This window comes from Schistocerca serialis, chromosome 4 (genome assembly GCF_023864345.2).
Source record: "Schistocerca serialis cubense isolate TAMUIC-IGC-003099 chromosome 4, iqSchSeri2.2, whole genome shotgun sequence".
NCBI lineage: Eukaryota > Metazoa > Arthropoda > Insecta > Orthoptera > Acrididae > Schistocerca > Schistocerca serialis.
In genome coordinates this window covers 748,627,737-748,916,094 of record NC_064641.1, presented here as the reverse complement: position 1 = coordinate 748,916,094, position 288,358 = coordinate 748,627,737, and the positions used below count along the sequence as shown (strand labels likewise).

Here is a 288,358-nt window from a genome sequence, read left to right as displayed (position 1 = left end):
TTGTTTTGTAATGGGTGATACTGCTGATGAAATGTTACTTGAGTTCTGCAAATGTGATTGCACAGGACATATAACATGGATAGCTATTGAAATTTCTGACAAATAAGCTACCTGTGTGGTAACGTGACTTTCCGTTCCCTACGATGTTGTTTCTGGTATGTCACCGAAACATCTAAGTGCTTGCTTTCGGTGGCAAACGTCGAATCCAGCAATCAGCTTTCAAAAAATGGTTCAAATGGCTCTGAGCACTATGGGACTTAACATCTGAGGTCATCACTCCCCTAGACTTAGAACTACTTAAACCTAACCAACCTAAGGACATCACACACATCCATGCCCGAGGCAGGATTCGAACCTCTTACCGTAGCAGCAGCGCGGTTCCGGACTGAAGCACCTAGAACCGCTTGGCCATGCTGACTTATTTCAATGTGTATTTCTAGCCACTGCTGTAACTCTCCCGCTGGCCACTAAGTGCTACCGATGGATACAAACCACAATCATTTTAGTAAGGTAAAATGTCCATGGAGTGGTACTGACAGGCGCACCTGTCATGGATAATCACCAAAATCAAGCATAGCAAGGGTGAGAGGCAAGGGGACTCACCGATATCTGGCACTCAGATGGCAACGGAAAACTATTATGTCTATGTCGTTGTTCCTGGGTCACGTTAAACGTAGTTTCAAACCATAGACTGAAACGGGTAACCATATTTCACTGTACAACTAAATTATCATCATTTAAAGAAATTTCGGACAGAAAGATGAATCGTTCGAACACAAAGGTTTAAATTTACATAGTACGTGAAACGTGAAATCAAATGCTGCGGTTCTTAATAGCAAAAACAGACACAGTTGATGTTTGTCGATCACAACGCCATCTACCACGAATGGAAAACAGTAGTTTGAGTAAACCGTACGTATTTTTTAGCGTAGAAGCCGAATATGCAACAAAAAGGGCAGATTTACAACTTGAAAATACGAAGTTTACCCTGCCCATGCTGGAGGGGAGGAGATGAACACTTGAAGGGCAGACGTCCCTTTACTAACACTAACTTTCCACCAGTAATTTCTTTTATACGTTGCTTTTTTTCTCAGATATTTAGTAGTCAAAAGTTAAAACAAATACCCTGTATAAAGGGTAATTCCGTGAAGATGTCACAAACTTCCAGGAATGATGAAGAAGGGTAAATGTATCACTTTTGAAGTAAGGGACTCTGATCTGGAAACGGTCGAGTCGAAAGTTATAAGTGAAAACCGTTGTGGTACGTCCAACATTGGAATGCATGTAACTGTACTGCTGTTATTAAGATTGTAGGATAGGCAACTTTCAGGGGTGGTATTACGTACGAAAAAAAAGACAAAATATCTAGTGCATATCGGCTCTAAATTGCACATCTTAATAGCTCTGAGCACTTGGTTGGTTGGTTGTTTCGGGGAGAAGACCAGACAGCGAGGTCATCGGTCTCATCGGATTAGGGAAGGACGGGGAAGGAAGTCGGCCGTGCCCTTTCAAAGGAACCATCCCGGCATTTGCCTAGAGCGATTTAAGGAAACACGGAAAACCTAAATCAGGATGGCTGGACGCGGGATTGAACCGTCGTCCTTCAGAATGCGAGACCAGTGTGCTAGCCACTGCGCCACCTCGCTCGGTATGAGCACTTGTTCATCTTCGATACAGTGGAACCAATCTCTTCTACTGTAAGCTCTTTGCTTTCCACTTTTTGGAGGAGGTTATGGACCAAAACAAGGAAAGTAATTCCATTAAATATGGGCTCTAAAATGCATACGTTTAGAGCTGTGGGTACTTGTTGATGACGTGTGCTTCACAGTATCGAAGATGAACAACTCTTCATAGCTCTTAACGTATGCAGTATAGATCCCATGTTTATTCGACATCTTTTTCTGTCTGTACCACGACCTCTGTAACTCGCCTGTCCTACAGTCTTAGCAACAATAGTATTGGCACATATATTCCATGTGAGAGGTATAGGATCGATTTTCGCTTATAACTCTTGCCCTTCGTTCCCGTACCACGGTCATTTACTTCAGATTAAGACATTTACCCGTCTCCACCACCCCTGAAAGTTTGTAACATCACGAAACGACTTATAATATTTGTAGGTTTACAGAAAGTATTGGCAGGTAAACACTCTTTATAATTGTGAAGATATCAGCATCGAATAAAGGAACTAAATGTTATTACAGCTTCTGCACAAATCATACTACTGTTACGAGAGTCAGATCAGAAGTCGCAGAGCAGTGAAAATCTTACTTTGCTGGTTACGTCGAGCTCTGCAGCCTATGTGGTTTTAGCACAGCCATTGCTCTATCAGCCATGTTAATTAATTTTATCTCCTGTGCCAATTACAGGTAATACAACTGTGATAGTTTCTGTTATCCATCACACACAGGTATATTTCACATTACCACATTTGTGAATAATGCCTGGTTGATATACGATTTATCTACAAAAATAGGTGCATAAATAAATTATCTTTAAACCAGATGAGATATAAAGTCTTCCCGTCTTCCTGCAACTGACAACGTTACAGTAGTATGCAGCACCAAGTTATTCTGTACCCTGAGTCAAAGGTAGTGCTGTTTCTAAAGCAGTATAAAATTTAATATCCCACTGGATTAACCGTACAGTCTTCAAAGGAGATTACACAAAGGAATAACAAAAAATTTTAAGCTTTTAGGTACTCTGATGCACACTTAGCAACTGTTTTCATAAATATTAGTCAAGTCAAATAGCAGACATACCTTGCAAAAGGTGGGGAGAAGAGTTTATTTTTTCAACTCGTCATATGATTGGAAAGATTAGAAAACCAAGTTTTGACAACAAAATTCTCTTGGGAAAACTTTCTGCAGTCAAAATATCTCAGTTTCATTTGCTCCAATCGCTTTGACGTCTATTTTCTTTTTTAAAGAGCACAAAATTCTCTACAAATTTGATTCTTACCATTTTTTTCTACTCCCAGTATCTAAAGCGCTACAGAGCGTCAAAAAATACCAATTTTTCAAATTTCGAGCAAAGTGGCAAATTACCTAATTTTTGAACACTGTTATTTCAGTTTCTATTTGTGTAGTATAAACATATTACTCATCATGTTATTCATTGGAATTTACTATCTCACTCTGCTGCAGGGCCAGGACAAACAGCATCATATTCAGTAACTACGAACACATTCACGTCGGATTGCGTGAAGTTTATTTGTGTTACAATATGTAATACGATTGCATACAAGTGCCGTACATTTTCTACAGTTGATTGACGTTAATGATCAGTTATATGTGGATGCAAGAAGTTGTCGCATCGAACGAGATGGCATAGACTTGCGTATGCTGCGTGATTGATTTTCAGTGCACCCTCCCTCCCCTGAAAGTGATTTTACAATGTCTATCAGCAGTGGTGTTGTCGGAACGGAGGATGTTAATTGTTGTATGTGTCACGAAGAAGGGGAAAAAGGCATGAAAAGAATAGTTGGTGACAATTTCCACGATGTAAAGTTCAGTAGAAAAGATAACGTTGTGACTCTCCTTTCTGCGTTCAATTCTGTAAAAGCTGGTAGCACTAAAATTACTCCTGCTGATCCTTTAACTCTTTTACAATGGATATGTTTAATGAAACAAAGTGAAGAAGAGTTAAAAGCCTTTCTGAAATATGAACTTGCTCCTTACGCAATGTCCCTATTCTCAGAAAAAGGCGTGCAAAAAGGAACAAAATCTTCATTCTATAATGCCTTCGTTCCAGTGGAAGATGTGAAGTCAGGTGAACCGAGTAAATTTTTTGTCATTGATGGAGGGTATCTTATCCACAAAGTAACTTGGACTCGAAATGTTTGCTTCAAGTCAATAGCCCAAAGCTATGTTTCTTACCTGCAACGTCATTTTGGATCTCAATTTGCTATTGTATTTGATGGGTATCCATATGAGGGAGACAAATGTACCATAAAGAGTGCTGAGAGGATTCGTAGGTCCAAACAACATTCTTCGGTTGACGTTGTGGTTGAATCAGAGATGGTAAACCAAGTCCCTCACGACAAGTTCTTGTACAACGAACGAAAGAAGATGCGTTTGATCACACTTCTTAAAATGGAATTTCTAGAGTGTAGCATTGAAGAGCACCAGGCACAAGAAGATACTGGTGCTATGATTGTAACATCTGCCATTTCAAGAACCAAAGATTTTGGAAGTGTTGTCATTGTAGGAGAAGATGTTGACCTGCTTATGCTCAGGACCGGTTTGGGGAAAGGCATTCAAAGCCTACTTTTCTTAAAGCCAGGAAGAGGTAATGCAGAAGACAAGTGGTTTTCCACTGCATCTTACAAGTTTGACAGTGAATATACTCTGTTCACTCACGCCCTTAGCGGATGTGATACAACATCCGTTTCTTTGGGTCAAGGAAAAATTAAGTGCTGCAATATTGTTGCGAAAAATGAACACCTAACCTCAGCGCTTTGCACGTTCAATAAACCACATGCTACCCGTGAAGAAATAATAACAGCAGGAGAACAAGTTACTATCGCATTGTATAGTGGAGGTGTCAGCAGTTCCCACACACTTGACCATTTGCGGTACCAGCTATTCGCCAAGTCTGCCACAAAAAGCAAACTGAATCTTGCACGGTTGCCACGTACACAAGATGCTGCACAACATCATTCGTTGCGGACTTACCAACAAGTCCAAAGTTTGATGGGAAACTGGAAACCTCGTGAGAAATGGGGCTGGAATCACAGTGAACACGGTCCAATACCCGTTATAATGAGCCAAGATCCAGCACCTGAAACACTTCTTCACATTGTTTCATGCTCATGCAAGCTGAACTGTGGCAGAGCGTGCTCCTGCAGAGTGGGTTTGAAATGTTCTTCAATTTGCAAGAAATATATTGGGGTCAACTGTGAAAACGAGCCAAAATTTTTATATGAAGACAGTGAAGAAGATGTTATGGAGGATGTTGAGGAAACCGCTGACGAAATCAACGAACTTGCTGAGGCTGACTCGCTGTTTAAAGAAGAGGTCAATCTGGGATCAACTCTATGTACAGACCCTGAATCCGTAACTCAAGGTATTTCTGGTGACACTGAGGAACCTGGCCCACCAAAACGTTGGAAGTGATGCTTATATCTGTCTCAAGTGCGCTAAAGTGCGATGTTACAAGTATTACACACCCAGAACTGTCAAAATTTTTTAGTAACTGACAATGCATTTTAATTGTAATAAAGCTACTTATAATAGTTCAGTTTCCTGAGACAATTTATTTTGTGTGTGTGTGTGTGTGTGTGTGTGTGTGTGTGTGTGTGTGTCTGTGTGTGTGTGTGTGTGTGTGTGTGTGTGTGTGTGTGTGTGTCTTAATGATGTATTTTTATATTTATAGTTTTACAAATAGCAGGGCTGAGATGGCCCAGTATGAACTTCAGGTAGTGATGTAAGAATCGCAATACTTGGGTGCCCAGCAATCCTCAAGCTGCATACAGAGAAATTGAATACCGAAAGTGAGATGGTAAATTCCAACATATAACATGATTTATAATGTACTAATACTACACAAACAGAAACTGAAAACAATAGTGTTCAAAAATAAGGTATCTTGCCACTATGCTAAAAATTTGAAAAATTGGTATTTTTTGAGGCGCTGTAGCGCCTTAAGACATTGGGAGCAGAAAAAATCGTAAGAATCAAATTTGTAGAGAATTTTGTGCTCTTTAAAAAAGGAAATAGACGTCAAAGCGATAGGAGCAAATGAAAATGAGATATTTTGAAAAAAACTGAAAAAAGTCCGAAATTTTCGACGTTTTTTGACTGCAGAAAGTTTTCCCAAGAGAAATTTTGTTGTCAAAACTTGGTTTTCTAATCTTTCCAACCATATGACGAGTTGAAAAAATAAACTCTTCTACCCCACCTTTTGCAAGGTATGTCTGCTATTTGACTGGACTAATATTTATGAAAACAGTTGCTAAGTGTGCATCAGAGTACCTAAAAGCTTAAAACTTTTTGTTATTCCTTTGTGTAATCTCCTTTGAAGACTGTACAATTAATCCAGTGGGATATTAAATTTTATACTGCTTTAGAAACGTTGTGGTAATCTTGGAAAGTTACTCTGGCATGTGCAGGACCAATTCCACATGAAATGAATTTTTTTTCATGAAACTCAGTTTTCTAAACACCGAATGGGAATGAATCAAGGATATAACGTGCTACTATTTCTAATGTTGAACGACTGCTGCCGAAATAAATGGAGTGATGATAGGCCAATCATCTCCCATTTTACCATATGAAATTATCCAGTAATGAAGCACCAGATGTTACTGCTCTTCCTGTATCCTAGTTTTAAGTTAGTCAGAGGTGACTTTCTTTTTAGTCTGCCTACTGTGCAGCGGTTTTTGATTTGCATCCGCGAAATATCCTGAAAATTTGAAACTGTTTTCCTGAAACACTCGGATTCGTACATCTGCTTTTGGCAGGCAATGCTCTCAGCGACTTGTCTTGTACTCCGAAGTGTGATTATGGATAACATTTTTAATACACGGTCACAATTCACACAAAAACGCCCGTCAATTGAGCATGAAAATGTAACATGAACACGTAATGCTATACAGTTTTTCTTAGCATATGTTTCCGTCCAGAGTTAAACTACTGTGGCTCCTGTCGTATACAGTACGTTGTGTCCAGCAGCGATTCGTAGGATTTGTAAATCTAGAAAAAACGTTCAGGACTGTGATTAGAAAGGGCACCCTGTAGCGTTTATGATACTTTAGGGGCTTATGATTTTTCATATCGTGCAGAAATGCATACACAGTTGTAGCGATACAAGCCTGCAGAAAAGACGTGTTATCCACTCCACAAGTGACAAATGGTCATCCATATTCACCGGGAGCGTGCGAAAGCAATGCGAATAGGCTACGTTTTCCTCGAGCGACGACAATTGAGAAGAATTTTCATAACAGATTAGGCGACAAGATTAATAGCATCCAGTATTAGGATTTAATGTTAAACCACATGCAAATTATACACTGTCTTTTTGCTCTAATTATCACAGCCCAATGAAGACAGGGAAATGGGCAAACGGGGTATCAAACCCATCAGCGTGAGGTCTAGGTTTGCAAAAACATATTTAATTGCTTAAAAGTAGCATGTAATTAGGGAAAACTTAGTGATTTGAGAGAAAATTAGACAATGAATTTTTGTCCATACAATGCAAAGAGTATGAACTGCACAATTTTACTACCAAATTGACCAGCATGAAGTCTAGTTGTGAAAAAAGAAAATATTTAACTTCTTGAAAGCAATCACGGTAATTAACGGTAATTACGATAAAGATAATTAGCGATTTAAAGGTAAATAAAATATTTCACCAACTGCTGCTGCTAGCTATGTAAATCAGATATCAGAAAGCCAGTTTTTTAACGTCTATTTTGCGTGTAAAATGTTAGTTTGGTACGATATTTAACTGTAAAAATGATTTATTTCGAATCAAGTACTAAATTCAAAAAACAGAAGACGTTAGAAAGCAGATGAGGTGCCAATAAGATCATGATTTTTGAATAAAACTTGAAAATAAAAGATGCACAGAGGTCACTGTCATCTTACAGACTGACTTCTTTGTGCTGCACTTGATAAATGTAACTTACATTATAAACCTAATTTTACGGTAGCTGTTCTATTTCGCAATATATAGAATTATTAGGTGCGTTTTATAATCATGAACGCACGCAAACGAGGGGAAGACAAGACTGAAATAATTCCAGGCCACGCTTCTCTAATTATGGTGAACATGGGAAAACATAAAACATTCACGAAATCTATCCCAGTGAGCTATCGTAGTGACCGGTGAAACAGCAACCAAAGCATTAGATTACCAAAGAATGTGCGAAGTTAGGAGTTTGTTTGAATGCAAGACATTGAGAGATTACTCCAGTTTATATCTGGAAACCTATGACTCGCTTTTGGCTGAGGTGTTTCAAAACTTTTTCACACTATATTTTAATACATATACACTAGAACTGACCTATATCGGCACTTCACCAGCTTTGTCATGGAAAGAGCTACAGAAAACTACTAACGTAAAACTGAAATTTATTACGAACTATGGCTGACTATTGCGAATATAAGCATGAGACTTATGTTACGTACCCAAATGGTAAGTCTGATTACTGGACCACTTCTCTCTCACAATCCCCATTAATGATGAAAAGAAAAAAAAAATATGGCTTACTACTGTTTCGCTGTTCATGCAGTAAAGCTACCGTCACATGCATGGACTATTAATTTATTACTTCCTTTCTAATAACTCTATTCATGATACGTTTTGCAGATAGTATTCACATATACCAGTGCGTGTATTTGCAAAAATATATAACTGTAGGACACATCGTTCAGGAGATTTGATGTCATAAATACTGAGCTGTGTGACAAACTTTCTTTTTTACGTCTTTACTGCTGATTCTGTTCGCAACACATTTCGCAGTGTGCACGTGTACCACCGGATGTATCATTGTGCAACATATAGTTCAGGAAATAGACCTCATAAACATTGAGCTGTGTAAAAACGAAGCAGCACGGCAAAATTCGCTAGAGGTAAAGTTGAAGGATGTGTACAAGCATATGTGAAATAAGTTAAATATACACGTGAAATACATGTGACAAGTGAATATGCTGGCAAAACATCGAGTAAAGAGCTCTTCCTAAATCCCTGGGTCGATTTCAACCAAAGTTGATATGCATATTAGTTACCACATGGAAAGAATATTGTGGGAGAACCAATAATTTTTTTGAGGTAGGGGTGATAACATGGGCAGAGGGGGTAGGAAGAGCTGGACATACAGAGAGGGGAATGGAGATGACACAGATATAGGAGAGGATGAGATGGACTGAGGGAGAGTGAAGGAGGAGATTGACAGAGAGATGGGCAGGAGGAAATGTACAGAAAAAGGAAAAAGTAGACGAGTCGAGAGAACAGGAGGAAGAGATGTACCAAGTGGTGGGGTTGGAGGAAATCGACAGAGAAAGGGAAAAGAAGACCGACAGAGAGAACGCGAGGAGAAAAAGAGGGAGGAGGAGGAGAAGCTGGACGGACAGAGGAGGAGGAGGAGGAGGAGGAGGAGGAGATGGATAGAGCGTGTGGGAGGAGTCGATGGATAAAGATACGCGGAGGAGGAGATGGATAGCGAGGAAGCAAGAGGAGAGAGGGGCAAGCAGGACATAAACTAATTGAATTATAATAAATACATATCCAGGCAACGATGGGTATTCAGGTAGTACGTTATAAAGTGGAAGTATAATATGGTTTGTTGGTCATCAAGGCAATTGATTCGTGTATCTCTTTTTAAGAATATATGTGAATCATCATTCATCTCTCGAAACAAGTCTACGGTTGGGTAGAATATGCTGGAGAAACATTGAGCCTTGCTGAATCTTTTTACTAAGTGAGTGGAATTTCTACGCAAATTTTTGACCTGCAGCAATTCAATCAGTATACAAAAATAATCGAATAGTGATCCGTAGTATAAGCAATGGGACAGAATCTGCCGCTTTAGATGACCCTGTCTCTCCAACTCAAAGACGGTACTGGAAATAAAATGTTACCCTCATCTGCTACATAATCTGTGAATCAATACCACCCGAAGCAGCAATTCTTCAGCTACAGAGACGCCTCCATTACTTATTTCTGCCAATTCTCATTTTCGTCCCTCGAATTTCCACCTTTTTCTAGCGGTAATAACATCTCTGGCTCCAGCCTGTACCGACGGTGAGCAACATTGCTACAGGGAGGCAATATTCAGATGTCAACAAGTTCTCTAAAATAAAGTTATTAATAATATCTTAAGCCGCTCTTGTAGCTAGTCGGCTCGGAATACCTTAACCCACTCTCCTCGTTCCTCCGCCCCCTTTTCCCTTCCTTCCCGTCCTTTTCTCATTATTTTTCTACGGCGCTCCGAGCGTCCCAAGTTTATGAGTAGAAACCGCAAATCTAAATAGCAATTACCGGCATCCGCGCAGAGCGAGACTCGGTGGCGGCGCAGAAAACTCAATTTGGCGTCGCAGCCGCGACCTGCAAAGGCTGTGGCGGAGGCGGCGGCGGCGGCGGCGGCGGCGGAGATGGTGGTGATGCGCACAGCGTCTGGCGCCTGCAATAACCGCATCCCGCGAACCGCCCAGCCGCTGCCGTTGCGGGGTTGGAGCAACACCACCCACAAGACTTTGGTTGGAGGCGTCCTTTCTACACGGCGTTACTCCCACACTCCCACTGCTGCGCTGGATGGATGTAGCTTCCCTCGTCTCAAGGCTAGCACACACTGTTTCAGGCAGGGATGGCTTTATAGATGGCAGCGCGTTAGGCCAGAGACTTTCACCACGGTCCCTTTGCCAGAAACTCGTATGTTTTTGTTCGTTGATGGAGAGTTCAGAGTCAAAGTAAACCAAATCAGCTTTGTATATTTTTCAGCAGGATCTACCACTGCGTCGCATAAATCTACCAATATGTCCTACAAACATGCTACTTTCCTGTTTTTTGTCGTATGCTGTTTTACGACTGGTCTGCTTGGGGAACGGTGGCGCCGTTTTTTACGAGATCCTGAAAACAATTTTTGCGATCAGCCAGAAAGAATTGGAGAACATACTGATCATATTTTCCAGTCTGCAATTCCACATTCCTCTTGTACTCACTGAAAGAAATGCTTCTACTTTCTATTTATTCAGCGGGATCAGGAACTAAGATTATGAATGACAGTTTTGAGGTGTAACTGAAGAATTTATTCAGAAAAAATTCACACGAAAAAATTTGTAATATTCCTGATCATCATCATCATCTTGGACAGTTTCCATCCACTGGCTGGGTCTGTCGGGAACACAAGCCTCTCCATCGTGTTCTGTCTTTCCACCATTCCCCCTCTTCCACCTTCGTCCAGTTCTCTCCTCTTCTCGTCACACATTCCTTCACTCCCTTCACCCATCTATCTCTTGGTCTTCCTCTGGGCCTCTTCCCCTCCAGTTGCAGATCAAACATCCTCTTTGGAATTCTTCCCTCATCCATTCTCTTCATGTGTCCATACCACTGCAGTCTTGATTTTTCTATCCTGTCCTGTACTGGTTCCTCCTTTAGTCTTTCCCTCACATACACATTTCGCAATCTGTCTCGTCTTGTTACACTCAACCTGCTCCTCTGGAACTTCATTTCACTAGCCTGTATTCTACTTTTGTCGCTTTTGTGCATTACCCATGTCTCACTTCCGTATGCCAATATGGGGACAAAGTAGGTTCGGTATATAATTCCCTTGGATTTCTGTGGCACCTCCTTGCTCGAAATATTCCTGATAATAACAATAATAATGTTCCCATCATAAAGAGCACTAGTAGCAGTTTAGAAGCGACCTCTACGGTAAGTTCCAATTAAACGGTCTTTCGCCACGAATGTGGAAAACAATCTCACCACTTGCCACGCGGTTTTGCTAACAATACGGGCGGCACACAAACTGTTACTTCCGCGAAATCTAAGCGATATAGGACGGTGTACAGTCCTCGCTAGTTCACCTCCTACTTGTACCGAAAACACGCTTTTATTTGCAGCCTGGCTGTTGCGTCATCCAGGGTAGCGCGTAAGGCGGCGTTTGACTGACGTGGACCGATTGATAGCTGGGTGCGAAGTGTCTGACTCTCAGGCCGTACTTACGTATGGGCTCAGCGAACGGCTGAAGGGAACATCTGCCGTCAGCCTCTTTATGCACCGCTAGCGGCCTCTAAATGGCCACCTTCATGGACACATATTACTTAATAACTCCGCCATGAATCTATTTAAAATCTTCTTAGTTTTTTTTATGAATGGGGTTAAGTTGGCTTAAATCTCACAATATGTTTCAGCTCGCCTGCATTTAAACTTTGCCAACTAGAAGTTTCGAACGGTACGGATAATAGACCATGACTTATGAACTAAATCTTTAAGAGACCTTGCATTGATTGTTATACGTCCGCCCTGGTAGCTGAATGGTCAGCGCGATGGATTGCCAATCCTCTGGGATCGGGTTCGATTCCCGGCTGGGTCGGGGAAATTTCTCCAAAAAATGGTTCAAATGGCTCTGAGCACTATGGGACTTAACTTCTGAGGTCATCAGTCCCCTAGAACGTAGAACTACTTAAACCTAACTAACCTAAGGACATCACACACATCCATACCCGAGGTAAGATTCGAACCTGCGACCATAGCGGTCGCCCAGCTCCAGACTGTAGCGCCTAGAACCGCTCGGCCACTTCGGCCGGCGAAATTTCTCCGCCCAGGGACTGGGTATTGAGCTGTCTTCATCATCGTCCTATCATCCTCATCGACTGCAGGTCGCCGCAGTGACGTCAAATTGGAAGACCGGCACCCGGAGAACGGCCGCCCCATGGGGGGCTCTAGCCATACGAATAAATAAATGAAATTGATTGTTATTTACATCAAAGTCTTGAAACTTGTTATAGCTTTATTATTTAATTGGTTTCATCAGGTGCTGTAATCAGAACTGTCTATCATTAGTATAAATGATAATATATTACAAATAAGGATGTCTTCGTTCCAAATTTAGTTTTCAGTAAATTACTCAAAAGCTATTAGATGTAGCTTAATGGGGCTACATATTTAAGATTTTTCATCTCAGACTGACGCTTCATACCAATTTTCATCTTTCTAAGTCTAATTTTTGCCTCTTTCAATTTTTTGTAAAAACGCCGATATTGACCAAAATATTTTTCCAATGAAGTTGAAACTTGTAACAGTTGATTGTGACATACATTTGCAGATTATGAACAATTTTTGGCTTTCTAGCTTTGTTATTTAGCACCACTTACTTTTTTCTTAGAACAATGTATTTAGGGAAAGGTATTCATCTGATCACTCTGAAATTTACCAGTTTGAACATTAATATACTGAAGTATTTATATTAACAAAGTTAGGAAAAGCTACTTTATAATTTGTTTCTTAGATTATGGATCAATATGTGTATGCTACGCACAGGCGCGTTATGATGACGTGGGGCTAGTAGCAGTGAACTGTGGTAAGTCCCGGCACACTCGTTCACCTCTGTATCTCTCAAATGATACATCGGTTGTTTCGCCACATGCTATCCACGACTTATCGAAGCAGTAAGCAGACGCGTAGCGACAGCACTGTCTGCATCTAGAGAACAGTTTTTTATTCACATGCTAACAGAGAAACACTGCGTTGCCGAGGTAGTTACTTATAGCTGTGTGTCAACGCCCCTGGCCTTCCGCTTAATGTATATGACGTCACATATCCGAACTATGTGTTTCACAATGATATAATTTTGTTGGTACATTCAGCAGCACATGTTATACATTCTGCAAAATATGATGCGAATGGACCGAGCAACAACAAAGTAATAAATTCGTGGCCGATTCTCACGGCTCTCACTGTTTATGACGTCATATCTCCTGAACTATGAATCGTACAATGATACAACACTCTAGGTATATTCAACAGCATATGTGGATACTGTCAGCGAAATTTATTGGAAATAGAATTAGTGGCAAAGAAAGAAGACGTAAATAATGGTTGAATTATTCGAACCTTACATGCAAATGGAGATTCTATATTTTTTATTTGTATTAATATACATGTAGGACGAGGAATTTACTACGGATCTTACATATACATACACACCTGAATAATTGGTACAGTAATCCTATTCTTAGTTATAGCAACTGCATTTATAGGATACGTTTTACCTTGCGGTCAAATATCATTTTGAGGTGCGACAGTAATTACTAATTTATTATCAGCAATTCCATATTTAGGAACAGATTTAGTTCAATGAGTGTGGGGAGTGGTGCGGCATTGTTGCACGCATTTCTCTGTTTAATGTCATATTTCCCTAATTACGCGTTGTACATGACATTATTTTGCACTTCCATAGAGTTCTGTGCGTGCATACTGCCTGTAAAATATGTACCGAATACAGGTAGTAGTAGAGCGGTGATAAATTATAGCGTCATGCCTCATGCGGTACTTTTACCGCACAAACAGAGGAAAAATAGTACACGATAGACACTTTTCCTTTCATAACTTTGTAGAGGCTGTCAGCGAGAAAAAATTACATAAAGGTTTCAAATTATTTTTTAAGTTTCTTGCAAGTCGCTAAGTGCTCTCCGTCTCAAATAGTGGATGTCGGAATTCACACGTCGCGGACGAAGCTTCTTTTGCCCGCTCGGTTAGCTGTGCGATCGAACGCACTGCTCTCCGGGCGGGAAGGCGTGCCGGTCCCCGGCACGAATCCGCCCAGCGGATTAATGTCGAAGTCCGGTGTGCCGGCCAGCCTGTGGATGGTTTTTAAGGCGGTTTTCCACCTGCCTCGGGTGAATGTGGGCTGGTTCCTCTTATTCCGCCTCAGTTACAGTGTGTCGGCGATTGCTGCGCAAAAACACTGTCTCCACGTGCTAGTGCACCATAATTACTTTACCACGCAAACATTTGGGGTTACATTCGTCTATTGTGAGACGTTTCCGGGGGCGTCCACTGGGGCCGAACCGCACAGTAACCCTGTGTTCGGTGTGGGGCGGCGGAGGGGAGAGTGGACTGCTGTATCCTGTTGTGGGGTTGTGAACCACTGAGGGCTACGGCGGGGTCGAAGCCTCTCCGTCGTTTCTATGTCCCCATTTCAGTACAATACAATAATGTACAATACGCTTCTTTTTCATCCCCACCCCTTGGTGGGTGCTTACCCCCAGAGTGATTGTTGCCTGAGAGCAAGGTTCACGCTGAACAAGTTTGGGCCAGGTGGTTTCGAAGGAGATGTGAAACACACACACATTCATCCACTTTTACAATATGTATGCACTGAGCGGGTAAACATAAGTTTTTTGGGACATAAGCTTTTAGTGTCACCTATAAAATTTACTTCTAATGGCATGACATCTCTCGAAACTGAGCAACTCGTTTCTATCAAAAATTGTGAGCTTGCAAATGCATGACATGTCAGCCATTTCCTAACCGCTACTGTATTTTAGCTCGTTTAATGTTGGCAGCAGCTGTACACAAAACACTAGCGGACCGTAGTCAACAGACTTCTACCGAACTCCAACAGTCCATAACGAGGGCGTCCTGCTTCAGGACATCTTGGACAAATATTAATTCTACCACTACTGTCGTCACGCATTTCACTCCCCAACGCTATCATTAAACAAAAATTTCATCTTGACTTTTACTGCAAATATTAACCACCCGTTCTATAGTAGTAAGATTTTCACACTTAGAAAAATATTCGTCGAATTTATTAGTTTCGTTTTCTGTTCAGCATAAAGCTTTTTTTTGTATTTTGTGCATCACATACTCCATTCACGCTGTTCATCCTCTGGGAAGGACTGGTTCTTAATAAAATATTAACAGCTAAACATTCAGTGATGGCAAACTTACATCCAAAGCTACGTCAGCTAAAACTTATCGATGCATGACAAACATACAGCATTTAAAAAAAGATATCTCCTCGATTTGACAATGTACACTGTAAGAGAAGAAAAAAAATGACACACCACGAAGGATATTGGATGACTTATTCAAGAGTAAGAGCTTCACAAGCTGAGGAAGACAAAACGCATTGGTCCGTCCCTGGCCCTTATGCAAGCAGCTATCCTGCTTGACACTGGTTGAGTGAGCAGTTGGATGTCCCCTCGAGGGATATCGTGCCACATTCTGTCCAGTTTGGAGCGTTAGATCGTCAAAATTCCGAGCAGGTTGGCGTGCCTGCCCTTAACTTTCCAAGCGTTCTCCGTTGGTGAGAGCTCCAGCGGCCTTGCTGGCCTAGGCAGAATTTGGGAAGCAAGAAGACAAGCAGTACTAACTCACGACGTGTGCAGGTGGGCGTTGTATTGCTCAAACATAAGCCCAGGATTGCCCTCGAACCAGCTCAGAATTTTGACTTTGTAACATGCCAATTGGATTGGCACGACATTCCTCAGGAGGATTAATTGCTTTGCATAAGGACCAGAGGTGGACCAACATATTATACGAGGGTAATCCCAAAAGTAAGGACTCCTATTTTTTATAAATTTATAGATCTGTTTATTTCTACAATGGTTTACATCAGTTTGCAAAGATGATGATCTAATAGCATGACATAGTAACATGCCACATCACGACACCACACATAACGAACATAAGGAGTCTCATTATCCTAAGATATCAGGAACAAATTGGAACCTGGTAGATAAACTAGGACTGTAATGCAGAGATAGGACGCCAGACCATGTAAAGAACTTCTTGAGAGGCGTAAATTAGGCATTAGGCATAAGGTAGATTATAAGAAAAGATTTTTGTGCTCAAACCTCCCGCAAGAAACAATCGTCAACAGCCCACGACAGGGCGGTGGACGACAACTGAAAATGTATATGGGATGTGAATGGGCGGGATCAACGATTTTCTGTGATGCTGAGGCGCCGGCAAGAGCACGAGAAGGATGGTAATCTGTAACCAAGGCATCCCTTATACGTAACTGTGGTAGCAACCTCGTCATTGTAAGGTAAGTGCAAGGAGGGTAGATGAGCAGCAGAAGTTCGATGTTGCGTCCACGCCTTCTGAAAATTCACTTTTGACCGATATTCAAGTCGGAAATACTGCAGGGAATGAAGGGGCGCAAAACCGAAACAGCAGCCAGCATGCGGAGTTAAAACAGAAACGTCTCGCCGAAAGCCTAGATAGGCTGAGACACAGTTTGGCAAAAAATTACGTGCAGAATTGCATTGTCACTACCAGACTGCGGTATTATATTGAACTACAGAGATGAAGGAAAATAAATCAATTAGTGCTGAACTACACATCCGAATCAACAATTGAAACACTTCAAAGCAACTAGTAGTCAATAATTTCCTATATCCTGCCCAGGGAAGAGACAAGGTTCAAGTATGAAGAAACGAAAATGCTTGGAAGAACAGAAGATGAAGAAGCCCAAGACTGATGTTGAAGAGAGAAGATGAGCGAAAATATTTCGAAATACACCTTTCCAAATACCAATCCTATTGTAAACTTGATGTCTGCTAAGTGCTACAAAAATATAAATACTTTCCGCAGTTGCTTACAGAGAAATATACACGTTTTAAAGTAATACTCCACGAAACTCTGCACTAAAAAGTCGACATTATTATGAGAGCCATACCAAACTATGGCAACATTCTGCTGTAAAATTCAATGAAGAACGATGCTGTCCACCCAAAGGTTTCCCGACAAACACCTTGTACAAGTCCTTCAGCTTCGCGCTAAGGCCTTTGTTGCCAACCTCACGCAAGAACATTCATAGGCATCATGTGAAAATAGTGGTCGAAATTAGATAAAGATTAGAGCTGGACAGTGAAAAAGCTGCAAAAAGCACAACGATTAACATAAGACTTCGATGTATTGATGCAATTTACATCTCTCTATACAATACGTGTAAGACTCTGAGTAAGAACTGTATAACGGTCTTTTCATAGTCTTTGTCTCGTGAGTAATGCAGGAAGAACTTTTTGTAAAGAAATGTTTTATGTACTTACAATTTTAATTAGAATAATATGTTAAAAAGAAAACTAGTTCGTATATATTGTCTTAAAGATAACATATCTGTAAAGTTAATGTACTATCTATGAGTGCAATATTTTAAAATTTTATTCATGCATAGTTATCAATGGAACATTTCTTACAAACCACTTTCTCTGTTAGAATAATATATTTTTTTAAGAATAATATGTCTGTATGAATATTGTTTGCGACTATAATACGGTACTTCTGAATTTTGCATGAATCGTTAACATAAAGTTTTAAGATATTGATACGAGTAGGATTTGCTAAAGCATTCTTTTGATGCTTATATAAGTGTTAGAATCATAATTCTTATAAAACAAACTGCAGGATGTAAATACTGTATTTTTAGGTTATGTATAAAGTCATTTAACTTTTTGAGCTAATTTAAATTGTATGCTGTTGAAAAAGTAATACTAAAAGATCGATGTCAGAGACTCCTCATTTTTGATATAAAATCAAAAATACACACAACACATTTAAATGAATTAGAAAAAGAAACTGATATCAGTATTAATAGAAAAAAGAAACCTTATCAATGAAAAAAAATTAAAGTCATCGGTTACAGGTAACAATCAAATCATTAAAAAAGTTAACCATGTTAAAAATTAAAGTATACAAACAAATAGTATGAAGTAGAGTAAGGACTAGACCAAGTGGCTTACCAATACCCAATGCCTGAGAAAAAGTATAATTTTTGACTGACTTAGGCAACGCCTCAACCACTGTCTAACTTCAGTACAAAAATTATCGCGGAAGGATGGTGATATGTAAGGTGTCAAACAGATAACACACCTAGCACTGAATTCCTGAAACAATTCCAGTTAACTCGATATGTCACACAACATCGTTACGTCAAATTGTACGAATTTTATTCATATGCAGATCGAACAAACAAACCCACATCTCATAAATATAAACCACTAACACTCACACTAGTAACTGCACGCAAGTAATTTCCCAGACCCCAGCTACGAGGCTCAGTTCAGAGGGAAGGAGAATTTTACGATGGAACACCCATACCGTGTTCGGCCAAAAGCTTCACAGCGGTACATCCATTTGACACCATGAGATGTTGGAGCCACTGCTTACACCGCCGGCGGCAAAAGCCGCTCTAGTCCCTGGTTTTAACAACCGCCCTTCAGGAAGCCTTCTAGAAGAACACGGCCGGAGTTGGCACGAAAACATCTGGAGAAACCCAACTCAGAACATTAGTGACTCACTGTAGCCACCTGTTTTAAAACTCACATGAAAGAAAAAGATGTTTATCTCAGTATTATGTAGCAGAAGTTATACTCTGCCCTACGAAAGAAACCACCCCTGTGATAGGCTACAAAACCTCTAGTGAGTGGATTTATAACATGTACGAACGCTCTGATTGGTCAGAAAGGAAAAAGATTTGATATACACATATTCAGAGAGAAGAATTCGCTATTGCTTTTGCAAAAAATCGTCGAATGTCTGAGCAAGACGTCTCGTGTCGCGTTGAGACGACTGCGAGAGTCATTATTTGAACACTTGTTCACAGGCTCGTCTTATCTCGTAACGGGTTACACTGCAAAGTCTCCTAGTACGCAGAATCGCATAGCGATCGATTTCAGGGCAACGATGTATGTGCTATTCCAGATAGAAAGCGTGTACAATGCCAATTAATTTAGCTAGGGAACAATTAGGAGTCTCGGCTTCACCGAAGACGTAGGAAATGTGTCAGACTGGAGTTTAACCGTCGAGAGAGTTTTAGAACAGATTCTCAAGATCACAGCTCGCGCCGACAGCCGCCACTGCCCCCAACGACGAAAGATAAACACGTGTGCTCTGGCTGCGCCAGCAAGTGATATTAAATTGACACTAAGAAGTGCGGTCGTCTCTGTATCTCCGACTTTTTTTACTTTCAACCATGATCTGTAGTTAAATATATTCATGGATGTCGGGCTTAATTGAAGTGGAAACGAGAGATATCCGATATAACAAAAAGAATTGATCAGCCACTGCACACTGCTTTATACTGTTAAGTTATGGAATTGTTTTAACTGTGTACTTCTTTGTGGTGGCTCTTTACCGACCTCAATTTAATTTTGGGTATTTTCATTGTGCATTTTAGCGTAATTGCTATCTCTGGTTCACATGGTATTTAATTTGTTTTTGTTTTATCGACCTCCACACAGTTTCGTCAACCATCTCACTATTAAGGAACCTTACAATAATTAGGAATTTCACTTCAATATTTTACCATCCTGTCCGTATCATAAAATGGCATGAAATCATAGAATAAAAGTAAATCTTAATAACGAAAAATCTAAGATTTTCATTTTTTGCTGACATACAATTTCGCCTGAACCCATACACTAATTTCTGTAAGCGATAACGTTTCCTTTATAGGGAGTGTAGTGTAACCGTCATTGAGATCATTGTCTGACTGCATGACTGTCGGCACTGCTGCACTCTTCTGAACTCTGCATGCGTGGGATGATATCTTTCTACCTTGCAGGTGGGTTCAACACCGAATTCCTAAAACACTAGAGACCGATGACCTCAGCATTTTGGTCCCATACCACCTAAAACACACAGAGCGTCCTTACGCAACTGTGGTAGGAAGATAGATCAGAACCAGTCTCACACATGTTAGAATTACTCACGTGTTTCGAAGTGTATAATAACGCGTTGTCTAGTTCATTATGGGAACTGCCTACAGCCTGTGAACGAATTTTCCTCATATATTTAAGCCAATGTGGTGCATATGTCTTAACTAGCTTCGCACAGGTTGCACCGTTTATTTGTCCTAGACCGCGTTTCTCATAGGGTGCTTTTTTATGTCTGGCTGCGTTCAAAGTATGTTATTATGTGATTGTATCGCAATTCTTGAGTATTGAATTCAATAATTTCATTGTTCGTCGGTTTTTCTCCTTATCAGGGTTCTGATTCTCGTTCGCTGGAAACTTAAACGTAATTCGCGCTCTTTGTTTCGTTTTTTCGCTGTTATTTTTGTTTTCGCCGTTTAGCTTCAGAAGTGGTAAGATTTCTTCCTCTTTTACGTCTGGGTATTGTATACAATATAAATGAAATCAACTTTGTATTAACAAATACATTAAATGCACTTCACACTTTATTTTGGATTTGTATTCAGTCACTGTTTCACTTCGACTACTCACACTTCAGTTTGTTTCTGTTCACGCAATGCACTATTATTCAGTTCCTCCCTCTTTCAGTGACAAGAAACTGACGTTCGAACCCACGATGTGTCTTGCTTTATACCCCCCTGTCAATGGGTAGCGCCACCAATGGCGAATTCCAGAACTTACCATAAAGGCTTCGAACGGTCCACAATGTTGCAGAACAATCCACAACATTCTAGAGTGTTCTGCAATGTTCCACTATGATCTGCGAAGTTTGTGGATATTCCAGAACGTTCTGGAATCTTCCAGAATGTTCAAGAGTATTCCCAAACATCCCGGATCACTATGGAATATTCCGGAACATTCTGAGATGTTGTGGAATGCTCTCTAATATTCTCGAACAGTCTGGAATGTTCTCGAATACTCTCGAAAGTTTTGGAGAGGTATAGAAATTTCTAAGAGGTTGGAACTTCTCTGCCCTTACATCTTCAAAAGCAAGCCCTTCAGGTGATGACGGGACCCTTCTTCATGGATTGATCGTAAGTGGCGCAGTGGTTAGACACTGGACTCGCATTCGGGAGGACGACGGTTCAATCCCGCGTCCGGCCATCCTGATTTAGGTTTTCCGTGATTTCCCTGTATCACTCCAGGCAAATTCCGGGATGGTTCCCGTGAAAGGGCACGGCCGACTTCCTTCCCCATCCTTCCCTAATTCGATGAGACCGATGACCACGCTGTCTGGTCTCCATCCCCAAACAACCAACCAACCTTGATCGTACCAAGAATCGTTTCTGAGTTTTAGAGGCAAGCACATTGTTCAGTTACTATTATAATACATAATACTGAATATTGATTACACATTCACAGAGGTGTGGAACAAACTATGTGTGTTGAGGGTTGACTATGTAAGGAAGTACATGTTCTTACATTCGTGTCACAAGCTGCAAAACTCTATCACATTGTGCCCTTTATTAATGCTAATATTCCAAGTCCTTTGGATTCGTTACCGGACCATTTTCATTTTACCGCTCATAAAATTTGATTTTACCCCGAGGTCGGGAACCATTGATGATACTATTGCAGAATTCTCTGCTGAATAGTTAAAATGTGGGGTTTCGATTAAATATAAAAATAAAGGCATAGTTTATGGCTGAGGGACTGAGCACAAGTCATCATCTAATGTGATTACTAACAGACGATATGGAAGCCACGATGTTTCCCTTTCTCCCACATTCCACATTTCTTTCTCTTCGATGCTCTCTCTCTCTCTCTCTCTACAAAGTTCACGTAAGTGTAGACTGAATTAATCCATACTGGGAGAATGTGGACCAATGAAGAAAACATTAATGGACATCATTACAGAGATGAAAACTGCTGCAAGTCACAGTTCCGACTACAGTGGCAACACTGAAGCGTTACCAAAGTAACTAAGGACCATGGGTCATCGCCAAGGCCTTATCCTCCGCAAACAAAATGGTGTGGAGCAAAGCTATCAAACTCTTGTTTGTGCTTGCACGGATTTCATTCGGAAACATAAGTGGCGAATCAGACGCCCTTTCTGTTTGATAAATACTGTGGGAACAGTAAGAGCATTAAAGCAGGTGAATTTGGTATCGAGGAGTATTTTCTGGATGATTTACCTTGCTTTATATTTGTTAAGTAATAAAGAAGAGATAATAAGTTGAGATGCACTCATTTAGGGCAAAGAGTAGGGAAAAGGGAGCACACTTGTATTGGGTTTAGTCTACCAAAGATGAATGAACAATTCGTTCAACAAATCCTGCCCATGATCAAAAGGTACGGACGATACATATTTCAGTTGTACAAAACAATATCGCAGTGCCTCTGTTATTCCGCGTTACGATACAAACTTTCTTCGGATATACCTGCATGTCGAAAAGAACAGGCACTGCGACGACTAAAGCCGTTTTGAAATACTTGAGATGTACTCGCAGTTGCTCGGATATCCAAATGGTAAGGCGACCGCTCGAGATAAGCGGGATATCTGGGTTCGAGTTCCGTTCCGGCACCAATTTTCGCTGTCGTCATTCCATTATATAGCTGATGGTTTGTCCACATTCGCAATTGCGGGTACATAACGACTATGAAAGGCTGCGAAATCAGCTGTAAGGAAGTTTCAGTTAGGTGGAGCGATTCGTCACATAGTGTCATTATAATTCATAAAGCGCTCGGCGGTGTCATGATATTGATATGTTTGTGCAACCAGCTGAAGCATGTAATGTGACAGCAGGATGAGATAACTATTTGGAACGCATGGACGTAATGGAAAATGTAGCATTACTCTCACTTTCGGATGGACAGTTTAGTCGTTTAGTGAGTGTAGATTTGTGTACATTTACGCACTCTCCGCTACTGACTGTAGCACTAATACGATACCCATTGCGTCAGGTTCCATTTCCTAGAAACCACGAACACCTCAGACGGTGTTATCGCCGTCGTCGATGTGATCTTTAAACTTGTGGCACGCCATATGAGTTGACCGCAGACGTACTCGTATTAGACAGTACCTCGATGATCGCATTCTAGCAGTTCGCTCTACTGAACCGCACTGTGAATCAGTGCAAAGTGTTTAAGAATGCTACAGGATTCTTCACTAAGTGTTGCGGGAACTCTTGCAGCAATAATGTATGATATATTCTGTACATTTGCTCGTTGGTCATTACTGTGGCTAACAAGGCTCATCTACAATAAATACTTGACTCTTGTCACAAATTAGTTGACACACAACGTTGATAGTGAGGTGTGTTATCGTAATCAACAATCATGATTGCTGCGAAACCTAAATAAGTCTTACTACAGGCACTAGTATAGTCCGATGGGATCTGATGATAAGTTACCCATTATGCAGAACAACTAACATTTAACTGTGCTGCTTCTGCCCGTTCCGAAAACATGTGACTATTTCATTTCGACAAACTCCTTAACTATACTGTCCCAGAAACTTAACGTTTGCTCCACGATACTGGATTATATTTGAGGCAGTGTTCGGTGAAAGTTGATATGCTTGGTTCTTTTAGTTGCTGCTCGACCAGCGCAAAACTGCACTTGCATTGAACGTGTGATACGTGAATTTAACCAAAATTTGCCATTGCAACGCTGCCAGATATACAGTGCATCTTGAACAAGGGTTGGAACATCTGCACTTCCTGTCTATGTAAATGAAGCGGTGTTGCTATTACAATATAGTTTGCATGAAATTAGTTCTTACTATTGTGAATAGTATTGCCTTATCGCTTCGAATGTTACGAGTTTTTCCTTCGAAAGTACAGGGTGTTTCAAAAATGACCGGTATATTTGAAACGGTAATAAAAACTAAACGAGCAGCGATAGAAATACACCGTTTGTTGCAATATGCTTGGGACAACAGTTTATTTTCAGGCAGACAAACTTCCGAAATTACAGTAGTTACAATTGTCAACAACAGATGGCGCTGCGGTCTGGGAAACTCCATAGTACGATATTTTCCACATGTCCACCATGCATAGCAATAATATGGCGTAGTCTCTGAATGAAATTACCCGAAACCTTTGACAACGTGTCTGGCGGAATGGCTTCACATGCAGATGAGATGTACTGCTTCAGCTGTTCAATTGTTTCTGGATTCTGGCGGTACACCTGGTCTTTCAAGTGTCCCCACAGAAAGAAGGCACAGGGGTTCATGTCTGGCGAATAGGGAGGCCAATCCACGCCGCCTCCTGTATGTTTCGGATAGCCCAAAGCAATCACACGATCATCGAAATATTCATTCAGGAAATTAAAGACGTCGGCCGTGCGATGTGGCCGGGCACCATCCTGCATAAACCACGAGGTGTTCGCAATGTCGTCTAAGGCAGTTTGTACCGCCACAAATTCACGAAGAATGTCCAGATAGCGTGATGCAGTAATCGTTTCGGATCTGAAAAATGGGCCAATGATTCCTTTGGAAGAAATGGCGGCCCAGACCAGTACTTTTTGAGGATGCAGGGACGATGGGACTGCAACATGGGGCTTTTCGGTTCCCCATATGCGCCAGTTCTGTTTATTGACGAAGCCGTCCAGGTAAAAATAAGCTTCGTCAGTAAACCAAATGCTGCCCACATGCATATCGCCGTCATCAATCCTGTGCACTATACCGTTAGCGAATGTCTCTCGTGCAGCAATGGTAGCGGCGCTGAGGGGTTGCCGCATTTGAATTTTGTATGGATAGAGGTGTAAACTCTGGCGCATGAGACGATACGTGGACGTTGGCGTCATTTGGACCGCAGCTGCAACACGGCGAACGGAAACCCGAGGCCGCTGTTGGATCACCTGCTGCACTAGCTGCGCGTTGCCCTCTGTGGTTGCCATACGCGGTCGCCCTACCTTTCCAGCACGTTCATCCGTCACGTTCCCAGTCCGTTGAAATTTTTCAAACAGATCCTTTATTGTATCGCTTTTCGGTCCTTTGGTTACATTAAACCCCCGTTGAAAACTTCGTCTTGTTGCAACAACACTGTGTTCTAGGCGGTGGAATTCCAACATCAGAAAAATCCTCTGTTCTAAGGAATAAACCATGTTGTCCACAGCACACTTGCACGTTGTGAACAGCACACGCTTACAGCAGAAAGACGACGTACAGAATAGCGCACCCACAGACTGCGTTGTCTTCTATATCTTTCACATCACTTGCAGCGCCATCTGTTGTTCAAAATTGTAACTATTGTAATTTCGAAAGTTTGTCCGCCTGAAAATGTACTGTTGTCCCAAGCATATTGCAACAAACGGTGTATTTCTATCGCTGCTCGTTTAGTTTTTATTGCCGTTTCAAATATACCGGTCATTTTTGAAACACCCTGTATATGCCAGTAAAGTATTGTATATTGTAAAATAGATTAGGTATACTAATAGAAATTGTTTTCTACGTGGAAATGAACTTATACGTCGACCCTCACATACTGACTGTACGAAAGAGCATACAATAACAAAAACTGTATTTTAACGGAAACAGGTTTACTTGTCATCACTTGCAGGCAATGTAACATTGTATATGCAATTGAAATCGTTATCTTAAATGTGTTTGTCATTCACAGAATTTTTAAAGGATTTTTGTTTTAAATTGATCAATACTATCTCTTGTCAGCGTGTGGAATACATATGATCTCTCAGGCTTTCTCAGTGCAATTGATTAATAGTGTGTTCCCGGTTGCTGCACCGGTTTGTTCTTTCCATTTTATGCACTATATTCCGGCGACTGATACAGCTGTCATATTCAGGCGCTACGAATGTTGCTGTTATGTGTACTCCTGGCTGGAATCCAAACAGACTGTGAGCTATCGTCGGTGCCACGCCACTACATATAGCCCAGTTCAATTCCGCACTTCCACTACGCCCTTTGACGCTCTTTGTTTTTCAAAGCTCGCACTGATGTTCCCTGGAACGCAAATTATCTCCTCATTTTCCAGCTCTGGTGGGTGTGATAGCAGACAGGTTTGCAATAGACCGAACGCTGAACCCCAAGCGCTGTTGAAATTGTACCTGCCATCCCAATTTACTACCTTATGTGACTATTTCATTTCGACAGACTCCTTAACTATACTGTCCCAGAAACTTAACGTTTGTTCCACGATACTGGATTACATTTGAGACAGTGCTCGGCGACAGTTGATTTGCTTGGTTCTTTTAGTTGCTGGTGTTCATTGCGTCTCACCTTGACTGTTCTGATACTCTGTCGCACGTAGGACTTGCCACATCCGGCTTCCGGAGATATACATAATGTTTAATATTATAGAGAATACTCTTTATCTGAGTTGAAGAGAGCGAAAGAAACTGAATGCGTCGCTTCCGAAGGAATATACCAATCTTTTCGGGTATTGGGTCAGTATAAGATGGATAAAGTATTTTTGGTTTCTCTTCCTCGGTATCAGTCTCAACCTCTCTCTCAGGTGTTCTTGATTTTAACTGCATCACCTGTTGAATTTGCTGATCTGATTAACTATTCCTTCGAAAAACCATTCATAGTTGTTGTAGTTCTTCTCCTTGTCCAAACGTGTTCGAACTCAATGGATCAAGGTGCTTAGCACTGAATTATTTATTTTTTTTTTTTGACGGATGGTGATGATTCGATGCTTGGAGATAGAGATCAGTGTGGGCATATTTTCTATATACACTGTGACTCATTCTGTTAACCGACACGTCGACGAAAGATAGTTTGCTCTCTTTTTCAAGTTCCATAGTGAATTTTATGTTACGATGGATGGAATTTAAATTTTCCAGTAACTCCTGAAGCCACCACGCTCCATATGGCCACATCAATTACCCATTTCATAATGATTGACCCCTGATTTTGAGCTCATATTCTGGTCACATCGCATGACGAACATCGATGTGTTGTACTTTGCCGGAATTGCGGAAATATCTACTTCTATTTGGCGTGTGAATATTGCATTTTAGTTGAAAATGGGGCGGCACACACTGTAATATTTAAGAGCGTGCATTTTCGACCATGTTTTTCGCGAACGTCAAATTTGAGGAGTCATAGAAGTGACCGCAATTAGGAGAAAAATTTCCTTGCCCAGTTTAACTTCCAGACGAATTTTCGTTCCTTTCCAATTAGTCGTTTTGTTCTAATATTGGCATAGATTTCTGTAGCTTGTCCAATGGTGATACTTACTGTATTAACAAGACGAAAAGTGTACATGCAAGCTCTGGTGTAGCCTTTCACAGCAAATACATTTCTATCCAAGTAAATCTTTATAAAGGGTAAGTATCATATCTTTTATTTATTTACTTTTGCGTTTCTATGCGTCTCGTGCTCGCGTGTGCCATGTTACGGGACCTCTGAAGAGTACTTCTAGTTCCCTGTTCATTGCTGAAGTCTTTACGTCGCGGCTTTCCGTCAGATAGGAAACAATCGTGCTCCCATTTGTTGTTGTGCATTTGTGTGAGACAGTGCTCGTAACGTAGTTAGCTGCCTTGTACTTATGCGGAATCACGCATAATTTACAGAGTTGTGAAAAGTGTATGGTGATCAGTGCGCGTGATTTCTTGGAGTCTGAAAAAGAACAGGTAGAACAGGTCACGAGCATTTCCGTATGACAACCAGTAAAGGGAAATTCTGAATGTCTCGACATTAGTGAAAGTACAGTGAAACGACTTTGGGGAAACTATAGAAAAATGTCATGTCTTTCATCATCAGAAAAGAGTTCTGGCAGGCGATAGAAGTTTGTATAGGACTAGTTTACACAGGGAGTCACATGCACAAGAAATTCACGACTTCTAAGTGGAACAACAATTTCCAACAGTGGCAGCCATGTTGGAAAAGTTCAAAACTAAAGGGAAGATTTTGCTGGCATGAGTGAAACAACTCTCTGGTGTGGAATTTGAAAATTGGGCTTGAGATACAAAAGGTTCAACAAAAACCCAGTCCTAATGGAAAATGACCAAGTAGCAGGAAAGCAGACGAGTTCTTGCGGGAAATAAAACACCTGCGCAACACTGGAAGGACTATTTATTACACTGATGAGAGTTGGTATCGTAAGACCATTCCAGAAAGCTTGGTTGATAGGTTGCGCTATTCTGATAGGTTGCGTTATTCTGATGCATTATGTATCAGAAAATGTATACGATTGTCAGAGAGGAGGAGTTCAAGAGGGAAATGGCTGGAAAGGAGGTATTCAAAAATCGATCACTTCTGGGAGAGACGATTATAATGTCCCACACTGGGAACGAAGATGGGTTCGTGGAAAATGTTGGCTTACGTTTCATTGGGCAAAATTGAGGTGCAGATTATCATTCTGAAATCAGTGCCAGACACTACGAAGAGTGGTTTAGGAGCGTTCTTGAAAAATTTCCAGAGCTACGATTGCTTTACATCATGCTCCGTATCACACGATGATAAATCCAGTAACACGAAATCCATCTACGAAATGGAGAAGGGATTCTATTATTGAATGAATGGAAAGCAATAATGTAGAGCTTCCATCTAGTGCCACATTACATGAGGATTTTACTGAAGCTGACCTACTGGAACACGCACGACCGCACTGTAGGGAGCAGGTATACCTTTTGGAAAGTATATTGCGATTAGTAGACAAGAAAATTAAAATTCTGTGATTACCCGTAATGCACTGCGAATTGAACGCCACTTAACTTATTTGGGCATTAGTCAAGAGCAAGGTAGAAAAGCAGAACAATAATTTTAAAATAAATGATACTTTACAGTGGGGTCACTCCGCTCTGGAAAGTGTTCCCAAAGTGTCTGGAGGAATTCAGTGAGTCATGTACACAAACTTAAAAACACTTATGCAGAAAGAGCCCACTGCCTTGACATAGCAAGAGAACCGTTACTGATCCAAGCAGCGAGACCTCTGCTAGCAGCGAGAGCGATTAGTACAGTCATCATCCTTGACTGCAAATTTATTCGAGCTAATCAACTTTTCCATTTACTGTTGAAATGTGTTATACAGATGTTCATGTACTGTGAGCTCTCCTTGCAAATCGAGCATTTATTTGCAATTTCCCATGTTATTTCCCTCTACTCGCAACAGAAGCTGAACGCAAGTGTGGAGGAATGTGACGACGAAGTTGCCGTTCTTCACTGATGACAGGCGCTTATGGCGCGTTACAGCTGTGGCGGCGCGCTGGTGTGACAACTAAGCTCCACCACAGCTTCACATACACTGAAGCGCCAAAAAAAACTGGTACACATGCCTAACATCGTGTAGCGTCCCCGAGAGCACGCAGCAGTGTGGCACAGGACGTGGCATGGTCTCGACTAATGTCGAAAGTAGTGCTGGAAGGGAACTGACTCCATTGAATCCTGCAGAGTTGTCCATAAATCTCGTAAAAGTAGGAGGGGCTTGAAATCTCTTCTGAACAGCACGTTACAAGCCATCCCAGATATGCTCAATAATGTTCATGTCTGAGGAGTATGTTGGCCAGCGTAAATGTTTAAACTCAGAAATAGTGTTCTTGCAGCCACTCTGTAAGAATTCTGGACGTGTCGGAATGTTGTGCTGCAGTTGCCCAAGACTGTCGGAATGCACAATGGACATGAATGGATGCAGGTGATCAGACAGAATGCTTACGTACGTGTCACCTGTCAGAGTCGTATCTAGATGTATCGGGGGTCCCATATCACTCCACCTGCACACGTCTCGCGCCATTACAGAGCCTCCACCAGCTTGAACAGTCCCTGCTGAGATGCAGGACCCATGGATTCATGAGGTTGTCTCCACATCCGAACACATACATCCGCTCGATACAATTTGAAACGAGACTCGTCCGGCCAGTCAACATGTACCAGTCATCAACAGTCCAATGTCGGTGCTAACGGGCCTAGGCGATGGGCAAAGCTTTGTGTCGTGCAGTCATCAAGGGTAGCCTTCGGCTACGAAAGCCCATATCGATGATGTTCCGTTGAATGGTTCGCACGCTGACACTTGTTGACGGCCCAGCATTTAAATCTGCAGCAATCTGCGGAATGGTTGCACTTCCATCACGCTGAACGATTCTCTTCAGTCGTCGTTGGTATCGTTCTTGCGGGATCTTTTTCCGGTCGCATCAGTGTCGGAGATGTTTTACCGGACTGCTGATATTCACGGTACACTTGTGAAATAATCGTACGGGAAAATCTCCACTTCATCGCTGCCTCAGAGATACTGTGTCACATCGCTCGTGCGCCGACTATTACACAATGTTGAAACTCACTTAAATCTTGATAACCTGTCATTGTACCAGCAGTAACTGATGTAACAACTGCGGCAGACACTTGTTGTTTTATATAGACGTTGCCCACCGCAGCGCCGTATTCTGCCTGTTCACGGCCGGCCGTTGTGGCCGAGCGGTTCTAGGCTTTTCAGTCCGGAACCGAGCTGCTGCTAAAGTCGCAGGTTCGAATCCTGCCTCGGGCATGGATGTGTGTGATGTCCTTAGGTTAGTTAAGTTCAAGTAGTTCTAAGTCTAGGGGACGACCTCAGATGTTAAGTCCCATAGTGCTTAGAGCCATTTGAACCATTTTATTGCCTGTTCACATATCTCTGTATTTGAATATGCCTGCCTATTCCAGTTTCTTTGTCGCTTCAATGTATATTGCACTTACTAAGGCAACTGCTTTACAAACTCTTAACTAACAGACACGAGGAGTAGTAAAGACATATGATGCAACCAACAAAAGTTCAAGCTTAACACCAGTGCCTTCTCCGTCGCAGTAGCTACAACGGTAAGGTCAATCGCAGGGTCTTGCGTTTGCCATTATAGCGATGAAACGAGTAATCAGAAAATAACGACAATCCGTTTGTAAATAGAACAATGCTTTATATTTATACTGTTCAAATGAAATGTTTCTCCTAATTGCGGTCTGATTGTTATCCTATCCTAAAAGGACCCTCGTCTGAAAAAGCTAGAAAAGGCACGGTTTCTCTGAATTATAACCGCGTATGTCATTCCCATTTCAACTAAGATATAATACTCGTACACTACATAAAAGTAGGCATTTCCACGATTCCGGAAAGGTATAACACATCGATGTTCGTAATGCAGTGTGATCAGAATATGAGCTAAAAATACGGGATCAATCATTATGAAACGGATAATAATAAAGACGGAGGATGGTTTCAATTTGAATAACGCTTAGCGTCTGGCAATAATGTATTAAGATCTCGCCGGTCATCTCATCTACCGCAGCTGGGAAGCTTTGAAAGGACCTGCGTTGCACGGAAAATCAGTGCGAGATCTGAAAAACAAAAAGGCATCAAAGGCTTTTGTGGGCATCGGGACTCGACCTTGGCTGTAAATAGCGGCGCGAGGCCAACAATTCTCACACTCTGGTTGGAGTCCATGCAGCACTGCACGTAACAGTAAGACTCGCAGCTCCTCAAGGAGACTGCTGGATCGGTCGTCGAAATATTGACCAAAAAATGGAAACTACTATCGACAGAGAATGCAGAAACACAAAAATAATATTGAATAATTTTTTTACTGTGTGGGTACGACAACAACGGAGAAACAATAGGAATTTTTGGTAGAATAGATCTACAGCAATGCAAATTGTTCACTTCCGGATACATGCTGAATATACATTGTACGTACGAGGTGTGGCTATAAAGTAACTGCACCATTGCTGTAAAATGTTTTATTTCAAAAACATTCTTATTTAGTTGTTGTCGCCCTCGATATACTACCCTGTTCTACTCCTAAAATGCTCCATGCGAATTTTGTGTTCATGGAAACAGTACTGGAAATCTTGCTCTGTGAGCTCCTTGATGACGCGTGCCGCTTTTTCTTTAGATGCGTAAACGGACTGAAATCTTGTTCCTTTCAACGCAAGTTTGACACTAGGAACCAGATAAAAGTCATATGGTGCTAAGTCATTTGAATAAGGTGGCTGGTTTAACACTGGGATGCTGTACTTCACGAGAGACCTCTAACAGTCATTGTGTTATTAGGCGGTACATTGACTTACTCTTACACTGTTCAGGTCGTTTTCTTCTTATTTTCTCACGGAGTTTAGCAAGAACCTCAAGGTAGTAATGTGAATTAATAGCTTGAATTTAAGGTGCCCGGTATATTCGAGGTCTTTCCTCTCTCTCGGTGCAGTTAGGCCTTTTCTTTGCATCGATTGGCGCTTACTTTCTGGATTACAAGTGAAAACCAAGATTCTTCACATACTATCTCTGTTTCCAAGGAACTGGGATCATTTTCAGTGGTATTCAAAATTTCTGTACTATCCGTTTCATGGACTTCTTTTTGTTCAATCATGGTAATTGTCGAAAACAGTTTCGCACACTTTTCTCACGTTAAATTGGTTATGCAACTTTTTCCTGACTTATTCTTTGTCAACTCCTACAGCTACAGCAATCGATCAAATACTAAACCGACGGTCAGATCGAGTCAGATTTCCTACTGCTTCGACATTTTCATCCGTTTTCGATGTTGAAGGGCATACCGGCAGGGAGTTATTTTCAACATTTTCTCTGTCATTTTAGAAACGCTTGAACCACTCAAAAACCCGCATGCGTGATAAACAATCTTCACGATATACTTCTTTTAGTAACAGACACGTTTCAGTAGCAGTTTTTCCATATTTCGTGTGAAACTTGACGACAATTTGGTCTATTTGGCAATTACCAATTATCCGGCAACATACAATAAAAGATTTTAGACAAATGAACGCCACATTGATTTGTCTATGGACACCAAAATGCCAATTTCGACAGAGAAGGCTTAACGCTTTACAGCCATTGGTCGTTCATCTTTGATGCATGCGTACTTGCTTTGTGACAGCATCAGTCCCGTTTTTTCATAGCCATACCTCAGATATGCTTCTTACGTCCGTCCCAAAATTACAAACAAAGACGGTCACAAAATCGGGCATCGGATGCCTGTAAGTTTGTTATGTGGGAGGTGGGCGCACCTGGAGCTAACTTAAGCGGTCCTCTCATATTTCACACAGAAGTTCTTACGTGATCACAGTTGATCAGAACGGCATATGGTTTACACAGACAAAAATTATTTCTTTCTGTTTTCCTGAACACGACGTTCTACGTCACACTGTCGACGGAGACGAGCGGGCGATAATGCTGAAAGCCCTATCGACTCAGCAAACGGTCTTTGTTAGTCTTCAACTCGCTCTTGCGTCGTAGAAGCAGTGCAGAAGGAGCGCCCTTAGGACCTAATCTTTAGTGCGCATCTTAAGCGACACTTTTCGTTGGAAGTGCTCTTTCCACAATCACTGCCGGAAAAGTCCTCTTTAAGAGCCTTTGCGCCTCTTTTAATAGCTGTTCTGCGCTATTGATTGCATTACATTTAAGGCTCTTTCAATAAAAGTTTACAGCTACTAAATTATCAAGAGGAATGGAAATTACTTCGTCATCCCCTTAGAGAGAAGGAGCTGTCACGAAAGCGGCGGACTTACTTTATTTTATACGCATCTCCACCGCTTCGGAGTGAAACTCGGGATGTGTGAGGGCGACGTCGTTCTAAGGTTTCAGTAATCGTGCTTGTCATATGGCACTTAAGGCACCTCGTTACTGAAGTTAATAAAAGCTCTACTTCAATGATAAGTCGGTACATACTTAAGCAAAATTTATAGAATGACTGTCAGATACTATGTGTTGTAGTCGCACGACACAAGTATACGCACAGTTTCGAAATGGAGAAGAGTATCTTTTGTCTTCTGCATTGTTTAAGACTTAAAATCACCCGTCCATTCCTAGGAAAACTACAAAAACTCCTACCTGAAGACGGTCTGAACAGAAATCAACAAATACACATCAATCTACGAACAGAACTCAAACTTGACTGGAGAACTGAAATCGTCATTTGTCCTATTATGTGAGAAGAGGTTGCGCGGGCGATAACAAGACTAAAGAGAAAAAAATCCGCGGGCCTGAGGGCACCCACGTGGAGGTCCTACAACAGACGCACCACTCATCACCACATTTCTAACCCAGGCCCTATATTAGGCCCTGCGGGTGGGGAAATACCCGCACCATCCAAAATAGCAAACACTATAAATCTCAAGAACACCGCGGATAAAGACCCAACCGATCCAATACCATAACGACCAGTTTTCTTACTGAACACGCTTGCTAACGTCCAGGAAAGGCCTTCTGTGTGAAGAACTACAAACACACGTGGAGCTAATGGGATTTAGCCAGCATCAATATGCACTTCGAAAAAACCAGTCAACTGATAACAAGATAAACCTAGCCCTCCTCATAGTAGAAAACACAGCTCGTAAATATGTAATAGAATGATAGACATCACATTTTACGACCTCTAGTGGCCTGTGATGTTTGCACGTCTTAGGGAGATGCGGGTACCAGCCATCCTGTACCGCAACGACGAGATTGCTGAGGGAAGAGGGTTCCTGAGAGGCGAGGGGGCCAACGGAAAGTCGTCAAAAGAACCACTACGGGATGCCCACAAGAACCGATACGTGGTCTCGTCTTCGAACATCTAGCAGTAGAACCTCTGTTACATCTAGTGGAGAACCATGACTGTGCCAACGGAATCGCGGCATATGCCGGCGACTGCTGGTCGTAATGTAGGCAAATTCCGTAGTAGGACTTGACGAAATAGTCAGTGGATATTACAACACATGAACAGCTGATGAACAAAAAATGAACTGCTGACTGCCCTGAACAAAACGCTTTACGTTAGAATGCCACAGAGGGCATTGTACAAAAGCAATGCAGGGGCACTTCATACAGAGCTGCAAAAGATAAGAGAGCAGGTGCAAGAAACCGACTTGAAAAAGGTATCTGAATATGCTAGTCAGGTAGAGGCGGAAATAAAAAGGAGACTGGAGATGTGCTTCGAACAGGAAAAGTCTAAAGTCTCTGGTTTCTGTATCACTAACCTGGTGTCTTGCTACTTCGGTAGTCCCTCGTAGCACAGTAGTAACACTCAGGCAACAGGTTCCATGAAGGTTGTGATGCGGCTGAAGTGGAGTGTTTCGGGATGCCAGTTGTTAGTTGTTAACAACATTTGTACAATACTCCTTTTATTAAAGAAGATACTTTGGCACACACGTCACAGAATTTGCAATATGGCGGCTCTGGGCTACGGCGTTATATTCAATCCTTTACAACATATTAACACAGTACTCCCAAGCCATACTCTTGATAGACACTGCCCACGACACGTGGCGTTCTGAGAACTAATACTTTCGCTTTATACCTTGTTTAACAGCTGAAATATTTACTCGCGACCGTTCTTTTAGAGCGGCCCCGGTTACTCTACCGGGCGTTTTGAGTGGCGCCTCGCTACTAACTCGCTCTGTCTTCCCGAAGGACAAGAGAGACCCCACTTTTTTCCGTCAGCCAATAACGACACTTCTCTCGTTTCCTACATATATCCAAACTTTCAGCCAATGAGCGTTTAGATCTCTGTTGCCAGGCGGATCTGACGTCACGATTGCGGACATTGTGACGGAAGTTTGTCTCGGAACACTGTCTCAGGTTGTAGGATCCTACTCCCGAATAGTAGGATCTGGTCCCTACTAATGTTGCACAACATTGCCTCCTATGATATTATCATTATTACTTCTTGCTGACTCATAATTGTCAGATGTACAGTCATACTCAAAAGTATCCGAACGACCTGAATTGCATTTCGCCTGATTCGCATGCAACTGGCATACCGCGGCTGTCTAGCAGGTCCTCTAATCGCTCCTTGGTACAGTCGTTTGACTATTGAAAATCGTTCCAACAAGTCACCACTAGAAAGCACTGCTCTGTATCGCAATAACTCAGTAATACCACGATGCTACTAATATCAGGGAACACCTTATCACAGATAAGACTGTCCTTAAGATTTGTAAGCTCACATTTATTACAATAAATGACATACCTGAAATGTTACCACCCTCATTATTGCGTCAGATAGGTAATGCACGTAGAAAGTTCGTCGTATTCATGATTTCCTCTTCAAGGTAACATACAGTACTTATTATTTCACACAAAATGACATTAAAAATTTAAGTTATTCACGAGCAGCTAGTTGAGAATATGTATGAACTTCAAATGACACGACGAACCTTCTCGTTCTGCATATGGATTCAAACCCAGGTCAGGCAGACTAAGAAAAGATTTCGTAACTGACGCAAACTAACAGTCATTCCTGATTAGGCATACAGAGAGTGATATACCTCGATTTCAGACAGTATCAGTTAGCAAATATCAACTTTAAATTACATAACGCAAACATTTTTAACGGACGCGAATTCCTCCCCAGCATCTCTTGTCCCTGTTAACTAACTACGAGAGATGTTAAATATTGCTTCTTCACAAGTAACTTACTTGAAATGCCGTGAGGTAAAGCTTTGTGTTGGACAGGAATTCGAACCCAGAACCTAATCGGATTGATATCGAAGCACAACCAACTGTGACATATCAGATTTCCTTGGCAGTAGGTAGATGTTTTAACTGAAATGGCGAGACGAAACATTAATTTTTTCCTTCCGAGGACTCCAACCCGGCACCTATCGCTGTTATATCATAAAGAAAACGAACGATAAATATCTGTTTGTTGCACCAGCAGCGACATGTGAGCATATTTGAACTAGAAATAATATGACAAAAAGTTCAGTGCTCACTGGGAATAGAGCCCCACACATATCGTTGTTGACTACACACAAAGAGACGTCAGCTACCAAATTTTTCTCCACCAGCAGCTCGGAATAACATCTTGAACTTACAGTGATCTCGCAAATAGTTCTGTGTCCCACCGGGAATCAAAAACGTCAGATATCGTTATTGTTGACAACGAATGAAAAAACATTAAAAATCAAAATTATTATCCACCAGCAGATAAGTGTTCCCGTGCTAGAGCTTGATAATACATAATGAAATCTTTAGTGCCGGGCCAGGATTCGAACCCATTCACGCGCAATATGTGGAGATGTTGAGAAATCTGCAGTTTTGAACAAACAACAAATTGTAGCCGAGCTGTATTGTCATGAAGGGATCAAATTCCGCGTTAAGGGCGGTCTGAGTTGTATTCTCAGTTCAGAACCAATTTTATCGACATACAGAAGCTCAGATAAAAGATGGAATAAGTGTCCTGTGACCCTACATAGCGTTTGTTTCGTCACTAGAAATAAATAACTAGTATAAGAAAGGTTATTGGTGATAGAGTTTCTACATGTCGCCACTCCAGCTCTTATTGTGGTTCAACCTAACGTCTACTTGGCAGAGAAGGAACATCATCTTTAATGTGAATTTCAGACCACACTGTCATTATATCTTCTTCACTTGGTGTAGTCAGAAGAGAATGGAATCTTTCTCTCTCTATCTAAAATCACTGACAGAAGTGGGAATCGAACCCAGGCCATAGGCATAACAACCTACCATCAGTCCAACAGACCACCAAACCCTCTTTTCTGTGACTCAATTTCGTATCATAACGCCGTTGCGCCACACTAGATGCACAGGCTCCCTGTAGTAAATTGCAGCATGTTCAGTAAATTCATTTACTTGGTTGACCGAATCACCATTAACTGGCTGCCTCGGCTACCCAGTGCATACATTCGACTCTATTTTGTAATCATCGAAATAAAATCACGTAACTGCCACCTACACAGAACTGCCAACAGTGTAGGATGCAGAAATTTAAATAGGAAGTGTTCCTTTCCACTTGAGCTATTCTATTGCGCTATCTGTTTGTAAAAAACGCCGTACAGCACAAAAGAAAAGCTGTTACTGTTTCTTTCAGAAGTCTAGACCCGGCCATTTGCATTATCTCGCAGCGCTGTGGTATGCAGAAGTTCTGGAGGAATTATTGTTCAGCTCTAGAGGTGTTGTAGTTTTGTGTCAGCTAGTAGCGTAACGGTAAGTTCGAATACGTTTTTTTTTAAACGCAATTCTGCTGTCTGCTGAAGTTACCAATCTGATGGAACTTTGAACATAGTCCCCTTCACTTCTCAACCCAAAATAGTCGCATGTGGAAAAAGGGCTATCTTCTGTGACATTCTGTTCTTTTCAGGTCCAATAGACAGCCAGGCAGCAGATGCATCACGAAGCCTTTGTATTATGTATGGGGAGAGCGCATCGTGCCCAAATACGTCAGAAAAGTATTTTCTACATTAGCTGTCGTGTGGTAGTGGCATTTTATTCTTCTGCAAACATTGTTTGACAGCTTTAACTCAGAACAAGTTTTCTACACTCATGTAATCAATAAACTGCATATGCATTGTGAGACTGTTATAGATAACACTAGAGAATTCGCATTTATTGTTGATGATTAATTTCGCTCTCATGTTTACTGTTGTTTCAACAACACTAAAGGAAACCTTACGAAAATTGTGCACTGTATTATAAGAAATGAAATAAAACTACCCACGATAACCTTACGACGAAAGTCTGTTTTAATAAAACTGAGTCTCTGTACACAAGCATGCCTCTATCGACACGAATTAGTAAAATCCTACTCACTTAGATTTTGATTGGGTCTGTGTTTAATTGGTATGGTGTGTCATACTCAAGAGGTATGCAAATGTGGCATTTCATAAATATAGTTATGTATTTCTAGAAACCCAAAATTTGCTTGTCAGCAGCGGAAAGAGGCGTTACCTGTTGTGCAGCATTGTAAGTTTTTCACCATTTAACTATGAGCCGAAAGAATTTTCTTGCGATTTCCTTATTGATGCTTGATCTGACTGCTTGTAGCTCTTTCACAGAAAGGGTAAAATCATTAAAGTCAGTGAGACTGAAACTGCGAACCATAACAGACGCTTTTTCACTGGTCAGTACGTTATCTCAGAGCTGGCGACGAGGTATGTGTCTTAGCTTCCTCTTACGAGACCAATAGTGGCTAGAACTCATAAACCGCTATTTAAAGTACGAGATAAGTTGCGATTTCCACCTGGAACGACTTTCCTGGGCTGAAAACCTTAAGTTTACAATCTTTTGTTACACCTGAAGCGATAATAACTGAGATTATTCAATGGAAATGACAGGTAAAATCAAGTGAACTTTGAGGCTTAATTCCGCGCACACAAGGAAGTAACTCGTCGATCACAGAGTTGCCAAACATACGTTGCCTTGTTGCCAAATCTCAGTTACAGTACCAGCAGGAAGAAGACGAACCGATGTGATCCTACAGCGGACTGGGAAGTGACCATAGCTGGTGTCTCCAAGTCACAGCTGCTGCGACCTGGAATACGTAATGCGTCTGTTTCACATTTCTCTAACTAGGTTTAGGGACTGGAGCATAGTTACTAATAATACTCAGAATTGACTGCAAACTAAGCATTATAATCAGTAACTCTCATAGTTGTTTTTATATTTCTTTCGCAAGTGTACTCAAAGCTAAGAAACTCGTTCACAGGCGTTTTCGTCCCTCGCCGATAGTCGAGCACAACAAACAAATAAAAATAAAAAAAGAATGTGTGTGTGTGTGTGTGTGACAGAGAGAGAGAGAGAGGGAAAATTTTCTAATGTAAGTAAGTTTACTGGCGACTGTATTTCTGTTTGCCATGACTTCCGCTATGTCATTTCCCAACGTTTTCCCTGTTGACTCAGGGATCGAGACGTGGCTGCACGATCCGTTACAGCCATGCGGATAAGATGCCTGTCATCTCGACTGCTAGTGATACGAGGCGTTGGGATCCAGCGCGGCGTTCAGTATTACCCTCCTGAACCCACCGATTCCATATTCTGCTAACAGTCATTGGATCTCGACCAACGGGAGCAGCAATGTCGCGATACGATAAACCGCAATAGCGCTAGGCTACAACCTGACCTTTATCAAAGTCGGAAACGTGATGTTACGCATTTCTCCTCCTTACACGAGGCATCACAACGTTTCTCCAGGCAACGCCGGTCAATGCTGTTTGTGTATGAGAAATCGGTTGGAAACTTTCCTCATGTCAGCACGTTGTAGGTGTCGCCACCGGCGCCAACCTTCTGTGAACGCTCTGAAAAGCTTATCATTTGCATATCACAGCATCTTCTTCCTGTTGGTTAAGTTTCGCGTCTGTAGCACGTCATCTTCGTGGTGTAGCAATTTTAATGGCCAGTAGTGTATTGGGTAGCCTCATACTCTGCAGTGATAATTCTCAATCTTAGAAATTTCTTGAAATAGTGAAAATTCAAAAGGCATCGATTGGCTGCTGTGATGGCTAGAAGCGTCTTTACATCCCACAGACATGAGGCTAGCATTATTTTCGTGTTAGAAACCTGCAGATAATTAACCAGTTAATAGATAAAAGTTTTTTTAACCGTGTCTACTTTGAAAGCTAAGCGTAATATACATTACGATACAATCAAGAATGTTGCAAATGTGGGCTTCAGTGGTCTCGTGGATACATCCTAGTATCTTATTTGCGAGGAGTGGGCTCGATTCGCACGTCAGTCCTGTATTTTAAACACAAATGAACCGTTGTCCGTCGCGCCTAGTAATGCCTAGTGAAGAACGTCAGTTTGCATCGTAGTTCAGAATCCGAATTACAAACATTATATCCCTTCGCTACAAATGGGGTAGGTCTGGTTTTGGTTAAGTCATTGCAGAGGTGGAAGTCGCGGCAAACAGGAACCCTATCGCCAGTGAGCTTCCTTACATTAGAAACTAGATTTTATTTAATAAGCCAATGGTCACTTTACGTCACAGAGCTCTTATTTTATTTGAACTCAAATCGTTGAAAAATTTGCTGCTGAACTGCGAGTCGAATTTGGATCTCCTCTGTCATGGAATCTGATCAACATGAAACGATATGGTTCGATCATTTCGTTGTTTTCCCCAAGATGCAAACTTCTTGATACCTCCACGAATGGCACATATATGGGTGCTAATCGGGGTCCAGCACCAAAATATTCATGGTTTTATTTCAAGCCTTAGCATACTCACACCGAATTACTAATGATAAATAATATTTATTTTCAATCTGTCTTCATGTGTTGCCAACAATAATGACAGGTGCCGTTATTTCGAGTCAACCATGCGTACTTCGCACTACTGCTGAGCAAACATTTCGTGGAAAATAAAACGGAGGTAGGTGCTCGGTTCGGTTCTCGCCCAGGAAAAACAATGTATCCTCACTTCAAATAAGAATATCTCGCTGCTTGTGAAAGAATTCGATATCTAACATCTGATTTTACTTAGATAACAATCTGATTTACCGCTGGGTTCGAGTCCTCATCACGAAACATTACATCACGGCACTCTGTTTTAAACATGTGCAAACTTTGTTGCTTGAAATTATATTAATCGTTTTTCGTGATTGTTCAGCAGAGAGAGAAGGATTTTGACAGGATTCCAGAAAAAGCACAAACATTTTCAAGTTCACGTTTTCTAACTTATACTGATGAAAACTTCAATATTTCATGAATCTTTATGCCAAGTCACCAACGAACGACGGACTTTGCTGTGGTCGAGTCTGGTCAGGCACGAAATCTTTGCTTAGTTAGAATGATTTGGTTTCAATCCATATCCAGAACAAAAAAGTTCGTCATGTCATTCAAAGTTCAGACTTGTGAACAAATAATTGCTCAATCGTGAGTACAGAGGAAATTGCTGGTGATAAAATCAGCTTGCTGCAGTTAATTTCGTTGCTTTTAACTAGTTAGTTCAACATGAATTGCTTGATAAACCTCTCGTATCAGAAATGACGTTTCACAGGTGTGGAAATGCATTTTAAAGAGCACAATCACTTCGAGCAGTCGGAGAACTTCGGGAGCCAGATATTGTCTCAAAACATCTCATGCAGAAAAATATTTAATTTTCGTAAAGATTGCTTGAATGACTTACGTGTTGGAGTTAGTTAACTCAGATTCTAATGAATGTAGTAGTGATTATGAAATGTCACTTACTGAAATAAAACTGAGTTTCCAAGCGATACGATCTGTCTCATCTCTACGTATTTCGTAGTAATCGCGATAGCGTTTCGTTGATTTACATCTGGACAGATTACCTTAAAGAACCGTGTTCTCTAGTGATCCCTTGTGGTATCCATTTTGTATAATCAAACGACGCTACTGCAAAGAGATTAGAGGACATGCAAGACAGCTGCGTTATGTGGACTGTATGCATATAGGTGAAACGCAACTCACGACGCTCGGATATTTTGGGGATGATAGTACATCAGATCTACCGATTTCAGTTCGATTCGTATAATTCCTTCGTGGTGAGTTGTCGTTTCTTTCTTTTCTTTTGAGTGCATTCGATAAACATTACTAAAAATGACATCTACATCAAAGCAAAGCGAACAAGGCATCAGGGCGTTATGGAATTTCAATTGCATACTATACCCTGAGGGATTAGCCCCTTTGCAACCTACTCCTGTAAGAGTATACGTTCTGGTGTACGGATTCCGAGAAAATAACTGTTGCAAAAAAGGGCTGATTTTATAAATTTACCATTTTTTTACAACCAGTAACAGATGTAACCTTCCCATCGTTAGGCACTCTTCCATACTGCCGAGTACTAACAACGCTATCATGATTCGGGGTATCTACACATATTGTATATAATTAGTTCGATTGATTTTTGCCTAACTGAAACCATTACGTTGTACTGGACGGTCAACCTTCAACAGAAACAGAAGTAACAATAGGTGTACACAGAGGAGACATAATATGACTTCTAATGTTGTAATTACACATACATTATTTCTCGAATAGGGTCATCGGAAGGATCTGACTGTCTGTTAACAATGGTATTGTCCATGGAAATATATCGTGCTGGGGGCAATCGTAGGGAAACGCTGAAAGACTTGGACTAAATTTCCACCTGTGGTAATGTGTGGTGGCTTTTCGTAAATGAGACATATGCTAGATAATTTCTGCACGAAAGGAGTGAACCCATTAGCATCCGATTAAAAAGAGAGTTGAAAATCTCCAGAAGATCTCACAACCTATAAGTATTCAAGCGTAGTACTAAAAATCGATAATCAGTGGCACGAACGTGTTACATCGGTGTTTGGAAAGGTTAATTGATGAATTAGATATGTGGAAAGTGCTTGGGAAAGTGCAGTGCGTCTGTAAAAAAAATTGTGTACAAGACACTATTGTAAAGAACCTTATGTCGTCCGTGAGGAATGAGGCAGCACAGCCATTTTCCTGCTACTACAGTGTATCTCGCTTAAGAATAATGAGAATAGGATAAGAAAGATTAGCTCGCCAGTAGTAGAATTTTTCGTTCTCTCATTATGCGAAAGTAGTAGGACTGAAAATCGCTACGAGCATGCGCAATACTGAGGCTTGCAGAGCCTCTAAGTGGTTGCAGAACCAAACTAGCAAAGTACACTACAATGCCAGCGCTTCATTATCCGCTAATTGCTGTAAATACATATCTTCTTCTTGGCATAATTGACCATTACACACGAAATGCTCATATATACTGAGGTGAAAATCGTGGGTTATCTCCTAATACCGTGTCGCATTTCCTTTTGCTCGGCTTAGACTAGCAGCTCGACGTAGGATCGAAAGTCCCCCGCAGAAGCACTGAGCCACGATGTCTCTATAGCTGTCCCTAACTGCGTAAGTATTGCCACTGCAGGAGTTTGTGCACGAACTGACCTCTCGATTATGTCCTGTAAAGGCACGATGGGATTCATGTTGGGCGATCTAGGTGGCCAAATCATTCGCTCCAATTGTCCAGATAGCTCTTCAAACCATTTACGAACAGTTTTGGTCCAGCGACATAGAGCATTATCATCCATAAAAATTCCATAGTTGGTTGGGAATATGAAGCTGATGAAAGGCTGCAAACGGCACTCAAATAGCCGAACAGAACCATTTCCAGTCAATGGTCGGTTCACTCGGACCGGGTCCATGGCTTCGTGGGCTCCTCACCACACGGGAACCTACCATCAGCTCTTACCAACTGAAATCGCGACTCATCTGACCTGGCCACGGTTTTACAGACGGCTAGCGTCCAACGTACATGGTCATGAGCCCAGGGGAGGCGCTGCAGGTGATGTCGTGCTTTTCGCAAAGGCACTCACGAGCGCCTTCTGCTGCCATAGCCCATTAACGACAAATTACGCTGCACTGTCCAAACTGATACATTCGTCGTATCTCACATATTGATTTCTGTGGTTATTTCACGCAGTGTTGCTTCTCTGTTAGCACTGACAACTCTACACAAACGCCGCTGCGATTTCTGTAATGAAAGGTAATGCCTGAAATCTTGTATTTTCGGCACACTCTTGATACTGTAGATACGATTCCATGCGTCGAGCTCCAATTACCATTCCGAATTAAAAGTCTGCTGATTTCCGTCGTGCGGCCGATAATCACGTCGGAAGCCATTTCTCGTGAATCAACTGCCTGCAAATTAAAGTTTAGCACCTTACATAATAAGGTGGGCCGGCAGCGTCAATATTACGCCACTCTTCGGCTACAGACGGTACAAATAGTGTCAAGGAAGACATAGAAACACAAAACATTACGGTGGACGAAAACAGTAGACACATGAGCAAAAAACATGAAGCCGTTCACAGGCGTAGAAAAATAAAAAAGTAAAAAAATAAGAAAAAAGGTCTGCACTGTACACGAACACTAATGATTGAGATGACACATGAGAACGATGGAGTGAGGGTGGTGAAAACACTGAAGCACTAACACGACTGCACACACACAGAACCGAAGGCGATGATCTCCGGCGCGCGAACGTTCAGTTGACGTGTGAGAGTATGGGGACCTGCCAAAAAGGGGAGAAGTGGTGGAAGATGGAGAGGGGAGAGTGTAGATGCCTAAAGTTCCGCCAGTGCCCTGCCCTTTTTATCTTGTGTACGCGGTACTACCGCCATCTGTGTAAGTGCACATCGCTGTCAAATGACGTTTGTCATCACAGTGTACGAAGCACACATTTCAGTAACGGACATCGAATTTCGCACGGAAGATCCGAAGGAATTTTGCCTATAAATTATTGAGAATCACTTATGGTGGACAATGACCTCCCTGTAGTCAAAAATTTTAATTTAAAGACTCTATATGACATAATATGTGAGAATTATTCTCAGAGTTTCATTGATATTTCACGGTAATAGATTGACCGTTTGTTGTGGCCACTTAGATCTGGATACTCATTATTCGTTCTGCAATAGCCAATGACAGAATACGAGCAACGTCAAATACCTACACAACATAGTTTTCAGTCGAATCACATTACTCCTGTGCCATGCCTCATCGTCATCAGACTATTCGCGACCGCATCATTATTCCTGTGGAGGAACGGAATGTGAACAGCGGCACGGGATGGCGTTCCCAAGCTTACTCCACAACGTTAGATAAAACTTTTTCGGGCTACTGGACAATCCAGTAGGCTTGTGGGAACTGGACTGATTTGTGACAACATTTGTGCTGGGTAATAAACTTTTCAGCACGTCACGGCAAAATCTATTCTAAACGCAGTGCATTTGAAACATGCTACTGCGTTTCCAGGATCGGTGGCTACGATTCGGCGCTTGTCGTGTGAGGCCGAACTAATAAGCAAATGTGTCGTCATCAAGAAGAGGCACCATGATCGTCATCGACTCTTACCAGTTATCGTCCGCCGAGGACGAAGTCAATTGCGACTGTGATATTTTATGAAGCGAATGATGGTCCAGTGGCAATACATACGCCGCAAGGTGCCCATTTAGAATACAACCTTGAGTTATCTCGCAGTGGCGTGTGTCTGTGGCAGTTTGGTACTGTATATGTTTCCGTTAGCTTGGAATGCTTCACACGATAGATGACCAACTTGATGCTGTCTAGTGTACCCATGTACTCACGTTTTCAGTGATATTACGGTATATTCAGTGTGACAACTGTATCCTGAGGGAGTAATCTGCTTCCGGCAATACTAGTCTGCTATACACTCGTCAGCGATAGTCATGTGTAGTCTGCGGAACAGAATGAGTTTTCTCGCCTCGACTGGCTACCTCCTGCAACAGACCAAAACCTTACTGAAAACATATGGCCCAGGCTAGAAAACTGGCACAAGTCCCGGCCAAGAACCCGTGATGACCCGAACGTCACACTAGCTGGCTAGCGGGAGAGGCAGAAAATGAGAGGTCTAATACCCACCTCATAGGTTCCCTATCCGCCTCCGTAGCTGAGTGGTGTCGTAGATGGCTGCCATGTGAAGAACGCGGGTCGGTTCTTGGTACAGTAGAGGAGTTTTACTTGGTCTGAGGACTGGTACGGGTTGTACTAAAGTTCTTGATGCCTGTTGAGGAGCCACTTCATAGTGCAGTAGGGGCTCCACCGTCTGGAAAATCTGCAAAACGGCGGGGAGAGCGCTGAACTAATCACATGATTCAACTCCCCCGCCCCATGTACCGCATCTGCTTGACGCCACCGGTTAGAGGGTGACGCGGCGACCGGTGACATCCCTTGGGCCTTTGCGGTCAGAACGAGGAGTTCGTTTCACAAATTCCCTTCCTCGAAGGTTGCGAACAGTCACTGAAGTCGAAGGCTTTTGGATGGGATATCAAGCGGTAAGGAAGTCACATTTCTTACCCTTTTGAGGGCCGAAAATATTTTAATAAGAACCGTAAACCTTTCGTCCATTTTATTTTGTGATTTCTACCGAGTAAATCAATTGACGGGGGAACGTAACACTTATACGACGCCAGATACGAACCATACATCGCCTATTAGACTAACGACTATGCCACTGACAATGAGTCAACATGAAAATCGGAATTTTGCAATTTTTTATATTTATGGTACGTGAAATTCAGAACTCAGATACCAGCATCCGAAGTCAGTTCGAAGCAACTCTTAAACATTCTCTAGAAAATCGTCCTTGAAGTTTTCGGATCGTGTTTAATATGCTAGAGGAAGGTCAAGAAGCAGCTTGGCTATGGGGTAGTGTGCTCAACTGCTACGTCGGGGCAGATTTTTGAACAAAATATTTCCCTGGAGCGTAAAACATAAAGTTGGGCAAAAAATAGTAATGCTCGATATTGGTAACCCCTGGATTAGTCTCAATTCTGTAATTATATTTTGTCGTTTTTTTTTTCGTTCAGTTATTTATATATATAAAATTAATCAGATATATGCTAATTAACACACATCTGCAATTTTATGAAAAATGGAAGTCTTCCTATTTCTAATTACATACCTCCTGCAAGAATACAGTTATTACGAGATCTTCCGTAACAGATTGTTAGTAAAAACTGGTTAAAATTTAAAAACATTACAAATTACATTTCTCCCATCTCTACCTATTTTATGTTTCACGGAAATGCTCGTAGAACGTGTACCTTCGTTCAAAAATTTAAATCCCCGAGAATCGATCCCAGATCCTTCACATGGCACGTGAGCACTCTACCATAAAGCCAAGCTGCTTACGTAAATAAGGACGCCTTATCTTTAACCTATTGAAAATAATCAGAAAACTTTAAAATTGATTTCCTGGACAATTTTTGGACTGCTTACGGAGTGAAATATTAGAGTTGTTATCTTCACGTGCCATAAAGATAAAAAATTACAGAAATTCGATAGCTTGTTGCCTCTTTAAGAAACGTATGCATTTTCTACAGCTACCGAAATACAGACACGTCTTATCGCTCTTGACACACCCCAAAATAAAATGCCTTTACTAAGTCTGCAATGTTGCATGTGATGCGATGGAGTTTTCTGCCGGATTACTTTTTTATGGTGCATCCTTACGTTAAGTGCCAAAAGGTGTTAATTTTTGTACTACACTCACAGTTACAAGCGCCTTTTACTTTTATGAGCCAAACTGTGTGCCCAGTAATATGACTGGTTCTTTCGTGATGTGGCAGCTAATTCAAATTTGAGATATGGCCATTTTTGTGCTGTCCAATATATCTTGAGTAAGGAAATGTGCCAGTTTGCCGTCGATACGAATCCAGACGACAGGTTGTCGACGTCTGGGACACCAAGGAGTATCAACATACAGGCCTTTGTTGTTGTGGATTCCCTTAACGCAGCATCAGGGAGAGGGTCACCGATAGCGATGCGCCCATCGGCAATGTTGGACTCGGAGTGGTACCGCGCAGGATTTTCGGAAAAACCCTGGTTCTGCGTACAGCATCACCATGGTAATACCCGTTTGTGGAGGCTCTAGGCGAGCAAATGTTGCCTTACAGCTCTCGTCATAGTCATATTAACCCAATACCTGACCTGATGGAATGGGGTGCTGGATATAATCACACAGGCGACAGTCTAGACAGCAAGCTTTATTCATCTGACACGTTAAGGCTCGAATCACTGCCCTGTATTCAAGGTCTCCTTGACATTGTCTTTCAACGAAATAACGCAGGACCGCACGTTGCCCGTGTTGTCCTCACCTACTTCTCTACACCATTAGACTGTTTCCCTGGTCAAATGTACAGATCTCTCAGCCATAGAAAACATCTGGAATCTGCTTGCCGAGTGGCATGCTCCATTCGTCAGCTAGTCTTTCTTTTTCTCCTGGCCCTATCCGTTACCTTGATGGGGTCGGTAATGTTAATAGCAGAGAGTGGCTGGATTCGTTCCTTCACCTCTCCTTCACTCTGGTACAGAATTTGCGTTGCGTACCCCATCTGTCTGTTTCTAGTGGTAGCCCACATGAAAGTTGTGGGAACGTTTTTGAGATGTTAGCGAGTAGCGTAAGTGAAGTGTGACGTGTGTACCAGCACGGTATTCAACTAGTAGAATGTGGAGGAATTACCTAAAAACCACATCCAGGCAGACCGGCACAATGGCCCTTTTCGTTAATCCACGCTGCGGATTCGATACGGGGCCTGCGCGTATCTCCGAATCCCGGATGCGGTGTGCTAACAGTCGCACATCACCAGTCATTACGACGTATGAATTATAACTTAAAGAGCTAAAGCAGCATTGCTGGACGTACTCTTGTCTTCCGTTCCAGCTCAGGTCTACTAAATTTCGGAAGCTGTATATCCCCAAACGACCTACACAGATAACTATGTAGACTTCCTACTACAATGTACTGCACAATAAATAAAACTGTATTATTTTACATCAAACTTTACAATTTTAAAGGTCATTAGCATATTTGTTTCATTTATTTCTTATTAACGGACTAGTAGCTACATAGAGATGATGATGGTGGTGATGTTGGTTTGTGGGGCGCTCAACATCTAGGTCATCAGAACCCATACAAGCACCAAAACTTTTCAGTTCCTATCTCGCCACTTCCCGAATGATGATGAGATGATGACAACAGAAACACCCAGTCTCTAGGCAGAGAAAATCCCGGACCCGGCCGGGAATCGAACCCGGGACGCCGTGATCCATATGTTGCAACGCTAGCCACTAGAGCACGAGCTGCGGACTGGCTTCATATAGCCCAGCGCCCTGACTACTTGACTGAATTCTGTCGTTTATCTTCAGCTACATTCGAAGTCCCAGTCTCCTAGACTTAGAACTACTTAAACCTAGCAAACCTAAGGACATCACACACATCCATGCCGGAGGCAGGATTCGAACCTGCGACCCTAGCAACAGCGAGGTTCCGGACTGAAGCGCCTAGAACCGCTCGGCCACATCAGCAGGCAGATGGCATCATAAAACATATTTAGAAAAGAAGATTGGAGTAGTAATAACCACGACGAGAAAATTCTAAAAAATTAGAGATAATGCATCTAATTACCGACGGTCATTCTACCCACGAGTGGAACACGGTAGAGGAGATCAATTACTGGTAGCAGAAGTACTGTCCGCCACCATTATTTGTGCGGAGTGTGGTGTACATGTAGATATACACTATTTGCCATTCTGCATTTTATTTGTTATAAAAATGTTTGATGGCGACTAAAATATACTTACTGACAAACGAATGAAGCATCTAGAAGCCGAGGAGGAAAAGAAGTGGAACATTATTGGCTGAAATGGTATGTGATACTATTTCAGTGCTTACAAATTCGAATCAAATCTACAAAGAATTTGTTAGCGTCAGCCCATTACTCAGTATGACGTTGAACCTCCTCTAGCCTGGTAGGCAACGGACACATAAAGATAAGCTGGCCGACAACTGTTTTAATTGTTCCTTCATATTCCCAATATACATATGCTCTCTCGGACAGAGGTCTGGAGGTCTTGTTGGCCATGAGGGTACCTCAACGTCAAGCAGACAAACCCGATTTCAAACCCGATTTGTGTGGACAGTCATTGTCCCACTGAAAAACAGCACGACGATGCTGTCTCCCATAGGACGCAAAATGTGCGTGACGTATGTCGCAAAAGTTCCCTCAATAATTACCACCCGTGACCTTAAGTCGTACCCGATGGCTCACCACATCATGACGGCAAGAGTAATACCACTGTTTCTTTCAAAAACATTCGAAGAAAGCGATCTTTCCCTACGTCGCCGCCGTGCAAGCCGACGATGGTCATCCCAGTTAGTGCAGAACAGCGATTTTCGCTAAAGACCATGCCCGAAGCAGGATTCGAACCTGCGACCGTAGCGGTCGCGCGGTTCGAGACTGTAGCGCCTAGAACCACTCGGCCACTCCGGCCGGCAGAAAAATTGTGTAGCATTTCTTATTGAACGTCTCCCGTATAATTACTCTCACATGTATACGTGCATAATTAAAATAAAAGTAAGTTTCATTGACAGTGCGTTGGCGTATGAGTCATTGCCTTTTGCTTTTCGAAACTGCTTTTCTGCAAAATTTATTCACGTTGACTTGTCCGCCCTTCTTCTGTGGTGTTCGGTCGTAATTTCTTTGGAGGTGTATGTTGCAGTGGTTCAACGAATAAAATTCTGGTTTCCTGTACACGAACCAGCGAACAGTTCATCATTTTGTGGAGACAGTGTTCGTTCATTCAAAAATCTAAGATGTGTACGGCATATTATGCCGGGTGTACTAATTTCACTCTCACTTTATTTGGAGGGCTTTTGGGCTCGGAGATGCTCTCGGCGTAATGCCGCCGGAGAGGACCGGAGACCGCAGCGTCCCACTCCTGCCGTGTAAGCCCGAGTCGGCTCGTTAATTGGCTTGTCGAAGCAGGTAGGCAGCGGGCGGGTGGCCGGGTTCGTGACGGGTCGAACGCTGCGGCCGCGCCGTATAATTGAAGCACACGATGCGGCGCGGAGGCCGTCCTGGTCGGATGCCTCCGCTGAATGACCTGCGTGGCAGGGGCGAGGCCTGCCAGACGCACAAGTGCCCTGCGGTCCGGATGGGCGTAGAGGGCACAGATTTGACTTCGCACCACGTTTCCGCTGTCCCGCATAATTATAGACAGCGACACGGTAATTTGTAATACTATTCAGGGGTCACACAACTTTCGTTACCGCGTTTATACAGCTACCCATTAAAAGAGTAACACACAGAAGCATACAGATACGGAAAATTTACTTTTTGGGTGCATTTAGAATACACAATTAAATTCGGCAACTTGAGGATATGCTGAATGCTACACTGCTGGCCATTAAAATTGCTGCACCACGAATATGACGTGCTACAGTCGCGAAATTTAACCGACAGGAAGAAGATGCTGTGATATGCAAATGATTAGCTTTTCAGAGCATTCACACAAGGTTGGAGCCGGTGGCGACACCCACAACGTGCTGACATGAGGGAAGTTTCCAACCGATTTCTCATACACAAACAGCAGTTGACCGGCGTGGCCTGATGAAACGTTGTTGTGATGCCTCGTGTAAGGAGGAGAAATGCGTACCATCACGTTTCCGACTTTGATAAAGGTCGGATTGTGGCCTATCGCGATTGCGGCTTATCGTATCACGACTTTACTGCTCGCGTTGGTCGAGATCCAATGACTGTTAGCAAAATAATGAAACGGTGGATTCAGGACGGTAATACGGAACGCCGTGGTGGATCCCAACGGTTTCGTATCACGAACAGTCGAGATGTCAGGCGTCTTATCCTCATGGCTGTAACGGATCGTACAGCCACGTCTCGATCCTTGAATCAACAGATGGGGACGTTTGCAAGACAACAACCATCTGCACGAACAGTTCGACGACGTTTGCAGCAGCATGGACTATCAGCTCGGAGACCATGACTGCAGTTACCCTTGACGCTGCATCACAAACAGGAGCGCCTGCGATGGTGTACTCAACGACGAACGTAGGTGCACGAATGGCAAAGCGTCGTTTTTTCATGTGAATGCAGGTTCTGTTTACAGCATCATGATGGTCGCATCCGTGTTTGGCGACGTTGCGGTGAACGCACATTGGAAGCGTGTATTCGTCATCGCCATACTGGCGTATCACCCGGTGTGATGGTATGGGGTGCTATTGGTTACACGTCTCGGTCACCTCTTGTTCGCATTGACGGCACTTGGAACAGTGGAAGTTACATTTCAGATGTGTTACGACCCGTGGTTCTACCATCGTTCGATCCCTGCGGAAACCTACATTTCAGCAGGATAATGCACGACCGCATTTTGCATGTCCTGTACGGGTCTTTCCGGATACCGCAAATGTCGGACTGCTGCCCTGGCCAGCACATTCTCCAGATCTCTCACCAATTGAAAACGTCTGGTCAACGGTGGCGGAGCAACTGGCTCGTCACAATACGCTAGTCACTACTGTTGATGAACTGTGTTATCGTGTTGAAGCTGCTTGGGCAGCTGTACCTGTACACGCCATACAAGCTGTGCTTGGCTCAATGCCCAGGCGTATGGAGGCCGTTATTACGGCCAGAGGTGGTTGTTCTGGGTACTGATTTCTCGGGATCTATGCACCAAATTTCGTGAAAATGTAACCACGTGTCAGTTCTAGTATAATATATTAGTCTAATGGATACCCGTTTATCATCTCCATTTCTTCTTGGTGTAGCAATTTTAATGGCCAGTAGTGTAAATGTAGCACACAAAGCTGCAACGTCTGATAGCAAGACTGGATTTTATCTGCCTGTACATGACGTCGAACTGAGCTATGATGACAGATACGTCCACATCGACATCTACATGATTACTCCGCAGTTCACAAATAAGTGCCTCGGAGAGGGCTCATCGAACCGCCTTCAAGCTATTTCTCTACCGTTCCAATCTCGAACGGCATGCAGAAAAAACGAGCACTTAAATCTTTCTGTGCGATCTCTGGTTCCTCTTATTTTATCATGATGACCATGTCCTCCTATGCAGGTGAGTGCCAACAGAGTATTTTCACAGTCGGCTACGAACTTATTCGTGAAGTTCTCCTTAAATGAAAAGCTCTAGCTTTACTTGCCCCGTCATATTCGGATAAAATTCCAAGTTTTCGATTATTGCCCCATTCGTTATCGTCAGGGGATAGAAATAACTGTCGTAAACTGGCGGGGCTTGCACTTTTATACTCACAGAACGGCATCTGAGATTAGCTTTTGTGGAAACAGGAAATGAGCAGGCGTACGAAATACATACAGCAGAACCCCAGATACCTGAACCAATGTTAAAGGAAGTAAGGGATGCAATCAACAAATTCAAAAACCATAAAGCACCAGGATCAGATTGCATAACTGCAGAATTAGTTAAAATGGAGGACAGAAATTGGTGGAAGTAGTTCCCAATGTGATGACTAAAATATGGAATTTAGAGATGATACCTGAAGAGTGGCAAGAGTCGATCCTGATCCCAATTTTTAAGAAGGGCGACAAAATGGATTGTAGTAATTATAGAGGAATATCGCTATTACCAGTATGTTCCAAACTTTTCTCGAATATTCTGGTAAGCAAGCTTACACCATATGCAGATGAAATTGTGGGGGATTACCAAGCTGGCTTTCGGAGTAACAGATCATCTATAGACCTAATATTCACCCTGCGTCAAATTTTGGAAAAGAAATGGGAATACAATAAACCGGTTCATAAGCTTTTCATAGACTTTACAAAAGCATATGATTCAGTATTGCAATCAAAATTGTACAGAATTTTGGAACTTGGAATACCAAAGAAGTATGTTAGAATTATAGAAGCGAGTTTGAAAAACACAAAAGGCAGAGTACGCGTGGGGAAATTGGAGTCAGAAGAATTTGTAATAAAGAACGGACTTAAGCAGAGAGATGCTCTGTCTCCGTTACTTTTAATTTAGTCCTAGAATATATTGTACGAATGGCAGTAGATAATTCAGAGGGTGTGGAGTTAAATGGAAATATTCAGGTAGTAGGGTATGCAGATGATATAAACATCATTAGCGATAGGAAAGAATCTGTAACAGCAAATGCGAATGCGTTAATCAAGGCTAGTGAAGATGTAGGTCTAAGGATGAGTGAAGACAAAACTAAATACCTGGTTACTACTAGAATGCCAACAGCAGTAGATCAGAAAATGTTAAGAGTAGGAGACATGCAGTTCGAAAAAGTGAACACATTTAAGTATATAGGCATGGAAATCACTTCGAGAAATGAGATTGAATCCGAACTGAAGAAGAGATTACGGGCGGGAAATGCGTGCTACTTCTCACTAAATAGATTACGAGTACTTTCATCACGGATATTGTCTAGGAATTTAAAGATTAGAATATACAAAACTATTATTCTAACGGTTATGCTGTATGGGTGCGAGACTTGGTCTCTCACTGTGCAAAATGAAAAGCCGATTCGAGTATTTGAAAACAAAATTTTGAGGAAAATTTTCGGAGCAAAAAGGGATGACATTAGCGGAGAGTGGCGGAAACTGAATAACGAAGAGGTTCACGAACTCTATTCAAGCCCTGACATAATGAGTATTATTAAATCACATAGGCTGCGATGGGCGCGTCACGTAGCTCGAATGGATGAGGGTAGGGCAGCGCGCAGAGTGCTGGTAGGGCACTTAGAAGGAAAACGTCCTGTGGGGAGACCGAGGCGTAGATGGGAGGACAATGTGAATGCTGATTTGAGGAGCCTAGGTATTGAAGGTGAATGGATGGAAATAGCTCAAGACAAGGACAGATGGCGAAAATATGTTGCTGCGGTAATGGACTCTCGAGTCCGGTATGACCAGTGAGTGAGTGTGTGTGAGTGGAAACAATTTCAATAGAGACACCAGCTGTGCTCTTACCAGTACTTGGAAGCATGCACTTGATAAGGACAAAGCTCAGAGGAAGACTTCTCGCAGTTTACAGCCTGATGCGAGGAATGGCATTGCAAGCGACGCTGGAGACAAAGCGCAAACTAAATCTATGGACGTTGGGTCATTTCCATGTTGACACCAGTCAGCTGCTGTCTTGTGGGTATAAAAATGGGAGCCTTGGCAGTTCACGACAGTCAGTTTTATCACCTTACGATGGTGATGGAGGCAGTTATTGAAAACCTGGAATTTTATTCGAATCTGATGTGGAATGTGGAAAGTGCCGGCCGCTGTGGCTGAGCGGTTCTAGGCCCTTCAGTCTGGAACCGCGCGACCACTACAGTCGCCGGTTCGAATCCTGCCTCGGGCATGGATGTGTGTGATGTTCTTAGGTTTTTAGGTTTAAGTACTTCTAAGTTCTAGGAGACTTATGACCTCAGATGTTAAGTCCCATAGTGCTCAGAGCCATTTGAACCATTTTATGCGGCAAGTAAAGCGAAATCTTATATGCCAGTAACTTGATGACCGAAATTTCACGTGTAGATCCTGCTGCAATGAAAATCGCCTTTATTTTAAAGACTGTCACCCCAGTTCTCCTATCATATCCACGGCATTCTCTCCCCTATTTCGCGATAATACAAAATGAATTGCTATTCTTTGAACTTTTTCGATTTCCACCTTCAATCCCACCCGGTAACAAAGCCATACCACACAGCAGTACCCTATCACAAGACGGATAAGCGTAGTTCAGGCAGTCTCTTTTAGTAGACCATTTGCCTCTTCTAAGTGTTGTGTCATTAAAATGCAGTCTTTGGTGTGCCTTCCCCACAACATCACCTATGTGATAGTTCCATTGTAGGCTATTCTTGAAACTTCCTTTTATTAACAGTTTATTGTTTGAATAGATTTTGACGCTGTTTTATAATATTTTTGATAAAAATGAGCAAGAAACTGTTCCCTGTGTGTTAATGGTTTGCCTAATAATGCTGTTTATGAAATAGTCCCTGTGCGTTGAAAATTATCATAGCTAACTGATCCTGAAATGAAAATATCTTACCACATAACGAAATTACTTGGAAACGCGGTGCTTGCTGCTCTTTGTGCACCAGCTTCATATTTGAAACTACAGTTGCTGGGAGCTTAGTGCAATGCTCCAGACAACAAGTAAACTATTTTATACACATCACTGAATGAGACAATCGTTTAAATAAAAATGACTAGCATTTAGTGTGTGAACAATGATTTATATGAAATATTTCGATAACAAAGTGTTTTTAAATTATCTGACATGTTGTTATTTGTACGCAATTCATGTTACAACGCTACTTAACGTTAACATTGATATCAAACTCTTATTCTCACAAATGTTAGACAAATAATTGATAAACATGAAAAATACCTTCCAGTGAAAATTACACAATCTTTAATGAAAAATCTAAAGTTTCCTAATATGGTAATGATTACAACCTATGCGCGACTGCAGTGCCACTAAATAAAAAATGTTACATTCATTCCTCTTCATACTCTTTTCCTATTCTCATTGCATCTCGTTTTATTCTAAATCTGATCGAATCTTTTTCCTCTGTTCCACAATATTCAAACAGAAATCATTTTACTTAAAAACAGATACACTTAGCTTTACGTCTACATTGCCGCGAGTCCCCTGCTCGGTGTCTCTCTCACTACTTCTTTAACAACAGAACTCACGCGTTCCTCGCTGCCAAGCAGCGATGACCAAATCAAACATACATCTCCCACAGCTACTCTGACCAAAGACTCCGCGCTAACAATAAGCGATTCAAAATTGCCGCTTAGTGTCTGACACATCCAAAGTATTGAAACCTTCCCGTCTCCTCTATACCTCTTTTGTTAATGATAACCTATGTAACCTTCCCTTAGGTTTTCTATCTCTTGCTTAATAATAACAAATGAAATCTTCCCTTTGAAATTTATTTTCTTTCTCAATCTTCACATACAAATTTAATTGCTGCTTATTAAAAGTGATTTTCTGATTATTTCGACGAAACATAGGATGTGTCGTCGTCGTGGCCCTCAGTCGTTATCTGCAATAACCCAAAACTGTTCCTTACCTTTGTTTTACTGTTACTGGATCGCCATCTGACAACTACATCGAACTGCGACATGAATATACTTACTGTGGTTCACTATACTCTATTAACTGCTGGTGGGCTGTCGTAACAAGTGGCTGTATTTATTACCAAAGCTGACATTATTCTTTATTAGCAAAGCTGACGTTATTCTTTAATTAATTTGACTGAAGTTACATAATGCATAGTACACTTTTTCTTGACAACAATAAAATTTTTGCAAAATTTTATGTTGATGGGTTTTGGGATGGATTATAATCAGCAATGCAACATTGCTGGCAAAAATTAATTATATTCTGAAAACGCTTCAAATATTTACTGTTGGTAATGAAATGATTTTACAAATGTTCAAATGGAACTCACTTTTTACAATAATCTTACAACTAGCACTGCACAAACATGCCTTCAGTAGTCTTGAGTTTCGCAAAAAAAAATAATTCAGTAATATTAGTTCCTCTTATGAAATAGTTGATGTCTATATACATCCGTTTATAATCTCTTGTAAGTCATAGCTGGTGGCTGGCAGGCACACTACTCCTCACAACCTCTCACTTCACACCTGCTACCAACTCGCTTCTCATCTCACTTACTACTGACTCCTATGAACCCTAAAGTGTGGTCTCTCCTGCCAACAGTGCTTAATGGTGCAGGCAATCCCTGCTACCATTACAAAATGTATCAATGCGTGGTCTTTCCTGCTCTTTCCTTAAAATGTATCCATACGCGGTCTCTCCCGCCGTTTTTAGAATCGCATCAATTTGTGGTCTCTTTTGCCAACAATACTTTGGTGCAGACATTCTGTGCTACCACAATTATTTCCAACATGAGAAATATTAATTATTCCTACTTAATCAGTAGATATAATTTGGGGTCACCACCCCACCCCACCCCAATCCCAAAACCATCGATCAATTAGTACAGAAATTGGATGTAAATGCAATATTTTGTTCCTAAAAATGAAGTACCATACAAAAACAGTAAATTTACTATAAAAACGGTATATAAAACACAACTAATAATGACGAACAGTAGGCTACAACTTGTAATCTCCGTATGGTAATGTATCTATTTTATTTTCCAGAACATATCTTTCGTCATCATGAGGACTCCATGCTTTTTTGTTTATTTCAATTGTATAGATTTCATGTTTTCCACTTTGAATCATATTAATTCTTCTGTACTGTTCTCTGTTGTTAAATAAACGATATTTATAATCTTCTAAGCTTATTCTATTTTTAACAATACATTTCTTAACTCCTTTACATTTTTTCTATTTTATCACCAACTTTAGAAGCATACATGTTTGCTCTTAAACCACAGAAGTCTTCCACTATTTCTCCATTGCATTCATCTTTCATTTCTCCTACAACTCTCTTGTTTACTTGTGGAATATTGTAAATATTATCTGTTGGATAATCACTTGTATCAAAGTAATCAATAATCGATTTCATGTCTTCATAGCAATCATCTGTTTTTATATTGTAGATATAACTGTCTGTACCTTGATAACACAACTCAATATTTTCACCATATTTTGGTTTCATTACTTTATAGTGAAAATCATACATCAGTTCTTTAGATACATCGAGTATACTCATTCCTACATAGATTGGTTTATTAAATACGATTTTTGTCTTATTCATATGAATGGCAACAAGATTCTCATTAAATATAGTTCTTTGTTTGAAGTTTGGTTTAGCTATTAATTCATCACATTTTTCACCATCTGAAACTAAGTTTATATCCACTCTGTTTCTTATATTTTCCATGGTCTTTCCGAATATTGAATTATTCATCAGTTTGTAGAAATCCTTTTCGAAATCGTTCTTTGATTGCATCCTCATTTGAGTATTCAAATCTATATATTTCTTCAACCAATCAGATTGTTTAAATTTTAATACTCTGTGTATTTTTGTTATTTTCACTCCCAGAGATAAATACTGTTTGAGATTTCTGTAGTGAACTACATAATTATACTTGTCATTTAGAGTAGTCAATAATTTGCTTTCTTTAGTGTTAGGTCAATTTTATTCTGAGGAGCTAATGGTAAATCTTTATGTAAATCATGCAATTCTTTTGGATATTCTAGATCCACTTCGAAAATATATCCGATTTTAGCAGTATCTGAAATTTCACTTATTTTTGCACAATCAAAATTATTTGGTTCATCCCATTTAAATCCACCATTAGGTAAATATTGACTCGTCGCATAACCATATAGATTATTAGCATCGAGATACATTAAATAATTTGATCCTTTTTTTTCATCATAATCTTTCATATATTTATTATTTGCTTTAGCATATCTTTTACAGCATTGTGATTTCCACCTGTAATACCTTTTTCAGCCATCAAAATCATATCATAATCATGTAATAATTCAAGTGTTGGTTTAGTCATTTTTAACATTGCATCCCAATATAATCCTGGTGCTGTATAATACCATGCTGGATCTAAATCATAAGCTTTCATACAGGTTTCTCTAAAGTTTTCAAATACATCAGCTAACAATAGAACATCTGTTTTAAGATATAAATCATGATGTTAACCAAGATTTTTTATGTTGAATTTAACACGAACTAGTTTTGCATGTTTATAATCTTCATCACTTATATCACAGTCATTAAGTTTATTGTAAAATTCTTCTCATTGTGGAAGATGTGTTTCTTCAAAATTATTCCAGCTATCCATGTAATCATATGGATATACACCTTTTCTAATAACTAGATCTAATTTATCTTCTGGAAAGAACATTTGGATATTTTTCATTTGACCTTTTTTCAAATTTGATGAAACTTTGTGTAACGATGATGCCATTAACCTGAATGTATCTAAGAATCGCAACTTTAAGATCTTTGTTTGCTTATCAAAACTTATATATTTTTCTTCATTATTTGGAATCAGATCTATTTCTTTTTCATCATAGCCAAGTTCTTTTACAAATAACTGTGAATCATATCCTGATAGATTATGGAGATATATTGGAACAAACAGTGGTAACTGATAATTCAAATTACAATAGCTATGTGCAGCACCTCTAAATAAACCAGTTAAATGATCATGATCACGAACTTTTTTAATGTTATCTTTTAAGTTATTATTAAAATCATCTAATTTCGTTCTGTTAAGTTCTAATAATCTTACATATCTTTCAATTGTCTCTTCATCAGTAATATTCTCATTTCCTAATTGATCATTGAAGTATTTTATCTTATTTTCTAAATCATCTTTATAGTTCCTCAAATTAGAAGGTAATTCATTTAATCTACCTTCACAAATCTGACATATTTCAGCATTAGAATATGCTTTTTCCTCTTCTTTTGTTAGTGGCTTCATTGGCTCTATTTGTGAATACATTTCACCTATCTCTTCAACTTCTTCCATAATCATTTCAATAAATTTACTTTTAGCATCTGGTCCTCTGTATACAACTGGATATTTATAATATCCATGAGCATACTTTATATAGTAGCAAAATCCACATGGTTCATGTTTTCGATATTTCATTGTGTATGATTCATTTGGATTTGGTTGACATGTATCAATTTTCTCCAACATACTCTCAAAATCTGCATATATCACAAAAGGAACTTTCATAGTATTTTGATAATTTTTAAAAGTTATTTCATCTCCTTTCTTTGGTAGTTCTACTTTCAGTGGTTTATTTATTAAGCAATCTGGAACATGTTTCTTCAATTTGTCTTCAGAATTGAAATGAAGTAAATACATATCACAGATGAATTTGGATTCTTTATGTTCTGAGATTTGGGCTGAAATAAGTCGAGATAAATCTTTAATCCAACAATAATGAGAAGTTTCATTATTTTTAAAACATAATAAATTTACATGTTTTTCCTTCTTACATTTTGTAATTTTTAATGGATACACTTGGTATTTTTCATCAAATGAGTAAACATTAATAGATATATTCACTTTAGGTTCAATTTTTGGAATATTATCAATTTCAAGAGGAAACGAAATATTAGGTAATTTTTCTTCAAGCTGTATCACAAATTCTTTATAATTACTTGTTATATCTGGATTTTTACATTTCTGTCTATCTACTGGATTGAATGCGGAAGCTATAGACCATAGAAAACATTTTTGATCATTATTTTTTACATTAATACATGCTTGCTTTCTTTTTATTTTTTGTGGTAATTCAATGTAAGATGATCCTCTTAATGGAACATATTTATTAATTACTAATTGTAAGCCAATAATTCTATTTAGTGTCCATCCTACACCCTTAGCTTGAAAATTAGACATTTTTGTTAAAATTTCTTTCTTCCCACATTCAATTTTTTTTATTGAATCCTTTGCTGTAATTACAGTATAAGTTTGTGTTTGATGTCCATTTTCTTGAAGGTTATTATTCGTATGCATTCTGTACTCACAAAACAAATTAAAATTTATTTTCAAACCATTATGTTGTTTCAAATAATTTTTAACTATTTTCATAATTTTTGATTTCACTGCATTTAAAAAATGTTTAGGCTCAACTGAATTTATATAATTTACGAAATTTATGGTTTGTAATCTTTTCTTAAATGCTGTATTAACTAGATAATGATCAACTGTTTTTCTATCTCTTTGTTTACCAAATATATTCGTAGAAAATGGAAATATTTCTTTCAGTGGTTTAGATTCTTTATTATGAAATATTTGTAGTAGTAGTTTATATTAGGTAGCCGGTTTTGTCTTGAACTAGGTGGATAAAACAATTCATCCTGAAAGGGAAATTCTTGTAATGTAATTAAATTAATTTGTTCTGATTTCTTTAAATTACTATAACCTTTAATACCAATATTTTAGCGTATGTTTTGAGTAGTTTAATATTCATTGTAGATAGCTCCATTTATAAGGAAAAAACTTATTTAGAATTTTTAGTATTTGTAATTTTATATATATATTTTTTATTCAATTAATATATTTTACAACTAGATATAATAATTATTCAACTAATATAATTTAGAAAATAAAGAAATATATATTTTTTTATTCATACAATATATTTTTAGAAATAATAATTATTCAACTAATACATTTTAGTCTATACAAATACATATATATTTATTACTACTTATTATTACATATAATAATATTCAATCACTATATTTTAATAAGTATGGGTATTCCTTTTTTCTCTTAAAAAATATATCCTATAAATGGATAACCTAAACCTAAAAGACCTAAAAGCTAAAGGTAAACAATCAGGACTAAAAGGTTATTCTAAAATGAAAAAACAACAACTAATAGATCTCATTAATAATAATAATAACAATAATAATCAAGTGAATAAACCAAATGATAGAGAACAACAACTAATTTAATTGATTCATCATATGTTTAAAGTCATGGATTTTAAGGCATTATATAAATTGTATCAAAGTAATGAAACCAATGCTGAAATGGTTGTTGATTACATTAAAAATAAAAACCTATTTAGTTACTTTAAATGGGATATAATTTTAAGCCATCGTGGTTTATCCATAGATTTCATGAAAAAAATTAAATTGGTACATGATATCAATGAAACAAAATTTATCTGATGATGCTATAAGAACATTTCATGATAAATTAAATTGGAATGAATTATCAGCGTATCAAACATTATCAGAGGATATAAAAAGAGAATTTCAAGACAAAGTAAATTGGAATAGAATATCATACCATCAACGTTTATCTGAATCATTTATTAGAGAATTTCAAGATAAAGTACATTGGATATATATATATCAAGTGAACAAGTGTTACCTGAAGAATTTATAATGGAATTTCAAGATAAAGTACATTGGAAATATATTTTAGAAAAACAAAACCTATCTGAAACATTCAGACATAACTTAATATCATCTTATGTAATAACAGAAATATCTGATGATACTGAATGTTCGATATGTTTATTGGGTGATGATGGAGTATTTGTGAAAACTGGATGCGATCATGTGTTTCATAAAGAATGTGTTGATATATGGCTAACAGAACATGACACATGTCCTATGTGTAGAACTAATATTAAAAGATTAAAAATATAAATATATAATCAAAAATAAATGCATAATCAAAATAATAAAAACTACAAAAATATGTAAAACAAAAAAATATAAAAATATAAAAAATACAAAAATAAAAAATATAAAAATATATTAAATATAATAATAAACATTTTAGGAAATTTACGTTTATTGAAAATTAATGTTTAAAAGATTTATCTTTAATATTCCTTTAAATTTTTAACTGTTTGATATCAACAATTATTACATTATCTTAATTCAGTTTGTTTTATGTTATATACTGTTTTCATCTAAATACTTATTCAATTAAATTTTGTTACATTTGAATTTATTTTGATATTAATAAATGAAGTTAATAAATGTTATATCTAAACTTGAAGAATTCAACATTGATTTTTATCTACATAATAATCTTAGGATTGGTTATATGAAATATGAAAAAATGTTATATACAACTTATAAAATAATTATATATAATTATGATGAAACAATATTTCTAAATTTTAAAGAATCAGTTACTTCATCTGATGATTATGACAGTTGGGAATTTATCTCAACAATTGATAATCGTATTATTGATTTATATGTCAATGATGAGAATGAATATATCAAGATAGAAATTTTTAAGTGTATATAAATGAAGATATTTCTACTGCTATTATTAACTAAAATAATAATTGCAGATGATAAGAGTAAAATAATAAAGTATTTAAATGATTATGGTTACTTGGATATTCCAGATAATGAAAATAGTAAAGTAAGTGATGATGCATTTAGAGAAGCATTAAAGTTATTTCAGTTAACATATAATCTTGAAATAAGTGGTGAATTAAGTGATGATACTTTAAATTTTATGAACATGCCTAGATGTGGTGTAAAAGATGAATTTGGTTTGTCACCTTGTGTGACAGTAGAAAAAGTTTATAGTTTTAACCAATTACATAAAAAAACACATTTTCCGTGTGTAGGGAATTCAGCCTACAATATATGTTACATTACGTGACAGTCAATAACATAAACAAATATTTCTGTAAGTGGAATTTAGTAGTACATTTAGGCATCAACATTTTAAATAAAATAGACAAGTACCTTTATACAAACTATCTCACTTTCTGTGACTAAATAAATCATAAGCTGGTGCTCACACAAATAATTATATAAAGATACTGTTATATTACTTCACAGGTTGTGAATTCACAGTTTTTGAAATATGAAAGTACATTTTGACGAAATACATCACTTTCTGTGACTTCAGTATGTTCAGTTATGTGTTCGTCAGTTATGAGTCATATTGTCAGTCGACGGTATATTATGTTTGAGGTGTGTAGCACACATCGTCATTGTTATTTAAGAGAAAACATTTGTATTTTACGTAGAGTGTGAATTGGTATGCTGACATTTGGTGTTACCTGTTTTTCCTATGTATGTATCTGATGTAAAAGATATCATGTTCAACGCATAAAAAAATTTTCGAATAGCAAAGTACATATAGTAAGCAATTTAATGTGGTTTCTCCATCCGTAGTGCTGCTCTGCTTCGTTACATACTAACATCTTCATTCTCCACTCTCCTTTGTACCTCGTGTCATCTCCCTGCATAGCCTATAATAAAATATTCATTGTTAATAATCATCAGCGTACGGCATGACTTCAATATCTCTGTATTACCTATAACAAAATATTCATGGTTAATAATCGTCAGTGCACAACATGACTTCAACATGTCTCTGCATCTAGAAAATCGCGTCAACTCTCGGCATGACCTGTAAAGCATTTATCCGCATTTCTCCATATTCAATACTTATATTATAATTAAAACTACGTTTATTTTGGTGAACGATGACAACAATGCTGCATGCACGGGTTAAAGAATACATCTAATTGCTACTACTGTGTGCTAATTATTTGTACGTGTTATACATTTACATTTAAAGTAGTCCTGTTAATTGCTTCACTTACCTTACATAATGTGAAAGAAATGTCCTGTGAGAACGCTTCTAAGACTGCTATTAATGTTCAGCGTATTTATCTGCGGTCGAATCGAGGTGACCTATTGCGCACGTAAATAATCCATTAGTAGCTCACTGTTTTCGGGCTTGCTGGAATGTGTCAAAAAGCTCGTTGTTATACTCTGTCTATATGTATCCCTGTAAGAAAGTTTTTCTATTTTAAGAAATTCTTTATGTTTGACATATGATGGTTTCCTCTCGATTTTTTTGTTCTGAGTGTCTCAATGTGTACTACATTAGCGCGAGGAACATTAAGAATTCTGTACGGTCCTGTGTATAGAAGTTCAAATTTTTTTGCATCGTTTCTTCCCTTTATGTGACAGATAATGGGTACCAACTAGTATCTTATCGCCAATCTCGTACTTGCGTAATCTACTTAGCTGCTTCTGCTCTCTCTTCCGACGATCTGCAGCTCGTTTAATGTTCGCTAGTGCCATGTCTGCTATCTCACAATGACGAAGTCCATGCTTCTTTGGAAAAGTAATCATTTCAGTAAGTTTATTCGGTGGGTCTTTATTCGTCAGTATTACAGTTGGTGAGAGCATCGTTGACTCATTAGGTATGCATTTATTACTTCCTGAAACTGTGAAATGTATTCGTCCCTTGTGGTATTCTTTCTGTAGCAATAAATTCTACAAAGTTTCCCCATCTCTTTCATTATTCTTTCTGACTGGTTAGAAGAATGGTGATACCTTGATATGTAAATTGGTGTTGTGTCCTTACTCTCTATCATTTGTTTCCATATGTCTGACCTAAACTGCGGTCCGTTGTCTGAAATAACATTCTGTACATGTCCTACTATTGATAGAAAATCTCTTACAAATGCTCTTGATACTGATCTAGCTGTTGCTTTCCTTAGTGGAGAAAATGTTACAGATTTGGATGTCAGTTCTACGGCTGCTAGAATATAAGCTTTACTTGTTCTGGGGATTTGACCGAAAAGGTCTACTGCTTCCATGTGATTTAACTTAACCAGTATGATGGGATACAGTGGTGGAATATGTGATACTGTAGATGATTTAGCTTTCTGACATATCTTGCAGGTTGCTATAACTTTGCGAATGTGTTTTTCCATATTGTTGAAGTGACAATATTGTCGAAGAATTAGAAAGCATTTCCTAGATCCATAATGTTCATAGCTTAGGTGCGTATACCATATCAATTTGTTTGTGATCCCTTCTGGGATGAATAAAAGCCAATTGTTGCCGTCTAGTTACGAGCGAATAAACAGAATATTTTGATGTATAGAGTAATTATGTCTGATTTTTGCGTTGCTCTTGTCTCGCCAAAGCGTTACAATCTCTTTTAGTGATTCATCTTTCTGCTGTTCTCTCTCTATGTCCTGTAATGCTGATGATATAAAGTTTTCGAAAGCTACTTGTTTGATATACATAATACTATGGTTCTTGTGGCAGAAGGTATTTTGTTTCTCTAGTCGTTTATGATGAATAGATCTCGATAGTACGTCGGCAACAATATTCTGCGTGCCTGGAATGTGTACAATAGTAAAGTCGAACTCTTGTAGATATAATTTCCAACGGCTTAATCTATCATGCGTAAGTTTTGCTGATAATAAGAACTGGATTGCTCGGTGATCGGTATATACTGTGATGTGTCTTCCATTAAGATAATGACGGAATCTCTTAAATGCCCATATTACGCATAGTGTCTCTAATTCTGTTACACAGCAATTGAGCTCTGCTGGAGAAAGTATCCTGCTTGCAAACGCAATATGTTTAACGATTCTCTTACCGTCCTCCTTTACTTCCTAGAAAACATGTACTCCTAGTGCTGTAGTTGAATCATCTGTTGCAATGGAAAGTTTTGTGTTGGGTCAGGATGTGATAACAAAGGTGCCCTTAGTAACACTTCTTTCAAATTCTCGAATTCAGCTTCAGCGTCTACATTCCAAGACCAAATTGTGTTTTTACTTGTGAGCTGGTATAGCAGGAGTGTGTCTAATGCTTTATAATGAATGAATTTTTTAAAATAATTAATAAAGCCTAAAAAGCTCCGAAGTTCCTTCTCATTTGTTGGCACGTTGATATCTTTCAATGCTTGCAATTTGTTGGAGTCTGGTGCAATACCTGTTTGTGAAATGATATGACCTGGAAATTTTTTGAGGCTTTTCCAAATTCAGATTTATGGAGGTTTATACACTCCTGGAAATTGAAATAAGAACACCGTGAATTCATTGTCTCAGGAAGGGGAAACTTTATTGACACATTCCTGAGGTCAGATACATCACATGATCACACTGACAAAACCACAGGCACATAGACACAGGCAACAGAGCATGCACAATGTCGGCACTAGTACAGTGTATATCCACCTTTCGCAGCAATGCAGGCTGCTATTCTCCCATGGAGACGATCGTAGAGATGCTGGATGTAGTTCTGTGGAACGGCTTGCCATGCCATTTCCACCTGGCGCCTCAGTTGGACCAGCGTTCGTGCTGGACGTGCAGACCGCCTGAGACGACGCTTCATCCAGTCCCAAACATGCTCAATGGGGGACAGATCCGGAGATCTTGCTGGACAGGGTAGTTGACTTACACCTTCTAGAGCACGTTGGGTGGCACGGGATACATGCGGACGTGCATTGTCCTGTTGGAACAGCAAGTTCCCTTGCCGGTCTACGAATGGTAGAACGATGGGTTCGATGACGGTTTGGATATACCGTGCAATATTCAGTGTCCCCTCGACGATCACCAGTGGTGTACGGCCAGTGTAGGAGATCGCTCCCCACACCATGATGCTGGGTGTTGGCCCTGTGTGCCTCGGTCGTATGCAGTCCTGATTGTGGCGCTCACCTGCACGGCGCCAAACACTCATACGACCATCATTGGCACCAAGGCAGAAGCGACTCTCATCGCTGAAGACGACACGTCTCCATTCGTCCCTCCATTCACGCCTGTCGCGACACCACTGGAGGCGGGCTGCACGATGTTGGGGCGTGAGCGGAAGACGGCCTAACGGTGTGCGGGACCGTAGCCCAGCTTCATGGAGACGCTTGCGAATGGTCCTCGCCGATACCCCAGGAGCAACAGTGTCCCTAATTTGCTGGGAAGTGGCGGTGCGGTCCCCTACGGCACTGTGTAGGATCCTACGGTCTTGGCGTGCATCCGTGCGTCGCTGCGGTCCGGTCCCAGGTCGACGGGCACGTGCACCTTCCGCCGACCACTGGCGACAACATCGATGTACTGTGGAGACCTCACGCCCCACGTGTTGAGCAATTCGGCGGTACGTCCACCCGGCCTCCCGCATGCCCACTATACGCCCTCGCTCAAAGTCCGTCAACTCGCGGCATGCTGCCAGTGTTAAAGACTGCGATGGAGCTCCGTATGCCACGGCAAACTTGCTGACACTGACGGCGGCGGTGCACAAATGCTGCGCAGCTAGCGCCATTCGACGGCCAACACCGCGGTTCCTGGTGTGTCCGCTGTGCCGTGCGTGTGATCATTGCTTGTACAGCCCTCTCGCAGTGTCCGGAGCAAGTATGGTGGGTCTGACACACCGGTGTCCATGTGTTCTTTTTTCCATTTCCAGGAATGTAGTTACACCGTTCTGCTCGAATGTATTCAGTAATTGTTGAAGGGTGTGGTTGTGCTGTTCCCAGTTTTCTGCTGCGATTAGAATGTCATCTACATATGTGGCAATTTTGTTTTTAAGATCCTGTGGGAGAATTGTACTCATGCCTCGTATTAAGGCTGCAGACGAAATCGTTAGTCCAAACGGAAGTTTACAAAATTGATAACATTAACCAAAGCAAAAGAATGCCGTATATTTTCCGCAATTTGGATGCAACTGGATTTGCCAAAATCCTGATTTGAGATCGAGGGTGGTATATATAGAGGTGCCATGAAACTTTTGCAGTAACTCTTCTAATGTCTTTGGTCAGTCAGTTTCTCTAATGATTATTTTATTAACCTCACGTGAATCTAAAACGAAACGGAGTGATCCGTCCTTCTTTTCAACGCTGTGTAATGGATTTATATATTGGCTTGCTGCTGGTTCAATTATACCCTGATCAGTCATTGCTCATAACTCTTTCTTAACTGCTTCTGTGTATATATGCGGGTTTTCTATAGTGCTTTGATTTGAAAGTCTCATGTGGTTTCACCTGAAATTCGTACATAAATCCTGTCATCGTTCCTGGAACATTGTTAAAAACTGTTTTATGTTGCAGAAGAATATTTTCTAATTCGGTGCGCTCTGTGTCGTCTTTTACTATACTGTCTCCAACCCTGTGTGTAATTGTCTCTAATACATTATACTCGTGTTCCTCTGCCATGTCGTTATTATGTGTATTCATGTATAGTGTGAGATAACAATTGTTATCCTTAGAATCTGCAATAATCTCGATCCTGTGCAAATTTTGTTCTTCTGGGGATACTGTGTTTTGAAATCTCACTACCACTTCACTGTCTTCCTTCTGTAATGTTAGGTATGACGATTTGAAGTCAGTCTTTGTGTCGTACTGTACGAGAAAATTCATTCCTAATATTATATCAGTTGTTAAATGTGGAACTATCCAACAATTGCTGTGGAAAGTTTGCCCTGCAAAAACAAACGTTAATTGTGTCTGTCTTTTGACTGCAATGATTTTTCCTGGAAATGCTCCCTTAACTTTAGTTTTGTGTAATGAGAATACTGGGTAATCGTTATTTTTATTGCATCTGTTAAATGTATCTTCGTTAATTAAGCACATTGGTGAGCCTGAATCAATTATTGCTAAAGTATTTTCTGACTTTAAATTTATCTGGATTATTGGGTGGCATATAGTTTTTCTGCATGATCAGTTTTTCGTGTAACAATGTGTCTCGCACGTCGTCGAATGTAATGACATTCTCTATCGTTCTCTTTTCTCTGTTCTTATCCATAGTGTCATCATTTAGAGATTCATCACAGGCTATCTCTAGTAATAAATGTTCTGACATTTCATTTTCTGTCGTGGAGTGTTGTGTGTTTTCTATGAGCTGTACTGTTCTACAGTTTTGATTATTAGCGGTAGGTGGTGGATGAAATCTTGTGTCTGGTACATTCATACGATAACTTGGTTGTTGTGCACTGTTTGAATTTCTATGAAAATTATCATTGTAGAATGTCCTTTGCGGTCGGTGTTCGTTTTCTCTCCTTCTGTCGTCATAACTGTGGTTATACGGCGAGGCACATGTGTTTCTCTGAAAAGGCTGTCTTTGTTCGTTTTGTGTATTTTGCGGCTGACCATGTAATTGTTTGCACCTGTCGCATTTTCTTGGCGATGAGTCATGTGAATGTTTGACCGGTTCAGCATTTCCTGTCTTATATGTGTCGTGTTATTTGGATCCTTGTATGTATTCTTGATTAAAATTTTCATTTTCGCTGCGAAAGCGTTTATTATGATTGTTATTGCCTAATCGTGTTCGCTTAAAATTAGTATTGTTTGTCTGGATTGCGGTATGTCGTGAAAAGTTCTTATTAACAAGCGCATAATCTGCCTGGTGTACCTCTAGAAATTGCAGGATGTCTCTAAATGCGTACACGCTGTCCTTTTGCTGGCCTGTTAATAACGACACTTTTAATGCTCTTGGGAGTTTTGAAATACACAGCTGTATTAATGCGGATTAACTGTATGGCTCATTGAGGTATTGGTTTTGTTCAACCATATACTCGAAAAATTGTGTGATTGTTGGGAAAGTAGAATTCTCGAAATTTGGCAGACTAATTAGCAGATCTTTAATGCTACTCTGTGCGGTATCTGACCAATATGCTGCTAGAAATGCTTCTTGGAATGCTTCTACTGAAAAACACTGTCTAGCAATTGGTCGCATTCTTCTCGCTGGTTCCCCTTCAAGAAAACTAATAATAAATTCTAGCTTATGTTGAACTGGCCATGATGGTGGGAGTGCCGCATTAAATTGTTGGATCTAGTCCAGTGGGTGTATTTGCGTCCAGTCGTTTTTAAATATTTTAAACATTCTCACTGAAAGGAAATGCTTGTGGTCGAAACCGTCATATCTTTGTGTGTAATTATTTTCGTAATGTTGTGAATATGAATTTGTGTGTCTTTCTGCCTGATTAAGATCTCTTACTCTCTGAAGTCTACCGACATTATATGTATTGTGCATCTGAGGCATGTCGTAATGGTGTGTGTTCTGTTGGAATTGATTGCTTGCAGTTGTTTCTTGTGTGTCAGCTATCCTTTACTGTAAAGAATTGATTTTCGGCTGTAACAAATTATTACATGATTCTAGGTCTGCGATTGTTTCTGCAAACACGTTAGCAATTTTTTCCATGGGTGAGAGGTATTAAGAACCCGCTAGTCAAGGCAACAGTCCAACAGCCTTATGCGTCGAAGTAGGTCAGGACAGCAGGACCAACATGCAGTCTTGCGTTTGTTAACGATGCTAACGTCACGAAGATCTCTAACACAGGACACAGCTACCATAAATATGTCAGAAAAGTAATGGCTTTGTCCAGATCACTACTTATACCAGGGTCTCCAAAGGTCAGTGTTTGTTCCCCTCACCCCCCTCCCTCTCCGGCGGGTCATGAAATTGCTTGATAAAGCATAAGAAACGCGAGACGTTGTGGTAAGTACTGCTCAAATATTTGGTCGGATTAAAGGAAGATATCGAAGCAGTTCAGAGGCGGACTGGTAGATTCGTTACTGTTCGGTTCGAGCAACACGTAAGCGTTATGGACATGGTTCAGAAACTAAAATGAGAATCCCTGAAGGGAAGGCGACATTCTTTTCGAGGAGCACTGTTCAGAAAATTTAGGGAATGGGAATTTGAAGCTAACTGCAGAACGGTTCAACTGCCTCCAACATACACTGCGCATAAGGATCACGAAGATAAGATACAAAAAATTAGGGCTCCTATGGAGGCATATAGAGAGCCATTTTTCCCTCGTTCCATTTGCGAGTGGAAAAGGAAAGGAAATGACTAATAGTCGTACGGGGTATCCTCCGCCACGAGCCATACAGTGGAGTACGGAGTATCTATGTAGATGTAGATGTAGATGTAGAAAGCACCTAAGTTGGTGGGTTAGTAAAATCTTCTCGGTTTACAAGCCGTGCCACTTCGAATAAACATTCGAGCTTTCGATAGCTGTTTCCGCCATTGTCATCAGAAGTTAAAATCACTGACTACCGGTGTTGGCATGGAATTCTGCTTATAAACCGGGTGTTTCACTAAATGTGTCTGACTCTGTAAGTTACGAAGTAATAGGCGACGGAAATATTTATTGCTGTACGTCACCATAAGAAACTTTACACTGTCTGCGGAGCTATGAACATAGTTTATTGTGTTATTATCCAAAGAGTTACAGCAAAAAGATGTAGTTTTTTTAAATGGAACAATAGTTGTTTCTGTCAAGCACTGGAATCAGTAACACCATCTGTGTACACATCAATTTAAATTACATTCCCATCACTTTTAGTTTGGGAGCTACAGCACTTCAAAGTTCCACGGGCAGATACCACATATGCTGTGCAATGCGGCTTCTAAATGTTGTGCGGCCAAGTTGTAACGTCGCCGGTGTCACGGAGCGAGAAGCTTCCTCGATGCGCTGTTGGACTGCCGACTGTATTCCCGACAGTTCGGGTCACACAAGCAAACGGGGTTCAATATACCACAGTTACTGACATCGGATGAAGATGGGATACACGAACAACGAGTACGTTGACATGTTGCTGATGCTCGGCGAGTGCCGAGAGGATGCCACTGAAGCAGTCATGCCGTACGCTGTGAGATATCCTAGGCGAAGAGCTCCGGCAGCTATTACATTCTTACGTGCCGAACAACGACTTGCCGGCCGGTGTGGCCGTGCGGTTAAAGACGCTTTAGTCTGGAACCGCGTGACCGCTACGGTCGCAGGTTCGAATCCTACCTCGGGCATGGATGTGTGTGATGTCCTTAGGTTAGTTAGGTTTAATTAGTTCTAAGTTCTAGGCGACTGATTGCCTCAGAAGTTAAGTCGCATAGTGCTCAGAGCCATTTTTTTTTAACAACGACTTCTGGAATCAGGCAGCTTGGTAATGCGCCGCAGTGACGAAGAACTGCAAGAAGTCAGGAGACGGAGGTGTTTGTTTTAGCTGGAGTACACGAGCTATTTCTGCAGTGGCTGGTGTCAGTCTCACATCTGTGTGGCGTGTAGTACACGGCCACAGGTTTCACCCGTACCGTCTGTCAGTGACCCAGGAGCTGCATGGGAACGGTTTCCGTGCGAGAGTTACATTCTGTGAATGGGCCATGCGTAATTTCACACTGGAGTCTTTACAAGGTGTTATGTTCTCTGATGAGTCCACGTTCACAAATTATGGAGCAGTGAATCGCCATAACGCGCACTACTGGGCCACAGACAATCCTCGGTGGGTACGACCTGTCGGCCGTCAACGTAGGTGGTCTATTACTGTATGGTGTGGAATCTTTGGGGGTGAAATCATCGTTCCACATAACTTCCCGGGTACACTGACAAGTGAATTATATCGCGCGTTTATAGTCGTCAGTTTGGGTGGTCTCCTTGAATAACTGTGTCTATACAGGAGAGTCCATATGTGGATGCAGCACGATGGTCACCCAGCCCATTCTGCGCGTGCTGTTGTGGAGGAACAAAACTACAGGTTTGCAGGAAGGTGGTTGGGGTGCCATGGTCGTCATTCATGGTCGGCAAAAAAATGGTTCAAATGGCTCTGAGCACTATGGGAATTATCTCAGGTCATCAGTCCCTTAGAACTTAGAACTACTTAAACCTAAGTAACCTAAGGACATCACACACATCCATGCCCGAGGCAGGATTCGCACCTGCGACCGTAGCGGTCGCGCGGTTACAGGCTGAAGCACCGAGAACCGCTCGGCATGGCCCTCAAGGTAGTCCGATATAACACCATTAGATTTGTTTTTGTGGAGATATCTAAAGGATCGTGTTTATGTACTGAGCCCACATCCCCAGATGATCTAAAACGTCGCATCAAGGACGCATGTTGCTCCGTGACACCGGCGATGTTACATCTCGTTCGCAGATCCTTTAGAAGGGGCACTGCACTGTATATTCAGGAACATGACACACATTTGAACGTATCGTTTAAATCAACTTCCCACCGCCATAAAATCCATCATCCACCACACAGTCCCGTATTATGTACAGCGTGTGGTATCTGCCCCTGAAACTTTGAAGGGTTGTAGCTCCCAAAGTAAAAGTGATGGTAATGTAATTTAAATTGATGTATACACAGCTGGTGTTACTGATTGTAGTGCATTATAGAGACAACTATTGTTCCATTTAAAAAATTGTATTTTTGCTGTAACATTTTGGATAATAACACAATAAACTATGTTCATGGCTCTGCAGACAGTGTAACGTTTCTTATGGTGACCTACAGCAATGAATATTTCCGTCGCCTATTACTTCGTAACTTACAGAGGCAAACGCATTTAGTGAAACACCCTGTATAAGTGCAAGGACAGCGTCTGGAACCTACCAGAGAGTGCCGGAGTGGTGCATGTGCGGACTGCGAGTCGGCCAGTTCCTAGCAGCTCCGTCCCGCCGCGCCGGGACTGACAGAAAACAGACGGTGCGAGGGGCCGGCGCCGTGTTTCAATCTCCTGCTCCAGCGATCCTACAGGCGTCAAGCCTCCATCTTTGTGTTCGCTCAGTGTCCAAAGCCCGTCTCTCCACGTCCACCTAAGTACCCCTGATCTCTGTTAAGACCTTTGCTGTTTATTCTAATTTCGGTCGCCTTCTTTATATACACTCCTGGAAATGGAAAAAAGAACACATTGACACCGGTGTGTCAGACCCACCATACTTGCTCCGGACACTGCGAGAGGGCTGTACAAGCAATGATCACACGCACGGCACAGCGGACACACCAGGAACCGCGGTGTTGGCCGTCGAATGGCGCTAGCTGCGCAGCATTTGTGCACCGCCGCCGTCAGTGTCAGCCAGTTAGCCGTGGCATACGGAGCTCCATCGCAGTCTTTAACACTGGTAGCATGCCGCGACAGCGTGGACGTGAATCGTATGTGCAGTTGAAGGACTTTGAGCAAGGGCGTATAGTGGGCATGCGGGAGGCCGGGTGGACGTACCGCCGAATTGCTCAACACGTGGGGCGTGAGGTCTCCACAGTACATCGATGTTGTCGCCAGTGGTCGGCGGAAGGTGCACGTGCCCGTCGACCTGGGACCGGACCGCAGTGACGCACGGATGCACGCCAAGACCGTAGGATCCTACGCAGTGCCGTAGGGGATCGCACCGCCACTTCCCAGCAAATTAGGGACACTGTTGCTCCTGGGGTATCGGCGAGGACCATTCGCAACCGTCTCCATGAAGCTGGGCTACGGTCCCGCACACCGTTAGGCCGTCTTCCGCTCACGCCCCAACATCGTGCAGCCCGCCTCCAGTGGTGTCGCGACAGGCGTGAATGGAGGGACGAATAGAGACGTGTCGTCTTCAGCGATGAGAGTCGCTTCTGCCTTGGTGCCAATGATGGTCGTGTGCGTATTTGGCGCCGTGCAGGTGAGCACCACAATCAGGACTGCATACGACCAAGGCACACAGGGCCAACACCCGACATCATGGTGTGGGGAGCGATCTCCTACACTGGCCGTACACCACTGGTGATCGTCGAGGGGACACTGAATAGTGCACGGTACATCAAAACCGTCATCGAACCCATCGTTCTACCATTCCTAGACCGGCAAGGGAACTTGCTGTTCCAACAGGACAATGCAGGTCCGCATGTATCCCGTGCCACCCAACGTGCTCTAGAAGGTGTAAGTCAACTACCCTGGCCAGCAAGATCTCCGGATCTGTCCCCCATTGAGCATGTTTGGGACTGGATGAAGCGTCGTCTCACGCGGTCTACACGTCCAGCACGAACGCTGGTCCAACTGAGGCGCCAGGTGGAAATGGCATGCCAAGCCGTTCCACAGGACTGCATCCAGCATCTCTACGATCGTCTCCATGGGAGAATATCAGCCTGCATTGCTGCGAAAGGTGGATATACACTGTACTAGTGCCGACATTGTGCATGCTCTGTTGCCTGTGTCTATGTGCCTGTGGTTCTGTCAGTGTGATCATGTGATGTATCTGACCCCGGGATTGTGTCAATAAAGTTTCCCCTTCCTGGGACAATGAATTCACGGTGTTCTTATTTCAATTTCCAGCAGTGTATAAAAAAAATCCCAATTTGATGATATTTGAGTCAAAACTCTTGTGTTTTCAAATTGTATTTTATGTCGGTTTTCTAGGCCAAGGTCGATTTACAAGTTTCCTTTTTTTTATTATTTCGTGAGTACTGACAGCGCTGAGCCACAGAGCGAATAGTTTGACCTATATAAACTGCACCACATTCACGGGGGTAATGTTAAAAGCCAGGGATTCTAAGACCGAGGTTGTTTTAACGAGGTGTAACATTTCTCGCCTTCCAGGCGGGCCGGAACACTGGTCTCAATCCATCTCTGATCAGCCCGCATCATATCCGGCTAGTAGTTGCTCCAGCCGGCTTGCCCTCTTCCGCCGAATCACGTTGCGTCTTTCGTCGGTGTTAGGTGAGAGCTTTTACAATTTCTCCGTTGCTGCATCTATTTTCTCCCAAAACGCGATTCAGATGTTCAAACTGAGACTCTAGATGGTCGCTGCCATAAATAATCTTTGGCTCGTGTTCCAACGTATTCAGGACCACTTTGTTGTGATTAGGATGGTGAACACTGTTGGCGTTCAGATAACGTTCAGTGTGCGTGGATTTCCCGTACACTGAATGACCAAGCCGACTTCCAACGGTCCCGTTCAACTGAAACATCCAACAACTAAAGATTGCCGTCTTCTACAAGTCGACAGTAAATTTGATCTTGGGATGGACACCTTTCATGTGATCGACGAACTGCTGTAGTGCATTTTCACCATGAGGCCATGTTAAAAAGGTGTCGTCAGCTCACAGTAGGAAGCAAGATCCACACAATCTCGCAGCATTCGGAGCTCGCTCCTCAATGTACGCCAAGAAGTAGTTCGTGGCAGCCAGAAACAGGAGATCACATTGTAAGTGGGCTGCTTCTGTGTTGGCAGCGCTGTGTAGCGCTTTGCATTGGATCTCTGATCGCGCTTTCTTTGTAAGAGACTGGCTGGTTGGACTCGTTGTTGGAAGTTAATCGCCAGTACAGTTGGGTGGTTGGAAGTTCGTCGCCAGCAGTTGGAGGTGAACAGCCAGCAGTGATGGATGTTAGATGTGAGAAGTTAGCATTGATGGAGGGTAGAGGTCTGAAGTGTTGGCGTAGGCTAACGATCTGTACGTGGTGGACTTGGAGATTGAATATTATTCATGATTATATATCTTTGTACTGGATGTAAATGATGATTTATATTCGTGTTTGAACTGGATGTCACATTATTAAGGTAAAAAATACATTATTTGGTTTGCAACAAAATCTTTCCTTTGCTAACCCCATGCCTATTAGTAGTTAGTGGCTTTAGTAGTTACAGTCTTCTTTTTAGATGGCAGTATTGAAGCTCGCTGTATTGCAGTAGTTCGCGTAATGAAGATTTTTGTGAAGTAAGTGCTCAATGAAATGTATTTCCTTTTAATTACAACCATTCTTTTGAATTTATTATTTGAAGTCAGGTTATCCTTTTTTTGAGCAGACAGATTGCGTTGCGCTAGGATATTGTGGGCCTCAGTCATTCAGCAATTTGAGTACAGCCACACCCATTTAAATAAAGGAGTTTCAACATGGCTGTGTCATCCATCTTGTAATATATGATGCGGTACACGAAGTACGTTGTCGTTAAGCCATTGCCGAACAGCTTGACTGTCTCAGGTGGAAACTATTGGGCCGAAAGACCCAGCTTGTTTTGTACAGGCACCTTCGTTAAAAGTGACATAACGTTCAGGTGACCCACTACCTAGTTTGCTGCTATCCTTTTTTTCCTGAGAGTCTAATTTGGAGGGGTTATTAGTACCCAAACTGGGACACTCGCGAGCATTAGGTTCTTAAGTTGCAGTCATTCGTTATTTAAAAAGCTTTAAGTGTTTCCACATAAAAAATTCGTAGGCATTACTTTTCCGCACGCCCTTGTACGTGCCAGTACGCTAGAGATTGCTTGGGGTGTGGCGCCCTCTTTGAGAATAACTGTGTACAGTGTGTGATGACGGACACAGCATCTTTAATGATACTGTGAAGACTTGCACGTTACAAGACTGTAGTCGATGTGTAGAACTATTTACTGACCTTTCGCCCACATCTGCAAGAGACGTATGCCTCTTTGTAGATGTATTATCACTTGTATAGAGGGCACCAACATTCTTGGAGTGTTGTCACATGCAGATGATTATCTCTGATAGAAAACTTCACCCACGATGAAAAGCAATCAATCGTTATAATTATTCTTTTATTGTGAATCCCTGGCTACAATTTTTTTGTTTAATTTCCTCTCCCATTCTGTAAAAAATATTAGAGTCTTGTGCCAAGTGTGGCACGAAAGTGTTTTGGTGACAAGTTTGACACCATTTAATATATATATATATGCAGGGTGAGTCACCTAACATTACCGCTGGATATATTTCGTAAACCACATCAAATACTGACGAATCGATTCCACAGACCGAACGTGAGGAGAGGAGCTAGTGTAATTGGTTAATACAAACCATAAAAAATGCACGGAAGTATGTTTTTTAACACAAACCTACGTTTTTTTAAATGAAACCCCGTTAGTTTTGTTAGCACATCTGAACATATATACAAATATGTAATCAGTGCCGTTTGTTGCATTGTAAAATGTTAATTACATCCGGAGGTATTGTAACCTAAAGTTGACGCTTGAGTACCACTCCTCCGCTTTTCGATCGTGTGTATCGGAGAGCACCGATTTACGTAGGGATCCAAAGGGAACGGTGATGGACCTTAGGTACAGAAGAGACTGGAACAGCACATTACGTCCACATGCTAACACCTTTTTATTGGTCTTTTTCACTGACGCACATGTACATTACCATGAGGGGTGAGGTACACGTACACACGTGGTTTCTGTTTTCAATTACGGAGTGGAATAGAGTGTGTCCCGACATGTCAGGCCAATAGATGTTCAATGTGGTGGCCATCATTTGCTGCACACAATTGCAATCTCTGGCGTAATGAATGTCGTACACACCGCAGTACATCTGGTGTAATGTCGCCGCAGGCTGCCACAATACGTTGTTTCATATCCTCTTCGGGTTGTAGGCACATCACGGTACACATTCTCCTTTAACGTACCCCACAGAAAGAAGTCCAGAGGTGTAAGATCAGGAGAACGGGCTGGCTAATTTATGCGTCCTCCACGTCCTATGAAACACCCGTCGAACATCCTGTCAAGGGTCAGCCTAGTGTTAATTGCGGAATGTGCATGTGCAACATCATGCTGATACCACTTACGTCGACGCGTTTCCAGTGGGACATTTTCGAGCAACGTTGGCAGATCATTCTGTAGAAACGTGATGTATGTTGCAGCTGTTTGGGCCCCTGCAATGAAGTGAGGACCAATGAGGTGGTCGCCAATCATTCCGCACCATACATTTACAGTCCACGGTCGCTGTCACTCTACCTGTCTGAGCCAGCGAGGATTGTCCACGGACCAGTAATGCATGTTCCGTAGATTCACTGCCCCGTGGTTTGTGAAACCCGCTTCATCGGTAAACAGGTAGAACTGCAACGCATTCTCTGTTAATGCCCATTGACAGAATTGCACTCGATGATTAAAGTCATCACCATGTAATTGCTGATGTAGCGACACATGAAACGGGTGAAAGCGATGACGATGCAGTATGTGCATGACACTACTTTTACTCAGTCCACCGGCTCTCGCAATGTCCCGTGTACTCATGTGTGGGTTCATGGCAACAGCAGCTAACACACCAGCCGCACCCGCTTCTCCTGTGACAGGCCTGTTACGGACCCGTTTGCGTGCTACGACCATACCTGTTGCATACAGTTGGCGGTAGATGTTTTGCAAAGAGCGGCACGTTGGATGCTTTCTGTTCGGGTACCGTTCTGCATACACCCTGAAGGCTTAATCTGCATTTCGTCGACACTCGCCATAGATGAGTATCATCTCCGCCTTTTCATAGTTCGAATACACCATGGTCACAGTTCCTACAACACTACACTATCACAGACGTCTGGTAACACGGTGTACTACAGTTGGTCTGCGTGCGGAGACGAATGCAGAATAACAATAGCAGCAAGCGCTACATGCGGACACTGCGACAGCTAGACCAAACCACAACAGTGCACTACAGCCACACTCATAAACACGATCGTCATCGTAAACATGTCCCTGCAGATGCTTCTCGCCGACCGTGGCCCGTGTTTGTTACAACACGCAACTGAACGTCGGAGGTTTCAAGCGTCAACTTTAGGCTACAATATCTCCGGATGTAATTAACATTTTACAATGCAACAAACGGCACTGATTACGTATTTGTTTATATGTTCAGATGTGCTAACAAAACCAAAGTGGTTCCATTTAAAAAAACGTAGGTTTATGTTAAAAAACATACTTCCGTGCATTTTTGTATGGTTTCCATTAAACAATTACACTAACCCCTCTCCTCAAGTTCGGTCTGTGGAATCGGTTCGTCAGTATTTGATGTGGTTTACGAAATACATCCAGCGGTAACGTTAGGTGACTCACCCTGAATATATATATATATATATATATATATATATATATATATATATATATATATATATATATGGCTCATTCGCAACTGTATCGAGGGCATGAAACGAATTATAGAAATGAATTTTAAAAAGTTTATACGAACTCTCGGCACTTGAGCATAGCATTTTCGTTAAAGGTCCGTTCATGAATTTTTAACCGTGTTTCTTCTCTCTTTGATTTCTCTAAAATCGGACTTCGTTATCAAACAGCACCCGAAGACATCACCCAACGATCTTACAATGACTATGGACACAAAATAAAAAATATGTATAGATTAGTGATTATAATGTATTCTGAAATAAAAATACAAATTAGAATTATTACACTTACATTGTTACGTGAATTATGAAATTATGAGTGCCGTTTGGTTGCCACTCGTGAATAAAATAAGATATAACGTAGTATTAATGGCGGGATGCCACATACAGCCGATCTGGACAAGACCTAGAAAACAAAAGGTGCCTCTTAATCATCTGACGATCAAATATCTTCAAATCTTTCCAGCGGCACTTTGCACACTTCTTTTCCTGGGTACCGTACTACAGCTACAGTAACCCATCCATTAGCAAGTGTATTAGGATCATTATTATCCTAAGTAAAATTTAGAACACATCCATAAAAAACTGAAGGACCATGCAAAAACACTTGTCCATTAACACCATTTTCAGTGCTCATCTCGATGTTATCTACAGCTTTAGACAATCAAAGACGCGAACGCCCTCTTCTCCCATAACAACGCGGCATCTTTATAAGTCATCCAATGCAATCCCCACCGCCTTTCCCTACATTCTCCTCAAACGCATCAAGTCGCTAGTAGCAATGAGAGCTCAGAGGCCACAGGCCAGAGATGCCTCACAAAGAGGCCATCCAGAGTGCCTCAGAGAGCTACAATACGCTGAAGAATCGCTTCTCGCTTTTGGCAAGAACAGTGTCTAGTTTTCTAATAGATAAGGACATAAGGATAAGGAAGGGAACTTTATTTAATTTCTATTATAATGAGTTACACTACCAATAACTCTAATCTTGTAACAATTCAATGCTCCTTTTATCCATACGCACACAGACTCTGACAATATTTATACAGCCGTAGACTATATCTAGGCCCATTTTTTTTTAATTTCATGACTTACTGCTTATAATTATGTTTTCTACTAAGAAAAGCTCAGCATGCATATCTGCCTTTAAACACTCCAGTTGACTCGTTGGACAGAGATGATGTTAGCTCCCTCTGGCGGAAAGAGTGACATCTCTCGGCTCTGGGAGGAGACGGTCACTTCCCTGTGAGCCGAAGCGAACATTGTTGACTGCGGAGAGAGAGTGGCAACGGTTAGGTTATCAGCACTGGAGACAGCCCGGTATCCTGTCGGTCGGAGTGCAGACTTGGCGTTTTGTAACGTGTGGCTCGCTGGTGTTGTGTGGGCAGTTGCGGCTGTGTACAACGAAACTTATTGCGAGACCAGCAGTTAGAAGTGTTTAGCTAGCATCTAGAGACGAGTGTTTCGATCACGTACTGTTTTACCGATTCTGTTCTCGGGCTTCCGCGTAGTCATTGCGCCGTTTTGGTCCCACTGAAACTGGTGTAACTCTTTATTCATATACTGACCAAGTTACATGCCACAGGTGGCCTTGCACATTCATGGGTGCAGTATTTCAGAATCAGTTATTATGTAAATGTTTTTAAATTTATGATGTAACATTTTGTGTCTGTATCTAATACTGTACTGTTTCAGGTAAACGTTTTAATCGTTCATTAACTTTTTCCGCTATTGGTCTTACGGGGGGCGACAAGTATCAGCCTGTTCGTTTATGGAACGTTTTGGATGTAACTGCAAGTGTGTAAGTTTTTAATTGTTTGAGATCGAGTAAATTTTGCGACTGAAAATTGTCTTGTTGTCATTTGTTAGGTATGTTGAAAGTTATTGCAAAAAAAGTAGATGTAAAAGTATTGTCCGTTTGTAACTCAACTCAGTCAATCGATGCTAGGATTCACTCCCATGTGTGCAAAAATATTGCCCCCCTCCACCTCGCCCCAAATTTAATTTCGTGATATCAAGATTGTAAAGCATGTAAGTTGGCCCAATTTGGTGACTGTGACAGATTATATTCATTCTCCGGGAGAAATTCAGCCAATTCGGTATTTTCTATTGCTTGGACGTGAAGCATTTGCTTCCGTTGTCAGTCAGTCATTTAAGCAAGCGCTTACAACTAACGGAAGTTGTTTAAGACAACAGTAGAAATTCGAAGCAAATAGAGTTTAAAGGAGCAATATTTCACTGCCACGCCAGGCGGCGATAATTTCTAATCAACCTGATGGTGTATAAGTTCATTAGAAGATCAATATGCTACAGCTACGCATTTCATTAACTTTCGTATTATGATATGAATTAAATGGCAAAGCATTTTTTGGTTTTTTATCGCAAAGTGAAAGATTAATTTTCATTATCATATGAGCTTTAGCATATGCTAATGGCCTGGAATCGGAATACACTCCTCGAACAAAGGTGAAAGATACGATGCCTTCCTAATAATTAGAATAGAAGTAATTCCAGATAAGGAGTAAACGACCAACTAAAGCATGAAGAAAGGGCGCCGCAAGACGAATGTGTGTTGAAGGAAATCATTTAAGGTGGAGGTAAAGTAATACGGAATGAATTTTCAAGAATTTTTGCAATATGTTTACTGAGGACCAGAAATCACCGAAACTAAAACAATGCTGTTATTCTTCTACTTCACAAGGGAGAAGGCTGACTTGACATAGAATGAACTATACACCTATCAGCCTCGTCTCCATTTAGTTTTCATTAAAGTCGCCGCCATAAACAGATTTGACATTAGAGGTTGGTGTGCGACAATGGATCATTTGCAAAGTCATGAACGAAATTTTAGAACAGAGCAATGAATTTGAACTATAAATTTTCAATCGATTAATGTATGTTGAAGATATTTCGAATCACGTATTTTACAAAAGCTATATTAACAGAAACAAAGTACCGATCCAACGTATGTTAGGGTAAAATATATACGTTAATATTCTTCTTTTTCTCTTGAACCTGCAAGGTGGAGGTCTCGATCACAATTTCTGCGTTCTTAATGACAGTCTCTTGAGTCCCCAGCCACTATCTTACACTCATTAATTGTCTCGATCGTTCTCTCTGTCTTTTTCTTTCCATAGATACGAAGTAGTGAAATGGGATGAATGACTGAATAGATGGATAGCGTTTTAGCTCCTCCAAGCAGTGACTCTTTTAATTAGGGTCCTTTTCTCTCCTACTCTTCTTACTACTGTTTTATCTGAGAGTCTTGAGCCCGCATCTCGTGGTCGTACGGTAGCGTTCTCGCTTCCCACGCCCGGGTTCCCGGGTTCGATTCCCGGCGGGGTCGGAGATTTTCTCTGCCTCGTGATGGCTGGGTGTTGTGTGATGTCCTTATGTTAGTTAGGTTTAAGTAGTTCTAAGTTCTAGGGGACTGATGACCATAGATGTTAAGTCCCATAGTGCTCAGAGCCATTTGAACCATTTTTTGAGAGTCTTGAAAACATGGCATCTTCAACATTCTTTCCGGCCCTCCTCCGCGTCCAGGTAAATGGAATGTTACAGCTGCCATTAGACACCATCAATAGAGTGGAGGACACACAACTGAAAGAGGAAGAAGGTAAGAATGATTTCAGATCCCTAAACTGGGATTACTAAGAAGGATAACGAGTTAATGGAGCACATCTGAACCACCTTAATTTTAATGCTGACAGTGTACTTTTTGCTTCTAATACAGATAAAGCTCAGCTTTGAGTGGTCGAATTTGATGGATGTAGAATCAAAGTACACGTAGGAATCAGTTATAATAACTCTACATTAAAGTGTAAGGATTGTATGTAAAATAAAATTACATAATTATTACTGAATTATAGAACCATCTGATTAATTTCTGTATTAGCGTAGCTGGAGATAAAATGTAGCTGCACAAGATACTCCATAAACACAATAGCAGTAATCAGATGCAGTGAGTCTGGTAAGGTAAACAGTTTTTAAAACTACCTTTTCGATATCATTCAAATGGTAACTTTACCGTCAGTATATGTCACAAGTTTTGACAAATCACCGTGGAACATGAACTTTTAATAAGTAAACCATTCAAAGACTGGACTGCTGGAGCCTAAGACCTCGCTGTTCGGTCCCCTCTCCAAAAATCAACCAACTGGGCTGCTCAGTGAGCCCTGGATATTTGCACATTGAGAGTTAGAAGGAGATACAGAAGAACAAACAAATCACTGAGGCAACAGAGTGGAGTGGAACTGTCGTTACTGTAAGAAAAATGAAATGGGTATGAGAAGGACGAGGGTAAATGGATGTCAAAATGGGAAATGAAGCTGCTGGCTTGCAAAGGATAGGAAAATATTTGGGCGTTGGTTCAGTAGAAGGTTGATGACCCACTGATCAGCCAAAAAATTATGAACACCCTTTTGATAGCTTGTTGTTGTACAATTGGAGTGCAATACAGAACGATTCTGCGTGGCTTGGATTCGAAAAGTACACGACAGGTATCCAGAGGTATGTGTGTGTATGTAACCAAATGACTCTGCACATGTCGCTCAATTCCAGTAAACTATAAGCCAGTATTTTGTGAGTGCAGAAATGGTGCCTGATACTGTACCAAATGTATTCCATATGATTGAGCTTAATCAAATTCGGTGGTCCAACATTGTGCGAACATGCTTTTCAAAACAGCTTACCACAATTTCGACAATTACCCTACTGGAAAGTGTCGTCTCCATCTAGGAAGACAACAAGCATGAAAGGATGTAGATCGTCCACAATAACTCCTCCATAGTCGATAGCTATCATGGTACCTGATGGCTAACCATGTCAACTGGACTGGGTTTTGAATTGTTCCTATACGGATTGTTGACAGATTGGCTTGAAAATGAAGGTATATTCAGCGGACATCAACTGTTAAAAATCTTCACGTTGAGTAAAAAATACCGCTGCAGCTGTATGGTGGAAATCAGCATATCAGGACACAGACATCGCTTTGGTGTACCAAAAAAAGTGTTTCATACGTTTCCGTTTATCCATTGTCCAGTATCGACGATTTTATGCCCTCTGCAGTTAATTGACGATGTCGTTGGGTCATGACATCACATAGGCATCATCTGGTGCAAGACCTGACGTTCAACAACTGGCGCTGAACGCTGTGCTCCAAAACACTTGTGATTGCACCAATAATGTACTTTGTCGCCATATGTGCTACAGATCACCTTCCTTATGTTTTACAGAATAAGCAGGCCTTCGACCTTCAAGTTCTGTGATGAGGGGTGGACGTCCAACACCTGCGGCTTACGCACAGTTTTACCTTCCTCTCATCAGTTTTCATAAATGGTCACTGATATCTGTCTGGGATCACACAGTCTGGTCGACTCCATGTGATGTAAACTATCGACAACTCCTTTGCCAGTTGGCAAGAGGTGCCAGTATGTACTTTTTGTGGCGGCGTTCGTAGCGACAAACAATTCGCTGTAGAAACGTCTTACGAAGTCACCGCCACACTTTTAATAGCGGGCCGACCGGTCCGCTGGAACAGTGAACAGAAAGATGGAAACCCAAACACTCTGATTAAATAAAAGTCGGTACTTATCTTTATTAACGAAGATACAGAAACACAGTAGTGAACTCCGTGTCTACAGAAATCTGTCTAGTTCGAGTCGGAGCGGCTAGGTCAGCGTCGGCTGACGACAAACAACAACTCTGCTGCCATGAACACACAACTGACTAGCAAGTACACAATTCGGTGGCGAGTATACAACTGAGCGGCGAATACAGAACTGTCCTAGCGCTCGCGACTCCAGCGCTTAAGAAACCAGAAGCTAGCGGTGGCGCGTGCAGACTTGCGGCGATTTCCTGTCTCGCTGGCGCTGCTTATGCGGACGGCGTCCGGACTTTGATGCTGCCAACCTTTTGGCAGCGGGCTCGGGTGGCATTACTGGTTAGGATATAACACTCCTCCCCCACAAATCGCCGCACCGTCGTTGAATAATGACGTGGCGAGCGTCGACGGCGGGGGAGGGGTCTGGCCGCAGGCGTAGCGGACGATACCGGGGCGGAGACTGTTGTCGGTGGCAGTCCCCGGTCCGCACCCCAGCATTAACTGCGCGGGGCCTCGGGAAACACCGACTGAAAACCGAGGTCAGGGTGCACGCCTGTGGCTACGGGCGCAGCTTCTGGTACTGGACGCGACGGGGCGTCGGGACCCACGAAGAGAGGAAGCGTCTCCTGACGCTGCGTCGACGGCTGCTGAGTGGGCGCCGGACAAGGCGCTGCGGTGTCAGACTCCTTGGGGGTGCCCAAGGAAAGCGGCTGCAGGACAGGCTGCACAGCCACCGCTTGGGAAGGCGGCCCGGCTGAGGGGTCGACGTCCATCAGCTCCGAAGGCGGTGGCGACTGAAGAGGGACCGCAGGCGCCGGAGCGACCACCTGGGGCGCTCCCGGATAAAGCTGCGCGGGAGGCATCAACGGGACGGGCTGTCGGCGCGGTAGCGGCGACGGCTGCTGCTGCTGCTGCCCTGGGGGCGGCAACGAAGTCGGAAGGCGCGGCTGGAACCCGCCGCGGACCAAATCTGTGGACAAAGAACGAGCGGCAGAATCCGGGCGGCCAGCGCGGCGCAACTGGTTCTGATGCCTCCTGTGCACCCCAGTAGCACCTTGAACAGTATAAAAACCGCGACCCTGGACACTTATCACGGTACCACGTTCCCAACGACGGCGACCGTGATAAACTCTGAAAAAAACGGCGTCGTTGCGCTGAAATCGCGTGCGATGCTCAGAAGAGGCGGGTCGATCCGGGGGGTGCAACAACCGTAGTAGGGTGCGATGACGACGGCCGTGGAGAAGCTCCGCAGGCGAAGGGCCGTCGCGTGGCGTGGTCCGGTACGACGACAGGAACGTGATGAGGGCCTGCTGACGAGAGTGCGTAGCACGAAGGCGGTCCATATGATCCTTGAATGTGCGTACAAAACGTTCCGCTGCACCATTCGATTGAGGGTGGAACGGCGGAGTAAGAACATGGCGAATGCCATTGGCAGAACAAAAACTTTCAAATTCAGCAGAGGTAAATTGTGGACCATTGTCAGACACTAAAACTTCTGGAAGACCCTCAATACAAAAAATTGAAGTCAACGCCTGTATAGTTTGTGCAGACGTTGTGGACTGCCTGGGCACAACAAACGGAAAATCACTAAATGCATCTATCACGATGAGCCAACGAGAATTCCAATATGGACCAGCGAAATCAATATGTACCCGCTGCCAGGGACCGGCAGGGCGTGCCCACTCAAAATAGCGTTGAGGCGGAGCAGCTTGGTGTTCGGCACACGTCGAACAATCTGTAGACATCTGCGTAATCTGCTTATCAATGCCGATCCATGTACAATGACGGCGGGCAAGCTGCTTGGTGCGGACCACTCCCCAATGACATTGATGCAACAAGTCGAGGACCTTGGATTGGAGCACTTGGGGAACCACTACACGAAGCTGGTCATTCTCGGTGCGTAACAGCAAAACTCCGTGCGAAACAGACAACAGATGACGTTGCGGATAATAGCGACGAACCACAGGATCCAATATGTCCTTTGCCTTGGACGGCCAACCACGTTGAACAAAACGTAAAAGTAAACTCAGATGAGGATCCGTAGCTGTCTCACGTGCCACCTGACGATAATCAATCGGAAAATCCCGGAGGGATTGATGCTCATCGGCGTCAATCTGATGGCAAGAGTCGTCAGAGGAATCGAAGACATCATCCGCAGCAATCGGCAATCTAGAAAGCGCGTCAGCGTTTGCATGCTGAGCTGTAGGGCGATACAGTATCTCATACTGGTATTGTGATAACAAAAGAGCCCAACGTTGTAGTCTCTAAGCTGTCCGCTGAGGAACTGGTTTAGACGGATGAAACAGTGACGTCAAGGGCTTGTGATCTGTTACTAAATAGAATGGTCTACCATAGAGGTAGTGATGGAATTTTGTGACACCGAACACAATAGCCAACGCTTCCTTGTCCAATTGGCTATAATTACACTGAGCTTTGTTTAGCAATTTAGATGCGAACGCAATAGGACGTTCGGTGTTACCGACTCGGTGAGACAACACAGCACCGAGGCCGAAAGAAGAGGCATCACAAGCTAACGCCAGAGGCTTGTTAGGGTCGTAATGCACCAGACAACGATCATTCAATAAAGCCTCTTTAAGTTGCTGAAAGGCTGATTGGCAATCAGCTGACCACACAAACGGAACATTCTTACGGCGGACACGATGCAACGGTGCAGCAATCTGTGATGCATTAGGTATAAACCTAATATAATATGTCAATTTGCCAAGAACTGCTTGCAATTCATGCAGATTGCGAGGGGCGGGCAAATCACGAATAGCTGCTAAATGTGACTGGGAGGGATGAATGCCTTGAGCATTAATAACATGTTCCAGATACTCCATCTCCGTAAGGAAAAATGAACATTTATCGATGTTGCAACGTAGGCCTGCCTGAGACAACACTGTAAACAAACACTCCAAATTACGGAAATGTTCAGCAGGCGTCCGACCGGACACAACAATATCGTCTAAATAGTTGCAACACGATGGCACCTTAGCCAGAAGTTGTGACAAAAAACGCTGAAAAACAGCTGGAGCTGACGCACAACCAAAAGGCAAACGCAGAAAACGGAACAACCCCAACGACGTGTTTCTGACAAAATACTGTTGTGATTGCTCATCGAGAGGCAATTGCAAATATGCTTCACGGAGATCAATTTTGGAAAAGAAACGAGCTTCCCCTAACTTATCCATCAGCTCGTCCGGTCTAGGCAAAGGAAAAGAATCAATGACAGTCTGAGGATTAACTGTCGACTTAAAATCAGCACACAAACGTAACTTGCCAGACGGTTTCTTTATAATAACTAAGGGAGAAGCCCACTGGCTCGCTGAAACGGGTTGAATAACACCGTTGTTTTGCCAACGACGAAGTTCATCTGCTACAGGTGCCCGGAGGGCGTGAGGCACTGGACGAGCACGAAAAAATCGAGGCTGAGCATTATCTTTTAACGTAATATGAGCGGCAAAGTTCGCAGCACAACCTAGTTCGTCTTTAAATATGTCACTGTATTGTTTACACAAATCGGTTATGCTGTCTTGAGGAACAACAACAGAATTAATTTGCAACACATTGTCTTGGATAGACAGGCCAAACAAGTCAAAACAGTCTAATCCGAAAATGTTTACACTGTCTGTAGCGCGGAGCACTGTGAATGAAACTGTTTTTGTATTGCCACGGAATGTGGCTGGCACGCTACATACACCTAACACAGGAATTTGTTATCCACTATAAGTAGCCAAAGAATGTTTTGCCGCATACGTAGCACTATTTATGAGAGTCACAGACGCACCAGTGTCTAATTGAAAATTGAAGGTCTTATCCTGGATGCGTAGCTTCACAAATAGTTTATTACACTGTCTCTGGATCGGTGCAGTGGAGGCGGAAGACACAAAATCAGCGCGTTTAGCGCGTGTTCGCTGCTTACGACAACTCGTGGGTTGGGCGGGTGGAACAACAACTCCCGCTTCACTTGCAGTCTGTACATTATTTTTTACAGCGTTTGAATTACGCCTGGGTCGCATAGCAGAGGGCTGGGTGGGTGGCTTATTGCGAACAAGTTTATTACCCACACGAACCGTGGAAAAGTCTTTAAACGCGACCTCCTGGGCGGGCTGGCTTTGAAGAACATGAATATCCATGGGCTGAGCAGCACTAGAATTGTTCTTGCGTTTACGCAAACAAACAGTCTGGATGTGTCCTTTCCTTTGACAAAAGTGACAAACCGCGTTTCTCAACGGGCAACGTTCACGAGGATGAGCAAGAACACACTTAGGGCAAGACTTAACTTTATCATTTTGCACACGCGGCTGACGAATGTGTTTAACATGACGCGGCCGGCTAGTGTTTACAGTCTGACTCTGCCGGTGGGGCCGCGGGCGTGACATCACTTGCTTAGCACAGGCAATTTGAGAAATACATGGCTGATCTAACTCACACTCAGCATAGTCAAAAGTATCTTGGGCTTCAATGATGTTCATCACAGTCTCTAATGACGGGTCAGGCAACTTTAAGATAGCAGCACGAATACGAGAATCTGCAATGTTTTGAGTAATAGCGTCTCGTAACATGACATCACTGTAGGAAGCTCCACACACACAATTAAATCGGCACTGACGGGTGAGGCCCCGTAAATCTGTTAACCACTGTTTATTAGATTGATGTGGCAGTTTCTTTAATCTGAAGAACTTGAATCTGGCTGCTGCCACATGAACTCGCGACTCGAAATACTCAGCAAGCTTGTTAACAACAACGTCATAGTCTAAAGCTTCTGGCTTGGATTCCGGGAACAACTTACAAAGTAGTCGATAGACTTCCACGCCTGCAGTGGAAATTAAATAAAGCTGCCGCTCAGTACCCGTGGTTCTGTAGACTGTCATGTGCGCCTGCAACTGCGCGAAATATTCTCGCCATTCTTCTCTTGATGCATCAAAAGCACGGAAAGGTGGTGCTGCCTGTGCTTGTTCCTTTTGTGTTGGAGGATTAGCCGCTTGTTTGGCGATTGCTTCCACCAGACTTTGTATTTGCAGACTCTGTAACAAGATCAACTGTTGTAATTCGGCAGACATAGTGATCACAAATTAAACCAGCCCCCAAAATTTTATCGCTATAATTAGTATAACCAGAAACAAGTTGAACCAGCCCTGCACACGAGTTCGGAAGCCCTCGTCGCCAGTTTTGTGGCGGCGTTCGTAGCGACAAACAATTCGCTGTAGAAACGGCTTACGAAGTCACCGCCACACTTTTAATAGCGGGCCGACCGGTCCGCTGGAACAGTGAACAGAAAGATGGAAACCCAAACACTCTGATTAAATAAAAGTCGGTACTTATCTTTATTAACGAAGATACAGAAACACAGTAGTGAACTCCGTGTCTACAGAAATCTGTCTAGTTCGAGTCGGAGCGGCTAGGTCAGCGTCGGCTGACGACAAACAACAACTCTGCTGCCATGAACACACAACTGACTAGCAAGTACACAATTCGGTGGCGAGTATACAACTGAGCGGCGAATACAGAACTGTCCTAGCGCTCGCGACTCCAGCGCTTAAGAAACCAGAAGCCAGCGGTGGCGCGTGCAGACTTGCGGCGATTTCCTGTCTCGCTGGCGCTGCTTATGCGGACGGCGTCCGGACTTTGATGCTGCCAACCTTTTGGCAGCGGGCTCGGGTGGCATTACTGGTTAGGATATAACAGTACTCATGAGGGTCTGGCCGCTGATGTCAAGATATGAATCCTGGTCGCTGGGCCACTACATTCGTGACCAGGTTGTTCGCTGTATTTCACCTGGATTGCGTTTTTAATTGCTCCGTTATGGATTCTTGACGAATTGGCTTGTACACAAAAATTTAATCAGATGAGATTCACTACTAAAAAAATTCACTTGGATTTTTTTAAAAAAACACACTGCAGCTGTACAGTTGCATAATTTAAAAAGCACGACTGATTTCGTGACATTAGCTACATCATCAGGTGAAGTCCTGAGTAGTAAAAAACCGTGAAATAATAACAGGAACATTGCCAAAAGTGGCTGAATGCAAGTCCTCTCTCGGGCATGGGTGTGTGTGTGTGTGTGTGTGTGTGTGTGTGTGTGTGTTTTGTCCTTAGCGTAAATTAGTTTAAGTTAGATTAAGTAGTGTGTAAGTCCAGGGGCCGTTTACCCAGCAGTTTGGTCCCATAGGAACTTACTTCAAGTTTCCAAAATTTGCAAACAATATTAAATGTGGCAATGACCAATCCTTAGTTACAAACATATTTTTAGGCGACAGTCTACAGCATGAATATAGTTTAAGATACGCATGTTAAATTTGCCGTATTGAATGTTGCACGTTTATTATGACCGGATCGGTTTTCATCCCTCATCAGGGGAAAAGCAAAAAACAGTACTGCTCATACATTTCATATATAATGCTACACACGAATGCCATATTACAGGGCATATTCTGATGCATATCAACAGCTATCAGTGAAATATTGAGACTCATTCAACTGAGATACAGAGGCTCTGTCTCTTAGCTGAATGAGCCACAATATTTCACTGATAGCTGTTGATGAGTATCATAATATGCCCTGTGGTATGGCATTCGTCTGTAGCATGATTATGAAATGTAAGAGCCGTTTAGTTTTTTGTTTTGCTCAGGTGATGGCTGAAAACCGTCACCGGTCATAATAAACATGTAAAATTCAATATAGCAAAGTTATCATACATATTCTAAAATATATTCACGCTGTAGACTGTCTCCTCAATTGACTATCATTTAGTGCCAAGCCGAATAACAGCTTACATAATGGTCAGAGGTGGACCAGTGTATTACTGAGTTGCTCAATTTGTTTGGTTCTTTCTCTTGAGTAGATGGTCTAATTTTTCTGAAGTGGCCTTCGTTTGTTTGTCTGTACACCTACGTCACACCTAGCTATTTCCGTCCCATTCACATAATTCCTTCATGGTAGGATTTTTTTATTTTACAATTATATACCCACGAATCTAAAGCAAATAAGGGAATTGTTTCCGCATAGCTTAAAAGCTTTTACTACCGCCATAAAGTTGCAGTTATCCTGCAGAAGTAACAACAGTTAAAGAAACAGTTAAGTTTGGAACTGAAAAATGGAACAACATACTAATTCTGACTGTGGTGTCACCGCCAGACACCACACTTGCTAGGTGGTAGCTTAAATCGGCCGCGGTCCATTTAATACATGTCGGACCCGCGTGTCGCCACTGTGTGATCGCAGACCGAGCGCCACCACAAGGCAGGTCTCGAGATACGGGATAGCACTCGCCCCAGTTGTACGACGACTTTGCTAGCGACTACACTGACGAAGCCTTTCTCTCATTTGCCGAGAGACAGTTAGAATAGCCTTCAGCTAAGTCCATGGCTACGACCTAGCAAGGCGCCATTAACCGTATCTGAAGATAGTCTTATTTGTATTATCAAGAGCGATGTACCACAAGGATAGAATAAAGTTAAGTATTCGAGGAGCTGCATACTTTTCTTATTAGCATTCAATACTTATCCTGTTCCAGAATTCCCGCCCGTCTGCGTTAGATTTCGGCCTCCTCTATCTACAAGGTGTTGGCACATTTACCAACACATCATTGGCGACGAGACAACGGAAAGGGTCTTGTTCTTTCTAATTGCTTACATTTACTTGTGTCATGGCTTCGCCACTATCTCCAGATGTACTGTCCGAATTTTATCGCTTGCAGAATCAGCAGACGCAGGCGTTATTGGATGCCGTTGGACAGCTCGTCCGGGGTCAACGTGTACTGCAACACGATGCGGCGGCCGCCGCTTCACCGCTCCCGCAGCCACAACATGCAGTTGCACTGCTGTTTCGCAGTTTTGACCCAAACGAAGAGACATGGACTGAATGGTCACGCCAGTTTGGATTTCATCTCGCCGCCTACAGAATTCAAGGTAACTGAGCGGCAGCCTCACTTATTGTCTTGTGTCGGTGTGTCCACCTACCGTGTGATAGTGAAATTGTTTCCACGACGCGACGTAGCAACTCTGTCCTATGAAGAAATTTTGTCGGCATTGGACGCCTATTTCAAAGAAACAGTTAATGTAGTTGCAAAAAGGTATACGTTCTTTCGTACAAAACGTATGGCCGGTCAAACTAATAGGGAGTGGGTTGCAACTTTGCAAGGCCTTACTAGGGATTGTGCGTTTGAATGTGACTGTGGCCTTCCTCATTCAGATACTATGGTGCGTATGCAATTGCACAGAACGTTTCTGATGTTCGCATACGGGAACAGATTTTGAAACTAGTTAATCCCTCCCTTCAGCAAGTGATAGACATATGGGATAGACAAGACACACTTGACTGTGCTCAGGAATCATTTGCAACTTCGCCAGCCGTGTGTAACATTAACCGGCCCGCAGGGCGCGCTGCGCGGCCCGGTCAACTGCCCTCGCGCACGTCTGCGCAGCTGCCGCCACGCTATAAACCAGGTGTGCCGCGACAGCACACAAATGCAGTGAAATCATGCCCGCGGTGTGCAACTAGACATTCGCGTGGACATTGCCCGTCACGCCAAGCTATTTGCTTTTTCTGTAATAAGAAAGGACATGTTCAAAGTGTTTGCCAGAAAAAGCTCAGATCAGACACTCTTAATCATTCCAGGCCCTTTGCTTCGCGCCGAAATCGAACCAAGGACACTCCGGCTCGTGAACCTTCGCCCATGGACATTCATGTAGTTAATTCCACTTCGTCCAGTGCCACTGTCTCTACCTGTGAATGTGTTCGTCCCACAATAAGTGTGCATCGGCGTCGCCGGAAATCACGTCAATTAGCAAGTGATGCTGTGCCTGTATCAGTTCAAATTGCACGAGACAGTCGCTCTTGTCGTCAGCAGGACAATAAACTTTTTGTAGATTTGGACTTTAATGGCAAGGTCATACCATTCCAGCTCGATACCGGAGCTGCAGTTTCACTGCTCAATCACGACACATACAAACAACTGGGCAAACCTCCGTTGCGTGCCGCACATGTTCAGTTACAAAGTTATTCAGGACAGCTCATCCCTGTGTTAGGACAGTGCACTCTTCTTGCAACACACAAGGGACATACAAAACTTGTGTCATTTTACGTTCTTCATTCTTCTACTGCAGTGAACTTGTTTGGTTTAGATTTATTTCAATTGTTTAAGTTGTCTATTGTAAATCAGGTCCTATCAGTGAATCAGACTGTCCCTTCAGACAGTGTTTCTCGTCTGTGTGAAGAATTTGCAGACATTTTTGCACCGGGCCTTGGTTGCGCTAAAAACTATGAAGCACATTTGGAACTGAAAGTAAACGCGCAACCGAAATTTTTCTGAGCGCGCAATGTGAGGTCGCAAGAAGATTACACGATTTAGAATCGCAGGGTGTAATTGAACGTGTGCAAGCTTCTCTCTGGGCCTCACCCTTAGCAATTTTGCCAAAACCTTCCAGAAAACTGAGACTTTGTGTGGACTTCAAGGCAACAGTGAATCCACAACTCGTTATTGCAACTTTTCCCTTACCCCACCCGGAAGATCTTTTTGCTAAACTGTGCCCGGGTAAATACTTTTCGAAGTTTTACCTCGCAGATGCGTACTTGCAAATCCCAGAGGACGCCGAATCCCAGCGCGTCTTGGTGGTTAACACGCATCTTGGTTTGTGCCGCTTCAAAATACTGCCATTCGGGTGTGCATCCGCCCCTGCATTGTTTCAGCAATATTTACAAACTATTTGTGCGTCGGTCCCTACTGCTGCGAACTATCTGGACGATATTGTGATCTCCGGAAAGACAGCCAACGAGCATTTAGCACACCTACGAACATTATTTCAGGTATTGCGACAAAATGGTCTTCGCTTGCGGAAGGACAAATGTGTGTTTTTTGCTCGGGACTTGCCGTATTTGGGACATGTCATCAATGCCCAAGGCATACATCCGAGTCCAGAGCACCTCCGTACCATACAAGATTTGCCTTCGCCACAGAATATGAAACAGCTACAGAGTGTGTTGGGTAAAATTAACTATTAGCATCGCTTTTTCATCCGAACAAGCCTGTACCTCCGCGTACAGCGCAGAAATTCATTCGCTGGTCGACTTTCCTCTCGCAGTACCGCTACGATATCTCGTATCGGTCCACTACTAAGCACGGAAACGCCGACGCGTTGTCCCGTTTGCCTGTTGCTGAGGATCGAGCATTCGATTCTTCCGAACTTGCTTGCATGTTCATTGATTCGGAAACCGATGTAGTGGTCAAATCGTTTCCGATTGATTTTCGTCGTGTAGCTACAGCCACAGCTGCTGACCCGGTCCTTGCTACCGTTTTGCGTTTTGTTGCTACACAATGGCTTTTGTCAAAGTCTCGGATCGAGGATCCGTTGGTTCGCCGATTTTTTGCTCACAAGGAGAGACTTTTTGTTCGATGTGGTGTTTTGTTGTTGCGTTCTGATAATGATCAGTCCAGAGTCGTGGTCCCACGTTCGTTACAGTCCTCTGTCTCACGGCTTCTTCACCAAGGACATTGGGGTATAGTGCGAACGAAACAACTTGCTCGTCAGCACTGTACTTGGTTCGTAATCGATGCTGCGATTACGAATATGTGTTCTTCTTGCATGGCGTGTGCCGAACAACAATCCACACCGCCGCGGAAAGTCTTTGCATGGCCAAAAGCCACTTCCCCTTGGCAACGCTTGCACATTGATTTTGCTGGTCCATTCTGGAATGCTCGATGGTTGGTTCTGGTAGATGCTTTCAGTAATTTTCCTTTTGTTGTCCGGATATCTTCCACGACGCCCTCTGCCACCATCCAAGCGTTGTCTGCTATCTTTTGCATTGAAGGTCTTCCGCAGACTATTGTTTCCGATAATGGCCCACAATTCATGTCCGCAGAATTTCAGTCATTCTGCCAGGCCAATGGTATTCAACATCTGACATCCGCGCCGTTTTCGCCTCAGTCGAACGGTGCCGCTGAACGATTGGTCCGGACTTTCAAGTCACAGATGTTGAAGTTCAAAGAGTTGCATTCTCGGGAGGACGCATTGTTGCTCTTTTTGTCATCGTATCGCTCTCAGCCCCGAGATGGTCGCTCACCTGCTGAGTTGCTCCATGGTCGTCCTCATCGAACCTTGAAGTCTTTGCTGCATCCGCCGAATCAGGTTCCTGTGCAGCGGCAGACTCCTGCTTTTGCTCCAGGCGACGTTGTATTTTATCGCAACTATCGAGGTTCACGGCGTTGGCTCGCAGGGCGCATTCTTCGCTGCCTCGGCCGCGCGATGTATTTGGTTTTGGGGGCCTCTGGTGAGGTGCGTCGGCATCTCAATCAGCTGCGCCTCTGTCGTCGCACGGGTTCTGCCGCTCCCCGTCTGCTTTCAGCGACGGTGCCGTCCGGTCAGCGCCCTGGGGACCCATCTACTGGCTCGCCTCATCCCCAGGTGTTACCGACGATGCCTTCCATTTTGCCCCATGGCGACGCGCCGCCGCCGCCGCCGCCGCCTGTTCTCCCGCCGGCGCCGCCCGCATTCGACGCTTCGCTGCAGCCGCCAAGCGCCTCCCTGGGTCACGCGCCGCCGATCGCTTCCCGTGACCAGCTGTCCTCCGCCATGGAACTCTTGCCCGCTCCGGACCACATGACGTCATCGCGCGTCGGGTACCCCGACGCAATTGAGGTCGACCCTTCGGCCCCTCCTGTCTCTTTACGGGCGCATACACCGCATGTTGACGTGCACCCTGGACTAGGTTTTCAGGCGTTTCCTAGCTCCCCTCGGACCGAATAGCCGGGTGCGGGTGGCACAGCCTCGCCTGTTGTTAGGCTCCCCACCTCATCGCATACGTCAACATGGGGTCCTCCCCACGGCGGGCGGAAGCCTTATAACACGACCGTTCGCCGATTTGCGGGGGAGGAATGTGGTGTCACCGCCAGACACCACACTTGCTAGGTGGTAGCTTAAATCGGCCGCGGTCCATTTAGTACATGTCGGACCCGCGTGTCGCCACTGTGTGATCGCAGACCGAGCGCCACCACAAGGCAGGTCTCGAGATACGGGATAGCACTCGCCCCAGTTGTACGACGACTTTGCTAGCGACTACACTGACGAAGCCTTTCTCTCATTTGCCGAGAGACAGGTAGAATAGCCTTCAGCTAAGTCCATGGCTACGACCTAGCAAGGCGCCATTAACCGTATCTGAAGATAGTCTGAAACGTCCCTTTTGAACAATTTATATATGACTGTGCTTAAACTGACACACAATATTTTGTTAGCGCAACGCAATCTGACCTTCAAAATTCCCTACCAAAGAATGGCCCTGACTAACATTAAACTATACCTTTCACAAATCACTTACCTCACAAAAATCTTCGCTGCTCAAGCTACTGCAATACAGCGAGCGCCACTACTGCCAGCTAAATAAAAGATTCAAACTATGGAAGGCACTACCTACTGATAGGGATAGTTAGCAAATGAAAGATATTAATAGAGAACAAACAATGTATTTACCTTGATATCATCATATATAAATATAGCAGTTCATGACAAATTACAAAACTACGCCATCTCTCTCCCCACATCCACCACTGCTGGCGGCTCACCTCCAACTGCGCAACGCTACGCGCTGTTCACAGCCAGTTGCCTAACACTACAATGGCGAGTATTACAACAATGCAAAGCAGCCACAGACTGCACACAGCACAGCCAGTGATTTTCATATTGAGCGCTACGTAACGTTGCCAATAAGAAAACATAAACAGCCTACTTACATAGAGAAAACATAAACAGCCTACTTACATAGCCCCCATGCTCCCCACAAAAAATTTTACAAAATTTTTTTGGGCAGTGGCCAATAATGATTTGATAAAATTTTTCATAATTACAATAACAAAGAAATCAAATGCACACACTTATTGATACAATGTTGGTCAAAAGCTAAAATTTTCTCACAGTCCATAAAGATAGTCCTGATCATTCATTACAGTAGAATAGCAGTGTTTTTCTCAAAGTCTGAGCAGTAAAAGAAAATGCACACGGAAGTAGTGGATTTCCATGCAGTCTTGAAGAAGTAGTGTTGTCCTTCCAACGGAAAGACAGTGCTGACTCTCGACATGCAGACAAGTATTGGGTCACAACAGAGCAAACCCACTGCAGAGTCAGTCGAAGTTTTGATGAATATTGGTAGGTAGGTCATCACAGAACAGACCCACCGTAGTCCTGGTAGAGATTACGATATTGGTGGGCCACCAGAGGTGCAGACCCACTGCAGTCCTTGTAGAAATAATGGTATTGATGGATCATCAAAGATGTAGACCCACTGTAGTCCTTGTAGAGATAATGGTATTGGTGGGCCACCAGAGGTGCAGACCCACTGTAGTCCTTGTAGAGATAATGGTGTTGGTGGGCCACCAGAGGTGCTGACCCACTGTAGTCCTTGTAGAGATGGCCAGCAGCCATCTGTTGCGATTGTGCAGGTGCACATTCACCATTGAATAGTCTTGCGGAGAATATAGCAAGTCCATAAACCACCACTTGTGCACTCACAAAGTTTTTGGAATTGTCCTTAGATCCAGCAATGCTGTTATCCAGTCCCTTGCTGAATCATTAACACACGTGCAAACACTATCAGTCCCTACTTCTCACATATTGTCCATGTACTATGACCAACAGAAACGTGTGCAGTGAAATGTTACTTAATTTGAAGAACTGGTAACAATTACAATTTTATAACATGAGAATACAATAACAAAGGTACACAATACATCATTAAAAACATAACAATATAGATAACATTTGTAGTAATAGGGGCTTTACAAAAGAATAGAAATAGACATATACGTCAGTGTTACAGGAATTATGACATGAGTACATACATAGAAGATCAGAATAATTATTGAAACATCAACTTCACACATGAGCATTTAAACAGAATGAATAATGTCTAACATCTTTACAAAGTAAATAACATATTATTAATGCCAATTATATTTGAGGATAACAGTATTCCTCATCATAGTGAATGTAGCTTAATATTAAAAGAGAAAAAAATTCTATGAAACTACACAGAGACAGGAAGAAAACAAATACACAAGGGTACACAAACACATACTGGGATAACACAAAAGGAAAGGACAGGGTTCGTTTTCAGTGTAACATTTGGTACTGCAGTCCATCCCAAAACTTCATTCTATAGATCTTTCGTCTTATTTCAACCTTTGCTTCCACCAAAAAAATCTTATCCAAGCATGCTTTCTGTATTCTGTTCATATTTCTTTCAAAATAATTATTTCTGATTGTACAATACTCATTTGGGCCCAAATCCTTTTTATATAACTTCGCAATGCATTCTTTACCTATTCTCCATAGTCAGTTTCTCATATAGTCTACCCCCTCTTAAGCTAACTTAAATCTACTGAGCTCAGATGCTAAACTAAGGGACGAGGCAATGCAGCAGCATGTAAAACAATTATTATAAACAGCTATGAAAAAAATGGAAAGTTGCAAAGCAAGCTACAGTATAAATTAGCAAAAGTCAAATTCAATAACACTATGCCTGGCAAACAGCAGCAACTTATACCTAAACATGACATAGCGCAAGCAGAAAAAATATTACACTAAAATGGCCATGTCTAATACCTATGTCACATCTTAACATTAGAGTGATGCATCACAATTTATTCTACAAAAGAAATTACCAAGTACTTGAAAAGAAAATTATGAATGCAGTTCCTGTGAAGGTAAATGTCGCTTTGTGCTCCCTCATTTTTTTGAAAAAAATTATTATATACTCGATCTGTAGACAGAAAATATTTATATTAGTACATCTATAAAATTTTATTTTAACCAATGCTGCAGTGCAGCTAGAAACTTGATATTAAACAAAATGTGTAAATAAATACATAAAGCAAGCCATATGGCATTTTTCTTAACTAGCAAGGCAATAGCTGTGAAATGTTTCTCATCGTTTCATTAGGCATTTCAGTAAATATCATAAATTACGAGCTCCACAGTATGCTTTCAACAAGGAGATGTCAGTAGCGCGGACAATGGCCTTCCCTTTCTTTTTTTTCTACCTGTGCTTCTGACGAGGCACTCACACTAATGGCTTGTTCTCCAGGCGTCTGACACACCTGGGTGCCCACGACGCATTATGTGCAGGTGGTCACTTAACTTTCGTACGGAAATATTTGTGACAGCAGTCTCCGCTACAGTGACAGTCATATATACAAAATTTCACAGGTCGAGAATTTACTTTGCAAATGTGTAGAAACAAAATACTATGAATATAACAGTGTCCAAAAAAATTCGTCAGCATTGTGATACAGTCACACATTTACACACATTTAATAACTCTTAAAGTACGATTCTTGGTTTCCAACATACTTCTTATTCCTCATATACGGTAGCATCATCTTATTGATCATAAACATACCTCAACAGTATAATACACATCGTCGTCATCATAATAACATCATAACACTTCAGTCAAATCTCAAAATCGTCGTAGCTTCCTCCAATAATTTCAAAACCTAAAAAATTCTCTTCTCATATCAATAGTGTCATGTGCCTGAAACGTACTGTAAAAATCATGACCCCATACGAAATACGTCATTCAAAGCTCTCATAGTATCACAATGATTCCGAAAAATATGAGCGTTTCTCAAAGTACAGACAAAATACAGTTTCATAAGTGTGAAGTTACCCAACTGTGTAATTGCGTAAACATGTGTCACAGATGTAGTAAAAAAAGTTTCTTTCTCTGTTAAATGATCAGATAGCTGTGTAATTTGAGTGTTAGAAAAATATGGTACCGATGTGTAAAGTTGTATAAGCAAATACCATATTAGCTAGGGCTCCTTGTGCTTGCCAAACACATGGTACACAAAGTAAGCGTGTACCCCCCTGAGGATTAATGTAATTATACCATCAGGTGTTACAGATTACAGCAATGCAATGAAATGTATCACGGAAAACTTTCTTTGTAATTCAAAAATCTTTAAAAATAAATGTTTTAAGTACAAAATTAATCACTCAAATACGTGTACTGTAGCGCTAAATGTGCGTCTTGTTGCAACATAATCTGTGTGGAAGTGTCGTAGTTATCGTCCTCCGAAAGCTAAGTTCTGCATAAGTCAATGTACTTACCTCATAATACACAAAAGTGAAATGCTTTGCGTATAGATATCGTAGTTATTACGCTTATTGTTGTAATGAAGAAAGTACTGTACAGTAACGTATTGTTATGCCACGAAAAAGGCTGTCTCATTGTTGCTATACCACAAAAGTTACTACTAAAACATGTTTTTCTTCCTAGAGGAATTCAGAAAACTGTGCAGATATAAAACAGATACACTGCAAAAGCAACATTGTGAATTGTCACTCATTAGTAGCGTCGTGATAACATCGTGTAGCTGTCACATAAACTAACCACTGTGTCCTCTGGTATCTCACAGAAAGTACTTTAAACCCAGAATGTATTTTCAAGTAAACCAAAAGTTGCATTAAAATCTCATTAGCAGTACCAGTATGTGTACTAAGTACGTAAGCCTGATAGTCGTTACGTAATCGTGCAACTAACAAGTAAGAATGTACAATTAACAACACTGTGTCGTCTGTTCATTATAACAATGCATTCGTAATTTCTGTTTAAATAAGTTCTCTTGGTTCTTGACTGGATATTTCACTTCAAACATTGTTACATGTTAACAGATTCTAAATCTGACAAAGCATACTAGAAATGTGAAGTGAAAAGTTTGATGGCAAAGACAAAGTTAAAAAGCAGATTATCTTTCAATAAACGGTTTTACATGTGAAATGTGGTGTAAACCTTTACTCTTCCTAGTACGCAGAGTTTCAACTTCAACGCAATTATCATGTGGTATACGTCGGATTCTGTAAGGTCCATTGTAAACTAGAAAGAATTTGTGACTCAAGTGTTTCTTCTTATGTGACAATGAATGAGCTTTAATGAGAACTTTCTGACCAATATACAATTTCTTTGCATTTGCTTTACCGTGTAGTTTTCTCCTTTTGTCTGCTGCAGATTTTATATTTTTAAGAGCCAAATCAATTATGTCTTTGTGTCGAAGTTTACGTGTATTTGGGAAAGGTACAAGCTCTCTGATTCTGTTCGGTGGTTCTTCATTCTTTAGTACAAGAGTAGGTGGTAAAGCAGTGGAATCATGAGGCATTTCATTCAGCACATTTTGAAATAAGTGTAAATATCTCTCCCAATGCTGATGCTTTCTGTGACAATAAAGTCTGCAAAGCTTATTGATTTCTTTCATAATCCGTTCAGACGGGTTACAATGTGGTGAGTACAATGAAATAAAAATAGGTTTGATTTTATGGTTGCGAAGCATGCGTGACCAAACAGCAGATCTGAATTGCGGTCCGTTATCTGAAATGACTTTACTAACGTGTCCAACTTCACGTAAGAAATTTTTAACAAAGGCGTTGGATACAGACCGTCCAGTGGCTTTACGTAACGGTGTGAAAGAAACAAATTTTGAAGTAAGTTCAACAGCGACTAGAACGTACGAAAATCCATTAGATGTTCTGACAAGCGGTCCCAAGAGATCAACAGCAGCAAATTCTTTTAATTTAGAGGGAATGATAGGAAACAGCGGAGCACTATGGGAGATAGTAGATGGTTTCGCCTTTTGACAAAGTTTACAAATAGACAAGACTCTTCGAATTCTCTTTTCCATATTGTTAAAATAACAAGTCGTTCGAAGAATATGATAACATTTTCGTGGGCCAAAATGTGCGTAGCTGAAATGAATGTACCAAATGAGCTTATTAACAAAATCGTCGGGAATGCAAAGTACCCATAGCTTGTCATCAACAGTGCTGCGTTTGAAGAGTATGTTGTTTCTAACCAGGTAATAATGCCGAATCTGAGTGTGTGTCTTTTCATGCCATTTACTTTTGATGTCTCTCCAAATCGGATCTTTATCTTGTTCATGAGCAATGTCTTTTAAAGATGTGGTGATGAAGTTTTCAAAGGCGACTTTCTGAATGTAAAGAATACTGAAATTTTTCTCGAGGTTGCCTTCTGTGGTACTTTTCTCAAGCCCAGCCGGTGCGCGTGACAGTGCGTCAGCAACAATGTTCTCCTTGCCGGGAATGTAGACTATTGTGAAGCGGAATTCTTGCAGAAACAATGCCCAACGTTTTAACCTGTCATGATTTAATTTTGAAGACAGAAGAAATTGTAATGCACGATGATCACTGTATACTTTTACGTGCTTACCAGAAAGAAAGAAACGGAATTTGTTAAATGCCCAAACGATAGCTAAAGCTTCTAATTCAGTAACGGAATAATTTTTTTCAGATTTTGTTAGCACTCGGCTAGCAAAAGCAATGGTTTTCTGAATGGTAGTGTCATTTTCTATGGCTTCTTGAAATAAATGGGCACCAAGACCGACTTTAGAAGAATCCGTGCTAAGGCAGAAATCTTGTGACAGATCTGGATGAGCTAAGATTGGCGCGTGAAGTAACGCTTCTTTCAAAGAATTGAATTCCAACTGTGCTTGTTCGTCCCAGTTCCAAATAGCATTTTTTCCAGTGAGAGAACAAAGTTTTGGTGTAACAAGAATTTGCATATTCAGAAAACGACGGTAAAAATTTACGAGACCTAGAAAACTGCGGACTTGTCTTTTTGTGGATGGAACTGGAATGGCTCTGATTGCTTCTAACTTTTCAGGATCCGGCTGAATGCCTTCAGAAGAAATAATATGTCCCAAAAACTTCACCTTTGTCCTACCGAATTCAGACTTTTCCAAGTTAACTGTGATTCCAGATTCTGCAAAAATACGTAACAAACTGTTGAGGATGCGATTATGTAGTTCCCATGAAGCTTCTGCTATTAGAATATCGTCCACATATAAGGTGATGTGACGTTTTAAGAACTCAGGTAATATCGAATTTAGCCCGCGAATGAATGCTGCTGAAGAAATGTTCAAACGAAAAGGAAGTTTCCGAAACTGATAACAAACGCCGAAACAAAGGAAAGCTGTGTATTTTCTACATTCTGGATGAAGTTCGATCTGATAAAAGCTGGATCTGAGATCAATGGAAGACAACACTTTTACACCATTAAAATTTTGAAGAACTTCTTCCATCGTCTGCGGCCTGTCTGTTTCAGGAATAATGATAGTTTTGATTTGTCTCGAATCTAAGACAAGCCTGATCGATCCATTTTTCTTCTCAACAACATGTAATGGATTGTTGTATGAGCTTACTGCAGGCTCAATAATGCCCTCGTCGAGCATAGATTGTATTTCTGTTCTAACACGGTCCCTATAATGTGCTGGAATTACATATGGTCTAACACAAAATTTAGTATGCTCACGAACACGAAATTGGTATTGAAATCCCTTGATTGTTCCTGTTTTATGAGTAAAAACTGTGGAATGTTCTTGTAAAATCTCAAAAAGGTCCTGCCTATCAGTGTCATTACAATTCTCAATTGTTTGAATTTTATTCTGAATTAACTTATTAGTGTCAAATGCGCCGTCGACATCATCCCTGTCAGTACTTGCAGAGTGATTGTTAGTGTCTAGTTCCGTAGAAAAGTCCGAACTGTTGTCTAACAGAAGGTAAAGCCGATTGATTTCTTCGTCATGGTTTGAGAGCCAATCTTCAAATTTCAAAGCTATTGACTTACCTTCCTTCTCTAAACCTATTTCAGCATCGTGAAAGTTTAAGATTGCTTTGTATTCATTCAAAAAGTCTACTCCCAATATAATTTCCGTCGACAATAATGGAACAATGAGAAAGCTCATAGAGAAGCTGTGGCTTTGACAATAGAATTCTAAGTTGGTTTGTTGGCGTACATCTACACTTTTTCCAAAGATTGCACCTTGTAATTTAATCTTACGTAACGGAAGTGTGGGACAATCGTTCGATTTGTTGCATTTGCTAAAGGCTGTTTCACTAATTACTGAAATGGGACTGCCAGAGTCAAGTACTGCCGTAAATTTTACATCATTTACTGTAATGTGAATCACAGGATATGCAATATTGTTATGTTTTATGTCGTGTTCCTGGAGTAAGATGTCCCTAATGTCTTCCATTTTTACGTAATTACTAGCTACGGCAGCTGCGTCGTTAGTGTCATAAGAACGTTTTGTGGCTGCCAGCGGTGTGAGTCATTGCCTATTGTCTCTTTGTTGGCGAGCGTCGTTATTGGGATTTGGAGACCTAACTTCTACAAATTCACCGTGACGAGAGGGCCCTGCCCTGTTTAAATCCCGCCAGTTCTGATGCAATTCAGGTCTGTCGTTACGATCACATCGTCTGTCGTCATGTCGGTAGTTCCTGTAGTTCCTTTCTTCTCGGTTAAGTGGTGGAGAATTTCTCCCTGAATCGTAACTGCGCGTTGGACCGTTGCGTCTAAAGTTATTCTGTCTCCCTTGATAATAATTATTTTGGTTCCCCAATTGTCTGTTTCTCTGATTGTCTCTGTGATAGTCACTACCGCGGAGAGGTGATCTTTCCCTGTAATTATTACTACTCTGCCACCGGTTGTAATACGGGTGGTGTCTGTTTCGGTCACAATTTGTGTTGTGAGAATAGCCTGGTCGCGTCCAGTTATTATTTCTTTCATCGCGGAATTGCGACTGATGTGATCTGTAATTGTTGTGCTCCTGTGTTCCGCGATTGTCAATGTCACTTTCCAGTTCTTGTAACAGTCCCTGAAAAGCTTCAATGTCGTCTTTGCAACGTCCTGCCAAAATAATATGTCGTAAATGTTCAGGTAATTTGATTAAGCAAATGCGGATGAGTTCTGAGGGGCTGTATGGGTTTGACAGGTACTGATTCTTGTGCAACATGTCTTCAAAATATTTCACAAGACTGGAGAATTCAGATTGTTCGAAATGTTTCATCATTATGATGCCATGTTTTACGCGGTCTTGTGTGGCTTGAGACCAATATGCTGAGAGGAAGGCATGGTAAAATTCTCCTTCACTGTGGCAATCGTGAATTACCGATCGCATTCTTACAGCTGGTTCATTCTCTAAGTAGCCACACATAAATTCTAATCTGTGCTCCAATGACCAGTTGGGAGGAAAACAATGAGAGAATTGATGGAGCCATGCTTGTGGATGAATGTCGTTGCCAGAATTCTTAAATGTTTTGAATTTACGTGTAGTAATGAACAGCTTATAGTCAAAATCATCATGTCGTCGAGTCGCATATCGGTCATTGTTAGGTCGTGTCGGCCGTTCCATCTCAAAATTCGGTGCACATTGCCAATTTCTTTCATAACTTCCGAAATGCCCTGTGTTATTATTTTGTGGCTGTTCCGTATTTCTGTGTCCCTCTTCCCGTATTGGGGCGCGAGTATCCTCTGAAATACGTAATTCTTGTATTAACTGTGTCAGCTGATCTTGTACTTCCCGGATTTCTTTTTGGTGTTGCGTATTAATCTGATTCTGATTTTGTTTGAATTTCCTAATTTGTTCGCACTCTTCAGTGTCAGTGAAGGCTACAGGTCTTGTGTCATTCAGATCATCATCTACCTTTGTAGATAAGTTAGTGAACTGATCTGAAAGTTCAGCTACTTTATCCGATAGTGAAATTATTTCCTCTGTATGTTTTTCTGAACCAAGTTTCAGAGTATCTACTGTGTCCTTTAAGTTTTCCTGAGTTTTTGCAAGTTGCGTAACCGAATAGGTAGATGCAACTGAGTCAATTTTAGCTTGCAAGGTGTCGTGATTTTCATTAACAATGGTTTGCAGTTCTTTTATGGCTGCTTCGTGATTCTGTAATACATTTTCATGCCGCGAAAAAATAGGTTGAAAATGCTCACAAATTTGTGTTTTTACGTCATTACAGACTTTTTGACATTTCGATTCAATGTTATGTAACTCAGTAGTTAAATCTTCACGTGTTTGTTCAAGCGTGGTGTGAAGATTTTGTTCCATTGCGTCTAACTGTTGCTGTGTTTGTCTCTGGTGTTGTTCCATTGTGTCTAACTGTTGCTGTGTTTGTCTCTGGTGTTGTTCCATTGTGTCTAACTTTTTAAGATTTTGTCCCATTTGTCTCTGATTTTGTTCCATTTGTTGCATTAATTGCAATAATAATGTATTAGTGTCTGGAATCTGTTTCTCTACGCTTTTCGGCAGTGCATTTGCACCGGCAACATTCACATTTTGACAAGCAGAAAATGTGTCTTGACTTATTTGAGAAAACGGTGATGACCCAAAACCTGAATCTACAGTATTTGCGATATTGTGTTCTGTCATTCGCGATTCCTGAGGCGAGCTGTTGCCGACCAATCGATCGATAACGCTTCCCTGTTCACTACCTGTTTCACTGTCTACACCATTGTTTGCCGCCCGCTCCATTTCCCTGTGCGCAATTACCAAATTACTACTTTGAACATTAGTTAATTCATTACTCTGCGGCGCTAACACACTGCCTTCGTCTTCACTGTCATTTCTCAGTTTACTTTGGAGCCTAGTATTACGTTTTTCACACGCCATAATTGTCACAATATTTCACATGATAACACAGAAAAGCACAATTTGAAGAGCAAAATAAAATAACATAGCAATGGAAATAATGTCTACTTAATTGCCAGCGCAGCTGCGAAATACTTGGTGCAAATCTACATGCATGCCACAACTGTTTTACTGTACAACAATGAAAGGCTACAACTACAAAGGAGATTCTCTTTACAATTACGTGCTAGCAGTAAACAACATCTACACTAATTACACAAACTACAAGAAAAATCAGAGGATTCCAGTGAGGTATCCTGGCAGGGTCGCCATATGAAACGTCCCCTTTGAACAATTTATATATGACTGTGCTTAAACTGACACACAATATTTTGTTAGCGCAACGCAATCTGACCTTCAAAATTCCCTACCAAAGAATGGCCCTGACTAACATTAAACTATACCTTTCACAAATCACTTACCTCACAAAAATCTTCGCTGCTCAAGCTACTGCAATACAGCGAGCGCCACTACTGCCAGCTAAATAAAAGATTCAAACTATGGAAGGCACTAACTACTGATAGGGATAGTTAGCAAATGAAAGATATTAATAGAGAACAAACAATGTATTTACCTTGATATCATCATATATAAATATAGCAGTTCATGACAAATTACAAAACTCCGCCATCTCTCTCCCCACATCCACCACTGCTGGCGGCTCACCTCCAACTGCGCAACGCTACGCGCTGTTCACAGCCAGCTGCCTAACACTACAATGGCGAGTATTACAACAATGCAAAGCAGCCACAGACTGCACACAGAACAGCCAGTGATTTTCATATTGAGCGCTACGTAACGTTGCCAATAAGAAAACATAAACAGCCTACTTACATAGAGAAAACATAAACAGCCTACTTACAAGTCTTATTTGTATTATCAAGAGCGATGTACCACAAGGATAGAATAAAGTTAAGTATTCGAGGAGCTGCATACTTTTCTTATTAGCATTCAATACTTATCCTGTTCCAGAATTCCCGCCCGTCTGCGTTAGATTTCGGCCTCCTCTATCTACAAGGTGTTGGCACATTTACCAACACATCACTGACTGCCTCTAAAAATACTTCAGAGCAATTAGAACATCGAAAGTGGAAAGTTGATAATAACTGGAATGTGATATGCCACCTTGATGTCAGCGTAATCAGTTGTTGAGTAGTAGGTCCAGGCCACAACAAGTGATCAAATTATACTTAAAAAAACATTCACAATTAGATGACAAAATTCTACCAACACTTATTTTTAAAAAATTACGTTACACGTCATCGAACTGATAGACAAGAATCTTTAGATAGTCACCCTCAGTCGAGGAACAATTTACAGTTGGCTAGTAATAAAATTATTTAATTCTGGGCTGCGATATTGACAGACATTTTGAGAAATTTTTTTCTCATAGAACTCATAACTAAACTACAATTGGTAACAAAGTTATTTAAATCTGGCTGAACTGTTTACAAAATTTTGAGCATGCGTGTTTACGTAGGCACTTTCGGCAACAACAACGGCGGGTTTACCCACTTGCCACAACAGAGCGCCACTAGCTAGGATAGAAAGATAGTTATAGCCACTCACTGCGACGATTCAGGATTACGTTTCACATATAAATAGAACTCAATAACATTTATCCTATTTCCCCTTTTCTATAACCCAGAATTTAACACTGATGGCACAGTAAGAAGTTAATATTAAAAAAAAAAAAGCTTTGGATACTGAAGTTAAACGGCTACCATCAATTTGACTTTTGTAATATTCAGTGATAAACAATTCAAATATGATTCAAGGAGGCTTCCTGTTCCTGTAGCACTAATCATACGTCATGCATCACAAATAGTTTAAAACGTCTTAATTTTAAAAGAAAATGTATAAAAAGAATTTTTTTCCAGAAAGGCCACAGCCTACAACGTCAGATTTGTATTAACTTGGTACGACAGACCTCGCGCGGCACCTGCCCTTAGCCTGAACGAAATGTCTTTAATGAAACGAAAGTTGAACTCCAAGCACAAGGCGCTGTAATGACACCGCAAGGTGACCCAGACAGGCCAGCAACTTTACAATGAAGACAGAAGCGCTTTTCTCTGCCAGTAGTACAAGGGAACAAACTTACTTGGTGCTGTTAAATGCCATGAAAGCTGTGTGAAAACTAAGGGGGTCGGCTGAAGTATCTGGCCCAGACTCACACTCAAAGTTACTCATGCAACACCTATCACACTGAGTTACTGTGCTTTATGGTTTGCCTCGCATGCGCACCAAAGGGTCACCAAGGGTATGTTGTCTCGACAACAGGCAAGTGTATTAATCCTTCGAATTTCCCGGTGAAGGCAGTTGACATCACTGTATATGAAATCCAGAGCTAAGCGTTCCACCAATCTGGGCCACACGATGCATCGCAGGTTACAGTACGCTTGTTCGCCCACTGCTTGAATACTGCTCAGCAGTGTGGGATCCGTACCAGATAGGGTTTATAGAAGAGATAGAGAAGATCCAACGGAGAGCAGCGCGCTTCGTTACAGGATCATTTAGTAATCGCGAAAGCGTTACGGAGGTGATAGATAAACTCCAGTGGAAGACTCTGCGGGAGAGACGCTCAGTAGCACGGTACGGGCTTTTGTTGAATTTTCGAGAACATACCTTCACCGAGGAGTCAAGCAGTATATTGCACCCTCCTACCTACATCTCGCGAAGAGACCATGAGGATAAAATCAGAGAGATTAGAGCCCACACAGAGGCATACCGACAATCCTTTCCACGAACAATACGAGACTGGAATAGATGAGAGAAAGGATAGAGATACTCAAGGTACCCTCCGCCACACACCGTCAGGTGGCTTGCGGAGTATGGATGTAGATGTAGATGTAGAGTATAACTATACAAGGGGCTCCGTCAATTCAAGCGGCCTACTGCCCGCAACTGCGCCGCAACAACTGGCCCCGGCTCGCTGCGTTTTCACTCCTAATCGCTCCTCGCTTACTGGCGTCCAACCGCGCCGTCGTTACCGATCTGCCCGCCGGCGAACCGGATACCCGCTAACCACGCCTCTTCCGCGCACGCCCTCTGGCTCTCGCGCGTGGCCCACGGGTAAAGACACCATCCCCGTGAAAATAAAGATCGATACGTGCCCGTCCGGCTCAACAGCTATATTTATGATGTGGTACAGTTAACAAAGAAAATAAGTCCGTTCAGCTAATGAGGATAAAGGAACATACAGGCATCCGGCATAACGAATAAGTAGACAGCCTTCGTAAAGAATGTATGAAAGAAGAGGACATGCTACATACTTAGCTTCAGCATTCAGACTGTCTATACGCATCAGAAAGAGAGACTTAAGATCAATGGGTACCCAGTGGCAAATATCGCAGCAGTAAAAGGCTTCAGCTCAGCGACCTATAAAGACAAACGCGTAGTACAGCAATGACAACCTCTCAGACGGATATGTAACCTCTGTTTTAGAATAAGGTTGGGACACGCATTTTCCCCTGCACGTCTTTACAGGATTGGAGTCACAGAGTGTCCCTGACGTAGTGAACGTCCACAAGACGACTCAGATCTTGATCCTATCATATTGAGATGTTCCAAATATATTCCACATCAAAATAAGCCGTGGGAAAGTCTCGTAAGACTGAAGATTCAGGTACTAACAAATATTAAAACATTATTGAGTGAGAACGGTCTCAAAATCAACGGTTTAATAGCACGTGACCCACAAGAAGATGATAGAAATCTGTGACATACTAAAGATTGTATCTGTAATTTTATTATGTACGAAATAACTATGTTTTTAAAATTTAATTGTAGCCACTAATGTAAGCAACTGTAATGGCTAGAAAAGGCCAATAAATTTAATTTAAAAAAATGATAACATATAGATTGTATTCATAGGAAAGAATTATAGTTCTTGTCAAGCTAGCTATATTAGCTAAAAATGAAACAATGTTTTTTTTATGTGCAGATTTTTATCAATCGCCTCTGTCTTATTTGAAGGCATGTCTTCCATAACTCTGTTAAACTCTGACTACCTGGATTCCCTACATCTTCTATATCGACTCTTCTATCTCCATACCAGGCACATCCTCCCCCTCCTAGAGGCTTTCAGTACACTCTTTACATCCATCCGCTCCCTCCTCTGGATTTAACAGTGGGATTCTCAGTGCACCTTTGATGGTCACTCGGTTGCTTTTCATTTCAACGAAGGTAAGTTTGACTTTTCCTTATGCTGAATCAGTGCTTCCATCGACTACTTTATTTTTATTTCTTCGTTACTTCAGTATCCCACTTGTTTGCGTATCGATTCTTCCGGACGGGTCTCTTAAATTTCAGTTTACTATGCATCGTTTCGAAATTGTGATCCGCCACTATATCTGCTCCTTGATACGAATTACAGCATAATATCTGATTTCGATAACTCTGCATTACCATGACGTGAAGCAGCTGGAATTTTTCAAGATCTCCTGCTCTTGTGACTTTGGAACGATGTATTTCCTATTACTATCTGAATTTTATTGGAAAACTCAGTTAGTATTTCTCCTCTTCCATTCGTACTACCTGGCATATATTCGGTTCTTTCCGCTTACCATTGTGGTAAAATGCCTGATGCTTATGAGATCATCATCTCCCTCTATACACTGAATTACCCATTCAGTTTCCTCATACAGTTTCTGTCTCCGTTCATCTTGTGTTTGTGACAACAGCATGTACACCTAAAACTAAAGTTGTTGGCTCTGGTTTGCTATCGATTCAGACAACCTAAAACTAAAGTTGTTGGCTCTGGTTTGCTATCGATTCAGACAACAACCCTGTCACTGAACATTAACTCACTCTTTGTTCTACTATCCTTTTCACATAGAATTCTACTCCTGGTATATCATTTCCTTCTGCTCATATTACCTTATATTTGTCGGAAAATAAATCCTTATCTTCTTTCCACTTCACTCACCCCCCCCCCCCCCCCAACTATATCTAGACGCTATCTTTGCACTTCCCTTTTCAGGTTTTCTAAATTCGCTGTCACGATCAAATTTCTAAAATTCCACGGTCTGATTCGTAGTATGTTATTCTTTCATTTCTTTCCAGCCTTTTTCTTGTGGTCACCTCCCATTCGGAATCCCCCACCTGCAGGTCCGAATCCGGGATTAATCAGGAATCTCATATCAGTGGAGAAGTCATAATGGTTCTGTTTCAGTTACTGGCAGAATGCCTGTGTGTTTCTTTAATACAGTGGTTTCCATTGTTTTTTGTATGCCCATGCCCGTGATCATTGCTAGTTCTTCCATCTGTTGGGGATTGGTAAGAGGCAGTCCTGAAACTTATCCAGTCCACCGCTCTCTTTGACAATGCCATTGGCAGAACGAGAATGACTACTTGCATTGGATGTCTTCGGCCAGCATTATTGATTATTTTTATTGAAAGCTTTAGCAGAGACTGTGTTCGAATCCCGAGGGCAGGACGTCTTGATTACATTTCAAAGACGTCTACTCACCTCATAACGAACCATAAATAATTAATTTTCTTGTCATTTCCTACAACGCTGGGCCCTGTTCCTCAACAATTACAATTACTCAATTTACTATCATCCAAAAGAGCAATATGCTAATGTCGACGCTCTATCCAGGCTACCTATGGGACCAAATCTGAGATTTGATTCACGGGAAGCTCTGTGCTTCCGAACAGACGACGCTACATAAGAGTTTTCTGTCACAGCATCTGTAATTGCGAAGTAAGGACCTTATAGTCTAATAAGTTGTGAAAGACATTCGCCGAGGTTGACCGGAACGCATGTCACTCTCCCTCCTTTCCATAACTCCACACATATTTTTCCCGAAAAGGCAAGAATATATTGTACAGGGAATACTATTGTTGGCGTCAGACGACGATGACCGCCGGTCGGTCATGCCACCGCTTCTCCAACCTCTTGCACTCTGCCCTCTCGAGTGATGACGTTCCTGAAGACACTACCAAAGCGGCATGGTCCGGTATGAAGCAGGACATCGAGAAAGCCAGATACTGCAAGACCTACAACCATCGCAATGAGTGCACGCCTAGGCGAAGGCGCACCGCCCATGGGAGTGCATCCAGGTGGACTTTGCATGGTCTTTTAGCAGAAAAATGTGGCTCAGCTTTCCAAGTTTCTTTATGTAGTAAGAAAGTCGAACATCACAAAAAGGGTGACAATACGCGCCTTGCAGAAAATATTCGTCATTGAAGGGGCCCCAGAAACGATCTTTTCGGACAATGGCCTTCAACTTTGGTCCTGTATGTTTCAAGACCTCGACTCTCGGAGCGGCATAACGCACCTGACAGCGGTCGACCCGGTCTCCAAAGGTAATGGCCGGAAGCTGGCCCGCACCTATAAGCTGCAGATGCAGAAGGTGCTCACCCATGGCTGAGGTCATAGCCCCCTACAGGACAACATCTGTGTTGGAGAGCAGAGCACTCTGGTGGAATTGCTGCATGTCTGACTACACCAGAACCTCTCGGACCCCGTGGCGCCTCAAACAGGCTCTCGCTAACCCTACTTCACTCACACTAATCGCTGGTCACAGACGTTTGAGCTCACACCTTTAGGAAGTCCCACGATGGATAACAGGCGTCATCAGAGCTGCCTAGGGAAGGAATATGTTGACTGAAGTTAAAATCTTCTGGGTTATTAGGCCGCGTCATATTTCTACTAAAATGATAGACGTTTCGACCCCTGTGCTGGAATCTTCCTCAGAGTCTTCTGGTGTTCTAGCAGTAGTGGATACCAGAAGATGAAGATCCCAGCAGAGGAGTCGAAATGTCGATCATTTTAGTAGAAATATGACGCGGCCTAATAACCCAGAAGATTTTAACTTCAGTGACAACGGCTGCGAAAGCCTGCAGAATTACATAAGGAATATGCTGACAGTGAACGACAATGGCGGCCTCCTTGTGGGACGTGCCAACCAGGTGTGTCCATGTTCAGCGGCTTCCATCATGAGATAACCACCACCCCAACACCGAGCCAACTCGATAAGACTTCAGACCCTTTCTAGATACACATTGCCAGATTCAGCGCCTTTGAAACATGTCTCTCATGCAACGGGGCTGTTTTTCTACTCGAGAACCACTGACTTTGAGTGTGGATACACAGACCGAAACACCGGGTCCAATTGACTGCAACGTAAGCACCAGCCCCCTACTGCAAGTACAGGACTCAGCGACAGCAGACGTCAAGATGAACTACGAACCTTTAGCTGGGTGCCTACTTTCTGTTGTGGTTGGCAGGAGAGCCAACACTGTGTTACTAGAGGAGGCCGAAATGCACGCGTTTTAGCTCATGCAGGCTGGCGTGAGGTCTGGAACAGGACAAGGAAATTAGAATTTAGAAAAACGGACGTAGCTGGTGGAATACTTAACTTTAATCCATTAACGATGAACGTCGCTCTTGACGGTACATGATTCACAATATTAATGGTAACTGAATATGGCGCCTTGCTAGGTCGTAGCAAATGACGTAGCTGAAGACTATGCTTAACTATCGTCTCGGCAAATGAGAGTGTATTTTGTCAGTGAACCATCGCTAGCAAAGTCGGTTGTACAACTAAGGCGAGTGCTAGGGAGTCTCTCAAGACCTGTCGTGTTGCGGCGCTCGGTCTGCAATCACTGATAGTGGCGACACGCGGGGCCGACGTATACTACCGGACCGCGGCCGATTTAAAGACTACCACCTAGCAAGTGTGGTGTCTGGCGGTGACACCACATTCCTCCCCCGCAAATCGGCGTACGGTTGTGTTATAAGGCTTCCGCCCGCCGTGGGGAGGACCCCATGTTGACGTACGCGACGAGGTGGGGAGCCTAACAACAGGCGAGGCTGTGCCACCCGCACCCTGCCATTCGGACAGCGGGGAACTAGGAAACGCCTGAAAGCCTGCTCCAGGGCGCACGCCAACATGCGCTGTATGCGCCTGCAGAGAGACAGGAGGGGCGGAAGGGTCGACCTCCATCGGGCCGGGGCACCCGACGGGCGAAGACGACATATGGTCCGGAGCGGGCAAGAGCTCCATGTCGGAGGATAACTGGTCACAGGGAGCGATCGGCGGCGCGTGACCCAGGGAGGCGCCCGGCGGCTGCAACGACGCGTCCATTGCGGGCGTCGCCGGCGGGAGAACAGGCGGCGCTTCGCCATGGGGCAAAATGGAAGGCAGTGTCGGTAACACCTGGGGCTGAGGCGAGCCAGTAAATGGGTCCCCAGGGCGCTGACCGGACGGCACCGTCGCTGAAAGCAGACGGCGAGCGGCAGATCCCGTGCGACGACAGAGGCGCAGCTGATTGAGATGCCGACGCACCTCTCCAGAGGCCCCCAAAGCCAGATACATTGCGCGGCTGAGGCAGCGAAGAATGCGCCCTTCGAGCCAACGCCGTGAACCTCGATTGGGCGATAGTAGATAACGTCGCCTGGAGAAAAAGCAGGTGTCTGCCGCTGCACAGGAACCTGATGCGGCGGATGTAGCAAAGACATCAAGGTTCGGTGATGACGACCGTGGAGTAACTCAGCCGGCGAGCGACCATCTCGGGGCTGAGAGCGATACGAGGACAAAAAGAGCAATAACGCGTCCTCCCGAGAATGCGACTCTTTCAACTTCAACATCTGTGACTTGAAAGTCCTGACCAGTCGTTCAGCGGCACCGTTTGACTGTGGCGAAAACGGCGCGGACGTCAGACTTTGAATACCATTGGCCTTGCAGAATGACTGAAATTCTACAGACATGAATTGTGGGCCACTGTCGGAAACAATAGTCTGTGTAAGACCTTCAATGCAAAAGATAGCAGATAACGCTTGGATGGTGGCAGATGACGTCGTGGAAGACATCCGGACAACAAAAGGAAAATTACTGAATGAATCTACCACAACCAACCATAGAGCATTCCAGAATAGACCAGCAAAACCGATGTGTAAGCGTTGCCAAGGGGAAGTGGCTTTTGGCCATGCAAAGAATTTCCGCGGTGGTGCTGATTGTTGTTCGGCACACACCATGCAAGAAGAGCACATATTCGTAATCGCGGCATCGATTCCGAACCAAGTACAGTGCTGACGAGCAAGTTGTTTCGTTCTCACTATACCACAATGTCCTTGGTGGAGAATCTGTAAGACAGAGGACTGTAACGAATGTGGGACCACGACCCTGGACTGATCATTATCAGAACGCAACAGCAAAACACCACGTCGAACAAAAAGTCTCTCCTTGTGAGCAAAAAATCGGCGAACCAACGGGTCCCCGATCCGTGACTTTGACAAGGGCCATTGCGTAGCAATAAAACGCAGAACGGTAGCAAGGACGGGGTCGGCAGCTGTGGCTGTAGCTACACGACGAAAATCAATCGGAAACGATTCGACCACGTCATCAGTTTCCGCATCAATGAACATGCAAGCTAGTTCGGAGGAATCGAATGCCATATCCACAGCAACAGGCAAGCGGAACAACGCATCGGCGTTTCCGTGCTTAGCAGTGGACCGATACAAGATATCGTAGCGGTACTGCGAGAGGAAAATAGACCAGCGAATGAATTTCTGCGCTGTACGTGGAGGTACAGGCTTGGTCGGATGAAAAAGCGATGTCAAAGGTTTGTGGTCTGTGATTATGGTAAAGTGACGACCATACAAGAAATCATGAAACTTTGTAACTCCAAATACGAGAGCCAATGCTTCTTTCTCGATCTGTGAATAATTTCTTTGCGCAGACGAGAGCAATTTGGACGCAAAGACAATAGGGCGATCGTGCGATCCATCTTTTTGCCCAATCGCAGCACCGATCCCGAAATCCGATGCATCCACCATCAACAAAAGGGGTTTCTGGGGATCGAATGGCGTAAGGCAAGTATTGGAAAGCAACGCCAATTTCAATTGGCGAAAGGCGCATTCGCATTCCGTCGTCCAGACGAACGGAACACCTTTATGGCGTAAGCGATGAAGCGGAGCTGAAATGGAAGAGGCATGTGGCACATATTTGTTATAGTAATTTATTTTTCCCAGCACATTCTGTAGCTGCTTCAAATTCTGCGGCGAAGGCAAGTCTTGTATGGCACGAAGGTGCGTGGGACTGGGATGTATGCCTTGGGCATTGAGTACATGTCCCAGGTATGGCAAATCACGAGCAAAAAACACACATTTGTCCTTCCGCAAGCGAAGACCATTTTGTCGCAAGACCTGAAACAGTGTTCTGAGATTGGCCAAATGTTCTTCTTCCGTCTTTCCGGAGATCACAATATCGTCCAGATAATTTGCCGCAGCATGGAACAACGCACAAACAGTTTGTAGATATTGCTGAAACAATGCAGGGGCAGATGCACACCCGAATGGCTGTCGTTTGAATTGATACAACCCAAGATGCGTGCTAACCACCAAAACGCGCTGGGATTCTTCGTCCACTGGTATTTGCAAGTACGCATCTGCGAGGTCCAACGTCGAAAAATATATGCCTGGACACAGTTGGTCAAAAAGGTCTTCCGGGCGGGGTAAAGAAAAAGTTGCGATCACTAGTTGTGGATTCACTGTTGTCTTGAAGTCCACACAAAGTCTCAATTTTCCGGAAGGTTTTGGCAAAATTACTAAGGGTGATGCCCAGAGAGAAGCCTGCACACGTTCAATTACACCTTGTGATTCCAAATCGTGTAATGTTTTTGCGACCTCATCACGCAAGGCGTGGGGAACATAGCGCGCTCTGAAAAATTTCGGTTGCGCGTTTACTTTCAAATGCGCTTTATAGTTCTTAGCGCAACCAATGCCTGGTGCAAAAATGTCTGCAAATTCTTCACATAGACGAGAAACACTGTCTGAAGGCACAGTCTGGTTCACTGATAGGACCTGATTCACTATAGACAAGTTAAACAACTGAAATAAATCGAAACCAAACAAGTTCATTGAAGAAGAAGAACGAAGGACGTAAATGACATAAGTTTTGTTTGTCCTTTGTACGTTGCAAGAAGGCTGCACTGTCCTAACACAGGGATCTCTTGACCTGAATAGCTAGTTAACTTAACATTTGTGGCACGCAACGGAGGTGTGCCCAGCAGTTTGTTAGTGTCTTGATTGATCAGTGAAACTGCAGCCCCGGTATCGAGCTGGAATGGTATCACTTTGCCGTTAATGTCCAAGTCCACAAAAAGTTTATTGTCCTGCTGACGACACAAGCGTCTGTCTCGTGCAACGTGAACTGACACCGGTACATAATCACTTGCGACTTGATGGGATTTCCGGCGATGTCGACGCACACTATTTGTGGGATGAACACAGTCACTGTTAGAGAGAGTGGGACTGAGCAGAGTGGAATGAACGACATGAATTTCCATGGGAGAAGTTTCACGAGCCTGAGTATCCTTCGTTCGAATCTGGCGCGAAGTAAAGGGCCTGGAATGGTTGTGAGTTTCCGATCTGAGCTTTTTCTGGCAAACACTCTGAACATGTCCTTTTTTATTACAGAAAAAGCAAATAGCTTGGTGTGACGGGCAATTCTCACACGAATGTCTAGTAGCGCACGGCGGGCATGATTTTAGCACTGCATTTGCTTGCCGGCGTGGCACACGTGGCTGAGAGCCTGGCGGCAGCGGCGCAGCCGGGCGCGAGAACTGTTTACTGTTCCTTGCAGCTCGCCCGGTGGGCCGGTTAACCTGACACATGGCTGGTGAGTTTCAAATGATTCTTGAGCAAAGTCAAGTGTGTCCTGCCGATCCAATATGTCCATAACTTGTTGAAGGGAGGGATTGACTAGTTTCAAAATCTGTTCCCTTATACAAACATCAGAAACGTTCTGTGCAATTGCATCACGTACCATAGTATCTGAATAAGGGAGTCCACATTGACACTCAAAATCACAATCCCTAGTAAGGCCTTGCAAGGTTGCAACTCATTCCCGATTAGTCTGACCCGCCGTATGTTTTGTACGAAAGAAGGTATACCGTTTCGCAACCACATTGACTGATTCTTTGAAATATGCATCTAATGCAGACAAAATTTCTTCGTAGGACAGAGTTGCTACATCACGTTGGGGAAATAATTTGATGATAACAAAAAAAGCTGCCGCTCGTTACCTTGAATTCTGTAGGCGGCGAAATGGAATCCAAATTGGCGTGACCACTCCGTCCAATTTTCCAGTGCAGCATCAAAAGGTCGAAAAGTTGGTGCAACTGCGTGTTGTGGCTGCTTTAGCGGTGGAGCGGCAGCTGCCGCATCGTTTTGCATTGCACGTTGACCCTGGATGAGTTGTCCAAGGGAATCCAATAATGCCTGTGTCTGCTGATTCTGTAAGCGATAAAATTCGGACAGTACATCTGGAGATTGTGGCGAGGCCATTACACAAGTAAATCAGGGGAGTATAGTTTTGCCTCGTCGCCAATGTTGTGGTTGGCAGGAGACCCAACACTGTGTTACTAGAGGAGGCCGAAATGCACGCGTTTTAGCTCACGCAGGCTGGCGTGATGTCTGGAACAGGACAAGGAAATTATAATTTAGAAAAACGGACGTAGCTGGTGGAATAACTTTAATCCATTAATGATGAACGTCGCTCTTGACGGTACATGATTCACAATATCAATGGTAACTGAATACGGCGCCTTGCTAGGCCGTAGCAAATGACGTAGCTGAAGGCTATGCTAAACTATCGTCTCGGCAAATGAGAGCGTATTTTGTCAGTGAAGCATTGCTAGCAAAGTCGGTTGTACAACTGGGGCGAGTGCTAGGAAGTCTCTCTAGACCTGCCGTGTGGCGGCGCTCGGTCTGCAATCACTGATAGCGGCGACACGCGGGGCCGACGTATACTACCAGACCGCTGCCGATTTAAAGGCCACCACCTAGCAAGTGTGGTGTCCGGCGGTGACACCACACTTTTCTCTACTAGTGCGGGATGCACGATATCGACAGGGAAATTTCCGACCTTACGTGCTATTTGTAGAGATGAGGGATTCTGTATCTCTGGCCTCTAATAGCAACAACGTCGGTCCCTGTGATATCCGCTGTCAACGACTATTCTCACTGCTGATAAGAGACGCCAGCTGGCGGCCACATAGGCCAGGTGTTGGCGCCAACCCAGACTTAAAATCTGAGTTACAGGCTGCTGCAAAACACTTTTAATCGTGCTGTGCTAAACTGTATATCCCTCTTACACCATGAATTCGTGACCTGGCTATTTAATGGATTTTAACTGGACTGCGTTTTGGACTGCGATGCTACAGGTTATTGAAGGATTGGCTTGACACTGGACAATATGGATTACTTTCGTACAGTGTTCTACGATTTACGATTCACGATGACCGAGTGCGGACATTCCCTCTTTTGTCTCTTTTGTCTACATCGCTTACATAGGTAAATTTCCCCATTTTTCACCTATATCGTCGCTAGGATGACTCCTCATTTGTCTCTTCTCCGATTATTTACCTACCACATCACGTGACTGCAACACCATGAGAAGGTTTTCAACATCGCAGGAGCCATTATGATTCGGCTCATAGGCATCTTTGGCAGTACAAAACACGCAGGGTGAACATGAATGTATATTGTTGAAGAGGCCTTCACTCGTGAATGTCTATCAAATAGTTGATAATTATCCAAGTAAGCCATAGAAAACTAATATATGGTGATCATCAGTAGTCAGGCGTCTTACTAGTTTAATTCTTTACTTTGTAAATTTTCCGCGCAAGTGACAGGAAACTGGTGTGAGCTGCAGCAAGCGCAAATGAATTTTTGTTTTGGCAATATAACAGAAAAGCAATTAAAGCTACATTCCATGTCATTTGCTAATAAATGTGAGATAATAAATCTCAATTAATTTTCACTTTTGTTTTCCACCTGTCCATGTGTTTTTAGAGTGTAACATTTTGTCGTCATGTATCGACGTACAGTGGCCTGGTGCCGGCTTTTGAAAAATTAAATCAACTACGTATCATATCAACGAGGGGCAAAACAGGTTAACGATACAGTTTCCGTCCCCAGTGTTTCATTCTGATAATATTTCAGTTTTATATTTTGTCAGTGAAAGTCCATTCGATTATCTGTAATGCGGTTATTTAGCATTTTCAGATTTTTATTCCGAATACGTACTTCAGAGCGAAAGCTCCATCATCGGTGTACCTATCATGACCTGGAAAGGCAGTCGTAGCTGAAGGAGGTTATATTGTTATATGAATGGAACAAATATATATTTTACTATGAAAGTAACCTACGGTACTATAAAATACCGATACAATAGCTCTTAGTTATACGAAAATCATAGTCTCTGACAGTAATCTTGTCCTTCCAATGTAGTACACTTACAGAGAATATACTAGTTAATATCTATCGTCCAATAGGTTGTTTATTTTCAGTGTTCTCATACGTTAGCTTCTTATCGGTTTATATAGAGTGAAAACTACACAAGGTACAATGAAAAGGTTCGGAAACCTATTCGTGGAATAAATAACTATTTCAAAAAAGGGACTGATTGCAGTTTTCTGTATTTATTGCGAACACAACATCCTTCAGGTGCGACTGCTTTACCAGGTTACGACCGAAGTTCCTGGATTCGCATCCAGGAAACTCATACTGAATCAGCTTTCACTCCGTAACTTGTGTTACAAGAAAAAAACTTAAGAACTGAAATACAAAGGAGAACCGAAAATTCTGCTGAAATATCGCTGCCTGCGAAAATGAGTGTCAAAGCTTCAGATAAACTGGGCGCTTCAAATGTTGTAAAAGACGATTCGTTCCCCAGTTCACCCAAGATATCAAAGAACTGGGAGGGTTTAAATCCAGCACTTTCGGGCTTGATGGAAATGAATTTGTGGCTCATTTTTGACTGTTTATGTTGTGACCATACTGGACCAATAATTTTCACTTTTACAGTATTCATATCAAACTCATACTCAACATGATCAAAAATCCCGAAATAGAGATTTATGTCAAAATAATGAAGTTTCTTCCGAGTTTTTTCCACCATACTGAATCCATCATGTAGTCGTATCTTGGTACATGATTCTTTATCATCAAGATAAAGAAGCTTAGTATATTGTTTTTCTGTCCATGCTGACTGAAGATTTAAATTTTTGTTGTGTTTTGGGAATTATGACTCATTGTGTGAAGCCAGTGATAGCAAAATACCCCCAGTCAGTGTTAACGTATCGCAAGACCGAAGAAGTCCCATCTGTGAGAAGGCCTGCTGGTCGTTGGAAACAACGTGATTAGTCACATTGTCGTGCGGCATCTAAAGGAGTGCAGAAGTCAATATCATAATGTGAGCAAAACACAGGGACATTAAATTCAATGGAAGTGTAATATTTTTAACGATTTAGTCAGTTAATTACTGCTAAATTAGAATAATGATTTTCCATATTTTCCGAGTCGAGAAATAGAGAGAGAGGGGCTTATGGATATGAGATAATATTATTCACTGGATACTGAACTATTTTTGGGCTCCTCTCGGTTTGTAATTATTAATTTTCACCAAGGTGAAGATGACCGTTGCCTTGAGTGCAGTGATACCTCTACTGGGAGGTAGTTGAGAGTTTGGACCAGCGAGGTCATGGTAACAAAGCAAAGTGACCTAGTGTTTGCAGGATCTTCCATTTGGAGCGGTTATAGAAAATAATGCCAGAGACGACAGTATGCTTTTTCCTTGGTGGTGTCAAGTCTTTAGGTAGCACCCAGGAGGACCACTTTGTCCCATCCTTCTTGGTTTCTGGGTAAACCAGAAAGTAATGTCCACATCGTGTTGTCTGCCTACCCCACACTAGCCGTCATGCTCATGGATATGCTGGCCGAAGTCTTATAATGAGATCTTCCACACTGAGCGGAATAGTGAGGACCTCTGTATAGATCGTAGCATTTAGCACATAAATTACCTTCGAGGTACACGAGATCCGAAGACGAGAGTTGCTGGCCTGCGTTCTGCTGCCACATGTCTCGACGCTAGAGTGAAAATGTCAATAGGCAAGCTATCATGCACCGCTTCCGCTTCTCGTTGCTCGTATGTCTCTTCCTCGCTCAAACAACCCTTTAGCGATCCTCTAAGTATGAGGAAACATTCATTACATAAACCCCTTCGTTCAATTTATTGTTGGTTAATATGCATGTATTGGCGACTGTGGGACAAATATGACCCTGAAACGCCTGAAAGTTAAACGTATGACGTAATTCCTTCTTTCTCCAACCATGCCGGCCGAAGTGGCCGTGCGGCTAAAGGCGCTGCAGTCTGGAACCGCAAGACCGCTACGGTCGCAGGTTCGAATCCTGCCTCGGGCATGGATGTTTTTGATGTCCTTAGGTTAGTTAGGTTTAACTAGTTCTAAGTTCTAGGGGACTAATGACCTCAGCAGTTAAGTCCCATAGTGCTCAGAGCCATTTGAACCATTTTGAACTCCAACCCTCTCCTACACCACACCCCCTTTCTTCCAAGTAGGGCAATCAGAGCTTTTTATGGCAATAAGCACCCATTTTTATCACACACAAACGTCCCTTTTTTTCTACGTGTGGACCGACAACCATAGCGCTGCCTGTCAACTGACGAATGGCAACAAGGCAATCCCGTGGCCAATCGGAGCTCGTGTCCCCAAGTTTCCGTAGTTTAAAAATTGTGCGTTGTCGACCAACACAACATTAGTAATTTTGGTTCCTACTGGCATCACCTATGCAGGCTTAAAATTTCGTATATATGCAAGAAAACAAAAAAAGCACATATGAACTTATATGTTTTACCTACTTTTCCACATAGTCCTTTGTGCCACCAGTTTGAACATACTCTGTTCGCAGAAGTCCGTTTGGCTGGAATATAGCCATCTACGGACTGCTAATTTGACTACCGCTTTTGTTGCAAAGCTTTGGCCGGCCAAGAATTTCTTCACAGGACCAAACCGTTGAAATTCCGACGGTACATGGTCCGGATTGTATGGTGGATGCTAGAGCAACTCCCACCCAGATTTAGCGATTCGCTTACGAACCTGAGCTACAACATGGGCGTATGCTCAACAGGAAAACGTACGTCGCGTATGCTGTCAAAACAAAGACTTACTGGCGGCCACAACAGATCACAACGCCAGGTCTCCACCAACGGCCACCGGGGACCGCTGCCCGGTCGTGGAGCCAGCAGATCAGCTTCACCAGGGGTCGCAGCTAGTCCAGGAACTACTTTGATACGCCAGGCACGTGATCTCAAATATTTCCGGCAGATAACTCCACCAACGGGCGTTATAAGGCGGCGCACTGCCGGCAGAAGGCAGTTTGACGGACTGCTTGTGAAGATAGAACGCTGCCGTCCCGGCCTCTTCTAGCTAGGCGATCTCTTGTAGACAGACTTGGCATAGTCGACGAGCCTCTTGACATTTTCAAATTCTTTATTGTGTTCACTCCTCGTGAAGATTCGAGTCTTTTCTGTTATTATTATTTGGTATTTTGTATTTGAGTCGATCCGCAGCTGGGATCAAGTCTGTTGTTCTTTTGGAGATTGTATTATTGTTTCGTTTTGGTGAGTTCAGGAAATTCTTTTTGGACTTAACGTTTTCTGCATTCCTATTCTGTTAGCGCAGATACTTCATTCCCCACAGCCATCTTGTTCTGTTTCCCCGTTTGGAAGTGACTAAAGTTCATTATTTGTATCCTACTTTATGCAAGCTACAATGGACCCATAAATTAGATATAACAATGATATTCCCACATCTAAATTGTCTGTATTACTGTTCTATAGCAGTTTGAAACGCACATGAATTCTTTATTGTCTCCATTTGTCTAGTTTACAGATTACTGTGTACTTGACGTCCAAAACACGACTGCAGACTACGAAATTAAGTGCCACGATGTTAGTCCACGTCTAAATTGTCTGTTATACTTATTTACAAGAAAACACGATTCAAAACTTTAAGATGGATGGTGTGCTTGGCCCTGTGGAAGGCTGACTAAGTGTATTTAATTGCCAACAAGGAATATTTATGATGCGCTCTATTTTACTCTGTACCAATCACATGCGCGTGTTTAAAGTATCACACAGCTTGTGAAACAGTTGCTGTGTTGTTTTTAACACTATTGCGCAATGTGCTAATGGAGCAATAAAAGTACGTGAATTTGACTATTGTTGAATTAAACCTTACCCACAATAAAGACAGAGAAAGAATTGTAAACAATGTTCCGTCTGCCGATAGTTCTAATTATTTCCCTAAAAACTATGTGGGCACTGCTAACACAGATTCCAGTAAGGGCAACTGCTGAATAAACGAGTATGAAACTGTATGCAGGTATACAGGGCGTTCGGAAATTTCTGTTACAAACAGGGGAGTGAGTACATAATATTTTGAATGGGGACCCATGTCCGGAAACTTACCGTTTCCGTGCTGCAGGTGTTTGAAAATATGTTTGCTATGTCGGTTGCAACGGGGTAGTCATGGTGGAGGATGCTTACGTCGGATTGGCTGATGTCACTTAACATCTGCCCTACCTCTCTGACCTCGTTCGAGCCTCATTCACGTGTGTCTGTGTGTTAGAGAAACATGGTTGAGTACACGTTTGCAGACTACACTGACGTGATTCTTCGAAAAAGAGAATCTCACGGTAATGGGAGAGCTGCTTGTCGCCTTCAAATTGTTCTACACTAAGTCCTACTCCATCGCATACCCTTTACTCCATAATTATGGAACGGCTTCGACAATGGGTAGCTTCGCAGTAAGCAGACGTGGCTGTGATACTTCAAGGAGACGCCGTACACCCGAACTGGATTAGTCTGTACTCCATCACATTGAAGAGAACCCTTCAACCAGTACACGTGCAATTTATTTGGCTGTTAATGAGTATAACTGTAAAACATATGATATACTGGGTCACGCCTAATCAATTACCTGTAAAGGTGATCGCGTTGCCAACATATTTTCAAATAGTTGTAGCACGGAAACTGTACGTTTCCGGACATGGGTTCCAGTTCAAAATATTACCTACCCACTCCCTGCTACAAGTCCTAGGTGTTTGTAACTGGGATTTACGAATACCATTTATAGCAGTAAGCCATCTGGATGACGCAACCTAGGCTGCTGATAATTAAAAGGTCGGCAGTGGCAGTAGACAGTGTACTGCATGATAAAGTTAATGTCCCAACATAAGGGCACTATTATATATGACTGACTCTGAGATGTACTTGAAAGTGGGTATCTGGGTACCTCAAAGCATAGCAACTCTCCGACCCCCCCTTTCCTTCCTTCCTTACCTATAGGTATGTGTATTGAATTCACATGTTAAAACTACTGTTGTTGTATTAATTCATAAAAGTGTCTTGTAATTTCTACTATTGGGCAGCTTAAGTTACCCTGTTGAACAGTGCATTGGCTGATACTGATGGAGGTCTTCTTTCTCTCATATCTTTGACGTTGTCATTTAGCAGCGAGTGTTACAGAAACACACTAGGGGGAGCGTCATTCTCTACCTGGCAGATTTATTAGCACTGCGCTTGTGTCCTAGGCTCAGTGTGTTCCTTCCTGAATGCCACTGACCAGCACGTATGGCCGCACGCTGTTCGCCCTATCTCGTTGGAGCAGAAGCACTGAGTGTACTGCATTTGAGGGGACAAGCTGTGGTCGGAAGAGATTGGTCAGTGACAGGCCGAGACCAGCTGCACCTAAGGAAGTACCAAAAATGATTAGTTCGCTGAGAAGTCTGTTAAAACACACACTTCCAGGTGTTTAGTATTACACAGCGAATGACTTGTGTGTTTGCATAGGGTGAAACTTAGGAGAACTTGTTTAACTTCCAAAGCTTCTTTGTTTTTTTCAGTGTCGTGGTAGTGGGGTCTGCCTCTAGTTGTGTTTCTACTGTGATCAAACTACAAATCAGTGCTATAGGTTTTGATGTACGTATATCCTCCCTAGGCTGTGTGTTATCCCAATTATGCTTCGCTATCGGCATTAATTAGATTTTTGTAAGTGTTAATTAGAGATCTGGAATTTTTATAGTTTACATGCTCTATGTGCAGTCGAAAATTCTCTGCTTTAATACGTTTATTAGTATAGATGTTTTATCGTTTCATGTTTTATGAAAGGCTTTTTTTCTAAATGTTGCAGTTGCCAAGTTCAGCCAGTTTACTGCGTGAACCTGTCAATTTACATCATTTTGCCAGATGATGTGTGCATCCATTCTTGATGACAGTGCGTCGCTCCTGATTATACATTTGCTACATTAACGAACATTCTTATAAATTCTTTATATGCGAGGTAGGAATGTTTTCAATTCCTGGTATTTATTCTTAAGCACCATGACAGTAACTTGTACTGAGTGTATTGTTTTGGATGATGTACTGGTTTCAAAAGCAAATTAATTTGTTTCTTTAGGATGAATATTTTCTTGTTCTGGCAGTTTCAACTCACAGCTTTTCATTCTCACCCTATCAATTATCGGCAGAACATAAAAAACGTTTTCTACTTCAAGATGAAGTTTATACCCTAGCGTGGAGTCTCTATAATACTTGGCTAACACTGAAAAGTAGTTGAAAACATAGCAGTCCTCAGTTCTTATCCATTTCTTCACCTGTTAAAACTACTGTTCCGTGCGTTGTTTTATCGAGGTGTCTTACACTTTCCACTGTGCGACAGTGTAAATCAGTCATCACCAAACGTTTCCTAATGTGTAAGTTACATCAATATTGCCAATAAGTGAGCTGCTTGTGTTTTGTACTGTTGTAGAACGAATCTTCACTAATTGTGATTAATAATACAGTTTTTGGTTTCCGGAAAGAGGTATTTCACTTTGCTACAAAGTTCGAACGATTGTCATCACGAGGTGTATCTCAATCTGTAAGTTACAACAGTAGTGTCAATAAGTGAGTAACATGTATTTTGCACTGTCACAGACGAAATCTTTACGTATATTACAAAATAAAATGGATAATTTTGGGCTTCTTTAAAGTACTGTTTTACTTTGGCAAAAAGAACGAATTTTCGTCAGCAATCAGAGATCGAACTTTCCTCTAAGTGGAACCTTGTAGAAAGGCGTTACAAGTCCTGAGAATTAATTCTTTCAAGCAAAATGTACAACCATCATGTTGATCCACTTGTTTATGAAGCTAACATGTATTTGGTGCTTTTCGTAGTCATGCGTAAGCACTACAAAAATATCCCGATCAAGTCATACACTGCAGTAAGCATATCGCCAAAACCCATCACTTTTAGTACAGTTCGTTTGTCGGAAAAATGGAATGTTGGTGGCTAAACATGATATAGATGTTGGTATTATTTCGTAGTTGATTATGGAAGGGAAAAAATGTAGTCTGTAAACATTTTAGAGAGTGTAGATACTATAATTCCAATCGATAAATATTGCAGTCTTCTTCAAAGTTCGTTTTTGCACATCTAGTGGAAAATTACCTTAAGTAGGCCTATGACGGCCTAATATCGAAAATTAGCCAGTATAATGAATTACAGTTTTCTATTGTAGAACACGATGCATTATCTTCCTCCCCCATAAAATGACGCTATGTTGAAGTACTACTGAAAAAGAAACTTCCAAAAGTGTCAATTAAAAGTTCAATCTTTGTAGCATCGGTAACGTAGACCCAAGTAAACATAAAAATAACGGTCAATAATTAGTGCCTTACCTGCTTGGCATATTATTTTACCAACATACGTTTCATACTATACGACAAAAATAATACAGACAATCTAGACATGGAAACAGCATTGTGACGCTCAATTTGAGGGTCTACAATCGTGTTTTAAGCGTCAAGTCACCTAGATCAACAGTCATAGCCAGGTTTTAGCAGATCATAATAGATTACACCCTTCTGATCCCACCCAACACAGAGCATTGTCTGCTTTCCAGAGCTTGCAGTGGATGTCGATGGTCTGCCTGGATTCACTCATGATTTACAGCGCTTATGATTCTCAAAATATAGCCATTTTTCATCACCTGTCTCTATTTGATAGAGAAATGACTTTCTTTTGTATCTGGCCAACAGCATTTCACAAGTGGTCTTTCGATTTGTTTGCTGTCTTTCATTCAGTTCGTTCGAAACCATTTTCTCACTTTCTGAACCTTTCCTATAGCTTTCAACCGAATATAAAAGGCTTTCTGCATGACATTCAATACTTGTTGAGTCTCAGTGCCATCTTTATCCAATAAGGCCTTCAATTCCTTGTCTTCGAACGTTTTCGGTGGTTTCCCGCTCTCGTCATTTCTCACGTCAAAATCATCACTTTTAAATTTTTTGAGCCACTCGAAACATTGTATTTGCACAGCATCATGTTCGCCGAAAGCTTCCACAAGCATTCGATGGAATTCTGCAGCAGTTTTCTTCAACTGATGCCAGAAAACCAATGCTGTCCGCAAATCTTAGGTCGCAGGCACAATTATACGTGCTTAAAGGTTTGAAACAGATACCGATGTGTGCAACTTGGGTTACTGTGTGTTGACATTCGTCGTCAGCCGTTACAGGAAGCAGATGGCACTGCGGACGCGGTCTAACGTGCCCTACACTCCTGGCTAGCACCACCTACAGGGAAATTCCGGTTTCGTACTTCTAGACCTAGTATTTACGTGTGTGTGCGTTTGAGTGTGTGTAATATATATATATTATCCGTGTGTGTGTGTTGTCTTAGAAGCTCTCTGACTGCCCTGTTAGCAAGAAAGGGACATGTTGTAGTAGAAGAGAGGGGAGGCTGAGGGGTGATGTCATCCCAGTACAGTTCTTGACAAATCCGTGGGTAGCTGATGGTTCAAAGTCATATTAGGCCCAATGTCCCCTCTGCCCTCCTACTTTTGATGAACAGTGAGATATAATGACCAGTAGTGGTGCACCCTCTGCAACTTCTTCCTAGGATTTCAGTGTCAAATGTTTGTGCAAGTCGTGTAACTATTAGCTAAACAGTACATTTGAGTTGCTGGGTCACATCCCAGTTCTCCCCATTCTTATGATTGTACCATGCTCGTCCGTGCTCACTTACATTCCATGATCAACCTTGATTAACCTATGTAGAAACTGACTTCTTGATTCACGCTCGTGAGTACGATGTATCCGAGGCTACACAAGGATTTAATCTCTCTCTTTGTATTCCACTTGTTAGAGGAACTCTGTTTGGGATACATGTACTGCCAAGATTTCTCGAGGGTTATGCACCACATTTTCTCAAATAGGCTCAAGCTGGTAGATTCTGAAGGCCATTCAAAGTGCTCAAAATCACTTTCAGGAAGTGATTTTGTCAAAATTGGGCATTGTCCAGCATATACAGCAGTCACTGTTCTGTATTATATGTTTCATGACACGCTGGCACTAATCAGCTGTGAACATAGAACTATTGGGATGACGCATGTCAATACCTCTGCATGGTATCCACCTTAGTGGTACCGTCGCGTTACCACATGAACTGGAGGTATAACGCAACACGCAACGAACCAGATATTCCTGTAACTATACTACTATTTGTAAAAAGTCAATCACTCAGAGGCAACGGACTGCAACACGCCATTATAAGAGGACGTGCTGAACAGCGGAACCATAATAAGTGATCTAAATGGCAGAGAGGCGGCGTGCACACAAGCCCAACAGCGCCCTCTGCTGTGTGGCTGGACAGACCAGTGTTATCCAATGCTCAGTCAGTGCGGAGCCGACGTACGCAGTGTAAACATGTAACCAATTGCCACTATGCCTCGCCGATATCACAGGATGGAGTATTGGGATGCGTGTGCTTTCGAAAGAATGATGATTTGTGGCAGGCGGGTCGGTCGTTCCGTGAGTTTGTGACTCTTACAGGGCATGCTGCTTCAAGAGTGACGCGTATGTGGAAGCAGTGAAGAAAAGAGGGCCGTACAGAGCGCCACGGGGTCCTGGACGACACAATGTTGACCATAGCGCGAGGTAACCGCCATCTTGTCCGCGTGGCCGTAACGGACAGAACAGCTTCGTTGACAGTGTTTGCGCGACGTTGGAGCACTACAACGGGTGTGGACATGTCTTCGTCGACGGTTCGACACCGTCTTCTGCGTGTCGAACTGGTGGCAAGCATGCCACTCCGTGGCCTTCCTTTGATCAGAATCCACCAACGCGACAGACTGCAATGGGGCCGGCTGGAGTGGCCGATCGGTTCTAGGCGCTACGGTCTGGAAACGCGAGACCGCTACGGTCGCAGCTTCGAATCCTGCCTCTGGCATGGATGTGTGTGATGTCCTTAGGTTAGTTAGGTTTAAGTAGTTCTAAGTTCTAGGGGATTGATGACCTTAGAAGTTGAGTCCCATAGTGCTCAGAGCCATTTGAACCAACTGCAATGGGCACATAGACGCCGACAATGACGTGCTGGGTGGTAAAATGTAGTGTTTTCGAACGATTCGCGGTTCATCTTTGCCTACAGTGATGGCCGCATGCGTGTTCAACGCCACCAAGGTGAGCTCAATCAGGCAGAATGTATTGCTGAGTGGCACAGCAGAGAAAAGCTAAGTGTGATAGTTTGGGCACCATTTCCTATAAATTGCGAGCTCACCGCCTACGTCTAGAGGGCAATGAGATCAGCTGTCAATCCATCAGGGACGTTTTACAGCCCGAAGCACTGCCCCTGCTGCCAGCTGCTCCACGTGCCATATTTCAGCAGAACAACGCCCAGCCACATATGACGAGGAAAGTGAAAGTCTTCTTAGAAGAAAGACGGATACCACTGCTTCCTTGGCCTACCAGATCGCCTGATATGTCACCAACGCAACGTGTCTGGGATGTTGTCGGTCGACAAGTTAACCGTTCAGGTACTCCTGCAGCCGTAGTTGGTGCCTTCTGGACGCGCTTACAAGACACTTGGCAGAGTATTCCCCAACAAACATATTCAGTCGCTCTAATGGTGCTGGTTGCAGCACATGGTGGCGCTACTCCATACTGAATTTCCACAGTTCCAGTGGATAAACATGTTCTGTAACGCTAATCATTTGTGTAGTGCCATGTCTCTAAACGGTGGAATGAATTTCATTGAGGTCACATCTCCCTATCTTGGTAGTTCACTTTCTCCAAACAGCGGCGTGTGTACACGGAGCAGTTCTGATTTTGTCGTATTAAATATCAGCGGGTCTGTGTTGTTGATATGTCTTCAATCATCGTCTTCATTAATCAGTCAAAAGCATGGTAATTGATCTTGTGATTTTTATAAATGTTCTTCAAGAGCTCTCCTCGAAGACAAGGTTTCTTCTTTCAGTTAAGTGATCCAGGGACAAAGATCCGTACTCCTAAGCATACAGTCGTCAAATCTATGTCATGCATGAAGTCTCTTACTGCGAAAATTCTGTTGCATTATTTCTCATTTAAGAACCATTTCACGGTATTCACGTACATCGATTTTGTTTGTGGCGTGGTACATCTGCTGGATCTTCTGCTCACGCCGTTCTATTTAACGACAAACACGTTAAAAATCTTAACACAACATTGCGCTATTCATGAAAACAAACAAACTTTCCAGGAAATGAATGCAATCTAACCATCTTCCTACCCCTCTCACCCACACTTCTGAACGAAATAATTCCAGACACCATATGGAATCTCCCTTAGAAGTTATAAATATTATTTCACATTTAACATGTGGCGATTTATGTTTAGAGCAATGTAATAAGTAACAAACATTATCGGTGATGTATCCGAACGAGTAGATTATATTAATATGCCTCGGATTGCATAATTTGCTTGATTGAGATATGTAACACGCCAAAACCGCAGTCATGCCGGAAATGTGTGTACTTTTTAATTCCATTTATCTCTCTAATTAGAACAGCAACCCTGAATACACTCAATTATTCATATTCAAATAGATATTAACTCTTATTTACTCCATTAAAATGAATACACAAATTATCATCTGCTAATTTTATATTTTGTTGGCACTCATTTTAAAAGAGCACAGAGCATGTAGTAAATTAGATTGCTCCTATATTGGTTGTGTATTAGAGCACTATAATTCATTAAATAATATTTTTACGGTACGTTTGTTTTATTAGTAGCCAGCTTACTAACTTCATTTTGAGCCATAATTCCAGTTACCTTAAAAAAATGTTGTTGTAGTGGGCCATTATTGAGTTAACCCATGTCATTTGATAAAATCATAAAAATAAACTGCTAAAAAAAGTATTTATCACCTGTATTCTGTCAAACGTGTGGCTGGTCCTAGATTCTGTGGGAGCGGGGGAAGAAAAAAAAAGCCCAATGAAAATTAACGAATAAGTTTATTCTGAAATAAAAACAAAACAAGTGCACGCCTTTGCACATCCGTGAAATCAAGAGCAGCTGCTGGGTAACAGTGAATACCATATTGCCCCTGCCCGTGCATTTTTATATCCGTCGACCCACCATGGCACAATGTCCACAGGACGGTGGAGCAATCGCTGCTCAGGTATGACTCACTCTCAGACAGCGCATAACACTTCCGTCTGCTACTGGTATACCATAACCTTAAAGTTGGAAGTAGATCGTAAAATGGAACTATCTTGTTAAAGTAATTATGGTATAAAGCAACAGAGCAGTGTTACTCTCTGAGAGGAATTTCATTATGTTGACCTAACGGAGGTGGCTTATCGGAAGTGAAAGTCAGAATAACAGTAACAAACAATATTTTATCAATCTACACTGTTCAAAGAATAAAGAAAACGGTTGCCAGCCTAATTAGGTAAGAGAATGATTGACGTTCTTGTTCAAGAAAATAGGTATGAGTAACTTTAACGGACAAACACAACCTATATTTTGCCACACGCGAGTGCAATAAACTCTGGTATCTGAATAAAGTATGTTCACGTTAAGATTGGAGCTAACAGATCAGAACAAACTATTTGCATAAAAATAACAGATAACAAAACGCACTTGAGGACTTAGTCAAACTGAATGGTCTCAATAACGTTACTCTTAATATTCACTGTTGAATCGTAAATTGGACATAGGTTTAATATTACTTTCCAAACATTTTTCTATCTGACAAAAAATTGTAAATGTAGTTCACTGCAAAATTATGAACTGGTCATAGGTTAAGTCTCTCTCAGCTAAATACTTTTCTATTTAGAATGAAAGTTAAATCTATTTCACTAACAAGCAATTTCTCACTGAATTTTGAATAAAAGAAGTTACTGTTTCATAGATAGTGGTCTTTCTATTAATTGTTATTTATCATGAGCATAAAGGATACACTGTGGATCCTATTACACTATTAATATACACTTTCAATACACAAGAGAAACAAGTGCTTAGCAAGTATGAGTATTTAACTTTCCACAATTGCAGTTTTCAACTTTTACTACAGCGAGACACAAAATTGACATATTTGTAAGATACTGACTCAACTTTTGTGATTTACAACAGGCAGCAATGTGATCATTTACTAAGCAAAACTTTAAAAGCCTCAGTTTTAAGAACTTTTTATTTTGAAGTTTCGCAACAACATCTTAATAAGCAGTTTTAATAGAAATTTATTTTCAGCAAGCATCATGAACTTTAGCTCACTCTCTTGCCACATTAACTTTAACTTTCTTTTTACTATGTATGTTCAAGAGGCATTAGTTAGTAAAACACTAGGCTTTAATGTTCTTTCAATAAGGACAGCATGGGAAGGACCCTAAGTGGAAATGTGGCAGAGGGATAAAATATCGAGGTAGGTATAATAGTTCGAGTACAAGTTACCTTATATTTGCGCACACTAAAACATCCAATGAGCTGATCCTTCACCATACATTTCTACTTTTCCTTGGTTCCTTTTCAGTGATTGCGCAATGTGGTGGCGATTGCATGTTGGTAGTGGATTTGCAGGTACAATTGCTGGACTCTGTCATTTCTTGGTGGCGACGATAGATATCAATTCCAGAATAGTTCCAGTTCTTTATCCATCCATCCGAGGCATTGGAAAGCGGCACGGGTAGCCTATCTTGGCACCAGCACAATATACAACTTTTACATGAGCAGCTGACAGTTTGGTAGTTCGTACCAGACTGACCCTTTGTTCCACTTTTCTATCCATGCCAACCACAATTTGCGCGTGCGGAATGTTTCCGTTCCCGAGGGGAACCACAACACCTTTTACATATGAAATAACTAAGAACCCTAAGTGTAGGTCAGCAGTTTACATAACAACAACCAAACACATTAAATAAAACAGAACATTCGCACATATTGACATTTCTAAAAAGAAAATTATTTAAACATAATTATTCAACCTCAAAGATAACCAAAGAGACTATATGAGAAAGATAAAACATTATTTACTCATATTGTGCATATTACAGAGATTACACTTCATTACAGTATCGAATTAATCATACACTAATTACAGAAGTTCAACGATGGGATGTTGAACAAAATAGAAAGGTAAATTAATCAACAAAAGGTATGTGGTGACTAAGCTATGGTGTTACAAGCGGTCCTGACATCATATGTTGTGTGACTTAGAGTCCTGCGACGCTGCACTGAAAGTTTCACCTCGCCCTAGATGCTCAATCAGTTTCTTGTCAGGCATTTCTGTTCAGTCGATTAGCAACAACTGGATGAAAGTGTTCACGAGGTGGCCGCATTTTGTTCATCCATAACCGTCTTCAAAGACGAACCCATAGTCTGTATGTTGACTGGTGTCTGCACAGTGGATTGGAGGGTAACTTCGATAGCGATGAGTGGCGTCTGACATATGTGTATGATTCTGGTCCCAAACACGACGAACCAACTTCGCTACTGGACACTTGGATAGCTCAATGATGCTTGGCCACCTCTACACTCTTCCACTTAACCAGCGGCCAGACAAATCTTGCACCCCTCAGTGAAAGTTTCCGTTACCAGCCTTCTTCACACACTACGTCCCTGGAGATTTTGTATTGTTGTCCGCAAGTAACGCGTAGATACGAAACTGGTTGCGTGGGAAATCTTCCATGTTGTATTTGTTGACAAAACCTCCTACTTGTCACCAAAACTTCAACGTGTAGTTCTGTTAAGTTCTTCCTGAGATCACTATGAGCAATAATTTATAGGAAGCGACCGTCAGCAGCTGTTGCTGAGCTCCAGCACTGACAACTTTGAGCGTCAATGGAGAAAGTTCAACAACATTGTATGATACGTTTTAGACAGTTATGTACCGAACAAAGTTGTGAAGGATGAAAAAGAGCCGCCGTTGCTTGACAACCGTGGTAGAAAGCTGCAAAGAAAGCAAAGAGAGCTCCACTGAAAATTCAAAGTCACATATGGAAATATGAGACCTAGACCTGACGGCATTCTATACAGAGTATGCGTGGGTACTTGTCTCTCTTGTGCCAGTAATGTGGCTTAGGTCTCTGGAGGAGCGAAGCGTTCCTAATGATTGGAAAAAAAGCGCAGGTCATTCCCGTTTTCAAGAAGAGTCGAACAGACGCGCAGAACTATAGGCCTATATCTCTGACGTCATCTTCGAATATACAGGATGTTACAAAAAGGTACAGCCAAACTTTCAGGAAACATTCCTCACACACGAATAAAGAAAAGATGTTTTGTGGACATGTGGCCGGAAACGCTTAATTTCCATGTTAGAGTTCATTTTAGTTTCGTCAGTATGTACTGTACTTCCTCGATTCATCGCCAGTTGGCCCAATTGAAGAAAGGTAATGTTGACTTCGGTGCTTGTGTTGACATGCGACTCATTGCTCAACAGTACTAGCATCAAGCACATCAGTACGTAGCATCAACAGGTCAGTGTTTTATCACGAACGTGGTTTTGCAGTCAGTGCATTGTTTACAAATGCCGAATTGGCAGATGCCCATTTGATGTATGGATTAGCACGGGGCAATATCCGTGGCACGGTACGTTTGTATCGAGACAGATTTCCAGAACGAAGGTGTCCCGACAGGAAGACGTTCGAAGCAATTGATCGGCGTCTTAGGAAGCACGGAACATTCCAGTCTGTGACTAGCGACTGGGGAAGACCTAGAACGACGAGGACACCTGCAATGGACGAGGCAATTCTTCGTGTAGTTGAAGATAACCCTAATGTCAGCGTCAGAGAAGTTGCTGCTGTACAAGGTAACGTTGACCACGTCACTGTATGGTGAGTGCTACGGGAGAACCAGTTGTTTCCGTACCATGTCCAGCGTGTGCAGGCGCTATCAGCAGCTGATTGACCTCCACGGGTACACTTCTGCGAATGGTTCATCCAACAATGTGTCAATCCTCATTTCAGTGCAAATGTTCTCTTTACGGATGAGGCTTCATTCCAACGTGATCAAATTGTAAATTTTCACAATCAACATGTGTGGGCTGACAATCGGCACGCAGTTGTGCAATCACGTCATCAACACAGGTTTTCTGTGAACCTTTGGGCAGGCATTGTTGGTGATGTCTTGATTGGGCCCCATGTTCTTCCACTTACGCTGAATGGAGCACGTTATCATGATTTCATACGGGATACTCTACCTGTGCTGCTAGAACATGTGCCTTTACAAGTACGACACAACATGTGGTTCATGCACGATGGAGCTCCTGCACATTTCAGTCGAAGTGTTCGTACGCTTCTCAACAACAGATTCGGTGACCGATGGATTGGTAGAGGCGGACCAATTCCATGGCCTCCACACTCTCCTGACCTCAACCCTCTTTCATTTATGGGGGCATTTGAAAGCTCTTGTCTACGCAACCCCGGTACCAAATGAAGAGACTCTTCGTGCTTGTATTGTGGACGGCTGTGATACAATACGCCATTCTCCAGGGCTGCATCAGCGCATCAGGGATTCCATGTGACGGAGGGTGGATGCATGTATCCTCACTAACGGAGGACATTTTGAACATTTCCTGTAACAAAGTGTTTGAAGTCACGCTGGTACGATCTGTTGCTGTGTTTCCATTCCATGATTAATGTGATTTGAAGAGAAGTAATAAAATGAGCTCTAACATGGAAAGTAAGCGTTTCCGGACACATGTCCACATAACATATTTTCTTTCTTTGTGTGTGAGGAATGTTTCCTGAAAGTTTGTCCGTACCTTTTTGTAACACCCTGTATTTTATGTTCTCGTATTGCGACATTTCTGGAGACTGACATCTCCTCTTGTAGGAATCAACATAGGTTTCTGCACGGGTAGACGCTGTGTTGACTGACTTACAGAAGGCGTTCGATACAGTTCCACACTGCCACGTAGTGAACAAAATACGAGCGTATGGAGTGCCAGACCTACTGCGTGATTATATGGAAGAGCTGCTAGCAAACAGAGCACAGCATGTCATTCTGAACGGAGAGAACTCTTCCGACGTAAAAGTAACTTCGAGCGTACCCCAAGGGAGTGTTACGACTATAGCTTTTCGCTATATATGTAAATTATCTAGCAGACAACACCGGAAATTCCGTGAGGCTTTACGGATAATACTGTTCTATATAGAGAAATTTCACCGTATCAAATGGTAGGGAAATGAAGCAAGACCTGCCATTCATCGATGCTGGTTGCAGGGAATCACAGTTGACGCTCAACATAAATAAATGTAACGTATTGTGCATGCACATTACAGAAAGACTTATTGTATTATTACGTGATTGCAGAACAATCTGTGGAAGCTGTTACTTCCATAAAATATCTAGAAGAACTCGTACGGGGTGATTTAAAGTGGAGCGACCACATAAAACTAATTGCAGGCTCAAGAATTCATTGGAAGAACCTTCAGGAAACGTTGTCCATCAACAAAGGAGGTGTTTTACAAAACACTCCTTCGACCAACACTAATATTGCTCGTCAATCTGGAATCCTTATCAGACAGAACTGATATAGGAAATAAGGAAGATCCAAAGCAGAGCAGCAAGTTACGTCACAGGTTCATTTAGTAAGCGCGAGAGCGCCACAGAGATGCTACAGTGGCAGACCCTGCAAGAGAGGCGTTCTGCATCATGAAGGTGTGGTTTACTGTTAAAAGTTCCACGAGCGCACGTCCCTGAAATTCAAAACCAATACATTTATTTCTCCTACGTACATCTCACGAAAGATCCATTCAGATAAAATTAGAGAAATTCGAACCCAGAAGGATGCTTACTAGCACGCATTCGCAACTGGAACAGGAAAAGAGAAGTACACTAGTACACGAAGTTCTTTCCGCCACACACTATGACGTAGACGTACAAGGTGATCACAAACTACAGTTAATCCCTATTGCGTATCCAGATACTCATAGATGGTCACGTTGTATTAATGTAGGATCATTTCAGAGGATAATTTTGAGATGACTATTCTGTATTATTTATTCCTGGGTGTCTGTGTGTTCTAACAACCCTACCACAACAAAGATCAAAATTTAATAATGATTGTGGTGTTGCCCACGCTGCTAAATACTGCATTTTCGGGCAACAACAAAGTTATTATGTGGCAGGTTTCATTAGAGCACAGTTAATAAAGTCACTTCATGTAATAATGAATAAACTAGGCACTCATCCTCTCGTGTTTCCCACGCTGGTCTCGTTGTAGAATCATGGCTCAATCGTCGAAAATCTCGGTGGTGATGATTCCAAGCTCGGATGCAAAGAGGCCTAGGTTTTATTCTGCTATATTCTAAAGATTTGTAGATTCGCTTCACAAACCATCCTTAAGATTAAACCTTTCAAAGTTAGCACAATGGTGATGTAAAAAAATAATCAGCACTCCGAATTCAAGTTACACTTACTTTTTATTGCTTTTGTTGCAATATCACGTAACACACAAAACATCACTTCACAATATAAAACATACTTGAAAACATCTTCCTCACGGTTAAAGTTCACATTTTATAAGCTGACTACAATATGCGTCTATCCAACATGACATCCAAGACTTGGCTTTCTCAAGGTCCGACTCTCTGACTCCTAACTAATAATCTCTTACTCGCCCAAAAATCAGAGTTACAAGCACGTCAAAGATCATAGTGACAAAAGAAAGAATACACATAAGAATAATATCATCGCAACATAAACATATTGATGTATCAAAGTACCTCTGCATTAATCAAATCAAATCTGAATGTTGTCTCAGAAATATGTTAAACTACTTCACAGAAACACAGTAGAATATTGCTGGCATCGAAAGGTTCCGGTGAGGTACCATAATGGTTACGTAATTCAAGTACCATTACAGTGTACATCATTATTTTCATAACAACGATTCTCTCCATGTACGATGAGGAATTGTCCTCAACATTGGTGGCGTGTGACTATAAATGCAGGTCGAGCAGCATCTTTAAGTTCGTCATCTGTCTCGTAATGTGTGGCAGTAACCTTCTGTTTAATGCACCTCCATGATGTTTTGTCGCAAGATGACAATCAGGACTTCGGTATGGTCACTTCAAAGGTGAGGGCAAATGGACTGTACATCTACATCTACATCTACATCTATACTCCGCGAGCCACCTTACGGTGTGTGGCGGAGGGTACTTATTGTACCACTATCTGATCCCCCCTTCCCTGTTCCATTCACGAATTGTGCGTGGGAAGAACGACTGCTTGTAAGTCTCCGTATTTGCTCTAATTTCTCGGATCTTTTCGTTGTGATCATTACGCGAGATATATGTGGGCGGTAGTAATATGTTGCCCATCTCTTCCCGGAATGTGCTCTCTCGTAATTTCGATAATAAACCTCTCCGTATTGCGTAACGCCTTTCTTGAAGTGTCCGCCACTGGAGCTTGTTCAGCATCTCCGTAACGCTCTCGCGCTGACTAAATGTCCCCATGACGAATCGCGCTGCTTTTCGCTGGATCATGTCTATCTCTTCTATTAATCCAACCTGGTAAGGGTCCCATACTGATGAGCAATACTCAAGAATCGGACGAACAAGCGTTTTGTAAGCTACTTCTTTCGTCGATGAGTCACATTTTCTTAGAATTCTTCCTATGAATCTCAACCTGGCGCCTGCTTTTCCCACTATTTGTTTTATGTGATCATTCCACTTCAGATCGCTCCGGATAGTAACTCCTAAGTATTTTACGGTCGTTACCGCTTCCAATGATTTACCACCTATGGCATAATCGTACTGGAATGGATTTCTGCCCCTATGTATGCGCATTATATTACATTTATCTACGTTTTGGGAAAGCTGCCAGCTGTCGCACCATGCATTAATCCTCTGCAGGTCCTCCTGGAGTTTGTACGAGTCTTCTGATGTTGCTACTTTCTTGTAGACAACCGTGTCATCTGCAAATAGCCTCACGGAGCTACCGAGCTACGTCCAATGGATTTATGAGGGAATACCTCATTGAGATATTCTCTAACGGTAACAGCATAACCTACTGGTGCTCCATCCTGCTGGAACCATACACAATTGCAAATGTGGAATGAACCAGACGCGTAACGTGAGATACGTAATGTGATTCACGGCATCGTCAGAAAAATATGGACCTACCGTATGTGTTGCAGACATTGCAGCCCGGATTATGACGCGCAGAAGGTAGCGTTCAAGTTATCAATAAAAACGTGGCTATTCTTTACTCTAGATGTAAATGTTTCTCTCTATCACTATGTCGAGAAACAGAATTTCCACTTTGAAGGAAGATTTTTAAAGACATTAATCATTCGCCCACAAACCTGATGGCGTGTTTGCATGCCATTATCACTCAGTTCGTTAACAAATGGAGGTTGAAATGCCTTTAGCTTCACATCATCCTTCATAGGTTTCGTAATCCCGAGTATCGAATTCCACTTCCTGATACCGCTTACGAATTGACTTTCTTGCGAACGTTCAACAGAAGCTGCTGTCTCCACACTAGTCGTACTGGTGGTCGTCCCGAGCAGGGCTTATCTTTCATGCAATCAGTCTTAAAGAGATTTTCTTCCCACAGTAAAACTGTTGGTTTTAGTGGCAAGGGTTTCTGAAACCTTACAGTGAAGTCATATTATACAAGGTGATTCAAAAAGAATACCACAACTTTAAAAATGTGTATTTAATGAAAGAAACATAATATAACCTTCTGTTGTACATCATTACAAAGAGTATTTAAAAAGGTTTTTTTTCACTCAAAAACAAGTTCAGAGATGTTCAATATGGGCCCCTCCAGACACTCGAGCAATATCAACCCGATACTCCAACTCGTTCCACACTCTCTGTAGTATATCAGGCGTAACAGTTTGGATAGCTGCTGTTATTTCTCGTTTCAAATCATCAAAGGTGGCTGGGAGAGGTGGCCGAAACACCATATCCTTAACATACCCCCATAAGAAAAAATCGCAGGGGGTAAGATCAGGGCTTCTTGAAGGCCAGTGATGAAGTGCTCTGTCACGGGCTGCCTGGCGGCCGATCCATCGCCTCGGGTAGTTGACGTTCAGGTAGTTACAGACAGATAAGTGCCAATGTGGTGGCGCTCCATCCTGCTGAAATATGAATTGTTGTGCTTCTTGTTCGAGTTGAGGGAACAGCCGATTCTCTAACATCTCCAGATACTGTAGTCCAGTTACAGTAGCACCTTCGAAGAAAGGTGACGCTGACGCCTAGTCAACAGCGCCTCAAGCGAACAAATGTACAACTAAATGAAACTTTATAGCTCCCTTCATTCGCCGACAGATAGTGCTTAGCTCTGCCTTTTGTCGTTGCAGAGTTTTAAATTCCTAAAGTTGTGGTATTCTTTTTGAATCACCCTGTATATCTTCCACTGATTTTTCCATAAGCGATCGTTGGCGAGCCCATGTGCTATGACGTAACTGAACTCATCAGCCGTGACTTACACGTATATCAGCACCTGCAACAATAAGAAAAGCAATTCATTAACAGCTATGTAACAAACGGGGGTAGTGAGACTTTATCATCCTTCTGTAGATGAAGGCAACCGCTACCAGAAACGTATGTCACACAGTAACAGCTCAAGTTTCGAATGACGAGGTTGTGTTGTACGCCAATACGACAGCCAGCTTTGCTCTCTTGCACTGATTAGCATAATAACATTCCCTAAGTAATCCGGTCAAGAGGCAGTTTCTGAAGTTAAAATCTTCTGGGTTATGAAGAAACATGACGCGGCCTAATAACCCAGAAGATTTTAACTTCAGTGACAACGGCCACGAAAGCCTGCAGACTTACATAAGAGGCAGTTCGTCGCTAGCAAAAGAAAGTGGCCTGGCAAATAAAGGGTGGGCGAGAAGTCCAGAGATTCCGAAATAAGATATTGAACTGTAAGGCGTACACAGGAGCAGATATAGGCTCAGATCACAATTTAGTAATGACGAAGAGTAGGTTGAAATTTAAGATACTAGCCAGGAAGAATCAGTGCGCAAAGAGGTGTGAAGGGACACGCTTGAAGTTCTCTAGGGCTATAAATACAGCAATAAGGAATAGCTCAGTAGGCAGTGCAGCTGAAGAGGCTTGGACATCTCTGAAACGGGCAATAACAGAAGTTGGAAAGAAAACCGTAGGTATAAAGGGGATAACTGCGAAGAAACCATGGATTCCAGATGAAATACTTCAGCTGGTCAACGACAGAAGGAAGTAGAAAATTGTCAGGGAAATGCAGGACAGTCGGAAGGACTGATTCAGCATACAGGAAAGACAAAACAGCCTTCGGTGAAATTAAAAGCTATGGCGAGAAGTGTGCTATGGGAATTCCACTGAAAGAGCTTGGAAAGAGTACATTGAAGGCCTCTGCGACGGGGAAGATTTAAAAGAGCTTTGGGAGATTGAAGATCAAATAAGACAAAAAGGATTGGTAAAACACCATCAGAATTTCTAAAATCATTGGGGTAAGTGACAACAAAACGACTAATCACATTGGTGTATAGAATGTATGAGACTAGCGATATAAGATCAGACTTTCGGAAAATAATCTCCACACAATACCGAAGATAGAAAGAACCGACAAGTGCAAGAATTAACGTGCAATCAGCTTAACAACTCACACATTCAAGTAGCTGACAAGAATAATACACAGGAGAATAGAAAAGAAAATTCAGGATTTGTTAGATGACAATCAGTAAAGGCACCAGTGAGGCAATGCTGACGTAATGAGAAGTAGCTGAAATGAGAACAGTGAGAAACTTAACATGAGAGTTGGGGATAACGAAGTAGATGAAGTTACGTAATTCTGCTATCTAGGAAGCAAAATAACCTTTGATCGACGTATCAAGGAGGAGATAAAAAGCACAATAGCACTGCTAAAACGGGCTTTCCTGGCAAAGTGAAATCTCCTATTATCAAGCATAGGTCTTAATTTGAGGAAGAAATTTCTCAGAACGTACGTTTGGAGTACAGGACTGTATGGTAGTGAGACATGGACTGTGAGAAAACAGGAATAGAAGAGAATCGAAGCATTGGAAATGTGTTGCTACAAAAGAATGTTTAAAATTAGGTGGACTAGTAAGGTGAGGAATGAGGAGGATCTCCGCAGAATCGGCAAGGAAAGGAATGTATGGAAAACATTGACAAGACGAAGGGACAGGATGGTAGGACATCTTTTAAGACATCAGTGAATGACTTCCACGTTGGAGCTGTAAAGGGTAAAAACTGTAGAGGAAGACAGAGATTGGAATTCATCCGGCAGATAACAGAGAACGTAGATTAGAAGTCCTATGATTTTAAAAAAATGCCAACAGGTGCGCACTTAGAAACGAGAGGTGGTATGGCTGGCTGGCTGGCCAGTAACATAACGGAGACCCGTGTGAACTCGATGTCGCGGAATGTGATCACAGACTGGGCGTAACTGTGCTAGAATCAGAAGGGTAGTGTAGTACAGAACACTGTAGAGCACAACTGTTGTGCCAAGCATTGCTTTCAGGCACGTTGAAATCAACACCCCTGTGTCTGCATAGTGTGGAAATATTCCGCAGATCAGATCGTAGATGCACAGCCTTTCTTCAGTGTCAGCACAACTGTGGGCCTCGGCCCTGCCCTCTTGCAATGTACGAACAGCCTCGCTTGTGAAATTAAATGTCATTACCTCTGTGCCGGGGTAGGGACACTTGCGATGAGCGACAGTTGTGAGGAGCGACATTTGTGAAGAGACCCGGCCGAACAGGTAGCGGGCGGTCTACAGGGACACCAAACAAGTAGCACACCGCAGTTCAGTTCTGCTGTGGACACCAGACAGGTAACGCACCGTAGTTCAGTACTGCTCCTGTTGTAAAGATGGAATTCACCACGACTACGAAAGGGAAGCCTCTAGTGATTTATAACGGTTACCAGTATATAATGGAATACACCAACAATGAAGGTATAAGTTATTGGTGGTGCGTAAACGTGAACAAGAAGTGTAAAGGAAGACTAATCACCAGAAACAACTTAGGCAGCCATACATGTATTCCGGATGCGCAGCTAGTGAAGTGCGAAAACACGTGGCAAACGCCAAAAGGTGTGCAAAAGAAGCGGACACTTCAATTTCTTCTGTTTACGCCGAAGAAGTAGGGCCATTGTTCAGTCAAGGATACGGCATCGTCACATCACTGACGTCACACAGGAATGCAAAACGATCGCTGCAACGCATCAGGCAAAAAAAAGCGTGGGATCTACGCAAGATCCGACCGATGCTGCAGGAATATTTCTGCACGAACATCATTTGCTAATGAATGATGGGAGCAAATTTTTACTTGCAGATGACACCAGAGGACCAAATGATAGGATATTGGTGTTCGCCAGCGAAAGGGGATAATCCTGTTTAACAGACTGCAATTCGTTCTTTGTCGATGGAACGTTCAAAAGCTCCAGCAAGCAGTTTGGACAGTTATTTATTGTTCATGCCGATATTTCTAGTTCTGAGGAGAAAACAAACACAGTTCCAACCGCCTTGCTACCCAATAAAAAGCGAGAAACGTACGATCGCTTTTTCACAGCTGTTAAGAGCAACGTACCTGGATGGAATCCTACAGCTATCATGATGGATTTTGGAGTTGCAATCACCCAGACATTAAAACATTTGTTTCTGATGCGAAGATTAAAGGCTGCAACTACCATTTAAAGTAGTGCTTGTGGAGGCAAGTGCAGAATTGCGGCCTTGTTACTGCCTACAAGGAAAACGAAGAAATTCTTTTCCACATAAGATTGTGTTCCGCTTTGGCTCACATTCCCCTGGACATGTTAGATGACGGGTGGCTATGCATTCAGGAGAGCACGCGAGATAATGAAAAACTGAAGGATTTTACGGCTATTTTGTTGAACAATGGCTGGATAACGAAGACATGCCAAGGGATATATGGAACTGCGCAGGAAGGCGTCACCGCACCAACAATGTTTCAGTAGGATGGAGTAGGAGGATAAATACGCTAATTTCGAAGGTTCATCCAAATTTTTACTCCTAGTAAAAATTCTCAGAGAGGACGCAAAATATCATAGGCACAATTTGACCGACTAGTTTTAAATCTAGGTGGTAAAAGAAGAAAGAAGTCCGCAGTTAAGACAGATCAAATAGTTTCTAAGGCCCTTACAAGACTCCAAGTTGACGGCAATATAAAATCATTTCTTACTTGCGTGGCCTATGCACAGAAATTACAATGAAAAGGAAATGGCTGAAGCTACAGCAACACTTGTAAATATTGAAAAGAGGTTCAGTTCACGCCGATCGCTCTATTGTAAAAATTTTAAATAAATAATCATGCTTTAAATATTGTAAATAAATATAATGGGGGGCGAAGAGAGACTACCTCCTCGTGGTGTTCCCTGGAAACGACACAAAGTCGGCTAAATGTCTCTTGCAAATTGTAAAAGATTCACTAATGAAGTCTGAAAAGTCATATCTTTTCTAACAATCACAATCAGCATTTTTGTGCAGAGAATTTTAGAAACAATGTCTGTTTGAGTGGACGAGGAATACATCTTGTTTCAATACATAAACTGCATTCCTTAACGCTAATTGCTGGCAGGACTCACGTTAGACCTCAGTACACTTCCCTGCGTGGTGCGCAAAAATTGAGGTTTATTTCGAAACAATTAAAGAAAAAAGTTTCGTTTGAGAACCAAATTCTTTAGTTGGCTCCTCGTAATATGTGGTAAAAGGTTGCCACTCCTATCATATCAAAATTTGGGTGAGCTGTTTCTATAGTTCCTGTAAAATACATCGTCTTACACACAACTGTGCTGCAACTAATGGTTGACAAGGTATCGTGGGGGCCAAATCAGCTCCTATTTCTAATCTGACTAAGGCCACTCTTTCTTGCCCAAAAAAATTCTGAAATAACGTAACCTGGCTGCACTGGAGGAGTGTGAATGTCCCTCGGCAGCTGCCCGGGCCGGCACAAGCCGAGCGCTCAGTCACTCCAAGCGGCAGCAGGTAGTGGCCGAGCAGGTAGTGGCGCAGCATTTGCGACACACCCTGTGCCGGTCCCTCCGTATCCCGTATTTCTCACAAGTGTCGCCACATTCCAGTTTCTCACAAGTGTCGCTTCTCACAAGTGTCTATAACCCTCTGTGCCTGCCTCCTTGCCTCACACACGGCTGCAATGGGGCTGCTTTCAATTCGGTACGCCCACAGTTTACTGATGGCGCTACGCGTTGGCAAAAGACTACATCCACGTAATACGCTCTTTCTTATCCCAGCACTACCTTATTGGTCTTCTATTTTTATTGTTAACACTGGGGTCTTGTACATTATGTGTATTACCCGTATTTCCACATGTATTACTTTCCAGAGAATTTCGAACTTCTTGCAACATTTTACATTGTGGAACTTTTTTTCGGTTGATAAATTCCAAGCACATCCCCAGAAGTGCCAATTTCAATCTAAAATAATCAACTTCAGATATTGTTGTTGCTTTCAGTCTGATGACTAATGTGGTGCAGCTTTCAACGCTAGAATCCATATGAATCTGTTTACTGTTTTCAACGCTTGGCCCCCCCTACATCTAGCCCCTCCCCCTCCTCACACACGCACACACACACACACACACACACACACAAACACACACACACCCTTCTATTACCAAAATGACAACTACTTGATTCTTCAATATGTCCTGTCAACCGATTTCTTCTTTTAGTGTAGCTGCGCCATAAATTTCTTTTCCGTATTCGATTCAGTTCCCCCTTGTTAGTTATCGGACCTACACCATTCAATATTCAGCATTATTCTATGTCAACACGTTTCGAAAGCTTCTGTTCCCTTCTTGCCACGTCTGTTGTTCTCTTAAAAGGTATCTCATACCTGATTTTGTTTGAACTTAACAGCTCGGGCCAGTATTTTATAATTACATTCATCACATATACTGGTCTGATATTTCTTTGGTGATAAAACTATTAGTCCTTCATACAAACTTGTAGGAAGCTGTCGGATGTTCCGGTCGTCGTTAAATGCATTAACAAGGTCGTCTTTTAGTAAGAGTCACTAATTAAGGTTGCTTCCGCATACTATTCACGGAAATGTTGCGTAATTCCGTATTTCTTTAGCCTCTGCTTGTCTGTCATCACCTCTCCTATTTTAAGTTTCTCAGTTATTTTGCGTTGTGTTCATTTTGCAGTTCGGCCTAAATCGTAAAGTAGGGTATTTTTTCTTCTGTGATGTTATTATGTCGTATCTCACTTTAAGATCTCCTGTGCAGTAATGTGATTTGTGCTATGGCTGCTTTTATTCGTAAAGTATTATTGGTTATTCCGTACATTGATAGATTTCTCGAAGGCACAGGAAATGGAATTCTTCACTGCGATTCTCCCACTTACTCTTATTTTAATCGTACTGTCCAAACAGTGTCTTCAATTTCGGGTTCCCATGCTTCACCCACCGCATTAGTTGTTTGGGTTTTTCCAAATATTTCCAATGGAAGCCTTCCATGTCCCTAGCACTTTCTCTTTTTATTATATGTCGCTCAGTGAGTTGGTATTTAGTTTTCGATAGCTTCTCCTCCGACAGTTCTGTTGTTTTGTCAAATTAATTCTGATGATGTAATCAGTGATCCGAATCGTTTCCCGGCCATATTTCACCAAATGTGCCAGTAACAGCTGTATTTGTTGAGGCATAAATCATGTTGGTTCTACTTGTCGAGGTGCTGATTGCGTGGGTGTAGGCTATTGTCACCGTTCGTAACCTCCCAGGCGACACGCGTATTTAGTTTTGGTAATATCCTGCAGCACTGCACACCTGTTGTTATGTGCCGCATGGTTTCTCCGGTTATTAACACAAATGAAATCTTTCCATTTCATAAAGTTGTTCCACGTCATAGGCAAAACAGGTATTACTTCTTGTTTGGAGAACTCTGATCTTGTGGTTTTATTGTTGCTTCCAGACGGGCCGTATACATTTATGAGACGTGTACTTGCTACGGACATTACTGTTGCCCTTCCGTTTACTAACCTCCTCATTTCTACATCTGGTATACCATCTTTCGTTAATAAATGTGTGTTAGCATTTTCGATTCTAATACACGTTACATTATTGCTTTACATTGAGACTAGATTGTCCGTGTAAACCTCCTGCATTCCTGTTGTCCAGTGTCTATTTCAGCTACATATAAAACGGTTGAATACTTACCAATTTTAAATGCGATAAAATGTTTCTAACTTTAAAAGTGTAGATTTTACAGTTTTTAATGCAGATGTGGATTCCTGACTATGCCGATATCCTGCTAAATGATTTCGATTCTGGTCTTTGTTTTTTAGATCTAAGTTTTGTAATCGGATTTAGTTTGGCACCTCTTTTTCTGTATTTTTCTGCCTTATTGCATGTGGAACACGCAGGGTTTTAGCTCATACACGTTATATTGTCCTGATAGCCATGTACGTTTTTCACTGATGGAACTGCCTTTCTACTTCCAATTTTATTGATGGTATACCATTGGAAAAGGAAAACGGATAATATCCCACACCTCGTTTCGAATACCACGAATATTACCATATGTTTATAAAATTTGTCATGAAACTTCGCCTCTTCCATTGATATATTAAATACTCTCACATAAGCAAAGTTACCTTCTGCCGCACTCAAAGAAAACTTGGCCACAAACCCTGAAATTAGAACCGTTTCAAAGTTACCTTAACATTTCCGAACAACACGTTCATAAACTAGATTTTAAAAAATTCTTAAATAAACAGTCGGATCGTTAATACTGAATTGTGTACTATCTACTTGGTCTATATTAATCCTCTGATTCGTAGTTAACCAATGCAGGATTTCTAAGGCTGTTGGCCGTTCGTTATCCTTTATAAATTACATTTGGACAGTATTCTTTCTTGGTTATGTTTCCATTACAGCTGCAATTCTCTTTTACACTACAGAGAGATTGATGATACACAAAAACAACACTTGCCACGAACTATCACGAACAGAAAACGGTCGCGATACGGACACACTGGAGAACTGAACAAGATCATAAAGTAAACAACAGCTACACAGTGGCGTGATTTTCCGCTGACACTGCCAAAAGCAGACTATTTACTCGTCGAGGATAAAAAAAACAACAGTGCAGTTTGGATGCAAGTCTGCGCAAGAGTACCTACACAATGCAGTGAGTGGTAGAGACAACAGTATTCTTCAGACGAAGTGATTTTCTTGTGTGACCCTCAGACCACGTTATACCCAAACACAAACGGTAGCTTCCGCTCATGATCGCAATACCACGTGAGTTTGTTGGTCTCTATCAGCCCCCCGCTGTATGGTCCCCTAGTATCATAGTTTGCAAACTGCTCACAGCTTCTGTGGACGATCATGGTAATAGTGTCGTGCCAGATGGAATTCTAGATGCTCCACATGCATACCTATTGTGTATTAATAGTAGCGAACAATACAACGATCACTGGACATCATGACAAGTATAGACGCTGGAAGCGACCTGTCCAGAGTGTATCTGATGCTGGTGCAAGGTTGCTGGAATTGTGGCTGAACGCGATGACTACGTGGCAAGCTCGTTGCTGGATACTGGACAGAAGTAAGCATTGTGGCGATTGTGGTGTCAGCCATGATATCGAAGACAGTGGGCAGTGAGGTTGCGAGTGCGTTCATACTAGGATAACCCCCGGCTGGAGCAACGCTGCAGGTGGCAGATCGGTTAGCGCTCGGATTTGTCATCCTAGGAGTTGTTATAGCCGTCTGGATCCAATAGATCATGGTCTTGGTAAGGATCTGGTGACTTTCCGCTCCGCCTCGAAATGGTGGAAGTGGCACGTTTGTAACCATCATACGCTGGAACTGGTTGGAATGACAAATCCACCTCCTGATCTTAAAAGAGATGACATTCATATGTCACCATTTCCGCATGTTCAAGTTACCGACGACTATCTTAAGTGACTACGAAAAGTGAGTGACCACATAACGGAATCCGTGTTGGAAGTGTAACCCCCGCGGTGAAAGTAAGAGCGTGTGAAGGATTATGCATAGCTGACAGCCATGGAGGACATTGCCAGGTCTGCCAACAGCAACTGTAGTCGTTAAGTACATACCAGTATTAGTATTACTTTAAAAGAACTTTGAAAGACTTACGATCAGATTAGATGGGAGGAATGGATAACATTCCTCTGAAATTTATAAAATCATTGAGAAGTATCAGTCAATCTACTATTCAAGTTGATTTGTACAATCTATGTGTCTGAAAAAAACCATTAGACTTTCAGCAAAATATCATCCGCACAATCTCTAAGACAGAAAAGCCAGGTAGTTAACAGAACCCGCAGCGTTCAAGGAACAGCATAATGGTTAATGCATCCAAGTTGGTTACAAGAATAATACAGAAGAATGGGAAAATATCTGGATCTGTTAGATGCAGGTAGTGGGGATAGAATATAGGGAACGAAAGGTTATGTACACAGAAACCAGACTGCAGTTATAAAGAGTCTATGAACATGAAAGGAAATCCACATTTGAGAATGGAGTTAGACAGGGTTGTATCCTAACGCCCACGGTATTCCAATTGTAAATTGAGGAACAGTAAAGGCAACCAAGCAAACATTTTGGAGGAGCATTAATGTTCGTAGAGGAGTAGTGAAAAATTTAAGTTTTGGCTACGGAATTGTAATTCTGTCACAGACGGCAAATAACAGTTGAACAGAATAAGAATAACTACAGAATGGTTCGTTCCTTGACATGAGATTTTAAGATGAAAGTCAACAAAAGTAAAAGTTGTACAATGAAATTTATTCGAGGCGATGCTGAGAGCGTTAGATTAGGAAGTGAGAAAGTAAAAGTGGTAGATAACTTTTGCTATTTGAGCAGGAAAATAATTGATGATGGCCGAAACAGAGATGATATAATATGCAGATTGGCAGCAGAAAGGAAGCGTGCCTGAAAAAGAAGAACTTAATAACTATAATAATAAATGAATTTTTTTTTTTTTTGTCATCAGTCTACTGACTGGTTTGATGCGGCCCGCCACGAATCCCTTTCCTGTGCTAACCTCTTCATCTCAGAGTAGCACTTGCAACCTATGTCCTAAATTATTTGCTTGACGTATTCCAATCTCTGTCTTCCTGTACAGTTTTTGCCCTCTACAGCTCCCTCTAGTACCATGGAAGTCATTCCCTCATGTCTTAGCAGATGTCCCATCATCCTGTCCCTTCTCCTTATCAGTGTTTTCCACATATTCCTTTCCTCTCCGATTCTGCGTAGAACCTCCTCATTCCTTACCTTATCAGTCCACCTAATTTTCATCATTCGTCTATAGCACCACATCTCAAATGTTTCTATTCTCTTCTGTTCCGGTTTTCCCACAGTCCATGTTTCACTACCATACAATGCTGTGCTCCAGACGTACATCCTCAGAAATTTCTTCCTCAAATTAAGGCCGGTACTTGATGTTAGTAGACTTCTCTTGGCCAGAAATGCCTTTTTTGCCATAGCGAGTCTGCTTTTGATGTCCTCCTTGCTCCGTCCGTCATTGGTTATTTTACTACCTAGGTAGCAGAATTCCTTAACTTCATTGACTTCGTGACCATCAATCCTGATGTTAAGTTTCTCGCTGTTCTCATTTCTACTACTTCTCATTACCTTCGTCTTTCTCCGATTTACTCTCAAACCATACTGTGTACTCATTAGACTGTTCATTCCGTTCAGCAGATCATTTAATTCTTCTTCACTTTCACTCAGGATAGCAATGTCATCAGCGAATCGTATCATTGATATCCTTTCACCTTGTATTTTAATTCCACTCCTGAACCTTTCTTTTATTTCCATCATTGCTTCCTCGATGTACAGATTGAAGAGTAGGGGCGAAAGGCTACAGCCTTGTCTTACACCCTTCTTAATACGAGCACTTTGTTCTTGATCGTCCACTCTTATTATTCCCTCTTGGCTGTTGTACATATTGTATATGACCCGTCTCTCCCTATAGCTTACCCCCACTTTTTTCAGAATCTCGAACTGCTTACACCATTTTATATTGTCGAACGCTTTTTTCAGGTCGACAAATCCTATGAAAGTGTCTTGATTTTTCTTTAGCCTTGCTTCCATTATTAGCCGTAACGTCAGAATTGCCTCTCTCGTCCCTTTACTTTTCCTAAAGCCAAACTGATCATCACCTAGCGCATTGTCAATTTTCTTTTCCATTCTTCTGTATATTATTCTTGTAAGCAGCTTTGATGCATGAGCTGTTAAGCTGATTGTGCGATAATTCTCGCACTTGTCAGCTCTTGCCGTCGTCGGAATTGTGTGGATGATGCTTTTCCGAAAGTCAGATGGTATATCGCCAGACTCATATATTCTACACACCAACGTGAATAGTCGTTTTGTTGCCACTTCCCCCAATGATTTTAGAAATTCTGATGGAATGTTATCTATCCCTTCTGCCTTACTTGACCGTAAGTCCTCCAAAGCTCTTTTAAATTCCGATTCTAATACTGTATCCCCTATCTGTTCTAAATCGACTCCTGTTTCTTCTTCTATCACATCAGACAAATCTTCACCCTCATAGAGGCTTTCAATGTATTTTTCCACCTATCTGCTCTCTCCTGTGCATTTAGCAGTGGAATTCCCGTTGCTCACTTAAAGTTACCACCGTTGCTTTTAATGTCACCAAAGGTTGTTTTGACTTTCCTGTATGCTGAGTCTGTACTTCCGACAGTCATATCTTTTTCGATGTCATCACATTTTTCCTGCATTCATTTCGTCTTAGTTTCTCTGCAGTTCCTATTTATTTCATTCCTCAGCGAATTGTATTTCTGTATTCCTGATTTTCCCGGAACATGTTTGTACTTCCTCCTTTCGTCAGTTAGCTGAAGTATTTCTTCTGTTACCCATGGTTTCTTCGCAGCTACCTTCTTTGTACCTATGTTTTCCTTCCCAACTTCTGTGATGGCCCTTTTTAGAGATGTCCATTCCTCTTCAACTGAACTGCCTACTGCGCTATTCCTTATTGCTGTATCTATAACGTTAGAGAACTTCAAACGTATCTTGTCATTCCTTGAATTATTCCATGAATTATTAGGAAGCCTTTTCTTAAGGTATCTGGAGCGCACGATTGAAGGGAAGAGTATGTGGACGTTAAGCAGCTCTGGCAAAAAGAGAACAGAAGTCTCTGGCAAGAAGAGAACATAAGCTTTTGTAACGTGCTCACATAGGATAATGCTGAAGATTGCAAGGTGTAGGTCCGATAAGTAACGAGGAGGCACTGAATCGAATGGGGAAAAGAAATTTATGGCACAGCTTGACTAAAAAAAGAAATCGGTTGACAGGACATAGTGAAGAATCAAGTAGATGTCAGTTTGGTAATAGAAGGATGTGTGTGTGCGGGGAGGGTGGGGCGGGGGCTAGATATTGTAGAGGGAGACCAAGGGTTGAATATAGTAAGCAGGTTCGTATGGATACTAGCATTGAGAGCTGCACCAGATTAGTCTTCAGACTGAAAACAACAACAACAGGTGGTGATTGATTTTGAATTTTAATTGGCACTTCTGGGGATGTGCTTGTAATTTATCGACCTGCAAAAAGTTCCATAATGTAAAATGGTGCAAGAAGTTCGAAATTCTCTGGAAAGTAATACATAGGGAACTATGGGTGATACACATAATGTTCAAGACCCCAGTGTCAACAATACAAATAGAAGACTAAGAAGTTGGTGTTGGGATTAGAAAGGGCGTATTAGGTGGATGTAGTCTTTTGCTAATATGTAGCGCCATCACTAAACTGTGGGCGTACCGAATTAAAAGCAGCACCATTGCAGTCGTGTGTGAGGCAAGGAGGCAGGCATAGATGCGCTGATATGTAATTTCACAAGTGAGGCTGTTTGTACATAGCAAGAGCCGAGCCCCGCAATCGTAGTGGCATTGACCTTCGAGCTGATCTGCGGAATATTTCCACACTATGCAGACACAGGGGTGATGATTTGAACGTGCCTGGAATCAATTTTTGGCACAACAACTGTGCTATACAGTGTACTGTACTACACTATCAAGTCCCCTCTGATTCTAGCACAGTTACGCGCAGTCTCGGAGCACTTTCCACGACATCGGGTCCACGTAGGTCTCCATTATGTTACTCGCCAGTGAGTTCTACCATACCACCTCACGTTTCTAAGTGCGCACCTGTGGGCATTTTTTTTAAAGTCACAGGTCATCTAATTTAGGTCCTCTGTTATCTGCCAGATGCACTCCAATCTCTGTCTTCCGCTGGTGTTTTTACCCTTTACAGCTCCAATTAGTACCGTGGAAGTTATTCACTGATGCCATAAAAGATGTCCCATCATCCTGTCCCTTCCTCTTGTCAATGTTTTCCATATATTCCTTTCCTTGACAATTCTTCCTGCTCATTCCTTACCTTACTACACCTAATTTTAAGTATTCTTTTGTAACACATTTCCCATGCTTCGATTCTCTTCTATTCCTGTTTTCTCACAGTCAATGTCCCACTACCATACAGTCCTGTACTCCAAACGTACGTTCTCAGAAACTTCTTCCTCCAATTAAGACCTATGTTTGATACTAGTACTGTAGATTTCACTTTGCCAGGAAAGCCCGTTTTAGCAGTGCTAGTCTGCTTTTTATCTCCTCCTTGATCCGTCGATCATAATAGGTTATTTTGCTGCCTAGGCAGCAGAATTTGTTAACTTCTTCGTGATGTTAAGTTTCTCTCGTCTATATTTTTTCTGACTCACAATTCTTCATCATTATTCCGGCTTGCTGTCTAAACACGTTGCGTTAATAAATACTAGCAAAAAGTGCTTGAAGCAGTAAAAGTTATTTCATAAATAAACAAAAAAAGCATTTACTCATATGCTAGGCTGTCATACATGTGTCTGGGCACATTGGGCGAGAGTTAAAAATAGTATCCACCACCGGCTTTGACTAATGTTTTTAGGAGCTTTCGCTTCAAAGTAAAGCAAATTCCGGTAACTGAATACTCAGTTGGGACTCATTCAGCCCCCACTACCAGCTCCCACTTCTTTTGCTAAAAATACTCTGACTCTAAAATGACCTACTAATGACCAGCAGTGATGTGAAAGTGCACGAATCTCTACCTTGATTGTTACTATGCAGAAGCTAATAAATACGCAAGGTCTGCTAGAAAACAATGAATATTTCTTTCTTTGGGTGCGTTGTTATGGTACAGCTTAATATCTCATACAAAGCTATTTTTTCGAGACACCATTCCAAGCTAGGCATTGATGGTAAAATTTTCTAGGATGTTAGGCGTAATCCAGTTATCTTCTAAACGATCGCATTTCTACCCCTCTGCTAGGATATTCTTTGGGATCCAGTAGCATTAACGCTCAGCCGAACGCTTTCAAAGACCAGTGTCGCTTTCACTTACAAAATTGAAGTTTATCGGCACTCATTCTGATGAAGTGGGGTTACTGGCTACAGCTTTTCGGGCTGCTACTGGTAGACCATCGAAACAAGCAGAACAAGGGGCTGGGAGGAGGGAGAGAGTGTTTATGAAAACATTATTGGCATGCTGCAGAGGTGGATTCCTTGTAGTTTTCGAATTTCTCCACCTTGGCTACGTATTTACTTTCTTGACGACGGGAAACCATGAAGCTGGAAGCCTATAGCCGTCTTCTCTATTGAAGTTACATTCGTCTCAATCGCTTCTCGAGCTTTTCTTCTATAAAAGTTGGTTTCCTTGGCCAACTCACGCACGTTGCTGAAGTCAATGTCTTAGCCGCAGTTATTTCGATGTTCCACTGCAGCAGATTTTGCACATCGTGCTCCTTGTTACATTCTTTTACAGTTCTTCCTGTCTCTTCCGCGTACACTCGGCCACAGTCATACGTCGCTTCATAGACTCGCGTAGTGTGGAGGGAATCATGTGCGTAGGTTTTCCGCTGAAAAAGATCTTATATTTTGTTCTGACTGAAAAATATTGTCACTATACCATTTTTGAGCTGAATTCTGCTAATGTGGTCAGCAACTCTAGAAAAGAACGGTAGTATAACAGAGTGAGAAGGTGGCTTCTCGTCCTTCTTATTAGCATAATCAACAAAAAAATTTTCAGAATCTGTGTCTTTCATTGCTTTCATTAAGAGATTCAACTTCGATAATTACACAATGAGGTTGGCGGTAATCTGCTACTGCCTTTTAAATTGTACCGTGATTTAGGTACATCACGCATTTTGAGAGTACCAGAGCAGAAAGACTGATTTGCAGTGCTTTTCACTCTCTCAGTAATTGCACGAGCTATTTCAGTTCCTGAGTCGTATCTGACATGAAAGACATCACTGATTCTCAAACGAGATCATTCACATCCATATTTAATACATTAAAATTGTGATTCTCTGATCTCTAATGGAGTGTAATCGAATTAAATCAGGCAATACGAAAACAAAAGTGGGTAATGTATTTCTTTTTTGGGCAGTAAAATAACTGATGATAGCCGAAGCAGAGAGAATATAAAAACACAGACTGGCAACAAAAAGAAAAGCATTTCTGAAAAATACAAGTCTGTTAATATTTAATCCCAAACAAAGTGTTAGGAAATCTTTTCTGGAGTTACTTGTCTTGAGTGTAGCCTTAGATGGAAGTGGAATGCGGACTACAAGCGCTCAGACAAGAAGACAATATAAACCTTTGAAACGTAGTAGTACTGAAGAACGCTGCAGATCAGATGGTTAGATCGTATAAATAATGAGGAGGCACTGAGTGAAAGTGGGAGAAAAAAATGTATTTCACAATCTGAGTAGAAGAAGTGATCGGTTGACAGAACAAATTCTGAGATATTAAGTAATTATTCATTTGGTGCTGGAGAGAATTCTGGGGGTAAAAATCATATGGGAAATCCAAAACTGGAATACAATAAACAAATTCTAAAGAGCATAGGATGCGGTAATTACTCAGATATGAAGAGGCTTCCACAGAATAGACTATCATGAACAGTTGCATGAAACCAATTTTCCGATTGAAACCCACAACAACAACAATGTCTGAAACTAGTAATCACGAACTCTCATATTGTTAAAGGCGCTCATTGTTATGGAATAGTGCTTCCTTCGTAAAAAAAATACAGCTTTCACCTTTTTAGCACTAGAGGAAAGGTGAGAATCGTTCAATCTTTAGCTTGTACCTCTTCTTTCAAACTGAAACAACTTTTCTCATTTTCATTTTTTTCGTTTTTTGACTCAAAATGATACAGCTATGTGGAGAAATTGACAACGGTACTAAAATTTCCAAAGAAGAAAAATTCTTATATTAAGTGGGTGTATCATAACGAAGAATGGCACGCTTACCGGAAACTAAAACTGCAGTAAATATTGCGAAAGTGTCGATACAAGCTGTTACTGATTTCATTGCGAAATATTGTCCCAGATAATAAAAATGTAGTTTGCTTGCATAGTTTCGACAGTAACAACACTTTGCTGGGATTCCACATTAAACTCTATGTTCTCTTTCCCAGAGGCATTACTTGGATAGGTTATGGACACCCACGTCGCATAAGTGGCTTCCAGTTATTGGGTTGGTGAATAAGTTCGTACCGTTTTTCCGTAAGTTTAATAAACACAACACATACACATAAATGAGACTTTAGCGATCTACATCTATATCTACATGGATACTCTGCAAATCACATTTAAGTGCCTGGCAGAGGTTTCATCGAACCACCTTCACAATTCTCTATTATTCCAATCCTTATTTTATCGTGGTGATCGTACCTCGCTGTGTGGGCTGGTGTCAACAAAATATTTTCGCATTCGGAGGAGAAAGTTGGAGATTGCAATTTCTAGCCCATATCCTGTATCATTTGTGTGACACTCTCTCCCATATTTCGCGATAATACAAAACGTGCTGCCTTTCTTTGAACTTTTTTGATGAACTTCGTCATTCCTATCTGGCAAGGATCTCACCCCCTGTAGCAGTATTCTAAAAGAGGACGGGCAAGCGTAGTGTATGCAATCTCCTTAGTAGGTCTGCTGCATTTTCTAAGTGTCCTGCTAATAAAACGCAGTCTTTGGTTAGCCTTCCCCTCAACATTTTCTGTGTTCCTTCCAACTTCAGGTGTTCGTAATTTTAATACCTAGGTATTTAGCTGAATTTACGGCTTTCAGATTAGACTGATTTATCGTGTAACCGAAGTTTACCGCGTTCCTTTTAGCACTCATGTGGATGACCTCACACTTTTCGTTATTCCGGGTCATCTGCCGCTTTTCGCACCATTCAGATATGTTTTCTAAATCGTTTTACAGTCTGTTTTGAGCTTCTGATGACTTTATTAGTCGATAAACGACAGCGTCATCTGCAAACAACCGAAGACGGCTGCTCAGATTGTCTCCCAAATCGTTTATATAGATAAGGAATAGCAAAGGGCCTATAACAATACTTTGGGGAATGCCAGAAATAACTTCTGTTTTACTCGATGACGTCCCGTTAGTTACTACGAACTGTGACCTCTCTGACAAGAAATCACAAATCCAGTCACACAACTGAGACGATATTCCATAAGCACGCAATTTCACTACGAGCCGCTTGTATGGTAAAGTGTCAAAAGCCTTCCGGAAATCCAGAAATACGGAATCGATCTGAAATCCGTCGTCAGTAGCACTCAACACTTCATGTGAATGTAGAGCTAGTTCTGTTTCTCAGGAACGATGTTTTGTAAACCCGTGTTGACTGTGTGTCAATAGACAGTTCTCTTCGAGGTAATTCATAATGTTCGAACAGAGTATATGTTCTAAAATCCTGCTACATATCGACGTTAACGATATGAGCCTGGAATTTAGTGAATTACTCATACTACCTTTCTTGAATATTGATGTGACCCGTGCAACTTTCCAGTCTTTGGGTACGGATCTTTCGTCGAGAGAACGGTTGTATATGATTGATAAGTATGGAGCTACTGCATCAGCATACTCCGAAAGGAACCTAATTGGTGTAAAGTCTGGACCAGAAAACTTGCTTTTATTAAGTGATTTAAGTTGCTCACTACTCCGAGGATATTTACTTCTACTTTACTCATGTTGGCAGCTGTTCTTGATTAGAATTCTGGAATATTTACTTCATCTTCTTGTGTGAAGGCAGCGATGATTTACATGTTATTCTTCACTATTTACAACAGTCTACCAACGCTTGGGTAACTTTTCAATTCTGCGACTGTAGAAATTACATGATTTTGAGGCGAATAACTCGTCAAGCCATGTTGGGAGCGGATTTTCATCCGGATAGGAAGTGCCTTGAAGGTTGTTCGACAGAAAGTGGAAAAGCTGAAAATTTGAGGGCGCAGCAGATGGGTGTGAAATGACTTCCAAACCCAACTACGGTATAATATTTTTTATCAGACTAGCTGACTGCAGACCAACGTTATCGTGTCGTGGGAGCAAACGCTTTCCTTCATTGGAAACGGTAACCACGTGTAATTCTTCGTGGGCATCCTTCTCCGTTACAGGTCGCTGGTAGGTTTTGATAGATGACCCCCAAGTGCCGTGGCGGCAGAGGAGTTGAGCGCAGCGCGCCGGACAAAGGGAAGGGCCCATCCCTGCCGGCGCCACCGCCGCCGCCGCCCGGCCCGCTCTGGTTCGTAATGACGTTTGGGGATTGGTGTTTAATTGCAGCGCCACAAAGTCAATTGATTTCGCAATTCGGTCCAGGAAATTGACAGTAGTGGCGCTTGGTTAAGCTGCCTCCTCCACCCCTGCTCGCCAGCCACCCTTCCCCTCCCCCCCCCCCCCCCCCGCTCCCACCAATCGCAGCGGCCCATCCTACCCCGTTCGGCAGGCCCCTCCTCCCCCCACCGCCACACTAGCGGCCGGGAGCGCAGCCCCTGGCCGCACAACCACATCATTACAGTTTTGCGCCTGGGGCCGCAAATTAAACTACACGAGATGGGAAACTGAGAGGGAGGGGGGAAGGGGGCAGGCGGGATGCGACAGGACGTGCCGCTTCACCCTCATCCCCACTGTATTTATCGTCCACGTAGGGGATGGACGGTCGTCACCATTTAAACGATTTTCAATCACACATTTGTTAAACGCCAAGCAGTGAAATTCGCAGATTAGTTAAACACCAGCACTCAGAATTGTTGACAACGATCATGGAGGGCTGTCTGCCTTTCCACTTTCGTTTTGTTTAACACTGTTTCCATACCGTTAAGAGTTACATCAAAGTTAATACTTTTTAATATACAGGGTGTCCGATTTATCTCGACCACCCTAAATAACTGATTGTCCAGATGCAAATTACAAAATTTTTAAAGCATGATTGCCTCCATTGTAGTTTTATTTTTTACAAAGATACGAACAGCGGTATGACTTTTTAAAATGGCACCTTTATTTTTTATTCGATAATTCATTTCCTCTCCTAAATGCCTATTGAAAAATGTGTCACAGTGTACCATCCACTGAAACACAACGTTATTAATTATATAACTCAACATTGACTATGAGCCCGGGATCACAAACTCGTCCACTTGCTGGAGTTGTCAGAAAACAAATGAAAACCAATTAAAAACATAACACATAATTGACTTTGACTCTCCTGTACCATTGCCCAGGAGTGGAAAATTCAAAGGTGCTCAAAGAGGTGACCTTGGACACCGAAACACTGGTGCACTCGTTGAATGAAAGAATTATTTACTGCTTCCAGTGTTGCCTGCTGAAGAGAATTACAAGCAAGCACGATACGTTCCTGCACGTCCTCTGGAGTTGTTGGAATATCGCGATAGAGAACGTTTTCAATGCATAGACTTTGGAGAAGAAGTTCGGGTTGGCGAGAATTTGCTGCTGTGCCCACTGACAGGACTGTACACGATTCTAGAAATCATTGCCATGCAATTCTTGATGTAGGTATGAGAAATACAGGGTGCCATTTAAAAAAGTCATACCGCTTTTCACATCTTCGTAAAAAAACAAAGCTACAACGAACGCAATCATGCTGACTGATGTCCCTTTAACGTTAAAGAACATTTTATTGAAACATTTTGTAATTTGCATCTGGACAAGCAGTTATTTAGAGTGGTCAAGATAAATGGGACAGCCTGTATAATCTCATCTCTTTCGTTCTGTTTTTCCACTTCCGCTTGTGGTTCGTATGCAAGAAGAAAACTGCAACAAAAACAAATGAATTACGAAAAGCAGAATACTGAACATTCTACAGGCTTACTAAACAGCGAGCTGACAAAAATCTGGGGATACCTCCTAATATCGTGTTGGGTATCCTTTTGGCCGGAGTAGTTTAGCACCTGGACGTGTCATGGACTCAACAAGTCGTTGCAAGTGTCCTTCAGAAATATTGAGCCATGCTGCCTCTACAACCGTCCATAATTGCGAAAGTATTGCCGGTGCAGGATTTTGAGCATGAACTGACCTCTCAATTATATTCCATAAGTGTTCAATGGGACTCATGTCAGACGATCTGAATGGCCAAATCACTCGCCTGCACTGTCCAGAATGTTCTTCAAACTAATCGCGGACAACTGTACCCCTATGACATGGAGCGTTGTCATCCAACAAACTTCCAGCGTCATTTGGGAACATGATGTCCATTAATGGCTCCAAATGGTCTCTAAGAGGTTCAATTGGACCCGCGGACCCAGTCAACTCCATGTGTACACAGTCCACAGCATTATGCAGCACTACCAGCTTGCACAGTGCCTTATGGACAACTTGGATCCAAGGCTTTGTGGAAACTGCACCACACTCGAACCCTATCATCAGCTCTTACCAACTGAAATCGGGACTCATCTGACCAGGCCACGGTTGTCCAACCGATATGGTCACGAGTCTAGGAGAAGCGTTGTAGGCGATGTCGTACTGTTAGTAAATACTGTACCAGCGGATACGTTCGTCGTTGATTTCTGCAATTATTTCACGCATTGTTGCTTGTCTGTTAGCACCGACAACTATGCAAACATCGCTGCTCTCGGTCGTTAAGTGAAGACCGGAGCCCATTGCGTTGTCCGTGGTGACAGGTGGCGCCTAAAATTCGGAATGCCTGGCACACTCTTGACACTGTGGATCTCGGAATATTGAATTCCCTAACGATTTCCGAAATGTAATATCCCATGCATAGCTCTAATTACCATTCTGTTATCAAAGAATGTTAATTCCCGTTGTACAACGAAAATAACGTCAGAATCCTTTTCACATGAATCACCTGAGTACAAATGATACCTCCGCCAATGTACTGCCCTTTTATACCTTCTGTACCCTACACTACCGCCAATGTGTATACGTGGATGTCACTATGCCGTGACTATTGTCGGCCCATTGTAGCAGACATTCACTGATAACCAATTTCGTCAATCGGATATGTACACGAAATGCGGTACTGCGTAATCAACTGTAATATCTCATTATTTTCCCCTTACAACATGGTTACAGTATGAAATTAATAAGCGTGAAATAAAATATCAGCAATAGGTACATACAACTTGCGATTACGTAGACTACAGGTCGTAATAATAATAATGAAGCTGTCGATTAATTTATTTCGCCTTCCTCTTTCCAAAGACTGAGGCAGTGAATAGAGACCATTCTACTAAACCGTTCAAACAAAGGACGCATTCGCCTACTCGTCCACAATTAGCAGTACTTTATGGAAAATATAACCAGCAATTGCGTGCAAGCTTGTGGATACTGAAGCATATGCAGTATTAATAATTGCTCGAGATTGTTAACATCCACCGGATACCTGCTTGGAAAGATAGACTGAGTGTCTCTGCAAAGAATCGCCAGGTGCCTTTTTCTGATGTTTCGACAGATATTTTCAATTTCGTTTTCACAATGTTTACATACATTCTCCCTAGACAGTTCCTATTCATTACAAGGTACATGGAACGCCCGGTATCAACAGAAAGCGTCGATTTGTTTCCAGTTACAAACGAAATATTTTATAGCCAAATATTACGTGCCCTTTCGAGAGGGTAGTCCGAAAGTAATGTGATATTCGATTCGTAGTCGTATACTAATATGGACAGTAAAACGTGAAGAATAATCAGTACTCCAGCAACGACTGAGTAGTGCTGCTGCACGGCGCCAGCATTCAGCGCAGACCAGGGTGGCACACGGGGCAGGATAAGTGGGGCAACGAAGACGTGGTGAACAAACGTATTACTGTATTTTACTGTCTCTGTTCATACATACGCACCTCTGTGTATCGTCTTCTGCCTTTCTTCCATCGACTCTGGTGCAGCATAAGCTCTGGATAGCTGACAGTATCTATAATGAAATTACAGTGAAATCCAGACCTTTGCCTGCTTACAGGCGTTGATAAATATCAGCGGGGCTAGCTGAAAATGTGTGCCCCGACCGGGACTCGAAATCGGAATCTCCTGCGTACATGGCAGACGCTCTATCCCTCCGAGCCACCGAGGACACAGAGGATAGTGCGACTGCACCGACTTATCCCTGCCACGCTCTCCATGAGACCCATATCTCCAACTTATTCTCTACACACTACACTTGCAGTGCCCCTGCTTACTATACTCATTACACGCGGCAGTCAGTGTACCGATTTCCGTAATACATGTCCGAAAGAACAGATACCATGTGCATATTAATATATTGTCTATAATGGGTGCTCGTCACCTAATTAACTCAATCCTGTTATTCCCTCACACTCGTCCTTCTGCCACCCCAATTCTCCTTTCACGATCACTGAAGGTATCTGCCTTTCTTACGACGTTCCACAATACATTGGAAAGGAATATTTCACTATCATTCTAGGACATTATAGTTTTCATATACCATCACTACAATCCTACGTAGCATATCATTAGCATCACCTCCAATTAATTTTTACTATCGTATAAAATCGCGTTAATATAAGGATAAGTGAAGCAGATTTTAGATTACATTACAATGGAGAAGCTCTTAATATATAGAGCAAGTTAATATTCTCTATAAAAAAATCAGTGTAGCTTCATTTCATTTGCATGTAGAAGTAGTGTGCGGCTGATCCCGGCAGAGGTTCGAGTCCTCCCTCGGACATGGGTGTGTGTGTTTGCCCTTAGGATAATTTCGGTTAAGTAGTGTGTAAGCTTAGGGACTGATGACCTTAGCAGTTAAGTCCCATAAGATTTCACACACATTTGAAGTAGTAGCATACATGTCGATAATAAGTCATACCACACCGACTGACGTTTATTAATGAAGCGCAGCAAACTAAACTTGGAGGAGTCAAACATATGGTTGCCACGCATCGAGGTGGAGAAATGGTGAAACACTGGACTCGTATTCGTAGACTTCGATTCAAATCCCCTCCTGGTCAACCAGATTTCGACTTCCCGTGGTTTCACCAGATCGTTAAAGCAAATACCGCAATGTTTCCTTCAAAAGAACATTTCGTAGTGCCGGTTTCTTTTCCCATGAGTTTTCAGTGAGAGTGCTCTTGCTAATAACCTTTTGTTGACGGGACGTTAAATTCCAAGCTTTACATTATTATATCTCAAGTCACAAGTCTTTTAATAAATCTGTCACTAACGGATTATAGTCTTCTCTGAAAAAGATGGGGCACAAAAAGAAGCCAAAAAAACAATAATTCATAACCAAATTAAACTATAATAACTACGATGACGTTAGGTCAATGTGCATCCCACAGTATAGCCTCTAAGCATGCACCCTGTAAGTGACATCAGGCACTAAGCACCTATCTTCATAAAGTTTGTGCAGATCCAAAAACCAAAAACTTTCGAAAACTCCTTCTCTGTTATTGCTGTCCATCTCTGGAACAAAACACTGTGTAGAATTCGATGCCTTTCTCATTTAAGAAAAAAACTCAACCCATTCCTCTCTGTCAGTCTCATAAATTTTGCGAAAAATTAATATATCTGGTCGGTTATCCTGTCATCAGTAAAACGATTTTTCTGAGTTACACTTCATTCCTAAATCACTCATGCAACATCTCCTTCGTGATCTTCATTACTTTTCATTTATCAAGGTACAGTCTTCTTCTTATATCCATTCTCTTAACGCCATTGCTGATTACGCTGTTACCTTAAATCCACATGCTGGTAGTTCATCTATTTGTCATGAACAAATATAGATTGAATTTTTTCTGGATAATACTTGTTTCTAAATGTTGTATTCTCTTTTTAACTTCCTTGTTGCAATGAGTGTGATGTAAAATATGTAAAATTCCTGTATGTAAGAGACGGCTTCATGTTCTTTATCTTGCTATGTTCAATAAATCAATAAATAGGTTAGGTTTTTCAATACAATTTCTTCTCCAGTAACAAACTGCGTAGCAAATTACCACACAGTGTAAAGAGAACCATAGATCAGCTCGTCGTCTCACACCAGTAAAATGAAGTGCAATAAGTGTCCAGCACAGCATGTTGCTCAGACTGAAACTTATGGTCAGTACTCAACAGCCATATAAATACACTCAAACATAACGGTTCTCATAGTTCACAATACCTATCCACATAAATGACACAGAACGTATTTTTCATACCGTATCTTTTCGGTATGTGGAACACATTTTAATGTGCACTTTTGACGTGGAACCGCGGGTTTGTTTCCATAAGAACGCGACATTTTGCAAATAGATTATTTGCAACAAACTGACATATATTTCCAGTAATCATTATTTGCTTGAAGAAGTAATTCCAAAATTAATCCAAAAGTTTTTAAAGCGTTTTAAATTTAAAACAACAAATTAAACAAGACTTTTAAGTTTTAATTATATGAGTGGGACACGTTTTTATTTTTGCAGATATATGTAATGTTAGGCTTGGATGAAAGTTGGACTCTCATGACAAGTTCAAAATCAAGTCCAATGGCGACTTTTTTTTTTATTCGACACATAATCTGAGAAACTGTATTGAAATACACGCAGTTTTCTTTTATCCGACATGCAATCTCACAAACTGTTTCGAAATAGTCAAAGGTATCACCAAGGTCTTTTGCGACATTCGAGGATATTCACCTTTAGAAATCTTCCAGAATTCCGCTAACTGCACTAATTTAAATTTTTGTTCTTAATACGAAGAAATATGTCCTTCTTGTAATCTGCAGTTTCCTTAAAAGGGTGGGTAAGGTGCAACGGAGTCCAAACGTTACTTCCTCTTCTTTCTTGAGGATCAGTCGCACAAAATTTCGTCAAGTTGGAATAAAACGGTAGACTTCTATAACAAACGAACACTCAGACACTTTTCGCACTATACAGATGAAGGTTACGAAACCTAATGCGACTCATCTATCTAATAATAAGTACTATAGCAGAGTGAAACGGACTAATGCTGATATGGGAACCGTCGGAAGCGGTCTGAATGCCCTACCATAATCCCACCTTTTGCAGTCGTTCCAGTATCGTTGAGTTCACGCAAGGTTGCCCTTTCGTCTGTGATACATACAGCTCTATTCGCTGTCGGCGTTCTACTTGTACAAATCGGTAAGCACCCGATTCGTTAAGGAAATGAACTCTCATGCTTAAAATAGATTCAGATTTTCATTACTTTACAATTGAATTAAAGTGTTAAATATTTCAGGTTAATCAAGTAAGAGAGGAAACGTTTAGAAAAGTTTTGAAATTATGTTTGAAGTTTGTTGGAAGTGGTCTCGTTATCAAACATCGGGGGAGTATAGTATGCATAATTTTCGCCCCGTTTTAAGCAAACTTTAGTTTTCCATGCATCTCAATGTCCATGACGCCATAGCTTCTGAACTATTTGTCGTACACTGATATAATTTTTCTGGTACTCTCAGTGGAACATATAAAAACTGTAACACTTCTCTTACAATGATAAACCTTTTAACACACAATTACACCTGTTAATCATTACTTTGCGATGGTACTTTTAATTTTCAAATTCGGCCAATCTCTGTACATAAAAGGTGATGTCCCGACTAACCGACTCACTGATCATCATCGCCCAACCAAAACCACTACGTATAGAAAGTTCTTTTGAAAATAAATTGATGTTTAACAATTATTAAAGTATTTTTAAAGCTAGATCTATGAAAACTGGTTTTTTACCTCTCGGATGGAATTAAAAAATAAGTGTTTGACTGTTTCTTGAAATTCAAACCCTAAGGGGTGTTTTAAGAAATATTTCATTATGACAAAATTTTACAGTTACATTTATGAAAATCTGAATTTGGCTTCCTGGTTAGAAATAAAAAATACTTGTTTCACTGTTTTTGAAATTAAATAGCAAGTTTTGTGGAAATATTTCATCATGCAAGCAATTTTCAATCCATGAAAATTGTATTTGGCACCTCTGTTAAAATAAACAAAATACGCATGTCATTATTTTTGGGTACCCAACTACTAAGGAGTTGAAATACAAGGGTTAAATGTTTTATAGAAATTTTTCATTGTTAAATTGTGTTTAAAGATAAATCTATTACAGTTAGTATTAGTCTTCCCAGTTAGAAACGTAAAATTCCCGTTTTTCACTGTTTTTGGAAATTCAGCCCCTAAGGCGCTGGAATAGGGCGAGACTGATTCATTGACTTACTATCCCCCAGCCCAAACCGCTAAGGACGAAAAATTGAAATTTGGAGAGGGTTGGGATCTTATATCGCAGGCATAGTATAGGAGCGGATTGTTCGAAACTGTGATCCTTAGGGGATGAAAGGCTTTCTAAAAATATGTCGCTATTAGGCAATTTTGAAGCTGTAACTACGAAAACTGTTGTTTGGTTTCTAAGTGAGAAACAAAAAATACATGTTTCAGCATTTTTGGAAATTCATCCACTAAGTGGGTAAAATAGGGGAGGGAAATTTTTAAGAAAGCATTTCGTTCCATTAAAAATTTTTTAAAGGTAAATCTATAAAAACTGGTATTTCACTTATCGGTTAGATATAAATAAATACGTGTTAGGGGATGAAAGTTTGTAAGGAAATACCACCACAAGAACGCAAAAGCCATAATGAACACAATTCTTGGAGTCCAGCTACTAGAATCGCTTTCTGGTACATTCCGCAAAGACCGTGCTTGTATGACATTATTTAGCGTCATAAATTTTGTAGGTTCTTGCAACTTGTGAATAATGTAAAAATTCGATTAAAGTAAAACAAAACAAAAGTATCTACTGACCACATAGTCTACGCCAGCTAAGCAGCTGGTGCTAAGCTAGTAATTTACGAAATACTAAAACTCAAATTTTGCTGCCCGTGGGAGACGTCAGGCAAGCTGCAACTGCGATCGGGTGCTGTGAATCGAGTTAGACGTTTAATTATTTTATTTTTATTTTCATGGAGGTGTTAATTTTAATTGGTCTTAAAGTTATTTTCTTCAGTGGCACGAAAAAGTCAATGTAAGCTTCACGGAACCGTTAAGTGAGCTCCACGGGACTCTAGGATTCCGCGGAACAAAGTTTAAATAACTCTGCCGTAGGCAATTAGTTACAAATACTTTAAAAATTAAATAAAACTATACGTATCCGTCTATCGAGATTTGGTGGTTTTCATAGAAACTGAGAAAAAAAAATGAGCAAAACAATAGACTGGAAATGATTGCAACAAACATTGTTGAATTCTTCGCTGACGACCTGTTTAATAGCAACAAGTTACCATCATCGCTGTTTGTGGAAATAAAATGTACGGAATCCGGCGCACACCATCAAATAGATGCACTACTAAATAGATATAATGAAGCGACAAAGAAACTGGTATAGCCATGTGTATTCAAACACAGAGGTATGGAAACAAGCAGGATATGGTGCTGCGGTCGGCAACAACTATTTAAGTCAACAAGCGTCTGCGGCAGTTGGCAGGTTATCAGGATGTATGTTTGTACGTGGTGTTATAGTAGGTGCACGGGCAATGGGACACAGCACCTCTGAGGTAGCGATGAGGTGGGGATTTTCCCGTACGACCATTTCACGTGTGCACTGTGAATATCAGGAATCCGGTAAAACATCAAATCTCCGACATCGCTGCGGAAGGAGAAAGATCCTGCTAGAACGGGACCAACGACGACTGAGGACAATCGTTCAACACGACAGAAGTGTAACCCTTCCGAAAATTACTGCAGATTTCAATGATGGGCCATCAACAAGTGTCAGTGTGCGATCCGTTCAACGAAACATCTTCGATATCGGCTTTCGGAGCCGAAGGCCCACTCGTGTACCCTTGATGACTGCACGACACACAGCTTTTCGCCTCGCTTGGGCCCGTGAACACCAACATTGGACTGTTGATGACTGGAAACATGTTGCCTGGTCGGACAAGTCTCGTTCCAAATTGTATGGGGCTCATGGACGTGTACGGGTGTAGAGACAAGCTCATGAATCCGTGGACCCTGCATGTCAGCAGGCTAGTTAAGCACCCTGCCTGATTACATGCATCCATTCATGTTCATTGTGGATTCGAACAGACTTGGGAAATTCCAGCAGGACAATGCGACACCCCACACGTCCAGAATTGCTACAGAGTGGCTCCAGGAACACTCTTCTGAGTTTAAACACTTCCGCTGTCCGCAAACTCGCCAGACGTGAACATTATTGAACATACCTGCGATGCCTTGCAACGTGCTGTTCAAAAGAGATCTCGACCCCAAGTACTTTTACAGGTTTATGGACACACTTGCAGGATTCGTGGTCTCATTTCCCCTACAGTACTACTTCAGACATTAGTAGACTCGATGCCACGTTGTGTTGCGGCCCTTCTGCATGCTCGCGGCGGCCCTACACGATATTAGGTAGGTATACCAGATTTTTGGCTCTTCAGTGTATATTATTTAATTATTTAAAAACCCCTGTGTATCTAAGAGCTACGTAAGGATCTAAGTACTTTATACCTGTATTTTGGTCCTTGTACAACTTTATTCATGTTGTGCGTCTTCTCAGTATTCATGAATAATTATGTCATGCCTTTTATTCATCATGCACTATTCTTTTCTACTTCTAGGATAGATTTTCTCGCTATTGTTCACATTTGAGAGTTAATAACGAGTGTATTTGAGAGCTGTATGCTGTGTCCATCTTACTGGAATCACTATTTACAATCTAATTGCAGTAGAGTTTATAACCTTGGATACACAACTTTTGCAAACCAAAAATAAATATGAACTGGTGTACATTTGTTTGGTTATTGCATTTACAAACTTCTAAAAAGGAGAAAAGTGAAAGAACTTTTTGCATAATGATTTGAAATAGGACTAATTTTCTTTGGTACTGATGTACTGATTTTGCCATTGTGAGGGAAGGCCATCTCACGAAGAAACAAAACGTCAAAAAAAGAGGATGAATTACAAAACTATGCAAGTAAATCTTTCGTAAATATTGTATTTCCCATAGGAATAATTAGAAAACGAAATGTCTTCAAGAATTGTTATCAGAAGTACTTATGTATAAAACAGAAGCAATGGTGGATAGAAACTGAAACAACAACAATTATTTTCTTTAAATAACGGAAAACTGTATAATTCTCTCAGGGTAACAGAACATCACCATAATAATGAAAGACATCATAATTTACATATTTTGTACACCTGACTTTGCGTCAAAGGCTGTAGACGTTGACTCTATGTAAAAAAAAGTCAGCTTAATATTAATTTTTCAACAGATGACTTTGGAAACAGGAGCTAATGAAAAAACATTTGGCACGAAGAGCTCTGTATAAGTGTGTAAATAAAAGTTTTATTTCTGAAAGTCAGGACAGTGTCTCTTTATTTCCTTAAAGAAGTTTCTTTTCTACCATGAGTCCGAACAGTTATTGTAACCAAATACTGATAAAGCAATCTTTATACACTGTCAGACAAAAACATGAATCACCCAGAAGATAAGGAGGGAAAGAAATGAAATTTGTTGGGTTGACAGGGTATGTGATGTTATTTCGGTCATTACAAAATCGAGTCAAAATTTACAACAAAAACAAACACGACAACACGTCGCTACTTATCAGTATGACGTTGTATCCCGTCCAGTGTGGACACATGCACTGATTCTGTTGTGAAGAGTATCATAGCGCCATTATATCCACTCCTGAGGTAAGGTGTTCTACAGTTGGTGTAACTGATCTTTGATATCCTGGATACTGGTACTGGAATGGAGTTAATGTCCGAAATGGTTACAAACACGTAGTCAAATTTGGGGATTTTGCTGGCCCTGGGAGTATCTCAATATTAAACAAACAGCTCGTAGGGACACGTGTTATGTGTGGACGAACGCTGTCCCACTGAAAATTAATATTACGCGAGAGAATACATAAGTACCAACGATGACCTGAAGTCATATCCAATGGCTCCCCACACCATGAAGTCAGGAATAACATTCCTATTCCTCTCCAACCATTGGAAGGACAGAACCCCTCATTGGGTTGCTACTGCTGTGGCCGGCCGCTTCTGACGTCGTAGTGCCTACTGCATCGTCATCCCACTTTACGTCCAACCATCAAGGGATGACAGGGTGCATTTTCACCAGGAAAACCTGCGTCGTTTGTGTTGTCAAGACAACTACTTACCGGCGGCCACAACACAACACAACACCAGATCTCCACCAACGGCCGCCAATTACAGCTACCTGTTCACAGAGCCTGTACAACATCTTCACCAGAGGTCGCAGCTGGCGTAGGAACTACTTTGCTGCGCCAGGTACGTGATCGCAAATAGCTCCGGCAGACACACCCGCCAACGGGCTTTATAAGGCGGCGCACTGTTGGCAAAAGGCAGTTCGACGCACCGCTCGGAAGGATGCAGACCTGCCGCCCCGGCAGCCACGGCCAAACGCCTCTTCTAGCAGGCCGATCCCTTGCTATTGTCGACGAACCTCTTGACGTTGTGGAACTGTTTGTGTTTGCTCTATTATTATTATTATTTGTAATTTTGTATTTGTGTCTATTCCCATTTGGGATCGAATCTGTTCTTCTTTCGGAGATTGTGTTACTGTTTCATTTTGGTGAGTCAAATAAATTGTATTTCTATTCCGCTAGCGCAGATACTTCAGCTACCGTATTCGTCGATGATGGTCTTCGGAGGTAACGCATTACCGCAATTAATCGCTCAACGAAATGCCCTGCCATTCATCAGCAGTCTGTGCTCCAGGTCACATCAACACTCCAAACTCAGCTATTTGCGACTTGATGTTAATGGCAGCGTACACATGGGACTCTAATTCCCTAGTATATCTACTTCTTGTCTCAGATTAATGGTCTGGGATGTCACAGAATGTTGCACATAGTCCATTACTTGGTAGTCGAGGGTGTGAAGGGGCTACAATGTACACTACTGGCCATTAAAATTGCTACACCATGAAGATGACGTGCTACAGACGCGAAATTTAACAGACAGGAAGAAGATGCTGTGATATGAAAATGATTAGCTTTTCAGAGCATTCACACAACGTTGGCGGCGGTGGCGACACTTGAAACGTGCTCACATGACGAAAGTTTCCAACCGATTTCTCATACACAAACAGCAGTTGACCGCCGTCGCCTGGTGAAACGTTGTTGTGATGCCTCGTGTAAGGAGGAGAAATGCGTACCATCACGTCTCCGACTTGGATAAAGGTCCGATTGTAGCCTATCGCGATTGCGGTTTATCGTATCGCGACATTGCTGCTCGCATTGGTCGAGATCCAATGACTGTTAGCAGAATATGGAATCGGTGGGTTCAGGAGGGTAATAAGGACCGCTGTTCTGGATCCTAACGGCCTCGTATCACTAGCAGTCGAGATGACAGGCATCTTATTCGCAGGACTGTAACGGGTCGTGCAACCACGTCTCGATCCCTGAGTCAACAGATGGGGACGTTCGTAGTACAACAACCAACTGCACGAACAGTTCGATGACGTTTGCAGCAGCATGGACTATCAGCTCGGAGACCATGGCTGCGGTTACCCTTGACGCTGCATCACAGACAGGAGCGCCTGCGATGGTGTACTCAACGACGAACCTGGGTGCACGAATGGCAAAACGTCATTTTTTCGGATGAATCCAGGTTCTGTTTACAGCATCATGGTGGTCGCATCTGTGTTTGGCGACATCGCGGTGAACGCACATTGGAAGCGTCTATTAGTCATCGCCATACTGGCGTATCACCCGCCGTAATGGTATGGGGTGCCATTGGTTACATGTCTCTGTCACCTCTTGTTCGCATTGACGGCACTTTCAACAGTGGACGTTACATTTCAGATGTGTTACGACTCGTGGCTCTACCCTTCATTCGATCCCTGCGAAAACCTACATTTCAGCAGGATAAAGCACGACCGCATGTTGCAGTTCCTGTACTGGCCTTTCTGGATACAGAAAATGTTCGACTGCTGCCCTGGCCAGCACATTCTCCAGATCTCTCACCAGCTGAAAACGTCTGGTGAATGGTGGACGAGCAACTGGCTCGTCACAATACGCCAGTTACTACTCTTGATGAGCTGTGGTATAGTGTTGAAGCTGTACCTGTACACGCCATCCAAGCTCTGTTCGACTCAATGCCCAGGCGTATCAAGGCGGTTATTACGGCCAGAGGTGGTTCTTCTGGGTTCTGATTTCTCAGGATCTATGCACCCAAATTGATTGAAAACGTAATCACATGTCAGTTCTAGTATAATATATTTGTCCAGTGAATACCCGTTTATCATCTGCATTTCTTCTTGGTGTAGCAATTTTAATGGCTAATAGTGTATTTATTGTACAATATGACCATCCTTCCCTGTAGTGATCAGTCATGATCTAGCGGAAGCTTGACAAGTATACTCCTGCTCGATTTCCCATGCAGTCAGACGTCGGGGCATTATCACATCGAAATGCCCCACAAATTTGGGTATTGCACCATTCGGTAAGCCAGCCAAATGGAGACCCACAATGAAGCCCCTTTCAAATTCCATCAGATACTGATAACACTCTCTCAGACGGGTTTATAACATCTTCATGTCCTCCGTATTTTGATCACTAGACATCTAACGCTGTCCATGCCTCTTATAGACCCTACCTAGTAGCAACACTAAATGCAAACAACTCTAATCCACTTTGATTACCGTTCCACGTACATTCCGGGTAGAATTGTAGCCCTAATCATTTACATCCCCACCAATGGTGTGTACACGTACTACGTTTACATCCGACTATGTATTGCGAGTGCTCTACATTTTTGCCAGGCAGTGTATGTCAGTACCCTCTTTAATGATTTAACTCTCTCGTATGGTCTCTAATGAAACTGCCATCAGCGTGGGATGAAACCACACCTAGTTACGCCAATCGCTCTTCAACGAGGCTACACCGTTACCATTGGGAAGGAAGTTGAACATACCTCTGCCATGTCTGATTTAGGCAAAGAAAATGAGTCTAATCTGGGATTGCACAAGATAATGTGTAAATTATCGACGATGTGACATCCAATTGTTAATTCTTACAAAAACACTACCACATACGGAACGATCCCTCATTAGAGTGGACATACACATACCTTATCTTCTCAGCGGTCTTTGTTCTGTCTGGTTTCTTTTTTTTTTCGGAGAAATGAGTGGATGGTGTTAACATTCTTTTGACTTCTTTCAAATTACATATATTCCAATCACCTTCTTGTCGTACAGTTTTTAACTTTTACAGGTCCCTGTAGTACTACGGAGGTTATTTCCTGATGTCGTAAAACATGCCCTCTCACACTGTCCCTTCTTCTATTCATAGTTTTCCGTATGTTCCTCTTCTAGCCCATTCTGCGGAGAATCCCTCATTTCTTACCTTATCAGTCCACTTAATTTTCAACATTCTCCTATGGCACCATATTTCAACAAAGATACGTGGCTCAGTGATTAGCACACCGGAGTCGCATTCAGGAGGAAGACGGTCCAAACCACCTCCGGCCATTCAGATTTAGTTTTTCCGTGTTTTCCCTAAATCGCTCCAGGAAAATTCCGGGATGGTGCTCTGAAAGGGCACAGCCGATTCCCTTCCTCATTCTTGACACAATCCGATCGGGTGCTCTGTCTGTCATGACCTTGATGTCGACGGGACGTTAAACCGAGCCTTCCTTCCTTCCTTCTCTTCAAACACTTCGATTCATTTTTTTCCTGATTTCCCACATTCCGTTATTTTCACTTCCACCTGACGTACGTTATTAGAAATTTCTTCCTCAAATTAAGGCCAGTGTTTGATACCGGTACATCTCTCTTAGTGAACAATGCTCCCTTTTCCCGTGCTCGTCTGCTTATGTTTCCTCCTTGATTCTTCCGTCGTATTATTTTACTTCCAAGACAGGAGAATTTCTTCCCATCTTCTAACTCGTGATCCGAATTTTTTATATTAATTTTATCTTCAATTATTTTTCTACTTCTTCCCACTACTTTCGTCAGTCTGCAGTTTACCCAGAGTCCGTATTTTATGATCATTCGACTGCTCACTGCATTTAAATCGTCTTCTAAGTCTTCCTCACTTTGCACAATGTCATCAGTGAGTCTTATCATTGATGTTCTTTCAACCTGAATTTTAATCCCATTTCAGAACTTTTATTTTCATCCTTGCTTTTACGACATACAGACTGAAAAGTAGGGGTGAGAAACTACATCGCTTTCTTACCCCTTCCTAAACTAATCACTTCGTTCTTGCTCTTCAAATGTAAATTTTTCCCTTTTGTTTCTTTTAGTTATTGTATTTTACCTGTTTTTTCTTGCAACTTCTTCCAGGTCGGTTATTCTAATGCATTCCTGTGAACGACTCTCGCTTTTTGCTAAGCTTTCCATCATCAAGCGTCAAGTCAGAACAGCTCCTCTTGTGCCTTTACATTTCCTAAAGCCAAACAGGTCCTCAACTTTCTTCTTAAGTCTTCTGCAAATTATTCTTGTCAGCAACTGGAATGCATGAGCTATTAGCTGACTCTGCGATTTCCCGTTAACTTGCCATTACTATCTTCGTGATTGTGTGGATGATATTTTTCCAAAAATCTGATAGTTCACTTCCAGGCTCATAAATTATCTAAACCAACAGGAGTAGTCGTTTTGTTGCCACTAACTCCAGTGATTTTAGAAATCTTACCTTATTTCACAGCAAGTCTCGGAAATCTCAAGCTCTGTCTACAATAATCGATCACCTATGTCTTCCATATCGACTCCATATCGACTCTTCTATCATATCAGTTCCTCCCTATTGTAGAGACCTTCAGTGCCTCCCTATTGTAGAAACTTTCAATGTACTCTTTCCACCTATCCGCTCACTGCTCTATGTCTTCCGCGTTCTCCAGTGGAATTTCTCTTGCATTCTTAATGTTAACACCTTTGTTCTTAATTTCGCAGAAGGTTGTTTTGACTTTTCTGCATACTGAATCGCTCCTTCCGACATCTGTTTCTTTCCAGATTTCTTCGCATTTGTCCTGCAGCAATTTCACATTGGCTTCCCTGTACTTTCGATTTATTTCATTCCTAAGCGTCACTATGCTGCTTTCAAGTCTTTAATTGGACCTATATCTACTTTATTTTTTCGTATATCAATTTAAATATTCCTTCTGGTACACAAGGTTTCTTTGCAGTTACCTTGTACCTAGTCTTATCTGTCCAGCTTCTGCGATTGTCGTTGTTAGATATGTCCATCTGTCCTCAACTGAACCACCTGTTTTGGTATTCATTACCGCAGTATTTGCAACCTTAGATGACTTCAAACGCATCCTATCGTTCCTCAGTACTTCGGTATCCCACAGTTTTTCACATTGACTCCTCGGTACGGTTGTATTAAACTTCAGTCCACACTTTATAATTGCTAAATTGTAAGACGAGTATATATATGCTCCTGGGTATGCCTTACAATCCAGTATCAGTTTTTCAAATCACTGCTTAACCATGTGCAATCTTTTCATATCTCCAGCTGTTTCCAACTATATCTCCTACTCATGAGATTTTTTAACACGGTATTCGGTATTAAATCACTGAAACAAAATTATGTACGAACAGGCATCGGAAGGCCCAATGTTACGGACAGACCGCCATGGCATCCGCATCCTATAGGCGCCAATGGATGTTGATATGGAGGGGCATGTGGTTAGCACACCGTTGTCCCTGCCGTTGTCAGTTTTGTGACAGGAACCACTACTTCCGAATCAAGCAGCTCCGCAATTGGCCAAACAAGGCTAGAGTGCACCTGTTTTCCTTCAGTGCTCGGTAGACCTGGAGGGTCACCCATTCAAATGCTGGCCAAGACCGACAGCACGTCGGTGCTCTGACGCGAACCGGTAGAGTATCCAGCATTACTGGCAGAAATTTATTGCAGAACTCAGTTAGACTTTCTCCTTTCTCCTGCCACCGAGCTATACTGTTCTGAAACTCCGTCTTCTGTTCCGCCCTCTACTACAGCATTCAAACAGCTCACGATTATTATGTCTTCACCTCCCCTAATATAAGGCTTCACACGATCAATATCCTGACATAATTTTTGAATCTCTTCTTCTTTTGTTTGTGACGTCGGCACGTATACCTGAACTATTGGTGTTGCTGTTGGTTTACTGTTGATTCTAATAAGAAATATCATGTCAATGAATTTTTCACAGTATCTGTCTCTCTCTCTCTCTCTCTCTCTCTCTCTCTCTCTCTCTCTCTCTCTTTTTCTACCCTACCTTCATATTCCTAACGAATCTGTCTGACCAGAAAGGCTTACCTTCTTTTCAACCCTTGCTTTTCACTTTTCATTTTTTTCGTTAATTATTTCTCATGGTCACATCTCCCTTTGTAGTCTCCTTCCGAAGGAGGAACTAGTCTTTTGCCAATGAAGAAATCATCATGACACGTTCTCAATTACAGGCCACGTGTCCTGAGAACATACATTTTTGGCCTTTTGGGGCAGTTTCTCATCCTAATAGTAAAATGGTGTCCCAAAGTTGTAGCCACTCCTCCTCCCATTTTCAAAAGCCCATTGGCGGAACGTGGGTGATTCTTTAACCGAAAGTCTTTGCTCGCCTTTGCTGATGATTTCTATTGAAAAATTATGTAGTCCCTTGGATGGAATCTAAGAAACAGGATGTTTTAAAGCTAGTTGTAGGAGAGTAGTAGATAATGTGTAAAATATCGAAAAAATGACATCTACCTTAATTTTTTAGAACTCCCAGCAGAACACGTAGTGTTTATTGTGGTCAAATACGCGGTATATTCCGCACTAGAGGTTTCTGCAACCTACATTTATGCACTACACTTCCATCAGCTTCACAAAGTTCATGATCTTGACATGTCCATTGAGAAGGGTTGAATAGACGAGATGATGTCAACAGTGCCAAAGACTGTCAGGAACGGCGTCATTTTGTTCATCGCATGAAAACTGTCGTTTCCTACCGCGAAATGTGGGTGGTTTCAATGACAGCACTTATGCCACGCCCGAAGCCTTTCCATTTCGATTTGTGGGGCTGTGTCTGAAATGTTTTCCTTGACCACTCAGAAAAAAACCGTGTGATTTCGACGATTGACATCATAGTTTATTGCAGAGGCGTCAAAAAAGGGGCGAAAAATGGGTAGTGGGTGTGACAAGTCCACGGTGGCATTGGGCAGAACTGTGGCGAAAATTAGTGACAACGTGATTTCATTAACCCACTTTACGCGTCACATGAACTTCTGAACCGGCCGGAGTGGCCGTGCGGTTCTGGGCACTACAGTCTGGAACCGAGCGACCGCTACGGTCGCAGGTTCGAATCCTGCCTCGGGCATGGATGTGTGTGATGTCCTTAGGTTACTTAGGTTTAATTTGTTCTAAGTTCTAGGCTACTGATGACCTCAGACGTTAAGTCGCATAGTGCTCAGAGCCATTTGAACCATTTTTTTGAACTTCTGAACTGTGGCCTTTGTTTGCATACGTCGGCAGCTGGCTGTCAGAAGCATCACCGGGTCCGAGGATGACTTCGCAGGGCAGCACACCTTAGCATCATTACAGAGGAAGGTTATAGGCACCCTTACGCCAACTCTCAAACTTATGTGTTGCTACGGTTGACAAATACGAAGTCTCGATAAAGTTATCATTCAATTATGTTTCGCAGTATACGAGATTTTTGTGCGTAAGACATACAAGATGGAAATAGAGGTTGAGCGAAACAGCATAAACACCCAGACGGAATGAGTACGCCAGTTAATCCTAGGGGCCATCAGTAGAGGTCGCTGACACCGCGGATGTTGATTTCACGTTACTCATCACGTGGAACATAATGTGAGGAGCTGTGATATCACTGTGCGCTTTGGTATAAATCGTACTCCGTGGATTAATCAGCGGAGTGTCGTTGAGAAATTCTTCGTGTATGTTCCTGGGAGCATTCACGTACAGTGTCTTGGAGAGTCCGCAACGGAGTTGCGACCTCAGCCGCTGTTTTTTTACGCTTCAGTCATCGCTGCTCAACCAGCCGAAGAGACTCCGCCCCTTTTTGACGTTGCCTATGACGGATAGACGACTGTATTTTGCACCAGAGCAGGTGTGGTCTAATGCATGTATGACTAGTCATGTGTTAACGAAGATGTGCATTTACAGATTATGTTGTCTTACAATGTCTGAATACATGTGCTAGCACTATGTAACAACGACATGCATTTATATAACAGGATTGACAACGACATACAAACCCTCCAGATCCTTGAGCGTCATGCACTCCGCCTCGCCTTCTGTATATGCCTCCTGTCCCCCACACGGATCCTCTATGATCTCATTCCTTTCCCCCATCTGCTCCTATTCCTCGAACATCTCCGCATCCTCTACACCTCCCACAGCCTTGAACCCCCTCACCCCCTGGTTGCTCCTCTCATCCCCGCCCCCTGCCACGTCTTCACTGTTGTGTCCCCCCTACCCTCCATCTCTACACCCTACATCTCCTTTCCCAAGGTGGCTTCCATCAACTCCCCCTCCCGGATGATGCCTTCTCTCCCTCCATTTATCTCTCCTATCAACTCTGATCCTCATTCACCCTCCTTTCCTCTGTCCTTTTCCCGGGCTCCCTCTCCCCCCCTTCCATCCTCTTTGTTCCCCACCTCCCCTCTCTTTGCCCCCTTCTCTCCCCTGAGTGCTTTTACATTTCTCTCCTCTGCCTCCTCTCATTCCCACTCGCGTCTGCCCTTCTCCCCCTTTATTAGTCCTCTCCCTCCTTGGTTCCCCCCCCCCTTTTTCGTTTTTTTCCTTCCTCCCTCCTTGTTCTTCCCCTCCTCCAGGTCCCCCCCCCCCCCATCTGCCTTTGGCTCGGGAGTGTCATTTTTGTGCCGCCACTTTCGTGCAGTGTTCTACAGTGAGTGTTCTACAGCGCGTGTTTTACAGTGAGTGTTCCGTGTTGTGTTTTTTGGGAAGTGTTGCGATCGGCCATCATACTGTCGCTGGGTGTGCTTTTTATCTCTTGCGAACAGAAACCATACTGTCGCTGTGTTTTTTAATTGTGTGTGTACTATATTACTTGTCTGATTCCTGTGTCTTTTATTAACGTTGCCAACCCCTTTTGCTTTCTGTTTTAACTTTCCGCATTTTTCCGCCATTTTTCACTTGACGTCACCGTTTTATCGCCTGTTTTTCTTGTTTCTTTTCTTCTACCGTTCTTTAAAATAAAAGTCTGTAGGCCGTAGAGCAGCGTACTAAGCTGCTGCCAGCCCGCCCCCTTTGGGGGGAATTGAAAATCAATAAAGGAAAAAAAAAAGACATACAAATTTATCAGCTTACATGACGTTGACATGGCTTAAAGCCATAATATCAGCACTTGATAATGGCCTAAGGCCGATATTGCAATAGTGTAATAAAAAACCTATAACAGTCACTGGCGTAAAGATGATGTCTTTCGATTAGAACTTAAGCTCAGAACAGTGATGTCACAGCGTATTAATAATGTGCAACGATTCCTGAAGTTGAATATTTGTGTTTTATCAAATGAATTTGTGCTTATGGGTATGCATGCCTGATGTGAAGTTGACAGTGGCGCTCCTGTTTACAAATGACATATGTGGTGCCACAGTGTTCGGTGTCAACATCCTATGTTGGCGGACAACTAAAGCTTGTTGATGAAGTGTGTAACGCACAGCATTAAGAAAATATAACAGAGCTAAGAAGGAGACGTTTTTGAAATAGTCTGATTGTTTGGAAATATTCAGTATCACGTGGGTAAATTAATCTGAATTTGAAATAATTAAATAACTGTGTCGAGCAAGGCTCAATTTCAAAACTTCTTATTCGATCATCATATGCATTACGATCTATGCCAATCGATTAAGGATATTTCGGGTTGATAATTGGGTTATGAAAAGAGTGCCTAAAGTGTTAAAAAAAGGCAAATAATAAAAAAGTATTTTCCGGATCAGTTTACGATCAGTTGATTGTACACGTCCAAGTTTTCCGAAACGCTTCTCCATGTGCGTTTCCTTTCTAAAGGTCAGTGTCATAGCGTAATTCCACTTCACTAATATACTTTAGACTTCATGTACGCTATATTCCCCTTAACATTTCAAGTTAATATCATATTCTTTTTCTCATCGCCACTTACGTTAGTTGCCTCTTACACAATGATGAGCCAAAACATTATAACCTCTGCCCACCGCGACGTTGGATGCCGCATGGTGGCGTTGCGGGACCGTGATATGCGGTAACGATAGTGTGCAAGCGGAACAGACACAGTCGGGGGATCACCATAGCGAAGATATGAGCTGCAAATGGGGAAATCCATTGAGACAAGTGACTTTGACAAAGGGCAGATTATTATTACACAGAGCCTGTGAAAGAGTATCTCTAAAACGACAAATATGGTCAAACGTCCGCGTGCTACTAACGCGAGAACCTACGGAAAGACGCAGGACAGTGAAACTACCACTAGGAGCTAAATAGTTGGACGTCCATGACCCTTCACAGAATGCGGGGTTCAGAGGCTTATCCATAAAGTTGCATACATTGTGATCTGTGGCACCTCTGCCGAAACAGCACGCACTAGTATTTCGGAGTACGCTGTTCATCGTACACTGGTGAACATGGAGCTCCGCAGCAGACCACCCTTGCGAGTTCACATGTTGACCTACTTACATCGTCTGTTATGGTCGCAGTGAGCACGGGACTATAAGGATTCGACCGTCGATCAATGGTAACGTGTCGGATCTTCGAGTGTATCACATTTTTGCTACACTGGATCGATGGTCGTCCTCACGAACGCCGACATCAAGGTGAACACTCGAAACGTGCAGTGCGCCACAGACACAGGCTGGTGAGAGCAGTGCTATGCTATGGGAGACATTCTCCTGCGCTTGCGTGAGATCTGTGGTAGTGTTCGAAGACACGCTAACAACTGTAGACCACCTCCATTCCTTCGTGCTTAATATCTTCCCCGACTGCGATGTCATCTTCCAGCAGTATAATTGCCAGTGTCTCGAAGCCAGAACCGTGCTGCAGTGGTTTAAGGAGCATTGTAGTGAACTGACGGTGATGTCTCTGTGACCATATTTGCCTGATATAAATTCTATGGAACCGATCTTGGTAGCCATCGGCCGCTATCACCGCGTACGCGGGCCGTTATTTGCAAGAACTGCATGACGCGTGCGTAGACATCTAATGACACGTACCTCCCCAAACGTACCAATAAGATGTCGGATTACTAATACTGAGAATCAGTCATGAATTTCGTACTAAAGACGGACGAACAAACTATTAAGCAGGTGGACATAATGTTTTGGCTCATCAGTCTTATGTTACCTCTGCAATTCTCACCTTTTCCTATTGTCGTCATTCCCTTACGGCATTCATCTACATCTACATTTACATCCATACTCCGCAAGCCACCTGACGATGTGTGGCGGAGGGTACTTTGAATACCTCTATCGGTTCACCCTTCTCTAGGTTCCGAAACAGCTACAAACTGACGATATGAGTCATGGCAGTTCACAAATTGATTTTGGGATTTCCTTTCCTTCAGCTTTCCAATCAATAATATTTTTGCAGTAATTGTAGTTGAAAAGCCTAAAAATGTAGTAATTATGCCTCATGAGAGTGAGCTGATCACACAGTAGAAAATTTTGGGTTGGTGGAAAACACTGAGTATAATATCGTTTATTGAAACTGAACTACACTTCTCGAACAATCACTCCACACACACAAAAAACAAATAACTTGTAGACGACCATTCATCAAGAGCGTCGGTGAGGTCCATCGGAGCTGGTCCTAGCTCGGCGAGGAACTGGCTGGACTGCTGCTGCGCTGGCCTTATAAAGCCGGCGGAGGCCGGCCAAGTACTCCAACTTTCCTGTATCTGTGAGGCGACCTCTGCAGAAAAAGGTTCGCATCAGTCTCTAGCAAGTTCTGTTTATTTTGAAGAATTGTTTTCCTCTTGGTTGCGCCTGCAAGTGCTTCTGTATGTTATATGGTACACAAGGGTGCCTTGAGTGTAGTCTGCCTGGCAGGGGCCGTCTGTGGCAGACGAAACAGTTCGAAATTAAAGAATAAGATATTCAGGCAACAATCGAATACCCAGCTGACGAAATGAGTGAAAAGCATACGGAGATACAAGACTATTAACAGCTAAGGCTTGTAAGAAGTATTTACTTACCTGAAACAAGTATTAGTAATTTTTGGGCATGTCCAGGGTGTGACAAAAAGCTACAGCCAAACTTTCAGGAAACATTCCTCACACACAAAGAAAGAAAATATGTTATGTGGACATGTGTCCGGAAACGCTTACTTTCCATGTTAGAGCTCATTTTATTAGTTCTCTTCAAATCACATTAATCATGGAATGGAAACACACGGCAACAGAACGTACCAGCGTGACTTCAAACACTTTGTTACAGGAAATGTTCAAAATGTCCTCCGTTTGCAAGGATACATGCATCCACCCTCCATCGCATGCAATCCCTGATGCTCTGATGCAGCCCTGGAGAATGGCGTATTGTATCACAGCTTTCCACAATACGAGCACGAAGAGCCTCTACTTTTGGTACTGGGGTTTCATAGACAAGAGCTTTCAAATGCCCCCATAATTGAAAGTCAAGAGGGTTGAGGTCAGGAGAGCGTAGAGGCCATGGAATTGGTCCGCCTCTACCAAACCATCGGTCACCGAATCTGTTGTTGAGAAGCGTACGAACACTTCGACTGAAATGTGCAGGAACTCCATCGTGCATGAACCACATGTTGTGTCGTACTTGTAAAGGCACATGTTCTAGCAGCACAGGTAGAATATCCCGTATGAAATCATGATAACGTGCTCCATTGAGCGTAGGTGGAAGAACATGGGTCCTAATCAAGGCATCACCAACAATGCCTGCCCAAAGGTTCACAGAAAATCTGTGCTGATGACGTGATTGCACAATTGCGTGCGGGTTCTCGTCAGCCCACACATGTTGATTGTGAAAATTTACAATTTGATCACGTTGGAACGAAGCCTCATCCATAAAGAGAACATTTGCACTGAAATGAGGATTGACACATTGTTGGATGAACCATTCGCAGAAATGTACCCGTGGAGGACAATCAGCTGCTGATAGTGCCTGCACATGCTGTACATGGTACGGAAACAATTGGTTCTCCCGTAGCACTCTCCATAAAGTGACGTGGTCAACGTTACCTTGTACAGCAGCAACTTCTCTGACGCTGACATTAGGGTTATCGTCAACTGCACAAAGAATTGCCTCGTCCATTGCAGGTGTCCTCGTCGTTCTAGGTCTTCCCCAGTCGCGAGTCATAGACTGGAATGTTCCGTGCTCCATAAGACGCCGATCAATTGCTTCGAACGTCTTCCTGTCGGGACACCTTCGTTCTGGAAATCTGTCTCGATACAAACGTACCGTGCCACGGCTATTGCCCCGTGTTAATCCATACATCAAATGGGCATCTGCCAACTCCGCATTTGTAAACATTGCACTGACTGCAAAACCACGTTCGTGATGAACAATAACATGTTGATGCTACGTACTGATGTGCTTGATGCTAGTACTGTAGAGCAATGAGTCGCGTGTCAACACAAGCACCGATTAAGCGTTTTCGGTCACATGTGAACATAAAATCTTTTCTTTATTTGTGTGTGAGGAATGTTTCCTGAAAGTTTGCCCGTACCTTTTTGTAACACCCTGTATAGGTAGTCTTACATGTCAAGTACATGGTGCACATGGTTTTGAGAACAAATTGTATACTTCCTTGCAGATTCTCTAGGTTCCGAAACAGCTACAAACTGATGGTATGAATCATGACAGTTGCCAGTATGGAATGGCACCGGAAGAATATGAAATCGTAATTCATACCCTCTAAGTGTTCTGTCCTTTTGGCTGTATTTAACCTCATAGAGACTCACTCGTACTGGAAAGCATTTTCTTAATTCATGGCAATTGATCAGTAAACTCACCGTAAATTGATAAGTTTTGCAGCCTTCTCCCTCTTTGAGCAGTCATTATCGACTTACTGATTGAAAGGAAATTCCATCGATTTGCGTATTCAGCAGATATTTTAGGGACATAAAACAAAAGTTCTTAAGTAGAAGTGCGAACCGAAGAGGATATCATCTGAAATACACATATAGAAAGATTTTTAAATGCACAAGAGTGTATTTGAATATGTGTTTAAAAACAGTGCCTGAAAGCGACGCCGGCTTTTACCCTTAAAAATAAGCTATGTTCAAAGACACCAGGGTATAGTGTGTGACTCATTCGTCACCGTCATCGTCTATCAGATGGTGCTCTGGAAGCCGGCCTGGATATTCTCTGTTTTTACTCTGCAGGCAGTAACTGTGCTTTTAGAGGTGAACATAGTTTTTAACTCATTCCACGGTATAGCCATGTCATCTCGGTGAGTACATATTCCTGTTGAAGAACTACAGCCATTTGAGCATGATCGCATTTTGGGCATGTGGGGAGCTAAAGGACGTATCAACGGATTGCTGCACACGTTGGGCACAATTTGTCGGTTGTGGTTGGCAGCTTTCAGCAGTGGTCTGTGGAACATTTCAACCCTCACAGACCAGATGCTGGACGTCCGTGTACTACGGACGTACGAGAAGATCGATGCATTGTACGAGTAGCGGTGCCCAATCGAACATCTTTCAGGGAAGAAATCCGAGCATATATTGCCCCTGTTGTGTCACCAAAGACCGTTGGGAACAGTCTGCTTGCAGCTGGACTAAGGTCGAGAGCGCCTTTGGCTAGGCTACCACTGACACCACGACATCGTCAAGCCCTGCTGCTCTAGTATCTTGAAAAACTCGACTGGAGAGTGAAATGGCGCTCTGTTGTTTTGTCAGGTCCCATCCGAGGCTTCATGGTGTGGAGGGCCATCAGGTACAACTCTCGGTCACATTTGGTGTTTCTGCATGGCAAAGTAACCAGTGCCAGCTACATTCCACAGGCTGTAAGTCACGTGTTACCGCCGTTTCTTCGACGAAGTCAATGTGCTTGTCCATCAGGATACCATCGTGACCCGGTGAACTGTCACAAGCTGCAGCTAATGCTGAACCCAGTTCTCACTTGGAAAATGGACAGACGTATTCTTTATCAGTGGCGGAACTGAAATCCCAACTGCACCTCTCAGCAGCCACTTTGTAGCGCCAGAAATATGAACTCTAGCAGTGGCGTTAACTGTGACAAAATACCACGCCATAGTCTGTGAAATGTCTTGTAGGATGGCCAGGAGACTTCCTCAACCCATTACAGCATCAACTGGGCGCCTCCTACCCCTCCCAGAAATGCTCCTGATAACCTCCCATGCAACTGTACTTTTAGTATGATTGTCAGAGGCACCTGCCTAGAGCTGAATCAGTGCGGCATTCACCACACTGTCGAGCCTTTTTACGTGGCCTCAAGACTACAGAATGGATGCGCAGTGGATCATTTGGATAATATGATCCACCCATTCCTTGAAGCTGTCACGGCAAGTTCTGCTAAGCATCCAATTTGCTGTAAAGAGCGTCCATATTGGTGGAGATCTTTGGGGTACCACCCCATCTTGCAGCTGAATCCAGATTGGAAAGCGGTCACTTCAGTGTAAATAACTATTAGTAGAGCCACGTTCGCTGTTAAATATCCCACCCAGTGTTCTTTGTTTGCTGACGACTTCTCCTGTCTTTTGTGGCTCTTCGAGCCTTGCAATGGTAACTCGTCAATTGCAATGGACTTTTTGTCGATTGGAGAAGAGAGGTCTTATATTCTCATCCCAGAAGTCAGCGTGCGTCCTTTTTAAACATTCTCTTTCAGTTTTAAACATTCCTGAATTTTGGATTAGGGGCCCAGTTCTTAATTTTAAAAACAAGGTGAGGCTTCTGGGCCTCACATTTGATTCGAAACCTTAGGGACCGAGAAGACGCTGCCTGAAGCGCTAAGCGCTTCAAAATGTCTTAGCCGCAGCTCAAGGAGCGGACCACACTTGTCTACCTTTTTGAGTGCATTTTGTATGGGTCAGCGTGGCCGTTTTATTTAAAGCTGTTGGACAAGGTGCACCATGAAAGACTTACACTTAGTGATCAAAAGTATCCGGACACCTGGCCGAAAATGACTTAAAAGTTCGTGGCGCCCTCCATCGGCAATGCTGGAATTCAATAAGGTGCTGGCCCATCCATAGCCTTGATGACAGCTTCCACTCTCTCAGGCATACGTTTAATCAGGTCCGGAAGGTTTCTTGGGGAATGGCAGCCCATTCTTCACGCAGTGCTGCACTGAGGAGAGGTATCGATGCCGGTCGGTGAGGTCTGGCACGAAGTCGACGTTCCGAAACATCCCGAGGGCGCTCTATAGGATTCAGATCAGGACTCTGTGCAGACCAGACCATTAAGGGATGTTATTGTCTTGTAACCACTCCGCCACAGGCCATGCATTACGACCGGGTGTTCGATAGTGTTGAAAGATGCAATCGCCATCCCCGCATTGATATTCAACAGTGGGAAGCAACAAGGTGCTTAAAACATCAATGTAGGCCTGTGCTGTGATAACGCCACGCAAAACAACAAGGGGTGCAAACTCCCTCCATGAAAAACACGACCACACCATAACTCCATTGCCTCCGAATTTTACTGGAGACACTGCACACACTGCCAGATGACATTCTCCGGGCATTCGCCATACGCGCACCCTGCCATCGGATCGCCACATTGTGTACGTGATTCGTCACTCCACACAACGTTTTTCCACTGTTCAGTCGTCCAATGTTTACGCTCCTTACACCAAGTGAGGCGTCGTTTGGCATTTACCGGCGTGATGGGTGGCTTATGAACAGCCGCTCAACCATGAAATCCAAGTTTCTTCACCTCCCACCCAACTGTCGTAGTACGTGTAGTGGATCCTGATGCAGTTTGGAATTCCTGTGTGATAGTCTGGCTAGACTTCCTATTATACATTACGACCCACCTCAACTGTCGGTGGTCTCTGATAGTCAACAAACGAGGTCGGCCTGTACGCTTTTGGGCTGCACGTGTCCCTTCACGTTTCCACTTCACTATCACGTCGGAAACAGTGGATCTAGGAATGTTTAGGAGTGTGGAAATCTCTCGTACAGACACATGACACAAGTGACACCTGTTGTATTCTCCAACAGTTTATTGAACGTAACTTCTTCTACAATACGGTAGCTGGCTGTACAATAGATGTAGACGTCCGTCGATCTAGCCGGAGATGATGTTCCTCTCGGTCGGCTGGTACTTCGATCGGCGGTGCAGTACAGCGGCTTCGGTGGTATCTTCTCGGAGACTCTGCTATAGCGTTTGCCATTAGCAGCGGACGAAGACTGGTCTGCCTTCGACTGGCCTGGCCTATATAGTGAGCTGGAGCCAATAGAAACCCGGCGTAGGAATACATGGCCGGATATGTCGCGGCGACCTGTGCAAGGAAAGGTTCCTATTAATCGACTGGAATCTTCGGCGTGTTTACCTGATGTCTTCGCCTGTTTGGCTGTTGGTTTGTTTCCCTCATAGCGTGGCTGTTATGCGGTGCTGCCTGCCATTTAAGGGAACCCTATGGTAGACAGTACATCACCCAATCACCTGATCACGTACGAAGTTCGTGAGTTCAGCGGTGCGCCCCATTCTGCTCTCTCAGGATGTCTAATGGCTATTGAGATCGCTGGTAATGAGTACCTGGCAGTAGGTGTCAGCACAAAGCACCTAATTTGAAAAACGTATGTTTTTGGGGGTTTCCGGATACTTCTGATCACATAGTGTAGGATGGCTAATGGGACCATTCGAACCAGCCCCTTACCGAGCCTCTGTGTAGAGGTGAGGTCTTTTCATGGTGGGACAGTTCTATAATACACTGTACACGCCATATACTCGTATATAATGTACTGTTTCTCGGTCGTTAGAGGAAAGACTCCTTAATTCTCGACAGCGCGAAACTAGGCCGTATGGGATTCGGATGAAGGACTGCCTTTTAGAGATGGGTGACGCTGATTTTAACGTTTTACAGCAATATCACCTTGGCTCCTACAGAGGCCTGGAATTATTTAGGATCTGACGAATTTTAAGAAGAATTTTTTTTTTTTTTTTTTGCAGATACGCGTCACTGTTTTACAGTTGGTAGACAGATGGCTCCCAACGAGGGACTTCGTTGACTGTTCAGCCGTATTTCCCTACCTCGTCTTCAGGATTCGCCTTTCTCTTGCTTTATTGCTTTTATGCAGAGCTTCATGTGATCCTGACGGCATTGGAGCAGGTTATGCTTGACGGAGTACTACCATTGACACATAGCCCACACTTGGTTTTCAGTGCTGGACAATCTACGCCGCTCTGCCAAACTTAAGGACGAACTATTTAACTCATATATTATTGAGTGTAAATGAAAAAAAGTGCGGGATCAAGTTGACAGAGGTCTGTCAGTTGAGCACAGAAAACTGGACGTCATGGGGCGTAGTGTCAGCGTGATAATAGCGAAAAATGGTACTGGCTACGGAACACGAGGCAACAGACGGAAAGGGAAAAGGCAGTTGGTGTCACTCAGCGAGTAGTTATGGTGTTCTGTGGTGGTGTTCTTCATTACAACATGGCCCACAGATAATATTTCTATGTCACCACACGGCCATCGGGAAAATGGAAGGAGGAAGAAATACGAGGAATGTCGCCCAGGGGTTTGGTACTTCCCGCAGTGTTCTTTCGTGTGCTTCGGGAACGTTCCGAACCACATGTAGGTGGTCGACCAGGGTCAACTACAGCAGCAGATGACCGCTACATTGGGTAACAATCTGTATGTAAACGGCTAAATCCATCACCTAATCTCAGTTGCTTGCTGCCTACCTTACAGCTTCCAGAGGCAACAAAAATTTGACTCTGAGTATTTCATATAATTACTGACTGAATTTTAAAAATTAAAATCCGCTCATAACAGTCTCATTAAGAGGTACCATCTTCTGTTAGAGGTTTAACACAGTGTTAGGGTTATAAACTTTGTGTGCATCTTGAGGCACTGCAACTGACGGTGCACAAAGCACCCAGAGTGTATTCATTCAGTGTTTAGAAATGAGATCATTTTGTGACTTCCAACAAAATTGACACATACTCGTAATTTCGAACCTTATCGATACTGTTGACATCCCCGAGAAAACAATGAAGGAAAAAAGTTTATCGCTTGCTACATCCTAGCTGTTTATGCAGCAAAATTTCAGCACCGAGAATTACATTTTAATTTATTTTTCTTTATTTTCAACTCTATTCGCAACAAAGTTTGAAGATAGTATACACATTCCCCATATTCCAATAAATCTGCATGTCCTGTATGACACACAGTTACGGAGATATGATGTAGTACCGCTGATAACTGCGCAGTTGAGCGCCCCACGAATCAACCAAACCAATGACATAATACGCATTCAAATATGTGAAACAGTTCCTTTTATTGAAACAGCGCTGTTTTATATATGAGAGTTCGATTCTTTAAAGAAGCGAGGGGGAGGGAGTTGGGGTTACTGGTAGTAAGAACTTCTTCCCTCGTCACGGGTCTTCATGACACAATTCTTTCCTTCGATATTTGTATGTGAGAACTATTGCACTATGGGATGTACGATGATCAGTATAGAATGAGACTAATCTTCTCGAAACTAGTCGCGAGTTAATAATCAATAGCTCAGTGAGTCGTGCACGGATCGAGTTTATCCCATTAATTGTTTGTCATCTTCTATTACGGTATTGCCGCCTCGTTTTCTTATTCCATTTACTGGCGTCACTAACTTCCTGCCTTACTTGCCCGTGAGTGGCAGCAGCAGCGCTTATCGATAAGTGCACTGTCGTACCATCTCTGGAGCGACCGATAGTATTTCCGGGTCGTCGTGTGCCTGGCAGTCAGTTCGGGACGGATCAGCAGTGCAGTCGTGACGCAGCAGCAGTGAAGTCGGGGACGGAGCGCCGGTGAGTGGCCGACAGCCAATGCTCGCCGACCGCTGGCGACACATATGAACTGTCCGACGGGGGGAGATCGGAGCCGGACGACCGTTGGTTGGTCGTTCAGTTGGTCGTCTCATCAGCGGACGTATATTTGGCCCTTTCACCGTTTCCGGGCCTGGGCAGTCGGTCGGTTGGCGTGGAGCAGCTAGGAATTCTCTGTGGGACGTAGTTTGGTTGGGGCCGCTGGCGGTCTCTACGCGGTGTCGGAGTGTGTGGGGCTTTTCCCATTGCTACGAGGTCCGTGGCTCACTGACCCTGCACACGAAAGTTGAGTTTTTAATTAATCTACCAGCAAGTCAAAACTGTTCACTTTGTGTCGTTTGGAGTTCGTTGTCGGCTGTTGGGATATTCCCGTGAGCAACAACGTGGTTTTCAAGTGGGAAAATTCTAGCCATCCTCCGGTGGGGTTTCACTGTATTTCATTATCTGAATTGAAGTGGGCTAGCGGAATCTTCTGCCTCGTGGCCGTTAACGTTCTAGTTACCTGCCCTGGCCGTTGACGTAAATTTCAGGCAGTGTAGTTTCCTCATTATGCTGTTGCTGTCCAGCACGGTGTGTAGTTTGACAGCTCCGTTATGGGCGCCAATATTTTCTACGTTGTTCCGTTGAACTCCCTGTTGTGCCCTGGTCGGGTGTAATGGAAGTAATCTTGTCGGTGGGTCCATGGACTGTCGGTCGGCTGTTGGCCCGACTGCCTGTATCCCTTAAGCGAGCGTTAGTGTTTGAATTCCACGCCGACCCTCGAAATTCTGAGCGCCCTTGGATGCACTGATTTTTTTAATATTTGTTTGTACCTGTATGGCTTCTTTACGATTTTTAAAAATTAATGTTGTTTTGCTCTTAAGGCGTAAGATTCTTTAGACCTTCAGCCTAATTTAAAGAAATATTTCACGTAAGGCCTTTGGTATTTAAAAAAAAATCTTATGGATTTTTAAGTGTAGGCCTTCAGCGAATTTGATTTTAACTTGTTTGGTCTTGAAGTGTCTGATTTTTGGGGCCTTCAGCCAAATTAAGGTTCAAATGGCTGTGAGCACTATGCAACTTAACTTCTGAGGTCATCAGTCGCCTAGAACTTAGAATTAATTAAACCGAACTAGCCTATGGACATCACACACATCCATGCCCGAGGCAGGAGTCGAACCTGCGACCGTAGCGGTCGCTCGGCTCCAGTCTGTAGTGCCTAGAACCGCACGGCCACTTCGGCCGGTGCCTAATTAAGGAACTGTTTTAAGATTAGGCTTTGCCTTTTAAGTTTCTGTTTTGTTGCGTTTTGCCTAATTAAGAACTGTTTTACGTAAGGCCTTTGGTTTTTTTTTAACCTAATGTTGTTTAGCCTAACTTCTGGGCTTTCAACCGATTTTTAATTCAATTGTTTGCTCTGAAAATCTCAGATTCTTTGGGCCTTCAGCCTAAATAAAGAACTGTTGTAAGATAAGGCTTGCCTTTTAAATTTCTGATTATGAGTGCGTTTTAAGCTATTGGCCTTCAGCCATTTTTAAATTAAAGTGGCTTTCAGCCAGTAATTAAGTCCCATAGATTAAAGCTGTGGGTATAAAAAAAATTGTTTTGGGGGGCTCTTGTTAAGTTTGATCAAACAGTAACGTTGTATGTTCAGGTATAACTGACAGCACCTTATTTTGGCCCCTTTCCACAATTTAAACTACCTGTCTTGTCCTGCGGGTAAGCAGGGCGTTTCACTCAGTGCTGGCTAATTATCTGTGAGGGGCTACAATCTATTAAAACAGAGAAAATCTTTGATGGTCGACTACATTTTTTGTAACGAGTAATTACTAACAACAAGTTATTTGCCACTTTCTGCCATATTGAAACTGTGTGCTAGAAAGGGTTTCGAACCTTGAAGTTTGAAATTCATTAGTAATGTTCTTACCAGCTGAGCTATACAAACTCAACTCACGATTGGCCCTCACACCTAGGAAGACAGGAAACAGGTGCCACTCAACTCACGATTGGCCCTCACACCTTGGAAGACAGGAAACAGGTGCCAACAGAAGTGTATGTCTGAGGACGGGTGGTGAGTCGTGCTTGGATATTTTAGTCAGTAAGAGCACTGTTGGCGAAGAAAATGGTCCACGTTCAAGTCCAGGTCCTCTACATATTTTTCATCTGCCAGAAAGTTTCAAACATAATCGTCATTGAATACAAACTTCACCTGTGTTATATGTTCAGTATATAAAATGACAGAGAAAAAACTTGCAACACCAAGAAGGAGTTGTTCGATATAAACAGTAGTTGGCAGGCGTATTTCGACTTCTGAATGGTGATGTCTACTAAAATTTCGCGCCAGTTGCATACGAGTTGTGATACTAGCGTCATTATGAAATGCCAATAATGTTTGCTTTAAATACACGTTGTAACGGTTGTGAGTCAGTTGCCTTTGAGATTGGACGTGCTTACTTGAGCCAAGAATAGCTTTAAGGCGACAAAGACGTCATTATCAACACCTCACTGTGTTTGAACTAGGTTGTGTAATAGGTCTACGAGAAGCCAGCTGTAGCTTCTGCAGTTTTGCACGCAGACTTGGTAGTAATGTAGCCACCGTAGAAGATTGCTGGCAGTGGTGCTCACTAGAGATTGCGGCCGCAAGAAGACTGGACTGCGGACGTCCACATGGCGGTACCGGAAGGGAAGACCACCGTGTTCAGCATATGGTTCTGGAGAATGGCACTGCATCTGCAGTAGCAGTTTGAGCAGCAGCTGGCTCCACAGTGAAACAACGAACTGTTACACGCCAGTTACTTGAAGGACAGCTCAGAGCCATACACCCTGTAGTGTGCTTTCCAGCAACCCGCAGAGATTTGTGACTTAAGTTGTGTCTAGCGAGAGCTCATTGGCGGGTAGAGGGGCGACTGTCGTGGTTTCTGATAAAATCAGAGCCGGCCGCTGTGGATGAGCGGTTTTAGGCGCTTCATTCTGGAACCATGCTGCCGCTACGGTCCGAGGTTCGAATCCTGCCTCGGGCATGGACGTCTGTGATGTCTTTAGGTTAGTTAGGTTTAAGTAGTTCTAAGTTCTAGGGGACTGATGACCTCAGATGTTAAGTCCTATAATGCTTAGAGCCATTTGAACCATTTGATAAAATCAGGTTCTGCCCCGGAGCCAGTGATGGCCAAGCGTTGGTTAGAAGGAGTTCGGTTGAGGGCTAACAGTCAACCCGTCTGCGTACTAGAGACACTATACCTCTACATGGAATTATGGTCTGCGGTGCGTCTTCGCATGACAACAGCAGCACTCTAGTCGCTATCCCACACACCCAGGTTGCAAATTTCAATGTCAGTCTGGTGATTCGACCTGTTGTGCGCCCATTCATGAGCAGCATTCGAGGGGGTGTGTCCCAGCAGGATAACTTCGTTCACGTGCCACTGTTGTAACACAACGAGCTCTGCACCGAGTTGGCCTGCTCGATCATCAGATCTGTCTCCAACCATCGGATGGCTATTCCAGTGTCATCCACAACTAGCATTGACCGTCCTTGTACTAACTGACGAAGTGAAACAGGCACAGAACTCCACCCCAAAAGCTGATAGCCTGCACCTGTACGACACGATGCACGCACGGTTTCATGCTTTCATTCAACATTTTGGCGGTTACACCAGTGATTAATGTACCAGCATTTCACATTTGGAATGGATTACCTCGCAGTTATGCTGATATGTGACCTTGCAATGTTACTTAGACAAATGTATTCCCAAAATTTCATTTCCCTACATTAATTAATTTTTGGTGGTGCTTCTTTTTTCCGTCAGTACAGATGAGTCCATTGAGCGACATAGAAAATCCGGCAAGACACGGAAGGCGTGCTTGAATAGCCTACCGATAGCGGGACCGCTCACGAAAAGCTTTTAATGGAAGTTTGAGTGTTGTTGGTGGCAGAAATTTCCAGTTGTAACTAGAGGACCGCTGTCATAACACAGAGTCTAACGGTACAGGTGCAGATATTTTTGTATGTGGTACATTAATATAGATGTAAATCAATGTTTGGGTTGTTTTTTTTCTGTGTGTCGAACAGCTTTCCCACAAGCAGGTCACAAGCTTTAGATCTGACGTTTTCTGCATGGTTGTAACTGCACCGATAAGAATACTGCACCTGTAACTACAGACTGTCAGTATAGACTCTCCGCGTACGATTATCATGCCTTCGGTCCCTCAAGAAAACCTCGAAGGGTCGACGATTCCTGTCGGACGAGAATGTTCAGCCGGCAGTTACGGTTTTATTCACAATGAAGGACACGGTGTGTTATCAAGCGGGCATCTTCTACCTGGTGCGTCTGTGGGATGATTGCTCCAGCGCTCACGCTGACTTTGTCTGATTGTCGTACCGATTCTGAACGACACGGCCTTCGAATGGAAACTTCCTGATCGCCCCTTATAGCTCCGTAGTTGGCAATCACATACAACTGCTCGCTCGACGAAAGATCATGATGTGAAGACTGGAAAATTGCGTAGGTCACGCCAACACTGTGGAAAGGAAATACGAGTAACCATCTGAATTACAGACAGATATCACTGATGAAAGAAATAAATTGGACACTTGCTGAACAAACTTGGTGTTTTTTACGTTATTTTTACCACTTATTGTTATTGTCTGTATGTGAAAAGGAGTCAAATGTCACTGAAGTTGAAGTTACTTTCTCTGTCCGTTGTCGTGCTAAAAGCTAATTAGTAATGCAATTTTCGAAATTTTGAGTTTTTTTCGTAAATAACGAAGTGCTATGGCATTGATGAGGAATAGATAGTATACATGTCAAATAATAAATGAAATCCACTTTCATGGTTGTACTACATGAGCAATTTAGATCATACCGAAATTAGCAAACTTTAAAAAATTAACAATTCATAGAATACGAGTTTAGGTCGACACACTATTACGTAACCAACCCTAATTTTTTTAAATATTTCGGTCAACGCATTTTATTACAATATCCGAAGTTTCTCGGCTCCGATATGTCTGTATGATCACTGGGTCGCCAAATGAAATTCATTTGGGAAGCTATGTGGTAGCTTTTCCATCATTAGTAGGTTTGGGAATATTGGAATAGCGCTCAGTTCACACATGGTTCGGGACTTAGCTGGATCAGAATCATGGTGCCAGTGTTCCCAGATGGGATGACATTGAATTAAGCACACACGCCTATGAAAATGTTTTCTAGGAATGCTGCGACGGCTGTGATATGTAGGCATGATGTTCTACAATCATGTGCGCGCCTTCTGCGTGGTAACTCTGACAGATGATAAAGCGCAACTTAACGAATACTCATATCGGATCCGGAGCGGTCAACTCATTCCTTTGACTTAAACGCGTGTGAACACGCATGCAAGAGACCCCACGGAGATCATTACTGTGAAGAACACGTTTATATGGCTCTCTTCAAATGGTATTCTCAACGAACAGTACCGCGCCACACAGCAAGTGCGGGGAGGAAAAGGGTGTGAACTATATTGTGTACGGCTGCTAGAGACAAACACACAATGGGCCTCCTACTGAGGACACAGGAAACCTCACATCACAACATTTCTGTCTACCGCCGACGTCAGGGTTTTCAGTCCACATTTTTATTGCAGAGGGCGTGATGATAGAATAACCAAGCCTAAAATATTTTAAAAAGTTATTTGATAACTACATTTAAGAGGTAGAAAATTTCGATTTGTGGTGAAAGTGTGTTGTGGGAATGTATGGGGGAAGGTGGTTGTAGTAGTAAGACAATTTCCCAAATATATAGGGTCTAGAGAATACCAGCAGTGCTACGACGTGGGTATATTATGTGAGTTGGCTGCAATGCGCTAATCAATGCCAAATAAAAGAAAAAATGCAATACATACTTAGAATTTCTATGCTGAACTAGTCCACCACCCCGTGACGGAAAGTCTGTGACGATATGAGTATCACTCACACAGAGGGAGAGACGCTGACCAGACAACTGGTGACAGGTTATGGTAGTTCCTGTTGATACACAAATAAATAAGTGGACTGTGACGATGTTAATCTGTTGGCAAACGTGAGTTACAATGCCCCTACATCTTAAGTATGTCAAATGGTACACGAAAAGAAGTAGTATGAAATTAGCATGAAATGCGACAGTCACGTAACATCATTGTAATGGAAGGTGAGCGGAAGGCTCCAGCATGGCGTTTCCCTTCATTAGGCCCATATCCCTAACGAAATGACTTCGCTCAGCTTGTGAAAACGACTTTTATTTCAAATTATTCAAATTACAATGAAAATCGTCAAGACCTTGTTCGTCTTCACGAGATTGAGAGTCACTAGAAATATCCGGTATAATCTCATAAAAAACTTCTCTTGATTAGGAACGCGATGATCTGGAGACGGCCCACAGGTCGAATGATAGGGGGAAGGTTCGGATATCTTATTAATCTGTATTTTGAGATTTTCCTTGTACCAATAACAGCAATGCTAAAAAGTAATATTCACTCAAATGTTTCCTTGGTTGCCTCTATTTCATTGGAATAGCAATTAAAATTCACTTTTGACCAGTTTAAGACATTTTCAAAAGAAATGTGATACACCATTTGCGGCTCGTATGACACTTCTTGATCACCAAGTTTATTTCAAAAGTATGAGGAGCATAGTTTCTGAAATACCATTGTGATGTTTCTTATTCATCGATTCACCACAAGCGTAACAAAATCTGTGAGGACAATTTTTACATCCTACTAAACATATGCACTAAAAGGTATAAAAGCGACTTTAAGTTGTTACTGAATGATGACCCGCAAATGAATTAGAAGAGCCGGTATTTACAACATACACGGTGGACAGAAAGTCTGAAAAGCTGATAAGGGTGTTACAGGTTAGGTTCTACTCAGAAATAATTGTTAAGAATAAAGTTCGATACGTTGCACCGTTTCCGACTTAATTAGCATTTAAATTGTCTAATCAAGCCAACGGCTGATTAGTCTCGTGCTATATCATCCCTGCTATGAGAACAACTGACACTGATTGTGTGTGGCGGGTCGCTTGAATTTGCTGCCTGATTGACTGACTTCGATCCTAATTAATTCGGAAACGGCGCGACAAATTGATTTACTTCTTAACAATTATTTTTCAGCTCAACCTACCGTACAACACCCTTACAAGCTCTGATCACCCTGCATGCTAACCATTGAAACCAATGCCACCGAAATTTCTGCTTCACAATAATAATTCAAACTGTAAACGAAATATTTATGATTAAAACTGCTAAAAATGGCAGTTTAAAGAATATAGTGATATTTGTAAGAAAGAAAGTAGGTGATGCAGCTATTTTTCTGTCGTATTAGTACTGAGCACACCAAAAACCACTGGCTTGTGTAAGTGGAAAATTTCTGACGAAAGAACCATACTAATTTCAGGAATTCACAACCAGTGATTAAAATGTTTGTCATCGTTGCACAAAACTAGTGACATGTATTGGTACACCGCTGAAAATCGCGTATAACATGTACGTTAGCAGACTGCCTGTATTTGACACAGTCAATGCAATGTTTCTTCGGACGTGCATGCGTATCCGAAGGAACAACATAACTGCCTATTTATAGTCGTATTAAATCATGAAAATTATTCAAAAATTGCGAATAAGCGATTACCATAGCTATAGACGGCCATAAATCCATCACAGGGTGTGTTCCTTTGGACATGCACACTGTCAAATACACACACTGCTAATGCACTTCATGCAAAAGCCAAGGCAATCTGACGAGAATACTAACATAAGTCTCTCCCTGCGTAGGAATCACATAATTGTGCGATCACTGTGGGTAGCAGACATTGGAACATACGGAATTTTGGACCCGTCCATGGAGCGAGCTGGGATCGCCGACGATTTTACGGCGACCGCTCGCGTAAAGCGAGAAATTCAGGTTCTAGTTCCCGATCGGCTCAAATTTTCATTAGCTCCCAGTGAGTTGTATAGCTGTGGCGGTCAAGTATACGCAGTTTTCGAGTAAATTTCGTGGCATATAACAAGCGCAGAACGCTGAACACCTCTGCCTAGTCAAAGTAGCATTGCTTCGTGCTCTAGTGATGAATACAGGACCTGGGTGTTGCTTAATTCTGGTACCTGGTACGTCTACCCGACTAGCTGTCCTCTGGCGTGCACATCGCCATGCTGGTTTGCCACCTGTATTTAGAAGTGAAGGAGCCGCGCTATTGCTCCATGGATACAGAGTAATGTTATTTTTCTCAATAAGCTCGGCACTTCTGTGCTGTTCTAAATGGTTTTTGTTGCTTCTTGTCTACATCTACATCAACATACGAACTACTTAAAGCACTGTACTGTGCATGGCGAGGAGTACATTGCTCTAATGCTATAGACTTTCATCCCTGTTCCATTTTCGCAGTGAGTGAGGGAAACATGACTCTCTATATGCCTCTGTACGTGCGCTAACCTGTCCTATACTTTGCTGATGATCTTACACGAGATATACGATGGTGGCAGTATAATATTTACACAATCTTCTCGTTATAGATGTTCTCTAAGTGTACCCAATATGTCTGAGCAGCACTTCTGTTGCATTTCCGTATAGGCTACAGCCCGTTACGATTCTTGTAGCGCGTCTCTGAATACGTACACTCTGAATACGTAGGCTCCAAAATCTGGAACAGTACTCTAGAACTGGTCGCACTCTCGTCTTGTACACAATGAACGTACCATTTGTATCGTATCTTACAAAATGTGCCGAAACTAACGACCGTCAACCTCAATGCAGGTATGACATCGGCGAACAAGGTTCTGACGCACCCTGACAAATATCCCTGGTGTGTTTCGAATCACATCACAAGCAGCTACAATTCTGGCAACGAATTCCATCTCCGTATCCACTGGAATCTGATATGCTAGTGAATTTAAATGTCCCCATAGGAAATGATCAGGGGGATTCGCGTCAGTTGACCCCGCAGGCCGTGGAATTGGACCTCCGCCTCTAATCTTGGGAACAGGAAATAGTGCACCGATATTGCTCCATAGTATTGTACTGTACGTCCCTGAATAGCTCTGAGTAATGAATTGGTCTGTCGTTGATTCATAGTACATTCTGTCATGAGGCAACGTAAATGCGATACAACAGAGCCACCTTATGGACAAGTAACCAGGCTCGTCCTCCTTGTTTCCTTGCAGGAAATAAAGAATGTGCATGTAAATAAACAGCACAGTACCTGTAAACTTGTACGCATGTTAGCTGTAAATAAGCTGGAATGCAGTAGGACTACACAAAGCGATAGACAGGTTGACTTCAATATCTCCTTAAGCTGGCTTCTCCGGCCCCGGGTTCCCTACCTCAAATTGTTCAGTGGAGAATTCACTATGTCCTGATACATTTTTGCACGCTCTTAAGGAAACATCGTGTTATTACCATAAAAAGGACTTTAGGAAAACAAACTTCAGGAATGAATTAAATTTAGAGAGACATTTAGCTTTTATTGACTTCGAGAAAGCTATTGACAGTGTGAGCAAAAAGAAACTGTGGGACATAATGATAATATTAATAGAAGTGTCATATATATATATATATATATATATATATATATATATATATATATATATATAGGCAGAAAGTAAATCTTTGTATACACATTAATAGAAACAAATTTGTTAATAAATTATACACGCAGACGATGTTACCATTATGCCACAATCTACAGATGTAGATCCATACTCAGCAAGTCACCTGACGGTGTGTGGTGGTGGAGGGTACCTTGAGTACCTCTATCGGTTCTCCCTTCTATTCCAGTCTCGTATTGTTCGTGGAAAGAAAGATTGTCGGTATGCCTCTGTGCGGGCTCTAATCTGATTTTCTCATGGTCTCTTCGCGAGATATACGTAGGAGGGAGCAATATACTGCTTGACTCCTCTGTGAAGGTATGTTCTCGAAACTTCAACAAAAGCCCACACCGAGCTACTGAGCGTCTCTTGCAGAGTCTTCCTCTGGAGTTTACCTATCATCTCTGTAACACTTTCGCGATTACTAAATTATCCTGTAACGAAGCGCGCTGCTCTCCGTTGGACCTTTCCTATCTCTTCTATCAACCCTATCTGGTACGGATCCCACACCGGTAAGAATACTCAAGCAGTGGCCGAACAAGTGTACTGTAACCCACTTCCTTTGTTTTCGGACTGAATTTCCTTAGGATTCTGGCAGTGAATCTCAATCTGGCATCTGCTTTACCGACGATTAATGAGACTATAAATTACATAACATGGGGATAAGAGAATATACCTTAGAAATCAACAGAAAGAATCATCACTCATCATGAGAAATACCCCACACACTCAAAAATATAATAAATAATACACCACTTGAGAAGGTCTCAACTTTAATTTCTTAGGATGCGTTGTAAGCTATGAATAGCCCGCCCGGTCAGCCGTGTGGTCTAAAGGACGGCTTTCCGGATTTGGACCGAGCGCCTGGTCCCCGGCACGAATCCGGCTGGCGGATTTGTGTTGAGGTCCGGTGAGCCGGCCAGTCTGTGGATGGTTTTTAGGCATTTTTCCATCTGCCTCGGCGAATGTGGGCTGGTTCCCCTTATTCCGCCTCAGTTACCCTTTGTCGGCGATTGCTGCGCAAACAAGTTCTCCACGTACGCGTACACTACCATTACTCTACCACCTCTACCACCCAAACATAGTGGTTACACTCGACGTTCCCGGGGAGGGGGGGGGGGGGGGGTTACCGCTGGCCGAACCGCACCATAACACTGAAAGAACGGTTCAGTGTGGGGCGGTGGAGGGGTGAAGTGGACTACAGTAGTCGTCGTGGGGTTGTGGACCACTGCGGCTGCGGCGGGGACGGAGCCTCTCCGTCGTTTCTAGGCCCCCGGTTTACATTCAATACAATACAATACAAGCTATGACAAGAATAAGGACGTAGAAAATAAGATTTACAAATATCAATCAATATGCAGAATGATAAAAAAAGCATTCCAGAACATGACATGGAAGGAAATAAAATTAAAATTTTATAAAATCTTGGATACACGTCTATTGGTATGTCGGATCCCTAAAATACTCGGTAAAAGCAAACTACAGACAGCAGAAACAAGATTTCTTAGGAGGGAGTCGTGTTATCAGGGAAGAGATGAAGATATTAGAAATGAAATAGGTATTTACAATATTAATGAAAAAATTTAACAAAATAAAACATTATACAGACACTACCTACAGGGAATAAGTGCAGAGAGAATTCCACGCCTGGCCATGTTGTACCAGACAAAAGGAAGAAGGGACATGGGAAGACCAAAATGAGGTTCCGGTGAAAATTGAAGTCGGAATAGTCAAAAATTCCTGTCTTGAAGAGCAGAAGAAGAAAAGAAGGAGAAGAAGAATCTATGGGCAGAACTGATCTCTAGTTACTGCATTGAGTAATCTGTTGCCATAGCTTGATGTAGCGTTCAAAATGGTTTCGTCCTATGCTGGCATACATTGTTTGTGATACGCGTGTGATTGCTACTATATCACTCTTACCACCACCCTAAATTCTTCGAAATTGCATTGTGTACACGAGTGAGTGCTGTGTTTTATGACAGCGCCAGCGACTCCGCTGTGGTAAGGTGCTGTGTATTACGGAAAATAACGGACATGGTCTTTTCATAAAAGCAAAAAGCAAGTCTGTAAGCAATAATAAAAACTGATCAGGCTTTGCAAAGTTCACTTCGCAGAGAGCAGTTGGAGTGTGTCTGGGGACGGAGCGATTCCGCATAACGTATCACCGAGCTCAAGGGGGGCACTTGGGGGATTTATTACCATTTAAATTACGCCATTAAAGCAATCCCATTCCCGGGGCAGACCAAGCCCGGCCAGGACAGACGTTCGTATCAAATCCCAGCCAGAAACTTGGCGTGTTTCACGGGTCGCCGTAATGCCGGTAGTTAGGCCGAGTTGGGGCCAATGCACACGTGTCGCTGTCGCTGGGATAGAGCTTGGCGCCGCCTCCCCCCACCCCCAATCTCCATGGCGGCAGTGACTCCGTGTCGCACTCATCAAAGTAGGTCGCTTAAAACACGTGCCGTAATAAAGCACGTGATACACTCGTAGGAAGTTTCAGGAAGCGGACAGAACCGGTATTGTGGTTCTTGGGGAATTCGTGGGATGATTAATAGAAGATACGAAAGGGTCGATATGCACAAAATGTCGACAAAATTAGCAAAGCGTCGGGACTGTTGCTACGCGTGATTCTTTCTACGATTTCGTTCAAAATATTCAGAAATGTAAATCTGTGGACTTCATAAAATGAAAAACCATAGTTTACTATGTCTATAATGTCAACGAGTCACTGTTGGAATAGGGCAATTCATACAAGTAACTGGGTGTAGCACTTTGTAAGGACATGAAATGGAATGATCACATAGGTTCCTTCGTGGGTAGCCGGCCGGAGTGGCCGTGCGGTTATAGGCGCTACAGTCTGGAACCGCGTGACCGCTACGGTCGCAGGTTCGAATCCTGCCTCGGGCATGGATGTGTGTGATGTCCTTAGGTTAGTTAGGTTTAAGTAGTTCTGAGTTCTAGGGGACTGATGACCACAGTAGTTAAGTCCCATAGTGCTCAGAGCCATTTGAACCATTTGAACCTTCGTGGGTAAAGCATGCAGTAGACTTCGGTTGATTTGTAGAATACTATGGAAGTGCAATCAGTCCACTAAAGAGATCAAATTAATCGTGCGACCCACCCTAGAATATTGCTCAATTGTGTGGGACCCTTACCAGGGAAGACTAACTGGGGATATTGAACACATACAGAGATGAGCAATACGAATCGTCACAGGTTTGTTTAGTCCATGGGAGAGTGTCACAGGACTACTGAATGAATTGAAATGGCATACTCTTGAAGACAAACATAAACTATCCCGAGAAAGTCTGTTAACAGAGTTCCAAGAACCGACTATAAATGAATACTCTAGGCATATACTACAACCCCCTACCTTTAACACACGCAGATCTTAAGAATAAGATTAGAATAATTACTGCTCGCAAAGAGACATTGAAACAGTCATTTTCCCCACGCTCCATTCGTGAATGGAATAGCACAATGGGACGCACGCTCTGCCATGAACGGTGTTTTGCAGAGTATTGATGTAGATGTCGATGTAGATGTAGAAATAAATGGGTCGCAGGACATTTCACCAGAGATATACATACGTTTCACTGGTTCCTGTTTGCTGTAGAATTGTGGGTCATGTTTCCTGCTCGCGTTTGACAACATTCTTGGATTCCCAGTGTGCTGGCGTACCCTGGTGCCAACACACTATGCGGCATAGAGGTTACGAGAGTATCGATAGAGGCAAACGACAAAACTCACTGGAAACACGCCACCAACGCCCACTCAGCCGCTAGTATTTAGGATCGCCGCCGCGGACCGGGGGCCAATTTTAGTCAGTTAGTTCGAGCCTGTACGCCGTGGAGTTCCAGCGTGTCACCGACTCGGAGCCGCAGACTTAGCGTCTAACACAGAGACAGGCGGCACATACTAGCAAGGAGGCTAAGTAGACTATACAGAAGAGAGCTTGTACCTCAGCGTATGTAACTTTAAGTTAAGTAGCCCTCTGTTTATGAATAAAGAACTCAGTTATTAACTGCGTGCAGTTTGTGTTGTAGTACGAAGATACCGGCCTCCAACCAACATCCTCTCCTCGTTTCCCCCGGTACAGCTCTACAGAGACAACGAGACGACATAAAAGCGGCAAAAGAGAATACAACACCCAGCGCCTTCGAAAGATTGCGTTTTCAAACAAAAATAGGGTTACCAACTAGGAATTTCCAAACTTACTTGAATGTCTCATGATATAGCACAAGTAATACTCCCAAAAATCACAATGCTTGGGGCAAGAAAGTTCATGATGTCAATTTAAAAGACGTCAAACCTTGTGGAAGGTTACTTCCGTCGAATGCAATGGAATAAACAGTATGTGTCAGGAGGAATCTTACGCCGACTGCTGAGAGGAAGAAGAATTATTAAGGGAAAAATTCACCAAACAGTCATTTTATATAGGTAACTACCACAAGGGTATAACTGTAGTTATCATGCTAGTAAGAAACGCTTTAATTGTTGAAATATAAGGAGACACTGTGTAAGAAACAGTTAGTATAGTATAAATAATTTATATGACAGTATGGCGGTACACCATGTAAGTAGGCTGTTTAGGTTTTTATATTGGTAACGCCATGTAGCGCTCTATATGAAAATCACTGGATGTGCTGTGTGCAGTCTGTGGCTGGTTTGCATTGTTGTTTGCTATTGTAGTGTTGGGCAGTTGGATGTTAACAGCGCGTAGCGTTGGGCAGTGGGAGGTGAGCCGTCAGCAGTGGTGGATGTGCGGAGAGAGATGGCGGAGTTTTGGCGCTCGCTGTATTGCAGTAGTTTCAGTAACGAAGATTTTTGTGAGGTAAGTGATTCATGAAAGGTATAGGTTATTGTTAGTCAAGGCCATTCTTTTGTAGGGATTATTAAAAGTCAGATTGCGTTGCGCTAAAAATATTGTGTGTGAGTTTAGTGTTGATCAGAATAAGTAAAGAGAGTAAAACGTTCAGTTTTGCTCAGCTGTTTGAAAAGCAAATATTGTTAGAGGTTTATCAGTACACTCTTTCATAAATTTTTCTAAGGGGGCGTTTCAACCATCATGCTATTTTTTAAATCCGAGACGAATTTTATTCTTGGCGTATAAGCACGTTAGCGCAAGTTACCACGGTGTCAGCTTGAACTAACACCAGACGTGCATTCGCCCAGTCAGCTGGGAGCAGGCAGAGTTACGTGGTGCACGTGTGGAACCAGTGTGTTAACACTGTTCTGTGGCAGATCGCACTCGATCAACATGTGAAAGTCATGTGTCTCCAGAATGTTTTGAAGAAGTGGAAAAGTGCGCCTAGTTTATCCCGCAGATCTTGAATCCCGATCAAAAACAACGAAGCGTTGACGCCTGCCACGGCTTGGTTGAAACGAAGAACGCCTGTAACGACTCAGATGAAACGAAGAACGCTGCAATTCTTTTCTGCAAAAAATAACGATAGCTGAAGAGGCTTTGGGCTCTGATGGTTCGTCAAGACCGAATAATACGATAATGTGACATACGACTTCAAAAGTCCCAAAGAAGGGATTCGCTGATTCACATGGTCATATGAATCTTCTGTGCATTGTACTCAAGTGGGGAAAAATTATGTAGAACACCTCTAGCATTAAAACCACCAAATTAACTTTCCTCTCAGAATTTTTTGGTCCGAATGGGTGTATTTATGAGACAAGTGCTAGATAAATTCGGTAGTACGGAAGAGTGTTTCTAGTGAATACGCTAAACACATACACATTCTGATCAGTATTTACCACCAGATAACATACAGAGTGACTGAGTTGCTCCCACCGATATCGTTTTACGCAACCACCAATGTTATATCCGGACTTCAAAAACCACGAGCGAGATTTTTATATCCTTTTGCTCGCCACGAGCAAACTATTAATCTTACAAAAAGAATGAACTGGACCCTTCTGTATGAAATTTAATGTAGTTAAATTATGGAGTCGAATGCAAATGGAATAGAGCGATATTCCCTAGGGTCATATCCACGTCGCCGTTGATTTCAAAGGGGTGCGATCACATTTAATGGCCTTGGAGGAGTGTCAGCAGTGCCAAAGGCTACCAAGAACGTCATCCAGTTACTCATCACAGGGTGAACGGTCGTTTTCGACTGCGATATGTGTTGGAATCAACGCCCCAAGGGAATGAGTGATTTCATTAACGCCCTTTATCCCACCACCAAAGACCATTTCGTGTCGAGGTGTCTGAAACGTTTTCCTCGGCCAACAATATGAAAACCGCGCGATTTCAGAGCCCTGAGCATCACAGTTCTGGACGCCATTGCTTATGCGAAAAAAAAGAAAAAAAAGAGGGTGAAATAGGGTAACGGATGGTTGTGCGACCTGCGCATTGCGTGATACATCCACGGTGACGTTCGGCATAATTTCAGTGAAATTTGGTGTGAATGTGAGATTAACGCACCTTGCACTTCTCATGAACTTCTGAGCTCCGGTCTGTTTTCGCATGTGTCAACATTTTGCTGTTCACAGCGTCACCGAGTATCAGGATGATATCGCTTTTGAATCGTTACAGAGGAAGGTTGTAGACACCATTGAGACAAATTTGTATCTTATGCGTCGCAACCGGGCACAATTATTGGGTATGTGTTGCACAATGTTGGGTTGGGTTGTTTGGGGAAGGAGACCAGACAGCGAGGTCATCGGTCTCATCGGATTAGGAAAGGACAGGGAAGGAAGTGGGCCGTTCCCTTTCAAAGGAACCATCCCGGCATTTGCCTGGAACGATTTAGGGAAATCACGGAAAACCTAAATCAGGATGGCCGGACGCGGGATTGAACCGTCGTCCTCCCGAATGCGAGTCCAGTGTGCTAGCCACAGCGGTTGCACAATGTATTCATATGCAATTTTTGCTCTGGTGTTCAGGGTGGTACCACTAGACAACGTTCAAGATTATTCGACGAAATTTGAACGTGATCCGAAGCAGCAAATGATGCGTATTGTTTTTCAGCCCTGCTGTGGCGTGATTGCAGCAGGACTAAAAATGTACTTGAATAGAGACAACCTGTGACGAAGTCCTGAGCGCTTCACACCCCTCTGATTCCAAAAGGAAGGCAGAAGAAGCGTATCTTGCCTGCCACATACCACACAACAACGACGTGTAATAAGTCGTATCTTACAGATCCGATCTGTTCTAGGACAAATGTCTTTCCCGTATGTCACGTTGCCTAATAATCCTGGAAAACTTAGCATATGAGGTGAAAGCAATGATTTCCATTTACGATCACACCACAGCAGGGCGCGAAGCAGAAGGATTGGAAGAGCGTAAGAACACTTTGATGCTCTCAGCAGCAGGAAATCTCCGATTATCTGCAATAGCGCCAACGCACCTTGTTTGGTGGAAATCTTTCACAAAACAATAAATCTTAATAGATAAAGTATCTGCAACGATGGCGTGAATCGTGTGCAGCACAAATCCAAGAAGCACTTGAAAATGGATGCAAGTACATGGGGCTGAAATTAGCAACACCAAGAAAAAAGGGTGATTTAATTCACGAAATCCAAACACAGGTCATAAAATGTATGTATTTAGTCATAGAACCTCACCACGGCGGCTATGAATAAACCTCAGATCAGAGTATCTCACATTTCTTTCAAACAACGTCTTAGAATCACAAAAGAAGTAATATTACATATAACTTGAAAACTTAGTCGTGAGTGGGAAAGGTCGCTTCTGAGTCACTTGAATTTACAAATTCCTAAAACAGAAGCCGATACAGTGCACCAAGTGCTCTGATTCGATAGAAAAACCATCATGGATCTGAAATCTGCACTTACAAAGAAACAAAACATGATAATACTTTACCTAACTTGAGTTCTATCATAGTTTCCAGTCACTTGGAAGGTACCGCAATGCTTGCGGCTTGTTGGTGTCTCACCATGCTGCCGATGTTTTATGACCGAAAGCATTCGTATACACTCAAGGCAAACGTCTTCTGCAAAGCTGTTTGCTACAGTGTGCTGGTCCAGACGATGGACGAGGAACAAGTGTCTTTGTTCAGCAGAGCGTGGTGGAATAGAAACAAATTCTGCCACCTAGCGTTCTCGTTGGCCGAAGCGCTCAGGTTCTGCCGAAGATACTTCGCTCTAGCATAATGAGACGACGCGTGACTGAATGTCTGAGCTCAAGCAAGTCACTTACATCAATCGTGGAGCACTTCTGAGATGCTTGAAAGGCGCACGTTCCAAAACGGCTAACACTAAACCTATGGCGTAACTAGGGTAAATAGGGCCAGGAACAAGAAATGACATTTCTCTTTCTTTTCCCTTGCGATACCAAACGGAGCACGTTCATTGAGGCAGCTTACTCCCACATTGAGATACGAATGTGTGAGCTTAAGGTAAGGAAAGGTTCTCTTGCAGTTGGTGATGGAGACAGTGACTCTCAGTATGATTTCGACGGCCATTCTTGAAGTTTCGTACCATTTTAAATAATGAACAATGATAGTTGTTCTTGTCAGCTTCATGAAATTGTGGCTTAATAGCGTCATTCTGTAATCCAAAAGTTCCTCATTCACTTGATCACCATTCATATATCATATGTTTTCTTCAGTGAGGAGAAACGCTCAAACCAGCATTTCCACCTCTTTTTTTTCTGTCCTCCTTTCCCCTTCCTCCCACGTTTCCCTTCTCATTTGCGCTTCTTCATGTTTTCTCTCATCACTAGAATTGCTTCCCCTCGGATACGGTGCCCTGGACATGCACCCAGACTGCAAAGTTATGACCGATGTGATTAAAGAATGAACGCGGCCTGAATACGGCACAATGAAAGTTACCTGATCAGTACACACTTACATAAACAGTACAACGGTAAAATAGCAGGCATACCAATATGAGATGGAACAAGAGGGGCCAAGAAAATCACATGTAAGGTTCTCCCCGTAGTGAATATGTTTTAGCTACACGGTTTATAGTCGCTCACAGTGCTGTGGGGATGTAAACTTCATATTGTAGTCGCAACAATCAAATATATATCACTTATATGCTCTTCCGCAGAAGCGAATACCTCACCTCCCAAGTTGAAACCGTGTAATTCTCACCTTGTTTATTATAAACTGCAAGCAAAGAACACAAATACGTAGTGTTAATACAGAGAATGCTATCAATGATATGAAACATTAGTCGAGAATAACCAAATGCATCAGTTATCAGAGACAGGCTATCATGTAATGGCAGCAGAAGAATTATGTCATTGTACTTAAATATCAAGAAAAATGCCGAAGAACATTAAGAAGAGAGAGAATATTTTAGTTCCACGTCCTTTAATTAATTTAAAAGTAACGTGAACATAGTAACGGATGACTTAGCAGTGCCGGCCGCGGTGGTCTAGCGGTTCTAGGCGCTCAGTCAGGAACCGCGCAACTGCTACGGTCGCAGGTTCGAATCCTGCCTCGGGCATGGATGTGTGTGATGTCCTTAGGTTAGTTAGGTTTAAGTAGTTCTAAGTTCTAGGGGACTTATGACCACAGATGTTGAGTCCCATAGTGCTCAGAGCCATTTGAACCATTTTTTTTGGCTTAGCAGTACAAAGACGAGTGGTAAGGTAGACCAAATATGCAGACAACATATGAATCAAGTTTCTATATACGACACAAATTCTTGAAGGTATGTACCGTCTATGCAACCAATTGAAGGAGTTTGTTTGTTGCCATACGCGTTTCGCTATATTTATTCGGGAAGCATCATCAGTGGCTTGTAATGCATGTTTGCTTTTTTACATACAATAAACGTTTTGTGTGGTGGATATAATATGCTGCTATATTACTTTTTGACGTGTCTTTCTCTTGTTTTTTAGATTAAAATCAACTTTCGTAGCACAAAGTTCGTAATGTGAACATTCGTTCGGTGTTTCTTCCGATTTTCAGCGCTGTTAACTCACAAATTATTTAATAAGCTAAGGTGACTGGAAGAGTGACTGAGCTGACCGTACGAAATGACTAAATTCATATGAAGTACCAAGCTTCTTGGCTACTAGCCTCATGCGATAAGGAGAATTCCATAAACAGCAACTTCGTTACTTAGGTTAGTAAACACTTAACCATGAAAATGTAAACATCCCACAAATGTGTAACGAAATATCTCTTCAGATAGGCAATGGTTACGGATATCCCCAATATCACAAAGCAGTAAATACAGCGACCAGTTGCATTCAACCAAACACGTCTCACCAGCACGTGACCGACTTACTCATGGTTCAATCCAGAGTTCTCCGTTTGTTATGATTGGTTCACTAAACACGCATGATCTTATACCAGAAAAGAGACAAATTATATTCAGAATTTGGTGTCTACTCTACTGTCCCGCAATACTGCAACAGACAACGATTATCACCTATGAAGTAGGCATGATGTAATATTCATGCCGTGAACATCAAACAGTAATTCTCAGGTGACTTCAGAATAACGCTGTTTCTTTCCATTTTGCTCTGAGACTGAAACTTTAATATTACACATATTTGAAATGTTTTCACACACTTACATGTTAGGAACGGAAATCGTGAACAGTTGTTGCTGTTAGGAATGCAAATCTAAATACGCCAAAGGAGAAACAGACACTTTATATAGGTAACTACCACAAGGGTGTAATTTTAGTTGACCGAATCTGAGGAAAAAATTAACATGTGGGTCAACATTTGAAAAACTCTAGTTCCTCTCTCTCTCAAACCCAGCCCTATGGCGAGAGAGGGAGAGTTTTAGCTTTAGCGAATCAAAATTTACGAAGTAAATAAGTATTTTTTATTTATCCGTAACCATTTTCGACGTGAAAATGAGAACATGGATTTTCTTGAATTACAGCGCCAACTACCAACAATCAAAACAAATGTTTAAGACAAAATGTACGTATCTTTTTATGTAGAATCTGCTTCTGCAATGAAAAATGAGGGTTCTCATTTGAAATTTTAAAGTTGCCTCCCGCCCCACCCCCAGGGGACTGGCGTGGCCGGCTAATTTTAGCACCAGCAGATGTCCCCCTCGAAAATAATCAACTTTGGATTCTACACATTTTTTCGTGTGAAGCTTATTTTTCGAGGTTTTCTGGTTTGTCAACTTATAATTTACACCCTGCATATACATCCAGAATCTGAGAGTGAGAGGACTTACAGACTTACAACAAACTTCACACAAAATTTCGAACCTTTACGAAACTTTTTCTTGGATACATCGTCCATAAAATAACGAAAGGAAAAATTGTTTATTACAGTTTCGTTGTTTATGCAGCAAAACTACAGCATCAGGCACAACGTTTTCATTTATTACTTCCTTACTACCGACTCTATTGAATACATAATCCACTAATATCAGTGAATGTACTTGCAGCATTATATCTTTGTACGACATATATTTCTGGAGTTATGACGTTTTATGTATGGGAGTTTGTTTATTTAAAGAATAGTGGATGGAGGCATACTGGTTACCCATAAAAAAGCTAGTCCCTGAGTCCGAGCGCTTGCACTTCGACAGATTTGTGCTGTGATAATTGCTCAATTTGCATAATGCAGTCCACTTTCAGTTGATTTATTTCGTGATACCTTTTGATAGAACTCACTGGATGATTTCTGGATTATTCCGACAATTAGTATCGTGGATGATTTGGTCGGCGCCGATAAAAAATACTATGGATCATGAAGTTTACAGGCTTTGAGGCATAGCGAAATTTAATAGAAAATTCATTTCAGTGGATGGTGGAAAATTGTTTCTCAAATATGGATTTGGAATCCAATCATTACTTGATTAGTGTCCTTCCTGGTAAACTCTGACTGTGAAGAACATTACATATTTACCCGGTAGCTTATCAATTTAATCTGCTTTGGTGAAGACCCATCACCTTCTACGATTCGTGTTAAGAAATAGTGAATTATTCGGAAATTTCACATCGGTTCATTAGAATGGTAAGCCTTCACTTATTGTAATTAAAAATGTTTAACATAAGCCTAGTTTAAGTGTGAAGTAACTTCGGAGCTACTGCTGCCTTCAAATGGAAAAGCGACAAGAACTTAAAAGCCTTTAGCGACAGTGCAGTTAAATACTAGTTTTGACAAGGAATGAAGAGAAAAAGACGAATTGTCATTTAACTTTAAGTAATACCCACATCTATCGAAAAAGCGAGACGAGATTTTCCAAACTGAATTATTTCATCTGCATTATTTTCCATCATACTTTGCTGTAACTAGAAGCAGTATTAATTGCTAATCATTCTCTACAATCACATCACTAACTAGACTTATACTTTATTTGAAAATAACAGTGCTTTAAACTACTGAATTCTGATCAACACAAAAGACATAAAAACGGAATTTGTTACATTCAACATAATGACTGCAAGTGACGAGCACCCGTCGTCAGGGGCCGAGGTAATGTGGCAATTTCGGTTTCCTATTTGTGCAGCTATAATGGCAGTGTCTGCAATATGTGGTGTCTATCAAATAGGTTTGCTGCCGACTTGTACAGGTAAAGTTGTCATTTAACGACTTAAAACTGTCGATTGTAACTGCTCGCTCTCCGAGATTACGTTTCCTGTGCTTTCCTTAAAGAAAGAGTCATGCCGGGAGGGTTGCTTCCAAAACAACACGGTCGATTTAATACATCATAGTCATCTCTAATAACCTTATCGTCGACGAGACGTTAAATCTCTTATTTTAATTTCATGTCTTTAAAACTTCCTGGCGGATTAAAACTGTGTGCCCGACCGAGGCTCTAGCTCGGGACCTTTTCCTTTCGCGGGCAAGTGCTCTACCATCTGTGCTACCGAAGCACGACTCACGCCCGGTACTCACAGCTTTACTTCTGCCAGTATCTCGTCTCCTACCTTCCAAACTTTACAGAAGTTCTCCTACGAACCAGGAACTTCTGTAAAGTTTGGAAGGTAGGAGACGAGATACTGGCAGAAGTAAAGCTGTGACTACCGGGCGTGAGTCGTGCTTCGGTAGCTCAGATGGTAGAGCACTTGCCCGCGAAAGGCAAAGGTCCCGAGCTAGAGCCTCGGTCGGGCACACAGTTTTAATCTGCCAGGAAGTTTCATATCAGCGCACACTCCGCTGCAGAGTGAAAATCTCATTCATGTCTTTACTTTCCTGCTGGGGTCTGCAGCAAACAACGATCGTGTGATACGCAGCTGTTTGTCCACGAGGCCCAGAGAAAGTAATAGGTATCGGTGTCAAGGTTTTTGCCGCCTCCCTTGGCTTCCGGAAGGCGTTTGATACAGTCTCTCACGGTCATCTAATTTTCAAAATAGTAGCGGGCGGAATATTAAACCAGCTTTGTGATTGAATTTAAGAGTTTGTAGTAAATATAAAACAGCTTGTTATTCTTAAAGGAAATAAATGTTCAAACGTAAAAGTAACTTCAGGCATTTTCCAGAGGAGCGTTATAGGACCGTTATTGTTCACAGTGTATGTAAATGACCGAGTGGATAACGTTGGACGCTTAATGAGGCTGTTGCCATTTGATGCTGTTGTACACAGGGACATCGATAGGCTACAAAACCGTAAGGAAATGCAGGAATGTCTACGCAGGATCGATTCTTTGTGTAGGGATTGATATTTGAGCATCAGCATAAACAAAAGTAACGTCTTACGTCTAAATATGGGAAAAGACCCATTACCATATGGTTCACGATTGCCGTACAACGGCTTGACACTGTCACATCCATGAAAATTATAGGGGTTTCTGTACGGAGAGTTGTAAAGTGGAGATACCATACACAACTAATCGTAGGAAAAATCAAATCTTAGACCGCGATTCATTGAAAGAATATTCTGAAAGTATAGTTCCCCAACGAAGGAACAGCAGCACGTTTCATCATAGGCTCGTTTGCAATTCAAGTGGCAGAGGTGACAAGAGACGCATATGCATCACTGTGTCGTTTACTGTTGGAATTCCGAGAGCGTACTTTTCTAGAAGAGTCAGTCAGTACAGTGCTTCCTCGAACGGATTTATCAAGAAAGGACCATGAAGAAAAACAGGGGGATTCAAGCTCACACAAAAGCTAGTCAACTCTCCTTCCCGCCCACCATTCGCCCTTGGAAAAGGAAGAGGGGTAAGTTACAGGGGTACACAAATTAATTCCCACCACACGTCGTAAGATGACTTAAGCAGTATCGGTGTAGTTGTAGAGGTAGATGAATTCCTTGTCACTAATTGTGTTGTTAGTACAGGCACAGCAGACTGGTACAAAACAAGTAACGCATCGACATTCTACGAAGCTTTCTCGAATAGCGAAACTGGTAGTTCATTACTGTTTTATTATTTTGTTTCGAGATCCACTCCGACACTTAGTTTACCAAACAGATCTTCAGTGATCTCAGACATCGAGCTGCAATATTAATGTCAGACAATAATGCAACATAAAATGATTGCGGTGGAGAGACTGTTAGCAAACGTGCTGTACTTCTTTGGAGCTGCACAGTTTACAGACTTAGAAAATAGAGAAAAAATATGAACACTTGGAGGCTCACACACACACACACACACACACACACACACAATTAAACCGTCAGAAGCACTGAGACGCAACCCCGAACCGATGTACCTGGCCTGCTCGCCTTCTGCGCAGGTCCCCATGTTGATGAACATACTCCGGCTGCTGTGCCCATCTGATGCCTGGAGTGGCGGCGACCAACGGGACGTGGTGCTCGACGAACGCCCTCACATTGTGCAGGTTTCGTCGACAACGAACCGCGAGAAACGACGTGTACGGCTCGCTCATCGCGAAACCCGGCTCATGTGAGGGACGCACCATAGTCCAGGCGACTCCAGTCATCACCACGTGCAACGCCGAGCTTTCGACGTCATTCAGTTGTCTCCAGACACCTACTGAATCTACTCCTTACTTTATTAGTTTCTTCAATGGGCAGGGAACTACAGCCGCATTATTGTCATTATTGTAGGTCGAGCTATAGGTCATTTTAAAACATCTTTACAAATGTAGGATGTGACATATTAAGATATAAACAAAAATTCGAACATACATGAAAGTATCCTCATCAATGACGAAATTATTAATACTCAGAAGTTTTATATTAACAAAGGAAAAAAATTTGTGATGAAGTAACATGACACTTCCTTTCGTCAAGAGCAGTGCGCTTAAACCTGAGTTCAAAAAGGAAACAAAATTTGTACCATCAAAAACGAGGAACCAGTATTCTAATATTTCTGATGCTAATGTGCACGTCACTACCGGTGTTAACGACGTTGCTGACTGCGTGAGTTGTAACGCTGCTGGGGATTACTTGTGTTAATATACCGGGTGATCAAAAAATGTAATAAACCACTGAATAATGTAGATAGATAGGTAAAAATTGACACACATGCTTGGAATGACATGGAGTTTTATTAGAACCACCCCATATTGCTAGACGCGTGAAAGATCTCTTGCGCGCGTCGTTTGGTGATGATCCTGTGCTCAGCCGCCACTTTCGTAATGCTTGTCCTCCCAGGTCCACAGACCTCAGTCTGTGCGATTATTGGCTTTGGGGTTACCTGAAGTCGCAAGTGTATCGTGATCGACCGACATCTCTAGGGATGCTGAAAGACAACATCCTTCACCAATGGCTCACCATAACTCCGGACATGCTTTATAGTGCTGTTCACAACATTATTCTCGACTACAGCTGTTGTTGAGGAATGATGGTGGACATATTGAGCATTTCCTGTAAAGAACATCATCTCTGCTTTGTCTTACTTTGTTATGCTAATTATTGCTATTCTGATCAGATGAAGCGCTATCTGTCGGGCATTTTTTGAACTTTTGTATTTTTTGGTTCTAATAAAACCCCATATCATTCCAAGCATGTGTGTCAATTTGTACCTCTCTATCTTCATTATTCTGTGATTTACTCAATTTTCAAATTTATACTGACTTTTTGATCACCCAGTAGATCGAGTTTACTATGGTACTGCTAGTGTGCTATTTAAGACTAATTATGTGTCCTGGGTAGGGATGATGTATAACAAACATCAGGAGTTGACGTGTAGGTTAGATTAGATGATTGAAGCAGTGTGACTGAGCAAGACGTACGCTTGAACGAACGTTAATCTCTCGGGCGGTGGGGGGGGGGGGGGGAGGGAGAGCGTCGGGCGAGGAGGGGGGGAGGGGGGAGGGGGTAATCGAGTTCATCATCGTTCATGGACAGCATAGTACAGGAACCAATTGTGGCAGTCAAAATGACTTTACATCGCAACGATTTTCTAATAATGAAAATGTGAGACTGTTATTCGTTCCAGGTACATATGAACATTTAGTCAGAAGGAGGGAGGGAAATTCTCGTATGCTGGTATCTTATGGCTTCAACGTAGACATAGTGGTACTTGGTGTTGCTGAGGTTGTCCGCTTAAGGTATATTTTATGAAGATACATATCACATATGTAGCTTATTACGATTATAAATTTGTTATATTCAGAACTTAACTATGCGTGTGGTATCCCTGCTACAATCATCGAAATCTAGCTCCATAATAAGTAGACGAGCTGCGACAGACAACTGTAATAATACCCATGACATTTCTACAATTGAAATGCAGCATCTCCTCCATCAATTAAAAACTGGTTCATTTTAAGTCTAAGAAAAAATTCATTTAGGCCGACAGAGCTCTTGACAACAGGATGAGGAATCACCAGAAGGATGACGAAGGACTACTATATCAGCTATTTCTGAGATTAGAGAGCCCATTTCAACAGGTCCTGTGACCAACATCAAATATGCCCTTTTTTCGTCAGTTTCCCTAAAATTTTTGATCTTGTCGGCCATCAATATACAATGAGATTAATGGAAATAGTAGATCTGGAAGAGAATATAATTAAAATTATTCGGAATATGATCATTGACATATCCACTGGGGTGCAAGCTAATGGACAGCTAACAAAGTGTTTCAACATTCAGCACGAGTGTGCCGCACAGCAGTCCGCTTCCTCTGCGTCTTTTCGTACTGCCACTGAAGCCGTTGCTACTGTCTTTTAACGAAACGTTATCTGGTATTTCAGTGCCTGATCAAGCGTTAGCCGTAATGGCACATGCCCCTGACGACACTGTTCCAGTAAATAGCACAGACGAGATAAAGCCCATGAAACGAGACATTGACAAACATAGGCCACCTCGGGTCCACTACTCAGTGACCAAAAAAGCCGATCGCAAACATCTGGGAATTCGAGAACCTAGACGCCATTAATACTAGAAAACTCAAGACTAAATGAAAGTAAATATGTTTAATATCATTTATTAAATTTTAAGAAGGTTTCTAAAAAAATATCTTTCACCTCACTGTTATCAACGTCAAGCGCAATATTAGTAACAAAAAATTTTAAATGTGAACATGAAAATAAAATTAAATAGATTAGTTATTTCAATTTTGCTACACGCCTTTAACATAACACTTCTTTGCTTTCTGTTGACACTTCTTGTTGTTTGGAGGCTGCTGGATTGGGCACGCCGTAAGGAAAATTCGGAATTGCCGTCTCGTGAAATCCCCGAAAACAATTACTGCCTCAAGTTTTCTTGTTCCTGTGACAACTTGCAAGGTTCAGATCGGAATAAACTAATTCTAAAAGTTCATTTTAGGGAGTAATAAACAGTTGTCTAAAGATTAAAGACGTCTGATTAGCTACTCTTCCAGTGGATCAAGGTAAGTGTTTTCAAGTATGCCGCAAGTACTCACAATTCGTACATCTCCTTCTTTTTATGGGAGCAACATGGTCTCCTATTGATCGCTTTGGGATAGAAATGTACCCTGCTGTTTCCCTAAAGCTAAATTTTCCCACTAATACGTCACTTAGAGTTTTTCTCATTGTCTCCTCATATTTCGATGCCTTTGAAGCTGCCATTCTGATATCATATGACAGTTTCAGTACGTGTGTCTGTAAAAATGGGTCTCTGTCCGGGCTTGAGCATTAAGGTAGTTCCAAAGACTGGGGCCAACACGACAGATACAGCTAAGTTTCTTTAGTAAAGGAACTCTATCTTATTGATAATTCACAGAAATTTTAATCAACATTAAAACAATTTCACTAACTTACCAGGAGGTTTGCCGAGCGGTCTAATGCACGGCTTTCCGGAGCGGGAAGGAGCGTCTGGTCCCCGGCACGAATCTGCCCGACGGACTGGTGCCGAGGTCCGGTGAGCCGGCCAGTCTGTGGATGGTTTTTAGGCAGTTTTCCATCTGCCTCGGCGAATGCGGACTGGTTCCCGTTATATGCCTCAGCTACACTATGTCGGCGATTGCTGCGCAAACAAGTTCTCCACGTACACGTACACCACCATTACTCTGCCACGCAAACATTGGGGTTACACTCGTCTGGTGTGAGACGTTCCATGGGGGGGGGGGGGGGGTCCACCGGTGGTCGAACCGCACGATAACCCTGGGCTCGGTGTGAGGCGGTGGAGGGGTGAAGTGGACTGCGGTAGTCGTCGTGTGGTTGTGGACCACTGCGGCTGCGGCGGAGACGGAGCCTCTCTGTCGTTTCTAGGTCCCCGGTTAACATACAATATACACCATGGTGCAAAATTTCTATCAAGATTTACACTTCCCAATCACGTTAATGTGATCACCTGCCGAAAGCCTGAATAACCATCTTTTGCTGCGCGGACCACAACGAGACGTGCAGTACGAGAGTGAATGCGGCTCTGGAAGTTACCGTTAGGGATGTGGAGCCACGACGGTTCTGGTGCCTTGGTCAGCTGCGCTAGCTTTCTCAGTTAACGATCCAAGGCGCGAACAGCCCAATCAAGGTGGTCCCACGAATTCTCGGTTTGGTTAAAATGACGGGAGTTTGGTGGCCACGGGAGTACAGTTAACTCCTCCTGGCACTCTTCGAACCACGGGCGTCACATTGTCCTGCTGAAAGACGGCATCCTGCTGAGGAAAAGTAGACTGCATATAGAGGTGAATGTGGACCACAAGGAGAAATGCATACTTGTGTTGAACAATGTGCCTTCCGAAATGACGAGATCGCCAGGGAATGCCATGAAAACATTCCCCACAAATAACGCAGCGTCCTCCTTTCCAACGACTGCTGCCGAGTGGTTTCAGATGATTCGCGCTGTACACACCAATGGCCCTATGTTATTTGAAAAGTCCACTTCTGAAGGGATATTTTTTGTAATTTTTTTTCTGTTGCCAGTTCCAGTTACTAGTGTAATATTCAATGTACTATCATTCATACTTACTCATACTGTCCTGTCGCATCGCACCTTTCACTGTTCGCTAAAAGCTCGTGTAACAGAGCGTTTCTTGTCGCACTATTGTCAGGTAATTCATTTCATTTGCATAGCCTGTGGTACAAGCTGAAATTTTAAAATATACATGGATTTCTTCTCTTTTTACACGTTTTAATTTGAGTCGGCTTTTCGATGAACTCTCACATATATAATACTATTTACTAATGAAGTTGCAGCACTACGGAGGCGGATGCACCGATAGCGAAACTAGCATGAAGTGGACTATTTGCTCTGATACGTAGATGATTAACATTTCACCACTCCGAGCATACGACGTAGCAATATTGCTATCCACGTTCGATAGGTGTGGAAAGATGACACAGTGAGTTCCTCATTCAAAAATCGCATTTGAATGTTGATTGTGAGAATATCGTGTTATGTCTTATGTAAGACAGAGAAATTTCTGTCAGCACGTATCGGACTTCGAATGGCTCGTGGCCTATCGACATTGTGGTTTATTGTTTCGCGATATTGCTTATGTTGACGGCGATCGCCATACGAATTAAGAACCGGTAGGCTCAGGAGGGCCATACTGTACTCAACGCTCAACGCGATGCAGGACCTCAACGTCCTCGCTCGACTAGCCCAATCCCTCTCACCTCTCCCACTCCCAATCCGTCCCTATAGCCCACCCTTGGACCTTGGACTATTCCCCTCCCCTCACGACGCCCTCCCTCCCCCCCCTACACACACAGACACACACATACATACGCACAAAACGTAGACATACTGTGTCCTCAAACGTGCAGGATCTTTCAGTGCCACCTCATGTCTTAGGCCAGGAAATGGACATTTACATCAAGAGAAATGGAGAATATGTGATGACGTCTGGAGTGCTATTGACAGCATGGCGAAATTATTGTGACTTCCCTTTGTGCGATAGGAGGGATCCGCCGACAGTGGTCCGCGGGAAAACAAGATAAATGGTTCAAATAGCTCTGAGCACTATGGAACTTAACATCCGAGGTCATCAGTCCCCTATAACTTAGAACTACTTAAACCTAACTAATCTAAGGACATCACACACATCAAAGCCCGACACAGGATTCGAACCTGCGACCGTAGCGGCGGTGCGGTTCCAAACTGAAGCGCCTAGGAAACAACATAGGACACAAGAGTGACACCCCGTCGGCTTCTCACACGAATCTTGGTTCTGACTAGTGAATACAGTACACCGGTGAACGTATGCATTTGTTGAGGCTCTGAAGAAAATGAATATTGCCACGTACTTGTCATACAGGCGCAGCCTTGGTGTGGTGAACAGAAGTAGTTACAATCCTAGAAAGGTAATATCGGAGACTGTGCCCTATCTTCGACATCCCCATGACGTTATTTTATAATGTGGTCTCCTGTCCTATCTCTATACCTTGGATCCTCAACGGACGGATACGTCCACAGGTGTGCTGCACCCAGAAACGAGACTCATGTAAACAGATAACATGTCCTGTGTTGTTTCTGAGTGCTCCATTGTCGGCATGCCACCTGCTGCTGTCGTACAAAGGGAAGCTGCAACAATTTCGCCATGCTGACAGTCAGTAGTGCTACCACGTCGACACATTACATTTGACAGTTGCCTTGGCCACAACATTCTCCATACAGCTCACTCACTAAAGCATGTAGTAATGAGTAGCAGTGAGATCTGCACACCTCCACTCACCAACCAGTATGACTGGTGAACTCTGGAATAGAGGTACAGAGGCGTAGCCATTAAGCTGCTGCACTTTCTGCATTCCGCGCTGAGGGCGGTTTTTTTTCTTTTTATGGCTGTACTACTCATAAAATGCTGGTGCGTGTGCAGAGAGCCATTGTTCCTGCCAGTGCGAAATACTCATCACACAATGTTTCAAAAACCATCACGTGAAAAAATTTATTTTTGCACATATTACAGTCACATCTTCAATCGATAAAGAACTGAATTTCTTTTCGTTATCTTTCATACTACTGCGATGCATCAAATTACGTACAACACTGCACGAAATTTTAAAGAGTTTGCAGAGATAAAAACGCATTGCATAAACACTGTGTATGGTTGATTTTAGCTCATAAGATTTCAGGGAAAAAATGTAGATAAAATATCTAAATTTTATTTAAAAATGAGAGCAGACCTGTATCTCATTTCGTCCTAGAGTTATTAGGGTTTATATATGATGGACGGTTCAGCGCAACGCTGTCAGTTACGTCCTTACGTACTGCGAACCATGTGGCCATTGCAATTGTCATATCTCATAAACTATATAAAATATAGAAACGAAGTTTTTAGCAAATGATAGCTCGGAATGAGGTACGTATGTTGTATGACAACGACTCGAAAATTTTTATTCATGAGATGTGGAAATCTATTCTGCAGGTGAGTTATTAGTTAGGTTTCTTCATTCCGTACAACTAAACAACATCTAATCATCAAACAGAATACGTATATCCTTAATCAAAATCATTTGAAAGAGCTCTAAACTTCATTAGTAATTCTTTAATAAGAAAAACCTAACAAATTTTTAGTTCTGTATTTTTGTCAAATCTACTGTGTCTGAAAGTTTGTAGATAAAGAGAAGATAAGTTTAATAAGATGCAATTGGAGGGTACTGGTCACAAAAAAAAACTTGCATGTGGATGTCGTCGCCTTTTTAAAGGGTGAATAAAGTCTGTAGGGCACCGACTTATGGCTGCTGAACAGTGATATTGAGGTAAGCAAGCTACTCCACGTTCTTTCCGCTAGAGATTTCATCTAATGCTGCACTGCGACTAGGTAACAGTTTTACTTTGAAGTCTGTTTTAATAACACGTGCTCCGCACTGTGTAAACGCACAAGATTTTTCGCGCTATCGTTTTCGCATTTTAATTACAGTTATGATTTTCTTACGTAAGCAGTCTCTGAGATTAAGTGTGTAGTGAATAGCAAAGTTATTAGGTTTGTTGATACATGTAAAACTGTTAACATTATTAGCCTTCACAAACAGTGAGTATCAAAGGTAATAGCTCCTTATAAAAACAAACTGTTTCCCTAAGAAATGGGTGAGACGAAAACATTGTGAAAAAGTAGACGAACATACTCATGTAAATGACACGTTCCAGAATGGAAATTTATAGAGAACTTTTTGCGCCTGTATTTCACAAACGTTTCTTACGCTTTTAGCTGGGAGGCCTACTAACAATCCAAAAATGACGACACCATAGGACGGTAGCGCAGGTAAACACTAACAGAAATGGAAAGCGTTACACCATAAATACCTTGAGTGACGTCTATACTTATATACCAGTATTTCCATGTTTGTGGAAATTTTTATTAAAATTTAAACTTTACCCGAGCTAGGTTTAGTACAGAAAAAAGTGATTATGTATTGCGTGGAATACATGGTGTCTATTGGGCATGCCTTTTCAGATAGAGATTGCAACACAGCAAGCCAACGAGACATGCACGTGCACTTTATTGCTGCTTTTTGAACTTTCAGAAAGGTCGAATCATCAGCATGAGGGACATACCGAAGACCGTAATGATATATGGCTGAAATACAATGACTGTAAGGCGACGACAATGTGGCAAGAAGAACAGGCACCTTATGTACGTTCAGTAGGAATTCACCTCGAATGTAGGACTGTTAGGCTGAGTCTCAAGAATAGGTGGACGTCAATAGCTGAAATCTGGGCATAGGTTTCAGGTAGTGTGTCAGCACGAACCATCGAGCACAGATTATTGAAACACCGAGTTGTCATGAGTCGTTCACCGCTGCCACCATACCACAGGCAGGAAAGCCATGGATAGTGTAGAGCTGGGGTCAGTTGGAACAATGAGTAACATTCCGAGGTATTCAGTTGAGTCTCGCTTTGTTTATATTGTCAGATCAACGTTAACGCGTCCGTAGACGTCGTCGTGAAAGACCGTACAAAAGAGACCTCCAGATTCCTGAATCATGACAACGGGACAGATTTAGTATTTCTTTAAGGTGGTAAAAACAATAGATACTATTGTAATACCCTTCATGACCAGGATACAAAATGGCATACTCAACCAAAGTAAAGCAAAACCGACGCAGTACTTCATGTCACAATCGCCTTGAGGAATATATCGATCCTTAAGAGGGCTGCCCGGCCCCTTGAGTATTCAACCAGGAAGCATGTCTAGGATACGACGGGAAGACATATACCAAGTGATCAAAAAGTCAGTTTAAATTTGAAAACTGAATAAATTACGGAATAATGTAGATAGAGAGGTACATATTGACACACATGCTTGGAATGACATGGGGTTTTATTAGAACCAAAGAAATACAAAAGTTCAAAAAATGTCAGACAGATGGCACTTCATCTGATCAGAATAGCAATAATTAGCATAACAAAGTAAGACAAAGCAAAGATAATGTTATTTACATATGTCCACCATCATTCCTCAACAATAGCTGTAGTCGAGGAATAATGTTGTGAACAGCACTGTAAAGCATGTCCGGAGTTATGGTGAGGCATTGGCGTCAGATGTTGTCTTTCAGATGTCGGCCGATCACGATACACTTGCGACTTCAGGTAACCCCAAAGCCAATAATCGCACGGACTGAGGTCTGGTGACCTGGGAGGCCCAGCATGACGACAAAAGTAGCGGCTGAGCACACGATCATCACCAAACGACGCGCGCAAGAGATCTTTCGCGCGTCTAGCAATATGGGGCGGAGCGCCATCCTAATAAAACCCCATGTCATTCCAAGCATGTGTGTCAATTTTTACCTCTCTATGTACATTATTCCGTGGTTTATTAAGTTTTCAAATTAATACTGACTTCTTGATCACCCTGTACTTTTACACCAAGCTCCAATGAGAAACCGTCGTGAACCGACGCAGCGTGTGTTTCAGACATGGCGAGATTTTTCTCAACATGACCTTCGGCGGTTGCTCGCTATCGTGATACAAGGAATATAAGTGTGCATTCGTGTCCGACGTAGTCCCAGCTAATACTGATGTTAATGATGTGCATCAGTTAAGAAAGGAAAGTACGCCTAAGCAGTTTCATTCCTGGTAAATATTTGAACAGCTTCATGGTGAAAAATTTTACATTTTCCGTCAGCATATATTCGTATATCACAATGTACTTTCAAGAAACAGTTATCCATATGTAATCCTCATGGCGGGGTTGCAGTTCAGCCTTCCATGAATACCACCTAAAAGTGCCCAAGATAAAACAAACAAGGTATGTTTGTGCTGTAAAATATATGTCAATCAACATCCCAGCTGCTGTTAAGAAAATGCTTTAAACTTCAGGACCTGTGGCGTTCATCGAACGAAATTGATGAACGATTGTTGAAATATAATACTTACCAAAATATACGAAACGAGTGACAAGTATAACTTGGATTCAAAAATTCAAAACAGGAATCTAGATGAGAATCTAGACAATTTCTTCTAAAGTTTAGGACAGAAACTCGTAGAGGCAGTAAAATTACGGATGGGAAGGAGAACGAAACAGCGGAGGAAACAGGAACAAATTGCACTGAAGGAATAAAATTCGCAGGTATAAAGTGGTATCTGCATGGAAATAAGAGAACCGAAGCAAAAGAGTTTGCTTCATCCAGTATGGCAAAAATATTAATAAAAATAAAATAAAAGCGGACATCATTTATAACCCGGTGTACAACAAATCATAATGACAGGTTTTGCGAAGCTTCACAAAAGTGATGTCCAGGAAAGCAAAAGACGGTTCGGCAAAAGGCGGTTCGTATCAGATGAAAAATTGCGGAAGGTGAAAATGAAACCAATGTGTTTTCGACTGCAGCGTTCGATAACAACGAGGAAATGGTTCAAATGGCTCTGAGCACTACGGGACTTAACATCTATGGTCATCAGTCCCCTAGAACTTAGAACTACTTAAACCTAACTAACCTAAGGACATCACACAACACCCAGCCATCACGAGGCAGAGAAAATCCCTGACCCCGCCGGGAATCGAACCCGGGAACCCGAGCGTGGGAAGCGAGGACGCTACCGCACGACCACGAGCTGCGGACAACAACGAGGAAAGAAGCAGTGTATTTAAGAACACTTAAAAAACAGGAAAAACACCAAATACCACGGAACATCCTTTGTATATAAAAGTGACTCGTGTCTTTTGAAAATATTCTTAAACTTCATTAAACGTGAGACGAAAGGAACGATAATAATTGATGTAGATCAGTTGCCGTAGAAGATGCCCACGCAAACAATCATATACATTTAGCAATTGAGTAAGTTGGGTGTAAGTGCTACTCTGAGGTGAAGAGGTTTGCGCAGGAGAATAAAGTTGTGGCAGGCCGCTTCTACCAAACCAGTGAGAGTAAACGTAACTCCAACTCGCAGTTAAGGGAAGTGGGACTGCGGCTGGTCGATGAATTGTAAATTAATGTTCCAACAGCCGTTATTTTTATAGCATTTTATTTAGGCTACCAGTTTCGACTCCTAAATAATCTTCATGCCCTCTAGTACGAAAGACAATAAGAATCCAGTAGTACATGTATACAGGATGGTTTTTATTAACGTTTAAAAACCTCAGAAACGGCGTTGGTGACGCTGAGGCAAATAATTTAATGTGAGAAGCATGGGGTCGCAAATGCCGGCAAATAAATCTAAAGTGGATGACAGATGTTGAACATACGACTTCATCACATGACGTACCTCACCTTACGTGCAACGGTTGATCCTACCTTTCTGTCACACCTAATCATCCCAACCGAAGTTAAGTGTTCTCGTCGGCACGACTTCAGCGCTTGACGCTCAGATTTCGAGTTCTGCGTGTGGCAGGCAGTATTTTTGCCATTGCGTTAGACAGATTTGTATTTACATTGAGGCAAGATTTATTACGTTATTTATCGGTCTCACGTTCTCCGCTGGTTTATTGCTAAGTACAGTACAGCAAAAACCTAACATATTGCGTCACAAGTAAACAAGTATTAGCTTCCGAACTACGTAGTCACGAGTAAATGACCTATGTTTTCTTTGCTAAATAATATCTGCAAACAAAAATGAGGGGACAAAAGGAAAGAAACACAAAATAAGAACAGTATCTACGTGGTTACAGCGAGAGCAATAATTCTGCAACTTCTACGTTTACAATAGATCACATTGACAAAAGGTGTCCGAAATGTATACTTTTGCGCGAATGCAAGTACTGCATCGCTCAATCATACCTTTACTCCCGAGCCCAGCCGCTGCACGTGTGGCAAGGTACGTCATCTGGTGACGTCACATGTCCAACATTTCTCGTCCATTTTTGGAGTATTTCGGGACGTCTGAGAAACCTATGTACCTTGCGTTAAATTAATAGTCATTTACCTCGCTGCGACGGTTTTTTAACGTTAGTAAGAATTATCCTCCACAACAGAGAATCACTATTTGCGTCAGGTTTCAGTAGAGGACATTACGAGCTGTGTGTGCTCTTCACATATGTAACAACAACTCTTCTTGGACGTCTGCCCTTGGACAGTTGTTGTTACATATGTGAAAAGCATACATTGCTTGTGAAGTCTTCAACGGAAACCAGACGCAAATATTGGTTCCCTATTATATACATGTACGACTGGACGCTCCTTATCGTTCGTTCTAGAGGGTTTCAAGAGGACTGTTGAGGAGTCGAAACTGATAGCCTAAATAAAATCCTATAAAAATAACAACTGTTGGAGTATTATATTAGAAACCTGAGAGAAGTCTGGGGAAAAACGGAAAGAATTTTCTCTGTATTGGATGTATGTCCCGCATACCGGCAACCTTCTCACAGCCTAATCACAAAGGGATTACATCAGAAGCCAACAGAGCAACAACTATGTGCGCTGCATAGGCCAGCCATGTGACAGCAAGTAGTTCCTCTACTATTTATACTTAGCCTGGATATTTAGGGCGGAGCGAAGGCATCTTCCGTCGGCGTTTGAGCCAGCAACCCACTGCAGATCGGAATCTTTGCTACGTACGACACCGTGCCGCAACAAACACCGCCGGCAGAGTCAGCTACCACCGTCTGCCTCCACTATCACCATCACTAGGTCACCAGATGACCAGGAACTTAGTATCAGCAGTCGGCATTGTGTTATTTTGTTCTACGTCCGAGTGAATATTCGACTGTTTCATCACTACAGTCTTCAGCCTAAGTTCGGATTCAGTGCTAATCACGAACTTTCACAATCTACTGTAATGATTAAGTTTTTCTCCAAATGACAATTATTCTCAAAATGAGGTTTATATAAACTGAAGAGCCAAAGAAGCTGATACACCCGACTAATATTGTGTAGGGCCCCAGCGAGCACGCAGAAGAGTCACAGCACGACGTGGCGTAGACTCGACTAATGTCTGAAGTAGTACTGGAGGGAACTGACACCATGAATCCTGCAAGGTTGTGCATAAATTCGTAAGACTACCTGGGGGTGGAAAACTTTTCTAAATAGCACGTTTCAAGCCATCCCAGATATACACAATAATGTTCTTGCCTGGCGAGCTAGTTGGCTAGCGGAAGTGTCTAAACTCAGAAGAGTATTCCCGGAGCCACTCTGTAGCAATTCTGTACGTGTGGGTCGTCGCATTGTCCTGCTGGAATTGCCCGTCGGAATGCACAATGGACATGAATGGATGGAAGTGATCGGACAGAATGCTAACGCTCGTGTCACCTGTCGTCGTATCTAGACGTATCAGGAGTCCCATTCACTCCTACTGCACATGACCCACACCATTACAGAGCCTCCATCAGCTTGAACAATCTCCTGCTGACATTCAGAGCCTAGGGATTCATGCGGTTGTCTCCATACTCTCCATACCCGTACACGACCATCCGCTCGATACAATTAGAAACGATAATCTTTCGACCAGTCAACATGTTTCCGGTCATGAACAGTCCAATGTCTGTGTGGACGGGCCCAGGTGAGGCGTGAAGCTTTGTGTCGTGCCGTCATCAAGGGTACACCAGTGGACCTTCGGCTCCGAAAGCCCATATCGATAATGTTTCATGAATAGTTCACACGCTGACACTTGTTGATGGCTCAGCATTAAAACCTGGCGCACTTTGCGGAAGGCTTGCAGTTCCGTCACGTTGAACGATTCTCTTCAGTCGTCGTTGGCCCTGTTCTTGCAGGATCTTTTTCTGACCCCAGCGTTGTCGGAGATTTAATGTTTTACCGGTTTCTGATTTAAACAGTACACTCGTGAAATGGTCGTACGGGAGAATCCCCACTTCAGCGCTACCTCCTAGACGCTGTGTCCCATCGCTCGTGCACCGAATTTAACACCACGTTCAAACTCACTCACGTCATGATAACCTGCCATTGTAGCAGCAATAAGCGATGTAACAACTGCGCCAGATACTTGTCTTATATAGGCGGTTTCTGGCAGAAGCGCCATATTCAGCCTGTTTAAATACACTATGTGATCAAAAGTATCCGGACATACGTTTTCCATATTAGGTGCATTGTACTACCACCTACTGCCAGGTACTGCATATCAGCACCACAGTAGCCATTAGACATTGTGAGAGAGCAGAATGGAGCCCTCCGCGGAACTCACGGACTTCGAACGTGATCACGTGACTGGGTGTTACTTCTGTCATACGAGCCGGCCGAAGTGGCCGTGCGGTTAAAGGCGCTGAAGTCTGGAACCGCAAGACCGCTACGGTCGCAGGTTCGAATCCTGCCTCGGGCATGGATGTTTGTGATGTCCTTAGGTTAGTTAGGTTTAACTAGTTCTAAGTTCTAGGGGACTAATGACCTCAGCAGTTGAGTCCCATAGTGCTCAGAGCCATTTTTTTCTGTCATACGTCTGTACGCCGGATTTCCGCACTCCTAATCATCCCTAGGTCCACTGTTTCCAATGGATAATGAAGTGGAAACGTGAAGGGACACGTACAGCACAAAAGCGTACAGGCCGACCTCTTTTGCTGCCTGACAGACACCGCCGACAGTTGAGGAGGGTCGTAATATGTAATAGGCGGACTCCTATCCATGCTATCTCACAGGTATTCCAAACTGCATCAGGATCCACTGAAAGTACTATGACAGTTAGGCGGTAGGTGAGAAAACTTGGATTTCATGGTCGAGCGGCTGCTCATAAACCACACATCACTCTAGTAAATGAGAAACGACGCCTCGCTTGGTGTATGGAGCGTAAACATTGGACCATTTGACAGTGAAAAAACGTTGTGTGTCGTGACGCATCACAGTCCACAATGTGGCGATCCGATGGCAGGGTGTGGGTACGGCGAATGCTCCGTGAACGTCATCTGCCAGCGTGTGTAGTGCCAACAGTAAAACTCTGAGGCGGTGGTGTTACGGTGGGGTCGGGTTTTTCATGGAGGGGACTTGCACCCCTTGTTGTTTGGCGTGGCACTATCGCAGCACAGGCCTACATTGATGTTTTAAGCACCTACTTGCTTCCCACTGCTGAAGAGCAATTCGAGGATGCCGGCTGCATCTTTCAACACGATCGAGCACCTGTTCACAATGCACGGCCTGTGGCGGAATGGTTGCACGGCAATAACATCCCTATAATGGACTGGCCTGCACAGAGTCCTGTCCTATAGAACACCTTTGGGATATTTTGGAACGCTGGTTTCGTGCCAAGCCTCACCGACCGACACCGACACCTATCCTCAGTGCAGCACATCGTGAAGAATGGGCTGCCATTCCCCAAGAAACCTTCCAGTATCTGACTGAACGTATGCCTGCAAGAGCGGAAACCGTCATCAAGGTGCGCCAACATCATTTTGAATTCCAGCATTACCGATGGAGGGGGCCAGGAACTTGTAAGTAATTTTCAGCCAGGTGTCCGGATACTCTTGATCACATAGTGTATCTCTGTATTTGAATACGCATGCTTATACCAGTTTCTTTGGCGCTTCAGTGTAGTTTTCAATAAAACCCTTCTACATTGTTTACATGCCCGCATCTCGTGGTCGTGCGGTAGCGTTCTCGCTTCCCACGCCCGGGTTCCCGGGTTCGATTCCCGGCGGGGTCAGGGATTTTCTCTGCCTCGTGATGGCTGGGTGTTGCGTGCTGTCCTTAGGTTAGTTAGGTTTAAGTAGTTCTAAGTTCTAGGGGACTTATGACCACAGCAGTTGAGTCCCATAGTGCTCAGAGCCATTTGAACCATTTTACATGACATTGCAACAATCACAATATATGTAAGATTTTATTTTCACACGAATACCTAACGTTCCGCTACTAGTGGAAACAAGGCACCGAATCCGGAGATTAATGCTTACCGAAAGAATAAAGATAACTTGCAACCTGACTGCTATCGTATGAGTGTTTGTTACTGCATGTAACAAAGATCAAACTGCAAAAAATCGTAATAAATTTAAGTTCCACTGTAGTTACCCGTAATTTTGAATGCCAGAGTATGGTTTTAATGATTTTAGATCGCAGAATAAAACGGTCGCCAGCTACAAAACCGAACAAAAGTTTAAATTTAGTAAATGACTGTAATGACTGTGAAATCATGTAAAAGTTGTGTGAGAAAGGCAAAGGAGCACCTGGGTAAAATGCATACCTGAGAACTTCTGTGTAAAAGACAAGTGTGACACAGTCATAAAAGACCTTACTTTGGCGTGCGATGATGTTAGCTATCTTGATGGTCACCTAAAACAAGGAATGACTAGCAACACTTTATGGAAACTGTGCTGTGCAACGTAATTCACTATAATGTGATCTGTTTGAAAAAATGCCTAAACGTGAAAAGATTCATTGTTATTATTATTCTTTACTTATTACCCTACAAATGATTACGATTGTGGTTAATACCATAATAACTTTAATTCATGGGACAACTGTTTTTCAGTACTAACGTTTAATAGACGTACACACTGAATACCCTTTACAAAATACAACATAAAATTCTACAGTTAATTTGCCACTTTTTTCATAGAAAATGAAATTCAGTTACATCATTTCTAATTTGAATTGACACTCTGCAGTAGTAATGCAATATTATATGAGCAACTACATTTACTAATGTCTTTTATTACAGTAATCACTCGGTTTAAATTGAAACCTAAATTATTTATTTCACTTGTGACTTTCGTGGAATTTATGGCGAAGGATAGGACCCCGCTGGCGGTTAACGACTCGTGGCAATGGAGCTCCTTCAACAAGTATGTTCTTTGATTAAACACTTTATAATGATCCAATATGTTAGAAAGGCTCTGCTTGCCTGTTACACTAGCTGCATTTTACTTTGGGATGCGTTGCTTGTGATGTGAAGTAGTGCTTATTACGAGATGCATTATTGGAAACAGGCTCCTCTTCATCAGCGAACCGCTTGAATAAATTTGGGCCACACGGTATTCTTCATTACTTTCATAATATTCTTGCGACCTTACTGTACCCACACACTTTCTTTGCTGCTTATAATTTGCCTGGCCACGTATTACAACATTTTCGATGCATAGCAGCCTGACATTTGCGTGCCAGCCCAAGCGTCTGCTCCATATCACAGATGATTCGCAACTAATTCTCTATCTTCACCTCTAGGACTGCGTGCACTCGAGCCAACGATCTTATTCTTACACAAAATATATTCTCTGTGTTTTACACACACACAAAAAAAACTTCCCTGCCAACGCTAGTGTGTTTACTACAATAATTTGACACAAACAATTCTTACTTCTCCAATCAACAAACACAACATTTTCAGAATCACTACTTACTGAGAAAAACTCATTAATACAAATACACTAACGGAAAAAATCGCAACATCGCCAACCTGGCGATTTTGCAGAAGGTGGGAATGTAGACACCGAACACGACTGCCGGCAGCAGTGGTCACTAGAACGGATTATCACAAGAAGGCAGTGCTCCGGACATCCATAAGGTCCTTACCAAGAGGGAAGATTATAGTGTTCGGCTTACGAAACTGGCGCGTCGCACTGCATCTGCAGCAGCAATTTGAGCAGCAGTTGGCGACACAGTGACACAAATCGTTTACCTCAAGGACAGCTCCCAGACACAAACCAGTAGCGTTAATTCCACTGACCCCTAATCATCGCCATTTGTGGTGTCAAGCGAGACGTTACTGGAAGACAGGGTGGAAGTACGAGGGCTGTTCGGAAAGTACGGTCCGAATGGTCGTGGAATAGAAACCACAGCGAAAATCAAAAATGTTTTATTTCCAACAGCTAGCTACACCCAACAACTACTTCTCCACAAAGTCGCCGCTCCGTCTGAGGCATTTCTTGTAGCGTTGTATCACCTTTGCAATACCCTTGTCATAGAAGGCAGCCGTCAGAGCTTTCTGCCAATTCTCTACGATGATCTGCAATTTGCTGTCTGTGCCATAACGTTATCTTTATAGCAATCGGATCATGTGAGCATAGGTGAAAATCAGAGAGAGCCAAGTCTGGGCTGTATCGTGGATCATCAAACACTTCGCATCGAAAACGCTGCAGGAGCGGTCTCACTGCCCCTGCAGTGTGCGGCCGAGAATTGTTGTGAAGAAGGAAATGCATCACAGGTACGTTGTGTGGGCTGCTCGAAATCAGGCGAAATCTCTCACAAGTACTCAAAAAAAATGGTTCAAATGGCTCTGAGCACTATGCGACTCAACTTCTGAGGTCATCAGTCGCCTAGAACTTAGAACTAATTAAACCTGACTAACCTAAGGACATCACACACACCCATGCCCGAGGCAGGATTCGAACCTGCGACCGTAGCGGTCACGCGGTTCCAGACTGAAGCGCCTTTAACCGCATGGCCACATCGGCCGGCGCACAAGCACTCACACTTGGAGGGAGGCTCAATTTTCTAGACATCTTTACATGCTCACGGTGCGCTCTCCGAGGGAGAGCAGGGGAGCGTGGGGGGAGGGGAAGGGGAGGGGGGAGCAGCGCGAACCGTAGCAGGGCACCTCAGATCGCGTACCTACTCGCGCGGCTCGCGTACATTAACCTGCGATCTTGCAATGTTAATCCCTTACACACGTTACGAATGTGTTCACGAAATTTCTTTACCCTACGTTAGGTATTTTTTGGGTACTGCGGCTTTTTCCGTCCATGTACTGGGTTATCAAAAAGTCAGTATAAATTTGAAAACTTAATACACCACGGAATAATGTAGATAGAGAGGTAAAATTGCCACACATGCTTGGAATGACTTGGGGTTTTATTAGAACCACCCCATATTGCATGACGCGTGAAAGATCTCTTTCGCGCGTCGTTTGGTGATGATCGTGTCATGCTTGGCCTCCCAGGTCCCCAGACCTCAGTCCATGCTACTATTGGGTGTATCGTGATCGACCGACATCTTTAGGGATGCTGAAGGACAACATCCGACGCCAATGCCTCACCATAACTCCGGACATGCTTTACATTGCTGTTCACAACATTATTCCTCGACTACAGCTATTGTTGAGGAAAGATGGTGGACATATTGAGAATTTCCTGTAAAGAACATCATCTTTGCTTTGTCTTACTTTGTTGTGCTAATTATTGCTATTCTGATCAGATGAAGCGCCATCTGTCAGGCATTTTTTGAACTTTTTTTTTGTTGTTGTAATAAAACCCCATGTCATTACAAGCATATGTGTCAATTTGTACCTCTCTATCTACATTATTACGTGATTTATTCAGTTTTCAAATTTATGCTGACTTTTTCATCACCCGGTATTCACAAACAATGGTTATGAAGAGTCTTAGAAAAACGTGATTCACTGGGTTGTAGTTATACGCTCTGTTCCACTGCGCCGAAATGGTGCATGGCTTAGCAGAATTTTCTTCCTGGATCCCCTCCCACGATACAGAACGCTTAAAGACTTTTTAATTACGCTCGTCATTACTGAGCAATAGTGGACAAACTTCCGTGTCGTCTTCAGTCCCCCTTGGGGGAACTCTAGACCTGAGGTGCGCACGGCAGCCAGACGTAGCGGAGCGCTCAGTAGCCACTGTGCGTGTGACGGGGCAGGGGTCCTCAGAGCTGCCTTGAGATGCACGCTGGCAGCCCCTGGGGCGTCGGCGCGGCTGACAGGCAATCACGGTAGAGCCGGGCGAGGCCGGGCGCTGCAATTAGGGCCGCCGGCAGCCGGCAGCCGGCAGCCGGCCGGCGCTGCGCCCTAACGCGCTTCATTTCCTCATGCATATTGACACGCCGCCAGCCCTCCCCGGCTGTCGCCGGCGATTCAGGCGCCGCGGCACGTCCCACAATTAATACTCCGCTTGTGTGGTACACAGTTGCGGGAACTCGGACCGGAACGGGATGCTTAACGTTTAACAGTTCTTGTAAAACGAAGGAGCGCATGAAAACCCTTCTGAAAGGTAGCTGGCGAATGACGCAACCGGCCACAAATACTTTTTAAGTGTTTTATTTTAGTGGTATAATCGGTTTCGGGCCACTATGCCCATTTTCAGATGGCTGAAATTTTTTCGTGACATACATCTTTAGATTAACAGCAAGTCGTCTGCGAACGCGAAATACCTTTGAAATATGAAACTTTACTCGCAAGGGAACCTCCCCATCGCACCCCCATCAGATTTAGTTATAAGTTGGCACAGTGGATAGGCCTTGAAAAACTGAACACAGACCAATCGAGAAAACAGGAAGAAGGTGTGTGGAACTATGAAAAAATAAGTAAAATATACAATTTGAGTAGTCCATACGCAAGATAGGCGACATCAAGGATAGCGCTATCTCAGGAGCGCAGTGGTCCCGTGGTTAGCGTGAGCAGCTGCGGAACGAAAGGTCCTTGGTTCAAGTCCTGCCTCCAGTCAAAAGTTTAATATTTTATTTTCAGTTTATGTGACAAACTCTTATGTTTTCATCACTTTTTTGGGAGTGATTATCACATCCACAAGAAAACCTAAATCGGGCAAGGTAGAAGAATCTTTTTACCCATTTGCCAAGTGTACAAGGTAGGTGGGCCGACAACATGTTCCTGTCATGTGACGCACATGCCTTCACGAGTGTTGTATAGAATATATCAGACGTGTTTTCCTGTGGAGGAATCGGTTGACCTATGACCTTGCGATCAAATGTTTTCGGTTCCCATTGGAGACGTACGTCCTTTCGTCTGCTAATCGCACGGTTTTGCGGTGCGGTCGCACAACACAGACACTAAACTTATTAAAGTGAACAGAGATTTCAATGAACGAACAGACAGATCATAACTTTGCGAAAATAAGAAATTAAAATTTTAACCCGAGAGTGGACTTCAACCGTTGACCTTTCGTTCCACAGCTGCTCACGCTAACCACGGGACCACGGCGCTCGTGGACTCAGATTATCCCAGATGTTGCCTATCTTGCGCATAGACAACTCAGTTTGTATATTTAGCTTATTTTTTCATAGTTCCACACAACTTCTTCCTGTTTTCTCGATTGATTTGTGTTCAGTTTTTCAAGGCCTATCCACTGTGCCAACTTATAACTAAATCTGAGGGGGGGGGGGGGGGGTGCGATGGGGAGGTTCCCTTGTCAGTAAAACATAAATAAATGTCGCGTGACTAGGGCCTCCCGTCGGTAGACCGTTCAAAAATGGTTCAAATGGCTCTGAGCACCATGGGACTTAATTTCTGAGGTCGTCAGTTCCCTAGAACTTAGAACTACTTAAACCTAACTAACCTAAGGACATCACACACATCCATATCCGACACAGGATTCGAACCTGAGACCGTAGCGGTCGCGCGGTTCCAGATTGTAGCGCCTAGAACCGCTCGGCCACCCCGGCCGGCATCAAAACAACAATGTTTACAAACTTGCGTCCTGGGGTCAGAGCTCCTCAGCCTTTCGAGTAACTACTTCTCGATTGTGCATTACACTCCCTCCCCCCCCCCCCCCCCCCCACTACTTTGTTCCCACTACTTTGTTCCCACTACTTTGTTTAGCTTACTTAGTATTTGATGCCACTATCGATTCCTCACTCGCATGCCTCTCCGGCCTAGTGACATTCATTACAATTTAATACAAATTTTGGATTAGTCAGCCAACACTGATAAAAAGAGTTTGTAATAAATCTCACTCAAACACGTCCACCAGGTCAGCACGGATTGTTTCTGCGTTGTTCCCCTTCAAATGCATGAAACAAAGAGCCACAATCATTTAAGCCGTAACTGTACATGCAAGTGCAAACAAACAGACAAATTAATTAGGTACATTAATTTTTTCGGGGTGGTAATTAAAACTTTATGACTCCGCTGTAATACAGGTACATGTGCTTAATTTGAACTCTACCTCCCCTTCACGCCGCCCACTGACGATATACTGAAATCAAAGTAGTCAGTTAAATCTATCTACTAATTCATTTACGTAAGCCTCTGTAGGTGAGTTCTGAGAAAGTCCTGATGCCAAGAGAAGAACCCAGCTTCGATTCCAGGTAATGGGAGGGAATTTTCGTTAGTAGAATGACTGGAAAAGTTTTCACTGATTCTCCTGGGAGCCATTTTATTGACGGGTAGCCGGCCGGTGTGGGCGAGCGGTTCTAGGCGCTTCAGTCTGGAACCGCGCGACCGCTACGGTCGCAGGTTCGAATCCTGCCTCGGGCATGAATGTGTGTGATTTCCTTAGGTTACTTAGGTTTAAGTAGTTCTAAGTTCTAGGGGACTGATGACCTCAGGCACCGTCTAGAAAGCTGACTACAGGTAGAAGATAGCTGTGCATGCACTTGATTTCCTATGCCACATTAAAATTATGCCGCAGTAGGTAATTTTTCACCATACTTGGCAACTGCAAATTTGTGCTCCATCCGCAGATAGTAAGCTAGTTATTACTTCTTCTTCCTTCGGATGAAGAAACCATTGCGGGGCAGGCATTTCCAGAATGAGAGCGGCGAGATTTCCTAGGCGCGATGTTTCCTAAACAACCAGAATGCACACGATAGGACAATAACCCTCCAGACATTTACGACGCAGTCGTAAAGCAGCATCTGTCATGCAGTGGTTCATGGACAAAAACTTTCCTGAAATGGACTGGCCTACCTAAAGCACAGACCTGAACGAATGGAACACGTTTGGGATGAGGTAAAACGCCGACTTCGCTCCAGACAGCAGCGACCAACATCACAACATCCTCTGGTTCTTGAAAAAAGAAAACAGGCTGCCATTCCTTTACAGTCATTCAGACACCTCTTTGAAAGTGTCCGCAGAAGAGTTCAAGCCGTCATAAAGGCGAAGGGTAGAGCCACCCCATGTCCATTAATAGGTGTCGGGATACTCTTGACCAAATAGTGTGTGTTTGCAACCAAGGTCTTCGCTAAGACGTCCACATTCAAGGACGAATATGCAGAGAGAGACGAACACCATCACCTGGTTTCATGGTAGCATATTGACGTTTTTGCGGTGCCATTGACACTTTATGACCATTCCTCTTGCGGTGAATTCAGGACTAATGTAAAATAACAGAACTGGCTTGGTCTCGTGCATCTCTCATTCATAAATTTATCCTTAAGCGTATTCCAAAGTCACGGCATGCTGTCAATAGACAAAATGTAGCATTCGGTCATGGGACTATAACAGTCGCGTTGTGTTGCTAGTAAAGTTGTGCTCTTGCAAAATAATTTTTCGGTGGTTTTGGTACAGTTCGTTAAGTGACGTAGTAAACAGTAGGATTACCAGTAATATCTGTAGCATTTGCTGGAGGAAAAAGGTAAATCAGTGAGTGACAGAGAAACTGGGAGCCAACGACTTCTCTTCGCTTTTTGTTTGTTTTGCACGCAATTACACTGAAGAGCCAAAGAAACTGGTACACCTGCCTAATATCGTATAGATCCCCGCCCGAGCACACAGAAGTGCCGCAACACGACGTGACATGGAATTGACTAATGTCTGAAGTAGTCATAGAGGGAATTGACACCATGAATTCTGCAGGGCTCTCCATAAATCCGTAAAAGTGCGAGGGGATCGAGATATCTTCTGAACAACACGTTGCAAGGCGTCTCATATATGCTCAACAGTGTTCGTGTCTGGGAAGTTAGGTGGCTAGCGAAAGTGTTTAAACTCAAAAGAGCCACTCTGTAGCAATTCTGGACGTGTGGTGTGTCCCAGTGTCCTGTTGGAATTGGTTATGTCCGTCGGAATGTACAATGGACATGAATGGACGCAAGTGATCAGACAAGATGCTTATGTATGTCTCACCTGTCAGAGTCGCATCTAGACGTATCATGGATCCCACATGAGTCCAACTGCACTCGTCCCACACCATTGCAGAGCCTCCGCCAGCTTGAACAGTCTCCTGCTGACATACTGGGTACATGGATTCATGAGGTTGTCTCCATACGCGTTCACGTCGATCTGCTCGATACAATTTGAAACGAGAGTCGTCCAGCCAGGCAACATGTTTCCAGTAATCAACAGTCCAATGGTGATGTTGACGGGCCCAGGCGAGGCGTAAAGATTTGTGTAGTGCATTTATCGAGGGTACACGAATGGCCTTCGGGTCCGAAATCCCAGATCGCTGATGATCCGTTGAATGGTTCGCACGCTGACACTTATTGTGGCCCAGCACTGAAATCTGGAGCAACTTGTGGATGGGTTGCACTTCTCTCACGCTGAACGATTCTCTTCAGTCGTCGTTGGCCTCGTTCTTGCAGGATCTTTTCCGGACGCAGCGATGTCGTTTTTTATCGACCGGTTTTACCGGATTCCTGCTAGTCACGGTACACTCGTAAAATGGTCGTACAGGAAAATCCCCACTTCGCCCCTAGCTCGGACATACTGCGTCCCACCGAAGGTGCGCCGACTATTACACCACGTTCAAATTCATTTAAATCTTGATAAACCGCCATTGTAGCAGCAGTGACCGGTCTAACAACTGTGTCAGACACTTGTTGTCCCATATAGGCGTTGCCGACCGCAGCGCCGTAATCTGGCTGTTTACATACCTCGGTATTTGCATACGCATGCCTATACCAGTTTCTTTGGCGCTTCAGTGTAGAACCGCATATCGTTCAGTGTTAGTCGACTGAGTATTTTATATGCTTACAAAATATAAATTGCATTTTATAAATGATAAAAATTTGTTAAACTTCTGCTTTTTATGTAACCAAAGCAATTACGTTTGATATAAGTACAGTTTACAAGCGCTAACATTAATAGTCCAAATAATTATTGTTATTATTTTGTACTCAGTAGATTGTTCTTCAACTTGATCAAAGGCGAGAGTTTCCTGCTATTATTGATAAATGCCAAAGTTGTTTATCAATAACAGAAACATAATTTATATAAGTTTTATGTAGTACTGAAGCGGCGCTCGATTTTTTCTCCTGGAAATTGCGTTTCATTGCACTATATAAGTCAGTTGTTTTTTTTTGTTTTTTCTTTTTTTGCTACAGCATCCTTCTGTTTCATGTTACTAATCAACAATGTTCGAATAAAATCTGAGTTAAAAATCAATAATTTCAATCTTGTTATAAATAGTTTTTATTTTTAAGTAACAGGTATGAGGATAACTACGTAGAACAAAAATGTTCCGTAGCTTACATGGCCCTTTATATAACCCTACTTAGTTTGTAGATGGTTCACCGCTTCTGATACCTAGAGGAGTCTAGCAAGACTCTGATCACATTCGCACACAGAGCGATCGAAATGAGGTAAAGCCAGACGTGTATGCAACACTCCTAACGTACAGGTAACGCGGTTAAGATCTTAATTAGTGATAGGACAAGTACTGGATTTAACAACCGAATGGCCAGTCGATAATTTCTTTTTCGTTCAGTTGGTCTTTTCAGTAACACGGAACAACAGATTGAAGTTGGTCTCTAGTGCCAGGTTAGCTATATGAAGGTTTTCATTCACTCTCTAGAGTTAAGTGGTTTCACTTATTGTAAGACAAACGACTCACACAAGTCTTGCATCTGTTATATGAAAGTTTCCACCTAGTGCTGGGGTTTGAGTGATTACAATTGCACAGTTTCTCAGTCTTTTAGGTTATACGTAAAGGATTACTAACTTTCACAGCTGCTTTTAGAGACAAAAAACGGGTCCTATCGCAAGGAAAGGTGAGAGAAAAGTATATTAATAAAAATGATGTATTTTCAAAATTTATCTATTTATTTATTTACTTGCATAAAAAGGTTTCGTACTTTTGGCATTAAATCTGGATTTGTGGTTGGTTTTGAATGGAGATCCATCGAAAATAATTATTTTCAAATTTATTGAGGTACTGTTTTCGATGTTTTGCACCCATCACGCGTAATTCCCGGTGAATACTGTGGTGATGGTAACAATAAGCATATAAGGCACATTTTTTAGGGTTGCGTATCTCAGTCGATAAAAATGTAATCCCTGTAGGATAATTTTCTTGTCCCCCCTGTCTGTCTGTCTGTCTATCTGTCCGACTGTTAAAAACCTTTTCTCTGGACGAGATAGATATATCAAGTTGAAATTTACGTCATACAGAAGGACCACTGTCCCTGGTCGGTGTGTTCACCTGAGGTTCTAAATCAATCCAGTAAAAGATACGGCCATTTAGGTCACATGTTTGCTACACCCAAGATCACTCATCAAAATCTATAGTGTACTTCCTGTTGGCCCAGATTAATGAACTTTGGAAGAACCAAGATTTCGCAGTATAAGTAAGACAATAAATCCGAAAATTGTTAATTTTTAGTTGTATCACGCGAAGAAATGTTTCTGTTGTCACTTGTTATCCTACTCCATGCTCAAAGTTAAAATATTCTGGAAAATCTTGGAATTTGTGAAACCTGTATCCTGTCAGTATGATCGTCGATAACAGGCAAAAATTGTCGAGATTGTCGATTCCCGGGGTGGGTGAATTGTCCATATAAGTATCTATGTTTGTAGGGAACCCTGATAACGCAAAAACCTGGACAATTTTGTTTTTATTGTTGGATGAGTTAATCAGTTGATTTTTAAGCATGTACTACCATTTGCTGGAAATAATGTTTTCGCGGAAATATTTAACATTCGTTAATTTTCTTTGGATTTCTTTAACTAATATAGTTTAAGAATACGAATCGTACGCGTAGATATTGTGCCTCTCATTGACCTTATCTTGAGGATCACTATTTATCCGGTCATATCATTTCTCCCCACACCACTGACTGTTTCGGCATTCTGATCTAGACACAAAGTTCACTATCAAGAAAACGCCTATTCATAAACATGGACGAAAAACTGAAATGAAACCTATTTGTTGACACTCAATAAAGAGCAAATATCGCAACGACAGAACAGTGACGACAGGTGATAACAGAGTGCAGGCAACAATAACCATTTAAAGATGGCCAAACGATCGAATATTGCCGCTCAGAACTGAATGCGCCTGACTATGTCGATTGTTTTTATTCGGTTGTTCCCAGAGAGTGGTTTCACTCTGAAGAAACGAATGAATAATTATCGCACAGATACGTAAAACTACAACTACTTTAATCGACTGTTTTCATTCGGTTGCTTCCATTTACTGGTTTCACTCAAAAGAATAAATGAATAATTCAGCCGACGTGTAAAACTACAACAGAACGACCCGACTGTTTTCCAGCAACCAGCTGAATCGATTGTTTTCATTCGGCTGTTTCCATCTCTAATCTTAACTGACAAAAACTGTTATGAAGACTACCTTTGGCTACGCTTACTTACGGTAGCCTACGGTAGTTTTAGTTGCCACGGATTGGTGCCGGAAGCCCACAGCTCGTAAGGCCATCCGACACGTGTCCACCTTCCAGCAGGAGTCCGCCGCGGCCGCTTCCGCTGGCATCGGCGGCGCTGCGGCGCGTCAGCAGGCGAGGCCTGTGGGCCACGCGTGCTGCCCCTGCCGCCCCCATCGCCCCCACCGCCCCCGCCGCTATTGATCCCGAGCCGCCGCCGAGCTGCGGTCCGGTGCCGGCTGCCGCCGCTCGCCTAGCTTGGGCGCCTCGCTGCTGGTAATGCTCTCCCCCTACCGCTCTCCTTCCCCCACCCCTTCCCCTCTCGGGTAATTAATGAAGCGCCCCCGCGGGAAAACTCCCGCCGCGAGCCTTCATTCGCTGCCGTCTTCGCCCCTGCTACGTTCCAGCAGCGCAATCCTGCATGTCCATGGCCCGCCTGCGCTTGTTCTCCGTCGTTTTACCAATACATACACAAATGCAAACACTCACTCTGCGGCGCATGAGAACGTGAGTAAAGAGAGAGAGTTAGCCGCAAGGGCTCTGGAGAATGACTTAAAACTGACGATGTCTGTGAATGAGGCTCACAAACTTGAAGCGTAGGGAAAGTACACGTGAAGTAAATTGAAGCACCATCTACATGGCTGTTGATATAGTACGGAAAGTGAGAGCCAAATAAAGAACGGATAAATCATTGCAACATTTGTTCTCGAAAATCAAAATGTATCCCCAGGGAAAAGGACTCACCAATTACACAGCAGGAAATGAAAAGTGTTACACTACGCAGCACCATTCCGATATTTATCGAACTATGTGCTGCTGTTCATCACAAAACGGGTATTTGAGCTCCATTGGGAAGTAACGTCCATCACGGGTTCGGATACGCTGTTGCATTTGAAACGATATTTGAGGGGAGTTCAATAAGTAATACAACACATTTATTTGTAGAGCAGTTCCGGTTAAAAAAATGTGGAATTTCATGTGGGACGTCGTGGAATATTCCCTCTTCATCCTCATTGTTTCATGAAGTTCCCATAGATGGCGGCGCTATACGTAGTCTTCAAAATGGTCCCTGTAACGAAGGTGCGTCCCAAGCAGGTAGCTGTCATTGAGTTTCTTATTGGCAGAAAACCAGTGCATCGCAGTTATTCGCAGGCGCTTGCAAAGCCCTGTCAGTGAACAAAAGCACGGTGAGTCGTTGGGCGAGGTGTCTGTAACGATCGCAACAAGGTCGCACAAACCTGTCCGATCTCCCACGTGCCGACCGGCCGCACGCAGCTGTGACTCCTGCAATTTTGGAACGTGCGGACACTCTTTTTCGTTGTGATCGACAGTTCACTATGAAACACCTCGCCGCTCAGCTTCTTCTTCTACGACAGTGGAAGGCCTCGCACAAGCCTGCGCACCCGAGAGGAGCACACAAAACTTCTGCTTCCGGATCCCACACCTTTGGCACAATGAAGAATGCACTCTGCGGGTAGCAGTATGTAGTAGACCAATAGAGTGTCACCAAGCGGGCATACAGCCCATCCTAATAAATTGGCATGGGACTGTTGAACGGAAATTATGTTGAAAAAATAGGGCTTTCTAGCTAGAAGAGTGGGGCATAATATGGTGTGTTGGCAATCCGCTTCCAGGAAAAAAATGTGTTGCATTACTTATTGAGCGCCCCTCGGAGAAACACACAGCCTGCGAACGTAAACTCGAGGAACTACCATGTCAGAAACTCTTGCTCTGGGAGAACTTGAAAAATATCGGTAGAGACTGGTACAAAAGTATACGTATTCTCTCCGCATCCTAGACAATATGTCTGAGCAATCAACGGAATAGGTAGGCCAGGTAATGGTCAGCCATTTCTCAAGGTGTTTGTGGTGCGAACTGCAGTGTGTGGTCTCGAATACTATTATATTTCGAACCCTTACCATGAAGGATATGATAAAAGAATTTCTCGCCACATGCTGATGAGCATTCAGTCTCACTTTAACGATCAGTGAAACAGCCCTATTATCAAATTCAGTAGCTCCTCAAGTCATGCATTCCATAGGCGAATGGGAGGTGACGCTGCTCCAGTGACATGCTCTCATAAACTTCACAGTGGCTTGCAGACATGTAGGACGTGGCTAATTGTAGGTAGTATATATTTAGCTCCAACACATATCTTTTATCATTCACAAAACGCATACATTGTGATGCAGTTTAAACACTAGATATAGACTATTCGACCAAAAGTATCCGGACTCTACCATGTAATGCTGAACTGGCCACTAGATGCCACGAGAGGCTGACATCAGTATAAGAGGAAGGGAGGCCGAAAAGTATTGTCAGCACAGAATCAGTAATAGCAGAAAGGCTCTGTCGGACAGCTCAGTAACTGCGAACGTGGACTACTCATTCGACGATACTTGAGTAGGAAATCCATCAGGGACGCTTCAATCCTTCTACAGCACCCCAAATCGGCTGTTGCTGACGCGACTGTGTAGTGGAAACGAGAAGGAAAAACCGCTGCTAAATCAAGACCAGACATATCTCATGTACTGATGGACAACGACCGTCCAGTATTGCAGAGGATAGGCGTAAAAAAACTACTAAGTACTCGTGATATTTGAAGTGCTACCGGCAGCTCAGATAGCACAATTACTGTGTGTAGGGAGATGAAAACAAAGGGATAGGCAGCTCCTCATACACCATACATTCCTGCACTCAGTACTAAGCGACGCTTGAGGCAGCATGAAAAGCGAGGCACTGGACAGTGCATCGCTGGAAACCAGTGATTTGGAGTAATGAATCAAGCTACACACTCTGGCAGTGTGATGGAAGTGTTTGGGTTTTGCCAATGTCTGGGAAACGTTACGTCTTGTCATACAGAGCGCGTGGTGTTACGGTTTGAGGTATCTTTTCATGGTTAGAGTGTGGTCCCGTTACTGCGCTTAAGCGATAGCAAAATGCAGAAGGATATTACTACATTTCACAGCATCCTGTACAAAGCACAGTAGAGGAATATTTCTGAGACGATGACAGTGCACACCAGAAAGACAATGCAACCTGTCAAGAAGCAGCATCTGTGAGGCAAAGGTTTGTAGACATTAACGTTCCTAAAATGGACTGGCCTGCCCAGAGTCCCATTCTGGACCAAGTAAAACACCTTTTGGATGAGTCAGAACGTCGGCATCGCTCCTAAGGCTAGTGCCCGACATCCCTACATCCTCTGGTTTCGGCTCTTCAGGAAGACCCACAGACATTCAGACACCTCATGAAAAGTGTTCCCACCAAAGATTAAGCCGTCATAAGAGCAAAGGATGAACACACCCAGTACTGACAGGTGTCTGCTCCAGACACTAGGGTCGAGAATCAATACCTTGTCTGATTTCGGCTCTTGAGAAAGAGCCGCAGACATTCATACACCTCATTAAAAGTGTCCCTACCCGAGATGAAGCCGTCATAAGAGGGGAGAGGGTGGACACACCCAATACTAATGTCCACTAATAGGTGTCCTGATACTTCTGATCAGACAGTATATATCTGTAGTGCTCAAGATACCCCAAGGCTTTCACCGAGGATTAATAGTGTACCATAATCATTCTCCCAACCACCTGCTCCGTTTTCGATAGTGCATGACACATAAACTGTCGTTACCCGTTTACAAACGCCTCAATTTCTCTACTCTTATCTCTGTGGTCATTGCGTATGGTATACCGGAAGTACAGAGTTACGCAGAAGTCCGTTAACATTTGAAATTGGAACAATGTACTTAGAGGGGTAAAAATCCACACACGTGCTTAAGATCACATTGGGTTTCATTGAAACCGAAAAGTAGTGCACAAAATGACGAACAGATGGCACTTCATGCGATACAACAGCAGTAATTAGCGAAGAAGATGTTCTTCATAACAAATGCTCAACATGTCGACTGTCGTTCATCAACAATACCTGCATTCCAGGGACAATTTTGTGAACAGCACTGTTCAATATATCAGTAGCTATGGTGCGAAAGTGCCATCGGATGTGGTCTTTTAGCTTCCCTGATGAGCTTTGACGATCGTGGCAGACTTTCGAATTCAGATAACACCACAATCAATAATCACACGGTTTGAGATGTGGGTCCATGGGGGCCAAGCATAACGAAAATGGCAGCTCAGCACGTGACCCTCGTCAAATGATGTGCGCAAGAGACCTCTCACAGTTGTAGAAGTATGAGTTGGAGCGCCATTCTGGATAAAAGTCTTACCTTCCAGCAGATGTTCAACAGCCGGGTTAGGGATGACGCGATACTGTAACACACCAGTTTGTATTTGTTGAATGTAGAGTCCTCCAGCTGAAGGAAAAAAAGACTCTCTCTTTTTGGGCTCGTAACGTCAATTCTACAATGAAACAGCTTGGTAAGGGCACCTGTTCCACAAAAAATGACATCTTCGAAAGAAGGTTTAGGAAAGACTGTCTGTTACGACGACCTATCAATGGCCAAATGAATGCTTGTTCTTTTGGCATTGAACACATACATGATATTTGGTTTCTTTCGTATCACGTGTAGTTCAATTCTAAAATGACTTCGTTACGAACTTGAAAGTTAGCTAAAGTAGCCCTAGCTCTAAGTCGTTCAATGCCACTAAAAGGTTTACTGAAGGATAAACATGCAAACACGTACTCATTACATAAGAATTACTCATCCACTGACTTTTATTTCCTTTCTCTCTCCTCCTTAAAGCACCTAATGTAGTGTTTTAGCTGTGAACTGCCTGTTGCACATCACGGTAAAGTTCACGTAAGAACTTAGTAATAGCGTCCTCGGGTGATACCTAACCCTCTCTCTCAATCGGCCATTATTTTCAAAGCTGGAATCGAACATCATATTTTGACTGTCGAACACAGCAAATACGTCTTCTTTCAATTTCCTCTTGATAGTTTGGGATAATTCTCGCAGAGTTAATCGAAATATTCTTTATCCTTCCGCAAGGCTTTGATAATCTGTTACACTAAGTTCAATTTAGTGTATCCAGGTGGTAATACAATTATTCTCGCATCCTCTATATACAACACTTACGTCTCTCCAGATTCCAAAGACTTTCTAGCTGACCACTTACTCTGACCAAATTTGTTCCTCTGCTCTACCATCTCATACGTTATTTAGATTATTAACTGAATATTATATGAACCGTATATAACTATAATAGCCATAAATGTATTTTTTAGGTATTGACGTGGTTCGGCAGTGTCTGCGGCAATATATTTCGGAACCAGAAGTGATAATACGAGCTATACTGTGGACATGAAATGGACGTTTGAGCGAGCTTTAGTAAATGAGTGCGGCTGTACTGCATTTTCACCCCACAAGGGAAAAAATCACAAGCGAAAGAAAACTCGCACTTGGTGCAAGGAATTTTTTAAGGAGCTTTTTAGCTCATAGGCTGATGATGGATACATACCTTTCCCAAAATGCTAAAACACTATTTTCAATATATCGTTTAAAAGTAAATCGTCGGAGAATCGGTAAGACAAATACCTGAAAGACTGTATACCGGCTATAACCAGAATAGCGATCACCCTTTAGATTTTGCCTAGTGGTGATTCACACAGACATTCGATGTACTCTTGATACAAGGCATCGCATAGCTGTAGCGGAAGTACTCAAGGAATTCCTTAAGGAACGCTGAAATAATATTCAAATGTTTATGTTACTCTCTTTTGAGGTGCTTGTATATACACTCATGCTCATAAATTAAGGATAATTGCATAATGTGGTGCACTACACAAAAGTGGCGCTTATAGCATAGGCACATAGGGAACACACACGACACAGATCTGTAAGTCCACGGTATTGGAGATAAGTTGAGAAAAACGTCCCGAAACACACGTCCTACAAAAGGCCACTGTTTCCTGCGCATGTACCCCGATATCAATATGGGGTATGATCACCATGCACACGTACACAGGCCACACAACGGGTTCGCATACTCTAGATCAAGTGATCGAGCAGCTGCTGAGGTATAGCCTCCCATTCTTGCACTAGTGCCTGTCGGAGCTCCTGAAGTGTAGCAGGGTTCGAAGACGTGCAGCGATACGTTGACCGAGAGCATCCCAGACGTGTGCGATGGGGTTTACGTCTGGAGAACAGGCAGGCCACACCATTCGCCTGATATCTTCCGTTTCAAGTTACTCCTCCACGATGGTAGCTCGGAGGGGCCGTGCGTTACCATCCATCAGGAGGAAGGTGGGACCCACAGCACCCCTGAAAAGACGGACATACTGATGCAAAATGATCCGATACACCTGACCTGTTACAGTTCCTGTGTCAAATATGTGCAGGGGTGTACGTGCTCCAATTATAATCCCACCCCATACCATCAAACCACGACTGGTTCCTGGTTCACACCAGATGAAAACCCGGCGAGAATCACTGTTCAGACTATACCTGGGCTCATCCGTGAACAGAACCTTGGATCATTGTTCCAATGAACATGTACTGTGTTCTTGATACCAGGCTTTACGGGCTCTCCTGTGACAATGGTCAGTGGAATGGACCTTGCAGGTTTCCATGCGGATAAACCATGTCTGTTCAGTCGACTGTGTGTCTGGAGACAACTGTTCCAGTGGCTGCGGTAAGGTCCCGAGCAAGGCTACCTGCTGTAGTCCGTGGCCGTCTGCGGGCCCTGATGGTGAGATATCGGTCTTCTTGTGGTGTTGTACACTGTGGAACGTCCAGTAATGTAGCGCCTGGACACGTTTCCTGTCTGCTGGAATCGTTGCCATAATCTTGAGATCCCACTTTCTGGCACAGGGAGGGCCACTGCTGCGACCTGCTGTGTTTGACCAGCCTCCAGTCACCCTAGAATTCTACCCCTCACAAGGTCATCAATATGTTATTTGAGCCATTTTCAACACAGTCACCATTAGCACATCTGAAAACGTCTGCACACTTACTCGCTGCACCTTACTCTGACATGCACCAGCACAACTCTGCGTATGCGGACTGCTGCTAACGCCACCGTGCGACGACCGCACGTCAGATGCACCGCATGGTCATACCCTGAGGTGATTAAAACCCGCAAACCCCCCACCAGAGTGTTGTTTCACCAAGTATCAGCATTTTCCTTAATTTATGAGCATGAGTGTACAATAAGATTAAAAAGAAGACGCACCACGAATGAATTGTCCGAATGGGACAGAAATCGGTAGGTACGATGTACATGTATAGAGTAAAAAATGACTATCATTTTAGAAACATTGGTTGATTTATTGAAGACAAAGAGTTTCACAAACTGAGCATGTCAGTAACGCAACGGTCCACCTCTGGCTCCGTATGCAAGCTGTCATTCGGCTTGGCATTGATTGACAAAGTTGTTGGATGTCGTCTCGAAGGATATCGTGAAAAATTCTGCCTAGCTGGCGTGTTAGAGCTCCAAAATCCCTAGATGGTTGAAGGGCCCTGCCCATAATGCTCCAAACGTTCTCAGTTCGGGAGAGATCCGGCTTGGAATCTCATTGACTGGAGTACAATCGTCTTCAGTGATGTGTCCCGCTTCGAATTGAGCCCAGATACCCATCGAAGACATGTCTGGAGACGACCGAGAGATTGGTTGAATGCCAGCCTGACTGTCGCCCACCAAATGACCCCAACAACCAGGAGTGATGGTCTGAGGTGCCATTTCTTTTCACAGCAGGACCTCTTTGGTTGTCATCCTCGGCCTCCTTTTGTTGCCCTTCAGGAAAGGCTATACTAGGCTTACATTTAAGCAAGATAATGATCGCCCGCACACTGCAAACGTTTCTACTGCTTTTCACCGTGCTTGACAAATTCCGCTTTGGCCAACAACATCGCCAGTTGCAGTCAGTCGTATCAAAATTACGTTCCATCAGCTAATAACAAGGGCGACTTTTTATTTCTACTCGGTAATCTCCAAAATGTTTGCGGCATTATGGGCGGGGCCCTCCACATAGCTAGAGATTTTGACGATCCAACTCACCAGCTGGACGTAATTTTTTTACATGATACAACTCAAGATGACATCCAACAACTCTCTCAACCAACGATAAGCCGAATAACTGCTTGCATACCAGGCCAGTGACGGACCAGTGCGTTACTGATTTTCTGAATTTGTGAAGAAGCTCTTTGTCTTGAATAAATCGTAAAATTTTTCATAAATTGTAATCACTAGTTCGTCTGTACGCGTACATCACATCTACAGATTTGCGTCCCATTCGGTTAATTGCATCGTGTTGTGACATATTTTTTGTCTTGTATTGTATTATTTAATTAATGGCTCTAAGCACTATGGGACTTATCATCTGAGGTCATCAGTCCCCTAGACTTAGAACTACTTAAACATAACTAACCTAAGGACATCACACACGTCCATGCCCGAGGCAGGATTCGAACCTGCGACCGTAGCAGCAGCGCGATTCCGGACTGAAGCGCCTAGAACAGCTCGGCCACATCGGCCGGTGTCTTATTTCCTCTGCTCCATAGCTCTTGTTGTAGACGTACGTACCACATCTATCTTGCACATTCTTGTAGACAACAAACAAATCGAGAACCTCTACGTTCGCGCCATAACTTTCCAACTCAAGCTAAATAATAATTTTGCACGTGACTGTGTTGTTTGCATGATGAAGAGGAAGCTAGGCCAATTGTGAGAGTGAGAGGCAATCGTATACAGACTGTTATAAGGGATTATGTGAAACAAAAATTGTGGCCCGCCCGCCATACTAAATATTTCCCCCCTCCCCTTAACCCTTCCCCCCCCCCCCCCCCCCCACACACCTGGTGGATGACACCGCCAGGCCCTCAGCGATATATAGACGTGAAAGAGCCAGTCATTCTACGATATTGTTCGGCCATATCTCAATGATGCCATATATAGCACCCACATTGCAGCAGTGTTGACCGCAATACTAATGCTGCCACAAACTGCCACAAAACATGATCCATGCAATCGCACCTTTAGGATTCTGCACACTAAAAAATACAAGAATAAACCGCTTTTTTAATTCATCGCAGACATGTATAATTAATCAACTGAAATTAACGATATTACAAATTTCAGTTTCAGTACATAAATAAAGGTAATTTTTGTTTATTCTCAAACGTTACATCGTTTAGACCACGTACACAGACTGATTCGTGGTGCATTTAGTATGGTCACATAATATACTTTTCAGATTTTTCTGAAGCCACTAAGGGTGTTTTCACGTTTCCTGTCCCCTGTCTAAAAACGAAAGACCGGAGATGAAAGCGTTAGCAAGAAGATTGGTCCTGGATTAATTCCGCTTTGACCTACCATCTTCTCTTTTTGTTTTTTACGAGGGCAGCGTCCCGTTTATCATGTTTCACATTTTCCAGCCTCCCAGATATAAAACGCAAAGAAATATAGGGCCGGGGTCTAACATCATCGTAAGACAAGATTAAGCTTTATTGCCACCGACAAGCGAGCCTGGCGAAGCGCAGAGAGGATTTTATGAAGGCCGCCTTTTATCCGAGGGAGAATTTCGTCTGCCCCAGTCTCGAAACGAATCGCACAATGTAGCCAGTCGTATCAAAATTACGGCCCATCAGCTAATAACAAAGGCGACTTTTTATTTCTTCTCGGTAATCTTCAAAATTAATTAAGTGAAATTTGGATTTGTAGTGCATGAACACGGCTGTAGGTATAGCGGCCACAGTTTGTATTTCTGTCCACCGTTACAAGTATTATACAATTACTGATGTTTGCCTTGATCGTTCCGGACTGAAGGTGACAGCAGAAATCAAACAAGTGACACGCATTCTGAGCGATAGAAATCTACGGCATTGGCTGTTATTAGTAGGATTACGATAGCTTTCCAGCTCTTCGTATTTTTATGTAGAGATTCATTCATGGTTGCTATTACTAAAGAGGAAGATACGAGTAAACTTGCAACTATTATAAGGTCTTCTGTGAAATAAAAATTGTTGCGAAAATATTGTTACGTTTAATTGGTACTCTCATGTTCAGAAACACAGAGCACCTTGAACGACTAGAGCTGGATCGTTCATATTCACAGGGCATGTCCTGTAGAAGTGATTAGCATTTTCACCTTGCCAGCCCGCGTGCTCAAGATCAACATCGGTATCGCGGCGGAACTCTACCCACAGGTAAAATATGCCTGCGACTCTCGCTGTCGGCATAAACAGAAGGTAATGGATCAGCGTCACTCGAGCAAATGTGCAGGATGCCTCGCAGACGTATGACCGTACCGTACTATTAAATCAGTGAGTTTGAAAGAGATCGCACTACTGGCATGGGAGAATGTCATGCATCCATCCTCGAAACTGCTGCTCATGTAGGGCCAAGTATTTCAGCAGTGCAACGGTTGTGTGCAATATGGTTCAAGGAAGGTCGTCGAATACGACGAGAACGGTCAGGTCGCACAACCCAGACCAGCCCCCGAAAAGATCCACACCTCATGTGAATGGCATCCTCCTCGGCTCTGGGGCAGCAGTGGAACAGTATAACACGTCATACACCGTCAGGAGTGTTAGTCTGTCGCCGTTTTTAACGGCACGGGTTATGTGTTCTTGATATATGTGAACGACCTCCCTTCCTGCCTGAAACAAGAAGCTGAACTGACACTGTTCGCTGATAATACAAGCATAATTATTAATCCAGTAAAAGAAAGTCCAATTGAAAATGATACAAATAAGGTCTTTCGAAAAGTCATTAATTGGTTTTCTGCAAATGGGCTTTCTCTAAACTTTGAAAAAACACAGTACATCCAATTTCCTGCTGCAAAAAGTGCAGTTCCTTCAACAAACATAACACATCAACAGAAGTCAGTAGACAGGGTAGAGCATACTAAGTTTTTGGGTGTACATATAGATGAGAATCTTAATTGGAAAATTCATATTTTGGATCTCCTAAAGCGACTAGGTTCAGCAACTTTTGTGATCAGAATCATTGCCAATTTTGAGAATACAGAAATTAGTAAGCTAATATACTTTGGATACATTCACTCTCTGATGTCACACGGAATAATATTTTGGGGCAACTCAAAATTTAGACAATAAGTATTCATCGCTCAAAAGAAAGTAGTTAGAATAATGTGTGGGGTTCATAGTCGCACATCTTGTAGGCATCTTCTTAAAAGATTGGGAATTCTTACAACAGCCTCACAATACATCTATTCACTAATGAAATTAGTACTCAACAACATGGACCATTTTAAAAACAACAGTGACATTCATGATTATAATACCAGAAGAAAAAGAGACTTACACTACCCTTTCCTCAACCTGTCTTTGGCAGAGAAAGAGGTAAAATACGCTGCTATAAAAATTTTCGACATATTACCACATGAAATAAAGTGGCAAACAGCAGTAATAGTTTCAAAAACAAATTGAAATCATATCTCCTTGACAACTCTATCTATACTATAGATGAATTCTCGAAAAGGAATAAATAAATCTATAAATATAGTATACGCATTTTGTCCCATTTAAGGGAATGGAGTAAATAATATAAATATTAATCTTTAACTCTGTATTGTAATACATATATTTTTAAAAAAATTTGTTTCATATGTGCATTTCTTGTGCACTTGACATGTTCCATATCATGACGGCTACCGTACCGTGCGATTGATCAATGGAACACGCAACCAACTAACTAACTAACTAACTTCCACTTCTCAGCGTACCTTTGACTAATGCTGGACGGCAATGGTGTATGAAACGACGTCACTGTGGACAAGAATGGCATCAGATACTGTTTTCAGACGAATCCAGGTTCTGTTTGTTGGAAAATAATGGCCGCATTTTGGTTCCCCGCAGACAGGGGAAACGGCATGACAGTTACTGCACTCGCACTAAAAATTCAGTGCCAACACGAGACATTATGGTGTGGGGTACTATTGGATACAACCACAAACCACAGTGTCCAGAGCACTGTGACAAGTGTAACCTACGTGAAAGTCGTCCTGCTACCCATAGCCATACCCTTTATGCACAATACCCCGCACGCCATTTTTCAGCAAGACAATGCACGATTACATGTTACTGCTCGAACACGTGCCTTCTTGGTATCACAGGAGGTCGGCCTTTGGCCCTGGCCCGCCACATCACCAGACTCGTCGTCAACCGAAAATATGTGGGATATGGTGAAACGACGGGTGTAGTGCTGCGACCCAATGCCGACCGCCACAGATGAACTTTGGAACCGGGTGAATGCAGCGTGGATGGCTATACTACAGGACGCCATTCGCGCCTTATACAGGTCGATAGATCACGCATAGATAAAGTTATCTGGGCTCATCGCGGACCCTGTGCCTACTAGGGAACAGGACACATGCTAAACCGAGGTGAGTGAAATGCTAATTATTTCTGTAGAACATCTTAATGTACATGTTCTGTGAATATGAATGTCCTATCTGGAGTCATTCAAGGTTCCCTATTTTTTTCTGAACCTGAGTGTACTAGTTTTAAATGAAAAGCATAAAATTTTGGATGGTCTACAGTATTAATTTATTTGTTCAACCTATTTTAGACTTAAAAGACTGTCACCAAAATGGTTCAAATGGCTCTGAGCACTATGGGACTTAATAATATCTGAGGTCATCAGTCCCCTAGAACTTAGAACCACTTAAACCTAACTAACCTACGGACATCACACACGTCCATGCCCGAGGCAGGATTCGAACCTGCGACCGTAGCGGTAGCGCGGTTCCAGACTGAAGCGCCTAGAACCTCTCAGCTACATCGGCCGGAGACTGACATCAAACTATAACTGAGGATACAGTACTGGTGAACAGCTTTGGAAACGATGCACGTCCGTGAAACAGTTATCTTAAAATACAAAGTGACTAAATGCAACTTGATTTGATTAACGCAGGGAGCAGTAAACAACGTTAGTCTTAGCCCAGTCTTGCCCGCAATGAAACAGAGGTTACTGTAGGGTTTCGCTCCCAGTGATTCTAATAAAACCAACCTGCAAAATACAGCGCAATACTTCCTCTGTCCTAAAATGAAGAACAAAAAATCTCCAATTCTTAGCACGTTGCCTGTTCCAATATATTCCTCTACTTCTCTTACGTTTGTTTATTTTAATGTAATGGATAACGTATGCGACATGGTTGTATATTCCGTTCTTTTTTATATAAGAAGCATTCAAATGAAAGCGAGACAGAGAGAGGTGGGGGAGGGGTGGGGAAATAAGCAAACTCTGAGGATAATCGCCATAACTGTTTAAATATTTATCCCACTGTGACACAAGATGGTCAATGTCTTCACGGCCGGCTGGTCCCGGAGGAGATTCGAGTCCTCCCTTGGGCATGGGTGTGTGTGTTTGTCGTTAGGATAATTTAGGTTAAGAAGTGTGTAAGCTTAGGGACTGATGACCTTAGCAGGTAAGTCCCATAAGATTTCACACACATTTGAACACTTTTTTGAGCCTTCACGGCAAAATGTTTGCTGTTGCTGCCGCCTACTGTACTATGATTTTGTACAGGCGAGCACGTGTTCGTCGGCCATGAATGGCTTTCTTGAGGAACTCGAAAATATGGAAATCGCATGGAAAGAGATGCGGATTGTATGGAGGATGTGTAAGGACTTCCCAGCGAAACATCTGCAGCATACTCGAAACAACTTTGGCATCACATGGGATAGCCCGTCAATTTCCATCAGACGAAGGGGTGCGCGGTTGTGTGTAATCACGCAATCGCAGCCAACTGCAAACATTTTTCCACTGAGGCACTGATCGTCTGATTTCACAGAGCGATAAATGTATTAAGAGTTATGCCAATAATTTTTGAAACGATAAATAGTTTACTTACATTTTTTCATCTGCTTAGTTTTCATTTGACTACCCCTCATATTAAAGTCTTCCCTGCGATCAGTGTAATTTTTCATACTTAGTGATGTACAGTACTGTCTGCTTTTTGTTAAAATTGCCAGTGGTACCTTCTAATTGATTTCCGGCATCACCTAACATGTGTAATATATTTTAGAGCTGTTTTGAATACTCTTGCCTTGTATTTATTTTAATTTACTGAAGTTGTTACTTTTATTTAATTTGCTGTACAATGTATTTCAGTGCTTTACCACGTGTTGAAGTTTCCCTCTGTTGACTGTTATCGGTTCTCAGGTTCTCCTCCTCCTCGTGTTCGTTCGTGCTCTCTGTCTCTCCCCCCCCACCCCCCTCTCTCTCTCTCTCTCTCTCTCTCTAGCTACGCACACACACATACACACACACACACACACACACACACACACATAAATACATACATACATACACTGTCATTCCGATATACAGTCATAATGTTATCTGGTTTGCTCACTTTACATTTATTCGTTGCTGAGGTTTAACATTTTCAATTATGTTACCAGTACACTGTCAAATATGTAATTTACTTTGTGTTTGCACCACACTCTCCGTGTTTTGTATTCCTTTTTTTAATTTTTTTTTCACCAGTACTTTGTCTCCTTCGATGGCAACAATCAGTTAAAGTCTGATGATGGACTTGGTGTTTTAGCCAAAAAACGGTTAACTAAATTAATTGATCATTATATGGTGTTGCAGGTCTTCTTATGTCTGTGCTTGCCATAAAAATAGGACGAGGAAGTCCGCCTTATGGAAGACACCTTTTCAGTTTTGTTTTACCCAGACATGTTTCAGCATTTTTGTGCTATCTTCAGTGAGTTATTCTTATTTTCTTACTGTAAAACTGTTGTTACATATTAACATTTAGCGAAACTGATCGATGCATCGTATAAACGTAGTTAATCAGACACGCAACTCATTTGGGTTTGGATCACCTCCCTGAATGCTCGTCAAGATGCACGAGCAACCTCTACTATTGCTCCATAGTGAAAAAATACCAATACTTTCGTGTCACAGTACAATTTCTGTTTCCAATGGTAAAGTTGCAATTTACTTGTTGCGACGACAAATGCACTTTCTAGTTGCAGGAAACACTTGGAGAAGAAGGATGAACTTGCAGCAATATCGACAGCGATGAAATTCTCTGGCACTTAGTGTTTCGAGACAGTAGCAGATTGCGTTTTCCATCTCTCTACTTCTGGTAGGTCACTCACTCTCAAAATTCGTGTGTGGAGCAGCTACTTCTTTTTCTCTTCAGATAAGGTTTTAAGATGTTAGTTTCTTAGCCTTCATTTGCACTGCCCATCTAATGACAAGGAAAAAGGTTGTAAACACCAAGATACACGGGAGCTTGTGAGAAGTTTGGTGGGTATGGGTGAAGTACGAGTGAAAGTAATGCAGTGAGGAGTCGTCGTGAGTTACGTCTGGATAGCTCAGTTGACAAAAGCAATCCCAGTGAAAGGGAAGTTTCCATGTCCAAGTCCGGGTCCAGGAAACAGTTGTAATCTGCCAGAGAAATTCAAGGTCGTATTCATTTTCTCGGTATATCTCTTACTGGGTAAATACTATCTTGAAAAGAAAACGATAATTCAGTCAAGTAATAAAACAAAAAAATGGTGCAAATGGCTCTGAGCACTATGTACTTAACATCTTAGGTCATCAGTCACCTAGAACTTAGAACTACTTAAACCTAACTAATCTAAGGACATCACACACATCCATGCCCGAGGCAGGATTCGAACCTGCGACCGTAGCGGTCTCGCGGTTCCAAACTGAGACGCCTAGAACTGCTCGGCCACACTGGCAGGCAATAAAACAAATGACTGCAAATAACACTAAACTTTCGCAGAGTAGTCAGATCTTTTGAGTATGTGATCGCATTAACATTGTGTAGAAGCCTCCAACGTTTCTGAGTCCACTTGGAACAGTGGCCGAGACGTGGGAGAATTTTACACATGACAATGCGGTCACATACCCAGTGGAATTTTATTGCCTGTAACAAACGTCGCGATAGCATACACTTATAAGTTACGGAGTACTTACAGCGCCCACCAGTGCAACATGTCTCTTCTATAAACACAATTACAAAAAAGAGGATCTAAAACTAAGTTTTTGAATTGCTCTAAAGGAGAAGGACAAAAGCAGTAAACATAACAACGCGTTGCTTCGAAAACAGCTTTGTCTCGATTAATAAACAGTTATTCACGAGATTCGGTGCTATCTTTTGTCTTCAGGTTCATCCCGTCTAACGAGAAAACACGAGCCTCCTGAAGGGTAATTCTGGCATCACACCAGCTTCAGGGATGTCGTCTGTCACCTGGTAAGCCACTTATTAGAACCCGTATATTGAAATTTATCGTGCATAAGCCATTAAAAATGAAAGAAATTTACGTTCCATTTGAAGTGGGAACCGTAAATACGTCAGAAATTCGGTCGGGCCGCTTCCCGTGTCAGATTACCGACGTCACAGTGAGAATTTCGTAGGCCGCTGTTGTTATTTCTCCTTCTTGGCAGGAGAATAATTTTCCTGCCTCCCCTGGAGAAATCACTCAGTTGGCCACCCAATGTGGGAATTGCGTACCCTTCCATTCCTTTTACGAGCAAGGCACGAAGTTAAATTCCACTGACATGGCTAGAACCTGTTACGAATTTTCGTTTCAGTTAAAATGTGATATGTTTATGTATCTGTATACATTATTCAGTAAGGGCGTTCACCCACGAAGCGGTACGGAGCAGCTGGAGTGTGTGGTAAGGAGTTGGGCCACTAAAATCTTAAAACCTTGATTAAGTTTAGCAAACTTTATTTCCAAAAACTCAAAAGAGGCATAAACATGAAAATTGTTTTGAAGCTTTTATCAAAATGACAATACAATTTCATCAATCAAAACTTTGAGACTATAGGCGTTACAAGACAGACACAACTGTTTGAATCAGTTCGAATTTCTTACAACTGTCCAATACATAGGAAATTTCAAACTACTTCAGGAATGCATGAATAATTAGACAAGTCATTACGACAATGGCCAGGAGCCCATTAAAAAAAGATACCATCTTAACTGAGCACATAACATTGTAGAGTGAATGAAATTATTTTTTTTTTTTTTTCAGGTAATCCACCACATTTAATTTTGAAGAAGCCTAGAAACATTTAATGATGAAATAAGTCCTAAATAACTCACCACTCAAAACTATAAGAATACGAAAATAACAGCAAATGTTGAAATTAGTCCTTCAAAATAAACAGTGACATAATTTTGATTTTCTTATAAAGCTGAGGTGTGATTAATGGTGGAACTAGTCACACCGCAAAAATTATTTTATTTAAACAGACAAAATAGCAAACAGTGGTATTAATCCAAACAGTTCCAATGTGATACTCGGCATTTACCTGGAACATCTGTATGAGAAAACAGCCTCAGGTGGTAGCGGCTAAGTGAGAGGCTGCTAATCTTTACCTCATAGAATACACAAACTAGTACAATGACTCCAAAGTGAAGTGTCACAGAAGTCAGTATCTACAGACACCTTACGAAGCAGTAGAAGAAGAAAATAACAGTCTTCTTGACATTAAAATAGAAACGAGCCTAAGTCAGGTTTAGCAAAAGCAGATGTATGAAAGAGTTCAGTAAGTTAACTCTTGCCTTCAACGACACGTACCCATCTTTAAATAAAATAACTCTTCCTCACTGAACTCGTTAACACTAGGCGAAAACTGTAAAATAAGGGGTGAGAGTAGACACATAGAACACAGAACAGACTTTCTTTAAATTTAAGCAAGTACATAACAATTAACTGACACCAAAAGCAATCACATTAAAACACGTAAGATAAACCAGTAATAGAATGCTGTACATACACGGTAGTGCCACCTTCAAGTTTACCAGTCAAACCTGAATAAATTAAATTTAAGGATTATGGTTTGTACGACCTAACAAACACCTGCAACCAGCGCGAACAATGGCTTCGCAGCAGAGGGGAAAGTTATACTCCCCGACAGCGTTGCCACCGGCTGCCTACCCGCGGGGCAACAAATCCCCGTCATGCGACTGCGTTAAGGACTGATCACACTTTACAATTAATGAAATGCTATTTAAAATCTCTTTTCCGATTTATATATAACACGCTTCGTATTATTCAGTTAAAGCGATTTTCTATGACCAAAGACTTTTGATACCAGACCAAGCTTCTAGAAGCGAAAAGGACTCTGAGTAGGTTGTTGCTTTAACACAGCAAGAAATGTTCGTAATTGTTTCTTGCTATACTTTTGCTCCTTCTCTCGATCTGCACTTGTACTGTAAGCATGTACGTTTCGTTGTGCCGTCACGGGGGCTTAAACGGAACATACTGTAGTATTTAAGTCTATTGTATTTGTTTCGTAATACTTGACCTCTTTCATTCTTATGTTGATAAAAGAAGTATTACGTACTTCTGCATTTTTGAGAGACCATAAATAAAAGATTGTGGCGAACTGTATAGCGATAACAATCGGACACATTTCGTGTTCTTTCGTTATTTGTTCAGCATTTCTAAACAGGACCACCATGAGATCGTCTTAGTGATCATTTCTTTCGGCTTTTAAATACATAATTTTGTTTGGGTTATTGGCCTTTTACCCCTGAACAATACCATCATCAATCGCTTGATTGGCTTAACGTCTGTAGCCTCACGACATAATGCAGACGTTGAAGAGAAATAGTACGATGCTGCGTATTCAGAAATTTCATCAGCTTTTACTATTTTCTTTTCCCTAAAAATTTGAATCTGGTTCATCGTCTTTGGTGGTGTCTCTTTGTCGTCGCGGTGTTATGGTTTTACGAAAATCCTTAGGATTAATATCTTCTTCATTCCGTGACTTAGTGAGAAAAATTTTATTCAAAACATATCAGCCATTAAATACGAGAGACTGAGAAAAACGCTTCAACGTGCTAGCAAAACTATGGGACGAGTTTTTCAGTCGGCTGGATGTTCGCCTTGCTGCAGTGGAAGCCACATCGAACATCCATAACATATCACTTCTTGACAGCGACTGTGCTGGCGTCCAGTTCGCTACTGTGAATGTCAGGATCAGTTACTGGTTTCAGGGGAAAGGTGCCTTCGTTGAACCTTTTAAATTCTATGTGGTAAGTGACGACTAAGCTGGATTAAATTGTTTTCCAGCAACCCAGCACTCGTTGGAAAGAAACTTACGAAAGAACTGGAAGGAAATTCGCATTAGGGGGAAGAGTTGTTAGTAGCAGCGGGAAATGGCAAATGATAATGCCTACTCTCTTCTTCCGTGTCCGCTTTGCTGGAAGGGCAAAATGTGAAATAATTTCGCGGAGCTATTTGGAGCTAGCGAAATCCAGCAGTAGGCCGACGACCCTTGTGGGGTTAGACGGAGACGTCCTGTGGCCTTCAGGGTGGGGATGGGGTTAGAAGCATGCAACCTTCTGAGGTCGGCAGTTAGTGATGTTCCACAAAGTTATTTTTCAAACAGGTAGAGACTGCAGTAATAGGAAGCACGTCCTTGTGCGAGGGTGAGGACGTGGAATTCTGTTTCGCACTTTTTCCTTTTTTCTAGGCGAGTAAGACACAGTTTGGGTTTAGGAAAAACTTAGGCACAAGAGAAACAATGAATTAGCTACAAGTTCTAGCGCAAGAGTGCCATGATAAAGATAAAAAGATATGCCTTCGTTTTGCTTATTGTGGAAAAGCATTTTATGAAAGACATCTACTATTTTCAGAATTTCTACTGGAATCCGGCAGCACTGATTAAGTTCGGCAATGACATCGCAGACTTGGTTAATATTTGTAGAGGAGTCTGCCAAGGATGTATTCTGTCGCCTGTGTTATTCAATTTTTACTCAGAGAGTACCTTCCAGAAAGCATTTGGAGACACAGAAAAAGGTTTGAAGGTTAATTGAGTCATCATAAACAACATTCGCTTTGCTGACGATACAATACTGATTTCTGATAATTTATATTATCTTTAAAAAATTGTCAACATAGTAGGTTATCATAGCAGTAATCTACGGTTGAATAGCAACACTAAATATATGTATTTTATGATTGTCCTACGACTTCTTTACAAATGCAAATCTGCGATTCAGTGGCTCATCAATACAAAGATTAGACAACTTTTCTTTCCATGGTATTTTAAGTGCGATGTTTCTCTGTACATTTTCCTCTACTGACGTTAAATTCTATTCCAAGTTTGCTGTTCTGGAGATAATCGGCGGAAGCTACCAGGAGCCAGATGGAGGCGGTGGGCTTTCTCCAGTCCAGTGTTCCGATCCCCCACCTCTTTCAGAAAACTGTTATATAGCTAAAGGGTTTTTAATTATTGACTTGGGACGAATGAAAAGTTCAGCCCTATGTCCCGGATCAAGTCAAGGCCGACAATCTGTATTAGGACTAATTTTATTAATGTAAAAGTACAGAGAATCATTCCGGGTTTGCCGATAATCGTTTCCGAGTTAGCATGCGGGTTGGACTTTGTGCTACGCCATGGCAATTCCACGGGAGGGGTTAAACGAACGTTTCGTGTGTTTTGAATGCAAATGAAAACTTTAATTCTAAGCCTATTTGCAAACATATTGTTAATATTTGTAGCCATTTTTCTTCAGTTGATACCTCCTTGTGTTTATCATACACACCTCAATAAAAGTTTGGAATGTCATAGAGTTTACTACAATGACTTCTTATAGTACACCCATTCAGGTATGTACAATACCTTATTAACAAAATGAAGATAACCTCTTCTGAAAACAAAAAGAGTTTTGGTTAGTTACATAAACTCATTACAAAACAAAGCAGGCTCTCTCGTAAGTATACACCTTGAATATAAAAACAGTGAAAAATCTTTATCCAATGATGATGATTATCAGTCTTTACTAGTGACTATGTCCTGCCCACACACAGATGAGTTCTTCCACTCTGCGAGGCATGCTCTGAATGAGATCATCAAGTTTATCTTGGGGTATGAGGTCTCACTCCTCAATGACAGCTTCAGTGAATGTCCTGAAGATTGTCAGGTAGACTCGAAAGCCGTGTAACGGCCGCCTTCAACAGGTGCCACTCGTGCTCAGTTTCATTCATGTATGGGGACTGCGCTGGCCAATGCATTCGGTTGAAGTTGTATCTTTGAAGATACCGTGACACTGCTAGAGTATGGTGAGGTCTTGCATTGTCATCGACTAGGATGAAGTTGTCACACGTCTGTAGAGCCCTACATTTGTTTGTAGGACCTCTTGGAGCCATCGGTACTGCCGTAAATGCCAATTAGAGAGGTCCGCCGTCCCATCACTATTGCTGCCTGGAACATTACACTTCTACGTGCAAATGGGTGGACTCCCGGAACACGTCTAGTGACCGGTCACAAACCGATCCTGGTCTCGTCAGCAAACATGTCATTGCTCCATTCTGAAATGGTCCAGTGTTGATGTGCAAGAGCCCAGGGCCCTCGATTGCGTCGGTTCCATTGGTTCAATGCGTTTTCAGTGGTCTTCCGAAATGATGACCACCCTGATACAGTCTTCTGTCCACTGCTTGGTACAAGATACGAATCCCTGTTGCCCGAGAGTCATTTCCAATATTTCTAGAAGTTGATATTGGACTCCTGAGAGCCGACAGTTGGAGGAAACGATCGTGCATTGGTGCTGACATACGAGGCCGATCGCTGCAAGGTCTGTTTCTCACATTTGCCTTCTGTCTGTACTTTCCCCACATCTTAGACACATCACTTTGTGTGACATGTAACCGATCGGCAATATCTTTCTTTGTATGACCTGCTGAAGTAAAGCCATTATCCTGACTCTATCAAAGTGTTGCCTGCGTCTACATGGCAGTTACTGCATTGCTGAACACAAAATGAATGAAGCTGTTGTTGATACTGGACTGCCGCGGTGTGCCGCTGCAACAGCGGCTCGTTTACTTGTCTGGGAAATGGCCACATACCACTCCAGTAGTGAACACCGTCCAGTATATGGGCTCTAACTGGACAATGCTTCAATTGCCTATGTCAATGAGACCTCTAGGGTCGTAGACCAGATTTTGCTATAGTATTCCAAACTTCTGTTGAGCAGTGTACGTATAGAAATAAATATTATCTGTCGTTTGCAACTGAATGATTACTTTGTTTTCAATCGAACGGGTTTCACTCATTTGTACTAGGTATAGTCAGTAGTTTTCACTCTTCCTGTTCCTTTTGGTGGACATTGACATTTGTGTAGGCACTAGATGAAGGCAACATAAATTTCCAGTTGACTGTATGCCAGAGTTAAGCATTACACTGGACATAACGCTACTTGATGAACAGTGCATTGTAAAAATTCCCCGGAGGTTGTATGTGCATGTGTGCTATAATATGAGGACTATTTTTTTCAAGGTCCTAGCGGTATCTAAATGGAAACCACAGCGAAAATAAAAAATCTTTATTTTCAACATTTAGCTTCACCTTCCAGCTATTTCTCTACGAAGTCGCCCCTCCGACTTTTGTCATAGCGTGGTAACAACTTCCCAATATCCTCGTCATAGAAGGCAGCCGTCTGTGTTTTTTACCAGATATCTACCTGGTCTACAGCTCATTGCCTGTGTCAAAATACTGTCCTCATAACTAGTGTTCCACGTCACGAAAGAGACGAAAGTCAGTGGGAGCCATGTCCGGGCTGCATGTAGTGTGATCTAACATTGCCCATCGAAAACGCTGGAGGAGCAACTTTGTTGCAGCTGCAGTGTGCGGACAGGCATTATCATGAAGAAGGAAAACGCCTGATGACAATGTTCCTCTTCGCTTTCTCTGGATTGCCGTTCGTAGACGATTTTCCCGAATCGCCTATTCCACTGCTGAACAAGATCATTGGCTGACGCTTGCTTCCTTCCCTGACCGCCTGCGTCATGAACGTCTGTACGTCCTGCTTCGAAGTTCCCGCACTATTGCCGCACTTTGCTTCCACTCATGACAGTTACGTGATGCGGACTGCATGGATGTCAGGCGGAACCTTTAGCATGAAGAAATCGAATGGCAGCACGTACTTCACACTGGGCGGGAGACCCCATTGCTCTAACCACCATTACATTCTCTCTGTGGGCTCAGAACTAAAAGGTCAACGCGACGCGATCTACGGGCGTAATAGAGACACTGCACAACACATCTGCACAAAGCTTCACCCAATTTCACTTCGGTTTTAATGTCGCGACTGATCACGCCTTGAAATAAGAATAGTCCTCGTACAACAGAGTAAATTCAATATAAATCTGCTTACTTCGAACTTCTTTTTTAAACTTCAATTCGAGGATTGCAGGTTCTTTTAACCACACAAATAAGAACTGAATTTCTGAAAAGAAATCGTTTTCGTGGCAGGGTTGAATCCAATAATAACTTTTAAATTGAAGGTAAATGGACTTTGATATAATATTTATCAAGTTGAGGCTAGACTGTACGTACTGACGTATCCTGAATTTGAACACTACTACAAGAATCACGCGAGCATGTAGTTCATCCTCTATATTTAAGAATACAATGAATTCCACACAAAAAGTTTCCGTTGACCTGAAAAAGAAACCACTTTGTATCTCTTTCCAAAAAGGGATGTAAGCTCGGAACTAAACCCATTTATTTGGAACAACAAAAGGACGCTTTCACAGAGTTTGTTATTTAGTATTTGATTATCAAATGTTAGGTCCTCGCTTTCCTTGAGTGAAGCGCATTGGAAAAGGTTACAACTTAAATCTGCACCGGTTCACAGTTTCTACAGTCTTGCCATGTGTGTCTGATGGAATACTAACAGCCCGCGAGCCGGTTCCAAAGTCCGTCGGTGGCGACGGTCGCGTGCGATCGACGGTGCGGCATCCGGAGCAGACTTCCTCTCTTAGCTGGCTGCGTCGTAATTGCCGTGATCGTCGCAGACGCGCTCCTAAATACCCGCAAGGCGGATGTACACTTCTTCCTGATTGACAGCCCGTGACATTGGCGGATGCAGCATAAGGTTCGTTGTATGAGCGAACTCTCCTGTTGACTTTCATGCCCTCTCTATGGGTCCGGCGCTACAAATGACGGAATCGGGACGTGGTGTAGTCGCAGGGGCTGGGCTGGCAACCAGCCCGGCGGCGGTGTGTTGCCGTGTGGCGTCGGCGCTTGGAGGCTTTTGTGACACGCCACTCGTGCAATTCAAAGACATAATTACACTACTGGCCATTAAAATTGCTACACCAAGAAGAAATGCAGATGATAAACGGGTATTTATTGGGAAAATATATTATACTAGAACTGATATGCTATTACATTTTCACGCAATTTGGGTGCATAGATCCTGACAATTCAGTACCCAGAACAACCACCTCTGGCCGTAATAACGGCCTTGATATGCCTGGGCATTGAGTCAAACGGAGCTTGGATGGCGTGTACAGGTACAGCTGCCCATGCAGCTTCAACACGATACAACAGTTCACCAAGAGTAGTGACTGGCCTATTGTGACGAGCCAGTTGCTCGGCCACCATTGACCAGACGTTTTCAATTAGTGAGAGATCTACAGAATGTGCTCCCCAGGGCAGCAGTCGAACATTTTCGGTATCCAGAAAGGCCCGTACAGGACCTGCGGTCGTGCATTATCCTGCTGAAATGTAGGGTTTCGCAGGGATCGAATTAACGGTGAGCCCATGGGTCGTAACACATCTGAAATGTAACGTCCATTGTTCAATGTGCCGTCAATGCGAACAAGAGGTGACCGATACGTGTAACCAATGGCTCCCCATACCATCACGCCAGGTGATACGCCAGTATGGCGATGACGAATACACTCTCCCAATGTGCGTTCACCACGATGTCGCCAAACGCGGATGCGACCATCATGATGCTGTAAACAGAACCTAGATTCATCCGAAAAATTACGGTTTGTCATTCGTGCCCCCAGGTTCGTCGTTGAGTACACCATCGCAGGCGCTCCTGTCTGTGATGCAGCGTCAAGGGTAACCGCAGCCCTGGTCTCCGAGCTGCTGCCAACATCGTCGAACTGTTCGTGCAGATGGTTGTTGTCTTGCAAACGTCCCCATCTGTTGACTCATGGATCGAGACGTGGCTGCACGATCCGTTGCAGCCATGTGGATGAGATGCCTGTCATCTCGACTGCTAGTGATACGAGGCCATTGGGATCCAGCACGGCGTTCCGTATTACCCTCCTGAACCCACCGATTCCATATTCTGCCAACAGTCATTGGATCTCGACCAACGCGAGCAGCAATGCCGCGATACGATAAGCCGCAATCGCGATAGGCTACAATCCGACCTTTATCAAAGTCGGAATCGTAATAGTACGCATTTCTCCTCCTTACACGAGGCATCACAACAACGTTTCACCAGGAAACCCCGGTCAACTGCTGTTTGTGTATGAGAAATCGGTTGGAAACTTTCCTCATGTCAGCACGTTGTAGGTGTCGCCACCGGCGCCAACCTTATGTGAATGCTCTGAAAAGCTAATCATTTGCATATCACAGCATCTTCTTCCTGTTGGTTAAATTTCGCCTCTGTAGAACGTCATCTTCGTGATGTAGCAGTTTTAATGGCCAGTAGTGTAAGTCTAAAACTGGTGGATAATACTTCTCATATTTTCGCTAAAATAGCGAGAAAGAAAACGGTGAAGAGCGAGTTTGAAACTCCCACGCATTTCTCTTTGAAAATAATTGACTATCCTATTGACTTCTACTAAAGAAGCTCCCGATTTAATATTTACGTGGTACTAGACTTTACTTCATGTCTAAATTAAAAATGTGCCTATGTACTTACCTTCATTGATGCAGAATATATTCTCTAGCGAAATCTTTTTGAAATATCAAGTACATTAAAGGCCATCATCCAAATTTAACAGACTTTCGTCATCAAAGAGGACGCAATACTGGTAAAAAACACTGGAAAAAATAGTACACATGGAAAGTGAAGTGCAAACACAGCGTAAATGTTATCTTCGGCAGTGCAACGGTAATGTAATTGACACTGTTCCGTTAAACAAACCAGAAAAATGTTGAAAGTAAACATCGAAAACACAGTGTGTGTGCAAATTAAATTAACGTTCAAATACGTTGACTTAACATAAATGCAGAGGGAGATTGTAGAATTCTGACTCCACATTCGCTGAGCTTGTTCAGGGTGAGAGTGAGAGCTATTAGCCACTGTCCACCATCCCTCATTTAACAAAGGCGAAGAACTTTATCTTAAGGGAAGCTCTAGTAATCAATAAACATCTGGCACACAGCTCAAACTTACTCAGAATCGCCTGATGGGAACTGCAAACGTTCCACCGGAAGACACGTCTGGTGTGTCATACACGGCATTTGTGACAATACGAGTATCATATGACAGGAATTTTTTATAGACAAACCTAATTTGTACCACCGGCAAGTGAGATATGCCTCCTTGCCTGATATAAGTGTTCGTATGAATGTGAATGTGATAACTCTCAAGGAAATGATGAAAACATGATAGTTTATCACAAAATCTGCAACAAATGAATGCAACAGTTTCAGAATGTCTGTCTGTGCTCTTTCAAAACATATGTAAAACAGTTCACATCCATGTGTATTGTGTATTGAACCGGAAACCTAGAAACGATGGAGAGGCTTCATCCCACTGTAGCCCTCAGTGGTTCACAATCCTACAACAGGCCACAGCAGTCCACCCACCCCACCGCTGCCCCAACACCAAACCCAGGGTTACTGTGCGGTTCGGGCCCCAGTGGACCAGCTCATCCACCCCTCCCTCTTGAACGTCTCATACCAGACGAGTGTAGCCCCAAATGTTTGCGTGGTAGAATAATTATGGTGTACGTGTACGTGGAGACAGTGTCTGCAAGTCAATCACCGACATAGTGTAACTGTGGCGGAATAAGGGGAACCAGCCCGCATTCGCCGAGGCAGATGGAAAACTGCCTTAAAAACCATCCACAAGCTTGCTGGCACACCAGACCTCGACACTGATCCGCCGTGCAGATTCGTGCCGGATACCGGCACGTCTTCCAGGTCGGGAAGCAGCGCGTTAGACTGCGCGGCTAGCCGGGAGGGCTCTCACACCCGTTTATTTGATGTCTTCATTTCTGTGACACGTCTGTATGGTATCCCGCCTGCTCTCACAGTTAATCACGTTTACTTGCGAGGGTAACGTATTCTTACCAAATGACTCATACTCTATAACCAATGTATAGTATGACAACTGCCCAGAATACAGAAAGAGAACAAACGTTTCAATGACCGGACAGACAGTTCATTATGTTGAGGAAGAAAGAGGCACGAGCAGTGTTGCACACGGCTCGTCTCCTTGGCAGTCCAAGACCATAACCATTTACCCAAGACACTGCTGTTATTTATTGTACTTCTTGTTGTTGGACCGTTCACTGTTCCTACACTACTGGCCATTAAAATTGCTACACCACGAAGATGACGTGCTACAGAAGCGAAATTTAACCGACAGGGAGAGGATCTGTGATATGTAAATGATTAGCTTTTCAGAGCATTCACACAAGTTTGGCGCCCGTGGCGACACCTACAACGTGCTGACATGAGGAAAGTTTCCAACCGATTTCTCATACACAAACAGCAGTCGACCGGGGTTTCCTGGTGAAACGTTGTTGTGATGCCTCGTGTAAGGAGGAAAAATGCGTACTATTACGTTTCCGACTTTGATAAAGGTCGGATTGTAGCCTATCGCGATTGCGGCTTATCGTATCGCGGCGTGGCTGCTTGCGTTGGTCGAGATCCATTGACTGTTAGCAGAATACGGAATCGGTGGGTCAGGAGGGTAATACGGAACACCGTGCTGGATCCCAACGGCCTTGTATCACTAGCAGTCGAGATGACAGGCATCTCATCCGCATGGCTGTAACGGATCGTGCAGCCACGTCTCGATCTCTGAGTCAACAGATGCGAACTTTTGCAAGACAACAACCATCTGCACGAACAGTTCGACGACGTTTGCAGCAGCATGGACTATCAGCTCGGAGACCATGGCTGCGGTTACCCCTGATGCTGCATGACAGACAGGAGCGCCTACGATGGTGTACTCAATGACGAACCTGGGTGTACGAATGGCAAAACGTCATTTTTCGGATGAATCGAGGTTCTGTTTACGGCATCATGATGGTCGCATCCGCGTTTGGCGACATCGCGGTGAACGCACATTGGAAGCGTGTATTCGTCATCGCCATACTGGCGTATCATCCGGCGTGATGGTATGGGATACCATCGGTCACGTCTCGGTCACCTCTTGTTCGCATTGACGGCACTTTGAACAGTGGACGTTACATTTCAGATGTGTTACGACCCGTGGGTCTACCCTACGTTTTAGCAGGATAATGCACGACCGCATGTTGCAGTTCCTGTACTGGCCTTACTGGATACAGAAAATGTTCGACTGTTGCCATGGCCAGCACATTCTCCAGATCTCTCACCAACTGAGTAACTGGCTCGTCACAATACGCCAGTCACTACTCTTGATGAGCTGTGGCATCGTGTTGAAACTGCATGGGTAGCTGTATCTGTACACGTCATCCAAGCTCTGTTTGAGTCAACGCCCAGGCGTATCAAGGCCGTTATTACGGTGAGAGGCGGTTGTTCTGGGTACTGATTTCTCAGGATCTATGCACCCAAATTTCGTGAAAATGTAATCATATGTCAGTTCTAGTATAATATATTTGTCCAATGAATACCCGTTTATCATCTGCATTTCTTCTTGGTGTAGCAATTTAATGGCCACTAGTGTATTTCGCTTTTTTTTTTCATAGTTCTGTACACCTCCTTCCTATTTTCATGCTTGATCTGAGGTCAGCTTTTGATGGGCTATCCACTGGGCCAATTTACCACTAAACCTGAAGCGGGGGCGAATGCGGAGTTTCACTTGTTACAAAGCTACTGTATGTGTGAAACGCTAGTTCGATGTAATCAGATCACGATGGAACAATAAATAAGTAAAATAATAGAGGTCCCCTGTCAGAGGTATCAGAATGTTTGTTTCCAGAGCAAATCAAACTAATGCTTTTACCCTTACCCAACCCTCTTGAAAGTTCGTAACATCATCACGGAATCGCCATGTGTAATTAACGTTAATTCTACTTAGCCGGAGGCGCTGAAGTGTCAGCGCTACCTGGGAGATGAGTGTGCCGGGAAGTGCGCGACGCCTGTTTGCAGCGAGATGAACAGGTCGGCAGGCTGCGCTGGTGGCGCACCTGTTGGCCGAGCGACCGCTGCTGACCGCACATACTTGGCTTCGTCCTCGGAATTGGCCACACCGCAGCGCAGCGCCTGGACGCGGGCTGGCGGCGTGCGGCCTGCGACTGTTTGCTCCCACCGCACTCCACTCCACTCCACTCCACTGCCCTCCACTCCAGCCGATACCATCGGACCACCACCGCACGCGGAGTTTCCGACGGCGGCGCTTCTCCGCAGCAAATTACACATTCTGCTCGACCGCGCGAGATTCGCTGTCCCGCCAGCCACGGCGCATTCGTCCGCTAACGCTGTCGTCTCCGGTCGGCGCCAACTGGGCTAAGGAATAATGACGAAACAGAAAAATGGGTAACAACACACTGATATTCAGTGTCTTAGTTCACAATTTCGAGTTTTCGAGGCTATTATGTGCAACAATATAAGGTGGAACTCCTTTAGATTTTCACCTGTTTCAGTTTTCGCCAACGGAACCTTGTTTTCCTACATAAAACAAACGTTGCCCACAGTTTACGTCGATGTAGACAATAAAAAAGGCGTCTAGTTATTTCCATACATATATATATATATATATTGGTAAAAAAAACTAAGAAAACGGTACCTATCATTCATGTCACTGTGGGTTGTATAAAAGCCGTCAATAACTACCACAAATTCACATTGATCAAAACGTGAATCTGTCCATTCTCGTTGGTAGTGTAATGAAATTATTTGGACCGTGTTAGTTACTGTAAAATTTAATTATTCCGAAAATGCCGGAAAAGGATTCATAAAGAACAATATACAAATTTGCATAACCTTAGACAGGATTCGTAAACTAACAGTTTACGTCGATGTAGACAATAAAAAAGGCGTCTAGTTATTTTCATATATATATATATATATATATATATATATATATATATTGGTCAAAAAAAACTAAGAAAACGATGCCTATCATTCATGTCACTGTGGGTTGTATCAAAGCCGTCAATAACTACCACAAATTCACATTGATCAAAACGTGAATCTGTCCATTCTCGTTGGTAGTGTAATGAAATTATTTGGACCGTGTTAGTTACTGTGAAATTTAATTATTCCGAAAATGCCGGAAAAGGATTCATAAAGAACAATATACAAATTTGTATACCTTAGACAGGTTTCATAAACTAACACTTGTTGGCTGCTGACACATTCACATATCATACTAAGCAAATCTATGTGATGGAAAATAATTGGAGACATGCATCTGATACCAAATGGACTGTGTTAAATTTCATTAGTTACCTTTCATGATTTACCTAATTACTAAATTATAGGTAGCTTGTTTCTAGATAGCCTTTCTGAAGAACTATTTTATATTTATAATTGAATCATGAAAACAACTTGAACTTAAAACCTGAACCAGTTAATAATTGTCCGCCCCCGGTAGCTGAGTACTCAGCGCGACGGACTGTCAATCCAAAGGGCCCGGGTTCGATTCCCGGCTGGGTCGGAGATTTTCTTCGCTCAGGGACTGGGTGTTGTGTTGTCATCATCATCATCATTTCATTCCCCTCGACGCGCAAGTCGCCGAAGTGGCGTCAAATCGAAAGACTTGCACCAGGCGAGCGGTCTATCATACGGGAGGCCCTCGTCACACAACATTATTATTGTAGTTAATAATTGAAACTTTCTGGCAGATTAAAACTTTGTGCCGGACCGAGACTCGAACTCGGAACCTTCACTTTCCGCGGGCTATTGCTCTATCGTCTGAGCTACCCACGCACAACTCACGCCCCCTCCCGACAGCTTACGTCCGCCAGTACCTCGTCTCCAACCTCCCAAGCTAAGGTGTCTCAGACGGCAGAGCACTTGTCCGAGAAAGGCAATAGGCGGCCTCGGTCCGGCACACAGTTTTAATCTGCCAGGAAGTTTCATATCAGCGCACACTCCGCTGTAGAGTGCAAATTTCATTCTGGGAACAGTTGATAGTTATATGTCTTAGGATTGACAAACCTTATTTACTTCTATATGAAGATCATCTTGTCTTCACTGAAACGTATGCAGGATGACCAGAAACAGACTGAAAAGCTTGTAAAGGCGCTGCAGGGTAAGTTGAACTCAGGAACAGTTGTTAAGAAGAAAATTCAACACGTCGCACCGTTTCCGAGTTAATTAGAAATGAAGTTAGCCAATCACGTTGCGCACACAACTTCAAACGGCCCGACAGATACAATTAGTGCCTATTGTTGTCATACTGTACATAATAGACGGCGAGACTGCTCAGCCTTTGGCTCGGGTTCGATCCTCATTACTTTCAAATGTCAATTTTTGTATTGCTGTCCTGTTCGATTTTAGCAAACCAAACGGGGAACACATTAGGCGACACTGTTTCTGGCGGGACACTTGAATCTGCGCGCGCAGAGTCCTGGCTGGAAACCATCAACGCTAACTCCGAAAAATGCGCAACGCTTCGAATTTTTTTCTTAACCATCATTGAACAGCACAATCTAACTTGAAACACACCTCCAAGTTTCTAAAACTGCTTCTTCCCACCCTGTATAGTGCACTTAAAGATACTTAAAAATACTGTTGTATGAATCCCGGAATGTTCTAATCTTAAAATTTATTAAATACAGCATTATTGAATTGTTTTCTTGATTTCCTGTATCCAAAAGTGTATAAATTTACTACGACGACATATTCGTGAGTGAAATACACTCGTGGAAATGGAAAAAAGAACACATTGACACCGGTGTGTCAGACCCACCATACTTGCTCCGGACACTGCGAGAGGGCTGTACAAGCAATGATCACACGCACGGCACAGCGGACACACCAGGAACCGCGGTGTTGGCCGTCGAATGGCGCTAGCTGCGCAGCATTTGTGCACCGCCGCCGTCAGTGTCAGCCAGTTTGCCGTGGCATACGGAGCTCCATCGCAGTCTTTAACACTGGTAGCATGCCGCGACAGCGTGGACGTGAACCGTATGTGCAGTTGACGGACTTTGAGCGAGGGCGTATAGTGGGCATGCGGGAGGCCGGGTGGGCGTACCGCCGAATTGCTCAACACGTGGGGCGTGAGGTCTCCACAGTACATCGATGTTGTCGCCAGTGGTCGGCGGAAGGTGCACGTGCCCGTCGACCTGGGACCGGACCGCAGCGACGCACGGATGCACGCCAAGACCGTAGGATCCTACGCAGTGCCGTAGGGGACCGCACCGCCACTTCCCAGCAAATTAGGGACACTGTTGCTCCTGGGGTATCGGCGAGGACCATTCGCAACCGTCTCCATGAAGCTGGGCTACGGTCCCGCACACCGTTAGGCCGTCTTCCGCTCACGCCCCAACATCGTGCAGCCCGCCTCCAGTGGTGTCGCGACAGGCGTGAATGGAGGGACGAATGGAGACGTGTCGTCTTCAGCGATGAGAGTCGCTTCTGCCTTGGTGCCAATGATGGTCGTATGCGTGTTTGGCGCCGTGCAGGTGAGCGCCACAATCAGGACTGCATACGACCGCGGCACACACGGCCAACACCCGGCATCATGGTGTGGGGAGCGATCTCCTACACTGGCCGTACACCACTGGTGATCGTCGAGGGGACACTGAATAGTGCACGGTACATCCAAACCGTCATCGAACCCATCGTTCTACCATTCCTAGACCGGCAAGGGAACTTGCTGTTCCAACAGGACAATGCACGTCCGCATGTATCCCGTGCCACCCAACGTGCTCTAGAAGGTGTAAGTCAACTACCCTGGCCAGCAAGGTCTCCGGATCTGTCCCACATTGAGCATGTTTGGGACTAGATGAAGCGTCGTCTCACGTGGTCTGCACGTCCAGCACGAACGCTGGTCCAACTGAGGCGCCAGGTGGAAATGGCATGGCAAGCCGTTCCACAGGACTACATCCAGCATCTCTACGATCGTCTCCATGGGAGAATAGCAGCCTGCATTGCTGCGAAAGGTGGATATACACTGTACTAGTGCCGACATTGTGCATGCTCTGTTGCCTGTGTCTATGTGCCTGTGGTTCTGTCAGTGTGATCATGTGATGTATCTGACCCCAGGAATGTGTCAATAAAGTTTCCCCTTCCTGGGACAATGAATTCACGGTGTTCTTATTTCAATTTCCAGGAGTGTATATCATGTAAAATAGTTTCTAGGAAAAATTTGCGGTCCGTATCAACAATTTGGAAAATTGTTCCCAGTAAAAATTCGTCATATAATAATAGAACTTTATTTCAGAACTATTTATTTAATACCTATATGTGCATCTATTACACACTCCGCAAGCCACCGTATATTACCTGGCACAGCATACCTTGTACCACTACCAGCCCTTTCCTTTCCAGTTCCACTGACAAATACAGCGACTGAAAACTGAGTATCTATGTATCTCCATACGATCCCTTATTTCTCTTAGCTTATCTTAGTGCTCCTTACGCGAAATGTACGTTGGCGGCAATAAAATTGCCCTGCAATCAGATTCAGGTCCGTTCTCCAAATCTTCTCGGTTGTGTACCGCGAAGAGAAGGCCGCCTCCCTTCCAGCGATTCCCACTTGAGTTCGCGAAGCATCTCCGCAATACTCACGTGCTGATAGAACATACCAGAAGCAAGTCTACCAGCTCGCCTCTTTTTCGATGTCTTCCTTTAATCCGACCTGGTGGGGATCCCAAACACTCGAGCAATGTCGTATATGCAGTCTCCTATACAGATGAACCGCAATTCCCTAAAATTCTGCAAATAAACCAAAGTCGACCAATCGCCTTCCCTACTGCCGTCCTTAAATGCTCGTCCCATTTCATATCTCTTTACAATGTTACGCCTAGTTATCTAATGGACGTGGATGTTTCAAGAATTACAATACTAAAGCTGAATTCGCACATTACTGGATTGTTTTCCCTACTTACCTGCATTATCTTGCATTTTCTACATTTAGAGCAAGCTGCCATTCATCACATTAAGTAGAAATTTGGTCTAAGTCATCTTCTATCCGTCACCAGTCACTAAACGACGATACCTTCGCGTACACCGCAGCATCATCAGCGAACAGCCGCAGATCAATCGCCGCGTCCTTCGTTGCCGCTAGTTTAGCAAAATAATATAATTTCCATAAATTAAAGTATTATCTATCTACTCTGTCTTTTGTGTTATTATTGAAAATGTAATTGATCTGTATGTCAATATTTTGTTATAATGTTCCTAACTGATTCTTTAAACAGGTGACGTTATGAAACGTCCCCTTTGAAAAATTATACAAGACTGTGCTTAAACTGACACAAAATATTTTTAGCGCAACGCAATCTGACTTTCAAAAATCCCTTCAAAAGAATGGACCCGACTAACATTAACCTATACGTTTCAAAAATCACTTACCTCACCAAAAATCTTCGTTACTCGAACTACTGCAATACAGCGAGCGCCACTACTGCCAGATAAATAAAAAATTCAAACTACTGAAGGCACTAACTACTGATAGGGATAGTTAGCAAATGAAAGATTTTAACAGCGAACAAACAATGTATTTACCTTAATAGTCATAATATATATAGCAGTTGATGACATCCAGTCTTACAAATTTCAAAACTCCGCCATCTCTCTCCCCACATCCACCACTACTGGCGGCTCGCCTCCAACTGCCCAACGCTATGTGCTGTTCACATCCAGCTGCCCAACGCTGCAATGGCGAGTATTACAACAATGCAGAGCAGCCACAGACTGCACACAGCACAGCCAGTGACTTTCGTACAGAGCGCTACGTGGCGTTTCCAATAAGAAAACCTACTTACATAGCCCACATGCTCCCCACAAAAAAAATTTACAAATTGTTTTGGGCAGTGGCCAATAATGATTTGAAAAAATTTTTCATAATTACAATAACAAAGATATCAAATGCACACACTTATTGATACAATGTTGGTCAAAAGCTAAAATTTTCTCACAGTCCGTAAAGACAGTCCTCATCGTTCATCACAGTAAAATTGCAGTGTTTTTCTCAAAGTCTGAGCAGTAAAAGAAAATGCACACTGAAGTAGTGGATTTCCATGCAGTCTTGAAGAAGTAGTGTTGTCCTTCCAACGGAAAGACAGTGCTGTCTCTTGACATGCAGACAGGTAATGGGCCACAACAGAGCAAACCCACAACAGAGTCAGTCGAAGTTCTGAAGAATATTGGTAGGTAGGTCATCAAACAGGAGACCCAATGTAGTCCTGGTAGAGATTGTGGTATTGGTGGGCCACCAAAGGTGCAGACCCACTGTAGTCCTTGTAGAAATAATGGTATTGGTGGGTCATCAAAGATGCAGACCCACTGTAGTCCTTGTAGAGATGGCCAGCACCCATCTGTTGTGACTGTGCAGGTGCACAATCACCATTGAAGAGTCTTGCAGATAATATAGCGAGTCCATAACCACCACTTGTGCACTCACAAAGGTTTTGGAATTGTCCTTAGAACCAGCAATGCTGTTATCCAGTCCCTTGCTGAATTATTAACACACGTGCAAAAACTAACAGTCCCTACTTCTCACCTATTGTCCATATACTATGACCAACAGAAATGTGTGCAGTGAAATGGAACTTACAAGTTAATAATATGATGAACTGGTGTCAATTACAATTTTATAACATAAGAATACAATTACAAAGGTACAAAATACATCATTAAAGAACATAACAATACAGATAACATTTGTAGTACAGGCTTTACGAAAGAATCGAAATAACATATGCATCAGTGTTACAGGAATTATGACATGAGTACATACATAAAAGATCAGAATAACTTTCGAAACATCAACTTCACACATGAGCATTAAAACAAAACAGAATAAATAATGTCTAAGCATATTTACAAGGTAAATAACATATTATTAATACCAATTATATTTGAGGATAACAGTATTCCTCATCATAGTGAATGTAGCTTAGTATTAGAAGAAGAAACAATTCTACGAAACTACACAGAGACAGGAACAAAACAAATACAGAAAGGTACACAAACACATAGTGGGATAACACAAAAGGAAAGGACAGTATGTAAGTAGGCTGTTTAGGTTTTCTTATTGGTAACGCCACGTAGCGCTCTGTATGAAAGTCACTGGCTGTGCTGTGTGCAGTCTGTGGCTGCTTTGCATTGTTGTAATACTCGCCATTGTAGCGTTGGGCAGCTGGATGTGAACAGCGCATAGCGTTGGGCAGTTGGAGGTGAGCCGCCAGCAGTGGTGGATGTGGGGAGAGAGATGGCGGAGTTTTGAAATTTGTAAGACTGGATGTCATCAACTGCTATATATATTATGACTATTAAGGTAAATACATTGTTTTTCTCTATTAAAATCTTTCATTTGCTAACTATCCCTATCAGTAGTTAGTGCCTTCAGTAGTTTGAATTTTTTATTTAGCTGGCAGTAGTGGCGCTCGCTGTATTGCAGTGGTTCGAGTAACGAAGATTTTTGGTGAGGTAAGTGATTTGTGAAACGTATAGGTTAATGTTAGTCGGGGCCATTCTTTTGTAGGGATTTTGGAAAGTCAGATTGCGTTGCGCTAAAAATATTTTGTGTCAGTTTAAGCACAGTCTTGTATAATATTTCAAAGGGGACGTTTCAAGGTGAACTATGCCACAGTCAGTCTCAGTTTGGCCTGTGTTCAGTTCTGTTAACTTAATTTTTGTGACTTTTGAACAAGAGTTATTATGTGAGGTTTATATATCTTGAGATTACAATGAATAAAACACTAATATAAGTGGATAGCAAATTAGGTGAGTTCGTATAAATCTATAGTGAGGAGATAAAAGTCGTGGGATAGCGATAGTGCCCCATACACAAGGTATAAAGGGGCAATCCTTTGGGGAAGCTGTCATTCATACTCAGGTGACCCATGTGAAAGGCTATCCAAAGCAATTATGGGAGCAAGACGGGAATAGACTTCCAACGCGTAATGGTAGTTGGAGCCAGATGAATGGGACATTGCATTTCGGGAATCGTTTGAGAATTCAATATCCGAGACCCACAGTGGCAAGAGTGTGCCCAGGATGCCAAATTTCAGGCATTACCTCTCTCCACGGACAACGAAATGGCCGACGGATTTCACTTAACGACCGACAGCAGCGGCGTTCGCGTAACAGACAAGCAGTACTGCACGAAATAACAGCAGAAATCGATGTGGAACGTACGACGAACGTACCCGATAGATCAGTACGGCCAAATTTGTCGTTAATGGGCAATGGTAGCATACCACCGACGCGAGTGCACGACATTGCCTTTCCTGGGCTCGTGACCATACCGACTGGACTCTAGACGACTCGAAAACCGCAGCCTCGTCAGATCAGCTCGGATTTCAGTTATAAGAGCTGGTGCTAGGGTTCGAGTGTGGCGCAGACCCCACGAAGCCTTGGACTCAAGTTGTTCAAAATGGTTCAAATGGCTCTGAGCACTATGGGACTTAACTTCTAAGGTCATCAGTTGGACTCAAGTTGTCAAGAAGGTACTGTGGAAGATGGTTGTGGCTACATAACGGTGTGAGCTTCACGTACATGGAGTGAAATGCGTCCTCTAGTGCAACTAAACAGACCATTGGATGTAAATGGTTATGTTCGGCTGCTTGGAGACCATTTTCACTCATTCATGGATTTAATTATGGATGACAATGTGCCATGTGACCAGGCCACAACTGTTGAGGTTGTAACAATGGAAAATTATACTGAAATGCAGGAGGATCTGCCACAAATTGACGCATGGTGCAAGGAATGGCAATTGAATCTCAATGTAGACACGTGTAATGAGCTGCGAATACACAGAAAGAAAGATCTTTTATCATTTAGCTACAATATAGCAGGTCAGCAACTGGAAGCAGTTACTTCCATAAATTATCTGGGAGTAGGCATTAGGAGTGATTTAAAATGGAATGATCATATAAAGTTGATCGTCGGTAAAGCAGACGCCAGACTGAAATTCATTGGAAGAATCCTAAGGAAATGCAATCCGAAAACAAAGGAAGTAGGTTACAGTACACTTGTTCGCCCACTGCTTGAATACTGCTCACCGGTGTGGGATCCGTACCAGATAGGGTTGATAGAAGAGATAGAGAAGATCCAACGGAGAGCAGCGCGCTTCGTTACAGGATCATTTAGTAATCGCGAAAGCGTTACGGAGGTGATAGACAAACTCCAGAGGAAGACTTTGCAGGAGAGACGCTCAGTAGCTCGGTACGGGATTTTGTTGAAGTTTCGAGAACATGCCTTCACCGAGGAGTCAAGCAGTATATTGCTCCCTCCTACGTATATCTCGCGAAGAGACCATGAGGATAAAATCAGAGAGATTAGAGCCCACACAGAGGCATACCGACAATCTTTCTTTCCACGACCAATACGAGACTAGAATAGAAGGGAGAACCGATAGAGGTACTCAAAGTACCCTCCGCCACACACCGTCAAGTGGCTTGCGGAGTATGGATGTAGATGTAGATGTTCCAATTGGTTGGAAGGACGTTCTGGACAATCAGAGAGAGTTATTTCACCGTCCATATGTCCGACATGAATCACATCGAACATTTATGGAACATGGTGCATAAAATCCTACACTGGCAACACATCCGCAAATATACACGGCTATAAAGGTAGCAAGACTCAATATTTCTTCAGGGGACTTTCAACTACTTGAGTCCATGGCTCATCGAAGTGCTGCACTACGCCGGGTAAAGAGAGATCCGATGCGACATTAGGAGGCATGCCATGATTTTAATCACCTGAGCGTATAATTGTTTAAAGAAGGGGTAAGATGATACGACATATTCTGAGGCGTAAAGGAATATTCAGTTTGGTAATGGAAGAAAATCTGGGGAATGATATAAACTGCAGAGGGAGACCAAAGTTTGACTATAGTAAGCAGGTTCAAACGGATGTAGATTCTCGCACAGCGTGGACCATCTCGAAAAGTTGAACCAAAGCAGCCTGTGGACAGAGGACCACAACAACAACACTCCATTAATTTTCAGAAGTTGTGGATAAACTTTGCTTCTTCTGTTTTATTCCACTTACCTTTTAGAGCTTCAGGGAGAAGGGAAAAATACAAGATGTCTCAGGAGGAGTGGTCAACATTCAGGAATATCGGTCATCTGAAGCAAAACACTTCAACTGGACGGTCAATAACGAGGTTCGATCACATCCGCATTGTTACTCTGTGCCTGGAAGGGCTCTCAACAAGGGAAGTGTCGAGGCGTCTCGGAGTGCACCAAAGCGATGTTGTTAGGAGACACAGAGAGACAGGAGCTGTCGATGACATGCCTCGCTCAGGCCGCCCAAGTGCTACTACTGCAGTGGATGACCACTACCTAGGGATTATGGCTCGGAGGAACCCTGACAGCAACGCCACCATGTTGAATAATGCTTTTCGTGCAGCCGCAGGACGTCGTGTTACGATGCCCAAACTCACTGTCGACGTCCATGGCGGGGTTGATCTGGGCAACCACGACACCATGCAACGCGGTACAGATGGGCCCAATAACGTGCCGAATGGACAGATCAGGATTGGCATCACATTCTCTTTACCGATGAGTGTCGCATATGCCTTCAACCAGAATCGTCAGAGACGTGTTTGGAGGCAGCCCGGTCAGGCTGAACGCCTTAGACACACTTTCCAGCGAGTGTAGCAAGGTTGAGGTTCCCTGATGTTTTGGGTTGGCATTATGCGGGGCCGACGTACGCCGCTGGTGGTGATGGAAGGTGCCGTAACGGCTGTATGATTCGTAAATGACATCCTCCGATCGATAGTGCAACCATATTGGCAGCATATTGGCGAGGCATTCGTCTTCATGGACGACAATTCGCGCCCCCATCATGCACGTCTTGTGAGTGACTTCCTTCAGGATAACGACATCTCTCGACTCGAGTGGCCAGCATGTTCTCCAAACATGAACCCTATCGAACATGCCTGGGATAGATTGGATAGGGCTATTTATGGACGGCATGACCCACCAACCACTCTTAGGGATCTACGCCGAATCGCCGTTGAGGAGTGTGTGGGGCGGCGGGTGGAATTAATTGTTGTTAATATATGTAGAATGTTATGTAGAAAAGAAAAGATGCATTTCCCGGCCGATGCACAAATTGTGGGGCGGCGGGTTGAATTTTATATGTTGTTATATAATGTTTGGTTTGTAATGTAATGTCGATGCAGAAAAGATGCATTTCCCGGCCGATTAACCATATGTGGGGCGGCGGGTGGAATTAATTGTTATATAAATGTTCCAATTATTTTGCTGTCTTTTGCCGTTCTCAACACTGGCTCTCTAACTACAATATTGGCAACGATAAAGTGGTTAGCAAAACGTGAAGCCTGTAATTAGAATTCCTAGTGCCCACTTCATCTGAGAAATACACTTATAGCTACAGCTTAAAGCTCTGAGGAATTAGGAAATTGTCTGGGATTCATAATCAAAAACGATCATGTAAAAACGTTCGCTATATTCTGAAAGTCACAGATGAAAAAAAAAAGAAACCACTACCAGAGCAGTTCAGAGTCTAATGCGCTGACGCAACTATAACTGTCCAAATTAAATGTTTAAGTGAATGCTCGCCATAATTTGATGATAATGTTCATCAAACGCCACGCTAAATAATGGTAGAATGTTTGTCCCGCGGCGGCACGTGAAAATACGACATACGCAAACTGAAGATAGATCATTAAAGTCATCCCAGAATTAACACTTCACTCGAAAATGATTTCATGGTTACGCGTATCCCGAGTAACTTATTACGGCATCCGAAGCTGTTTATAGCAATGATACCGACGCGACGCGACTCCCGACACAGATGGTGTGCTATTCAGCTGGAGAGAACTGGGGCCTTGCTTCCTCGCGCAGCGTTCTTATACAGGGTGTTTCAAAAATGACCGGTATATTTGAAACGGCAATAAAAACTAAACGAGCAGCGATAGAAATACATCGTTTGTTGCAATATGCTTGGGACAACAGTACATTTTCAGGCAGACAAACTTTCGAAATTACAGTAGTTACAATTTTCAACAACAGATGGCGCTGCAAGTGATGTGAAAGATCTAGAAGACAACGCAGTCTGTGGGTGCGCCATTCTGTATGACGTCTTTCTGCTGTAAGCGTGTGCTGTTCACAACGTGCAAGTGTGCTGTAGACAACATGGTTTATTCCTTAGAACAGCGGATTTTTCTGGTGTTGGAATTCCACCGCCTAGAACACAGTGTTGTTGCAATACGACGAAGTTTTCAACGGAGGTTTAATGTAACCAAAGGACCGAAAAGCGATACACTACAGGATCTGTTTGAAAAATTTCAACGGACTGGGAACGTGACGGATGAACGTGCTGGAAAGGTAGGGCGACCGCGTACAGCAACCACAGAGGGCAACGCGCAGCTAGTGCAGCAGGTGATCCAACAGCGGCCTCGGGTTTCTGTTCGCCGTGTTGCAGCTGCGGTCCGAATGACGCCAACGTCCACGTATCGTCTCATGCGCCAGAGTTTACATCTCTATCCATACAAAATTCAAACGAGGCAACCCCTCAGCGCCGCTACCATTGCTGCACGAGAGACATTCGCTAACAATATAGTGCACAGGATTGATGACGGCGATATGCATGTGGGCAGCATTTGGTTTACTGACAAAGCTTACTTTTACCTGGACGGCTTCGTCAATAAACAGAACTGGCGCATATGGGGAACCGAAAAGCACCATGTTGGAGTCCCATCGTCCCTGCATCCTCAAAAAGTACTGGTCTGGGCCGCCATTTCTTCCAGAGGAATCATTGGCCCATTTTTCAGATCTGAAACGATTACTGCATCACGCTATCTGGACATTCTTCGTGAATTTGTGGTGGTACAAACTGCCTTAGACGACACTGCGAACACCTCGTGGTTTATGCAAGATGGTGCCCGGCCACATCGAACGGCCGACGTCTTTAATTTCCTGAATGAATATTTCGATGATCGTGTGATTGCTTTGGGCTATCCGAAACATACAGGAGGCGGCGTGGATTGGCCTCCCTATTCGCCAGACATGAACCCCTGTGACTTCTTTCTGTGGGGACACTTGAAAGACCAGGTGTACCGCCAGAATCCAGAAACAATTGAACAGCTGAAGCAGTACATCTCATCTGCATGTGAAGCCATTCTGCCAGACACGTTGTCAAAGGTTTCGGGTAATTTCATTTAGAGACTGCGCCATATTATTGCTACACATGGTGGATATGTGGAAAATATCGTACTATAGAGTTTCCCAGACCGCAGCGCCATCTGTTGTTGAAAATTGTAACTACTGTAATTTCGAAAGTTTGTCTGCCTGAAAATGTACTGTTGTCCCAAGCATATTGCTACAAACGGTGTATTTCTATCGCTGCTCGTTTAGTTTTTATTGCCGTTTCAAATATACCGGTCATTTTTGAAATACCCTGTATATATAAAGCCGCGTTGCGGACGGCTAAGGGAACGCCTGATCAAATCGGCTCTCCCGACTAGCCGTTGGGCTAGTAATGCACCACTTTACGTTATTGAATAAATCATCGCTTCCTTTGCTGATGGCCGATGAAGCTCTCAATTTAAATGTGCATTCAGCACACAGGTAAGTAATCATAATAAAAGTCTGACGTGGCTAAGTCAAATATTTTGGGCGAGAGAATTAATTTAATTACACTACACACAGTAGACGAGCTCTGAACTTGCCCTTTGGAGATACGCTATCGCTATAGTTATATAGTTATTGAGTTGAAACTTCTCACATCTTTATGATTATAGCGGATCTCCATCCTACTTAAATTTAAACATCCTAGCCTTATTTATTAGCCTACTTAATCTATCTTGCTTCCTTGATTTTTAAGACAAAAACCAGAAAATCATGAAATTCCACTAAAATTTTAATTTG

At 42.5% G+C, this 288,358-nt stretch overlaps 1 protein-coding gene across 1 annotated transcript; it reads right to left on the bottom strand.

Annotated features, from left to right (window-relative positions):
• Positions 1-86,976: 86,976 nt before the first annotated feature.
• Positions 86,977-224,735, bottom strand: LOC126474740 (uncharacterized). Its single transcript, XM_050102216.1, has 2 exons — positions 224,663-224,735; positions 86,977-87,449 (listed from the first exon to the last, which is right to left on the bottom strand). The coding sequence occupies exons 1-2, from the start codon at positions 224,733-224,735 to the stop codon at positions 86,977-86,979; spliced, it is 546 nt and encodes a 181-aa protein (XP_049958173.1).
• Between the last annotated feature and the right edge of the window lie 63,623 nt (positions 224,736-288,358).

Bases quoted from the DNA above. Each gene is read 5' to 3' on its own strand.
- LOC126474740 (XM_050102216.1), bottom strand. From the start codon at position 224,735: ATGCAGAAAGTGCAGCAGCTTAATGGCTACGCCTCTGTACCTCTATTC. The intron at 87,450-224,662 runs GTGAGTGGAGGT...CTTTGTCCACAG, and splicing joins TTCACCAGTCATACTGGTTG to ATTTGGTCCGCGGCGGGTTC.